The 278,148-nt window shown below is 45.9% G+C and overlaps 2 protein-coding genes across 3 annotated transcripts; both read left to right on the top strand.

The window, feature by feature from the left end:
* Nucleotides 1-75,279: 75,279 nt before the first annotated feature.
* Nucleotides 75,280-136,761, top strand: HSF5 (heat shock transcription factor 5). Of its 2 annotated transcripts, XM_038375809.2 has the most exons (7): nucleotides 75,280-75,904; nucleotides 80,330-80,704; nucleotides 83,047-83,144; nucleotides 95,698-96,225; nucleotides 100,566-100,743; nucleotides 127,926-128,040; nucleotides 134,377-136,761. In XM_038375809.2, the coding sequence occupies exons 1-7, from the start codon at nucleotides 75,343-75,345 to the stop codon at nucleotides 134,453-134,455; spliced, it is 1,935 nt and encodes a 644-aa protein (XP_038231737.1). In that variant the 5' UTR covers nucleotides 75,280-75,342; the 3' UTR covers nucleotides 134,456-136,761. The 2 variants fall into 2 exon arrangements, with proteins under 2 accessions (XP_038231737.1, XP_038231739.1); XM_038375811.2 differs by lacking the exon at nucleotides 127,926-128,040.
* A 718-nt stretch (nucleotides 136,762-137,479) lies between these two features.
* On the top strand, nucleotides 137,480-277,863 carry RNF43 (ring finger protein 43). The gene is made up of 9 exons (XM_038375769.2): nucleotides 137,480-139,917; nucleotides 223,297-223,419; nucleotides 241,253-241,327; nucleotides 245,332-245,463; nucleotides 245,871-245,972; nucleotides 250,543-250,698; nucleotides 252,126-252,228; nucleotides 253,154-254,656; nucleotides 275,458-277,863. The coding sequence occupies exons 1-9, from the start codon at nucleotides 139,681-139,683 to the stop codon at nucleotides 275,499-275,501; spliced, it is 2,475 nt and encodes an 824-aa protein (XP_038231697.1). The 5' UTR covers nucleotides 137,480-139,680; the 3' UTR covers nucleotides 275,502-277,863.
* The last annotated feature ends 285 nt before the right edge of the window (nucleotides 277,864-278,148 follow it).

Below are 278,148 nucleotides of genomic sequence, written 5' to 3'. Positions count from 1 at the left end.
GTCCCATTAGCTTCTCTCCCCACCTCCCCCAGGCAGGGGTGGTTCCACTGGCTCCCACATAACCAGATCAGTGCCTGGATCTTCCCTTAGCCTGATACCCAGTGTATTGGGCAGAACAGAAAGAACTACATTCAGTGCTGCACTTGCTCTGCCTGTGACTTGAGTCACCGAGTGAACAAGGTGGCAACCCAGTGCACTTCCCTCAAACACCTGGGAGTCAGCAGTGCTCCTCTATGGTAGAGTCACAGTTGTTAAGGCAAGATGGGATTGTTTTGATAATCTAGTCTGACCTCCTGTATAACACAAGTGAGAGAATGTCACCCAGCAATTCCTGCATCAAGCCCTTTACTTCTGGTTGGGAAGGAACAGTCATCCACACCATGTAGAGTCAAGCACAGGAGTTTATTATGCACAGCACTGGCGGAGTGTCACTTTGCTAATTAGGCTCAGAGACACTTCAGAACAATTAATTACAATAGATTATATAGGGTGCTGATTGGGTGGAGAGAAGCGACGGGGATGGGTTTTCCCAAGTCCCTGGATAGGTTCTAGCAGCCAGACAAGATAAGCACAATAAGCCAGTGGTCTAAAAGATTACATAATGGTTCTGCCCATGGCCCAAATTAATATATTGCTGACAGACAGGTAATTACCCCCAAACTATGTCTATTAAAGTGTATGGGTTAAATTCTAATTTTGGGGTCCAGGGGAATGAGGTAGCAACTTTCCCGGTTGACCAACAGATACATTCCTGGAGATTTAAAGCAAAAGAGCAGTAATTAGTACTTAACAATAACAATACATTTGTTTATAAGTTTACCCTTGCATTTCTGTGGGCTAGGATTTGCATACATCTGTGAGGGAAAGGTGTCATAACTCATGTCATAACTCATGTCAATCATATTAGGCCTTTCCCCAAACTCTGGGATCTGATGGGCATTGTACCACTATCTCCTCCCTGCATTAGGGAGTAACCGAGAGGCCTTTCTCAGCGCTTCATGTGTCTATAACTCGCAATAAGGATGCCCAGTTACATTTGGAGTTATGCTGACTGTTTACTGACTTGAAACACACAAGGTTATCTGTTTACCCCAGCTTTCTCTTAGCCATGTATTGTTCTCTGTTAGCCAGCCCCCATGGCCCCGGCCAAGCTGTGGACTCCAGGTTGGTATGAAAAGTTCTTAGCAGAAACTGTAGTTAAGATCCACATCCACAGCAAATGGATTTGGCCCTTCAGCCTAGCCTCAATTTCAAGATTCATGGAGTCTTTGAGGATCCACCCTATCCCAGGTAAACTGTACCCTTACCCTTCTTATTACAAATTTGCACCTGATTGCCAGTTTGAATTTGTCTAGCTTCAGATTCCAGCCATTGTATCTTGTTAGGACTTTGCTAGATGAGAGAGCCCTCTAGTATCAGAAATCTTCTCAGGAGTGCTAGTAGTGAGCTCTTTGTATTCCCACAGCGTCCACAGTATCTCAGGTTTCAGAATAGCAGCCATGTTAGTCTGTATTCGCAAAAAGAAAAGGAGTACTTGTGGCACCTTAGAGGCTAACAAATTTATTTGAGCATAAGCTTTCGTGAGCTAGTTAGCCTCTAAGGTGCCACAAGTACTCCTTTTCTTTTCACAGTGTCTCAGAGCACTTCATATAAATGTAACAGATATAAAGTGAGGGATCACTATGATCATTGTCTGACCCCCTGCACAAAAAGAGAACACACTGGAATTGCTGTGGTCCCCTCAGCAAAACTCAGCTAAACTCCAACTCACAAATCGCATTGTGCCTCCCTTAGTTCTTCCTGCAGTTCCACAGAATTCGTTTAAATGTGCACTGCAGCATTATACAACAGGTTAGGATTGGAAGTGAAAATGTCTGTATCTTATTGAAAATGTAGGAGGAATTGCGGGATACAGAATGTAACTAGGGAATTGGAATTTAGCCAGGACACAGGAATCCCTTCCTCTCATGAACAGGGCCATGGAATTTTACTAACTAGTGGGTATCTTTATTTTGTCCCCTCTGAATGAGGAGAGCACTAGCAGGAAAGCCACCCTCATGCTCACTCACTGAGTCTGTAATGGGAAAGATCTGCAGTGTGTCTGTACTGAAGAAACCCACCTACAGATGGTTGGGGTTTTTTTTTGTTTTTTGTTTTTTTTTAACCATTGTACCCAGGGAGGGTACGTCTACACTGTAATTAGACACCCATGGCTAATTTGGGCTTGGGCCAAGGGGCTGTTTTAATTGCAGTATTGACCTTTAGGCCCAGGACCTTCCCACCACAGATCCTAGAGCCCAGGTTGTAGCCTGAGCTCACATGTAATTAAACAGTGCCTGAGACAGCTGGCACAGGCCACCCCTAGGTTTTTAACTGCAGTGTAGACATATCCTGGGATAGCCTCAAGACACAATTCCTCCTTAGAAGGGTCCCAGGAAATCAACACTAATGTAGTGTTATCATAGTCTAGTTCAGCACCATGCAGATGCTTGTTCTACAGTAGCAATCATTGAGCAGTTACAGTTCCATTTATACTGAAAAAGTTTCTTAGAGATCAAATGTTTCTGAAAGCCAGGCAGTGTCTAATCCTGCAAAGTGCAGCAGGGGGGAGTTGAAGCACCTCTCAGCAGGATCAGATCCAATAGTGGTATCTGTTTTAAGCCAGTAATGCTGTAGCACATTTTGGCCCTTCCTGAATGTGAGACGTCAAACCCGCAGCATTAAAAAACCAGGAAACACTCAGTTAAGGTCTTTTTACAAATCCCCAAAAGAATGTTAGTTACAAGAAAAAAAAAATACCCCACAAACTTATGAAAACTAAGAAGTGCAGTTAGAGTTCTACTTCTCACACACTATAACCACCCATCCTTAACCTCACCCCCATGGTGATGGCAGTACCCCTTATTGTTCTTTTGCAAGTGGGGAATATTTACCTAAATTGCAGGAAATCCACTAATACAGTGTTGTGATAGTGTGGTTGGAAATAAGGAGAAGCAGCATGATTGCCAGTGTAATCCCTGTCAGTGCCGCTACACAGGTCACATTGAGGTCCAAAGGCTGTCGGACTTCATGAATAGGAGTCCGACTGGAGATAGGGCCAGAGAAATGTTAGGGGTGTAAGATACTGTGATGTTTCCAATTCTTCTTGCCATCCCTAAAAGGGCAGAGTTAAGGTCTGTGAAGCAGCATCTTGTCTGTGCATTTCCTGGTTTTCGTATGCTTGGGGTTTGTTTTGTCTTATCACACTCGTATTCTTTTTGGCATTATTGAGAAAGATCTTAACTGAGCAGTTCTTTTGTTTTTTCTCATGTTTGGCTTTATCTACAATAGAAAAATGCACCGTGTTAGAAAACCTGTTAACTAACATATTTGGAAAGACACTGGTTGATGTATTCATAGTGATAATGAAATACTTTCTATTCCAATAATAACTAGGGAGGCTGTTAAACATTTTAGAAGTGTAGGGCTAGATAGCGCACTTCCAAGAGTTTTAAAAAACTTGGCTGATGAGCCGTCTGTACGAATAATGTTGATATTTAACAAATCTTGGAAATTGGGGAATCTCCAGAGATCTGGTAAAAAGCTCAGTTAGTACTGATAGGATGACCTGGGTAACTAACTATAGGACAGGAAGCCAGACACTGATCCCAGGCAAAATCATGGAAAGGCTGAAATGGGATACAATCAGTAAAGAATTAAAGGATGGCAGCATAAATAATGCCAATCAACATGCTTTTATGAGAAATAGATCTTGCCAAACAAGCTTGATTTTTTTTTTGAGATTGCAAATTTGATTGACAAAGGTAACAGTGTTGACATAATGAACTTGAATGTCTCTAAGGCATTTGACTTAGTAGTGCACAATATTCTGACTAAAAATTAGCATTACACAAAATCAATGTAGCATATATGAAATGGATTAAAAACTAGCTAGCTGATCTCAAAAACTAATTGTACATGGGGAATCGTTACCCAGTTGGGGTCTTTCTAGTGACCTGTTCTTGGCCAAATGATATGCAATATCTTTATCAATGATAGGGAAGAAAAAAAATCCATTATTGGTAAAGTTTGCAGCAGACACAAACATTGGTGGAGTGGTAAACACCTTTTAAGGATAGAGCTGTTACAAAGCACAGTCTGGATTGTTTGGTATACTGGATTCCCTTAAAGAATACGCATTTTAATGCAGCTAAATAGTCGTGCATTTGGAATTAAGAATGGACTCACATGCAAGGGGACTGCATTTTGGAAAGTAGAGACAGTGAAAGGAACTTAAGGGTGATGGTGGAAACCAGCTGACCATCAGCTTTCAGTGTGATATGGCTGGCAGAGATAATTAAATCCTTGAATATGTAAATGGAAGCTGAGAGGTGGTACTATCTCTTTATATAGCATTACTGGACCTTAGGCTTGACAGGATTTGATTTAAATTGCAGGTGTCATAAATGTCAATTTCAGCTAACACACTGATTTCCCCCTTCCCCGCACAAAAAAAATCCAGCGGTAACAGCAGGAGTGCAGCCTCCCCTCACAACTTGCATGTGCAGGGCTTGGGTATCACCAGCCCTGCGGAGAGCTATCTACAGCCCTGCTGTCATGGGAGTGACAGTGGAGCTGCAGAGGGCTCTCTGGCATGGCCACAAGACTGGTGACACTGAATGCCTGCAGGTGGAAGGTGCAGGGCGGGGTGCAGTCCTGGTGGGACGGATGGACGGACATACACACCCCACCCCACCCCATCCCACCCAATGATGAGCCCCTGGCCATGGAGGGCTGGAGCCATTTAATAGCTGGGTGGCCTCCACAGCCAGGGGCTTATCCTCATTCTGACCAGGTGTCTCCGTTGTGCCCTCCCAGGACTGCAGCCTTGCCCTCACCTTGTGTCTGTCAGGATGTGGTGTCACTGGCCCTGTGCCCATGCGAAGAGCCCTTTGCAGCCCTGCTGTCAAGGCCTAGCTCACTGACTCACCAGCCACAGTGCAGGGGGGGTATCCCTGAGCAGAAACTGCTTGTCTGTGGGGTGGCTTCCCCCACGGCCAGGGGCTCATCCTCTTCCTTGCAGCGTTGACTGGGGGTGTCTACTCTGCTAGAGCAAGACCACAGCCTCCTCTGCACCTTGTATCCAGGTGTCTTGGACTCCATGGCCACACAGGGAGCCCTGCTCTCAGTGCTCTCCTAACCCCAACCTTACCTGCCCTTAATTTAATTAATAACTGTAAAAATTAAAATTGTTAAAAATTAAAAAAATTAAATCTATATTGAAATTTCAACAAAAAAATCAAATTCTGCCAATCCTATAGCTACTGTGGCAAGAACTGAGCTAAAAGGATTTGAAATCTGGAAAATCTGTGCTTTGTGAGAGATTAAAGAAGCACAATCTATTTAGTTTATGAAAGAGATAGTTAAGTGACTTGATCATGGCTGATAAGTAACTACATAAGATGTGGGTAGTGGGAGAGCTCTGTAATCTAGCAGACAAAAGCAGAACAAGGTCCAAGGACTAGAAGCTGAAGTTCGACAAATTCAATCTAAAAATAAGGTACAATTTGTAAATGAACCATTGGAACAACTGAGCTAGAGATGTGGTGGATTCTCCATCACTTGGAGTCTTTAAATCTTGACTGGCTGGCTTTCTTACAGATAACTTCTGGTTAAACTGGGATTATGGGATGGATACAGTACTCACTGAAAGAAAAACGATGGCCTTCGTTATGTAGGAGGTGAGACTAGACTGCGGGGATCTGAATGGACACTCGTGGCCTTACAATCTATAAAGAAGCACCATGTTAAAGAGGATTGTGCCCTTAGTGCTGACGGGGACACTCATATTTGGAACATGTTAGTGTGACGTGATTAACTGTAACGTTTTCAAATATGACAGACCTCTGTACTGAGGACAAACCTGTGTTTTAACTAGCACAATATTAAACAAGCATTGTTTATCATGCTTTCTAACCCTTTGGGGTTTTGAGATCCTAAATTCCTGGAGTATACAGGGAGCAGAGGCCCTGTAGGGCAGCAGCAATTTAGCACTATTATAACAAAATTTTCTGCATCAATTTCCTTTCTTTTTAACATAAGAGCCTGGCCGCCAGGAGCTTCTGGCATCTAACAGAAGAGTGGTCTCACGCTCTCCAGGCTAGCCTTTCCAAACAGTGCAGACAGCATTAGACATCACTCAGAGTTGGGGACTTCAAGCCACTGGACTATGGGACAGTCTGATGTGGGGGTGTCTCCATCATTTTTGTTGAAGCTGTTCCACTTTTTATTAAATAATAATTGGGCCAGAGAAAGAATGAGACTGACTCTATAGGCTGGGGGTTAGGGCACTCATCTGAGAGGTGGGGGAACCCCCATTCAAATCCCTTCTCATCAGACAGAGGGGGCAATGGAAGTGGGGTACCTAACCATTGGGCTCAAGGGCTCATCTCCCAATTCTCAGCCAGTGGGTGGAGTTAAGCAAATGCTTAAGCTATTCTCTCAAGAAGAGACACCTCATCTGCCTGACTCCAGGAGAGAGGATCCGGGGTGTGGGGCTCAATGAGAGATCGGTGCTTCTTGGCAACCTGAACTGAAGAGCTGAACTGTGAGAGGGGTGGGGCTTAGGACCCACCCCTCTTGGCAACATCTCCCATGAGTGAGCTTAGATGGCTTCCCACCTAGTAGACTGGCTTTTGTGGATCCCTTCCTCAGATGCCTCTCTCCCCCTCAGGCACTGTCCATGGAGCCTAGGTACCTAACATAGGCTTTGTGAATTCCAGGGGTTAGGTGTTGACACTGGACATCACAATGCCTAAGTCCACTGGTGGATCTGAGCCTTAAGCTTTGCAAAACGTGACTTGGGGCCCTGCTGCCCAATGGAATTCACAGCCCTGAGTTAGGTACCCAAGCTCCCTATACAGTGCACAGGGAGAGTTAGGGTACCTCAGAACTAGATTATCACAAGCCAATAAAATGAGCAGGAACCAGCCTAAGCTAGCTAGTAGGAAATGCTGATGAGAGGAGCCCCTTTCTCCAGTCAGGATCTACCCTCTCCTGGGTTTAGGTGCCTAAGCCAGGTCAGCCCTTTCTCATGGGGCAGAGACACCCACATCCGGCCCATATAACATTTCTGTCTGGCCTCCTCTCCCTCATCGCAAGCTCTGACTCCGGGCTGCTAAAAGACCCCCAGCAGAGCGCTCAGGCAGGCTGCCTGCCTGCCATGTCCCCTCGCTGCTCCCAGAAGCAGCTGGCTGCTGCTAGCATGTCTCTACACACCCCTGGCGGGTGGGAGGCAGCTCCATGCGCTGCCCCCCCCCCAGCACCATCCTCACAGCTCCCATTGCCGAGAGACCAGCCCATGGGAGTTGCAGGGGCAGTGCTTGTGGGCATGGGCAGTGCACTGAGACCCGCTGACTCCCTTCTCCCAATGGGAGCACAGAGACGTGCCAGCCACATCTGGGAGCAGCGTGGGGCCACGGCATTCAGGCAGCTTGCCTGAGCCCTGCCGCACTGCTGGCTAGGAGCCACCTATGGTAAGAGCCTCCCAGCCAGAGCCTGAACCTTGCACCCCCTTTCTCACCCCAACCCCCTGCCCTAGGTCAGAACCCCATCCCAGAGCCCACACCCCTCACCCTCTCTTGCACCCCAACACTCTGCACCAGCCTGGAGCTCTCTCCATTAATATAGTAGAAATGTGCAGCCCATGACAACTTACCAAAATTCGTGGAATGGCCCCCTGCGAAAATTAATGCCTACCCCTGAGTTAGAGCATTCAGCTGGAAGAACTGATTTTAAATCCCTATTCTGGAAAAGGGACTTGAACTTAAGTCTGCTACCTGCCAGGTGTATGCCCTAGCTCTGGGGCTACAGAGTCCATATCTCATTAGCTCACTGAATATTTAGTTATTTAGACAAAGTGGAACAGCTTCCACAGGCAACAGAGAGATATACCCACCCCCATACCACCTAGGGGTTAGGGCTCAACTGGGATGTGGGAAACCTGGGTTTCAAGTCCCTGTTCCATATCAGCCAGAGTGAGGATTTGAAAAAGGGTCACTCATATCCCAGGTGAGTGCCCCAAATCACTGGGTTATTGGCTATTCTAGAACGCACACTCTCCCAATCTCATCTATGACACTCAAACTGAGAAGCATAATCGGAGCATGTCTACCAGATCCAGCAAGATCAGTGGGGGAATCTTTGCTGGAAAATCCCACCAGGGCTTAGATGGGAGTGAGGGTACTGAGCAGCTCGGTGACTTAGGTGTCTACAGAGTTAGGCAACAGCGGAGCAGAGGTTTTGAGGCTCTCAGTAGTACCTAAATGTCGGCATTCTGGCTCCAGCTCGCAGTGCTTATTGTGAGTTTTTTTTATAGATGGCTGGGATGGGAATGCCATTAACCTGGTACCACCCCAGCCCAGAAAGATCATGTGGGTAACTGAAGAACCTGACATAATACAGGCCACTAAGCCCATAATATGATCAAACAGCTCCTCCAGTCCTCCTCTGTACTCTCTAAGACCCCATACAGTTTGCCTCCCTCACAGCCTTGGACCGCTCCTCCAGAAGTTCTCCTTTAAGTGACCTTTTCAACATTACAAAGCGGGGAAATGAAATCTGCTCTGGCCCCAACACCTTAAACCCAAGATTTCCCCCTTTGTTCCTCGTTTAGCCCTTGCCTCAGCCACTAGACAAATCCAGCTCTTAGTGCTTTGCACAGCTGGGTGTGCAGAGGACCAAGTGTAAGGACAGTCTAAGTAAAAAGCTTTGATCCACATGGAGGGAATGCAATCTAAAGGGGAGGACATGTGACCACCCTATGTGTTTCCCCTGCCCAGTGACGGCCCTTGGCCCTGTACCCAGCCCAGGGCCATCATGCTCTCCCTGTCCCCTGTTACCTGTGGGGAAGCAGAGGGGTTCTGTTCTTCTCTCCCTGCATGTCCCACCCCCCTGCACATTCAGCCGCTCTCACTGGCAGCCAGATGGGGCACGGGACGGAGATGTTTCTGCCTGAGAGAGACGGGCTAGGAGACAGGGGGCTCAGGGAGAGAAGGAGCCCCTCTCCCTCCACACCCCTGGCAGGCCAATGGAGGGGGAGGCACTTGACCCTACATGCGGGGGCTATGTTTTGCCTCTGCTTTGGTCTAATCAGTCTGAGAAGCAGTGCAGATAAGAATTAGTCCAACTATATGAGGGAGCTGGGTTCTGTTGCTGGCTGTGCCAAAAGTGACCATGTGAAACCTCTGTCAGACACCTGACTTGCCAGTTTTCAGGCCTATGACTCTTTTTGGGTAGATTATAGAGAAGATGCAATATTTGGTTTTAAAGAGAAAATTAGCTACAACCTTAAATAAACGGAAAGGAAAAAAGTTTTAGCATATGAAGCCATAATGACTCCCACATTGGCAATATTAGGATTTAAACATACAACCTTCATATCTACCCTACAGGAGTTGAGTGAACATACTTTACCAAGACCTTGCTTGTCTGTTTGCTAGATAGCAGGGACTCAGGTTTGACTCAGGTTTCCCTTTCCAGAAACAGGCATTGGCAGAGGCATGCAGCACAACGGTTCTTTTAAGAGCCACCATATCACCAGAAGAAAGAGCGCATTCACTGTTGAAACTTTTAAAATGCTTTACATCAAGCACAGACGAAGGCCTTCAGAAGATTCAAACATTCCCTGGCTGTCTCCCCATTGTGTGCCCCTCAGAGCTCCCTCTGAGTGCTCTCAAGATGAGGTTATGAATGTAAAATTCTATCTGGTTCCCTAGCCCAAGCTTCAGAAGACACCTCAGTCCCAAGTGGCTCCTGAAATGAGCCAGAATAGACTGGTCAGGCCAAACTAATCTACTGATGGGGAAACTGATGCACAAAGCACCCTGGGTATGTCTCGTAAATCAGGACTTGCATCAAGGTTTCCTGTGTTCTAGATCAGTGCTTTAACTGAAAGACCACTTTTCTTTCTGAAGCTTTTGCTGTATGTTCTCTAAATGAACCTCCGAAGTCTAGCGACTTCCACAAATTCTGATTTAAATTATCCAGAACAGCACACAGTGCTTGTGGGTTTCCAGTCTATTGCCTTAACTTCTGGACCATCCTTTTTTGTCACATGTGCGTTTGCCTCACTTGTTACATGCAGTCACTATACTGAAGGTCCATCATGTTCAAGAGGTGTTAGTACCATTATACAAGGCACTGGTGAGACTCCATCTGGAATACTGTGTGCAGTTCTGGTCTCCCATATTTAAGAAAGATGAATTCAAACTGGAGCAAGTACAGAGAAGGGTTACTAGGATGATTCGAGGAATGGAAAATCTGTCTTATGAAAGGAGACTCAAAGAGCTTGGCTTGATTAGCCTAACCAAAAGAAGGTTGAGGGGAGATATGATTGCTCTCTATAAATATATCAGAGGGATAAATACAACGGAGGGAGAATTATTTAAGCTCAGTACCAATGTGGACACAAGAACAAATGGATATAAACTGGCCATCAGGAAGTTTAGACTTGAAATTAGATGAAGGTTTCTAACCATCAGAGGAGTGAAGTTCTGGAACAGCCTTCCAAGGGAAGCAGTGGGGGAAAAAGACATTTCTGGCTTCAAGACTAAGCTTGATAAGTTTATGGAAGGGATGATATGAGGGATATCCTAATTTTGGCAATTAATTGATCTTCAACTATTAGCAGTAGATATGCCCAATGGCCTTTGATGGGATGTTAGATGGGGTGGGATCTGAGTTACTATAGAGAATTCTTTCCTGAGTATCTGGCTGGTGAATCTTGCCCACATGCTCAGGGTTCAGCTGATCGCCATATCTGGGGTCAGGAAGGAATTTTCCTCCAAGGCAGATTAGCAGAGGCCCTGGGGGGTTTTCACCTTCCTCTGCAGCATGGAGCATGGGTCACTTGCTGGAGGATTCTCTGCACCTCAAAGTCTTTAAACCATGATTTGAGGACTTTAATAGCTCAGACATAGGTTAGAGGTTTGTTACAGGAGTGGATGGATGAGATTCTGTGGCCTGCAATGTGCAGAAGGTCAGACTAGACGATCATAATGGTCCCTTCTGACCTAAAAGTCTATGATTCTACGATTCTAAGTACAGGCTAAGTCAATGTTATTGTTTGGCTCTGCGCTTTTTAAAGGCAGCACAGACAGTACACACACACATAGAGATTTAGTCTAACCTTTGCCTGAGACAGCATGGATCAGAATTGGCTGTGCTAAACGAGGAGGCTTGGTTCTGTTCCTCGCTCTATCAGCAATGAATTTTACAGGACTGAAGGGCTGAACTGTATTTGCTTCTTAAAAAAATTTTTTTTTTTTAGTTTAGTGGGGGTAAATAAATGTACCTCACCAGTTCAATGTGCCTACAGTGATAGGTCCACCTACAAGTAAAAGAGCCTATTACCCCCACTTTAGCACCAATTAATGGTTGGTGCTGTGGTCCTGGAAGCTGAAATTCAAAGTCTGCTCTGAGAAATAAGCATTTAGCATTTACCCTGTCCCATCTACATTCCTGTGTATGCTGAGAGGGGAGCTTTGTAGCAAAAAATTTTCTGGAGTCTGTACATAGTGTACTCCTGGAGGGATTTTGCGCCACTGCATAATGCAGAATTTTGCAGATATTAATGTTGGGTGCGCAGAATTTCTATTTTCCCCCCCATAAAAATAGGTTGCAGAAATAGTGGCAGCCACTAGGGGCCACTAGACCTGGAAGAGCCCGGCTCACAAATAGAAGACAAGGCCCAGAGGAGGGAGAGGGAACTGGAAGGTTCCCAGCAGCTGCAGTTCCCAGCATGTCCTAAAGTAAGGAGGCAGTGGCACACAGGAAACTCCGTGCAAGGCTGGGACCCAGCATCAGGCTGTTTCTCCCTCTGGAGGACCCCTGGGCTCTATGAGGGCAGGATCTGTGAGTATCTGGACTTGGGGAGGCCACAGCTGGGTTCTGGAGGTAGGAGTAGGTGGTGTGAGTGTGTGTGGCTGGGCTCTGGAGGGGAGGGGGTGTGAGTGTTGGGGGGGTGAGTGTCTGGGCTGCGGGAGAGAGGGTCTGAGTGTCTGTCCCCATGGCTGGGCTCTGAGAGGGGAGGCGGTAAAGAAGCAAGAACTGGTTTGTCATAGAGGTTTCTTTAACTCTCTGCTCCTGGGGGAAATTTTGTGTCTATATTGTTACAGACATACTTGCTGATAGGTATTTTGAAATAAATTATCAAAATAATTGAAACTGGTGTGATTATATAGTGTTATTTTGACAAATAAAATGTGCAGAATTTTAAAATATTGTGTGCAGAATTTTTAATTTGTTGGTGCAGAATTCCCCCACGAATAATGTTATTTCCAGTTAAAGTTTATCCAGCTTCAGCTTCCAGTCACTGGATCTCATTATGCATCTTTTGGCAACATAAACAATCCTTTACTATTAGACACCTTCTTCCAGTGTAAGTACTTACTGACCAGCAGTTCTCAACAGGGACTCCATGGTCCAGTGGGAGGCCGTGAGCAGGTTTTAGGGGGTCTGCCAAGCAGCACTAGGGCTCAGGGCAGAAAGCCGAAGCCTGAGCAGCTTAGCTTCCCGGGGCCCCCCGTGTTGTGTGGCCACAGCAATTGCCCAGCTTGCTACCCCTAACGCTGGCCCTGGCTTTTATATGTAGAAAACCAGTTGTCTACATCAGGCACAGGAGGGCCATGGAGTTTTTATAGCATGTTGATGAAGCCTTAGAAAGAAAAAGGTGAAGAATCCCTGTTGTAGACCATTATCAAGCAACCTCTTAGCCTTCTCTTTGATAAGCTAAGTGGACATAGGTCCTAAAATCTCTCACAGAAACACAAGTTTTCCAGTCCTCAGATCATTCTTCTGATTCTTTCTTGAACCCCATCCAATTTTTCAATATATTTTTGAAGTATGGACACTGGAACAAGATAAAATACTCCAGTACCAGTCCCACCAGTGCCTGATAACCTCCCTACATATTCTTGAAATCTATGCATCCAAGGATTGCATTAGTGCTCTTAGCCACTGCATTCAGACTCGTATTCCTAAGATAAAAGGAACCTCTGTGATCTAATCTGACCTTCTGTATAACATAGATAAGGCTACGATTTTGTCACAGATATTTTTAGTAAAAGTCACAGACAGGTCAGGGCAAAAAAGAAAAATTCACGGAAGCTGTGACTGTCTGAGACTTTTACTAAAAATACCCGTGACAAAATGACTCTATAGTCTAATGTTGAGGCACCCACCTGGGAGGTGGGAGACCCTGCACCAGCCCCCCCATCTCCAATCACACTTTCATTATTTATCCATAGTGGAACAGCTTCCACAGGAGAGACTGAGCACCTCATATCAGACTATCCCATAGTCCAGTGGTTAGACTGTTCTCCTGAGAGGTCTAGGAGACTCCTACTCAAGTCCCTCCTCTGCCTAAGTGGGAGAAAAGAATTGAATCAGGGTCATCCCAGACACATGCTCTAATGACTGTGCTAAAAGGTCAGGTGGGCAGGGGCACCACCTCCTCTTCCTCCCATTCAGATTATGAATAATACCTGGTCTGGCACATGGCCTCTGAGCACACCTAGTGGATTGATTCCCATGGGTGAGATAGGTGCCCCTCCACATATCTTCCCCCCAAGTTTGTGGATGCCCCTGGTGCTTAGGTAGGAAATAGGCATTCAGATGTCTAGAGTGAGGCAGAAGAATGCATGCCCATAGGCAGAAACGTAGGTACCTAGGGAACATTTACCCTGAAAATTTAGGAACTGAGTCAGTTTGGGTGGCAGCCAAGCAGTTTTGTGGATCACAGTGGTACATAAAACTGGGACTTAGATGCCTAAGCATGATTGTGGATATAGGCCCCTCTGCCTATGGCAGCCCACAAACTACTGCCTGTATTCCCAGAGCTAGAGGGAAGCACAATGGAAAGTCACAGAGAGATCAGTCTTTAAGAGACACACCGAACAACACAGGTAAGGAAACTTGAGCTATACTTGTGACTTGCACAAGATGTTGGATATGTGATACCAAGTGTTTATTACCCATGATTGCGGCTGGTGTGAAGGGCCTGGCTTGATAGTGGAAGGTGTGAACCATTGCTTCTGACCGGTTTGTGCTGGGACTGCAAGCTTGAGGTTATGGTACACAAACAGATGATTTTGACTTGTACACCACACTTGCTTTCTAAGCTGTTGTTCCACCCACAAAGTATTAGGGGAGGAGGATGCAAGGGACTTGTGTTTCCGGATGGTAAGCAATACTGGGGGCTACATGCTGGTGGTTCTGGCTTGAGTGATATGACAATAAAACTAACAAACCTGGTCTATGTATAGTCCATTTAAGTCTTATGAACTATGCATGAACTATGAACTATGAACTCTTATGAATTGTTACACTTGAACTTAGGAGTGTGTGTGTCTTAAAATCATTGCCCAAAGTCATGGAAAAGAGAATCTGATGAATGCTGAGAACTTTGTTTTGACAGCTGAACTTTTTGGGTATGTTTCAAGGCTGTGTTAAAGGCTAATTTATTTACAAGTTTGTGTTAAATGACTACTGGAAAATTCTGGAATGGACAGTTGTAATAATTTTCCATTGACTAAGGGAGCATAATATCCAGATCTTCCTGGAAGTTAGCTTCATCTCTGCTTGCTACTTTTCCACTTCTATGGGTCTAATGGGTCCAGCTGAACCTCAGACATAACATTTCTCGATTAGTCCTTTGCCCATCTATCTGACCATGTTTCTGCTGGTTCCTGCCATCAGGAGAGAGGAGGAAACTTCATTCAGTAACTGGCTCTCAAGTCAGATGGACCAGGGAATCTGCCTGTCTAACGTAAGAGCCCCCCATCCCTTTGACCTGAAACTGATAGTAATTATAAGTCATTCATCTGGAACAAGAGACAAGAGCACCTATATTTGGTTTTGAGTGGTGAAGTTCTGTTTAGCTATCTAAGGTACTTATACAATGAGGAGTCCGGTGGCACCTTAAAGACTAACAGATTTATTTGAGCATAAGCTTTCATGGGTAAAAAACCTACTTCGTCAGATGCATCAGATCTGAAGAAGTGGGTTTTTTACCCACCAAAGCTTATGCCCAAATAAATCTGTTAGTCTTTAAGGTGCCATTGCACTCCTTGTTGTTTTTGTGGATACAGACAAACACGGATACCCCTGTGATAAGATACTTGTATAGCTCCCATCACCATGGTATCTGAATACCTCACAATCTTTAATGTATTGAGCATCACAACACTCCTGAGGTAAGAAGTACCATTATCCCCATTTTACACTTGGGAAACTGAGATCCAAAAAGGCCAAGTGACTTGCCCAAGATCACACAGGAAGTTGGTAGAGGAGCAGGGAACAGAATCCAGGTTTCCTAACTCCTAGGCTAGTGCAGAGATGCCAGCCTTGCTCTGAGACTTTTAGGGATGTTTATGAAAGTAAGTGGAGAAGTTACTGGAACCTCTCTCCCTCCCCTCTCCAGGTCAAAGGGGGCCTGGGCTCCCTGGGCTGCACCCCCCATTGTGTTGAACCCCCACCACCAGGGGAGAAAGGGAGGATCTGCCCCAGGGAAACTGCCATCTTATGCCCCCTAAGGTCTTTAATTACCTTGACAAGTCCTGGGCCTGGACCTCCTCCCTCTGCCACTGCTGCCTCCTCTTCCCCTGCAGACTGTGCAGTGAGGGTCTGATAGGAAGCAAGCTGCAGTGATTATCAGCGAGATTTGGGGCACTCAATTCACCACCCAAGCCACAGGCTGCATGCTGCACTTTATCTGCCCTGGGTGGACCCTGCTGGTATGCTCTAGGTATGCAGAGCACATTAACATATTCCAGCATGGCCCACACAGGGTAGTAAAGCTCTGGGAGACATGGGTTTGTGAATCTAGCCAAGATAAGATACCCAGTTTTGAGTGCACAACTCTAGATGAGGTAACTATATTTTCAAAATAAAAAATGTGGAGACTTTTGTGGCAACTTTTTTAGGGTCATGAAATACTTAGGTGCTCTATATTCTGGCTCCTTTCTTTGATCTGCTCTGCCTGGACCCTATCCTTTGCACCTCTCTGTCCTTTATTGGTAACTATAGAGTCAAGGGAAGCAAAGGACAGAGCTGAACCATCAGATCCCCAACTCCTCCTCCCTTTCCATCTTTTCCTCCTTTGGGGCCACAGGAGGAGTTCTGCACTGACTAGACAAGATCATTGAATCATCAGTCTTACATTGCAATATTGTTGCCTGACACATTGTGACAAACTGTGGCCTTGAACAATGGTTGGCACAAAACTCATGCTTGTTAGGTGATCAGCATGTGTAGAGCATTTTAAATCAGGGCAGAAACACACCTGGAACAAACACTTTACAGTTACTGAAAACATGAACATTGTAATTTATAACAAAAACTGATACTTCAGGCTTTTTGGAAGCAGCTCTTAGGAGGGTGGAACAGCATATAAAAATGGGACCTATGGTCACATTAGTTCTGGGAGCACTTGTGGCACCTTAGAGACTAACAAATTTGAGCATAAGCTTTCGTGAGCTACAGCTCACTTCATCGGATGCATTTGGTGGAAAATACAGAGGGGAGATTTATATACACACACAGAGAACATAAACAATGGGTTTTATCATACACACGGTAAGGAGAGTGATCACTTAAGATGATTGTCTACAGCCAAGCTCTACGATACAACCGCATTTGCTCCAACCCCTCAGACAGAGACAAACACCTACAAGATCTCTATCATTCATTCTTACAACTACAATACCCACCTGCTGAAGTGAAGAAACAGATTGACAGAGCCAGAAGAGTACCCAGAAGTCACCTCCTACAGGATAGGCCCAACAAAGAAAATAACAGAACGCCACTAGCCATCACCTTCAGCCCCCAACTAAAACCTCTCCAACGCATCATCAAGGATCTACAACCTATCCTGAAGGACGAGCCATCGCTCTCTCAGATCTTGGGAGACAGGCCAGTCCTTGCTTACAGACAGCCCCCCAACCTGAAGCAAATACTCACCAGCAACCACACACCTCACAACAGAACCACTAACCCAGGAACCTATCCTTGCAACAAAGCCTGTTGCCAACTCTGTCCACATATCTATTCAGGGGACACCATCATAGGGCCTAATCACATCAGCCACACTGTCAGAGGCTCGTTCACCTGCGCATCTACCAATGTGATATATGCCATCATGTGCAAGCAATGCCCCTCTGCCATGTACATTGGTCAAATTGGACAGTCTCTATGTAAAAGAATAAATGGACATAAATCAGACATCAAGAATTATAGCATTCAAAAACCAGTCGGAGAACACTTCAATCTCTCCGGTCACTCGATTACAGACCTGAGGGTGGCTATCCTTCAACAAAAAAACTTCAAAAACAGATTCCAACGAGAGACTGCTGAATTGGAATTAATTTGCAAACTGGATACAATTAACTTAGGCTTGAATAGAGACTGGGAATGGATGAGTCATTACACAAAGTAAAACTATTTCCCCATGTTATTTCTCCCCTCCCCCCCCCCCACTGTTCCTCAGATGTTCTTCTTAACTGCTGGAAATAACCTACCTTGCTTGTCACCATGAAAGGTATTCCTCCTTCCCCCCCCCCACCCCGCTGCTGGTGATGGCTCATCTTAAGTGATCACTCTCCGTACAGTGTGTATGATAAAACCCATTGTTTCATGTTCTCTGTGTGTGTATATAAATCTCCCCTCTGTAGTTTCCACCAAATGCATCCGATGAAGTGAGCTGTAGCTCACGAAAGCTTATGCTCAAATAAATTTGTTAGTCTGAAAGGTGTCACAAGTACTCCTTTTCTTTTTGTGAATACAGACTAACACGGCTGCTACTCTGAAACCTGTCATTAGTTCTGGGGTGCATGTTAATGATATTGGATGGCACAGAATTACAGAAATATACGGCTAGAAGGCACCTCAAGGGGTCATCTAGTTCATCACCAGCACTGTCTAGTATACCTAGACTATGCCTGAAAGCTGTTTGTCTAACCTTTTCTTAAAAGGTTAAGAAAATCCCTCCGATGACAGGGATTCCACAACCTTCCTTAATAACCTAGTTCAGTAAGGGACTATCTTTACAGTTAAGAAAGTTTTTCCTAGTATCAAACCTAGATTTCCCTTGCTGCACATTAAGCCCATGACTTCTTGTCCTACCTTCAGTAGACATGGAAAACAATTAATCACCTTCCTCTTTATAACAGCCTATGACACTATATTGAATATGGATGATCATTTATATTATTGATACCCATATTACAAAATTGCAGTTCATCTTATATGCCATGTGAGGTATCAGTGGAAAAGATGTTTGCTAAATATGATAAGCATGTTTATATATATCATCTTTGCATTGTGAGTTATAAAGTATGTGTGGTATATTGATATCTCAAACTTGTGCTGTGTATCTAGGTCACACCCCCAGACCGATTGGCATCAGCATTACCCAGCCTGCTTGATGGCCCATCAAGGGCAATCAGCTGTACAATGAACCCATTGAAAGAAGCCATGGTCTACGCCTATGAGTCAGCAGGACATATCTATGGACAGGGGACTCCAAATACTTTTCCATGCCTATGTGCTTGTGTTTGGCACAAAGGATGTACAAGCCACATGGCAGAGAATGCAGGCACCTGTATCACCTCCATTTTGTCTTCAATCCTGCTTCTCACCTCTGAAGTAACTTCTCTACAAACTAAAGCTTTGAACAAAGGACTGATAGATCAATCCAAGCTTTGGATGTGTTCCAGAGGGATTTTACAAGCCAGCAACCCTCACCAATGCTGCTAAGAACCTGATGTATGGACTCTGAAGTCATATGGATGTATCTGATTGCTTTCACCTTTTAACAACTCTGTCATAAATATAAAGGGAAGGGTAAACACCTTTAAAATCCCTCCTGGCCAGAGGAAAAAATCCTTTCACCTGTAAAGGGTTAAGAAGCTAGGATAACCTTGCTGGCACCTGACCACAATGACCAATGAGGAGACAAGATACTTTAAAAGCTGGAAGGAGGGAGAAACAAAGGGTCTGTCTGTGTGATGCTTTTGCTGGGGACAGAACAGGAATGGAGTCTTAGAATTTAGTAAGTAATCTCGCTAGATATGCATTAATTATGATTTCTTTAAATGGCTGAGAAATTAAACTGTGCTGAATAGAATGAATATTCTTGTCTTTGTGTCTTTCTTGTAACTTAAGGTTTTGTCTAGAGGGATTCTCTATGTTTTGAATCTAATTACCCTGTAAGGTATTTACCATCCTGATTTTACAGAGGTGATTCTTTTTACCTTTTCTTATATTAAAATTCTTCTTGTAAGAAATTGAATGTTTTTTCATTGTTCTTAAGATCCAAGGGTTTGGGTCTGTGGTCACCTATACAAATTGGTGAGGATTTTTATCAAGCCTTCCCCAGGCTGGGGGGTGCAAGGTTTTGGTGAGGATTTTGGGGGGGAAAGACGGACGTTTGGTGGTGGCAGTGGAAGTCCAAGGACAAAGGGTAAAATAGTTTGTACCTTGGGAAGTTTTAACCTAAGCTGGTAAAAGTAAGCTTAGGAGGTTTTCATGTAGGTCCCCACATCTGTACCCTAGAGTTCAGAGTGAGGAAGGAACCTTGACAAACTCTCTTCTCATTCTTTTCTAATAAACCTTTGGTTTTAGATATTAAAGCATTGGCTGGCAGCATGGTATTGGGTAAGATCCAGACTAGTATTGATTTGGTAATGTGGCTGGTCCTTTTGGGATCAGAAGAATAGTTTGTGTGGTGAACAGAGTTTTAAGTAACATCTCACTTTCCTGGACCTATTTGTTGATTGGTAGCCAGAGACTGGAATGCAATAAGGGGGCTGTGTGACTTTTTTTTTTTTTTTCTAGCTTCCTGATAACCAGTGTGGAGGATCAGGAGCACAGGTGTGTGACTGGTTGGTGAACCCCAGGGTTGGGAGAATCTGCTGCCCTTTACATTTGCAGTGTGGGTGCTCTAGGCACCTCAGGTCAGGCAACCCTTAACGGATCTGACGACAGTGGCCAGACCCTCCTTCAGTCTCTTCTTTTCTCAAGACTAAACAGTTCCAGTTTAAAACCATCTTTCCCCAAAGCTCCAAACCTCTTCCCATTTTCCTTGTGCATCTCTGGACTCCCTCCAGTTTGTCCACATCTTTCTCAAAGTGGGGAGCCTAAAACTGGCCACAGTCGTCCAGCTGAGGCCTCAACAGCACTGAGAAGAGCAGATAAATTACCTCCTGTGGGTTACACGACAGCCCTGTTTGTGACAGATATGGCAATTTCCTGCAATCTCTTTGGCAGATCTTTCTATTAAGTTTATATACTATTGTGCAACAGTGACTGACTGTAACTGGCTGGGGGAGGGTGGCCACAGATCCTTCAGGAACTAAGATGAGCTGTAGTGTGAGATACTGAGGTACTATCTAGACTAGTGGGGGGCTGTGTCACCCCTGCCCTGTAACCGGTGATGCCTTGCAATGCCCTGTGGTTGTAGCTTTCAACCCAAACTGCTCACAATCACCCACAGGCATGTAATTCACTCCCAGATGTATGTAACTGCAGCCTTCCAGTCACACCCTTACTCTCACAAGCCTGAGTTATACTGCAGGGTGCCCCCAACGTCCCCCAAGAATTGTATATTTTGTACTGCCCAGCCCTTTCCTGAACAGTCTAAACATATTAAGTCTGTATTCCTTTAATGGGATAAGGGATAACTAGCCTGTTATCATAAACAGAATTATCCAGATACTTCCATTTAAACACACTGGATTAGATGAAACAATACAACATGTTTATTAACTACAAAGAGAGAGATTAAGTGAATACAAGCAATGAGGTACAAAAGTCAGAAATGATTACAAGACAAATAAAGATAAAATGCTTACTAGTGCCTAACTTAAACTATATTAGATTCTAGCAAAATTTACCACTACATGCTTCCAGTAGGAATGCTAACAAAACTCTTCAAGTTCTGGAACAGCCTTCCAAGGGAAGCAGTGGGGACAAACAACATATCTGGCTTCAAGACAAAGCTTGATAAGTTGATGGAGGAGATGATATGATGGGAATAACATGATTTTGGCAATTAATTTATCTTCCACTATTAGCGGTAGATATGCCCAATGACCTGTGATGGCATGTTAGATGGGGTGGGATCTGAGTCACTACGAGAATTCTTTCCTGGGTGTCTGGCTGGTGAGTCTTGCCCACATGCTCAGGGTTTAGCTGATTGCCATATTTGGGGTCAGGAAGGAACCTTCCCCCAGGGCAGATTGGCAGAGGCCCTGGGGGGTTTTCACTTCCTTTGCAGCATGGGGCACGGGTCACTTGCTGGAGGATTCTCTGCAACTTGGAGTCTTTAAGCCACGATTTGAGGACTTCAATAGCTCAGACATAAGTTAGGGGTTTGCTACAGGAGTTGGTGGGTGAGATTCCATGGCCTGTGTTGTGCAGGTCAGACTAGATGATCATAATGGTCCCTTCTGACCTTAAAGTCTATAATTCTATGATTCTTCAGGTCAGGACCTTTCCCCCCCAGAGTCAAACAGCTGTTCCCTTTTGTCTTCTTAGATGCAATGCCAGGGACAGACAAGGAGAAAAGGGAGTGTTTGCCCCATCTTTTTATACTCTCCTGTTCCTCTTTGGAAAGCATTTCCAGCTGGACACTAGGAAATAAAGCATCTATGTAGAAGGATGTTCCCTCCTGGCTTTTTTCACCTGACTGAGATTTCTTTGTTTTCCTTTCCTGCTTGAACGCTCCGTTTACTGTTTAAATGCTAATTAAGGCAAGCAGGCTTTCCTTTGTTTAGGACAGACCTGTTTACCGATTTCTGCCTGGGCAGGGCTGTGGGGTTTGGAACATGTGTTATCATACAGGAGAATCTTATACCTTTGCACACAATATTGCCACATATATTTTTATCAGGATATTACTGATCAGCAAGTTATGAGGTTTTAATTGATTCCTCATAAGGCATACCTTGTATATAGATTATTTAAATAGAGTATAGGGTGTCAATGCAAAGGTGTATTTCCATCACAGGCGGTGACTAGGCAACATCATGGAGGCTGTAACACCTCTAGAGAAGTATCAACACTAAAACAGATGTGAAAGGGTCAGGCCAGATGGCTACAGGAGAGTGATCCTATTGGGATCCAGGAAATGGGCGGGCAAAGCCCACCCATTGCTAAAGGAGGCTCGGGGGAGCATAAGAGGAGGATCCACAGGACCTGGACACCAAATAAATACAGGGGACAACTAATGAAACAACAGGAACAGGAGTGTGGTCAAAAGGTCAAATGAAGGGAACCGGACGGCGACACCAAGCAGAGAACCCCGACAGCACCCACTGCTCCTCAAAGATGTCCAGGGAGTCAGTGGACACCACCCAGAGGAACTCTGCCCGGGTACGTGAACGGATGGAGGATCGGAAATAGGCCCCACAGTCACAGGAGATTCCATCGGCCAACCTCCTCACTCTGGTTTTCTAGATGGCCATTTTAACTAAGGCTAGGAGGAGGTTGATGAGGAGGTCCCGTGACTTTGTGGGGCCATGGATAGGGAGTGCATAAATAAGAAGATGAGGGGAAAAGTTCAACCAAAAGCATAATAAAATATTTGTGAGGAGCCAGAATAGGAGCTGCAGCCTGGCACACTCCAAATATGTGTGTACCAGGGTTTCCCAAAAGAGGCAGGTGCCTGGAATAGGGGTGAACTGTGCCAAGTACATGCCCGTGCTCATGGCTCCATGAAGGTGCCGCCAACTGATATTCCCAGTGGGCCTCGGGACCAAGGTGGAGTATAGGCTGGCCCACCGGGGCTCCTCACCCTCCAGAGGTGGCAGGAGGTCCCACCATTTTGTATCGGGATGGGACGCGAGGGTGAGGACGTGAAAAGTGTGGAGCACGAGTGTGTATAGATGTTTCCTTGGCGTGGTCTGGAAACAGACTGGCTGCAGCTTGTGCAGCCAGCTCACAGTGAAGGAGCAGGGGGGTCGGTTGGGTCCACAGGGCAGGAGCCCAATGAAGAGGTCCAGCAGGCCTGGGGTGGAGGGTGGGCGGGGCGCGCCCTCGTGCAGGACCCTGTCAAGGTAAACCCTAGCAACGGGCAGCAAAGCAGCCCTCACCTCCTGAAATACATGCCGGGGAGTACGAGGTCTGGAGAGCCCCATGCACTGAGTGAGCATCAGGGGATCCAGCCAGTCTCCCCGGTCATAGTCCAGGAGGTCTCCGACTCCTGTGACTTCTGCCAGGACCAACCTCTGGTGCACCAAGCGGGACTCCGCCACCTGCACACGGAGCTGGGGGTTGTGTAGCAGGGGCTCTGCGAGGAGATCTGCCCCCTCGGTGGCCGCCACGGACCTGGTCGTTGAAAGCAGTTTCCAGGTCCGGAGGAGGTCCTGGTAGAAGACCGGCAGCCCGGAGAGGTCTCGCGGAAGACCTCTCGGATGGAGATAAAGGAGCTGTCGGTCGTATCGGAGCCCTCGGAAGTGGCGCAGGAAGGCGTGCGCCAGTATGCTCCACGCCGGACTACCTGCACCATAAAGGAGCCTCTGCAGGGCCTGGAGGCAGAAGACATGGACCTGAGTAAGCAGACATTTCAGGTCCTGCCCTCCCTCCTCCAGGGGTAGATGGAGAACCCCTGCAGGGACCCAGTGCAGTCCTGACCAAAAGAACTCCAGAATCAATGTCCGGAGGTTGGCCAGGAAACCTGGGGCTGGGACCAGAGTGTTGAGCCGGAACCAGAGCATAGACAGGACTAGTTGATTAAGCACCAGCGCTCTCCCTCAAAGGGAGAGGCATCAGAGTAGTCCTGTCAATTTCTGGAGCTGCTCTATCACCCTGCCCTCTAAATTCTGCCAGTTCTCCGGCAGGGAGGGATGCGTGGCAGAAAGGTAAACGCCGAGATAGAGCAGCAGACCCGCGCTCCGCAGGATGGCCTGAAGCATGGGTGGGAGCTCGCTCGCCTGCCACCAGTCCCCTATCACCAAGCCAGAGCTCTTGACCCAGTTGACCCATGTGGAGGAGGCTGCCAAATAGATGGCCTGACAAGCCTCCACCCGCGCCAAGTTGCCCGGGTCCTGGACCACAAGGAGTGCATTGTCGGTGTACGCCGACAGGACCAGTCGCAGCTCCGGCTCCCGTAGCACCAACCCTGTCAACCTCCTTGGGAGGAGACAGAGGAAGGGCTCGGTCGCCAGAGCGTACAGCTGGCCTGAGAGGGAGCACCCCTGCCGTACTCCTCGTCTGAAGCTGACCGGTTCGGTCAGGGTCCAGTTGAGCCTGACCAGAGACTCTGTGGAGGCGTACAGCGCCCGGAAAAAACCCACAAACTGGGGTCCAAAGCCAAACGCTTGCAGAGTGCTCAGGAGATACCCGTGATCCACCTTGTCAAATGCCTTCTCCCGATCCAAGGACAGGAGGACGAACGACAGACCATCCCTACACCCAAGTTCCAAAGGTCCTGGACCAGATATAGGTTGTTGAAGATGTTGCGGCCCGGGACGGTGTAGGTCTGGTCTGGGTGAACCACGTCCACCAGCACAGACCCTAGCCGCAGCCAGATTGCTTTTGCCACGACTTTGTAGTCCGTGCTGAGGAGCGAGACGGGATGCCAATTTTGTAAATCGCAGAGGTCCCCCTTCTTCGGCAATAAGGCGAGCACGGCTCGCCTGCACGAAAGAGGGAGGACCCCACTCTGTAAAGACTCGGCCCAGACAGTGACTAGGTTTGGGCCGAGGACGTCCCAGAACACGCGGTAGAACTCCACGGTCAGCCTGTCCACGCCCAGAGATTTATTGGTGGGCATGCGAGAAAGGGCTTCCAAGAACTCAGCCAGAGGGAGAGGAAGCTCTAACCGGTCTCGGTCGCCCACGCTGACTGTAGGGAGCTCCTCCCAAAGCACTCTGCAAGTGTTAAGATCAGTCGGATCCAGGGAGAAAAGGCTTACGTAGAAGGCTCTCGCCCTCCCACACATCTTCACTGGATCCAGTGCCGTCTTCTACCAAAAGGCAGGTGACATATTTCTTCGCCCCACTCCTTTTCTCCAGGGTGTAGAAGAAGTGGGAGACGCGATCCATCTCCTGAAGGAGACGGATGCAGGATCGAACAAAGGCACTCTAAGCCCAATGGTCCTCGAGAGCTCGGAGCTCTTCCCGCTTCTCCCAGCACGCTCCGCAGAGGGGCGGATCCTTGGGGCTGGCTGCCAGACTCCTCTCCAGCTCTAAGACCTCCTGTTCGAACTGCTCTAGCGCCACATCCCTCCGTTAGCTGGCGCCCCAGGTGTAGTCACGGCAGAAGAGCCAGGCGCGCACCTTCCCTAGGTCCCACCACCACCACGCTGAGGGAAAGGCACACCACTGCCCTCACCAGGCCAGCCAGAACTCCCAGAAGGACGCCACAAAGCCTGCATCCTCCAGCAAGCTGTTGTTGAATTGCCAATAGGCCGGCCCCGGCCTCTCCGCGCAGAGGGAGGCTGTCATGCTGGCTAAATGATGGTCAGAAAATGGGGCCGGCCGGATGCTGGAGGAGTGGGCTCATGAAAGATGGAAATGTGATAAATAAATGTGGTCCAACTGGGAGTGGTACAACCTAAGGGCCTCCACCCAGACAAAGGTGAATGTGGAAGTGTCATCTGGGTGGTGGTTGCGCCAGACGTCCACCAGGGAGTGGTGTTCGACTATCTCCTGGAGAACTGCGGCGGCGGCCGGGCTCTGCTCAGTCTCCAAGTGGTCCCGCTCTTCGAGGTTGATGTTAAAGTCCCCTCCCAGGACTAGGCATGCATGAGGATCCAAAGTGCCGAGGAAGGCGGACGCTTGCTGATAGAATTGTAGCTGCTCCAGGCTCGCTGCCGGGGCACAGACATTAACAAGGTTGACTACGAGCCCCTCCATACGGACCCAGAGGTGCAGCAGGCGACCCGGCACAGCCTTAGCAACCCCTAGAACCTTGGGCCATAGGTTGGGGGAGAACAGGGTCGCCACTCCAGCCATATGAACAGTGAGATGGCTAAAGTAGACCCTGTCCCCCAAATCCAGCCGCCAGCTGTCTTCAGTGGTCAGATCCATATGGGTCTGCTGCAGGAAAACCACAGAGTACCCCCCCTCCCGAAGGAAGGAGAGCACCTGGGACCTTCGGAGACCCATCCTACAGCCGCGGGTGTTCAACGTTGCGATGGTAAAAGGTACCATGAGGAGGGCTGGGGGGGATCCTCGCCAGCAGGGATGCTCGCAGCTCCCAACAGGCTGCGCAACTGTCTGTGACCTATCCTGTAGGTGAGTAAGGAGTCAGAGAAGAGGCGGACCCGCTGGTAGGCTGCTGCACCCTGCTTCCCGGTCCTTTTACCCTTCCACATGAGGGCCCTTGCGGACTGGAGGATTTGATGAAAGTCCCCCCCATCGCTGGAGAGCAAGCTGGACTTTGTTGCGGGAGCCAAGGACATCTTCTAAAAACTCCTACAGCTCCTCTCACAGTGCAAGGGGGGTGGGGTTATGGTCTCCTGGTTACTCCGATGGGGTCCTTGGTACAGCCCCGTGGCCCACCAAGATGGGCAGACAGGGTGCGGACCCCCACCAGGGCTCCTGATGGGCTAGCGCCACTAGGCCTGTCTCGAACCCTGGGGCGATAGGGGTGGCGGAGGGAGGATAGCAGCCCTTGGTGGGTCGGGACAGATAAACACAAAGTCCGCTCCCTGGTTGGTCATCTATTAGAAAAGGGAAGGAGATAGCCCCAGGGGCTGCAATAACATCTCAGGAGGTGGACGGGATAGGGACGGGGCAGGGGCAGGGTTAGAGGCGAGATTCTGGGCGGGGAGTGGGCTCTCAGTGATGCCGGGTGCAGGCTCTATGGTGGATTTGGCAGCCACGGCATCAGGTGGTGGACTCCCTTCTGTAGGGCCCCCTCCCGGGAAGGAGGTCGACTGCTCCTCACCAACGAGGGGTGCCCCCAGTGGCTTGGGACCCGGCCGCGTGGCACTGGCCTCAACAGGCTTGGTGGCCCTCAGTGGGGTGCCATCTGCAGCCGGGTTGATGGAGGAGTCCAGGGGCTCCTCGGAGGTGGGAGCAGAAGCAACGGTTAGGGGGAGGGAGCATGGGGAAAGGGGGGCTGGAGTGAAGTCGCCCAGATTGAGGCCTGCTGGCATAGAGTCGTCCTCCCCCTAGGTGAGCGGGGTCAGACCCAGGAACTCGATCTCCTCACATATGGACGGGAAATCATTTTCCGCTACCCCTGGATTCTCCCCACTGGCACCTGATGCGACGGTCGCCTTGGGGCACACTGAGGTTTCAGATGGCGCCAGGGCAGGGCGGGCTCCCTCAGGGGCCTCGGAGGGGAAGGATTCCCGTGGAGGGGAGACACTGCCTTCAAGTGCTGCCACGTCTTCCCCAGCTGGCGCCGGTGGATGGAACACACCCATGGGTAAAGCAGAAGGGTCGGCATCAGTGCCCCCCTTCCTGGTCTTCCGGGGGGGCCAGTGCCCCAGCAGGGGCAGGTGGTTTGGCAGCAGCGGGTGAGGTAGAGGCTTGGGGGGCGTGATGCAGGGGCAGGCGGGGGAGAAGTATCTGGAGCTGCTGGAGGGGCCCCACCAGTCGTGTCCCCCTGCCATCAGCAGGGAGGGAGGGGAAAACACCAGAGAAAGGAGGGGAGGCAGGTTGACCACTCCTCCCTGCTAGGCTGCAGGCAGGGGAGGAGGGTGCCCAAAAAAAAAAAAAAAGGGCAAGGGGCCGGACGGGGGTGGGTATCAAGGGCTCGTAGGGGACAGTCACCGACTCAGGATAGGAATCCGGCTGCTCTAGCTGCACTAGGGGAGGGAGGTCACAAGAACGTTAGGGGGGTGCAGCGAAATAGGGGGAAACTCAAACAGGGGAAGAGCACAAGCGCACGGGCGGGGGCATGGGCGCACTGGGTAAGGGGCCAATCAGGGAAGGGGTACCACATGGGGATGGGGGAGAACCAGGCTGGAGGCAGGATAGGGAACCAAGGAGCTAGCTTCAGAGACCAGGGCAGGGCAAACAAACAAAAGCTGCAGAGAGAAAAGGGCGGGGCAGGCAAAACAAAACTGAAGCCAGCGAGGTGCTGGGGCAAGGGGAGGGCAAAAAGGCTGCAAGGGGTAAAATGGGGCAGGTAACACGGGACAAAGCTGGGGGTTTGCTGAAGGGGTCCAGTCCAGGGGAATGGGGGGGGCGCATGCGCCCATGTGCGCTTTCAAAAAGTCAGTGGGGGCTGACTGCTGCTTCAGGCCCAAAAGGTGGTGAAAGGGTGCGGCAGGCCAAGCAGGCAGCAGAGTCCCAGAGGCAGGAGCTGAGGCAGATGGTATACAGCCAATGGGGATGGTGGAGGGGGCAGCGGGGGTGGTACTGGTGGGGGTTGGGGGACACACAGATGGATTGGGGGTCAGCTCCACGCCACACTCCCTGTGTCCCTGTAAACACACTCAAGACCCCCACCACAGGAGCACAGTTGGAAAGTTACTCAGTCTTAAGGACCCCTCCACGGTGGTCTGCAAAGTCTCTAGGTGCTCCCCCACTGGTAGATGGTCCCCTTCTTCTCCTCGGGGCTTCAGCAGCTCCAGGCAGAAGACTCTGCAGCAGCAGCAGCAGCTCCAAGAACTCCAGGTGGTGGTCCAGGCAGGCAGAAAGGACCCCTCGCAGGTGGTGGTGGTGGTGTTCACAGCAGCAAAGGCTGGGGTCCCTCACTCCCCCCTTCTGGGGAGTGGGTCAGCAGGCCCTCCCCAAGGGGCTGCAGTTGCAGCAGTAGCAGCACCCAAGGGTTGGGGGGGGGGTCTAGCAGCCAGCCAGCAACCAGGTAGCAGAAAACAGGGGGAGGAGTGGTGTCTGGCCCAGCCAGAGGAGCAGCAGTCGCCATATTGGGATCCAGGAAGTGGGCGGGCGAAGCCGTCCACTGCTAAAGGATCCCCCCCTCAGCCTAAGAGGAGGGTCCACAGGACCTGGAAAGCCAAATAATTACGGGGGACAACTAATGAACAACAGGGACAGGAGTGTGGTTAAAGGGTCAAATGAAGGGAACCGGACGGGGACACCAAGCAGAGAACCCTGGACAGCGCCCACTGCTCCTCGAAGGTGTCAAGGGAGTCAGCCGACACCGCCCAGAGGAACTCTGCCTGGAGGTGTGAACGGATGGAGGATCGGAAATAGGCCCCACAATCACAGGAGACTCCATCGGCCAACCTCCTCACCCTGGTTTTATAGATGGCCACTTTAGCCAGGGCCAGGAGGAGGTTGACCAGGAGGTCCCGTGACTTGGTGGGGCTACGGACAGGGAGTGCATAGATAAGAAGGTGAGGGGAAAAGTGCAACCAAAATCTTAACAAAATATTCGTGAGGAGCCGGAATACGGGCTGCAGCCTGGCGCACTCTAGGTAGACGTGCGCCAGGGTTTCCCTCACGCCGCAAAAGGGGCAGGTGGCCGGGATTGGGGTAAACTGTGCTAAGTACATGCCTGTGCTCACGGCCCCGTGAAGGAGCCGCCCACTGATATCCCCGGCGGGTCTCGGGACCAATGTGAAATAGAGGCCGGCCCACCGGGGCTCCTCACCCTCTAAGGGTGGCAGGAGGTCCCGCCGTTTTATGTCGGGGGGGGACGCGAGGGTGAGGATGTGAAGGGTGTGGAGCACAAGCGTGTATAGATGTTTCCTTGGCGCGGTCTGAAAACGGACTGGCTGCAGCTCGTGTAGTTGGCTCACAGTAAAGGGGCAGGGGGGCCGGTTGGGTCCAAGGAACAGGGGCCCGATGAAAAGGTCCGGAGGGCCTGGCGTGGAGGGTGGGCGGGGCATGCCCTCCCTTAGGACCCGGTTGAGGAAAACCCGAGCAGCGGGCGGCAAAGCGGCCCTCACCTCCTGAAGCATGTGCAGGGGAGTACAAGGCCTGGAGAGCCCCATGCGCCGAGCGAGCGTCAGGGGATCCAGCCAGTCTCCCCGGTCGTAGTCCAGGAGGTCTCCGACTCTTGTGACTTCTGCCAGGACCAACCTCCGGCACATCGCGGGGGACTCCGCCACCTGCACACGAAGCTGGGGGTTGTGTAGCAGGGGCTCCGTGAGGAGATCTTCCCCCATGGAGGCCGCCACAGACCTGGTCACTACGAACAGTATCCAGGTTCGGAGGAGGCCCTGGTAGAAGACCGGCAGCTCAGAGAGGTCTCGCGGAAGACCTCTTGGATGGAAATAAAAGGAGCTGTTGGTTGTATCGGAGCCCCCGGAGGCAGCGCAGGAAGGCGTGCACCAATACGCACCATGCCGGACTACCAGCACCATAAAGGAGCCTCTGCAGAGCCTGGAGGCGGAAGACACGGACCTGAGTGCGAAAACACTTCAGGCCCTGCCCTCCCTCCTCCAGGGGTAGATGGAGAACCCCTGCAGAGACCCAGTGCAGTCCTGACCAGAAGAACTCCAGAGTCAACGTCCGGAGGTTGGCCAGGAAATCCGGGGCGGGGACCAGGGTGTTGAGCCGGTACCAGAGCATGGACAGGACTAGTTGATTAAGCACCAGTGCCCTCCCCCGAAGGGAGAGACACCGGAATAGTCCTGTCCATCTCCGGAGCTGCTCTACCACCCTGCCCTCTAAACCATGCCAGTTCTCCGGTGGAGATTGATGCATGGCAGAAAGGTAAATGCCAAGATAGAGCAGCAGACCCGCGCTCCACCAGATGGCCTGAAGCGTGGGTGGGAGGGAGCTTGCCTGCCGCCAGTCCCCTACCACCAAGCCAAAGCTCTTGACCCAGTTGACCTAGGTGGAGGAGGCTGCCGAGTAAACGGCCTGGCAAGCCTCCACCTGCGTCAAGTAGCCCGGGTCCTGGACCACGAGGAGCACATTGTCGGTGTACGCTGACAGGACCAGCCGCAGCTTCGGCTCCCGCAGTGCCAACCCCATCAATCTCCTACGGAGGAGACAGAGGAAGGGCTCAATCGCCAGAGCATACAGCTGGCCCAAGAGGGGGCACCCCTGCCGTACTCCTCGCCCGAAGCTGACCGGTTCGGTCAGGGTCCAGTTGAGCCTGACCAGACACTCTGCGGAGGCGTACAGCACCTGGAGAAAACCCACAAACTGGGGTCCGAAGCCAAACGCTTGCAGAGTGCTCAGGAAATACCTATGATCCACCCTGTCGAACGCCTTCTCCTGATCCAGGGACAGGAGGGCGAACGACAGACCATCCCTACACCCGAGTTCCAAAAGGTCCCGGACCAGATACAGGTTGTCGAAGATGGTCGGCCCGGGACGGTGTAGGTCTGGTCTGGGTGGATCACGTCCGCCAGCACAGACCCTAGCCGCAGTGAGACAGCTTTCACTACGACCTTGTAGTCCGTGCTGAGGAGCGAGACGGGACGCCAATTCCGTAAATTGCGGAGGTCCCCCTCCTTCGGCAATAAGGCTAGCATGGCTCGCCTGCACAAAGAGGGAGGACCCCACTCTGCAAAGACTCGGCCCAGATGGTGACTAGGTCTGGGCCGAGGACGTCCCAGAACACGTGGTAGAACTCCACAGTCAGCCCGTGCATGCCCGGAGATTTATTGGTGGGCATGCGATGGAGGGCTTCCGAGAACTCCGCCAGAGTGAGAGGCAGCTCTAGCCAGTCTCGGTCGCCCGCGCTGACCGTCGGGAGTCTGTCCCAGAGCACTCTGCAAGCATTAGGATCGGTCGGATCTGGGGAGAAAAGGCGTGCGTAGAAGGCCCTGGCCCTCCTGCACATCTCCGCCGGATCCATGAGGGGGGTGCCATCCTCCGCGAGGAGGCAGGTGACATGCTTCTTAGCCCCCCTCTTTTTCTCCAGGGCGTAGAGGAAGCAGGAGCCACAATCCATCTCCCGAAGGAGGCGGATGCGGGATCGAACATAGGCACCCTGGGCCCGATGGTCCTCGAGGGCCCGGAGCTCCTCCCACTTCTCCCGGCACGCCCCGCAGAGGGATGGATCCTTGGGGCTGGCGGCCAGACACCTCTCCAGCTCTAAGACCTCCTGTTCCAACTGCCCTATCGCCGCATCCCTCCGTCGGCTGGCGCCCCGGGTGTAGTCATGGCAGAAGAGCCGGGCGTGCAACTTCCCTAGGTCCCACCACCGCCACGCCGAGGGAAAGGCACGTCGCTGCCCTCACCAGGCCAGCCAGAACTCCCAGAAGGATGCCACGAAGCCCACATCCTCCAGCAAGCTGTTGTTAAAATGCCAATAGGCCGGCCCTGGCCTCTCCGCGCAGAGAGAGACTGTCACGGTGGCTAGGTGGTGATCGGAGAACGGGGCTGGCCGAATGCTGGAGGAGTGTGCCCGTGAAAGGTGGAAACGGGTTAAGTAGATGCAGTCCAACCGGGAGTGGCGCGCCTGATGGACCTCCACCCGGACAAAGATGAACGTCGAGACGTCGTCTGGGTGGTGGTCGCGCCAGGGAGTGATGGTCGACTATCCCCTGGAGGACATCCGCAGTGGCCAGGCACTGCTCGGTCCCCGATCGGTCCCGCTCCTCGAGGGTCGTATTAAAGTCCCCGCCCAGGACCAGGCACTCACAAGGATCCAAAGTGCCGAGGAAGGCGGACGCCTGCTGAAAGAAACGCAGCCGCTCCGGACCAGATGTCGGGGCATAGACATTGACAAGATTAACCACGAGCCCCTCCATACGGACCCGGAGGTGCAGCAGGCTGCCCGACACAGCCTCGGCGACCTCCAGCGCTTCGGGCCGTAGGTTGGGGGAGAACAGGGTCGCCACTCCAGCCGTACAAGCTGTGAGATGGCTAAAATAGACCCTGTCCCCCCAATCCAGCTGCCAGCTGTCTTCGGCGGCCGGAACCATATGGGTCTCACTCAGTGGTTTTCCTGTAGATCCCCCCTCCCGAAGGAAGGGGAGCACCTGGGACCTGCGGAGACCCATCCTACAGCCACGGGTGTTCAACGTTGCAATGGTAAGAGGTGTCATAAGGAGGGTTGGGGGGGATCCTCGCCGGCAGGGATGCTCGTGGCTCCTGATGGGCCGCGCAACAGTCCGTGACCTACCCAGTAGGTGAGTAAGGAGTCACGGAAGGGGCGGACCCACCGGTAGGCCGCAGCGCCCTGCTTCCCAGTCCTTTTCCCCTTCCCCATTGTGGGAGATGGAGACTATCAAATGTTCTAAGGAAGAATTTGTCAATGGAAGATATCAGAATTTGGCAGAGCATAAAGCTACCCCATGGGTCATGAGTAACGAAGTAAAGAAGATTATAAACGTTGGGAATTTGGCTACACTACAAAGCTAATAGCATGAGAAGCAACTTCTAGTTTCCAGCACAGCAGAATAATGAAACACTAAGATAAGAATATTGGATAATGAATTGTAAAAAGGATAAACAACTATCGTATATATATGACTGTATAATCAGAAATAAAATGCTTTTACCAGCAACTGTCTCAGTTGTGCTGCAAGCCAGCCTGCTAACAGCGACAAATGGTGACCCCGACGTGATAGGAATTCCGTGAGTTCGGCACCACGTCCGGAGTAAGAAACAGCAGGGACCGCCGCTGCCGGTGTCCTCAATTTAACGGAGGAACCGGGACGCCCAATTGAGACGAGGGAGCTCCCCACTATTAAAGGTGAGCGGCGGGGGACATCTCTCATAATGGGAGTCGCAGCATCTGCAGATGATCAGGCCGTATTCAAGGTCTTAAGCAATCTGCTCAGTAACCAGGAAGAAAAATTTTCCCCGGAAGCTCTTCAAAAACTGCTTCGGTGGGGAAGGCGACGGGGTTTTTTGGTTACTGCAAAGAATGTATTTGATTTTTTGGTATGGAAGGCGTTGGGGGAGGACATGTGGGATTCAGTGGGTGTTGGGAATAAAGAGGCTATTGTGTTAAGCCCTACCTGGCGAATAGTTCATCGAGCCGTTACAAATGCAGCGGCTCAGGCTGGAGCCCGTACCGCGCTACGTGAGGCGCTTGGGTCGCCCCCTAAAGGGGTGTTCCCGGCCGGGGCGCGAGACTTTTTTGGGAAAACAACACCCACGATCCCCTTGGCACCCCCAGAGGCTGGTGAAGTGCCACTACCTGGAGATGCCGATTGCTCCGGTAATGAAGAACCAATGGCAGTGGATCAATCGGTTTCAGAGGGACAATCTCCCCAGGGCAAGGTTGTTTCTGTGCCTGAGAGATCCAGGCTATATCCTTCGGTGGAGCATCCTTCGGTTTTACCGTCGGCCCCTGTTGCACCGGTTCGGATTACTGATTTGCCTGAAGGGGGAGAATTTGGTAACCTGACGCAGGAACAAATAATTCGCCGTTTGTACAAGGAGGGCAGTAAAGCTCAGCAGATAATGGATGAACTGGATCGAAAGGAGGGTAGACCAGTGGGATCATCACAGTCACAGTTATTGAAACAGCTACGGGATCAAGGCATACCAGATCCTTCGCAGTGGCCTCATGTTTGCAAATTATGTGGCTATTATGACTGTACGGAACATCTCACATCGGAAGGAGCCTTGACGACAACAGCAGAGGAAGACTACCGTAAACTTTTGAATCCTATTACGCGACCGGTCTGACCAAAGGCAAAGCCTCTGCCGCCTGAGTACTCTCCGGTCAAACGAGAACAAGGGGACAGAGGGAGAGGGGTGATTTGGAGAACAGAGGGAGAGAGGAGAGAAGGATCCCCTGATCCGATTAAGAGGGGGCATGGGTTGATAAAGGATGCTATTATTGAAGGGGAATTCTTGGATGCTATGCCAGCTACGTTCCCAGTTTCAGTATCACAGACCAGGGCTAGAACATGGGTACCGTTAGATTGGAAACTAATGAGGGAAGCCCAAAAGGCTATTATGGCATATGGGCTAAAAAATCCTTATGTACAAGCATTATTGGAGCAAATGTTTTCGGGGCAGGCTATGTGTCCTTTTGATGCACAAAAATTTGCTGACATGCTATTAACACCCACACAGAAATTGTTATGGAAAGATTCGTGGAAAAAGAAGGCTAAGCATGCGGTAGTGACTAATTTAGATAAACCCCAGGGTGACCCTCTCCAGGCAGCAACATTAGACATGCTGTTGGGAGAGGGGCGATTTGAAGATCCTCAGGTACAGGCGCGATTGGTACCCCAAATATTATAACAGTCTCAACTTCTAGCATTGGAGGCATTTAAGGAGCTCCCTGATTTGGGCACCCCTTCACCCCCATATTTAAAAATCACGCAGGGTATGGGCGAATCATTTGCCCTCTTCTTGGATCGTCTAAGAACGGCATTGGATAAGGCCCCTAATTTAACACCAGAAGCCCGATCGGCGCTAGGATTAGATTTAGCTCTCCAAAATGCTAATCCCACGTGTAAGAAGATTTTGGTGACTTTGCCAAAATCGGCCTCCCTAGTCGATATGATTGAAGCCTGCACTCGTGCCCCCTTGGTGGAGGAGGAGGATAAGGCAAAGATTCATGTACGCGCCTTGGCGGTAGCCTTGAATACCTCCAAGCCGAATTGGCGAAAGGGAAGGGAGGGGGCGTGTTATCAGTGTGGTATGATGGGTCATTTAAAACGAAACTGCCCAAAGAGAAGGGCACAAACGCAAAGCGGCTCACCCCCTGCCCCTTTTCCTGGGACCTGTAATCGATGTGAAAAATTCGGCCACAGGGCCACGGAATGCCGCTCTCGGTTTAAGAAGGATGGAACCCCATTGCAGGGGGCGGGAAACGCCTCGTGGAGCGCCAACCGGCAGGGCGTGAGGACAAACAATACTCCGGCTGCTTGGATGGCCTCCGCGGGGCAACCGCCGGCAGTGCCGGAGTTGATTTGGCCACCACCACCGACTTTACATTAGAGAATGATGAGGTAAAACTTGTCCCTTCCGTGGCCTCTGGACCGCTGGGGCATGGGCTAAGTGCGTTATTGATTGGCAGATCATCTTCTTCCCTTAGGGGGCTCTTTGTGCTTCCTGGGCTGATTGATGCCGATTACACAGGGAACATAGGGATTATGGTACGGGCACTTTGCCCGCCCATTACGATTATGGCCAGAAAGAAAATTGCACAGCTAATACCTTTCTGTGCGACTGTTCCCTCTGCATTACCTCAGGTGAGAGGGACCAGTGGGTTTGGGGCCTCAGACTCTACGCCACTGACGACAGCATTTGTTCTATCAATCGGAAGGGACCGTCCTACATGTGTAGTTCAATTCAGAGGCCAAGATGGCTTTTCCTTTGAGCACCGAGTTCTTATTGATACAGGAGTGGATGTTACGGTGTTGCCCCTGCATGCATGGCCATCGACATGTCCACTGCAGCCAGTAACCACACCCCTTCAGGGTATCGGTGGGCAACATAATCCCATGTTGAGTGAATTCTTTATTAACATTACTGATGTCACTGACCATACATTGATGGGGTCGGTTCGCCCTTATCTTGTTGATACAACTATTTGGTTATTGGGGAGAGATTGTTTAAGTCAGTGGGGAGTCACGATTAGCTCTCCGCCTTTCTAGTAGCGGCCACTGAGGAGCGGCCAACCCTTGCCTTATCCTGGCGTTCTGATGAGCCGATCTGGGTTGCTCAGTGGCTGCTGCCAACAATTAAGCTTGCCGCGTTAACAGAATTGGTGGCTGAACAAGTAAATCTCGGCCCTCTGGAACCCTCCGTTAGTCCACGGAATACGCCTGTATTCACTATTCTTAAAAAATCAGGGAAATAGCGCTTATTGCAGGACTTACGTGCCATTAACGCCATCATAGTCGATATGGGCTCCTTACAACCTGGCCTACCTGCCCCGTCTATGCTCCCATCTGAATGGCCGTTACTTATTATTGACTTAAAGGATTGTTATTTTACCATTCCTTTGCACCCAAAGGACAGAGAACGCTTTGCCTTCTCTGTCCCGACAGTAAACCATGAGGCTCCTGCCCTTCGATACCAATGGAAGGTTTTGCCTCAAGGAATGAAAAATTCACCCACAATCTGTCAACTTTTTGTTGCATGGGCTATTCACCCTATTCGAACAAGGTATCCCCACTGGAAAATATATCATTATATGGATGATCTTTTGTTTGCGGCTCCTACAGCCTTTGAACCCTCTGTTATTGCATTGATTACTTCCCAATTAGCACAAGCAGGTCTTGTCGTGGCCCCGGAAAATGTTCAAACCCAACCTCCCTTTTTATATTTGGGTCTTTGGGTTACTGATCGTACAGTACGTCCTCAACATTTGACATTTTCACCTCATGTCCAGACACTATATGATGCTCAGAAATTACTGGGTGAACTTCAGTGGCTCCGCCCATTTTGTGGTATCACAAATCATGATATATCCCCTCCTTCCTCTATTAGAAGGGGGGAGAAGTCCCGGGGATAAACGACAATTATCAGCACAACAGCGGGAGGCATTACAACGAATTGGTCAAAAGGTTGGAAATGGTTATTCGGGCAGATACAAAGAAAATCTGCCCTTTGTGGTAGCAGTTTTAGTTTGGATTCAGTATTGGAAGCATTGTTATTTCAATGGGATGAAACAGATAGAGATTCGTTAATAGGGTTAGAATGGATATTTCCACCCTGTAAAAATATACGGACGGTGACTTCCAGAGTTGAAGCTATAGCTATGTTAATAATGCAAGCACGAAAAAGAGTAACTACCATGACAGGGACTGATCCGCACCAGATTTTGTTACCCTTTTCCAAAATGGTTATTATACAGTTGTTTATGCATGATAAACCATTCGCCATTGCCGTAGCTGATTATCAAGGCCAATTGAGCTGTCACTACCCACCCCACCGTCTCTTTTCCTCCCCTCTGCAACTAGAAAGACACCTTATGAAGCAGGAAAGACCGGTAAAAGGAATAACGGTGTTCACTGATGCGGCGGGACGAACGGGAACTGCGGGGATGGTATGGTGGGATGGATGTGTTTGGGCCCATAAAAAGATTATTAGTGAAGGATCAGTGCAGATACTAGAACTTTTGGCCATACTTATGGCCTTTGAAAATTGGAGCAAAGAACCACTCAATGTTATAAGTGATTCCAAGTATGCTGTGGGCTTGGTGAATAAGTTGGAGAGAGCGATGCTTGGAAGAATTCACAACCCTAGATTACAACAAATACTTTTGCGTCTTTGGCATCGACTTGATGAGAGAAGGGACAGATATTTTGTGGGGCATTTAAGAAGCCACACGGGCCTACCGGGATAATTAAGTATAGGGAATGAGCAAGCAGACACTCTAGTAGGATCCGTGGTGGTACCGAATCAATTTGAGCAAGCCCGTCTATCTCATGAGTTCTTCCATCAGTCGGCAAGAGCTCTTACTCGACAATTTTCCCTACCCATATCTCAGACCCGGAGTATTGTGGCCTCGTGCTCAGAATGTAACAAACTAGCCCCTGCTTTTCCTATTGGGGTCAATCCCCGAGGCTTAGAAGCATTAATATTATGGTAATCAGATGTTACTCAATATAATCCGTTTGGAAAACAGAAATATGTTCATGTATCTATAGATACGTTCTCTGGGGCTATTTGGGCCACGCGCCATGCTTCCACCAGTAGTAAGGATGTAATCAAACATTGGCAGGCATGTTTTGCAGCGCTAGGTGTGCCAAAAACAATAAAAACAGACAATGGAGCTGGGTATATTGCTAGGCGTACGCAAGCCTTTTGGCAATTGTGGGGAGTAAACCATAAAACAGGGGTGCCGGGGAACTCTACAGGCCAGGCCATTGTTGAGCGCACTCATGCTACTTTAAAAGGAATGTTAGATAAGCAATCACGATGTGGGGAGGATGCTATATTGCAGACTCCCGCTGGGCGACTAGCGAAGGCTATATATGTATTGAACTGGCTCCAACCTATTAACACTGTTGATAACAGTAATAATGTTCCAATACAAAAGCATTTAGGGGGTACAGGGATGGAAAAGGAGCAGGAAAAACCAAAGGTAAAATGGTTTGATTATGCCTCTCAACAGTGGAAAAGGCCGGTACCGTTATTAACCTGGGGTCGGGGTTATGCTTGTGTCTCCCTTGAAGCAGGTCCTCGGTGGATACCCGCAAAGTGGGTCTGGCCCTGTATTACAGAATCAACGAAGGATGAAACTACTGCTTCTATGGATAATCCTATGGCCGCTATGGCTAGTCTCGTCTCTGCTTACACGCATTGATCCCCGTCAGAACGTATGGGTCACCTGGATGAATCAGACAGGGCAATCTTCATTTTGTTTATCTATGGCAACACCCGCGGACCCTTTTAGTACGTGCCTTATAGGTTATCCGAGTATAGATTTAAATGGATATCGAGGGTATGTTAGCAATGATAGTGTTCTTCGCTCAAGTGATTTTAATGATACTAATATTAATAATACTTGTTATCGATTATATAATGGGACACCAGGGCAACAGTGCCCGGGGGTTGCTTGGAGTTTATTGCAAGGAACGCTAATAAATTTATTAAATCAATCACTGCTTAACCCACCCCAAGAACTCACATTAATTAGGATCCTTACCCGCAACAATAAACGATACTCATAATCATTCAATGGGGTGCACTGAATTAGGTGGACAATTCAATGTATTGTATTCTCAATATGGGTGGAAAATGAATGTTTCTATGTTTTCCAATATGCAAAATATTACGCCAATTGCCTCCTTTGTGGCGGGAAATTGTCAGCAAGGAGGGGCCAACCTAGGCTTACAATTGCCGCAAAAGGGTATATGGAATAACGGATCAGCAAAGGCATTACCAGCAGGGACCTTTCTTATTTGCGGAAATCGCGCATGGCAGGGTATCCCTAGTTTTCCCATGGGAGGGCCATGTTATTTAGGCCGCTTGACACTGTATGCACCTAACCGTAATATGATTAAACACCAAAGCAATCGCACTAGGCGAGCATTGGAGGACTTTATTCCTCATTGAAAAGATACAATAACCTTTTGGGATACTCCTTCAAAAATATTTGTGGCATTTCTTGCTCCTGGTGTTGCTAGTGTAAAGAGTTTAGTTGATTTAGAGAAATTGGCTTGTTGGAGTATTAAGCAATTTAATTTAACTTCAAAAATATTGACTGCTTTACTAATGGATGTAGATAGTATTCATTATGCGGTATTACAAAATCGTGCTGCAATTGATTTTTTGCTGTTAGCCCATGGGCATGGATGTGAGGATTTTGAAGGTATGTGCTGTTTTAATTTGTCTGACCATTCTCATTCCATCCATGAATTACTAGCACGGTTAGAACAAAATCTTCATAAATTAACAAAGGAAACCAATCCCTTATGGGATTGGTTGTCTAAATTTGGATGGCCCGGCTGGTTAACTTCATTGTTGCATATTATAATAATAATGGGATTTTGTATTTGTATTTTTTGCTTATGTGGTCCTTGTATAATCCAATGTACGGATTGGGCTATATCTCGCATGGTTTCTGCTGCCTTTAAAAAAACAAAAAGGGGGAGGTGTGGGAGATGGAGACTATCAAATGTTCTAAGGAAGAATTTGTCAATGGAAGATATCAGAATTTGGCAGAGCATAAAGCTACCCCATGGGTCATGAGTAACGAAGTAAAGAAGATTATAAACGTTGGGAATTTGGCTACACTACAAAGCTAATAGCATGAGAAGCAACTTCTAGTTTCCAGCACAGCAGAATAATGAAACACTAAGATAAGAATATTGGATAATGAATTGTAAAAAGGATAAACAACTATCATATATGACTGTATAATCAGAAATAAAATGCTTTTACCAGCAACTGTCTCAGTTGTGCTGCAAGCCAGCCTGCTAACAGCGACACCCCATGACGGCCCTCGCGGCCCGGCGGATAAGATGGAAGTCCCCCCATCGCTGGAGAGCGAGCTGCACCTTGTTACAGGAGCCACGAACATCCTCAAGGAACTCTCGCAGCTCCTCTCGCAGCGTATGGGGGGCCGGGGTCACTAGCCCCCAGCTGTGCTCCGGAGGGACCGCCAACCCAGCCCTGTGGCCCACTGAGACGGGGAGGCAAGGGGCGGACCCCCGACGTGGCACCCGATGGGCTGGCACCAAATGGCCCCCCTCAAACCCCGGCTCAATTCAGGGCGGCAGAGGGAAGATAGCAGCCCCTGGTGAGTCAGGACTGGGAAATACAGAGGCCGCTCCCTGGGGACTATCCTCTGGGGGCGAGGAGGTGGTGGCCCCAGGGGCGGCAATGATATCACGGGAGGTGGAGGGGACAGGGACAGGCATCAAGGGCAGGGCAGGGCAGGGCAGGGACCCAGAGTAGGAGCAGGACAGGGGTTGGAAGCAGAGGCAGGGAAAGGGGCAAAGGCAGGACTCTGGACTCCAGGAGCCATGCAGGTGGAGATTGGCCCCCCTTGATGGAGCTCAAGGGACTGGGGGGTGGAAAGGGGACCCTCCACGATGCCGGGCTCTGGCTCCACGGTCAGCGGAGAAGCCACAGCATCTCCAGTGGGGTCCCCACCTGGGAAGGAGGTCGGTTGCCCCACGCCCACAAGGGACAGCCCGTGGGGCCCAGGTCCCAGCCGCATGGCACCAGCCGTCGCCTCAATGGGCTTGGCAGCCGGCAGCAGGGTGCCACCCGCAGCTGGGCAGATGGAGAAGCCCAGGCAACCCTCGGGGGCGGGAGCAGAAGCAGCAGTTAGGGAGGAGAAGCATGGAGAAGGGGGGGCCAGGGTGAGGTTGCTCAGATTGAGGCCCGCTGGCAGAGGGTCGTCCTTCCCCTGGGTGACCGGGGTCAGACCCAGGGCCTCGATCTCCTCGAGGATGAGGGGAGCTCCCCTTCCACCACCCCGGAGGTCTCCCCGCCAATGCCTGAAGTGACGCTCACCTTGGGGCTCACAGGAGCTCCGGATGGTAACGGGGCAGGAGGGGCTCCATCGGAGGGACGGTACTGCCCTCCCATGCTGCCATGCCTTCTCCAGCCAGTACTGAGGGATGGAACACGCCCTTGGGCAAGGCAGAGGGCTCAGCATCGGTGCCCCCTTTTCTGGTCTTCCGGGGGGCTGCCGCATTGGTGGAAGAGAGCGGAGCTCGAGCCTTCCGCTTGCCCTGCTTCCCCAGGACTAGGGCCCAGCCCTCCATGGCATCATCAGGGGGCCGGCTAACAGGGGTCGGGTCGGGAGGCAAGGGCGATGGCTCAGGGACTGTGGGAGGCAGCGGTGGAGCAGTATGAGGGAGGGAAAAATCCCCCTGGGGCTGGCCCTCTCCCACACTCGATGGTATCCCTGCCGCACCCTACTCTAGATGCCCCGCCAGACTGCAGGCAGCAGAGGCGGAGCTCTCCCGCTCGTCTGGGCATGCTGGGGGGAGCACCCCTTGGGCCTGAGCGGGAGCAGTGGTGGACTGAGTGGGAGGAGGGGCAGCTCTGGGTGCTGGGCAACCTGGGGCGCTAGCAATGATAGGGCCGGCGCCCCGCCGGAGCTCGGGGGTCCCGGATACCCCTCCTTGCCAGGCCAAGGGGCAGTCCCTCCGGATGTGCCCCATTGCCTCTCAGAGGTAGCACCGGGCCTCCCCCGTGGAATAGTGCACCCGGTAATGGGCCCCCTGGTAGGGGACCAAAAAGGACCCCTCAAGCACCTCTCCGTTCCGCGCCGCGGGCAGCAGTTGAAGCTGCACTTGCCAGCGGAACGAGAGGACATGATGGAGGGAGGGGTCCTTGCAGCCCCGTGAGAGAGGGCTCAGAACGGAAAGGGGCTTCCCCAGGGTCGAGAGGACAGGTAATAGGGCAGCATTGGGAAGGAAGGGAGGGACTGAGGTCAGGACGAGGCGGACGCCGAAGTCATCCAGTGGCTCCAGGGGGATGAACACTCCCCCCACTGCCAGGCCCTTCTCCACCACCTCCTGGGCGGCGGCCTCCGATGCTAAAAAGAAGACGACCTTCCCATACATTTTGGAGGCCGCCACAATGGCTGTGGGCCCCACCACCCTCACCAACGCCCGCACGTAGGTCTCCACGTGGGGTGAGGTGGGCACCAGGAGGCAACAGACGCCGTGCTTCCTGGTCATGGTGGGAAAGGGGCCCCAGCTGCTATAGATGGTAGCGGAGGTGGTGGGCGTGAGAGATGACAGCAGGCAGGGGGGCCGCTGCCACCTGGGCGTACGCCCTGGGGCTGAGGGAGGGACACCCGCAGAGCTGGTGAAGGGAGCAGCGGGTAGGGACGCCGCGGCCAGTGGCGGGGCCGCAGCAGTGGGGGCAGTCCCTGCCATGGAGGGCCTGGTCTTTTTGGAGCGGCCCTTCCCCTTATTCTTCTTCCCCTGGCCCTTCCCGCTGGCTGGGGGAGCTCCCCCAGAATCCAAGAGGGTGAGAGGCATGGCAGGAGCGGAGGTCACCCCAGTGCCCGCCGCTGCCAGTGCCCCGGCGGGGACAGATGATTTGGCAGCGGCGGGTGAGGTAGAGGCTTGGGGTGGTGATGGAGGGGCAGGCGGAGGAAGGGTGTCTGGGGCTGCTGGAGGGGCCCCACCCGTCGTGTCCCCCGCCATAAGAAGTGGGGAGGGAGGGGAAAACACCAGAGAGGAGGGGAGAGGGGAGGCAGGTTGACCACTTCTCCCTGCTAGGCTGCAGGCAGGGGAGGAGGGCGCCAAAAGGGGGCTGGACGGGGGGGGGTATCAAGGGCTCGTAGGGGACAGTCACCGACTCAGGATAGGAATCCGGCTCCTCTAGCTGCACTAGGGGAGGGAGGTCACAAGAACGTTGGGGGGGTGCAGTGAGATGGGGCAAACTCAAACAGGGGAAGAGCACAAGCACATGGATGGGGGCATGGGCGAACTGGGTAAAGGGCCAATCAGGGAAGGGGTACCATGTGGGGGGAAGGGGAGAACCAGGCCAGAGGCAGGACAGGGAAGGGAGGAGCTAGCTTCGGAGGCCAGGGCAGGGCAAACAAACAAAAGCTGCAGAGGGAAAAGGGCGGGGCAGGCAAAACAAAACAGAAGCCAGCGAGGTGCTGGGGTAAAGGGGAGGGCAAAAAGGCTGCAAGGGGCAAAATGGGGCAGGTAACAGGGGACAAAGACAACACTATAGGGGGCTCACTATAGGGGTTCAGTCCAGGGGGATGGGGAGCACGTGTGCTTTCAAAGAGTCAGTTTGGGCTGGCTGCTGCTTCAGGCCCAAAAGGTAGTGAAAGGGCACGGCCGACCAAGCAAGCAGCGGAGTCCCAGAGGCAGGAGCTGAGGCAGATGGTATGCAGCCAGTGGGGATGGTGGAGGGGGTAGTACTGGTGGGGGTGGGGAGGGACACACAGATGGATAGGGGGCAGTTCCACGCCACACCCCATGTCCCTTGAAACACACTCAAGACCCCCACCACAAGAGCACAGTTGGAGTTACTCAGTCTTAAAGCCCCCTCCACGGTGGTCTGCAAAGTTTCTAGGTGCTCCCCCACTGGCAGATGGTCCCCTTCTTCTAATCAGGGCTTCAGCAGCTCCAGACAGTAGACTCCACAGCAGCAGCAGCTCCAAGCTGTGGTCCAGGCAGGCAAAAAAGACCCCTCTCAGGTAGTGGTGTTCAGAGCAGCAAAGGCTGGGGTCCCTCACTCCCCCCTTCTGGCCCCCCCCAGGGGCTGCAGTTGGAACAGTAGCAGCACCCAGGGGGGGAGGGGGAATCCAGCAGCTGGCCAGCAACCAGGTAGCAGAGAACAGGGGGAGGGATGGTGTCTGGCCCAGCCAAAGGAGCAGCTGGAGCAGCAGTTGCCGCAGGGGGAGCCCAGGGCCTAACAGCAGCAGCCCTCTCCCTCCAGGCCAGAGGGTTGCAGGAGTGCAATAGAAGAAAGAGATGTTGGTCTCAAGTCAAGCAGGTCTCTTTTCCCTGGTAAGGGAACAGGGAAGGCTCCAGAACAATCAGGAACTTTCTGGAAACAATTAAGGCAGACAGGCTGATTAGAACACCTGCAGCCAATCAAGAAGCTGCCAGAATCAATTCAGACAGGCAAGCTAATCAGGGCACCTGGGTTTAAAAAGGAGCTTGCTTCAGTTTGTGGCATGTGTGCAAGGAACTGAGAGCAAGAGGTGCAAGAAGCTGAGAGTGAGAAGGTGTACTACTTGAAGACTGAGAAGTACCAGCATTATCAGAATCAGGAGGAAGGTCCTGTAGTAAGAATAAAGAAGGTGTTGGGAGGAGGCCATGGGGAAGTATCTCAGGGAGTTGTAGCTGTCATGCAGCTGTTACAAGAGCCACTGTAGACAGCTGCACTCCAGAGGGCCCTGGGCTGGAACGTGGAGTAGAGGGCAGGCCTGGGTTCCCTCCAGCTCCCTACTTGATACTGGAGGAGTTGACCTGGATTGTGGGTTTCACCAGTGGGGAAGGTCTCTGGCTTGTTCCCTGATCCACTAGGTGGATCAGTGGAGACTGTGGAGATTGTTCTTCTTCCTTTTTCCCCATGCTGGCCAATGATGAGGCTAACTAGGTGAACAGCAACTTTGAGCCATGAAAATGGCCAAACTGAGGGCTGCTGTGAACCTCTGAGGCAAGCAAATCCACCAGTAAGTGCAGGGCCACCAAGTTAGAGGAGGAACTTTGTCACACAGGCTCACATATGCTAGTTCAAACTGGAATATCCAGAGACCAATGGATTAAGAAAGGACTTTGGGATAAACAGCCTGATTTTAAACTGATTCAGTGCCTTCTTTCTGATCCAGCAAAGGGACAGGACCTTTTATCCAATGAGGGCCATAAGCATTCCTGGGAAGAGTTGGAAGGACTTTAGCCTACTGAAGCCTCACAATACTGATGGGTGACCTCTGGTAAGTGGTGTTTTGTTTTGTTTTTTTAAAAAACAAAAGTTCTCTGTAATGCTTTCACCTTAAGAATAAGGATGGGAGGAGGAATACAGATGCAGTTGGCCTGACTTGTGACACTTAGCACACCCCAGAATGACATTACCCTTTTTTCCCCAACAGTACCACATTGTTGGCTCATATTCAATTTGTGATCCACTATAACTCCCAGATCCCTTCTACCAGTACTACTGCTCAGCCAATTATTCCCTATTTTGTAGCTATGCATTTGATTTTTCCTTACTAAGTGTAGTACAGTGTACTTGTTTTTACTGAAATTCATCTTGTTGATTTAAGACCCATTCTCCACGTTTTCAAAATCCTTTTGAATTCTAATCATAGATTCCTATGTTTCCAGGCCAGAAGAGACCACTGTGACTATTAGAATCATAGAACATCAGGGTTGGAAGGGACCTCACAAAGTCCTCTAGTCCAACCCCCTGCTCAAAGCAGGACCAATCCCCAACTAAACCATCCCAGCCAGGGCTTTGTAAGGCCTGACCTTAAACTTCCAAGGAAGGAGATTCCACCACCTCCCTAGGTAACACATTCCAGTGTTTCACCACCCTCCTAGTGGAAAAAGTTGTTTTCCTAATATTCAACCTAAACCTCCCCCACTGCAACTTGAGACCATTACTCCTTGATCTCTCATCTGCTACCACTGAGAACAGTCTAGATCCATCCTCTTTGGAACCCCCTTTCAGGTAGTTGAAAGCAGCTATCAAATCCCCCCTCATTCTTCTCTTCCGCAGACTAAACAATCCCAGTTCCCTTAGCCTCTTCTCATAGGTCATGTGTTCCAGTCCCCTAATCATTTTTGTTGCCCTCCACTGGACGTTTTCCAATTTTTAAAAAATCCTTCTTGTAGTGTGGGGCCCAAAACTGGACACAGTACTCCAGATGAGACCTCACCAATGTCTAATAGAGGAGAACGATCATGTCCCTCCATCTGCTGGTAATGCCCCTACTTATATATCCCAAAATGCCATTGGCCTTCTTGGCAACAACAGCACACGGTTGACTCGTATCCAGCTTCTCGTTCACTGTAACCCCTAGGTCCTTTTCTGCAGAACTGCTGCCTAGGCATTCGGTCCCTAGTCTGTAGCGGTGCATAGGATTCTTCCATCCTAAGTGCAGGACTCTGCACTTGTCCTTGTTGAACCTCATCAGATTTCTTTTGGCCCAATCCTCTAATTTGTATAGGGCCCGCTGTATCCTATCCCTACCCTCCAGCATATCTACCTCTCCTCCCAGTTTAGTGTCATCTGCAAACTTGCTGAGGGTGCAATCCGCACCATCCTCCAGATCATTTATAAAGATATTGAACAAAACCGGCATGAAGACCGACCCTTGGGGCACTCCACTTGATACCAGCTGCCAACTAGACATGGAGCCACCTGTTGAGCCCGACAATCTAGCCAACTTTCTGTCCACCTTATAATCCATTCATCCAGCCCATACTACTTTAACTTGCTGGCAAGAATACTGTGGGAGACCATGTCAAAAGCTTTGCTAAAGTCAAGGAACAACACATCCACTGCTTTCCCCTCATCCACAGAGCCAGTTATCTCATCATAGAAGGCAATTAGATTAGTCAGGCATGACTTGCCCTTGGTGAATCCATGCTGACTGTTCCTGATCACTTTCCTCTCCTCGACGTGCTTCAGAATTGATTCCTTGAGGATCTGCTCCATGATTTTTCCAGGGACTGAGGTGAGGCTGACTGGCCTGTAGTTCCCAGGATCCTCCTCCTTCCCTCTTTTCTTTTTTTTTTTTTCTTTTTTTTTAAAGATGGGCACTACATTAGCCTTTTTCCAGTTGTCCGGGACTTCCCCTGATCGCCATGAGTTTTCAAAGATAATGGCCAATGGCTCTGCAATCACATCCGCCAACTCCTTTAGCACTCTCAGATGCAGCACATCCGACCCCATGGACTTGTGCTTGTCCAGCTTTTCTAAATGGTCCCAAACCACTTCTTTCTCCACAGAGGGCTGGTCACCTCCTCCCCATGCTGTGCTGCCCAGTGCAGTAGTCTGGGAGCTGACCTTGTCCGTGAAGACAGAGGCAAAAAAAGCATTGAGTACATTAGCTTTTTCCACATCCTCTGTCACTAGGTTGCCTCCCTCATTCAGGTATGTTAGCAACAAGAAGAAAGTGGGGCCCCTTACTGAAGAAACCCTTCTTGTTACTCTGAACATCTCTTGCTAGCTGCAACTCCAGGTGTGATTTGGCCTTCCTGATTTCACTCCTGCATGCCTGAGTAATATCTTTATACTCTTCCCTGGTCATTTGTCCAACCTTCCACTTCTTGTAAGCTTCTTTTTTGTGTTTAAGATCAGCAAGGATTTCACTGTTAAGACAAGCTGGCTGTCTGCCATATTTACTATTCTTTAAAATACAGCCAGCTCTCCTGGACTCCTTTTCCCCCCTCATGATGTTCTCTCAGGGGATCCTGCCGATCAGTTCCCTGAGGGAGTCAAAGTCTGCTTTTTCTGAAGTCCAGGGTCAGTATTCTGCTGGTCTCCTTTCTTCCCTGTGTCAGGATCCTGAACTCTACCATCTCATGGTCACTGCCTCCCAGGTTCCCATCCACTTTTGCTTCCCCTAATAATTAGTTTCACTATTTTAAAAAAAAATGCCTTATTTCAAGTTTGGATTTGTCTAGCTTCAACTTCCAATCATTGGATCATGTTATGTTTTTCTCTGCAAGGAAAAAAGTGGGCACCGCCCCTCATTGAGGAGCCCATTATTAAATATTCAAGTATTTATAAACTGTAATCAAGTCACCTCTTGGCCTTCTCTTTAAGTTAAATAGAGTTGGAGCTCAGTCTATCGCTATAAGCCATGTTTTCTAATTATTTAATCATTATTGTGGCTCCTCTCTAAACCCTCTCAAATTTATCAACATCCTTCTTGAATTGTGAACAGCAAAACTGGATACAGTGTACCAGCAGTGGTTGGTTGCATCAGTGCAAAATACAGAGGTAATGTAACTTCTGCTCAAAAGTCCCCTGCTTATGCATCCAAGGGTCACTTTTCGGCCACAGCGTTGCACTTGGAGCTCACGTTCAGCTGATCCACCAACCCTTTCTGCTCCCTCTAAATCTTTCAGATTCACTACTTCCTGAGAAGTTCCTCATCCCGTCAGTATAGCCTGTAATCTTTATTCCTAGATGCGTACATGGGTTTCCCCTGGGGTGTCACCTGGAACTGGGGTACGACTGAGCCCTTTGAATCATAAGCCTGGGCTCCCTCTCACACTGGGCTGCTGTGACAAGCTGCAGATCTGCTCCTGGTCCTACACTTCCACCAGCAGTCACACAGGCAGGGATACGCACCCAGTTGCAGTTATAGGCAGGCTCTCTAACCAGCCACTGCAGGAACCAACTATAGAGAGGCTACAGCTAAGATAACCCACAGCTCCCCAGGCACCCCCCTCACTAGAGTATAAACCCAAAATCATCCCATCTTGCGCTGCACAGGGAACTGAACAGTGTAAACTGAGTTTGCCTCTCCCTCAATGTGGAGAGGAAATGCAACAGCTCCTGCTCCTTGAGCTACAATTCCCAAGCGCTTCACTCCAAACTTACTAGTTGAGATTAAAACAATCATTTAATATATCTTTTTGTAGTTTATAAACTCTTATTTTATCAGTATTAGCAAACGGTTATACAACTCAGTGTTTGGTAACACTTGAAGTGTCACTCACGGGTGTTCCTGCAAAGTCCTGTGTTTCTTTTTCCAGGTTGCCTGAAAACATTCTTTTCATTAGCATTATTAACACAATGTAGATATCAATATCTTTTAGAGTGTAGGTGTCCTGACATTTAGCCACCAATGCCATGAGGTGATGTGCCTCACTTTTTTTTTTTTTTTTTTTTTCCCCTTGGCAGACTAGGTTTGTTATGGGTTTCCCTGCTGTACCAAGCTCAGTCTGTTTACAGGTATTAGCTGAAAAGCAGTATCCTTATAGGACTTCCTTGACACCACTCCTACCATGTCCAAAAGCTTTTTCCAAAAACCATGCATTGTTTGGGTTCCCTCCCCACACTGAACTCTAGGGTACAGATGTGGGGACCTACATGAAAGCCCCCTAAGCTTATTTCTACCAGCTAAGATTAAAAACTTTCTCCAAGGCACACCTCCTTTGTCCTTGGATGGCACGCTGCCACCACCCAGTGATTTTAGATAAATATTCAGTGAAAGGACCACCTGGAATTCCTATTTTCCCCCAAAAATATCGTGCTACAGCATTACACCCCCTTCCTGGGAAGGATTGAGAATAATATACCAACCAAATAGGTAAACCAGATTATTTAAAAAAAATCCCTTTTATAATAAAGGGGGGGGGGGAAGTAAAAAGCACCTATGTAAAATCAGGATGGAAGGTAACTTTACAGGGTAATCAGATTCAAAACACACAGGATTCCCCTCTAGGCAAAACTTTTAAAGGTTTTTTTTAAAAAAAAAACAAAAAAACAACAACCAGGGATAAACCTCCCTCTTGCACAGGGAAAAGTTACAAGTTGAAAACAAAGTAATTTTTTTTTTTTTTTTTTTTTTTTTTTTTTGCAATATTGAGACTCACTTTAGGATTTATAGGAGAAGGAGTTTCCTGACCTGGTGCTTCGCTGCTTCCCAAGAGAACACGCCAAACACAAAGAGCACAAACAAAGCCTTCCCCTGCCCAGATTTGACAGTGTCTTCTTTTCCCATTGGTCCTCTTGGTCAGGTGCCAACCAGGTTATTCATAGATACTAATGTCAGAAGGGATCATTCTGATCATCTAGTCCGACCTCCTGCACAGCACAGGCCACAGAATCTCACCCACCCACTCCTACGAAAAACCTCACCTATGTCGGAGCTACTGAAGTCCTTAAATCATGGTTTAAAGACTTCAAGGAGCAGAGAAGCCTCCCTCAAGTCAACCATGCCCCATGCTACAGAGGAAGGCAAAAAACCTCTAGGGCCTCTCCAATCTGCCCTGGAGGAAAATTCCTTCCTGACCCCAAATATGGCAATCAGCTAAACCCTGAGCACCTGGGCAAGATTCACCAGCCAGATACTACAGAAAATTCTTTCCTGGGTAACTCAGATCCCATCCATCTAATATCCCATCTCAGGGGATTTGGCCTATTTACCCTGAATATTTAAAGATCAATTACTTACCAAAATCCCATTATCCCATCATACCATCTCCTCCATAAACTTATCGAGTAGAATCTTAAAACCAGATAGATCTTTTGCCCCCACTGCTTCCCTTGGAAGGCTATTCCAAAACTTCACTCCTCTGATGGTTAAAAACCTTCGTCTGATTTCAAGTCTAAACTTCCTGGTGGCCAGTTTATACCCATTTGTTCTTGTGTCCACATTGGTGCTGAGCTGAAATAATTCCTCTCCCTCTCCTGTATTTATCCCTCTGATATATTTATAGAGAGCCATCATATCTCCCCTCAACCTTCTTTTAGTTAGGCTAAACAAGCAAAGCTCCTTAAGTCTCCTTTCATAAGACACGTATTCCATTCCTCAGATCATCCTAGTAGCCCTTCTCTGTACCTGCTCCAGTTTGAATTCATCCTTTTTAAACATGGGAGACCAGAACTGCACACAGTATTCTAGGTGAGGTCTCACCAGTGCATTGTCTAATGGTACTAAAACCTCCTTATCCCTACTGGAAATGCCTCTCCTGATGCAGCCCAAAACCGCATTAGCTTTTTTCACAGCCATATCACATAGGATGACCATGAGCTGCCAATGATCAACCAGTACTCCAAGGTCCTTCTCCTCTTTGGTTACTTCTAATTGATAAATCCCCAACTTATAACTAAAATTCTTGTTGTTAATCCCTCAATGCATAACCTTGCACTTCTCACTATTAAATTTCATCCTATTACTATTACTCCAGTTTACAAGGTCATCCAGATCCTCCTGTATAATATCCCAATCCTTCTCTGAATTGGCAATACCTCCCAGCTTTGTATCATCTGCAAACTTTATTAGCACGCTCCCCCTTTTTGTGCCAAGGTCAGTAATAAAAAGATTGGTCCCAAAGCCAATCCCTGAGGAACTCCACTGGTAACCTCCCTCCAACCTGACAGTTCGCCTTTCAGTAGGACCCGTTGCAGTCTCCCCTTTAACCAATTCCTTATTCACCTTTTGATGTTCATATTGATCCCCATCTTCTCCAATTTAACTAATAATTCCCCATGTGGCACGGTATCAAATGCCTTACTGAAATCTAGGTAAATTAGATCCACTGCATTTCCTTTATCTAAAAAAGGAGATTAGGTTGGTTTGGCACGATCTACCTTTTGTAAAACCATGTTGTATTTTGTCCCATTTACCATTGACTTCAATGTCCTTAACTAATTTCTCCTTCAAAATTTTTTCCAGGACCTTGCATACTACAGATGTCAAACTAACTGGCCAGTAGTTACCCGGATCACTTTTTTTTCCTTTCTTAAAAATAGGAACTATATTAGCAATTCTCCAATCATTCGGTACTATTCCTGAGTTTACAGATTCATTAAAAATTCTTGTTAATGGGCTTGCAATTTCAGGTGCCAATTCCTTTAATATTTGAGCTTCTTAACCCCTTACAGGTAAGGAGGAATTCTAGGCCACCCTTAGCTGTATGGTTATGACATGCATGTTACACCTTTTTATAGGATTTACCATTAGTACCTAATTCTTTGTCATAAGGTTTCCATGAGCAACAAACTCTGTATCGTGAGATGTAACAATGACACCAAATTTTTTTGGTCACAGGTAGGTGTTTCTAAGTATCTTTATCATACCACACCTTTGGTTTAGACAGTCTGGTTTGTTTGATATGTTAGAGCTTTAGGCTCATGGGACCCCAGTAACAAGCAAGTGCTGAGAGAATGCAGAATTGGTCAATGCTACGCTCGGCTGATGCGGCAACTCATGATGTCAGACACCATTAGGTGGTCAAGGGACATCTACATTGGCAAGATCAGAAGGAATGAGAAGCAGAGTCAGGAAAGTATTTTCTAAATGGAAAACTAACCTAATTCTCAATTACTGCGGGACAATCTCCACTTATTGATATAATTTGCTTTCCACAACCAAATCTCTGTACAACTTTTCATGAGTGTACCTGAGTATTCAGATTCTAATACCTAAATTGTATTGTTTAAATCTATTCACCTAAATTTGGGTTATTGATTATGTACTCTAAATATCATGTGACTTTAAAAACTTTGTATTTGTGGGTAATCTAAGTCAAAAGAGGCCAGCCTGAGAAGGAGTCAGAATTTACTAATGTACATTGCCAAAGAGCCACAGGAACATGTCAGCAGCCCCACATCAGCTGCAGCCCTGCCGATCAGTGCTGCCTCCTCCCTCCCTGCACCTCCCCATCAGCTCTTTCCTAAATCTACAGAAAGAAGGCCAGTACCCCTTAGTTAAAAGGTGGAGATGAACTGAGCACGTTCCAGTTTCTCCAATAGCTCATCTGTGGGTGGCATTGGATAGCTTTTATTGGCTAATTATGGCATTTAGCTTATGGTAGTCCACACAAATGTGGATTTCCCCATCTGGTTTGGGAATCTAAACCACTGGAGAGGCCCATGCGCTCTGAGGGATGGATTACACCCAGCTGTAACGTCCTTGATTTCCCTTTTTATTGCAGATTTGGCTTGAGGAGCCATCCAGTAGGATTCGGGCTCTAACTGGGTGAGCATCACCTATGTCAATGGAGTGGTATGCCCGTTCTGTCTGTCCTGGGGTGGCTGAAAACATCGGCACCAAGCTGGTGCACATCTCCTGAACTTGCTGTCGTTGCTTACGCCCAAGGGTCATGGAAAGGCTCACCTCTTCCATGTCACCATTGCTTTTTCCATCATAGTAGACTACTTCAGGTCATTCAGCATCATCTGACTCCTGGGCTTTAAACTGGAGAACCTTGATTTCTCAGGAATCAAAGGGCTTTAGAGAATTAACATGGCATACCTTGGGTTTTAAGATAGGGTCTGGGAACACAATGAGGAAATGAACAGCTCCCAAGTGCTCTTGGACCATAAATGGCCACTCCCACAACACTTCCAGCTTATTGGCCTGGAGTGCTTTCAGGACCATGACTTGGTCACCTACTCTGAAGGAATGCTTTCTGGCATCTTTATCATAACAGGCCTTTTTGCTCTTGTTGAGCATCCTGTAGGTTTTCTTGAGCAAGGGCTAGAGAGGCTTTGAGGGTGTTTCACAGGTTGATCACAAAAGTCCAAAATGTTAGTTCCTGGAGAAGATATTAACCCTCCTCCTATTGATTCTTTATCAACTGTAATAGCCCCTTAACTTTGTGGCCATAAATGAGTTCAAACCCAAAACTGGGATGTGATACAGCCTTGTAGGAAAGGGGCAACTGCTGCAGGTCCTAATCATTGGAGTGCTCATTCACAAATGTACATATCATGGCCCCCAAAGTTCCATTAAACTTCTCCACCAGGCCATTTGTTTGTTGGTGGTATGAGGTGGGAACCAAGTGGTTCACCCCACAAGCATCCCACAGGCTTTTCATGGTCCCTGCCAAGAAATTAGTTCCTGAATCTATAAGGATGTCAGAGGGCTGACCCACCCTGGCAAAAATGTCTGACAATACCTGGCTCACGCTTTTAGCCCTGGTGTTGCTTAGAGCTATTGCTTCCAGCCATTGGGTGGCAAAGTCCATGACAGTCAATATGTGTAGCTTTCCTCCATTGGGTGTCTTCTTAAGGAAAGGACCCAGAATATCCACAGCCATATGCTGAAATGGAACCTCAATGACAGCGAGTGGCTGGAGAGAAGCCTTGACCTGGTCTTGGGGCTTTCCCACTCTCTGGCACACCTCATAAGACTGGACATAGGTAGAAACATCCTTGCCCATCCCCTCCCAGTGTAATGACTTCCCCAAACAGTCCTTGGTCCTGTTCACCCCAGCATGGCTACTAGGGTGATCATGGTCTAAGTTCAAGAGCTTTTCCCTATACTTGGTAGGAACTACCAACTGTCTGAGGATGCCAGTCCTCCTTGTACTCACCAGAAAGGGTCTCCTTGTATAAGTGTCGTCCTCCTCCTATAACAACCTGGACCTATTAGAAAAGCTGAGGCAGTGGGTCGCTTTGGGCTGCTGTCCAAGCTCCCTTGATTCTCTCATCTGCTTCCTGCTCTGCCTGGAACTGCTCCCTTGATGCTGGAAACATTAGTTTATCACTGGATTGTGGACTTGTGCTCGCTTCCACTGGAAGCGATGTAGGTGATGGGGTTCTTTCCGTTGACTGTGAACCAGTCTCTGCTGGTGCACTAGGTGGTATTTCAGGCTCTGGTTGAGCTGCTGCTGCTGCTGCAGGTGCAGGCTCCCCTGACTCTGATGGGGTTGCAAACACAGGCTTTGGTGATGACCACTCCACCAGTTCCGATCCTTGGGCTGTCAAAACCAGACCCCAGACCAGTCTACAACACCTCTAGATGGGTCACCAGAACTGTGGTATCAGGGGGCACAGACTGGGTCCTTTATAGGAAGCTCAGGAATGGAGTTGGGTGTGAAAGCCCGTTTAGCCAGGCTACGGGTGACCATCCCCACGCTTTGTTAGCCAACTATGTGAGGCTAAGTCTTCTCCCAGCAGCATGGGAATGAGATAATTGTCATAGACTGCAAAAGTCCATATTCCTGACCAGCCCTTGTACTGGACAGGCAACTTGGCTGTAGGCAAGTTAAGAGTTGGTATCATAAACATACAGCTAAGGGTAGCGTAAAATCCCCCCATTATCTGTAAGGGGTTAAGAAGTTCAAATAACCTGGCTGGCACCTGACCAAAAGGACCAATAAAGGAAAGAAGATACTTTCAAATCTGGGGGAAGAGGCAGGAGGTTTTGTTTGTGCTCTCTTTGTTGTTCCCTCTGGTGAGAGAGGGACCAAGCATGTAACCCAGCTTCTAATCTAATGATACATATAAAATTACAGAAATTGTAAGCAATAGCAAGGAAATGCATTAAATTATCTTTTGTTTTAGCTTGTGAATTTTCCTTATGCTAAGAGGGAGATTTATTCCAGTTTTTGTAACTCTGAAGTTCAGCCTAGAGGGGAATCCTCTGTGTTTTAAATCTTTATTACCCTGTAAAATTACCTTCCATCCTGACTTTACAAAGGTGCTTCTTTTACTTTTTTTTTCTTTATAATATTCTTCTTTTAAGAACCTGATTGGTTTTTAGCATCCTAAAAACTAAAGAGTCTGGTCCGTACTTCTATTAAAGGCAATTGGTTGGTATATTATTCTCAAGTCTCCCCGGTAAAGGGGTTTTGGGGGAAATAGGAACTCCAAGTAGTCCTTTACCTGAATCTTTGTCTAAACCACTTGGTAGTGGCAGCAATACCATCCAAGGACAAAGGATTTGTGCCTTGGGGAAGTTTTTAACCTAAGCTGGTACTTATAAGCTTAAGGGGTCTTTCATGTAGGTCCCCACATCTGTACCACAGAGCTCAGAGGGGGGAGGAAATACTGACAGTTGGCCTTAAAGGGTTGCACCATCACTTGGGTCGATTGAATTTGGGATCCACCAGGATTGGTGGATAGCTGACATCTGTGCACCAGTGTCTCTCCATGCAGTAATCTTCCTCCCACCCACACTTAGTTTCCCTTTGCTCTGGGGGTATTTGCGAGGCATCTGGGCCTGAAAGCTCTTGGTAGGACTCTAGGGTGATGAATTGTAGTCGGCTGGTGCTCTTGGGGCAGTTGGCCTTCACATGCCCCCAGCTCACTGCATCTGAAGCATCACCTAGCTGACTGTGGGCTGGAGCAAGGTGGGTGGTAGAGAGTGGAATGGTGGGGCAAGAGGGCATTTGGGGTCTCCCTGGCAGTGCAGAGGGCTCCTCCTTGTGAGGTGGGCTGACCCCATGGTGGGGTGTCATCTTGGGTTGCCCCTTCTGGTATCCACTCCAACTGCTACTATCTTTCTTCTCCACCACCTCCACTCATTTGGTTCCGATCTCCCCCATCTCAATTACAGATTTGGGTTTCCTATCTAGGATGTACTGTTCTAGTTCCTCAGGAACACTCTCTAAGAACTGCTCTATTTGCATTAGGAGAGGTAGATCCTCCAGAGATTTAACGCTTGCTCCTGATATCCAGGCATACCAATTTTTTACAATGTGGTAGGCGTGTCAGGAAAATGTCATGTCTGGTTTCCACCATAGACAGGCATGCTTGGGTGTTGGCCAGAATTAGAATGGGGCTTTTTGTTTAATAAGTTCATACTTGTTTGTGTGTTCTTTAGGCATTTCAGCTGCCACCTCTGGCTTGCCCCCAGACTGGACCACCTGGGACCTACTGTGGTTACAGCTTGCCTCCAAAAACATCCAGGCTCCAAGGTCTCAATACGACTACCACAGCCCCAGAGCAGTTTTCAGGGCCCTCCCTGTATTTCACGGGATCTGGACTCTGACAGGGTATTTAGCTTCAGGGGATGTGGGCACACACCTAGAACTCCCAATTTCTGAATTCAAGGTCAAAAAATTCTTGGATCAAAGGCCAAATGACCCAAGCCCTTAAGCATACCAATACCAGGTTATCTTATGCTCTGACTGCAATGAATGTAGCCATAAATTTTTTTTACAAAATCATTTTAAAAAAAAACCCTCTAATGCTATAGTCAACCTGAGCAAGCATCTTAGAGAGGTGATTAAGAAGAAGCAGAAAGCATACAGGGAGTGGAAGATGGGAGGGATCAGCAAGGAAAGCTACCTAATTGAGGTCAGAAGATGTAGGGATAAAGTGAGAGAGGCTAAAAGTCGAGTAGAGTTGGACTTTGCAAAGGGAATTAAAACCAATAGTAAAAGATTCTATAGCCATATAAATAAGAAGAAAACTAAGAAGGAAGAAGTGGGGCCGCTTAACACTGAGGATGGAGCGGAGGTTAAAGATAATCTAGGCATGGCCCAATATCTAAACAAATACTTTGCCTCAGTCTTTAATAAGGCTAAAGAGGATCTTGGGGATAATGGTAGCATGACAAATGGGAAGGAGGATATAGAGGTAGATATTACCATATCTGAGGTAGAAGCGAAACTGAAACAGCTTAATGGGACTAAATCGGGGGACCCAGATAATCTTCATCCAAGAATATTAAAGGAATTGGCACCTGAAATTGCAAGCCCATGAGCAAGAATTTTTAATGAATCTGTAAACTCAGGAATAGTACCGAATGATTGGAGAATTGCTAATATAGTTCCTATTTTTAAGAAAGGAAAAAAAAGTGATCCGGGTAACTACTGGCCAGTTAGTTTGACATCTGTAGTATGCAAGGTCCTGGAAAAAATTTTGAAGGAGAAATTAGTTAAGGACATTGAAGTCAATGGTAAATGGGACAAAATACAACATGGTTTTACAAAAGGTAGATTGTGCCAAACCAACCTAATCTCCTTTTTTAGATAAAGGAAATGCAGTGGATCTAATTTACCTAGATTTCAGTAAGGCATTTGATACCGTGCCACATGGGGAATTATTAGTTAAATTGGAGAAGATGGGGATCAATATGAACATCAAAAGGTGGATAAGGAATTGGTTAAAGGGGAGACTGCATCGGGTCCTACTGAAAGGCGAACTGTCAGGTTGGAGGGAGGTTACCAGTGGAGTTCCTCAGGGATCAGTTTTGGGACCAGTCTTATTTAATCTTTTTATTACTGACCTTGGCACAAAAAGTGGGAGTGTGCTAATAAAATTTGCAGATGATACAAAGCTGGGAGGTATTGCCAATTCAGAGAAGGATCAGGATGTTATACAGGAGGATCTGGATGACCTTGTAAACTGGAGTAATAGTAATAGGATGAAATTTAATAGTGAGAAGTGTAAGGTTATGCATTTAGGGATTACTAACAAGAATTTTAGTTATAAGTTGGGGACGCATCAATTAGAAGTAACGGAAGAGGAGAAGGACCTTGGAGTATTGGTTGATCATAGGATGACTATGAGCTGCCAATGTGATATGGCTGTGAAAAAAGCGAATGCGGTTTTGGGCTGCATCAGGAGAGGCATTTCCAGTAGGGATAAGGAGGTTTTAGTACTGTTATACAAGGCACTGGTGAGACCTCACCTAGAATACTGTGTGCAGTTCTGGTCTCCCATGTTTAAAAAGGATGAATTCAAACTGGAGCAGGTACAGAGAAGGGCTACTAGGATGATCTGAGGAATGGAATACGTGTCTTATGAAAGGAGACTTAAGGAGCTTTGCTTGTTTAGCCTAACTAAAAGAAGGTTGAGGGGAGATATGATTGCTCTCTATAAATATATCAGAGGGATAAATACAGGAGAGGGAGAGGAATTATTTCAGCTCAGCACCAATGTGGACACAAGAACAAATGGGTATAAACTGGCCACCAGGAAGTTTAGACTTGAAATCAGACGAAGGTTTTTAACCATCAGAGGAGTGAAGTTTTGGAATAGCCTTCCAAGGGAAGCAGTGGGGGCAAAAGATCTATCTGGCTTTAAGATTCTACTCGATAAGTTTATGGAGGAGATGGTATGATGGGATAATGGGATTTTGGTAAGTAATTGATCTTTAAATATTCAGGGTAAATAGGCCAAATCCCCTGAGATGGGATATTAGATGGATGGGATCTGAGTTACCCAGGAAAGAATTTTCTGTAGTATCTGGCTGGTGAATCTTGCCCATATGCTCAGGGTTTAGCTGATTGCCATATTTGGGGTCAGGAAGGAATTTTCCTCCAGGGCAGATTGGAGAGGCCCTGGAGGTTTTTTTGCCTTCCTCTGTAGTATGGGGCATGGTTGACTGGAGGGAGGCTTCTCTGCTCCTTGAAGTCTTTAAACCACGATTTAAGGACTTCAATAGCTCAGACATGGGTGACGTTTTTCATAGGAGTGGGTGGGTGAGATTCTGTGGCCTGCGCTGTGCAGGAGGTCGGACTAGATGATCAGAATGGTCCCTTCTGACCTTAGTATCTATGAAAAACCTGGCCAAGTAACAAGCTAAAGGTCATGCTTGTGATATGCTGGTTCATAATCTGTTTAACATTGCAAACAAAAAAAACCCACGTTAAATGTATGCCTGGGTTTTCCCCCCGTCCCATACCCTTTCCTCCTCCACCCTCTCCCACATTGCAAGCATCTCTACACAACTAATAGTATCACAGAATCATAGAATATCAGGGTTGGAAGGGACTGCAGGAGGTCATCTAGTTCATCTGCTCAAAGCAGGACCAATCCCCAACTAAATCATCCCAGCCAGGGCTTCGTCAAGCCTGACCTTAAAAACCTCAAAGGAAGGAGATTCCACCACCTCCGTAGGTAACCCATTCCAGTGCTTCACCACCTTCCTAGTTAAAAAGTCTTTCCTAATATCCAACCTAAACCTCCCCCACTGCAACTTGAGACCATTACTCCTCATTCTGTCATCTGCTACCACTGAGAACAGTCTAGATCCATCTTCTTTGGAACCCCCTTTCAGGTAGTTGAAAGCAGCTATCAAATCCCCCCCTCATTCTTCTCTTCCGCAGACTAAACAATCCCAGTTCCCTTAGCCTCTTCTCATAAGTCATGTGTTCCAGTCCCTTAATCATTTTTTTTCTGTTGCCCTCCGCTGGACGTTTCCAACTTTTCCACATCCTTCTTGTAGTGTGGGGCCCAAAATTGGACACAGTACTGCAGATGCGGCCTCACCAATATCAAATAGACGGGAATCACCACGTCCCTCCATCTACTGGCAATGCCCCTACTTATACATCCCAAAATGCCATTGGTCTTCTTGGCAACAAGGGCACACTGTTGCCTCATATCCACCTTCTTGTCCACTGTAACCCTAGGTCCTTTTCTGCAGAACTGCTGCCTAGCCTTTCGGTCCCTAGTCTGTAGCAGTGCATGGGATTCTTCCATCCTAAGTGCAGGACTCTGCACTTGTCCTTGTTGAACCTCATCAGATTTCTTTTGGCCCAATCCTCTAAGTTGTCTAGATCCCTCTGTATCCTATCCCTGTTCTCCAGCGTATCTACCTCTCCTCCCAGTTTAATGTCATCTGCAACTTGCTGAGGGTGGAATCCACGCCATCTTCCAGATCATTAATGAAGACACTGAACAAAACCGGCCCCAGGACCGACCCTTGGGACACTCCACTTGATACCGGCTGCCAAGTAGACATGGAGCTATTGATCACTACCTGTTGAGCCCGATGATCTAGCCAGCGCTTTATCTACTGTGACAAAGTTCCTGCTCTACCTCGGTGGGACTTGCGCTTATTGGCGGATTTGCTCGCCTTGGAGCTTCACGGCAGCCTTCAGCTTGGCCGTTTTTCTGAATTCACAGTCCAGATCGACTCCTCCTGTGTCTGCCCAGGAGGTGGGAGGATTTGGGGGGAACCTGGGCCTGTCCTCTACTCTGGGTTCCATTCTAGTGGAATGCAGCCGTCTAGAGTGCCTCCTGGAATAGTTGTGCAATAGCTACAACTCCCTGGGCTACTTCCCCATGGCCTTCTCCCAACACCTTCTTTATCCTTCCCACAGGACCTTCCTCCTGGTGTCTGATAATACTTGTACACCTCAGTCTTCCAACTGTCCGCATTCTCACTCTCCGCTCCTAGTGCCTCTTGCTCCCAGCTCCTCACATGCACAGCACAAACTGAAGTGAGCTCCTTTTTAAAGCCCAGGTGCCCTGATTAGCCTGCCTTAATTGATTCTAGCAGCTTCTTGATTGGCTGCAGGTCTTCTAATCAGCCTGTCTTAATTGTCTCCAGAAGGTTCCTGATTGTTCTGGAGCCTTCCCTGTTACCTTACCCAGGGAAAAGGGACCTACTTAGCCTGGGGCTAATATATCTGCCTTCTATTACTCTCCTATAGCCATCTGGCCTGACCCTGTCACACCTCCTTATTGTCCGTTCATCCAGCCCATACTACTTTAACTTGCTGGCAAGAATACTGTGGGAGATTGTGTGTGTCAAAAGCTTTGCTAAAGTCAAAGAACAACATGTCCACTACTTTTCCCCTCATCCACAGAGCCAGTTGCCTCTACTTTCTCCAGACTCACCCTTCACCTTCAATTTCCTTCTTGTGTATCCCTTTGTTATTCCTACTCATGTGTTTTTCCTTCTTTTCATTTCAAGTCTGTTAAATATATGGTTAATAATATGGTGTATAAAGTAGGACTATCTGGATACCTGACATCATCCCCTGACAATGCTACACTAATGACAACCTTGTACTGTTGCACAAAAACAAACAATTACATCGTGTGCTCCTGTTCTGCCCTTTGACCTCATCCTCTTCCAGTGTTGTGAATGTCCTTCCTCTTGCAAATGGTGAAGTTGCTGTATAAGTATCCGCTATCCAGTGGTGTTTCAACACCACTGCATCTTATTACATGTACGGACCATTACAGTACCAGGCAAACGCTTCCATGTGCCTGCAAATTACTGACTCATTTACCCTAGGTAATATGCACCTTCCCGGCATTGCGTTCACTAAAATGACAACAGCTCCTTGGTAATACAACAATCTATACCTAAACAATACACCATTTTAACTGGACAAGAAGCTACTTCTCAAAGTGGTCCTGGCTGCTGCATCTGTGTTCACCACCGTTCATAACCATGTCACCAAAGGTCGCGTTCAAGTCTAGCTCTCCAATCAGACTGTCACCAGACTGAAAAATTCTACTCATAATGTATCCTACAGCCCCATTTCCTGGTGGACAATTGTCCAAAAAACAGCTGCTGCTGCTGCATCTATATTTGTGTTACTAACCTCTCTGGTCACATGTGAATATTTTAAACACATGCTTAAAAATCTTACTATGTTTCCTATCTTTACTCCCTACCTACAATTCCCCTCTCCCTCCCGCTTTCCTCGGACAACCGTAAAACAAATCATATATATCAAAGCATTTGAAGTATTGACTTTATCTCACTTAAAAGTTTGATTTGTCAAAAAGAGGGAATTGTCAGGAAAAAGTTAAAATTTAGCTTGCAAAAAAACCCAAAAGCTGCTAAAAAGGACATAGTTTCTGTCAATACATAATAATTTAGCTAACAGCTAAAACAAAAACTGCAAAACAAGCAGAAATATTTCAGTAGCTCAAAAGGCAGTAACAACTGTAAACAATTAATAAGCTTATATGGTCAATGCCCATCCAGTAACTCGGCTCTTAAAACATAATAAACCCTCCCTTCACAGCACACTGAATATCTGTAAGCACGCATCCCTACCCCCCTCACCCCGCCTCCTTCCCCCGCAAGGTAGTCATAGATGTTTAGTGCAATTAAAATCTCTATATGTATGTACTGTTTTTATTTTTATCTTTGTTCAGGGTTCTCTCTTGATTTTTCCATGTCCATCTCTATATGTACAAATAAATGCAAATAAATTAATTAAAAAAAGTATATAACTGGCCACTATAGCACCATATTTTTGAAGTCGCTTGTCAGTCTTCCCAGTACGGTGAATAACGCCCCTTTAGTATTGTCTGTGCTTGCCTAATTCTTAGGGGGGAAAAAAAGTATTTTTGCCTAACAGCACAAACCTCTTAGGACAACAAAAATCCAATCCTGTTCTTAAAGATAAATTTTATTAAAAACAGAAAAGAAGAAAATACATCTGGAATTTAGGCTTTTGCTAGATTTTAAAAGAGCAATTCCAAAAATTAAGTACTAAGAATAGCTTTCTTGGGGTCCAGCTTAAAAGTTACAAGCAAATAAAAGCACCTGGGAGTTAGCACAGAGGAGATCCACAAATCAAAATAAAGAAATAAACCTGATTGCATCTATTTAAACCTTCCCTGTCCCAATGATTCTTCTAGGTATGGAAGATGAATTTTCATACCTGGTTCAAACCTTACACAGCATTCCTGCTTAAAGCATTGCTGCTCCATGTCTTCTTTTTTTCCACTTTTTAGAAGTTCTAGCCTTCCCATTAAAAAAAAGTACTTGTGGCAACTTAGAGATTAACAAATTTATTTGAGCATAAGCTTTCGTGAAGTGAGCTATAGCTCACAAAAGCTTATGCTCAAATTTGTTAGTCTCTAAGGTGCCACAGGTACTCCTTTTCTTTTTGCGGATACAGACTAACACGGCTGCTATTCTGAAGCCTTCCCATTGGCTCTTTTGGTCAGGTGCCCACTTTCTTTTCTTTTCCTGCAGGACTTTTTAACCCTTTACAGGTAAGGCAAGCAGAGAACAGCTACCAAGAAGGATTTTACAGCTAACTGGCTGGCTGGGTGTCCATAAAAGGGAGCTACACAGGGGATGTGATAAATGAAGGGGGGGTGGGTAGCTCCCTTTTATGGACAGCCAGCTAGCCAGTCACTCAGTAGCTCTAAGATCCCTTTTAGTAGCTGTTCTTTAATTGCTCTACCTGTAAAGTCTCACTGCTATACATAGGTAAAAAGAAGTGAGTGGGCACCTGGCCAAAAGAATCAATGGGAAGGCTAGAACTTTTTAAAAGTGGGGAAAAAAAACCTCCCCCTTTTGTCTGTGGTTGTTCTTCCAGGGAGAGGCACATAGGCAACAGCTATGCTGTAAGACGCTTGGGCCAGGTATGAAAAAATCATCAGAATCATACCTAGAAACTACTCATTTAAAACCCCAGATATGTAAGTAGATCAGAAAATCTCTAGGAAGACATGATTAGGTTTATCCCTTTTATTCTGTTATGGCTTGTGGATTCCTCTCTGCTAACCCCAGGTGCTTTCACTTTGTTTGTAACCTTTAAACTGGACCCCAAGAAAGCTATTCTTGGTGCTTAATCCTTGTAGTTACTCTTTTAAAAATCTAGCAATCGCCTGAGTTTCCAGATTTTCTTTCTTTTTTACTAATAAAATTTACCTTATTTATGAACAGAATTGGATTTTTGTGTCTTAAAAGGTTTGTGCACTTGTTGTTTTAATTAGCTGGTGGCAACAATTGATTTTCCCCTCCCCCTTTTCCCCCTTCTTTCTTAGTTCTTCCCTGGAGGGGGGAGTTTGAAAGGGCTTGAGAGTACCTCATAGGAAGAAATTCCCAAGTGCGCCTTCCTGGGCTCTCAAAGGGGTTCTGCACTTGGGTGATGGCAGCCTCTATCCATCTAAGGTCAGAGAAAAACTACCAAGGTTACAGATTAATACAAGCCTGGAGTGGCCAGTATTAATTTTTAGAATCCTTGCGGTCCCCACCTTCTGTACTCAAAGTGCCAGAGTGGGGAATTAGCCTTGACACCATTTAATGTTTTTTCCAGGATCCCCTTCAGTAAGGATTCTCAGTTTATGTACGTCTTTGAGGTTTTGGTGATGTAAGGATGTGAGGGGACCTTGCATGCTGGCTGGCTGGCCCTCGGTGAAGTTGCATTTGATCTCCAGGGCTATGCCCATGCAAAAAATTCACCCCCCCCCATCTTGGGGTTTCCTTATGATTTCCACTCCCAGCACTGGGACTTTCCTCACCCCCTTTTTCTAGAGGGATGTTATGATCTTTCAGCACCTTTTCCTTAGCTGCTTGCTGTATCTTACAGATACTGCTTCCTCCTCCCCTTTCTCAGGTGGGTCATTAGCATTTTCACTGACACTCAAGTCTTTAGTAGGATTCCCGTCCTGTCCTAAATAGATAAGAGTTAGTTTCCACAAATACATCAGGAACAGAATTTTGCAAAAGAGGGACCTGGATTGGAATATCCTCTGTCCCCCCTCTCTCTGTCCCCAAGAGGTCAGTTGTGTGACTGCTCCCATCTGGAAAATCAGTTACACAGTTCTCTCTCTCGCATGTTGAGTACCTGGGTACACAGAAGCTGGAGCAGCTGTTCTGTCCTGAGCAAACCCTCCCATGTAATCAGTGAGGAGACATTCCTGTGCTCCCACTAATTCTCTCTCAGCTTCCTCCTCTGGGCCCCGCCTCGAAGACACACACCTCTGTGCTCTCTAGAGTGGGATCTATCCCCTGTCCAGATGTGAAGAGCTCACAGCTAACAACCTGAACAGTTCTTTCACTGGCTGGCACTACACCCTCCTCCCTCTCTGAGTTGGGTTTGACTCCAGCTACAGAGTAAATAGAAGTCAGGGGCCTCTACGATTCCATCACCTTCTCTGTACCCTAGAGTGAGATCTATCCCTTGCTTAGTTGCAACCTCCTGGCAGCCAGCAATCTGGACAGTTTTCCTCACTGATAGGCAGTACACCCCCCTCCCTTCCTGGGGAAATGCTGCCTTTTGCTACTCGACCACACCCACCCCTGGAAGCATACAGTTTCCACTGCTGCAGAGGAATTAAAAGAGACTCTCCCATTTCTTCAGCAGTTTCTGAAACTCTCCCCTTCTCTTTTGGGATTTCAGCATGATATTCCTCCTTGCTGCAGGCAGATCCCTTGACAGTCAGAGCTAAAAATCATTTCACAGCAATAAATCTATCGGGTTATTATCCACTGCTGCTGCAAATAATACAGCTTCCAAATCCTCAGTTTCTATGTGCTCTTTAGCCAAAGGCACAAGGATTTTGTAACCTTCTAATAAAAGCTCTGCCATCTGTCCTGGCAGTATGTTACTTTCCTGTACAACAACACTTCTAACCACAGAAATTTCTGCCCCTGTGTCTTCCCATCCAAGGTGTTCTCTGCCATTAATCCTGAAGCTGGAGGCATGTAGGTCAGTAGGTTTCTGGTATAGGGTGGTGTTTATGTGACCATCATTTATTTGCACTATAGTGTCCAGGAAGTGGCTCTCTTGTGGCGATTGGTCCAGGCTGAGGTTGATGGTGGGGTAGAAATTGTTGAAATCCAGGTGGAATTCAAGGGCCTCCTTCCTGTGGGTCCATATGATGATGTCATCAATATGTAGTAGTGCAAGTAGAGGAGGGGCGCTAGGGGATGAGAGCTGAGGAAGCGTTGTTCTAAGTCAGCCATAAAAATGTTGGCATACTGTGGGGCCATGCAGGTACCCATAACAGTGCCACTGACTTGAAGGTACAAGTTGTCCCCAAATCTGAAATGGTTGTGGGTGAGGAAAAAGTCACAAAAAGTGCAGCCACCAGGCGTGCTGTGGCCTCATCAGGGATACTGTTCTTGACAGTTTGTAGTCCATCCTCATATGGAATATTGGTGCAAAGAGCTTGTACCTCCATGGTGGCCAGGACAGTGTTTTCAGGAAGATCACCAATGCATTGTAGTTTGCTCAGGAAGTCAGTGGTGTCTCAAAGATAGCTAGGAGTGCTGGTTGCATAGAGTCTGAAGAGAGAGTCCAAATAGCCAGATAATCCTGCTGTAAGAGTGCCTATGCCTGAGATGATGGGGCGTCCAGGGTTTCCAGGTTTATGGATCTTGGGTAGCAGATAGAATACCCCTGGTCAGGGTTCTGGGGTGTGTCCGTGTAGATTTGTTCCTGTGCTATAGCAGGGAGTTTCTTGAGAAAATGGGGTACTTTCTTTTAGTACTCCTCAGTGGGATCAGAGGATAGTGGCCTGTAGAATGTGATGTTGGAGAGTTGCCTAGCAGCCTCTTGTTCATAATCTGACCTGTTCATTATGACTACAGCACCTCCATTGTCAGCCCCTTTGAATATAGTCACAGTTGTTTCTGAGGCTGTGGAAGGTGTTGCATTCTGTACAGCTGAGGTTATGGGGCAAGTGATGCTGTCTGTTCACAATTTCAGCCTATGCACTGTTAAGGAAAAGTTAACATATGTGACTATTTTGGTTTGGGCCCACCATTGTCTAAAAGCAAGCACATCATGCACCAGGAGGAGTGTTCCTTAGATACTGCATTCCTGTGAAAACTCTCCCCCTTGTCTGTTTTTTGTCTGTTCCTAACTCCCTGCCTCCTGGCTTTTTGATCTGGGCCTCCCATCCTGATAAGTTACTGGTGCATTGCTTCAGGACCATGGTGTGTAGTTAAAGTAATAGTTTAGCACGGGGAATGTACCTAGCAGGGATAGGTGGAAGATAAGAAAGGGGGTTGTCTATTGGCTAAGGTTTCTGATGCACGAGGGCAACACGCTTTGCTAAAAGGTATATAATCTTTGTATAACCTGCATTCGGGGTCCCCTCCTGACTCACAGGGGGCACCATGCTCGAGCATAATAAACTTAGTATCTTTGGGAACTCTGCAGTTGTGGACTTTGTTTGTGTGCCTCAGCCTAGACTCAAACTGTGCGTGACCTATTAGGTATAATTCGTAGCAGTTTTTGTGCGTAACCTATCAGCTATAATTCACAACAGCACATCTGCAGAAGCACTCTATGTAGAAGTCCAGTCTGTCATTTCGATCATCAGGGGGAGTCCACGCAGAATTCTCCTTCTTTCAGTGTTAAGAGGGTTCCTGTGGATCAGTGCACTGTTCAGTGGTGTGTTGAAAATATTCCTTGATTCAGAGACGAAGAAAGTAGGCTTCCAGATCACCACAGAACTGTATCATGTTCGTGGGGGTGGTGGGGAAGAAAGAGAGTCCCCGAGATAGGACAGACTCTTCCACCGGGCTAAGTGTGTGGTTGAATAGATTAACAATATTGTTTAAGTGAGCTAAGGGTACCACTGTTGTAGCCCCCTGCGGCATGTAGTTTAGATAGTTTACTGTCCTTTTTCCTCAGTGAAGTGAAGTGTGCATTGTAAATGGCTTGTCTCGTTTTTGTAAAGTCCAGTCACGTGGAAATTTGTGTGGAAGGTTGGTTTTGTATGAGAGTCTCCAGTTTTGAGAGCTCATTCTTGATCTTTTCCTGCCTGCTGTATAGGATGCTGATCAGGTGGTTCCTCAGTTTCTTTGAGAGCATGTGGCACAGTCAACTTTGCAACCAAAGTGTGCATCATCTGGTCCTCAGGGATCTTATGAAGTACACATAGCCTCTCAATGGTTTTAAAATATTCAGCAATATACCTAGTCTCGTTGTATGCAGGACACAACCATTTCCATTTGTGGATTTTTGGAGAGGAGGGACTAACTGGAGCATGGGGGTTCTGGTTCTGCTTCTCGATCAAGTCCAATGGGTACTTCCTCTCTCTCTTCCTCCTCCATTTCTTTGGCTTGCAGTTCCATGGCTCTTAGGTGTGAAGCTTCTTGTCTTGCATTTTCTATCTCAATTTCCAGCCATTTTAATGCCATAAGTCTGTGTTCTTTTCTCCTCTTCCCTTGCCTAAAACAAACAGAAAATAAACTGGTAACCTCTTTGACTGATCTCCAGCCACCACTTAAATCACCACCAGTGCATGAAGTGCAAATCTCACTCAGAACAAGAAGCTGTGCATTTCATCCTGTAAGACTACACCACTGTGACAGGTTCCTCCTGGGGTGCCACCTGGAACTGGATGGCACTGAGCCTCTGACGCACTAGCCTGGGCTCTCTCTCACTGTGCTGCTATGACAAGCTTCAGCCCTGTTCCCTGTCCTAGAATTCCACCAGCAGTCACACAGGCAGAGACACACCCAGTTGCAGCTATATGCAGGCTCTCTGACCAGCCACTGCATGAACAAACAACAGAGGCTACAGGAAAGATAACCCCCAGCTCCCAAGGCACCCCCGTCCCAGTGGAATATAAACCCAAAATTATCCTGTCTTGCACTGCACAGGGTACTGCACAGCATACGCTCATAGAGTTCACCCCTCCCTCAATGTGAAGAGGAAATACAACAGCCCCTCCTCACCAGCTAAGGTTCCCAAGCACTTCACTCCAAACTACTGGTTTAGATTAAAACATAAAATAAATTTATTAAGTACAAAAAGATAGATTTTAGATGATTATAAGCAGTGTTCCCTCTAATTTTTCCTCACACATCACCTTCATATTGGTGCACATAACAAAATTAATATGGTGGGGTGAGGCTGAGGGGTTCAGCGTGTGGCTGCGGGCTCAGGCCTGGGGCAGAGGGTTGGGGTGCAGGGGTATGAGTGCTCCAGCTGGGGATGTGGGCTTTGAGGTGGGGCCAGGGATGAGGGGCTCAGGGCTGGGGCAGAGGGTTGGGATGTGTGAGCTCCAGCTGGGGGTGCAGGCTCTGGGGTGGGGCTAGGAATGAGGGGTTTGGGGTGCAGGAGCATGCTCTGGGGCTACAGCGGGGAGAAAGGACTCCCCCCAGTCTTCTCCCCGCAGCAGCACCTGGCCTGGGGTGGGAGAGGCGCCTTTCCGCATCACAGCAGCTCCCGGGATGGGGCTGTGGGATAGGTGCCCCTCCCCTGGCCGGTCCGGAACCGAGTTGGGGCTGGTTTCGGGGCATCCCAGCCACGGCAGGTCCGGACCAGAGCTGAACTGGGGCCAGGTAGGGGCATCCCCCCCACCCAGAAGATTGGGGGCCGGGCTAGGTTGGGGCTGGGGTGTCTCTCCCCCAACTGCGGCAGGTCCCGGCTGTGTGGGTTCCCCAAGCGCCTGCTCACATGGAACTTAGATTATAAGTGACAGCAAACAGATCAAAGCAGATTACCTAGTAAATAAACAAAAATGAAAACTAAGACTAAAATACTAGAAGGATAGGATTTGAATTAATCTTTCACCCTGATTGGCTATACAAGCAGGCTTGCAGATTCTCAAGGCATAAGCTGCACTTGCTGTGATGCTTGGGATCCCCACCCCCATTCCAAAAGAAAAAGACTTGGAGCTTCTTAGGGCATGTCTACACTTACCTTCGGAGCGATCGATCCAGCAGGGGTCAAGTTATCGCATCTAGTGAAGACGTGATGAATCCATCACCCTCCCATTGACTCTGGTACTCCACCGGAGCAAGAGGCGCAGGCGGAGTCGATGGGGGAATGTCAGCAGTCGGCTTACTGCAGTGAAGACAGTGCAGTAAGTAGATCTAAGTACGTCGACTTCAGCTACATTATTCACACAGCTGAAGTTGCGTAACTTAGATTGATTCCCACCCCCCCAGTGTAGACCAGGCCTTAGGTGTTCAGTTGAGGGGGAGTGAAGAACAACAGATTATGTCACTCCCTGCCTTATATAACTTTAGCATAGGGCGGGAACTCTTTTGTTTCAAACTTAGTTTCCAGACCAGTTTGTGGAAAAATACAGACATCCCAAAATGGAGTCCAGAGTCATGTGGCCTGGTCACATGCCCTTGCATACCTTGCTGAGTCATAGCAGCCATTACTTACAGGCTGTCTGAAGCCTTCTCAGGGAGGCTTACCAGGTAGGGGATAAGGTACTCCTAAGGCCTATTGTTTTTCCTAACAGACCATTACCTTGAATAGGCTATTCAAGCCCAAATTAATGGTGTTAAAATTTGCAAATGAGTTGTAGCTCTGCAGTTTCTCTTTGAAGTCTCTTTTTGAAGTTTTTTTTTGTTGAAGTATGACTACTTTTAAATCTGTTATAGAATGTCCAGGGAGACTGACGTATTCTCCTACTGGCTTTTGTATGTTACCATTCCTGAGGTCTGATTTGTATCCATTTATTCTTTTACATAGAGAGGGCCTGAATTGGGACTGGGAGAGACTGGCTCACTACAAAAGCAATTTTCCCTCTCTTAGTATTGATGCCTCCTCATCAATTATTGGGGGTGGACCACATCCACCCTGATTGAATTGGCCCTGTCAACCCAGGTTCTCTATTTGTAAAGTAACTCCCTTCTTTTCATGTGTCAGTATATTTATGCCTGCATCTGTAATTTTCACTCCATGCATCTGAAGAAGTGAGTTTTTTACCCATGAAAGCTTATGCCCAAATAAATTTGTTAGTCTTTAAGGTGCCACCGGACTCCTCCTTGTTTTTGTGGATACAGACTAACACAGCTACCCCTCTGATACTTGATATACATGTGAAATACAGATATAGTCAATATTCATAACTTCAGATACAAAAATGATACATGCATACAAATGAGCATATTCAGCAAATCATAACTTTTCCAATGACACCATCTTATATAAAATGCATAATTATGTCATAATTATATCATCATACAACTATGAAGAATACGGGGTGCAGTATCATAGTATACATTTAGCCATATTAAAATGCATATTGTTTGCTTGTGCACCATTTACCAAGTGATCCAGACCTCTGACCTGTCCTCAGTGGCGTAGCCAGGTGGAAAAAACAGGGGGAGCGGAGATAAAAAAAGGTGCCATCCCCTGGTACTCACCCGGCGGCGCTCCGGGTCTTCAGCAGCACTTTGGTGTTGGGTCCTTCACTCGCTCCGGTCTTTGGCACTGAAGAACATCCCCCCCCGCCACTGCAACACCGCTGAAGACCGGAGCGAGTGAAGGACCCGACGCCGAAGTGCTGTTGACGACCCGGAGTGCCTCCGGGTGACTACCAGGGGGTGGCGCCTTTTTTTTAATCTCCGCTCCCCCTGACCTGCCGCCGAAGACCCGGAGCGCCGCCGGGTGAGTAAAAATTTAAAAGGAGCCAAAGAATTAAAAAAGTGCCACTTCTGCTCGGTTGGGGAGCAGCTGCTGCCCTAGCTACACTACTGCCTGTCCTCTTCGTTATTTACCACTCCCCCAATTTTTCTGTCCTCTTACTCCAGGGGAATTCTGTGCCAGTATACAATGCAGAATTTGTGCAGAACATTAATTCCATTGCAGAACATTTTCCCCTGGAGAATTGGTGCTACAGAGCTGCTAGCTGCTAATAGGGGCTGCTGGACCCAGCAGTGCCTGCCTACCTCCCCAGCTCACAAATAGAGGACACTTCCAGGGGGAAGCGGAGGGAGAGTTGGAGGGTTCCTGGCAGCTGCAGTTCTCAGCACATCCTGAAGTAAGGAGGTGGCATGCAGGAAACTCCATACAAGCCCAATCTGACCAGCATCAGGCTATTTCTCCCTCTGGATCTCTGGGAGGGAAGGCAGGCAGGCAGGGGTGGACGGGGGTGTCTGGCACCCTCGCTGAGCTTTGGGAGAGCAGGGATAGGGGTGTCTGGCACCGTGGCTGGGCTCTGGGGGGTGAGGGTGCGGGGTGTCTGGGCCAGGGGATGCCCCACGGCTGGGGTCTGGAGTTGAGGGGGCAGGGGTGTCTGGGCTGGGAAGCTTCAAACAGCCCCCTCCAGTACCAAATACCCTCTCCCAGTACACACATGCCCCTCCAGCACCCCCTCAACTGCATCCCTCCCCTCCAGCTCCCCCTCCCCAGGGGTGTCCCCTATTAGGAACCTCTACCTGATAACTCTACAGGGGCAGGGCAAAAAACGAGAATCAACTAAGAGACCAGAGGTGCAGATTTTTCCCTCAAGATGTGCACAGCTGGCATGTGTGACACATCCAGACGGAGGCACCCAACAACAGCATAACAGAGAAACAGGAACTGGGTGGTCATAGGAGTTTCTTTAACTCTCTTCTCTTGGAGGAATCTTTTTTGCCGTCTGTATTGATAGAGACATATTGCTGACAGTATTATGAAATAAATGACCAAAATAACTGAAAATGGCAATTATATTTTATTTTTTTGCAAAAAAATATTGTGCACAGAATTTTTAATTTTTTGGCACAGAATTCCCCTAGGAGTAGTCATCTGCAAACTTTATCAGTGATGTCCTCCAAATTGTATGCCATCCACATCCTGTTTGGTGTCATCCATATATTTTATAAGCATACTGTCCACACCATTATCCAAATCATTAAAGAAAATATTAAAATGTAGAGCAGCCAGAACAACCCCTATAAGATACATCCTCCCAGTTTGAGAGCAAACAATTCATAACTACTCTTTGAGTATGGTTTCTCAACCAGTTGTGCCCCCACTTAACATTTTTATCTTGTCCACATTACTCTAATTTGCTTAACAGAATGTTGCGTGGGACTGTTTCAAGAGCTTTACTCAAATCAAGATATACTATGTCTACTGCTCCCCTCCATCCACTCGGCCAGCATTTTTCCAACTTCGGGTCACAGTGGCATATCAGGCACTGGGTCGCTCTGGTCAGTACTGCTGACCGGGAGAGGTTAAAAGTCCCATCGGCAGTGCTGCCCAGCTAAGGCAAGCTCGTGCCTACCTGTTTCGACAACGCGCTGCACCCCAGAAGCAGCCAATAGCGGGTCTGACTTCTAGGAAGGAGGGCCATGGGACTCTGCGCGCTGCCCCCAACCCTGAGCACCGGCTTGGCACTTCGATTGTCCGGTTCCTGGCCAACAGGTACGGGGACGGGGGCCACGAGACTTGCATGCCTCTGCCTAGAAGCCGGACCTGCTGCTCGCCACTTCCGGGACGCAGAGCAGTCTGTGGTGCCAGGACAGGCGGGAAGCCTGTATCTGCACCCTGGCTGTGCTGCTGACTGGGAGCCACCGGAGGTAAGTCCGCACCACAATCCCCTGCCCCCTCAACCTGGAACCCCTTCCTGTATCCCAAACCCCTTATCCACAGCCTCACCCCAGAGTCTGCACCCTCAGCCAGAGCCCTGCCTCCCTCCTGCACCCCAACTCCCTGCCCCAGCCCTGAGTTTCCCCCAACCCAGAACCCCTTTCTGCACCCCAAACCCCTCACCCCAGGCCCCACCCCAACCCTCTGCCCCAGCCCTGAGCCCCTCCAACACCTCAAACCCCTGATCCCCAGCTACATTGGGTTGCAGGCATCAACAGTTTTCTTCCTCAGAAAAAAAGTTTGAAAATCACTGCACTAGGCCAGTAACCCTGTCAAAAAAGAAATTTTTGAATTAGCATGATTTGTTCTTGACAAATTTATGTTAGCTACCGCTTATCACTATTATTTGCTAAGTACTTACAATATTTTTTGCTTAATAACTTGTTCCAGGATTTTTCAAGGTCTCAAAGTTAGGCTGACTGGTTTATAATTCTCTGGATCCTCTTTGTTCCCCTTTTTAAAGGCAGGTCCTATGTTTGTCCTTCTCCAACCCTCTGGGACCTCCCGCATCCTGCATTACTCCTTGAAGACATCACTAATACCTCCAAGACTGATTCAGCTGTTCCTTAAATATCTCACAATGAAGCCTGTCAGGGCTTGTTGAATACAATGCATCTAACTAAATATTCTTTAACCTCTTCTCTCCCCCTTGTTGTTAATAATTACGTTAAGGGTCTCATCACAATGAACTCTTTTAGCAAATCAGAAGTAAAAATCAGTATTAAACAGCGTACTCAGCTTGGTGTTGTTCTGTTAGCCCTTTGCCCACTAGGTAGTGGGCCTATACCTTCCTTCAGCCTTCTCTTGCTCCTCAGCTGTTTTAGGACCTCTTCTTATTGCCTGCTATGTCAAGTGCTAGGTGCAGCTCTCCTCGTGCCTTGGCAAGAAGCAGGGCGCTGATACCACAGCAATTTTGGCCCCAAAGTTGTGGGGGACTGAAAGCTGGGATGCCCTTAGTCCCTACAGCACTCAGGCACACTCCAACCCAGAACACAAACCCCACTTCCCTAAGCAGGGGAGGCCCCAGCAGCACCTCAGACCCACCCACCCACCCACCTCTGAAACTACCTGGTCAGAGCCATCGCCTCTGCCTCCGCAAGAGCCCCAGCCGCCCCGTCCCCCACCTCCGCTCTCGCTTCCCCATGGCTCCGGCTCCTCCCTACCTTTCCCCCCCCGAGCGCGGCGGGGCGCTGGGAGCCCCTGCCCGGCCGGCTCCCATCGACCCCGGGCGCTGCCGCGAGCTGTGGCCGCCGCGCAGCCCAGAGAGCGGCGCGCGGAGGCAGGGCGGCAGCCGAGGCGCGAGGCCGGCGCGTGCTGAGGGCTGCTGGGCCTCGCGGCGAGCGCCGGCTGACGGCCGCCACGGTTGGCCGCTGAGCTCGCGCGGCGGCGGTTGGCTGTGACGCGCCCCTCGGCCCCCGTCCGCCATGGAGGAGCCTCTGCTGGTCGCCCCCATCAACCCCAACAACTTCCCGGCCAAGCTGTGGCGCCTGGTGAACAGCCCGCGGTTCCGCTCCATCCGCTGGGACGCCCGCGGCGAAGGGCTGCTCATCGACCAGCCACTCTTCGAGGCCGAGCTGCTGGGCGCCGGCCCGGGCCTTGGGGCGGGGCCGGGGGGCGACGGGGCCGCGGCCGCCTCGGCCGAGCTCTTCAAGACCACCAACTTCACGAGCTTCATCCGGCAGCTCAACCTGTACGGCTTCCGCAAGGTGGTGCTGGGCCCGCCAGGCGGCTCCTCGGCCGCGCCCGGGCCGGCGGGCGGCGGCTCCTCCGGGCCCCTGCACCACTTCCACAGCCCGCACTTCCGCCGCGACCGCCCCGACCTGCTGGTCCACCTCAAGAGACTCACCAGTGCCAACAAGGCCAAGCTCGCGGCCGGCCTGGAGGTGACCAGCCGCCCGCCCAACCGGTTCCAGCGCCTGCTGAGCACCTCGCTGCATGGGGACCCCCTAGTGGCGCCGCCGGGGCCCGGCAAGGCGGAGAAGCCCGGTGAGGCTGGGGGCGGGCAGCGCCAGGGGCACGTGGTCGCTGCGGGCGGTCTATGGAGAGTGGCAGCTCAGCAACCGGGACCATGGGGAGGGCCAGGTGGGTCAAGGGATTTACACTGGGCTCGTGGGCCTGATGGTGGCAAGGTACGTTTGGCCTTCCTCATCTGAATGGCTGTTTAGACCGCTAGTTAGCTGCAGGCATGAAGTTGGGAGAACTTGTGCAGAGAGAGGTGATGGTATTGAGGGAATAGTGAATTGGCCCAATCTGAACAGATTTAGGGTTCTCCAGTGTGTTTCTGTGTTGAAAATAAAAATTGTACTTTATCAATTGGTGTTTCTGTGTATTCAAACATCTGTCTACAGACTAAAACCCCTATCGTAGCCAGAAGCACGAGTAGCTTTATGCCCATGACATTGGGTTCAGGATGGTTTCTCATGTACATGAAGTTACTCATATGTATAAGGATCTACGGGATGAGGGAGTAAATAAGTTTTTATATCTGCGCAAAGCTTTCACAGATGGATCTGGATTCTGTTAGTTCTTATGCATCTTGTGTGTATTGCTTGCTAAGTTTCAGGTACACACGTACAACCTCTTGTCTTCCATGGATTGGTCTGAATGGTAGCTAGGAGTGTGATGGCCATTTTGTGCTAAGGAACAAAGATGCTGGAGTAATAATTCTGCAAAATCTCTTAAGGAGAATTAAAAGCTAAATAATTTTCTTGAGAGGAATAAATGAGTTAGGAGGAGGTTAAATGGAGTAAATATGATTTGAAATCAGTCTTCTCAGAGGGGTTACTCACTGTCCAAGTGAAGTTTTGAAGAGCTCCCCACTTATTGCTTTTTCCACCCCCCAAAGAGGACAGGCAAAGGTGAAAAAAATAGCTGGACCTGATGTGAAAAGAAGCTTGAACTTCTTTCGGTCAAAGTTTTTTGTTGTTTTGGGGGGGGGGGTTGGTTTGGTTTACAATATAAATTGAAATCTTGTTCATCCTTTGTTTTCTCGAAGACTTAGTGGACAACTGGAAAACTATTAGGATTACAACACCTTAGATACCCAGGAAGTAAAACTTGAGAAAGGAAGGGACTCCTAAATTAGACTTCTTGTTTAATTTTTGTTTTGTTTAACATAAAAGATCTTTGTTGAAGATTTAAAAGATAGAAGGAACCATTGTAATCATCTCATCTAATCTGATCTCCTCTATAATACATCATAGAATTTCACTTCATAATTCCTGCATCAAGTCCATAAATTTTGGGATGAGTGCTCTTAGTTGGAAGGACAAGGACTGAGAGAGCTCCCACTGCAGGTCTCTGGTTCTCCAAGAACACCTCCAGAAAAAACAGGGAAGACAAAGCTGGATAGTCTTGATTTCCTCCCCCTCCCCCCCCCCGCCAAGATAATAAATAAGCAGGATAAATACTACTTAGGTTTTCTTTGTACATCATAAAGAAATAATAAAAGGGTACAAACAATCATAGAATATCAGGGTTGGAAGGAACCACAGGAGTCATCTAGTCCAACCCTCTGCTCAAAGCAGGACCAATCCCCAACTAAATCAATCGCTAAAATCCTTCCATTCTTTTCTATCCTTACTGTTAAAATATTTTTTCCAAGCTGTTTTTTTTCAGAGTCTTATAATTTTGCAAGTCTGGGTGGATTTTCATAGGGGCAACAAAAAACACCTGTCTTACCTCAAGGTATTCCCCCATCTCGACAAATTTCAAGTTCCTAAATTAAAGACTGGGCACCCTAGAAGCTCTAAACAAAAAACTTCCTTTGCTTGAATTCTTAGTACATTCTTAGTATGTACATTCTTAGTACATTTTCTCCTGTCCTCATTTTTGTAAATGACTTAGAGGAGATTTTGGAACAAACTGATAAATAGTAATAAGTTACCAGGACCAGATGATATTCACCCAAAAGTTGTGAAGGAACTCAAATGTGAAATTGCAAAACTATTAACTGTAGTTTGTAACCTATCATTTAAATCAACTTCTGTACCCAATGACTGGAGGATAGCTAATGTGACACCAATTTTTAAAATTTTAAAAAGGCCTCCAGTAATTACAGGTCAGTAAGCCTGACTTCAGTACCGGGCAAACTGGTTGAAACTATAGTAAAGAACAAAATTGTCCGACACATAGATGAACCTAATTTGTTGGGGAAGAGTCAACATGGTTTTTACAAAGGGAAATCATGCCTTACCAATCTACTAGAATTCTTTGAGGGGGTCAACAAGCATGTGAACAAGGCAGATTCAGTGGGTATAGTGTACTTAGATTTTTCAGAAAGCCTTTGATATGGTCCCTCACCAAAGGCTCTTAAGCATGGTAAGCTGTCATGGGATAACAGGGAAGGTCCTCCTATGGATTGGTAACTGGTTACAAGATAGGAAACAAAGGGTAGGAAAAAAATGGTCAGTTTTCAGAATGGAGAAAGGTACATTGTTATGTCCCCAGGGGTCTGTACTGGGCCCAGTCCTATTCAACATATTCATAAATGATCTGGAAAAAGGGGTAAACAGTGAGGTGGCAAAATTTGCAGATGATACAAAACTACTCAAAATAGTTATTAAGTCCCAGGCAGACTGCGAACAGCTACAAAACTGGGTGACTGGGCAACAAAATGGCAGACGAAATTCAATTTTGATAAATGCAAAGTAATGCACATTGGAAAACATCATCCCAACTATACATATAAAATGATGGGGTCTGAATTAGCTGTTAAGAAAGAGATCTTGGAATCACTGTGGATAATTCTCTGAAAACATTCACTCAATGTGCAGCGGCAGTCAAAAAAGCGAACAGAGTGTTGGGAATCATTAAAAAAGGGATAGGTAATAAGACCAAAAATATCATACTGCCTCTATATAAATCCATGTTACACCCCCCTCTTGAATATTGCATGCATACGTGGTGGCGCCATCTCAAAAAACATATTGAAATTGGAAAAGGTTCAGAAAAGGTCTACAAAAATTATTAGGGATATGGAATACCTTCCACATGAGGAGAGATTAATAAAACTGGGACTTTTCAGCTTGGAAAAGAGATAACTAAGGGGGGATATGATAGAAGTTTATAAAATCATGACTGGTGTGGAGAAAGTAAATAAGGAAGTGTTATTTACTCCTTCTCATAACACAAGAACTAGGGGTCACCCAATGAAATTAATGGGCAGCAGGTTTAAAACAAACAAAAGGAAGTATTTTTTCACACAACACACAGTCAACCTTTGGAACTCCTTGCCAGAGGATGTTGTGAAGGCCAAGACTATAACAGGGTTCAAAAAAGAACTAGATAAGTTCATGACTATGAGCTAGGATGGACAGGGAAGGTGTTCCTTGCGTCTGTTTGCCAGAAGCTGGGAATAAGCGACAGGGCATGGATCACTTGATGATTACCTGTTCTGTTCATTCCCTCTGGGGCACCTGGCATTGGCCACTATCAGAAGAGAGGATACTTGGCTAGATAGACATTTGGTCTGCCCCATATGGCTGTTCTTATGTAACCGTTTTGCAGAAACTTTCTACACAAAATTCAGCCTGGGGCAGACTTCCACCATTGAAAATTTCCACCTAAATGGTTAAATTTAGCAAAGTTTTAAAAAAATGAAAACAAGGTTTTGTAGTGGGAAGAGTTGGATAACCGTAGCTGTAGTCACATTGCTGCCAGCTCTGCCTGTTATAAAATAAGTATCTCCTCTTTTGCAGGTCACGTTTATTCCCTGTCTCACTATTGCCACCTCCTATCTACAGTCTATTCCTTAGATTGGTTAGTAGAGGTTGAGTGATTTGCAGCTCTCTCTTTCTGCAATGCTGACTGTGCTTCCATACCTTACTTGCAGAGAGCAAAAGGCTGGTGTCAAGAGTCCTAGGACGTCAGACAATGAAGCAGAGTGTTGTATGATCTAAAGCCCAGTGTATAGAGTTTATTATTAACTCTTCCATCTTTGGATTTTTCTCTGTTCTTTCCATGAGAAAATTTGTGATAAAGCAATTAAGCTAAGATTTTCAGAGCCACCTAGAGGATATGGACACCAGTTTCCAATGGCTTCTCTTAGGTGGCTTTGAAAATCTCATCCTAGGAATCTTGTATTCAATCTTGTCTGACATACTACTTCATTCATGTCTGCTATACCATATGGCTTACCAAAATGCAGATTCTAAATAATTCAGATTTGGTTTGCTGACTGACTTTGCAAAAAATTACTTTCCAAGTTGCGGGGCTGAGAACTGGCTGCTGAAAGATTTTTTTTTTTTTTTAAAGGGATTGAAATGCTGCATTGTCAACATTTAGAGCCAGATATTACTTTATCTTCATATGGTGAAATACAGTCTGTGTGTGGATTGAGCGTTATATTTTATGATCCTTTATTTATTTCATAACAATATATTTACTAGAATTACATGCTTTTTCATGCAGGAGCACTGACAATAGGACAGTTTCATCGGTCTTTTCGGCGAGACAGTTTATCTCCTTACTCCTATGTATCTGCTTCATCCCACAACCACAGCACTTTATCATCAAAAGGTTCAGATCGGACTCCCGTCCCTCCCAGAACATGGCAGAACTCTCTTGGGATGCTTCCAGGGCAGGTGGAGACTACCCCAACATTTTCAGACAAAGGGGTTCCATTTCCTGTTCTCCAGAGGTTTCCAACAGAGGTCACGTACACTCTTCAACCCAGTGCCACCTCTGTGCACATACAACAAGGACCTCAGACAATGGCCACTTCTTCTCAGAAATATAGCAACTACACACCTTCAGCACAGTACTCCCAAACCTACTACCCAACAGGTATGATAAGGGTCTAGCATTTGCCTTTCAAGATATTTTAAATCAACAAATTATTTTTCTGCAATGCACTTTAATGTATACATATTAAACAAGACTTAGAATAGAAAGGAAGAGTATCAAACCTAAAAGAACAGGGAGAACCTCCCAGCAAGGCAAGTTCTTAACATTTATTCTTTACTGTCCCTGTTCTGAAGTCTATACATGCCTTCCAGATTTTCTGGAAAGTCACTTTGACAAGTTTCAAGGGTAGAGGAGAGGAGGGTCATTCTTGGTGGGAAGTTTGGACATGTACTTAGTTTGTTTGAAGTTGACTTGGAGAAAGTGTATTAAAGGATCTCCTAACAATCCCAGATAGGATATTTCACCCTGCTTGAAAATCTGTGCCGCCGTTTTTGCATTTTCTCAAATTCTTTCCTATTGAGCCATTCATACTGTAATCTGTGCACCTTCAGATGGAAAGTGACATCTATCTCTCCATCATTCTTGTAGTACCATAGTTAAGGTTGCATGCGTTCCATTCTAAGTTTTATTTTTGACTTTTTTCTTCTTCCTCCCCACCCCAAAAAAAATTGCCTCAAAAATTCTATATGTATCTTCAGACCAGAGCAGATGTTTTGTCCAGAAAGTTTGAAGCAAATTGTCTAAAACCCTTGTTTGAATTATAGGAAAAGAGAAAACTTAATTTTTGTAAATGTTACAAATAGAGATATTTAATTTTGGAGTGTATGTAACTCAGACTTCTGGGTTTTAAGATTTCCAGTTTCTTGTGCTTTCATAGCCATTTAGTTAATTGGGGTGCAAAATGCCCAAGCTACTGATCCCTGGTTCAGTCTCTTAGGTGGCTACTTAAGGAATTCAGAGATTTGAAATTGGTGAGGCACTTAGAGAGAGATACTGATCTTGGCTTTAATAAAAATCTTTCTAAGTATAATCACAACACTGTTAAAGCATCAAAAGTATAAAAGAATGACCCAGATTATGCATACTCACAAAACTAATCTGGAACACCTATGTCAGGTGAGGGATTCCCAGGGTTGGGGAAGTGATCGCAGGTCCTAGCCATGCACCTTTAAACAAACACCAAACCTCCCTTTTAGGGAAGGTCAGAGTTAATTCCTGTATCAAGCACTATGGTAACAATAGAAAAACAATTTGATCTAACCCAGGCAAAGCCAGGAATAGACTGAGGTATGGATTTCTAGCAGGAGTTATGCAGACTTCCTTGCCCAGATACCGCATGTCGTACATAACCCGCCCCACACACGCACTTGGCTAGACACACACAGACTCTGCCCCATGCGGATGCAATCCTCTCTTTCTCCTCTCCCGTCCCCACTTGGGTCAGTCCAACCTGTCTGTGGACTCTGGTGCTTGTATACATTGTTAAGCTCAGACTGGAGAGTCTTGCTGTATGGTCTCAGCCGAATTGTCAGGTCCAGGCAGTGCATCTGTAAGAATTCCAAGCACCAGTGCAGCAGCTGGCTGTCAAGCAGCTCCTCATTTAGACACTGCACCCTCATGTCTCTCTACTCAGTCTCTTGTCTGCGATGAGGAAAGGAAGAAGGAGCCCATCTTTCCTGGGCTTGGTATTAAGCTTTCCACAGTCCAACCTTCCCAAATAAGTTGGAAATACACCTTTCCCTTACACCCATGTGTGTCTGGGACCGTAATTTATTAAGTGTCAGCCCTCTGCCCATGTTTGGTATTCCAGGGACCAGTTTTAGGGTTCTTGCATGGCCAATTTGCATCAGTGCATTTAACAATGATTTCAACATGTCAATGTAGTTTCAGGTGTACCCAGAAAGTACATAAAATATGCTATTTAGAGCCCACATTATTGTTATTGTGGCTTATGTGTTTATAACATGATACATATTGCTAAATCTTATGACCCTTGTGTCAACCACTCATGCTATTCAGGCCTTCTGTTAAATGCCTCAAGTGTATTTCTAAGCCTGTTTTAAGACAGTCCTTCACTTTGTGTACTCCTAATTGCATTACAGCTATAGTGATTATTCATTACTGATTTCTTAAGCATCTTAACTTTTCCTAAAGGTATAGTCCATTGCCCATGTGTGATTGACTTCTCAGAAGACACACATCAGGCATAGACCCATAGCAATAGATTCTGGATAGCCTAAGTACATAGAATAAGCATTATTACTAAGATAATAGAAGTGAATCTTACATATTTTAAATCCCTTATGGAGGTAATACTAGATTTCTGGAAGTGAGCTGGCAGTGCCAATATTGAAATGTTTTGTCAGGGTAGGACGTAGAACTCTTAACATTGAACAGAGGTTCTAGAAATTTGATAACTTTTCTGTTTGGATTCTTTCCAGCTGTGTTACAGTGCTGCTCACCTACGACTCACCTAGATCCTCTTAGTTGCTGTGGCAGTCCTACAGCCTCAACCTACACACACTGCAGCTATTTCCAGGTGAGTGCACTAAGTTGAAACAAGAGGAAGCCATGTGACCTAAGTTCCCTCTAAGCCACGCGGCTGTGCAGTAGGCTATCAAGGGCCGCGCAGGTGAGGAGAGGTGTCCCTCCCCCAGCCCAGCCAGAGCTGCTGCAGCCGTGCAGAGCACCTCTCCCCCAGCCCTGCCCAGCCGGAGCTGCCGCGGCCATGGAGAAGCATCTCTCCTCTGGCCCGGCCCAGCCGGAGCTGCTGCAGCTGTGGAGAGGTGACCTGATCCGGTCCAGCTCAGCCCACGGGATCTGCCATGGCCGTGGAGAGGTGCCTCTTCCTCGGCTTGGCCTCGTCCAGCCCAGCCCAGACAGAGCTTCTGCAGCCCCTATCCCATCCCCCAGCTGCTGCAGCGACAGAGGGCTCGGGCACTCCAGAGAGAGGGCACCCCTAGCCAGAGCCCTCACCCCCCCACCCCAACCCTCTGCCCCAGTCCTAAGCACCCTCCTGCACTGCAAATCTCTCATCTTCAGCCCCACTCCAGAGCCCGCACACCCAGCCAGAGCCTTCACCCCCACCAAACCCCAATCCTCTGTCCTAGCCCTGAGCCCTGTCCCGTACCCCGATCCCCTCATCCCCGACCCTACCCCAGAGTCCACATTCCCAGTCAGAGCCCTCATCTCCCTGAACCCCCTCCCGCACTCCGAACCCCTCGGCCCCATCGCCGTTGCACATCACATCCATATTGGTGCACATAAGAAAATTCATTCCACACATGGACAAAAAATTATAGGGAACGCTGCATGGAGTACAGTACTGTGAACTCTTGGGGAGGGGGATATAGAATTGAAAGAGGATGACTTTGAGAATACATACAATTAACTTGACTGTAAAAATACCTGCAAGGGCAGCTGTATATAAATGTGTGTTTTTTGTAACTCTCTGATTAGTCCTCAGGTAAACACCACGTCAAGTGTTCCACTCTGTGGAGTTACTTGCTCTGGGTGAGGCAACCACAATATAAAAGAAAACATAGCTGACTTCTCCAACGTTTCTATTTGTCTTTGTTAATGAACCTCAGTATTTCAGATTTCAATATTAATGTTGATAAATCTAGAGTATTAGTGATCCTCCAGGGATTTCCTAGGTTGGACAATGAGTTTTTCATAACACTGTGAAATCTCTCTAGTCCGCATACCAAGTGGTTCTGATTTGCATTTCTGCAAATTTATCTTGTGCTTAGCAAAATCAAAGATGACTTATCAAGTTGGCTTCTTCTCTCTAACCAAATTAAAATGTCAATATTACCTAAAATTCTATATTTACTGAAAATGCCCCCATCTGATTCTAACAAAGAGGGAAGTATCTGACTTGGAGGGCCTGTGTTTATTGGATATCAAAATGTCTAAAATGGGAGGAGACCTTGTACTTTTTTGTGTGAGACTAGTGAAGTAGGATATACTGAGAAAGTATATGCCTCTGTGTTCTGAAAAGGGGTTGGCTTCTCCAAACCTGATTATCTGGTTGTCTTTCTTGCCAAATACACAAATCCCCATGTTTCAGAGTAGCAGCCGTGTTAGTCTGTATTCGCAAAAAGAAAAGGAGTACTTGTGGCACCTTAGAGACTAACAAATTTATTAGAGCATAAGCTTTCGTGAGCTACAGCTCACTTCATCGGATGCATTTGGTGGAAAAAACAGAGGAGAGATTTATATACACACACACAGAGAACATGAAACAATGGGTTTATCATACACACTGTAAGGAGAGTGATCACTTAAGATAAGCCATCACCAACAGCAGGGGGGGGAAAGGAGGAAAACCTTTCATGGTGACAAGCAGGTAGGCTAATTCCAGCAGTTAACAAGAATATCAGAGGAACAGTGGGGGGTGGGGTGGGAGGGAGAAATACCATGGGGAAATAGTTTTACTTTGTGTAATGACTCATCCATTCCCAGTCTCTATTCAAGCCTAAGTTGATTGTATCCAGTTTGCAAATTAATTCCAATTCAGCAGTCTCTCGTTGGAGTCTGTTTTTGAAGCTTTTTTGTTGAAGGATAGCCACTCTTAGGTCTGTGATCGAGTGACCAGAGAGATTGAAGTGTTCTCCAACTGGTTTTTGAATGTTATAATTCTTGACGTCTGATTTGTGTCCATTCATTCTTTTACGTAGAGACTGTCCAGTTTGGCCAATGTACATGGCAGAGGGGCATTGCTGGCACATGATGGCATATATCACATTGGTAGATGCGCAGGTGAACGAGCCTCTGACAGTGTGGCTGATGTGATTAGGCCCTATGATGGTATCCCCTGAATAGATATGTGGACAGAGTTGGCAACGGGCTTTGTTGCAAGGATAGGTTCCTGGGTTAGTGGTTCTGTTGTGTGGTGTGTGGTTGCTGGTGAGTATTTGCTTCAGATTGGGGGGCTGTCTGTAAGCAAGGACTGGTCTGTCTCCCAAGATCTGAGAGAGCGATGGCTCGTCCTTCAGGATAGGTTGTAGATCCTTGATGATGCGTTGGAGAGGTTTTAGTTGGGGGCTGAAGGTGATGGCTAGTGGCGTTCTGTTGTTTTCTTTGTTAGGCCTGTCCTGTAGTAGGTGACTTCTGGGTACTCTTCTGGCTCTGTCAATCTGTTTCTTCACTTCAGCAGGTGGGTATTGTAGTTGTAGGAATGCATGATAGAGATCTTGTAGGTGTTTGTCTCTGTCTGAGGGGTTGGAGCAAATGCGGTTATATCGTAGCGCTTGGCTGTAGACAATGGATCGAGTGGTATGATCTGGATGAAAGCTAGAGGCATGTAGGTAGGAATAGCGGTCAGTAGGTTTCCGATATAGGGTGGTGTTTATGTGACCATCGCTTATTAGCACCGTAGTGTCCAGGAAGTGGATCTCTTGTGTGGACTGGTCCAGGCTGAGGTTGATGGTGGGATGGAAATTGTTGAAATCATGGTGGAATTCCTCAAGAGCTTCTTTTCCATGGGTCCAGATGATGAAGATGTCATCAATGTAGCGCAAGTAGAGTAGGGGCATTGGGGGACGAGAGCTGAGGAAGCGTTGTTCTAAGTCAGCCATAAAAATGTTGGCATACTGTGGGGCCATGCGGGTACCCATCGCAGTGCCGCTGATTTGAAGGTATACATTGTCACCAAATGTGAAATAGTTATGGGTCAGGACAAAGTCACAAAGTTCTGCCACCAGGTTAGCCGTGACAGTATCGGGGATACTCTTCCTGACGGCTTGTAGTCCATCTTTGTGTGGAATGTTGGTGTAGAGGGCTTCTACATCCATAGTGGCTAGGATGGTGTTTTTAGGAAGATCACCAATGGACTGTAGTTTCCTCAGGAAATCGGTGGTGTCTCGAAGATAGCTGGGAGTGCTGGTAACGAAGGGCCTGAGGAGGGAGTCTACATAGCCAGACAATTCCCCATGTATATCAATTCTAATCCTCTAGTCAAGAGCCTTTATATGGTCTTCATGGGTGGTGTGTGAACTACCAGCTGGGGGAGGCTAGCCCCCAGGCATGCCCCTTCTGCCTGAGCCCTGCCCCTTGTGCAGCCCCCTATGGAGCCCCCCCACTGCACCTGCTGGCTCCAACTCCAGGCTAGTGCCCCCAACCTCCCCGAGTCCTGGAGCGGGCAGTGTGGCTGCAGCGCCCCCCCCAAGCGCCGGGAGTACGGCGTGGCCGAACGCCCCCCCCCTACCACCCAGGGCCGGGTGGGCTGTGCGGCCGCAACCCCGGAGCGCCAGGAGGGTGGGCAGAGCGCCTGGAGGGTGGGTGGTGGGCCCCAGCTCCGAAGCAGCACCGAACAGAAGTGGGGGGGCCCTAAGGGGCGGAGCATGGGCGGGGCTACACTTGGCTGTTTGGGGAGGCACAGCTTCCCCCAAGCCTATGATTCCTGCCACCCATGATGGTCTTACAGAAACTTACGTAAATGTAGGGCCAAATTGTGGTCTGATTAATGTAGTGGTGGAGGAGTATAAAGAGGCACTGGTTAATCACATTGTGGGTAGCAATGTAGAAGTAAAAGCATGTTTCATAAGCTACTATTCTCTTCCTTCACCGTCCCTGACTTCTACCTCCTCAGAGCTGAGGGATCTTCTGCCCATATGGTCCTCAGATGTAATGGGACGCTGTGGCCCATGTGTTGGTTTGGTGGTGGGGGCTCTCTTCACCCCTCCCTGTTACAGTTTCTCCAGCAGCTCACAGGTATTCTTGGTGCATTATCTGCTGCTGCTACTTTGGCACTGGTGTGGCCCAAACTTACAATCTTCAGTGATTTTTGGCAGGCTGATAATATTTCCCTGAGGAACCAAAGGGAAATAGTAATCTGGCAGAGACAAAGTATGAATAGCATTTCACAGGACAAAGGACAGACACTTCTCTACCCTGAGGGGATTCTCCCTTTTGAATATTATAGACCTGCTTCAAATACCTGCTGTAAACAATAGAGTTGTGAGAGATTCTCAAAGAAAAGATTCAGGGTGGATAAAAATCAATGATTTAAAAAAAATAAAATAAAAAAAATTGGATTTTTTTAATTCAGATTTTTTTGATAAAATGCTTTTGAGGAAAAACCTATCTAAAGATAGTTTTAATTAAGATACATTATAGCTCAAAGATATCTCATCATGGAATAGGTATTATAATAAATTCTCATTCTATAGTATGAGACAATATACTCATGTAATGTTTAAGAAACATTTGGTAAATGAGTTCCAATAGTTCATGAAATAGGGACCCAATTTTATGGGGTTCCAGGGGCTTCTGTATAGATTATTTAGGTTAATTTTTCTATCTACCCAATGGGACTCCATGCTCAGTCTAGAATGGGTCCCCAACGCGATGCCCACGGGCGCAATGGCGCCCGCCGGGGCGGTTGTGTGCACCCGCAGGACACCGCACCGCTGAAATGCCACTGTTGAGCACGGCCACCGGAGAATCGCCCACTGAAATGCCGCCGAGAAGCATCTCGGCGGCATTTTGGTGGCAACGCTTCTTTCCACGGCTGCTTCTCGGTGGCATTTCGGCAGCGGGGTGTCTGGTGCCCGCTACAGTCTTCTGGGAATAGGAATATGCTATTCCCACAGAAAGGTTGGGGACCCCTGGTCTAGAAGATACCATCAGAGATGTTTAATTTTGCAGTTCTCAGACTGTGGATTTGTGTCTCCAGAGGTAACATGCTTGTGAACAGCAACAATGTTTTAAAATAAATAAATATAGAGAGGTGAGAATTAACAGACCTCTACCCTATTGTCCCTCTGCAAGTTTGTGTACACAGAGTCAATCCCTTACCTCTTTCTAAAAGTGCAAAGTTTCAAAAAGTTCAATGAATAGAAGATTGTTGGGGGTGGAATAGATCTGGAGAAGGAGAAGAAGTCTGAAGATAAATGTGAGAAGGGAGGGACAGGCAGTAGAAGCAAAAGTGAAACTGTTTGAGCAGCATATTCTAGAAGTCTTGAGGTCTTTCTGAGGTTAGCCTTCATTGATTTGAGGTCTACCATACCATTCTCTCACTAGAAGGGAAAACCTATAATGGCAGCAGGCTGTAAAAGAGACCCAGTTTGGGAATATTTTACTGAAGTTCCTTTAACTGTGGGTAAGAGACGCATGTATGAAAAATGCAAAAAGTGCAACAAAGAAATCCAAGGCCTGGTTGCTCAAATGAAACAACATTGCGAGAAATGTTCCTTCTCGGGAGGAAGCTGGGTTGAAGATGATAAAAGGAACGTGTCTGAACATGAAGGATTTTCAGGTTGGTAAACTTTTTTATTTCATACTTTTTTCTTAAGGACTGCCTGTCGTCCTTCTGGACTATTCTTGAATTCTCATGTTTGAGCAAAAAATTTTAAATGCAGTTGTGATAAAAAATAAATAGCTAAAATGGGCAGATCTTTCTTTTACAATTTCACCTTTAAAGTAGTACTGAGTGTCAGTGAATGCAATGAGTAATACTAAATGAGCATGTTGGTAATAATAATTAAATAACTACATTGACTTATTTTGTTTAGGAGAATCCATCCTCAACATACAGGATTCTGAAGACTATCCACCTTCAAGATCACCATCATTTTCTATAGTTTCAGAGTTATCTGCCAATGATAGTGTTTCAGTCACATCATGTATGTCACATAGCCACAGTATATCGCCTGTAGGAAAAAGAAAAAAAAAACCTCCATCATCCAGAAACAACCATAGATAAGTTTGTGATAAGAACCAGCAGATTACAAAAAGAGGTCATTGATGAAAAAATTGCCTGGTTTGTTTATGCAACAAACTCTCCTTTCTATATGATGGAGAACCCACACTTCATTAACATGGTTCAGTCACTGAGACCAGGATACAGTCCATCCAACAGAGCAGATGTCGCAGGCAAATTGCTGGATAAAGTGTATGAAAGAGAAATTGAGCAGTGTGCAAAAGATTTAGAGGGTTAAATTGTTAACCAGAATCTTGATGGGTGGAGCAATGTCCACAGTGATCCTGTTGTATGTGCTTGTGTGACAACAGAAAAAGGGAATGTCTTCCTTACAGAAACAATTGATACATCAGGAAGTGCACACACAGCAGAATACTGACAAGAAGCAGGAGTAAAAGCTATAACAAACTGTGGAAAAAAAAAATTCAAATGTGTAGTATGCAGCTTGGTCACAGACAATGCTGCAAATGTATCCAAGACGAGAAGAAATTTAGAAGTCCCAAGCTAATAACATATGGTTGCAGTGCTCATTTGATGCACCTCCTAGCCAAAGATTTCAGTGTTCCAGAAATAAAGGCTAATATTGTTGAAATTGCAAAATACTACTGTAACAACCACTTTGCAGCAGCTGCTCTGAAAAAGTGTAAGGAATCAAGCTAACTTTCTCACAAGACGTGCGATGGAACTCTGTAGTATACTGTTTTGAGCACTATATCAAGAACTGGCCTAGTCTGATGACAGTTTGTGAACAAAAGCATGAAAAAATAGATGGCACTGTCACAGCCAAAGTTCTCAACATTGGGCTTAAGAGAAATGTTGAACACATGCTGAGTATCCTGAAGCCTATTTCTGTAGCCTTCAACAAAATGCAGGGAAATAACTTTTATTGCTGACACTGTTGAAATTTGGAAAGGACTGAGTGAGATCTTAAAAAGAGAAATATGCAATGACAGAGTTAAATTACAAGCATTAAAAAAATGAATGGGACAAGCACTGTCTCCAGCTCATTTTCTTGCAGATATTCTCAATACTCGGTGTGACGGTGCACCCCATAAGGCTTTATGGAAATATGCTTATGAATGTATATATATATGACAAACTGGAATATGTTTTATGCTACATATGCCATATAACATATCTATGTAAAGGTTATGATCTACAGAATATATTCTTTCTATTTGTATGCATGTGTCGTTGTATTCAAAGTTATGAATATTGGCTGTATACTTGTTTCTCATGTTGACCTGGCTGACATAGTCAATTTAATTTTTTTTTAATTTCATTTAACTGTTTTAAGTAAAAACAATTTTAACAAAAACAAACCTGATTTTAAAGAACTTGAATGTTTAAATTCAAAAATTCATATGTTTGCTGTTGAAGAAAAAAATCCAGAATACATAATGTTGTTTTAAATAAATTAAATAAAACAATTTAAATGTCTATCTGGTGATGTTCTCCTAATACAGCATGGCAAGAAAATCCTCCAAATATTAATGATTAACCTGTTGAACTGGAGATAATTCACCTCCCAATGACTTCATAAATATCTGCTTCAATTATTTATTCAGTTATAAATGAAATAATCAAACAATCATTCATTTTCTGATATAGCTGTAAAAGTAATCTGAAAAGTTTTCAAAATAAATCACTTTAAAAATGTATAGTGTGTACCTTTTTAAAATGAAATCTACATCTATCTCTGAGTTGTGAAGAATATGTATTAAGGTTATAACCACCAACAAGAATGCACTTTTATATAGAAATCCGTGATTAAATAGTCTTCCTTAATAGTGATTTAAATCATGATTTAAATCATTAATCAATTTGATTTAAATCAAATCCACCTTGAAAAGATTACAAGGATTTTTTATAATGGAAAGGGTTATGCACCCTAAATATTGGAGTTACTACCAGCTACTGCTAATATTTGTGTATACTTGGTGATATTATAGCTGTGGGGGCCAGGTTTTCCAAAGGTATTCAGGTGCCTACTGGGACTTTTGAAAAGTGATTAAGCAGGTTATGTACCTAACCAGTTCAGGTGTTTTTGAAAATCCCACTAGGCACTTATCTGCATCTTTAGGCGCCTAAATACTTTGAAATATGGCCTATAGTGCCTAGTGACAGATAGAGTTATGATTGCCTGCGTATCTCCATTCCAAAAGGCCTGTTTTCAATTTCTTACAACTTTGTCTGATTTACACTTTTCAGGATGAAATTTTCTAGGTTTTTCTCTACCCGGGAGAGAATATTCCTGTGGTATTTAAGCAAAAACAGTTTTACTGGTTCTTGGTTTTCATTTCCTTCTTTAGAAGAAAGTGAGTGACAAAAAATGTTGGTTGTCTAGTTTTTTTCCTTAAAAAACAAAACAAACAAAAAACAACTTTTACCAACTCATAGGGAAAGTAGAAACTTGAAATTTGGTACAGTGATAGTCAATAGATTGGACATATGCCTTTCAGTGGTCTAATAAAAATCTCTGATTTGAATGAATAAAAGGACCTGTTTCTCTCTCTCTCACACACAGAGTTAAGTTTTTTAAAATAACAATAATGGTCTTTTTAATAATGATATCCTAATATTCTGTTCACACTTTGTGTATAATGATGCCGTGTGGAATTTTGTATCTCCTATCTGTGCTCAAGTACCCCTGTTTCCAAAAACTTACAGAATGTGATGAAGACAGCTTCAGTCCTCAAGGTTTGACACTGTTTGTCCAATATTTCCTGTCCTGCACATATCACTTGTGCAAGATGATACCTTGTTTTTTCTGAGGTTATATTATGCCTGGAATGCTGAATCAAGTTTCTCTCATTTTACATGTTAGAAGTCTTTCTTTTTCAAAAATGTAAGAGCCTATGCTCTCCTTTGTATTTTTCCACTGATGCTGAAACAGGGTTGTAAAAGTCTTCAAAAGACCAAGAACAGTGCTGGTGTTTGAAAAATATATCTGACGCCTCCAGCTAGACTTATGGTGACTGAAATGTCGGGCTATTCTAAAATTTAAAAGAAAGAAGCTTTTTCGTCCCATGCTGATCACTTTGGCTTTTAGGTCGATAGAGACTAAGAGAACCTTAGCATACCCATTGTTGGTCAAGCCTAAGTTGTAAATATGATGCATTCTTTCCGGAGCAAGACCTTGGAGTTCACTGACCACAAGGACTCAAAGATCTGAGATCTTGGTTCTACAGCTTTTCAGAGTGGACCTTTACACTTCCAGAGAGAGAAAGGGTGACAAAGATCAGTAGGAAGACTGTAGGTCTAGGTTACATATTGCCAGTTGTTAATTTTTGTATTAGTGAGGATGGCATCTAGCACTTGAATTAAACCAAGATACCCCAAAATAGCTTTAAAATATTAAATTTGGTTAGGGGGAAAAATCTCAAAAGTCCTTTGAAGGCAATATGAACCCCGTTAGGAAAATGTACAGAATGCAAATAACATAACTCTATTGTAAATACTTTTTAAAAACTATTATAAAATGGGTTAGGATGATGATATCCTTGACTGGTAGAATCACAATGGTGAAAATAGAAAAGGAGGATTTGTGGCACCTTAGAGACTAACAAATTTATTTGAGCGCAAGTTTTCGTGAGCTACAACTCACTTCGTTGGATGCATTCAGTGGAAAATACAGTGGGGAGATTTATATACACAGAGAACATGAAACAATTGAGTATTACCATACACACTGTAACCAGAGTGATCACTTAAGGTGAGCTATTACCAGCAGGAGAGCGGGGCAGGGGGGAGGGAAAACCTTTTGTAGTGATAATCAAGGTGGGCCATTTCCAGCAGTTAACAAGAACGTCTGAGAAACAGTGTGGGGGGGGAATAAACATGGGGAAATAGTTTTACTTTGTGTAATGACCCATCCACTCCCAGTCTCTATTCAAGCCTAAGTTAATTGTATCCAGTTTGCAAATTAATTTCCAATTCAGCAGTCTCTCATTGGAGTCTGTTTCTGAAGCTTTTTTGTTGAAGTATTGCCGCTTTTAGGTCTGTGATCGAGTGACCAGAGAGATTGAAGTGTTCTCCAACTCGTTTTTGAATGTTATAATTCTTGACATCTGATTTGCGTCCATTTATTCTTTTACATAGAGACTGTCCAGTTTGACCAATGTACATGGCAGAGGGGTATTGCTGGCACATGATGGCATATATCACATTGGTAGATGTGCAGATGAACGAGCCTTCCAACAAGACTGCTGAATTGGAATTAATTTGCAAACTGGATACAATTAACTTAGGCTTGAATAGAGACTGGGAGTGGATGGGTCATTACACAAAGTAAAACTATTTCCCCGTGTTTATCTCCCCCCCTTCCCCTCCCCCACTGTTTCTCAGATATTCTTGTCAACTGCTGGAAATGGCCCACCTTGATTATCATTACAAAAGGTTTCCCCCCCTTTCCTGCTGGTAATAGCTCACCTTAAGTGATCACTCTGGTTACAGTGTGTATGGTAATACCCAATGTTTCATGTTCTCTGTGTATATAAATCTCCCCACTGTATTTTCCACTGAATGCATCCGATGAAGTGAGCTGTAGCTCACGAAAGCTTGTGCTCAAATAAATTTGTTAGTCTCTAAGGTGCCACAAGTCCTCCTTTTCTTTTTGTGAGTACAGACTAACACGGCTGCTACTCTGAATGGTGAAAATAACCCTTCTCCCTAGGATTACATTCTTACTGTAAAGACTTCTAAAAGAAATCCCTATCTAATTACTATTTATGATCTTACAATTTATTTGGGGGCAAACAAAATTCCTAGGTTTAAAGTAATAAAAAATATACTATAGGCCAATATTGGAAAGAGGATTAGCAGCCTCAGATATTGGGAGGTGGAGGGAATATTGGACATCACAATTATGGCCTTCATTCTATGGTGTTACGAAGTTTTCTCTCCGCTTTAGTGACAATAATTTTCTTCTCAAATTATCTGAAACTTGCTTAAATTTCTTTTGCCTTACTTTAAAAAAAAGAGAGCGAGAGAGAGAGAGCACGCTAGCCCTCCCCTTCACTAACAAAAATTAGATGCTTCCCTCCAAAGTTCTCAACATTGGGCTTAAGAGAAATGTTGAATACATGCTGAGTACCCTGAAGCCTATTTCTGGAGATACAAATGGGGCAAAAGTGGACCTGCAAAGTGTAAGGCAGGTGTTTAAGGGGAAGTAATTGATGGACCTGAGACACTACCAAGAACTTGATGAGATCACAGGTTTGGCTGCTAAAGATAATAGCGTTGATGTAATAGACTAAGAGTTCTGTAAGGCATTTTGCTTGGTACTGCATGACAAGAAAGATGCAAAATTGACATGGCATACATTAAATGGATTAAAAGCTGGCTAACTAATAGGTCTCAAAATGTAATTGTAAACGGGGAATCATCCTTGTGTCTCTAGTGGGATCCTATACAATTTAACATTTTATTAATGATCTGGAAGAAAACATAAAATCAACAGTTACAAAGTTTGCAGATGACACAAAAATTAGGGGAGTAGTAAACAATGAAGAGGAAAGGTCACTGATTCAGACCTCTCTAGATTGCTTGGTAAGCTGGGTTCAAGCAAACACTACATTTTTATACGGTTAAGTGTACATTTATACATCTAGGAAAAAAGAATGTAGATGTACTTACACAATGAGGGACTCTGGGAAGCAGTGACTCTGAAAAAGATTTGGGGGTTGTGGTGGATAACCAGCTGAACATGAGCTCCCAGTTTGGTGCTGCAGCCAAAAGGGCTAATGCTTTCCTTGAATGTGTAAACAGGGAAATCTCAAGTAGGAGTAGAGAGTTATATTACATCTGAATCTGGCGCTGGTGAGACTGCTGGTAGAGGACTGTGTCCAGTTCTGTTATCCACAATTCAAGAAGAATGTCGATTGATTGGTGATGGTTCAGATAAGAGCCAGTGAATAGTTAAAGGATTAGAAAACATGCCTTTTTATATTTACAGAGTCAAGGAGCTCAATCTATTTTGCTTAAGGAGAAGGTGAAGGGATGACTTGATTAGTCTATAAGTACCTACATGGGAAGCAGATATTTGATAATGGGCTCTTCCTTCTCGCAAAGAAAGATATAACATGATCTAATGTCTGGAAGTTGAAGCTAAACCTATTCAGACTGGAAATAAAGTGTAAATTTTTAACAGCAAAAGTAATTAAGCATTGGAACAATTTACCCAGGGTCATGGTGGTTTTCTCCATCACTGACAATTTTTAAATCAAGATTGGATGTTATTCTAAAGATGGGCTCTAGGAATTATTTTGGGGAAACTCTAGTGTGCCTTCTGGCCTTGGAACTGATGAATCTAAGAAACTTTGAATATATCTAATATTGTAGTAATAGTTTTCTTATTACAGTCCACTGCATTTTGTTTTCCCAGAATCCTCCAATGCAGTCATCATACCCAGTTGAATTTTTGCCATCTAACTGGCCATGCAATACATCTGATGAAAACAAGAAGACAGAAGTAAACCTAGAGGCTGTCTTTCAGATTGTAGATGAGATGCATTCATCCCCCAAGTTAGAGATGGTAAAGGTGGAACCTGTGGAGAACCAGTGTCCAACCCCACAGCCTAATGCAGGCCAGCAATTGATTGTTAATCCTGGGAATAATGATGCACCTGCCTCGAGTCACGCCAGCCAGCTGGAGCCTCTTACACCTGTAGGTTCTGATATTACATTTATGGTGGGAACAGATCAAGCAATAGCCTGTTCTCTGCCACAGTCTTCTGAATTTATTTATACTATCCACACCACCGAGCCTGTAGAGAATACTGCTGCACAAATGGTGCAGGAACCTGCAGGCACACAGGAAGCACATGCAAAACTGAAAGAACAGATGAGCCATGCTTCAGCTCAGTCTTCAGTGGTGTTTCTTCAGGAGGGACTGCCATTCAGTCCACAGCAGGTATGGGGTAAAGGAACACTGCAATATGTGTTCCTGTACTACAGGATATTCTGCTGTGATAACTACACTATACCACAGTGAGGGCCTGGTCCTACAAACTTCTTGTGTGAGTAGTACCATTGAAGTAACTTACATAAAACTGTGAGAAACTAAAGGGTTGGCTGGATTGGACTTCTAGGGTCAGATTCCCTGCCAATGTAAATCCGCATCACTCCATTGTGATCTGTCCCTTAGTATTTACTACGTCTTATGTCACTAAGGGCAGGTCTTACGGGGTTAAGTCGACCTAAGTTACGCAACTCTAGCTACGGGAATAACGGAGCTGGAGTAGACGTACCTTAGGTTGACTTATTGCGTTGTCTACACGGCGCTGGGTCAACGGGAGAAATTCTCCCGTCAACTTACCTTATCCTTCTCTTTCCGGTGGAGTATTGGAGTCAACAGGAGAGCGAGTGGTGGTCGATTTAGCTAGACCCACTAAATCGACCCCGGTGGATCAATCGCTGCAGCATCGATCCATGGTAAGTGTAGACAAGCCCTAAGGCTTTGTCTACACTGGAACTTCTTCGGCAAAACTTTTGTTGTCCACGGATGTTAAAAAAACACTCTTCCCCCTGCCCGCAACAAAAGTTTTACTGATGAAAAGAGCCGGTGTGAACAGCTCTTTGTCAGCAGGAGGACTTTCCTGCCGACAAACCCACTGCTGCTTGTGGCGGGGTGGATGTTTCTTGTCAGCAGGAGAGCTTTCTCCTGCTGACAAACAGCAGCTGCACTGCATGCCTTTTAGCAGCATGGCTGTGGTGTCACTAAAAGCAAGGTACTGTACACAAAGCCTTAGTGTTATTCCAAAACACTGAGCAATTAATTTGCGTGACAGATAGTATTCTTAGTTTATGCACACTATTAAACTCAATTTTTTTGGTTCATTGAGGAAAGATTTCTCTGAACCCTGTGTATTGCAACATCCCATACTTGGTTTGATTGTTCTTTCTAGACATACAAAGTAAAAAAGATGAGCAGGACAGGATGTGCAGGGGACATGTATCCTATATTAATGAGAGTGCTGGTGTATGGCTGTCAAGTTATTTCCGCATAGAAGTGAGGCCTCAAATGTGAGATACAGGGTTAAGCACCAGTTTATCATGAGATTGTGATTACATCCAGGTCTTCCCAGACATGCCCACTCTGTCTACTTCCATCTTTTACACATTACATTGGAGAGAAAGGCATGAGTGCTTAGGGGGCTACCACTCAAAGGAAAGTTTTATACCTAGCATTTAACCATGGCTGGTCAAAAACTTTAATCTAAACTGTTTTTAATGGGAAATTGGGTTTTTGATTAAATGGAATTTTTTGTATAAAAAAAAATCTGTCAACTTTCCATGGAAAACTTAGATTATTTAACCAAAAAACTGAAACATTTTGATACAGGTATCCTATTGTGCTATCTCATGGAAGTTGAAATTTGGTTTCCTCATGTCCCCATTCTCTATGGGCTAAGCTTCCCAGCTCAGCTACATATCCCATGATTCACCATGACCAGAGATTCCCCTGATGCAGCTGCCTCCTTTCATCAGGAGAGGAGAGGTGTATCAGGTGAGATGTCTGACCAGGGAGACCAGCCCTTCCAAATCAAAATATTTGGGATTTCAGATTTTCACGAGGAACTTTCTTTCCATGGAAAAGTTTGCTCAAACAATTGTCTTTACAAGGTTTTGCAAAATTTTTAGCAGGGGGAAAAGCCTATATTCTGACTAGTTCTTCATTTAACCTTATTTGGACCATGAATCTGCTTCCATTTATGCTTGCACTGCAGAGCAACACCTATTCACATCTTTGCAGCACTTATAGAATCATAGAAGATTAGGGTTGGAAGAGACCTCAGGAGGTCATCAAGTCCAACTCCCTGCTCAAAGCAGGACCAGCACCAACTAAATCATCCCAGCCAGGGCTTTGTCAAGCCGGGCCTTAAAAACCTCTAAGGATGGAGATTCCACCACCTCCCTAGGTAATCCTTTCCAGTCCTTCACCACCATCCTAGTGAAATAGTTTTTCCTAATATCCAACCTAGACCTCCCCCACTGCAACTTGAGACCATTGCTTCTTGTTCTGCCATCTGCCACCACTGAGAACAGCCAAGCGCCATCGTCTTTGGAACCCCTGTTCAGGTAGTTGAAGGCTGCTATCAAATCCCCCCTCACTCTTCTCTTTTGCGGGCTAAACAAGCCCAGTTCCCTTAGCCTCTTCTCGTAAGTCATGTGTCCCAGCCCCCTGATCATTTTTGTTGCCCTCTGCTGGACTCTCTCCAATTTGTACACATCCTTTCTGTAGTGGGGGGCCCAAAACTGGGCACAATACTCCAAATGTGGCCTCACTAGTGCCAAATAGAGGGGAATAATCACTTCCCTCGATCTGCTGGCAATGCTCCTACTAATGCAGCCCAATATGCCATTAGCCTTCTTGGCAACAAGGGTATACTGCTGACTCACATCCAGTTTCTCGTCCACTGTAATCCCCATGTCCTTTTCTGCAGAACTGCTGCTTAGCCAGTCGGTCCTCAGCCTGTAGCAGTGCATGGGATTCTTTCATCCTAAGTACGGGACTCCTGCACTTGTCCTTGTTGAACCTCATCGGATTTCTTTTAGTCCAATCCTCCAATTTGTCTAGGTCACTCTGGACCCTATAGGTTCCAGGCCATTTTAGCATTACATTAATTGTTGTTAAAGAAACAACCCCTCTATTTTTGGTAGTTATTAACCTTCAGAAAAACTTTTTTTGAAGCTGAAATTTTTCATGAGTGTTCTTAACACAACGGTATACCTAGTGTGACTGGGTTGGGCCAGATGGCTACAGGAGAATGATAGAAGACATATATATAAGCCCCAGGTTAAGTAGGTCCCTTTTCCCTGGGTAAGGTAACAGGGAAGTTTCTAGAACAATCAGGAACTTTCTGGAAACAATTAAGGCAGACAGGCTGATTAGAACACCTGCAGCCAATCAAGAAGCTGCCAGAATCAATTCAGATAGGCAGGCTAGTCAGGGCACCTGGGTTTAAAAAGGAGCTCACTTCAGTTTGTGGCGTGCATGCAAGGAGCTGGGAGCAAGAGGTGCAAGAAGCTGAGAGTGAGAAAGCGTACTACTGGAAGACTGAGAAGTACCAGCATTATCAGAAATCAGGAGGAAGGTCCTGTGGTGAGAATAAAGAAGGTGTTGGGAGGAGGCCATGGGGGAGTAGCCCAGGGAGTTGTAACTGTCATGCAGCTGTTACTGGAGCCACTGCAGACAGCTGCAATCCAGAGGGCCCTGGACTGGAACCCGGAATAGAGGGCGGGCCCGGATTCCCTCCATCCCCCCAACTCCCTACTTGATACCGGAGGAGTTGACCTGGACTGTGGGTTCCACCGGAGGGGAAGGTCTCTGGCCTGATCCACTGGATGGATCAAAAGAGACTGCGGGGGATTATTGTTCTTCCTTTTCCCCATAGCCAGTGATGAGGCTAACTGAGTGAATGGCAGATTTGAGCCATGAAAGTGGCCAAACTGAGAGCTGCCGTGAACCTCTGAGGTGAGTAAATCCGCCATTAAGCGCAGGACCCACCAAGACAAAGGAGGAACTTTGTCACACTAGATACCAACAAACAATTTTGGCCAGACATCCTGTCCCCTTATTGCATATACTCTCATCCTGGTTTATTTAAGTGTGTTAATAGATTGGACAAGTTCTGACACTTTGAGACTGCAGCTGACAACTATCTTGCTGAATGGTAACATCATTTGAGATATGAGTATATGCTGATACAATGAAAAAAATCTGAAAACTAGTTTTTATTTCGTAATATTTACTTAAACAGAATAATGTTACTGTGTAAAATATCACTTTGATTAAATATTAGACTTAGAGACATTTTTAGGAATGCACATAGAATTGTGGCAGTTGTGCATGCAAGTGGCTAGTTAGATGCCTTACTAGTCATTGGAGTATGCAGTTACACCTCTTTAGCACTAGTTTAAAAATCTGACCTTGAAGATTTTTTTTGTTAAATATTATATTAGGATGGAGCTCTAATTGCTGATGTCATAAGTGATATTACAAATCACCAAGATGCTCAGAAATACCTATTTTTAAAAAAGAGAGCTTTTATTTTTACATTTATTTTACAGTTTATACCTTATGAAAATCAGACCAGTTTTCTTTAATGGCATCTAAGCTCCAAGTAGTGTTTTCTGTTTGTAGAATGTCCCTTGAAGTGGACATTCCATGAGAGAAAGAGATATTTATCTGCATTAAATCCCCTAAAGTGATTACAGAAAGTATTGAGTGGGTTTTGATTTTTTTTAAAGGTGGATCCCAGTATTAAGTGTCAAACCAATCCATCAGAGACAGTTGTGTCTTCGGAGCAGGTAGGATTCTTTATTTCAGATGTGGGACCTGTGAGAAAATCTGTCAAAGACACAGCTTCATCCATACAAACCAGGTGCAGAGAGAGAAGAAGCAGTTCACAGAAGGGCAAGTCTCCTGGTAAGAACTGGGCCCATAGCTTTACCAGTGTTTACTGTGACTGGTGACTAAGGAGCCATGTAGTCAAGACAGAGAGAATGATGAACAGTCTAAGGCTTGGTCTACACTTGAAAGTTATACAAGTATACCTATTTTGGTTAATTGTGTACTGTTTTTTTAACTGAAATAATTATACCCGTACAACCACTGATGTTGCCCCAGTTGTACCAGTATAAAGGTACCTTCTACCAGAATAGCTTCTTTTCCTTTCCATATAGGAATAAATTGTACCATAGAATTATAGAATATCGGGATTGGAAGGGACTTCAGGAGGTCGTCTAGTCCAACCCCCTGCTCAAAGCTGGAGCAATCCCCAACTAAATCATCCCAGCCAGGGCTTTGTCAAGCCTGACCTTAAAAACTTCTAAGGAAGGAGATTCTACCACCTCCGTAGGTAACCCATTCCAGTGTTTCACTACCCTCCTAGTAAAAAAGTTTTTCCTAATATCCAACCTAAACCTCCCCCACTGCAACTTGAGACCATTATTCCTCATTCTGTCATCTGCTACCACTGAGAACAGTCTAGATCCATCCTCTTTGGAACTCCCTTTCAGGTAGTTGAAAGCAACTATCAAATCCCCCCTCATTCTTCTCTTCCGCAGACTAAACAATCCCAGTTCCCTCAGTCTCTCCTCATAAGTCATGTGCTCCAACCCCTTAATCACTTTTGTTGCCCTCCGCTGGACGCTTTCCAATTTTTCCACATCCTCCTTGTAGTGTGGGGCCCAAAACAGGACACAGTACTGCAGATGAGGCCTCACCAATGTCGAATAGAGGGGAAAGATCATGTCCCTCCATCTGCTGGCAATGTCCTTACTTATACATCCCAAAATGCCATTAGCCTTCTTGGCAACAATGGTACGCTGTTAACTCATATCCAGCTTCTTGTCCACTGTAACCCCTAGGTCCTTTTCTGCAGAACTGCTGCCTAGCCATTCGGTCCCTAGTCTGCAGCAGTGCATGGGATTCTTCCGTCCTAAGTGCAGGTCTCTGCACTTGTTCTTGTTGAACCTCATCAGATTTCTTTTGGCCCAATCCTCTAATTTGTCTAGGGCCCTCTGTATCCTATCCCTACCCTCCAGCGTATCTACCTCTCCTCCCAGTTTAGTATCATCTGCAAACTTGCTGAGGGTGCAATCCATACCATCCTCCAGATCATTAATGAAGATATTGAACAAAACCAGCCCGAGGACCGACCCTTGGGGCACTCCACTTGATACTGGCTGCCAACCAGACATGGAGCCATTGATCACTATCCGTTGAGCCTGACAATCTAGCCAGCTTTCTCTCCACCTTATAGTCCATTCATCCAGCCCATACTTCTTTAACTTGCTGGCAAGAATACTGTGGGAGACCATGTCAAAAGCTTTGCTAAAGTCAAGGAACAACACATCCACTGCTTTCCCCTCATCCACAGAGCCAGTTATCTCATCATAGAAGGCAATTAGATTAGTCAGGCATGACTTTCCCTTGGTGAATCCATGCTGACTGTTCCTGATCACTTTCCTCTCCTCGACGTGCTTCAGAATTGATTCCTTGAGGACCAGCTACATGATTTTTCCGGGGAATGAGGTGAGGCTGACTGGCCTGTAGTTCCCAGGATCCTCCTTCTTCCCTTTTTAAAAGATGGGTACTACATTAGCCTTTTTCCAGTCATCTGGGACCTTGCCCGATCGCCATGAGTTTTTAAAGATAATGGCCAATGGCTCTGCAATCACATCCGCCAACTCCTTTAGCACTCTCGGATGCAGCGCATCCGGCCCCATAGACTTGTGCTCGTCCAGCTTTTCTAAATAGTCCTGAACCACTTCTTTCTTCACAGAGGGCTGGTCACCTCCTCCCCATGCTGTGCTGCCCAGTGCAGTAGTCTGGGAGCTGACCTTGTTCATGAAGACAGAGGCAAAAAAAACTTTTTCCACACTAGGTTGCCTCCCTCATTCAGGAAGGGGCCCACACTTTCCTTGACTTTCTTCTTGTTGCTATCATACCTGAAGTAAGCCTTCTTCTAACTCTGAAGATCTTTTGCTAGCTGCAACTCCAGGTGTGATTTGGCCTTCCTGATTTCACTCCTGCATGCCTGAGCAATATTTTTATATTCTTCCCTGGTCATTTGTCCAATCTTCCACTTCTTGTAAGCTTCCTTTTTGTGTTTAAGATCAGCAAGGATTTCACTGTGAAGCCAAGCTGGTCGCCTGCCATATTTATTATTCTTTCTACACAGCGGGATGGTTTGTCCCTGTAACCTCTAAGGCTTCTTTAAAATACAGCCAGCTCCCTGGACTCCTTTCCCCGTCATGTTATTCTCTCAGGGGATCCTGCCCATCAGTTCCCTGAGGTTGTCAAAGTCTCTGCTTTTCTGAAGTCCAGAGTCTGTATTCTGCTGCTCTCCTTTCTTCCTTGTGTCAGGATCCTGAATTCAACCATCTCATGGTCACTGCCTCCCAGGTTCCCATCCACTTTTGCTTTCCCTACTAATTCTTCCCTGTTTGTGAGCAGCAGGTCAAGAAGAGCTCTGCCCCTGGTTGGTTCCTCCAGCACTTGCACCAGGAAATTGTGCCCTACACCATCCACCATCCTGGATTGTCTGTGCACCGCTGTATTGCTCCGCTGTATTGCTCTTCCAGCAGATATTGGGGTGATTGATGTCCCCCATGAGAACCAGAGCCTGTGATCTAGTAACTTCTGTTAGTTGCCTGAAGAAAGCCTCCTCCACCTCATCCCCCTGGTCTGGTGGTCTATAGCAGACTCCCTCCATAAGATCACCCTTGTTGCTCACACTTGTAAACTTAATCCAGAGACACTCAGGGTTTTCTGCAGTTTCATACTTGAGCTCTGAGCAGTCACACTGTTTTCTTCCACCTTTTCTGCCCTGCCTGTCCTTCCTGAACAGTTTATATCCATCCATGACAGTACTCCAGTCATGTGAGTTATCCCACGAAGTCTCTGTCATTCCAATCACATCATAATTCCTTGACTGTGCCAGGACTTCCAGTTCTCCCTGCTTGTTTCCGAGGCTTCTTGCATTTGTGTATAAGCACTTGAGATACCAGAAGCACTTTATACTGGTATAACTTCTTCATACTAGGTGGGCTATACGGCTTTAACAATATGGTATAGTCAAACTACGCTGATTCGGTTAATTCAGAACAATTTTTATCTATAAACAAGCCCTAAATAGTTTCAATGTGTACTTTCAAGTGACTTTTTTAGAAAATTTCTTGTTGAGGTGGAATAATTAGCTCAATCTTAATTTCATGCTAATTACCACACACACTTTTTAAAAGTGAAATTATCAGTAATTGTAATGCCTTTCAAGGATATTCAGAGTTGGTTTGGGTTTTTTTGTTTTGTTGTTGTTGTTTGTTTTTTTGTTTAATGTAAACCCCAAAAATTTGGAGTTCAAGTGCTTGCATATGTCCTCTCCACTCCAGGTATTTGCGCGACCAGTGCATTAGTGCTGGAGAGTTTTCCCTAGTGGTACCAGCCCTGCTTTTCCTCCTGCTTGAGCTGTGATATAAAGAGTGTAGCTGCTCTGCCCCTCCCTCAGTTTCTTTTTACAGTGTATGGCTGGTAGTCAGAGTGGAGCATTCACTATGTCTTTGCATATAATCTACGCTTTTAGAATTTTGCTAGTCTATAGAGTGGGCTGTTAAGCGATTTAATCACACTGTTAAACAATAACAGAATACCATTTATTTAAATATTTTGGGTGTTTTCTATGTTTTCAATTATATTGATTTCAATTACAACACAGAATACAAAGTGTACAGTGCTCACTTTATTTTTTATTACAAATATTTTCACTGTAAAAAACAAAAGAAATAGTATTTTTCAATTCACCTAAGACAAGTACTATAGTGCAATCTCTTTATCATGAAAGTTGAACTTACAAGTGTAGAATTATATAAAGAAATATAACTGCATTCAAAAATAAAACAGTATACATCTTTAGCACCTACAAGTCCACTCATTCCTATTTCTTGTTCTGCCAATCGCTCAGACAAACAAGTTTGTTTACATTTGCAGGAGATAATGCTGCCTGCTTCTTGTTCACAATGTCACCTGAAAGTGAGAACAGGTAGTCTCATGGTACTGTTGTAGCTGGCTTTGCAAGATATTTACATGCCAGATGCACTAAAGATACATATGTCCCTTCATGCTTCAACCACCATTCCAGGCGACATGTGTCCATGCTGATGGTGGGTTCTGCTCAATAACAATCCAAAGGGGTGCGGACCGATTCGTGTTCATTTTCATCATCTGGGTCAGTTGCCACCAGCAGAAGGTTGATTTTCTTTTTTCGTGGTTTGGGTTCTGTAGTTTCCGCATCGGAGTGTTGCTCTTTTAAGATTTCTGAAAGCATGCTCCACTCCTCATCCCTCTCAGATTTTGGACGGCACTTCAGATTCTTAAACCTTGGGTCGAGTGCTGTAGCTATCGTTAGAAATCTCACATTGGTACTTTCTTTGCATTTTGTAAAATCTGCAGCAAAAGTGTTCTTAAAATGAACATGTGCTAAGTCATCATCCGAGACTACTATAACATGAAATATATGGCAGAATGCAGGTAAAATAGAGCCAGAGACATAAAGTTCTCCCCCAAGGAGTTCAGTCACAAATTTAATTAACACATTTTTTAATGAGCATCATCAGCGTGGAAGCATGTCCTTTGGAATGATGGCCGAAGCATGAAGGGGCACACGAATGTTTATCATATTTGGCACGTAAATACCTCGCAATGCCGGTTACAAAAGTCCCATGCAAACACCTGTTCTCACTTCTGGTGACGTAAATAAGAAGAGGGCAGTATTATCTCCCGTAAATGTAAACAAACCTGTCTGTCTTAGTGATTGGTTGAATGAGAAGTAGAACTGAGTGGACTTTTAGGCTCTAAAGTTTTGCATTGTTTTGTTTTTGAGTGCAGTTATGTAACAACAAAAATCTAGATTTGTAAGTTTCACTTTCACGATAAAGAAATTGCACTACAGTACTTGTATGAGGTGAATTGAAAAATATTATTTCTTTTCGGGGAAGGATAGCTCAGTGGTTTGAGCATTGGCCTGCTAAACCTAGAGTTGTGAGTTTAATCCTTGAGGGGGCCATTTAAGGATCTGGGGCAAAAATTGGGGATTGGTCCTGCTTTGAGCAGGGGTTGGACTAGATGACCTCCTGAGGTCCCTTCCAACCCTGATATTCTATGAGTCTGTTTATCATTTTTACAATACAAATATTTGTAATAAAAATAATATAAAGGGGGCAGTGTACGCTTTGTATTCTGTGTTTGTAATTGAAATCAATATATTTGAAAATGTAGAAAAAATAAAAAAAAATTTCAATTAGTAGTCTATTGTTTAACAATGCGATTAAAACTGCGATTAATTATGATTAATTTTTTTGAGTTAATCGCGTGTGTTAACTGCGATTAATTGACAGTCCTAATATAGAATTATTAGAATCATAGAATCATAGAATATCAGGGTTGGAAGGGACCTCAGGAGGTCATCTAGTCCATCTATAGATGCTCTTTAACTTTTAAATCATAAGGACACTCAATTTTTTTTTTTTGTTTGGGCTCTGCTTGGTCCTGGGAGTGCTTATGTCAAAGTCTCCTGGATTTAAATATTGCTTAGAGTGTTGGGTGTTGATGCCCATTAGTGACCCTCATTCTCGTTGGTTAGGAGCGTGTCACTTAGAGGTGTGTTCTATTTCCAGAGGTATTAAGAAAAGGGGCATGTGTCTCAGGGATTACCTAATGCAGTGATTCTCAACCTTTTTTTTTTTTTTTTTAACTTAATTTTAAATAGGCAAATCTGCACATCCCCAACTTACTCATTATTTTGTTACTCATAATTTTTCATGTTACTTTAATAGTTATCGCACATATTACTGTAGATAAATTATTATTTGACCAGTTCAACAAAAAAATAGCTAATTAAAATATTGACATCTTACCTGATAATCATGATAAATTATAGCTTTGCTAGGTGATATTTGGGCGGGTGCTGGAGGGGTCATGTGTGTGTGTGTGTGTGTGTGTACTGGGACGGGTACCTGGATGGGTGCTGGAGGAGGGACCTGAGGCGACTGCAGAGGAACATTCGGGGGGGGGGCTGGGTGAGCCCTGTGTGGTCAGACTTAGGGAGGGAGTGCCACCTCCATCCCGACTCACCTCAGCGGGCAGTCTGCAAAGCAGGTATCTAGAAGTGCTGGGACTCCAGCAGCAGGGAAGGAGAAGCAACCCCATGTATCAGGGAGAGAGGGGGCTCAGCCCACAATCAGCCTCCTTGCTGCTTCCTCCTTCCCTGCACGGACACATGATGAGCGTGGCTGCCAGGGGGAGCCACTGCCTCCTCTCTGCTGGGCATTGCGGTGAGAGGTGGCCTGAGGCTTTGTCCACCCACTGCCCTGTGGGGCAGAGTCTGCAGTAGCTCCTCTGGATGGGTCCCCTTGGAAGGCAGAAATCAGCAGGTGGGCCATGTGACCCTGCGTGCCCCCTATGCATTGTCTTTGGGAGGGACCAATCAGTTCACAGACCCCCTTGATTATACTGACAGACCCCTGAGGGTCAAGAATCATTGACCAAATGGACACTGCACTTCAACTAGCACCGCACTTCAACTAGAGCTAGGTCAGTGCAGGGGAGTTCATGCACTACTCTATCAGTAGTGCCTTGTATCTTATTGTTCTGACTATGGAAGAAACAGAAATCTCCTTCTGTGCACTTTCTGAGTAAGAAACGCAAGCATCTGGAGCACTCTGGGGCTCCAAAGCCTAAGAAGAGTACTTTTTTTATATTGGGACTGAATTAAGAGAGCGGTTGTTATCTGAGTGTAGCTTGTTGAGAAAGTGCAACATTAACTTTGAATTTCCTAGGTTTCAGATGTTTGTTTTCTTAATTCTAAAATTTTTGGAAGACAGTCTACAATCTGTGGACCAGATTTTTAGAGATATTTCAGTGGGAGATAGGCACCTTGGAAAATCCCACTGGGCACCTCCTATCTGTATTTTTTAGACACATCTTTGAAAATCTGGCCCTATGTTCTTTCAACCTTAAATTCACTAGATCTGGTTATTTTTTAAACAGCCTTTATAACAAAAATGGGGGAATTTTCTTGGTTTCTGTCACAGGTCATAGAACCATAGAATTGTAGGACTGGAATGGACCTTGAGAGATCTAGTCCAGTCCCCAGCATTCAAGGCAGGACTATGTATTATCTAGACCAGGGGTTCCCAAACTTGGTTCGTGGCTTGTTCAGGGTAAAGCCCTGGCCACCGCTTCCCGCAGCTCCGATTGGCCAGGAATGGCGAACCGCAGCCACTGGAAGCTGCGAGCGGCTGTAGCTGCAGACACTCAGATAAACAAAGCTTCTCACAGCCCTCCAGGGGCTTACTCTGAACAAGCTGCGAACTAAGTTTGGGAACCCCTGACCTAGACCATCCCTGCCAGGTGTATGTCTAATCTGCGTTTAAAAATCTCCACTGACAAAGATTCCACATCATCCCTTAAAAAGAAAAGGAGTACTTGTGGCACCTTAGAGACTAACAAATTTATTAGAGCATAAGCTTTCGTGAGCTACAGCTCACTTCATCGGATGCATCCGATGAAGTGAGCTGTAGCTCACGAAAGCTTATGCTCTAATAAATTTGTTAGTCTCTAAGGTGCCACAAGTACTCCTTTTCTTTTTGCGAATACAGACTAACACGGCTGCTACTCTGAAACACATCATCCCTTAGTAATTTATTCCAGTGTTTAAGTACCCAGACAGTTAGGAAATTTTTCCTAATTCCAAGCTAAACTGTCCTCACGGCAATTTAAGCCCATTGCTTCTTGTCCTATCTTCAGAGATTAAAGAGAACAATTTTTCTCCCTCCTTCTTGTAACAACCTTTTATGTACTTGAAAATTGTTATCATGTCCGCCCTCAGTCTTCTCTTCTCCAGACTGAAAAAATTTGGTTTGTTTAATCTTCTCTCACAGGTCATGTTTTCTAGACCTTTAATTATTTTTGTTGCTTTTCTCAGGATTTTCTCCTTGCCCACTCTTTCCTGAAATGTGGTGCCCAGACCTGGTGCCCAGTGTTACCCTGTTGACTCGTATTTAGCTTGTGATCCACTATGAACCCCAGATCTCTTTCTGCGGTACTCCTTCCTAGACTGTTATTTCCTATTTTGTATGTGTGCAACTGATTGTTCCTTCCTAAGTGGAGTACTTTGCAAGTATCCTTATTGAATTTCATCCTATTTACTTCAGACCCTATTTCTCCAGTTTGTCCAGATCATTTTGAATTTTCATCCTATGCTCCAAGGCACTTGCAACCCCTCTGAGTTTGATATCCTGGGCAAACTTTGTAAGTGCACTCTCTGTGCCATTATGTAAATCTTTGATGAAGATATTGAACAGAACCTGGCCCAAAACTGATGCCTGCAGGACCCCACTCAATATGCCCTTCCAGCTTGACTGTGAACCATTGATAACTACTCTCTGGGTACGGTTTTCCAACCAGTTATGCACCAATCTTATATTAGCTCTATCTAGATTGTATTTCTCTAGTTTGATCGTGCTTGACAGTAGCAAAAGCCTTACTAAAGTCAAAATATACAATATCTACCGCTTCCCTCCCCCTCCACAAAGCTTGTTACTGTGTCAAAGAAAGCTATTAGGCTGATTTTACATGATTTGTTCTTGACAAATCCATGCTGTTACTTATCACCTTATTATCTTCTAAGGGCATGTCTTCAGTAGCAACATTAAAGCGCTGCTGTGGCAGCACTTTAACATGGCTTGTGTAGTCATGGCATAGCGCTGGGAGAGCTCTCTACCAGCGTTATAAAAAAAACATGTCCATGAGGGGAATAGCTCCCAGCCCTGGGATCGCAGCTCCCAGCGCTGGTGCACTGTCTACACTGGCACTTTACAGTGCTGAAACTTGCAGCGCTGGGGGGGGTGTTTTTTCACACCCGTAAGCGAGAAAGTTGCAGAACTGTAAAGTGCCAATGTAGACAAACCCTACGTGTCTGCAAATTGATAGCTTAATTATTTGCTCCATTATCTTTCCGGGTACTGAAATTAAACTGACTGGTCTGTAATTCCCCGGGTTATCCTTATTCCCTGCAACTGCGCCAGTATATTCCCCTTATAGTATACCACAGGCACCTGCTCTAGGCTGCTGCCTTCTCAGCAGTTACCTCTTATGGGTAGAGACCCGCATCACTCTCCCTCCTGACTGGGGCTTTTCTAGATACACACTTCCTTGCCTACACTGTGATTTCCCCAGAAAACCAAACTGCCTTAACAGGAAACCATCTGTACTTTGCTTTCTCTTCGAAGACTATGAACAGCATGATAGCCGGCAGTTATAAGTTACCACACAGCTGTTTCTAAACAAGCACATTTATTTTTAAAGTGAAAGCATTACAGAAAAAACATTTAAAAGCAATAAAAGAACCAACATGCATGCTAATAACCTTACCAGAGATCACCACCCTATAATCCCAGCAGGGGCTCTGAGAGGAGGAAGTCTCAGTTCTTCAAACTTCACCAAGGGTTTTTTTTCTGTTGTTAGTCCCTGAAGAGTGGCCAAGTCTTTACCAAGAGTCCAGTTCAATTGGACTCACTGGGCAGAGTTCATGATGTGAAACAGGAGTGCTGGAGCCCACAGGCTCAGGGCAGGTCTACATTTAAACACTGAAGTGGCATATCTGCACCAGTGCATCTGCGTTGCTGTAGCATTTCTCTTCCATGAGAGATGGTAGCTATGTTAATGGGCGAAGCCCTCCCGTCAACATAGTGCTGTCTATGCGGGGGGTTAGGTTGGTGTGATAGGGCCTTTGGTGGTCAGTTGGCCTACTGACTAGATCATTAGTCAGATGGGGTGGTGGGAGGATCTGGACTCTCCCTCTCCACTGGGTCTCAGCCCAGGGCCTTGTGTAGTTCAGCCCCTAAACAGGGGAGATGGGTCTCCCTCCCAGCGGGGAGGGGCTGGTCAAGATCAGTTTCCCTGGTCTACTTTCTACTAAAGTCTCTTTAGTTTGGGACATGGCCCTGCTAGTCCAGTGGCCCTGCATTTGGGGCTTATCTGCAGGCTCCCCTTGGCAGGGGAAGGCTTACTTGCCTCCAGTGGTTGTGCTGGCTGGCAGATTGCTTCATCGATCTCTTTGGTCAGGCAAACAGACAGCTCCTGCCTCCTCACAAGTCAGCCCCCAACGGAGCCAGGCTCCCTTCTTTTGCCTCCCACCCAGGCTTGGCATTGCCTGCAGGTTATTGGAGCAAGGCTAGCTGAACCCAAAGGTTTTCTTTAACCCCTGCTATGCCAGGTGGCAGTTTCTCTGCTCCCTCACAGTCGGTATAACTGTCGCTCAGGAGTCTGGATTTTTCACACTTTTGCACAACGTATTTATACCAATGTAAGCTTTATAGTGTAGACCTGGCCTCAGACTAGCAGGCAGTAAGTCTGCAGGGCCTACCCTGAAGGAAGAGTGGGACTTATTTTGGGTCTGCCTGTATGATGTGGTTCTTCCGAGAGACTGTTTAAAAGCTATGACATAACACAAATTGTGTGGATTCGTGACAAATGACAAAACTATTCTTTTCACTCTGTGTATATTTTTAAATGGCTGAACTGTTCTTGCTCAACATTTTCAGATATGCTCTCTCAGGCAAAAAGTAAACCTGGAAAATTTCAGCTCCAAAAGTGAGATTTTTGACAGTTTAAAGCCACTCAAAATGGCATTTTAGAATGGAAATACTTAATTAAATACCTAAATTGTAGCTGTTCCTACATGCCCTAGCTCACTGGTTTGAGCATTGGCCTGCTAAATCAAGGGTTGTGAGTTCAATCCTTGAGGGGGCCATTTAGGGATCTCGGGCAAAAATTGGGGATTGGTCCTGCTTTGAGCAGGGGGTTGGACTAGATGATCTCCTGAGGTCCCTTCCAACCCTGATATTCTATGATTCTATGATAAGTCTCTTCACTAGGAGGGTGGTGAAGTACTGGAATGGGTTACCTAGGGAGGTGGTGGAATCTCCATTCTTAGAGTTTTTAAGACCCGGCTTGACAAAGCTTTGGCTAGGATGATGTAGTTGGTGTGGTCCCACTTAGAGCAAGGAATTGGACTAGATGACCTCCTGAGGTCTCTTCCAACCCTAATATTCTGTTATTCTAAGTCCTTGGTCCTCCACAGCATCTTCTTCAGTTGGGGATATCTGATGACAGATCCATTTGCAACATGCTACAAACTTCTTTGAAGTTTAAGAAATTCTGTTTCAGAGGAGGCAGGAGACTGGGTTCCCTCACATACTTCTTCCTTATCCCTTAAGTTTAGGTAGGTCTTATGTAAGCTTTTCTTTTGATACCCATGCTCATCAGGGTGGACATCTGCTCGAACCTAATCTAACAGCCTGACCTGAATGTGACTAGACCACAGCTAATCCCAAACTCAACCTGAGACCAAGTGCCTGGAGTTAACACCCAATCCGAAAACCTTCTCAAATATAATAATCCCAAAATACATGCTTCAAACTAAAGGCATATCTACACAGTTAGTTTGCAGCAAGCTGTGGTGTGGAACTACCCTGCACTAGCCTGCCACAGACTGACTGGCTGTGTGCGCCCTGCAGAAGTCACGTTTACAGTTTTACGCTATTTGATATAGGTCCATTTCATATCAAAGAAGACTAGTTGCTGTTTAGGAAAGACAGAAACAAAGGTAAAGGTGGTGGAGTAGCATTGTATATCAATGATGAGGTAGAATGTAAAGAAATAAGAAGCGATGCAATGGATAAGACAGAGTCCGTATGGGCAAAAATTACATTGGGGAAGAAAACTAGTAAAGCCTCTCCTACGATAGTGGTTGGGGTGTGCTATAGACCTCCGGGATCTAATTTGGATATGGCTAGAGCCCTTTTTAATGTCTTTAATAAAGTAAATACTAATGGAAACTGCGTGATCATGGGAGACTTTAACTTCCCAGATATAGACTGGAGGACCAGTGCTAGTAATAATAATAGGGCTCAGATTTTCCTAGATGCGATAGCTGATGGATTCCTTCATCAAGTAGTTGCTGAACCGACTAGAGGGGATGCCATTTTAGATTTAATTTTGGTGAGTAGCGAGGACCTCATAGAAGAAATGGTTGTAGGGGACAATCTTGGCTCAAGTGACCATGAGCTAATTCAGTTCAAACTAAATGGAAGGATTAACAAAAATAAATCTGCAACTAAGGTTTTTGATTTCAAAAGGGCTGACTTTCAAAAATTAAGGAAATGAGTTAGGGAAGTGGATTGGACTGAAGAATTTATGGCTCTAAAGATAGAGGAGGCCTGGGATTACTTTAAATCAAAGCTGCAGAAGCTATCGGAAGCCTGTATCCCAAGAAAGGGGAAAAAATTCATAGGAAGGAGTTGTAGACCAAGCTGGATGAGCAAGCATCTTAGAGAGATGATTAAGAAGAAGCAGAAAGCATCCAGGGAGTGGAAGATGGGAGGGATCAGCAAGGAAAGCTACCTAATTGAGGTCAGAACATGTAGGGATAAAGTGAGACAGGCTAAAAGTCGAGTAGAGTTGGACCTTGCAAAGGGAATTAAAACCAATAGTAAAAGGTTCTATAGCCATATAAATAAGATGAAAACTAAGAAAGAAGAAGTGGGACCGCTTAACACTGAGGATGGAGTGGAGGTTAAAGATAATCTAGGCATAGCCCAATATCTAAACAAATACTTTGCCTCAGTCTTTAATAAGGCTAAAGAGGATCTTAGGGATAATGGTAGCATGACAAATGGGAAGGAGGATATAGAGGTAGATATTACCATATCTGAGGTAGAAGCGAAACTGAAACAGCTTAATGGGACTAAATCGGGGGGCCCAGATAATCTTCATCCAAGAATATTAAAGGAATTGGCATCTGAAATTGCAAGCCCATTAGCAAGAATTTTTAATGAATCTGTAAACTCAGGAGTAGTACCGAATGATTGGAGAATTGCTAATATAGTTCCTATTTTTAAGAAAGGAAAAAAAAGTGATCCGGGTAACTACAGGCCAGTTAGTTTGACATCTGTAGTATGCAAGATCCTGGAAAAAATTTTGAAAGAGAAATTAGTTAAGGACATTGAAGTCAATGGTAAATGGGACAAAATACAACATGGTTTTTACAAAAGGTAGATCGTGCCAAACCAACCTAATCTCCTTTTTTGAAAAGGTAACAGTTTTTTTAGATAAAGGAAATGCAGTGGATCTAATTTACCTAGATTTCAGTAAGGCATTTGATACCGTGCCACATGGGGAATTATTAGTTAAATTGGAGAAGATCGGGATCAATATAAACATCGAAAGGTGGATAAGGAATTGATTAAAGGGGAGACTGCAACGGGTCCTACTGAAAGGCGAACTGTCAGGTTGGAGGGAGGTTACCAGTGCAGTTCCTCAGGGATCGGTTTTGGGACCAATCTTGTTTAATCTTTTTATTACTGACCTTGGCACAAAAAGTGGGAGTGTGCTAATAAATTTTGCAGATGATACAAAGCTGGGAGGTATTGCCAATTCGGAGAAGGATTGGGATATTATACAGGAGGATCTGGATGACCTTGTAAACTGGAGTAATAGTAATAGGATGAAATTTAATAGTGAGAAGTGTACGGTTATGCATTTAGGGATTAATAACAAGAATTTTAGTTATAAGTTGGGGACGCATCAATTAGAAGTAACGGAAGAGGAGAAGGACCTTGGAGTATTGGTTGATCATAGGATGACTATGAGCTGTCAATGTGATATGGCTGTGAAAAAAGCTAATGCGGTTTTGGGCTGCATCAGGAGAGGCATTTCCAGTAGGGATAAGGAGGTTTTAGTACCGTTATACAAGGCACTGGTGAGACCTCACCTAGAATACTGTGTGCAGTTCTGGTCTCCCATGTTTAAAAAGGATGAATTCAAGCTGGAGCAGGTACAGAGAAGGGCTACTAGGATGATCCGAGGAATGGAAAACTTGTCTTATGAAAGGAGACTTAAGGAGCTTTGCTTGTTTAGCCTAACTAAAAGAAGGTTGAGGGGAGATATGATTGCTCTCTATAAATATATCAGAGGGATAAATACAGGAGAGGGAGAGTAATTATTTCAGCTCCGCACCAATGTGGACACAAGAACAAATGGGTATAAACTGGCCACCAGGAAGTTTAGACTTGAAATCAGACGAAGGTTTTTAACCATCAGAGGAGTGAAGTTTTGGAATAGCCTTCCAAGGGAAGCAGTGGGGGCAAAAGATCTATCTGGTTTTAAGATTCTACTTGATAAGTTTATGGAGGAGATGGTATGATGGGATAATGGGATTTTGGTAAGTAATTGATCTTTAAATATTCAGGGTAAATAGGCCAAATCCCCTGAGATGGGATATTAGATGGATGGGATCTGAGTTACCCAGGAAAGAATTTTCTGTAGTATCTGGCTGGTGAATCTTGCCCATATGCTCAGGGTTTAGCTGATTGCCATATTTGGGGTCGGGAAGGAATTTTCCTCCAGGGCAGATTGGAGAGGCCCTGGAGGTTTTTTGCCTTCCTCTGTAGCATGGGGCATGGGTGACTTGAGGGAGGCTTCTCTGCCCCTTGAAGTCTTTAAACCATGATTTAAGGACTTCAGTAGCTCAGACATAGATGAGGTTTTTCGTAGGAGTGGGTGGGTGAGATTCTGTGGCCTGCACTGTGCAGGAGGTCAGACTAGATGATCAGAATGGTCCCTTCTGACCTTAGTATCTATGAATCTAGTTCAAAGCATATTAACTAACTTAATGCACATCAGCAGTGCCTATGTGAACAGTTATTCCATGGCAGCTAGTGTGAGGTAGATTCACACCTCCGCTTGTAGCAAACTAACATTCTTGTAGACATTCCTAAAGTATATTCTGTGTTGACACTAATGGAGAAGTGCAACACACTTATAGCTAGAATGAGATTATAATTACAGGATGGCACCCTTGTTAGCTGTGCTGTCATTAAGGGGTTACCAACCATATGATGATATTGTCCTCTTGGTTTCCAATTCCAAAAAGAAAGTCCTTCTCTAAGACATGTCTTAGCACTAACGAGCAAAATTCTTTAGGAACAGCCTTTTATGGAGGGGGGAAAACAGTACAGATAAAAGCAAAGCCAAAAGAAAAATCAAATATATCCTGCTCTTAATCATCTCAGGAAGATGTTTCTTCATCTTTATATTTACTGAGATTAAAAAAAAGAAACTGAAGAGTCTTATATACAATGTTGTTGTCATGTCAGTCCCAGGATATTGGAGAGACAAGGTGGGTGAGGTAATATCTCTTATTGGACCAACTTCTGATGGTGAGAGAGACAAGCTTTCGAGCTACACAGAACTGAGGAAGAACTCCCTGTAACTCAAAAGCTTGTCTCTCTCACCAAGAGAAGTTGATCCAGTAAAAGATTTTACCTTGTCACTGAAGAGTCTTGGTATTTATTAAAATGTTGAGATTCATGTAACATTCAAAGAACAAAGTTAATATTCAATAAAAACATATCACATCTGTGGTTTTTAAATACCATTTTTGCCATAAACTAGGAGTTATACTGTGTCCATCTACTTCCAGTAATTAAGTAATCCAAAAGGTCTTTACTGATATATGATAAATATAATCTTGGCCTTGGGCAAGTTAGACTGGGTAGGTAAAGTTATTAAATTCCTCCGAACAGAAAACAAGGCAAAATAATTAATGGAAAAAACTAGTTTATAAAATGTCATTTAAGAAGATAGTCAATGGCTGATAGCTTGAGGATAGTCCTCTGCCAATCAGTCATCTTTCTATCTACAGTGAAGTTCCTCTCCCTGCTGCTACTGCTGGCTGGAATATGTAGCATATTTCTAGCTAACATGATCAATTTGGGGTACACAACACTGTGTTCCTTCCACTAGTTCAACACATCCTTTTCATGTTCCATTTTGGCCTTTTATGTTGTATACTGCTGCACTTCATCATCATGTAGATTCTCCCGTTCTCCAAAGTCAGACAGTGCTTTTTCAGCAGCTGTTGGTAGCTTATCAGTAATGTTGCATTGCTTTACAGGGTCTGTTCCATCTCCTTTCAAGTTTTTAATTAGCCTGCACACTTTGGAATTAACTTTTTTCATGTTCATGGTCAGACAGCATTTGACGCTGATTAAATTTAGGCCAGGGAAATACTTCTATCTTTTGTAGGTCATGTATTTCCATTTATTTTTACAAGCCACTTGTGATGACGTTGCCTGACATATTCTAAGAAAGAGGCTGATAATGTCATTTAAGTTTCTCAAACCATAGCATTACTGAGTTCAGTCCAGAATACTTGTCTCCTTCCAGTTCCCTCTGAGCTTCATAAAATGGTTAGAGGAATGACGCCACTTCTCCTTGGGGGCTGTTTTCCAACCTTTAGCTTTCCCCTCATTCTTTTAGATTCTCTTGCAGCTCATGCTAAATCTCCTGAATTGAATTTAGTGTCAGATACACCATGCTGAAACTTGTTTCTGTCATTTGAATCAGAGTTTTAGATAACAGTGCTGTGATGCCAGATTGTTTCACATATTTCACAAAAGACATTGCATTATGTATTGTCTATGCAACATTGGGAGCTTCACAAGCTAATTCCATTATATCAAGTCCATGTCGAAGAACATGGTCTTGACAATTTAGGCATCTGTATGGTCTTAGAGAAAGCACTATGTTAGCTCTGTGATCTGTCACTCACATTACTGTATATAAATTAGCTGGATCAAATCCAAGTGTTTACACCAGCCACTTTAAAAGTTCACACCTAATATTTTCCCTTTTTTTTTCTTCTAAAGATGTGGTCCCCAAACTTTTTACCTTGCCTCCACCCCCTAGGGCCAGGAGTGAGGCCATGGCTCTGGGAATGGGGACATGGACAGGGAGAAGAGGGCCAACTCTGGTGCCATAGCTTGAGGCAGGTGTGGGAGCATAGCTTCCACCAGGGACTGAGGCCGGCAGCCAGACCCTGGGTGCAGGGCTGGCAGCCGTGGCTGGAAGCAGAGCCCCTGGAGTGGGGCCAGCAACTGGGAACCCAGGTGCGGGGCCAGCATCTGGGGCTGGAGCCAGGAGTGGAGTTAGGTGGTGCTCCCTCCCCGCCCCCACTGGGGGCTGGCCCAGGCCCCAACCACCCCCCCTCCCCGAGCATTCCTTTCCTACAGGGGCACATCACTCAGATTGGGGACCTCTGTTCTAAAGGAAACAACAGTAGCTGAACTCTGGCTTTAAGTGTAAAGTCTGGTATGGCAGGCGTATCTCAAGTGCTGTGATGCCACTCAACACAGCTTTCAAGATACATGGGTCCTATATATGCATATCACAACATGTGGTGTACCTCTTCCAGCGTATCAGATGCCCCAGTGACAGCTGTGTGGGTGAAACCAGACAATCACTATGCTCTTGAAATCACCAAAAAATGATAAAAGACAAAAACACTCTGTCACACAGGGGCAAACAGTTTTTATGAAGCAATCTTGCCATATCTGACCTATCAGTCCTCATCCTTCAAGGAAACCTGCACAACACCTTCAAAAGAGGAGCTTGGAAACTTACATTCAAGACTCTGCTGGATGACAAAAATCATGGTTCTTCTTCATGAGTGCTTGCTCATGTTGATTCCATTCTAGGTGTGCTCATCCCACATGCACAGTTGTCAGTTTTTTGTCTTAGCAGTATCCGTGGTGTCGGCTGTAGTGCCCTCTGGAGTGCCATGCTCATGCATTGGTATATTAAGTGCTGCCGACCCTACTCCCTCTCAGTTCCTTCTTACTGCCTGTGATGGTTGGTTGGAGCGCCTTGTCTTGCATTGCAAGAGCGTTCTTGAAGTCCATTGTTCTGTCTTCTTTGTTGGGAGACCCTACAGATACCGCTAAGGCAAAAACCTCCGACTGTGCACGTGGGTGCGCAAACACCTAGAATGGAATGGACATGAGCAACACATCTCGAAGAACAACAGTTATGAAAAGGTAGGTAACCGTTTTTTTCAACAAAGGCATTGGTTTTATGGCTCATTTCAATTAGTAACCCACTAATCCTCCTTTGTGCTATGACTGCAGAGGTGTTAATTGCCCACTTCATTTTAAATGGTTTCTTGCAACATGTGTTAATGCTATATTCTTAACAGTCTGTCCCACAGATTAGCTGTGATATTATGACAGGTTTCAGAGTAGCAGCCATGTTAGTCTGTATTCGCAAAAAGAAAAGGAGTACTTGTGGCACCTTAGAGACTAACAAATTTATTTGAGCATAAGCTTTTGTGAGCTACAGCTCACTTCATCGGATGCGTGGTTACCTTTTCCAGCCCTGAAAAAGAGCTCTGTGAAGCTTGAAAGCTTGTCTCTTCCACCAACAAAAGTTGATCCAATAAAAGATATTACCTCTCCCACTTGCCTCTCGCATATCAGTTGTCATAATACCCACCACAATCACATTTTTCAGTATGTCATCTGATAAATTTGTTCTTTCCTATTCAGCTAGATCATGGCATCTCCTTGAAACTGTACTTGGGAATGGTAACACACTATTGGCTGTTACTCAGCTGTAGGTATCATCTGCATTAATCAGCTTTTGCAGGAGTTCGATGAACCCACTGTCCAAAGACAATCTGAGAAGGTCAAATGTCCTTGCAATTGGGACTCAAATATTTGCCTGTAATTTCTGATTCTTCCTCCCTGTGGGTGCTCCTCTTCAGGTGTGCATGCACCCCTGTCCTACTATTCTGTGCCTGTGATTGGAATTTTTTTGGTAATACAACCCATTTGGCCCATAAATGTGCTCTACACATCTCATGCCCAATAGCAAGGATGTATAGGACTGCAGAGGTGAACAGCTCACAGTTCCTTCTCTTCGGCCTGAGACAGAGCGTCAAACGTGCCTGCTTCTACAGAGTGCTTTAGTATGTTGGGATTCCCTCTGAGACTTCTTTCCACTACACTTCCCAAGAAATCACTTCAACTCCAGACTTTAACATTCACGTATCTCTATTTGGCATAGAGCAATGCTATCTTAGTTGATTAGACTCAAATGTAGGAGGTGTGGATGCAGGGTACCTCACAGTTCTAAAGTTACACAGAAACCCTCTCCCTTTATATACAAAACAAACAGCCTAGTAGACTGACATACATGACACATCTCTTTGCATTTACTGTGCATTGAATCACACATTTTTGGATTGGATTGGTAATTTTGCAGGAACCAATCCCTGTGCAACATGCTCTGTCCAAACATTGTCCACGCTTGATGTAGTCTTTACCTCATCTCTAGATTTCTAACCTATCTTGTCCATTGTTATCTTGTTGATAATAAATGATTCCTTTGGTGTTCTCCCTCTTATTTTAGATGGTTCAGATATTCTGTCTGATTAGCTTACTGACCCATTTACTTATTTTATTTAGCACAAATGTCCTGTTTTCAGCCTGAAGATTCATTTACCTCCCTATCTTATCTTCCAAAGAATGAGGCCTCTCCTATGTGTTTAATTGCTCAGGCCAGGCCTAGTTATAAAGTGTGTGTTTGCGTCTGTTTCCTTGTACTTAACACGGCTGCTACTCTGAAACTTGTACTTTATGTTTCCCCAGTTACAGGGTCATTTTGGACTTTTATTTTCTGGGTTATGCCGTGATCCCCAGTCTTTAAATATTGTCTTTCCTGATTGGAGGCGATCCCAGTTAATGACAGGCGCTCTCAGTGTCTGAAGTGTTTGGGGGATACCCATATTCTCTCAAAGTGGAAGATCTGTACTTCATTTAAAATCAGATCTCGTAAGAACAGGGAGATTAGAGAAAGCCTTAAAACTGGCTTCAGACCTAACACTCTCTGAGGACACCCCTATATGTAGTGCCCTGTCTACCTTAGGATCCTGGTCACTGAGAGCTTCAAGGAGTTTTCTGCAATCCCTTCTATCTTAAGATCTGTCACTGAGACCTGCAAGGGAGAAGACAGCTGCCACTCTGGCCACCTCAAGATACTTGTCACTGAAACCCATGGGGGCTGAGGCACCTGCATCCATGCTAACAGTACCGAGAGCCTCACATTATAAATAGTTGGATAACCAACCAAGGGGAGCAGGAGTGTTAGATCTCCTTCAAAGAAGCCTTGGTCACCAAAGACCCCAAGAGGAATGCTATTGAGGCTCTGAGGGTTTCTGGTACTGAGAATATGTCTAAGGCTGCTTCTAAGAGTCATGCTTCTACCAAGGAGGACCTGACACCAAAGTCATCCTCCTGCTTCCATTGGTCATGTCCATGCAAACAGGAGATCAGTGCCATCAGAATCTTTGGTACTCTTGGGGTTATCACATCTGAGTCTGTGCCTGGGCATGTTCATCCCAGAATTCAGACTAGACAGATATCTACCTTAGTACCAATACTAACTTCCAACATACCCCCGGTACCACAGGAATTCAGATACTCAATGGACTTCTTTGTCTCCAATGAACCAGAGTCTCTACTGCCTACTTATACTGTGCACTTCTCAGTACCAGTATCTTCTGGGTCAACAATTACTCGTTTTTCATTGAGACCTTCTACTTTTCTGACTCCGCCATCCAGGGAGAATACGTATCATCTATGTGGAAGAGGACTCTGATTCGGACTCATAGCTTTCTGTTCAAAAGTCTTATTTATTCAAAGATACATTACTCTCCTCCGCACACAGAGAGAAGGGAGGATAGGTGACCTCCACCTTCGAATAGCTGAGATGACCAATTGTAGTATCTCCTCCTATGCCCTATGGTCCTCCTCAATAGTCTTACTGCGATCCATGGGCCCTATACCACCAACAATTTTTAAGGGCCCTGAGTCCCTCTCATAGGGAGCATAGGCAGTGCCCTCTCCTGTGCCCTCACCCCCTCCTCACTAACTAGAACCGCTGTAGTAGACCTTAAAAGAACAGAAGGCAAGGACTGACAAGGAAAGTAACACCTCACACAAATATTTCATCGTCATCACCAGATGAGGCTGTAATGCCTCCACCACCTTCCATGGTGGATGACTTTTGATAGTTCCATGAGCTGATGAAGCGAGTCATGGATACACTTCATATTCCTCTTGAGGAAATCCAGGACTCCCATCATAAACTCCTGGAGATTTTACATGCCTCAGCTTCAAGATGTACAACACTTCCAATTAGTGAGGCACTTTTAGAGCCAGCCAAGACAATCTGACAAACTCCTGCAACAGCACTCTCTACATGCAAGTGTGCTGACAGAAATACTATGTCCTGGTCAAGGAGTCAGAATTTTTATTCTCACATCTTAAATAGAATTCCTTGGTTCTGCAGTTAGTAAACATGGGAGGCAGTACAACACCAAAGACACTATATACCAAGGACCAGAAGCGTCTTGATCTTTTTGGTCACAAAAGGTATTTGCCACAGGAGCACTGTGAAGGCCATCATAAATGAAGGTCAGCTCTTGGCCAAGACTTCTTTACAGGGCTCCTTAGATTCAGCTAAGACTGCATCCCAGTCCATTTCTACTGCAATCATGATGTGCTGACCATCATGGCTCCAGCTTAGATTCCTTAGGAGGTATTATTGTAGAGGACTCTTCTTTTTACAGTCACAAGTTTTATTTTTGAATTCTGCTGACAATTCCCATCACACTTTGAAGGATTTGAGGGCAACACTTAGATCCCTTGGGATCTATACACCTGTGAATAAAAGAAAATTTAGCAGATGTCAAACAGCTCAGAGATCTCTCCCAGCTCACTTTTCTACTTTCTGTAGACCTCCTGAACCTCCAGCCAAGAGACCAAGGTATTCGAAGAAGCCAGCTACTGTCACAGCCACTTCATCCCAGCCATCCAATTTTGATGTCTTGGTTGAGAGACTGACCCACCCACTCCACAGGGATAACTGCACTATTCCATTCTCTCTCACACACACCTCCCCCTTCGGATACCATCTCTCCCAATTTCAACCTGCATGTCAGGCCATAGTTTCCAGCAAGTGGGTTTTGTCATAAGGTCCAGTTACTCCATCCCCTTCACCTCCATCCCTTCCTCTTACCACTGCTTCTCCATCCCTTTTCAGGGACTCATCTCATGATCGATTGCTTAGACAAGAGGTTGCCTCTCTTCTACGCTTAGGAGCTACAGAACCTATTCCAGTACAGCTCAGGGGAAAAGGGGTTTTAGCCCAACTACTTTCTGGTTTCCAAAAAGAACAGGGGATGGAGGCCAATATTAGATCTCAGATGTCTGAACAAATATGTAAAACAGCTGAAATTCAGGATGGGGACTCTTGCAGCTATAATTCCCTCCATAGGTTCTGGGGATTAGTTTGTGGCTCTCAACCTTCAAGATGTTTATTTTCAGTCATGATTCATCCCTCTCATAAGAGATTTCTTTACTTTGTAGTCAACTGCGATCACTACCAGTATTGCACCATCCCCTTTGGCCTCATCTTTGCCCCAAAGGTATTCTCAAAGATCATGGTAATTGTAGCTACCCACCTATGTCTTATGGGGATAATCGTCATCCCTTATCTTGACAATTGGTTGCTCAGAAGTCCCTCTTATCAAGAGGTATTTTCAGCAGTACAAGTGACAAGGTCACTATTCTACAGTTTAGGCCTAGTATTCCCATTATCAAGATTCTCCTGTTCGCTCTCATCTTCCCTCAGTTTTAGTCTACCTGGTGGAATTGAAAAGATCTGATCTCCTTAAGAGTTCTGTCAAGCTCCTCTTGGTGGCTTTGTACCTTTCACTCACTGGTTGAAGGTTTTTCATTTTTTTTTTTTTGACCCCAGGTTTCTGAAAGGACTGATGAACCTCTTTCCACAGATTAGAGAATCTGCTCCACTATGGGACTTGAACCTCGTTCTTAATTGCCTTATGAAACACCCCTTTGAACCATTAGCTACATATTTGCTGCTTCTCCTAGCCATTGAAACTGCTTTCTTGGTGGCCATAACTTCTGCGTGGAAGGTTGGAGAATTGGAGGCGTTAGTGACAGATTTCTCCCCCTCCCCCGCCTTTTACAGTGTTTTAAAGGAATAAGTATTATTGTGACTACATCCCAAGTTCTGACCCCAGCTGTCTTCTCGGTTTCATATAAATGAAACCATCCATATCCCATTTTCCCCCCTCAAAACTACATCAGACTTGGCAGGAAGCTACCTTCCATATGTTAATTGTCAGATGGGCATTAGCCTTTTATCTGAGCAGAACCAAACCTTTCCAAAAGTCTACTAGGCCGTTTGTTTCAATTGCAGACAGTTCATGGGGATCCACTGTCTCCATCCAGAGACTCCCCACTCACTCTGTATTTTAAGGCAATGTTTCACTTACATGGGATGATTAATAGGCAAACAAGGAATTTGGTTGAGGGCTTTAGAAGCCATGTGGCCATGCAACATAGCAGTGCACACACAAGAAAAAGTGCACTAGTAAGGAAAGACTCACTGGCTTAAAATTGCAAGCAGTAGTGCCATAGTCAGATTTTGCAGCAGCACGCACAGGGATTGCGTACATTAACATTTCTCTTAGAGGCAAGTTGGGCTGTGAACCTACTCTGCCAGCACTAGCTTGCTGGGGATATCTGTCGGTGTGGACCCTGTTGACACACACACCATTTGTTAATGCACTTTGATCAAGTCCCATTTCAAAGGGAATTAGATCAAAGTATGTTAACAAACTGTTAATAGGTGCACCAGCAGCGTGCACATGGACAGTTAGTCCATGGCAGTCTAGTGCGGTCAGGCTAGATTCACACTCCAATTTGTCACAAACTAAGGCTTTGTCTACACTATGCATCTTTTAGCGACATGTCTGTGCCACTACAGCCATGCCGCTAAAAGGCACACAATGTAGCTTTTCTTTTTGCGAATGTAGCTGCTGTTTGTCGGTGGGAGAGAGCTCTTTACTGCCTACCCTGCAGATTACAGGAAGTTTGAACAGCCTGCCAATATAGCCTGTCGAGCAGTCATTTTGGTTGGTGCACTCCCAGCTACCTGATGCCCCCTATGTAGAAGCACAGACTGGTGGGTCACATTGTCCTGTAGACCTGGGTTGACCAGCAGTGGGTCCAAAACTCTCGGGTGAAGAATGCTACATTTCTGGAGCTTTGTGAGCAGCTTGCTCCCACCCTCTAGTGTAGAGACACAACTGAGGTCACCCTTGCTGGTCCAGAAGCATGTTGCCAAAACCGTCTGGAAGCTGGCTACCCTGAACTGCTACAGATCCATTGCCAACCAGTTTAGGGTTGGAAAGTCAACTGTGAGTAAAGTGGTGATGGAGGTATCTGGAGCAATCATGTGTATGCTTTACCCTGTGTGTGGCAGGCATTAAAGATATTCCAGAGGTAATTGCTGGCTGAGAGAATAGGGTTTCCTAACTGCTCTGGGGCAGTTGATGGGACTCATGGACCCATAATTTGCTCTCCACAAGGAGAACATGAGTACATAAATCACAAAAGTTACTACTTCATTGTTATGTGGCCCCTTTTAGACCACAGAGGCCAATTTACGAGCGTCAACGTGGGTTGTACTGGAAAAGTTCACAATGCCAGAGTTTTTTGCTGCTCGGAAGTCTACATTCATGGACAGGCTGGGACACTATTCCCACTAAATGACATTGGCATAAATGGAGTTACTTTCCCCACCATTATTCTGAGGGACCCCGCATACTCCCTTTTGCCTTGGCCTATGAAACCATACCCTGATTTCAGAGGCCCTGGCAAAAGAAGGTTTAATTACATTCTTGGTAGGTTTAGAATGGTTGTTTAATGTGCTTTTGGTAGATTAAAATAATTAGTTCTGGGCAAAAACTGACATTCTACTTATTCTGTGGTTCATAAAATCATTTCTCTCAAGATGACATGGACTACCTATAACTGAAATAGACTAGATATGGAAATAGAAGGCTGTTCCCCAAACACACACACTGAGTTCACCATTTCCAGGCAGCTGCATAGAACAAACAGGAATGGTTACAGAATGACAAATTTCAAGTCCTTACTATTGAAAGGAAAACATGAGTGACTGACTAACAAACGTCTGTGACTTCACAGTGAAAAGGCTTTTTACAGCTGTTATGAATGTTTGAAATTTCCAGTTGCCATTTTGAACTCCATGTGGTCAGGAAACGTGGTGGGGTGGGTGCGGGACATCAAGGCACTCTGTTACTATCCACCATTAGCAGACACATGCTAGTAGCCAGGGCTTGTCATAACCTTTATCATAGAATCATAGAATATCAGGGTTGGAAGGGACCCCAGAAGGTCATCTAGTCCAACCCCCTGCTCAAAGCAGGACCAAGTCCCAGTTAAATCATCCTAGCCAGGGCTTTGTCAAGCCTGACCTTAAAAACCTCTAAGGAAGGAGATTCTACCACCTCCCTAGGTAACGCATTCCAGTGTTTCACCACCCTCTTAGTGAAAAAGTTTTTCCTAATATCCAATCTAAACCTCCCCCATTGCAACTTGAGACCATTACTCCTCGTTCTGTCATCTGCTACCATTGAGAACATGTTTATGTTGCTTCTTAGAACAGAAATCCCTCCCATTACTGTAATAATAAATTGTAAATTGGAGTCATAAACTTACCAGGCTCTGGGGCGACTTCTGTCTCCATTGGATTTGCTTCGGGCTCAGCAGCAGACATTTGGGCTCAGGCTGGCTCCTGAGCTCTAGGACGATGGGAAATGGGAGGGTCCCAGAGTTAGGGCTGTAGCCCAAGCCCAAAGGTCTACATCGCAATTAAACAGCCCCTTAGCCCGAGCCCCACAAGCCTGAGCCAGCCATGGGTGTATAATTGCAGTGTAGACATACCCACATAGATTTCCTTCTCAGGGTTGTCTCGGACTTTCACATTAGCCAGTCTGTTCATCCTTCTGTTTTTTCCCCCAAACCTCTTTCTTCCATAGCCAAAGTAAAACTCCACACACTAGGTATGCTTAGAGCAGTGTCCATTTATGTGGACTGGACTACCTCACTTAGAGCCTCACCAAGACTGTTAGCTCTATTTTGTGGAATAGATAACAGGACAACCAATGCCTTCACAGTCGCTAAGTGGGTTTTGGACTGTATACATAACTGCTATGTGCTAACAGACATCCTCCTGAACATTTGACTTGAACCCACATAGTTTTAATCACCTCCCTCAATAATGTGCCATTGACTAAGACTTTTAGGGAGTCATAGCATACAAGTCACGGGTGGTGACAGTACGGTTATACTCATCGTTGGTTAGGCCTCAGCTGGAGTATTGTGTCCAATTTTGTTCACCAACATATAGAAAGGATGTAGAGAAACTGGAAAGAATCCAGAGGTGAGCAACAAAGATAATCAAAGGAATGGAATGCAAGCCATATAAACAAAGGCTAAAGTAACTGGATTTGTTTAGTTTGGAAAAGAGGAGATTAAAGGAGTGGGGGAATATGATAGCGAACTTCAAATACTTGAAAGGGTGCCATAAAAAAGATGGAAAAAAGTTCATTCTTGCCACGGAGAGCAGGACAAGAGGCAAAGGATTCAAACTACAGCATAGCAGATTTAGATTAAATCTTAGATGGGGGAGGGATAGCTCAGTGGTTTGAGCGTTAGCCTGCTAAACCCAGGGTTGTGATCCTTGAGGGGACCATTTAGGGATCTGGGGCAAAAATTGGGGATTGGTCCTGCTTTGAGCAGGGGGTTGGACTAGATGACCTCCTGAGATCCCTTCCAACCCTGATATTCTATGATTCTCAGGAATAACTTCCTAACTGTAAGAACAGTAGGACAATGGAACAAACTTGTGGAATCTCCTTCACTGGAAGTTTTCCAAAAGATGCTGGAGAGCCATCTGTCTTGGATGGTTTTTCCTCCAGATCAGCTTGGCAGAGACCCTGGGTTTTTTTCACCTTCCTCTGCAGCATGGGGTATGGGTTGAACTAGTGTAAATGCAGGGTTGAACTAGTGTAAATGGTGGATTCTCTGTAACTTGAAGTCTTTAAATCATGATTTGAGGACCTTAGTAACGCATCCAGAAGCTAGGGGTTTATTATAGGAGTGAGTGGGTGAGGTTGACTAGATGATCATGATGGTCTCTTCTGACCTTAAAGTCTGTGAGACACAACAAATCCTGCGACTTGGCAGGGGGTTAGACTAGATGACCATCGTGGTCCCTTTTAACCCTGTGATTCTCTGATTCTGCAGCCAAGCCAGATGGTGCTGAAGGCATAGCAGAGGAAGCTGTTAGACCCATAATAGGGGCCTCCTTACAGGATGGGGAAACAGGCAGATATCGGACACAGTGTTGGTATATAATACTGTAAGTACTCTTTATTGCTTACAAAATAAACCTCATTCACTCCACATTCATACTCCAAACATATTTCACCAGAGTCCGCAGATCAGAATGAAGTCCTGATGGCCAGTCCAGGTTCAATTAGATCAGATCACAAGATGTGGGGAGCCGGCAGAAAGACCACATCTATATCCAAACAGGGCTCTGGTTGTTGAAAGACTTCAAATTGCAAATGTGAGAAGCCTCCATTTATAGTTCACTTCGTGATGTCATTACTTTTTTGTCTCTGTTGTTTGGGCCTTTCACCCACAACTTGGTTCCAGGCAGGCCTCCAGGATCCAAGGCATGTCATTTCTTCCAATTCTTACACATTTTTTTTATAGCAGTCTAGCTGGTGGTGTTTCCTTATCTGCTGCTTCTCCATATATTTCCTAGGGACATAACAGTTGTTTTGTACAATAGTCCTTGACCGCTTGAAACCTCAAGGTTTTTGCTTCAGTTGCCAATATGCAACATACGTACTCATGTCAAAACACAGTAGTTCATCCACAGTAGGCCTCCATGACCTATAACATATTACATGGATATATGCATATACCTATATGTACATATCCCAACGATTCCTCCCTTTGATACATGATTAATACCATTAATTATTGTAAAAAGAAAAGAAGGACTTGTGGCACCTTAGAGACTAACAAATTTATTTGAGCATAAGCATTCAAACAGTTTTCCACTGAATGCATCCGATGAAGTGAGCTGTAGCTCACAAAAGCTTATGCTCAAATAAATTTGTTAGTCTCTAAGGTGCCACAAGTCCTCCTTTTCTTTTTTGCGGATACAGACTAACACGGCTGCTACTCTGAAACCTACCATTAATTATTGTATCACTTTATAATTTTGCAAGCAATTCAATTTTATATATTATTTGCTCCAGAACTTCTTGTCACTTTCTTATTTGGCAGTATAGACCTGGCATAATAAAGGTTAACAAAATCATTAATGCAAATAATATGACAATAGGATGTAGCATTAAATTTAGAAGAGCTGTAGCACTCGGAGATCATCCTTTAAAAACACCATACCAATGATGGACCGTCAATTGTTCTCCTTCTTTCCCCAGTTTTAATATTTGACCATTGTGGACCAGAATGTTAATTTTTCCCAGCTGAGCAGATTTAGATACATCTTTTGCATATTGCCTGATTTTTTTTTTCACTTTCATCAATCAATTTTTCCCATTGTTCTCAATGTATCTCCAAATTAAAGGACCAGTCCGATCTTTTGGTATCCAAACAATTTCCTTTTTTTAAAAATGGAGGACCTCGGTAAATAATTCCATCAATAATGACTTCTGTTACATTACATTTAAATGACTCAATTGGGCTTTTTTTGGTCATTCTTCCCCAAAATACATGTTTTTCAGTGGTTGCCACACAAATACACCGATTGCGTAAATCAAACACTCTTATGTCATTAGAGGCTAAATTTTGCATAGTACAGTGTCTGCTTGAATGGTTCAAATGACATCCCTCTAGGGACCAAGTTATCTGTGGGCACACTGATTTATTTCGTTCTCACTCCTCACAATGTTGTGTTAATTCTACTAATTTATAACCCCCTTCTTCTTGAACTAGGTGGGTCCCACTTATTTCTATTTGCCATAATTTTCCATTAATAATTTTTGGCAATCCCCAGGCCATTGCTGCTTTTCTCTGCTTCCCAGTGTTGTGTAACAGCATTCTGCCTTTCCACTCTCCCCTTAGAGTGGCTTGATTCCAATTAAACTCCTTATATTTCTTCCATCCTGCAACTCGTTGATTCCATATATGAGGATCTTTGAACCATTCAAATGGCCATTGCCCATTACTTGACAGATTGGCCATTCTCTCTCTCTATTGTATCCCATAAATTTACATCTGTGCACATCGTATTGCTAGTACAGTTTTATTGTTAATTTCAGACACACCAAACATATTTACATATGGAGACATTTCCAAGGCTTGGGCTTGTTTCAACTGGAGCTCCACACTTCTTATTTCTTGCTCTGATAATGCACCAAAATTTTGTGTTACGTGTCTGTATAACCTCCAAAATCTTAGCCAAGGCTGACATTTTCCCTTGTAACGTCTCAATATCAAATGAATTTAAAACTCCAGCACCAATGCCACCTACAATATATTCCCCTATATCTCTTTTATTTCATAGCCCCATCTCCCCATTGTTGTTGCCACTCTTACAGTAAAGGTAGGGCATATAGCACGCACTCCGGATGTTGTGCACTTATGTTTATTTGCATTCCTTCCAACCAGATCGTTTGGTCTACAATAGTTGGGGCTTCAATTACTTCTCCCCTTCTATTTTGGTGTTCATCTGCCATGATTCTTGGTGCAATCTTCATTCATTCTACTAGATTCTCTGAGTTCAAGGACATTCCTACCGAACGAGCGATTCCAGACAATTCACCATCCATGTCTGGCTTTCTGCTCTCATCCTTCTATTACAATTCAAGTATTCTTGAAGTTGTTAGGTCATATGGCCACATGCACTTACATGCTCCAGCATACAAGATTGTACCTTCACCCTCTTCAAGCCTTGTTGGTTGGTCTGTTGCCCAAAATGTCAGGTATTCGACGGGCTGGTCTGAGTGCCTCCAGCAATTCTGGACTCCCTCCAGTGGTGGACAGTTCAGAGCAATGTATACTAGAGTGTTCCCTTGCTGATTCTTTTCCAGACAGAGCCATAGTCACAGATGTTTCCACAATAACATGGTTTGTGGTTGGAGCAGGAAGCATCTCTTCATATAAGCATTCTGGAGCTTCGGGCTGGTTACAATGCACGCAAGGAATGTTGAGCACAGATCAGGGGCATAGTGGTTCACATGCTCACTGACAACACCACAGCAATGTATTATGTGAACAAACAGGGGAAATCACTCCTATCAGCTTTGTCAGGAGGCAGTAAAGTTCTTCCAATTCTGCATTGAAGAGAACTTCATTCTCACAGCCATTCATTTACCAAGTGCCCAGAATCATGTGGCTGATCATCTCAGCAGGAACTTTTCTCAGAATCACGTGTGGTCTCTGAAGAGCAGTGTGCTGAGGTACATATTTGGAGAATGGTGCGTTCCTGCTGTTAACCTGTTTCCAGCGAAGGACAACAAAAAGTGCCATCAATTTTGCTCTCAAGTGGATCTCAGTCTGGATTCCATGACAGACACATTTCATCTGAGTTGGGGATCAGCTCAGATGTATACTTTACCCCGAGTCCTGCTCATTCCTTAGGTAATCCTCAGGCTAAGGATGGATCATGCCAGACTGATTCTCATTGCATCAGTTTGGCTGAGACAGTGTTTTCCAAACTCCTCAGTCTTTCTGTTCTTCCATCCATTCCTCTTCCTTGTCTCGATCGATTGATTTCATTCCATGGTCAGATTTCACACCCAGCACCGAACAGTCTACACTTCCCAGCATGCATGCTGTGTGGCTAGACAAGGAAGAGAAGCCCTTTTCTGAAGCTCCTTGACAAGTTCTACTGAATAGTAGAAAGCCCTGTATTAGGACTCCCTTTGTGGCAGAATGGAATTGTTTTTCGATCTGGTCCCTCATCTTGGGGACCCCACAATACAGTCATGTGTTCAGAACATTGTGGAATACTTGTTATACCTCAGTCATCTGGTTTGTCTCTCAGTTCATTCAATTTTGGTCTTACATCCTCCAGTTCAAGGGGAAATCAATCTTCTTGAACTCCTTGGTAGTCAGATTTCTGAAAGGGCTCACTTGTCTCCTTCCACCAGTGAAGGAAGTGATTCTCAGTGGGACTGTAACACTGTATTGGCCAGGGCCCTACCAAATTCATGCTCGATTTTGGTCAATTTCACAGTCTTAGGATTTTAAAAATCATAAATTTCATGATTTCAGATACTTAAATCTGAAATTTTATGGTGGTGTAATCATGAGGGCCCCAACCCAAAAGGGTGTAATAGGGAGGGGGGGTTGTGATATTGCCACCCTTACTTTTGCACTGCTGCTGGTGGCAATGCTACCTTCAGAGCTGGGTGACCAGCCAGCAGTCGCTGCTCTCTCACCGCATCCAGCAGCAGCACAGAAGAGAGGTTGGCATAGTATGGAGGGGGCTTCACTTTTCAGGGCGGACAGGGCTGGCCTTACAGGTGGGGGATGTTGAAGGGGGATTCCATGATCACTGCTCCCTGACACACAGCGAGCCCAAAGCCTCTTTAATCCCTGAGCGCTAGGGCACTGGGCTCGGGGAGGGGCAGGGCTCAGGGCACCCTGGCTGAAGGCTCCTACTGTACACCAGGCTCCATCTGCTGGTCCTAACCAGGCTGGTGAGGGACAGGACTTCCTCTTCTCCTGCAGGGGCTGCTCCCAGGGCTGGGTCAGACTCACCTCCAGGAACCTCCCCCAGCTGCAGGAAGCTCTGGGGCTGCTGGCTGGGAGCCCATTTCTGAAGGCAGCGCAACTGCCAGCAGCCGTGTAGAAATAAGGGTGTCATGGCAGAATATTGCCACATTTACTTCTGTGCTGCTGCAGGCTGCATCGCTACCTTCAGAGCTGAGGGGCTCTCTCATCTGGGAACTGATTAAGGAGGTCAGACTGAGGCTATGTCTACAGCCTATGTCAGCATAATTTATGTTGCTCAGGGTTGTGAATAAACCACCCTCCTGAGCAACATACATTACACTTACATAAGCACTTGTGTGCACAGTGCTGTGTACAGCGCTCGAGCGGGTGCAGATGTAACCGATACAGCTGCGCTACTGCAGCAGATCTGGTGAAGATGCTCTATGCTGGAGTGTCTTCACCAGATGTGCTATACATATGGACATTTTCTGAGAGAGACAGACAGAACCTGAAAATTGAGTTTTACTACAGCTTGGCTAGTACTCGGGGCTAACCAGAATGCTTTAACTTTTATTCCTCTGCGTTGACCTAAGGGTTTTCTATGCTGTATTCCAGTTGACTTAATAAGCCCTACTGTTTTGAAAATACTGCTTGAGTGTCACTGTAAATGCTTGAAGAAAAGGAGTACTTGTGGCACCTTAGAGACTAACAAATTTATTTGAGCATAAGCTTTCGTGAGCTACAGCTCACTTCATCGGATGCATTAAATAAATTAAGTAAATACTTGGTGAGGTGCATTAATTCCTGAAGAGTGTACAAGTTTCTACCAGGAATCTTATCTGAGTTGGACTTGCTGAGCAGAGCTCACAGTGTGAAGCAGGAGTGCTAAAGCTCAGAGGTTCAGTCTCAGGAGGTGGTGAGGCTGCGTGGCCTACTCTGAAGGAAACTTGTGAGTTGGGCACATCAAAGAGGTTCCTCCAAATGACTGTGCCAAAGTTAAGAGCATAGCACTGATCCTGTGAATCCATGGCAATGGGTATTCCACGACCCACTCTCCGGCCCCTCAGCATTGGAGTCTAAATTCTTGATGTTTGGTGTGGAGGAACTGAGGGGGGTCAGCGTGGCGCCGCCCTTAAATAGCCTGGGGAGTAGCTCAGGACCAGAGCATGCGTGCCACCCCTATAGATACTGCTAGGGAAGTTCTTTGGCTTTAATGCCCTTTCGCACGCACACCTGAGTGGAATATATTTCTGCATCCTCATCTTAAAGAACAACAATTACAGTACAGGTAAGTAACTGTCTTGTCTGCTGACTTCACAGCATCAGTACACTTGAATCATATTTTCAAGTTTTTCGTTCCTACTTTGAGGGCTAGGAAATGCTTTAAAAAAATGAAAGATGAATTTCTAATGTAATCACATGACTGAATGAGCTGGGGCCCTAGGCATTTACAGATCCTATGCCTTAATCCACCCCCATGGATACATCCAGAATGTCTTCACTCTGCTTAAGAAATGTAAGTTTCAGAGAGGAACATTGGTCCATGTTTTTCCCAAGTTAGCTTCATTTGAGGACAGTAAATTGTTGATTTTGAACACTGCTTATGCTTTTCCTAACTGACCTCTGTGTACAGGATGGTTGTGGACACTTCATTTGTATTGTAGGAGAGAACAGGAAACAGTAGATGCCTAACGGCTAAAATTCTGGCAAGTAGCAGCACAAATAAACTAACAATCAGCTGTGAAATGTTTCACCTCAGTCTAGATCAGTGCATTTCAGATAAAAATTGTTTTGAAATGTGCAGGTGCCCAAAGTCTGAGCACTTGGCATTCCTTGGCAATGGCCAGCAAACTCTTGAAGTTTAGGCTGGCTATGGCTACATTTTATTCCAGCTGCCAGAAAGTAGGTGAGAAGAGACTTGAGAACCCTGCCCTAGATGTGGTTAGGTGAGAAGCACTCATGTGTACTGCATAACTGCTCCTTTTTTTCCTCCTAGATCTCCATCTACTGGTGGATGTAGCTTGCAAACAGGAGCACTTTCCAAAAGAAGAATTAAGAGAGTGAGAAGTGGGTGACAAGCACGTGAAAATGTGCAGTAACTGCCAACTGGGTTCTCCAATCAGACCCTAGAGGCAGTGCTTTGCACACAATATGCACTTTGGAACTTTTCAACTGTTTTAAAAAAATCTCTTTCCTTTTGCTTTTGTTAGTTTTATGGGGAACTAGTCACTCCACTGTTTACTGCATCTCTTTTATTACATTTTCTACTTCGACAGGTTGTAAAGCATCTAGCGGCCAGAGTGTTTAATATGCAGTAATTGTTTATCTGCCTAAAATTGCTTAGAAACAAAAAGTTTGGACACTGTAAACAGGAAACCTTAAAAGCCTCTGCAAGACTTTCTTACTGGGGAGCAAGCTGTTTCTCCTGTTATATTTGTAATCTCTCTACTTCACTTTGTTGGGGAGTGTAGTCAGCACAGCCCCAGTTTTGTGCTAATAGTGTATCTCCTTGGAGTTATGCTGGCCCTTTAAAGGGAATTGTGTGAGAAACAAAAACATTGGGAGGTCACAAGATTCCAGGTCTGAGTGGGTCAGGGATTCCAGGAGAGCATCTCTGGGAAAAGTGAGCTAATTTTCTAAGCGATTAATCAGGGAAATGCTCTTCCGTCCAAGCACAGTGTTCTGTTTCAGCAGCAAGTGTGTCTGACCAATGAGCATCCACCACACACAACAGCCGCTGGATCTTTTACATAAATGAAACATTCTTCTGTTTTAATAATTTCATTTGATTCTAGTGATATCTATAATGGTAAGTCATCAGTTTGTTTATTGCTTATTTTAAGTAGGTCTTCACAAGACACTTGTTTAACATAATTGTATTTATATTGACAGTAGAGTTAAGATTTTTAACAGCTATGTATTTGTATTAATATTTATTAATGTTAAAATACTGACAGAAGGATAAAGGATGCATGTGCAATATTTGTTGTGTTAGGATAATATATGTGAATGAGGCAGCATTGAAAATATGCAACTCTAACTGATTCCTGCCAGTTCATGTATCTTTATAGTCAGTGAGACTCAGTCCAATATAATTGGGAAAATGCACAAGGAAGAAGCAGAGCGAATAGGCCTGCTATTTGTCAGAACCCAAGTTATGGCCTCTAAATCTTTCTACAGTGTACAGCTATGTTCAGTACCTCACAGACAAACTCTGGATGGTAGGATGAACCAAGATCAGACCTTTTAAACCTCTGCCAAGGCTTCAGACCAGAAAGTTGGAAGCTGGGGGATGCTCTTGAGTCTTGGCACACTAGCAGGAGCACTACTATACTGACCTTCCTCAGAGCTGCCATTTTACATATTTTGTCATATGCATACAGTAAGTTTTCAGGGGCCTTGAATGTTTTAGGGGGTTGCATCTTCTCAGGCCCTGCATTCAAATTAGAATATGTTGGAACCCAATAGCAAAAATTGATTTTATGCATTCAAATAGTTAAAGGGAAAAGGAGTTCAGCAATTCAGCAGGAACACTGAAATCTGAGTTTGGTTTGTTGCACCCCAGGCTGGCAGGGCTTGGGACTACTGCAGAGGATGCTGCTGGAACAGGGGAGAGCCTCATTACCCTCTAGCAGTTTCTGCCATTAAGGGAATGGTGACAGGCTTTGAGGAGAGTCCTGTCTAGTTCAGCTGCCCTGAGTGAGAAGTGAGTATGAAGTCATAGGGATCACTGGAATTCTGCATTGCCAGACTGGAGCTGTTACATATTAAGTAAGGAAGCTTCCTGTCTTAACTTTCTCAGTCCTGTCTACACCAAAATATGTGATGCTCTTTTGGAGAGGTGAGTCAAGGAGCCTTGGCATGGTTTAAGGTTCTATTGTTTTAATGATTAATTACGAAATCCTAGTATTTATTACTTTTCTGAATTAAAAAAGGCCATGGAGCTGGATCTCCTGCCATACTTTACATGCATAGTACTATCAGCTGTAGCTTTCCTTATCCTTAATTAACTCTCAGGCACATTGTGAGAGGGCAGAAGAGAAAGGACATTCACTGTGTAAAGAAATCCATATAGTATTGCACAAAACTAACAAGTCTCAGGTAACCCGGCATACTGGACATCTCAATATTTTGGCACTTTTAGCAGGGATGTATTTCAGTCCGTAAATAATAAAGTGTGACTGCTCCAACCAGGCACATTGTTTTACTATTTTCTTGTTAATGGGAACAGTGTGGAGTTTGGTTACTCTGAGATGTAAAATTACAGCAGCACATATAGAACATAAAGTTGTTAAAGTGAAATAGATGTTGCATTTATATTCTCAGTATTTGTGTTAAACTTTAAAATGCAGATATTTAAAAATAAATATTTTATCCAATAGTTCCTGATAGCACCTTTATAAATTAAAAAAATCATTGCCACACTGTTAGGCTTCTTAAAAATATAGTCTACCAGATTTCCCCCTTGGGTAACTCCGTTGACTTCTGTGGGGTTCACCAGGGATGAATTTGGCTCCATGTGTACCCAAAGGGTCACTAATCTGTCATGTTTTTGAGTGCAATTCCTTTCTCATAAGCACCATGTTTTATAGAGATTCTCTCCTAACTAGTTTAATGAGAGGCTGGATGGATAGGATAGCATATTTTCTGTATGGTATATACTAGGGGGTTTTGTATGTCTTCCTCAACACAGTTCCATCACATGCCTAGTTACAAACTTCCACTTGCAACCTAACTTTGAGGTTATAGGTCTGACCTATAGTATTATTCACCTCCCAGTGATGTCAGAGGAGAAAAACAATTGAATTCCAGACCTCTGACATCAGCCTGACCTGAAATGTTCTTGCAGTAGCAACTAGAAAAGGGCTACTGAATCTAAATTAGCAAGAGCTGAAGAAAAGCTGTGCGTGAAATGGACAGAGTCCTTCCCAGGGCCGAAGACATAAGGCTGCAATAAATCAGTACATTCTACAGAGGGGAGTTGCTTCAGATACTGGCTTGATGCCATTCAGAGTGTCATGGGAAGGCTGGGAAAGTGCCTGCCATCACACTGATAAATTCCCTACTTCATTTGTTTATTGATCTGACTTTGCATTTTAATTTATTTTATTATTTATTTTTATCTTTGCTATGTTGGACACAGACTTTGCTTTAATGTCAGTTTGAAGGACCAGTTAATTACCCTGATTTATATGCGATAGGTTAATCAGTAAGATAATCAGGGATATGTTGAATGCAGTTTAGCTGTGGATCAGGAGAGGGAGTCCAGGAGCTCTGAGAAGCAGACATCAAGGGGGTGGGGTTGTTGCCTATGGCTGCTCCACCCTCACTTTGTGTCAGCAGGTAGAGAGAAAGCTTGCAGTCCCAGGGGAGGGAGGCAGAGAGCTGAGGAACACAAACTGCAAACCACAGGTTTCCTCCTCCAAGGAGTTGATCCAGAAGTGCTTTTCTGGAAGGAAAGCTCTTCCACGACATCTACATAACTTTCCAAGTCCACCTCAGGATTCAGAGTCCTTGCTTCTGGGATTTGTTGTCTACTTCGTACTGATAGCAGTCTGCCTACGTTTGCTGCTGGATTGTTGCTGATATTTCCAAACTTTGTTTTCTTTCTCACTCCCCACATTTCGACCTGATCATTGTATGTGCTGTAAGGAGAAGAGAGACTCTTTTATTTGAACGGAGTATTCAGAAATGCTTTTGGATTCATTCTAAGGTCTTTTGATTGCATTTGGACACTTAACTTTCAGCCATGCCTGGCCCAGGAACTTTCAGCCTGGAGTAAATTTCTACCTTTGATCTTGTTAGATTGTCTTTCCGGCTGTGGAATTCCATTCCTATCTACCTGCATTTTGTGTGTGTGTGTGAGTGAGAGAGAGAGAGAGAGAGAGAGAATTATGGGACACTTTTTGCTAAGCTGTTAGAAGTTGGTTTTGTCCAGGATTTATAGAAACATTTCCATCTGTTTCAGCCCCTGTGGATTCGTGCAGGCAGACTACTCAACAGGTTTGCAGATCTCTCTTAAAAATCCATATCTCCCTTTTCAGGAGAATGATCAGTGTACCAAGTCATTTTAGTTGCTGAATTTCCCTATCCTCTCTACAATTACGAAGACTCTTCAGTACTTTTTGTGTGACCTTTAGGTAGCCCATATGGATTTTTTATTTTATTGTGTGGGGCTTTTATTTATGATTGTGTTAACATGTGCTTGAAAGAAATTACAGAAGTTCCTGGGCATGCACAGGAATAGCATAGAACAAGGACATGTTGGTAATGTTTTGCTGAAAGCCTGTGTCTAAACTTTTAAAATGTTTTGGTGGGCCTTTTTACCTCCTGGGAATTTGAAAATAGGTTGAGAAGACTCTTCTTCATCTAATGAATTTTGGAAACTGAAGATCAGAAGATATGTGTTTTAAAACAGACTCCAAACACAGATTACTAGTAATTTCCTATCCTTATGCTGAAACAGGAGAATAAATCTTGATCCCCGAGCCCAAGTGAGCGAGGCATTTCTAACAGAACAGGGATGTCAAGGATCAAATAAATTTGGAGGACAGCCCAATAACAAACACTTATTATTTATATTGAACTTTAAAAATACTGCTGTAATTATCAAAGGGAAATATACTCTCTCCTCCAACATTATTCTTTAATATGTGCAGTTGATGGAGGACACTGATACTTGTAATTAACATTAAATCGGAAGAGCTCGTGCTTTTGGGAATGAGATATGTGGAAAAGATAATTAGCTGGAGAAAAGGGCAAGTGAATCTAAGACTGATCTGTTCAATCTACTGACCATCTTGAAATGTAATCCTGAAAGGGCAGGAGCTGTAGACACACTTCTTGCATGGCAGAGACTCACTCTGTGATTAGGTCAGGCAGGACTGAAATGCTACATAGTGTTGTGTGTCCTGGCTCGGTTTTTTTAATGCCCGTTTGTTCAGTTTATGTTGATCTTTCTGGATTTATCCATTGGAGGAGAAGGAGAAACGCCTGATTTAAATTGTTGGTGTTTTGTATTTTATTTTGTTAAGGCCCCATAGGCCTTTGGGCACGTGGCACCAAGGAAGAGAAATGATTATGGTGAGAAACAGAAGAGGAACCCAATAAGGAGTGCCAGGAGGAAGGGGCTGTAGGTTACTGAGCCCCTCTCCCCTCCTTCCCATCTGCCCCACTTGAGTGGAAACACACAAAAGCTCTAAACTTAACCAGCTCTGTCAACTGTTGGAACCTGCTGGTGGGGTGAGGACACATTCCTGAGCGATATGTGTGGCCGAAGTGCACTGCTGCAGCTGGTAGCATGAGTGCTGGCCCCCAGCTGCAGCTGGCTGTCCTCTGGCCTTGGCTGCTAATGGCTACACTGCAGGTCAGACTTGGCCACACTGGGCTGGCAGTGGCAGCGGCAGTGGAGTCAGAGAGATCAGCAGCACAGAAGGCTATCATTAGGGTGATCCCCTTAAAAGTGGAGCCAGTCACATTGGAAGGAGTGTTTGCTGATGTTGCTGAGGTTACTCCAGCAGAAGGAAAACTGCTGCAGGTAAGAGAAACTTTATTCTATCCCATTCCATTGGCCTTATGCTCCTAGTGCTGTGTGCCTTCCCTCCTCTTCCCCCCCCCCCCATTGCTTCAACTCCTAGTGCAGTGGAATTGTCTTTATTTCCCACATGTACATCTGTAACCAGAGGAACCATGTGTTTTTTCTCTCTGAGCTGCTCACCTGTTTGCTTCGTAGTATAGTATAGTATCTTACTGCTCTTTAATCTTTCACACTGTGTCTCTTAAGATAATTTCTTTTATAACTGTTTTTTGGTCCTGTCATCAACTGCAGTTGTATACTAATGCTGCTAGTGTACTAATGCTGAATGTATGGACATGTTCAGTTGCTCCTATGGGGATTATTACTTTCTATCATAGTTGGTGATGCAACGCAAAGTCTGGTGAGCCACTTTCCATGTTGGGCAAACACCGCTCAAAGAGGATGGGCTTTCTGCTGATAGATTCCCCTACCTCTCTCCTTACTTTTATATTTCTAATGGAGCTGAGGGATACAGGTGGATTCTGCCCTCCAAAATTATTGATCCAGGATCTGAGTGTTGGCTCAGCTAAGGAGGCAAATTATCCTCAATTCTCAGGTTCCCCCCACGTCAGTACCTTACCTGTTATAAGTATAATCAATATCTGTTTCTAACATCTTGATAGAGAGAGGACAGCCTCTGAACGGATTATAGCAGCAGAGGCTGTGACAAAAGCACAGTTGTGCTGGTCAGTGAGCAGGCTGATTGCTCACATAACGTATCTGTAGAGTTCGGTTCATTGTAGCAGAGCATGGTGCGCTACTGGAGTACCTTCATGTGCCATCTTGTCTGTCAGTGACTTGCCTTGTGTATCTCTCTCGCACACAACTGAGCTCCTTGTTCAAGAACCAGATATTACAAAACTCATGAAGACAAATAATTTTTATTAATTTCAGTTCTGAAGTCGTATTTAATTCTGAAAAGCGCTTGGCTGTTGTGACTTTCCAAATGTGACACTGACTCTTCAGTAACTAAAACAGTAAATTGTTCTTACAATGGGAGAACAGAAAGATTTTTTTGAGCCAGTCTTGTAATATACGGTCCTCTGCTAACAAATCAGAAATGGACAGTAATACAAGATCGAGGCACTGAGGCATTTTGAAGCTTAATTCAGGTTTGTAAAGCAATTTGAACTCAGAATGAAAGTGCTAGAGCAGAGCAAAGTATTATTATATTAAACCATATTCCCATTATGAAAAGTATCCTCGATGACCAGTTCTGTCCTCAAGCAACAGCCATGAAATCAATATCAATGCCATACCAAAATCTACAGTAGTGTAGTATGTAAGTGCTGCATTTGAGCATACAGGTCTTCAGATGTTCACCCACAAAATATAGAATATTGAAAGTTTTTTTTAAAAAGAGGATATCCCGTGTTGCATGGAAGTTTGAACATTTTAACCTAATACAGGGTTTCAAATTATCTTTTTCCTATAAGAAGGAAGCTGAACCCATTCTAAGATACCATAGAATGAACTATTTTGAGAACTAAACATTGGTAGATTGGAGTGTTAAATCTATGAGAGAATAAAAAATATCCACAAAATGAAAAGATTGGAGAAACTCTCACTAATCATATCTAATGTATATAGTGTATGTAAACATACACACAATACAGTTCAGTATCTGATTTTAGGCCCTGATTCTGCAACTAGATTTGTACAGGTGGACATTTCCCACCCTCAGAGTCTCACTGAAGTCAATGGTATTCCATCTGTTTGCAAAGGTCCATGCATGTGTAACTGGTTTCAGGATTAGGGCCTGAGATTAAATTTGTCTTCATTTACAGGATGTTTATCTTCATTTACAGGATGTTTATACCACACCAGGCACAACGGCCAGAAAAGCTCAGTCAATTTTAGCTCTGACCCATTATGTGTATGTATAATATGATCTTTAATTACATTATAACATACTGATACTCAGGTAATACAATATAGTGCCATTTTTAAAAAAAAAGTCAGATCTTACTGTAGGATCCATGTGGTCAGGCCCCTGTGACCACATGGATCCCATTGCAAGAGTTGAAATCTAGATACGCAGTTGTAGCTTGTTGTAAGAGTAAGAGAAAATTCACTTTATTTCCTTAAAGTACACAATGAAAAGGGTTTAAGTAACTCAAATATAAGAAACTAATAGGATGGCCTATATATGGATTCACATTTAAACAGGGAAATAATACATCTTAATTATGGTATGTTGGAATATCTTGTCCTTGTATTAATAATATCCCAATCCTGTTTGTGTTTAACTTTGGCATCAATGGGATTACTCGTGTAAATAAAGTTAAACATGTGTGCAAGTATCTGCAGGTTCAAGTCCTTATATAAGATTTAGATATTAAACGCAACATTATATTTCCATCAACTAATGAGAAAAGCTTCTTTTTTATTTTTTTTTACCTCCAAGTTTAGATCTCAAGTTGTTACCACATGGGTACATTTCAAAATCAGTAATGTACAACCAGTCAGTCATCCACAACTGTACATAAACTAGCAGTGTTACCACTGAAGAGAAAAATGTCTGAACTGTCCTTTGTGAAAAATCTTAGTTCTACTAATAAAGCTAAAGGCTATATAACAGCCTTTTATGGATAAATGAAGTTTACTAGAAAGCTACATACGGCAAACTAAAAAATTGGAAAATATAAACTGTTAATACAATGATACAAGATTCAGCTTCAGAATTAATGTAGTAAAATGTTAATCGCTTATGGGCATATCCTACAGCCCTTTCTTCCATGTGTATTGCCTTTCACTTCTGTAGGATTACTTGCATATAAGGGGCCAAGGGCTGCAAAATTAGGCCTCACGCATTAAAAGAAAATTCTCTATCTATGATATACTTAGATTGACCAAAATAATTACTGTGAAAAAGCCAGTTTGTTATATAAAAGAATTTAGTGTCACCAAACATGTAAATATTACTATCAGAATATTTTTTTATTTTCAATATATATATCAGATTCTATAGGTGCATTAAAAATGTTTAAAAATCAACATTAATCCTAACATATCAAACAGACTTTATAAATATGACTTCATAAATAAAACCCTCCCAAGTCCAGAACAAACTCGTCCTATCCCCACCCTCCCCTTACCACCGCATCATCCTTTCTGTTTGTACCAGAAAAAGCCTGGGAAAAAACTGAATTTTGCAGCATGTCCCAAAGGTCACCAAATCCAGGCTCCTGTGAACAGGGAGGGTATAGGGAATCAAGATAATTCCAAAGCAAAGGATCCCTCACTGAGAAGTCCCTGCCATCAGCCCCCTCCAGTCTAAACCAGGGAACAGTTAGCTCTAGCACTCCAGAGGTAATATGTCACAAAGAGAGTATAATCTCTCTCTCTCTCTCTCTCTCTCTCTCTCTCTCAAAAAAAAGGAATACTTGTGGCACCTTAGAGACTAACAAATTTATTTGAGCATAAGCTTTCGTGAGCTACAGTTCACTTCATCGGATGCATTCGGTGGAAAATACAGTGGGGAGTGTCTCTAAGGTGCCACAAGTACTCCTTTTCTTTTTTGCGAATACAGACTAACAGGCTGCTTCTCTGAAACCTATAATCTCTCAAGTACACAGGACCACTTTAGACATTATAGGTCAAAACCAACATCTTATACTTCAAATGGAAATAATGTGCTCTCAGCATGAAACATTGCTTAGTAAGTGGGCAGCAGCATTCTGCACTAGCTGCAATTTCCAAACAGTGTGAAGGTGCAGCCCCATGTAAAGCACGTTGCTATAATCTATCTTTGACATGAAAAAGTCTGGATAATTGTAGGAAGTATCTTTACATTAAAAAGGAAAGGACACAACCTTCTAAACAAGCACATTAAAAAAGCAAAAAGAAAAGGAGTATTTGTGGCACCTTAGAGACTAACAAATTTATTAGAGCATAAGCTTTTGTGAGCTACAGCTCACTGCATCGGATGCATTTGGTGGAAAAAACAGAGGGGAGAAAGCACTTTGTTGCTAACTGGAGATCCAGAAGCATCTGAGATCCAAAATGCCCACCAGTTTAAACGTTAGAAATGTTTGGCAGATGAACTGCCTCAGTTGTGTTTACTAATAAAATTTCTATCACTACTTCTCGTTTTCTCTATTCTGTAATTATTATCAGTCTCTGTGCTGACTTGAGTCTCAGCCAGTTAGCTTTTTCATCCATGCCCCAATCTCCATTAGATGTTGGGTAAATCATTTAGTTTCACTGGTAGGGTTTGAAAAGATAGAAATATCAGATTTTCCCAGAAAAAATGGGATAGAGCCGTACACCAGATTGACTCTGCCTACTTCTGTTAGAGATTTAGGGATAATGAAATTTATTTGAGAAATATGTGATCATGTAATTAAAAAATGTATTGAAAAGCATATATCCATGGGGTGCAGAATTAAAAATTAGACATTAATGATAATTTCTTTTTGGGATGTATAACTGTTCAAACTCATGTAGAAGTAGGAACATGGTATTGCCTTTATATATGATATTAATGAGATCAGTATTAAGAATTCTGTATCCGGTTTTGGTGTCCACATTTTAAAAAGAATGTTGATAGATTAGAAAGGGTATTAAAAAAAAAAAAAGTGATCCAAGGTCTGAAAAACCTGCCAGATAGAGAGACCCTTAAGAAACTCAAATTATATCTATAATTTTGTGCAAGAAACAGTTAAGAGGAGATTGATCATAGTCTGTAGAAACCAACATGGGAAAAAGATTTCTCATAGTTGAGAGCTCTTGTAATTTAGAAGACAAAGATATCAGTGTTGGCAACTCTTGTGATTTGACTAAAAGTCTCACAATAGTTGGTGTTTTTCTTAAAATCCCAATTGCTAGAATCAGAAAATAGCATGAGAAACTTATTTCTTTTAAAAAAAAAAAAAAAAGTAAAATATGCTTCTCGTTCTGATGATTGCAGAGAAAAACTTGAAAACAAAAAGCAAAACATCCTAAAGGCTCAGAAGGCAAAGAAAAAATGCAAAACTTTTTATTAAAAAAACTTAATTTTAAATCAATGACATGATGGGGGGGCTGACTCATGATTTTTGAACATCTAGGGTTAGCGATACTAAATAAGATCCAATGGCTGGAAGCTGAAACTAGATTAATTCAGATTACAAGTAAGGTCAAATTTAACAGAGAGATTAATTAACCAGTGTAACAAGTTACCTACAGGTGAACCAGATCCAACATTATCCCCAGATTACAAAGTTTAGAAATGGAGAGGGTTCCCAGTATTGGAGTTCATAGTGCATTTGGTAGATGATAGCTCTGAGTGAAGAGGCCCACTCAGTTAAATGTATATGGATACAAATCCCAAGCTTTAAGAATGTAAATATATTAGTAGGACTATATGGTTGATCTCTGGATCAACAAAAGGATACGGAGTGCACAATGTTGAGAGAAATCAAAGAGGCAGCAAAGTCTAACAAAATGATAATAATGGGTGACTTCAACTACCCACATGTAAACAGGTCAAATGGTACAATGGAATGAAGTTCAAAGAAGTAATTTCTTGATACTTCTAAATATTGATTGTTTCTTGGAACAACTAGGTCTATCTAGAGCACCCAAGAGGAGTTTAGGCTATGTCTACACGAGCACTTTTGTTGGTATAATTTATGTCATTCTGGGATTGTGAAAAAAACACCCCTCTGAGCAATGTAAGTTACACCGACAGACACACCAGTGTGGACAGCGCTATGTCGGCAGGAGACACTCTTCCGCCAATGCCACTCAATGTAGGTGGTTTAATTATGTCTACAGGAGAGCTCTGATAATGCTGATAAGACTGATAATGTCTACAGGTTGGCATAGAGTGGCTACGAGCAATCTTACAGCGTCACTGCTGCATTGTTATAGCTATGCCGCTGTAAACTCACTAGTGTAGACATGGCTGTAGTCTAAAGTAAGTAACATACAAGTTCTAATTCAAGAATTAACAGTAGTTGAGCCTCTAATAGTGACCATGGTGTAGGTTAAACACCCTAAGAAAAGTACCAAAAAAGGACCCGGTGACACTAAACTTTAGAAAGAGAGACTTCAATAAAGTCTAGTCAAAAAGACCTTGAAGGAAAAGAAAAAAGTCCTTGGATGTGGCATGGATGCTACTTAAACTAAAAGTAGAATCACAGAAGACATGTGTAGCCGCTGAACAAAAAGGAGAACCAGGAAGTAAATATGACTGTGGGTACATCTACGCAGGAAAAAAAAATCCACAGCAGCAAGTCTTAGAGCCTGGGTCAACTGTCTCAGGCTTGTGGGTCTTGTGCTGTGGGTCCTAAAATAGCAGTGTAGATGTTCAAGTTTTAAAACCCAGGCTCCATCCTGAGCCTGAACATCTACACTGCTATTTTTAACCCTACAGCTTGAGCCCTGAAAGCCTGAGTCCATTGACTTGGGCTCTGACACTCACTGCTGCGGGGCTTTTTTTCCTGTCTAGTCTTATTCTCTGTTGTCAAGGTTCAAGAGGTTACTTAAGCCAAAGAGATTTTTCAAAATTTATAACAGTAACCCTAGTTATTCCAATATGCAGGAACATAAATTACAGTAAGCAATATGTAAGAAGGAAGTTCAGAAGGCTGAGATGAATTTCAAAGAGCAAATTGCTCAAAGCATTAAATAAAAAATGCAACAAGAAATTTTTTTACTATATCAGAAACAGGAAAACTGCAAAAGAATTTCTGTCTGCTGGATCATCAGAGGTTGAAGGGAGCAATTAATGAGAACAAAATTGCTCAGAAACTAAATGATTTCTTTGTATCAGTCTTCACTGCAGAATATTTGGGGGAGATACCTGGTCTTTTTTTGGTATTAAAAAGAGGTACTACCAGAGATTGAGAGAGATGCTGGAACAAAATGATGATTGAACAAAGCCCAGATGATAGATCCAAGAGTTATGAAAGAGTTCCGGTATGAAGTGGCTGAGCTTCTAGCAAAAATAAGCACTTGTTAAAAACAGCGATTGTACTGGACTAGTGCAGGATAAAAATATTTTTTATCTGTATTTTTAAAAGACTTTAGGGCTGATTGGGGGAATTACTGACCAATAAGCATTACATCTGTACATGGTAAATTGGTTGAAATGATAATTAAAAATAAAATAATAAAACACCTGGAAGATCATAGTATGATAGGGACTAATCATTATGGTTTCTGCAAAGGAAAATGATATCCCACTAATCTATTAGAATTCATTGAATGTGTTGATAAATAGTGGATAAAGGAGAACCGGTTGACATAATTTATTTAAAAAGAAAAGGAGTACTTGTGGCACCTTAGAGACTAACAAATTTATTAGAGCATAAGCTTTCGTGAGCTACAGCTCACTTCATCGGATCCGATGAAGTGAGCTGTAGCTCACGAAAGCTTATGCTCTAATAAATTTGTTAGTCTCTAAGGTGCCACAAGTACTCCTTTTCGTTTTGCGAATACAGACTAACACAGCTGCTACTCTGAAACCTATAATTTATTTAGACTTCCAAAGCCCTTTGTCAAAAGTTCTTAACAAGAGACTACTAAAGAAACTAAGTAGTTGTGGGGTAGATTTAAAAAAATGGCAATCGGACAAAAAGCAAAGAATAGAATTAAACAGTTAATTTTCATCATGGCTAAAGGTTTACAGTGGTGTGCTTCCAGGTTCTGTACTAGATCTGCTATATGATATATTAATCTGAAAATGGGAGTGAGCTGTGCGTGAGTGAAACTTGCAGATGAAACAAGGTTATTTAGGTTAGTCAAAACTAGAAAGGCTTGTGAAGCACTTTAGAGAGACCTAGGCTATTTCTACATTGTGGAACATACACCAGCATAGCCCTCTAGTGTACACCAACAGATGTTGACATTAGCTACATCAATAGAGGCACTTTCATCAATAGCTGTGTCTACACTGGGGGTTTTGTTGGCATAGCTATGTGAGTCAAGGGTGAGATTTTTCACATCCCTGATTGACGTAGCTATGTCAGTATAACCTTTAAGTGTAGACCTAACCCTAACCAAGGTAGGTGAATGGGCAAAATAATGGTAGATTAGTCCTGGTCTACATTAGAAAATTAGGTCAGTTTCACTATGTCGGTCAGGAGTGTGAAAAATCCACACCCCGGAGCGGCATTGTTAAACTGGCCTAAGTCCCAGTGTAGACAGTGCAAGGTCAACCTAGCTATTGCCTCTTGGGGAGGTGGATTACCTATGCCAGTGGGAGAACCCCTCCTGCTGCCATAGGTATTCTCTACACTGAAGCACAACAGCGATGCCACTGCAACATTTTAAGAATCCAAAAATTCTGTTTTGATAAATGCAAAGTAATGCTCATTGCAGGGGGGAAATTTGAACTATTCCTACACCTTCCAGGATTCTAAATTAGCTATCATCTCAGGAAAAGGATCTGAGTATCACTGTGACCAACTCAATGAAAATTTTTACTTAATATGCAATTATGGTCAAAAAAGCAAACAAGGAATGGGATGGAAAATACAAAAGACAGCATAATGCCATTATATAAATAATGATGTGGTCTCACCTAAAATACTATATGCAGCATTCTCAGAAAGGATATTGCAGAATTATAGGAGGTTCGGGAAAAGGCAATTAGAGACTTTTAAAAACCGTGATATGAAAAGAGATTGAAAAGATTGGATATTCTTTAGAAAGGAAAGAAAGGGGGACACAATAAAAGTATGTAAAATAATGAATAGTTTAGAGAAGATCGTTATAGTTCAGAGCAACTGCACTTGTATTTCTGCTACCATGGTCCATCAGGGCACTCACTCCAGGCTCCCAGCTCCTCAGCCATCACCTCTCTTGGGAAAAGACCCACATCTCTCTCTTTCCTAACCAGAGATTTTCAGGCTGTGCAGGTGCCTTATTGTGTCTCCACACTAATACATTTGTTTAATACAGTGGACCCCAAAGATACTAAAACTTAATTCAGTGATGTGTCCCAAGGATATGACAAGAAATTGCCATATGTATCACAAAGATAAATCAGGAGTATTTGTTCTCTCTGTCCCATAACACATGAACAAGGAGATATTCAATTAAACTGAAAGATTGTAAATTCAAAACTGATTAAAGGAAATACTTTCTCGCAACATGTAATTAAACTGTGGAACTCTTTGCCACATGATGTCACTGAAGCCAATAATTTAACAAGCTTCAAAAAGGGTTGGGATATTTATCTGGATAACAACAATTTGTTATAATAATGCTAAAAAAAGATTGGCAATTATATAAAACCTCCTGCTTCAGGGTTTCAGCCGATCTCTACTAGGAATTAGGCTGAGGGGACAGATTATCCTTCATCTGCCTCTTGTGGGGTTTGTTGCACCTTCCTCTGAAACATCTGAGGCTGGCCGCTGTCAGAGACAGGTTATTGGACTATATGGTCTGATCCATTGTGGCAATTCCTATGTGCTGATGTCTGTTACTGAAAATTTGGTAGAAATTTCATAAACAATATGCAGCAAAGCCAATTTTGAATGAAGTAATATTTATCAATTATAATTTTTAGTTATTCAAGTTTTCAGAAGTAGCAAAGAACCTATTTAAGATCTAGCAACCTGCAAAGTTCAGCTGAGTATACTTTTGTACAAAATTATTTGTGACTGTGCTGTTTATAAATAAATAATATATATTTAGTTTACCCACTTTTATGACTCAAAAGTGGCTATAAGATTTTCTTCAAACTTTACTAAAAAATCCCTTTCCTTTGGGTTGAAACAAAAAAATATCAACCCAAAAAGGAGAAAGTGATGCATGGCCAGAAGGCAGCAGGAGAGTGATATAGGAGAGATATGCAAGTCCCAGGATGAGGAGAAGCCTTATTCCCTGTAGAGGGAAGAAAGGTTTCTATAGATTAATTAAAAGCACCTGAAGCCAATAAAAACCCCCTGCTTCAATCAGCCAGGGAAAGGAGTTGGAGCAGAGAGCAGGTTGAAGGAGTTGAAGTAAAGGAGAGTTTGGAGAAGTGCCGTGGCTGGCTAGAAGACCAAGACTCTAAGTAAAGAGACACCCGGCTTGTGCAGAGAGGGGCAGGAAGCCCCACAAGTTGAAGAGCAGGAGAGGGAAGTAGCCCAGGGGAAGGAAGCACTAGTTCAAGTGGTTTACCACTATCCCTAGGGCCCCTGGGCTACGAGTAGAGGGCGGGCCTGGGTCCCTCCCTCTCCACTACCCTTCTCTGTGTTACCAGTGGGACAGTAGATACCCTAGTTCAGGGGCAGGAAACTGTGCCCTGAACCCCCCCCCCCCCAGAAGAGGAAGCGCAGGACCCATCATAATCATACCGGCAATTTGCCACACATGAATGAAAGTAGAGATGTCTAATTATGTTGTAGCCTTAACTGTAGTATTCACTACCATGAAACCCGATATAACTATACAATAGCCTAGAATCAATTGGGTTTTTTAAAAAGCAAAACAGTAGACAGAGTGGCACAGCATTTTAAGGAATCTCCCAGACTGTAAGAGTTTAGATAGCATCACAATCCCAAATGTCCTAGTAGATTACTTTTTCTGGTAATTGATCTGTAACAAAGTACTAATCCCTAGAGAGGGGTGTGAAATTATTTCCAGTGGGGATTGATGTGAAAAGTCCCAAGATGTGTGCATCAGCAGCAGAATGGAGGTCAACTTCAGATAGAATCTAATGCATTTATGAGTTACAAATTAAGTGCAAGTCAGATTTCATATGATATTTTTGTGTCTGCAGCCCAGAATGTAAGTATCTAAATGTAGATACAGCAAGGGTATACACCACACACTCTCTCCAGTTACATGAGAAACAAACCACACAGTAAAAATGCAAGTTTGTCTCAAGGGGTGATGTTAAGGATCCCACACTTTCCTTTGTGCATTGGTCTGAGTCAAGAATTCTGAGCACCAAATTACATATTTTAATGAGGTTTTGTTTTTTTTACCAGACTGACCTGTTTATTGTGTCTCAAACTCTTCTTCGAGGTCATGCCCCAAACATGACTTTCCTGGTGTTTTCAGAAGGGCGCCATACAGGGATGAGAAGTGAGGATTTTGTAATGGCTAAATTCATTACAAAATCCTTAGTGCTCCGAGTATTGTTGATAAATTGTATTTGAACTGAAGCATGTTCTAGTCCTGGAAAGGTGATAAGGAAGTGAGCAATCAGAAAATAGGCAGCTGGGGTGGCAGTAGGAAATTCCTGTCCTAAAGCTGTTGGAAAGGAATGAGTCCATTTATTATGGACTTGGATAAAAGAAACACTTTTACTCTCAGTCCCAAACTTAGTTCATGGAAGTCAGAATTATCTCTGAACAAGAGGATTGAAGTGGGGGGGATGTTTTCAGTGTGAGGTGCTTGTGTGCACATAGTGATATTGATGCTTTTACAGTCATTCATGAACAATGTTCAAAGGAACAAGAAAGTGTTGCAGGTAAATAACTGAACAGGGCTGAGCAAAAGTGATGAGTGTTGAAGGGAAGGAGCTAAGTGTGACTATGAAGTTGCAAAGAGAGGATTAGAAGGAGCAAGATCTGTGAGATGAGAAGGGGAAGAAACATATCATTTGTATTCTGGTAGTACCTAGAGGGCTCAGTCAGGATTGGGGCCACATTGTGCTCTAAGCACTAAACACATCATTGCTTACAATCTAATTAGTAAAAGTAATCACAATACCACAATGGACCAATAATCCCTCCAGTCTAGTATTTCTGGCTCCAGAAGTAGGCTGCAAGTAAAAGCAAAAACCACCATAAGATTCATCTATTCCAAGGCCAGAAGGGACCACTGTGATCATCTAGTCTTCTCTCATGTATAACACCAGCCAGAGAACCTGGCCTCTTGTATAACAGGCCATAGAACTTTCCCAAAATAATTCCTAGAGCATATATTTTAGATAAACATTGAATCTTGAATAAACATAATACACTTGCTAGTGTATTCATAGATTCATAGATATTAAGTTCAGAAGGGACCATTATGATCACCTAGTCTGACCTCCTGCACAGTGCTGGCCACAGAATCTCACCCACCCACTCCTGCGATAAACTTCTCACCTATGTCTGAGCTATTGAAGTCCTCAAATCATGGTTTAAAGACTTCAAGGTGCAGAGAATCCTCCAGCAAGTGACCCGTGCCCCATGCTACAGAGGAAGGCGGAAAACCCCCAGGGCCTCTCCAATCTGCCCTGGAGGAAAATTCCTTCCTGAACCCAAATATGGCGATCACCTGAATCCTGAGCATATGGGCAAGATTCACCAGCCAGATACCCAGGAAAGAATTTTCTGTAGTAACTCAGATCCCACCCCATCTAACATCCCATCACAGGCCATTGGGCCTATTTACCATGAATAGTTAAAGATCAATTCATTGCCAAAATCATATTATTCCATCATACCATCTCCTCCATAAACTTATCGAGTTTAATCTTAAAGCCAGAAATGACTTTTGCCCCCACTGCTTCCCTTGGAAGGCTATTCCAAAACTTCACTCCTCTGATGGTTAGAAACCTTCATCTAATTTCAAGTCCAAACTTCCCAATGTCCAGTTTATATCTATTTGTTCTTGTGTCCACATTGATACTGAGCTTAAATAATTCCTCTCCCTCTCCGGTATTTATCCCTCTGATATATTTATAGAGAGCAATCATATCTCCCCTCAACCTTTTGGTTAGGCTAAACAAGCAAAGCTCCTTGAGTCTCCTTTCATAAGACAAGTTTTCCATTCCTCGGATCATCCTAGTAGCCCTTCTCTGTACCTGTTCCAGTTTTAATTCATCCTTTTTAAACATGGGAGACCAGAACTGCACACAGTATTCCAGGTGAGATCTCACCAGTACCTTGTATAAGGGTACAAAAACCTCCTTATCTCTACTGGAAATACCTCGCCTGATGCATCCCAAGACCGCATTAGCTTTTTTGATGGCCATATCACATTGGCTGCTCATAGTCATCCTGTGGTCAACCAATACGCCAAGATCCTTCCGAATGCATCCGATGAAGTGAGCTGTAGCTCACGAAAGCTTATGCTCAAATAAATTTGTTAGTCTCTAAGGTGCCACAAGTCCTCCTTTTCTTTTTGCGGATACAGACTAACACGGCTGCTACTCTGAAACTTCTCCTCCTCTGTTACTTCTAATTGATGCATCCCCAGTTTATAACTAAAATTCTTGTTATTAATCCCTAAATGCATGACCTTACACTTCTCACTATTAAATTTCATCCTATTACTATTACTCCAGTTTACAAGGTCATCCAGATCCTCCTGTATGATATCCCAGTCCCTCTCTGTATTGGCAATACCTCCGAACTTTGTGTCATCCGCAAACTTTATTAGCACCCTCCCATTTTTTGTGCCTAGGTCAGTAATAAAAAGATTAAATAAGATTGGTCCCTAAACCGATCCCTGAGGAACTCCACTAATAACCTCCTGACATTCACCTTTCAGTATGACCTGCTGTAGTCTCCCTTTTAACCAATTCCTTATCCACCTTTCAATTTTCATATTGATCCCCATCTTTTCCAATGTAACTAATAATTCCCCATGTGGCACCATATCAAACGCTTTACTGAAATCTAGGTAAATTAGATCCACTGCATTTCCTATGTCTAAAAAATCTGTTACTTTCTCAAAGAAGAAGATCAGGTTGGTTTGGCACGATCTACCTTTTGTAAAACCATGTTGTTTTTTGTCCCATTTACCATTGACCTCAATGTCCTTAACTACTTTCTCCTTCAAAATTTTTTCCAAGACCTTGCATACTATAGATGTCAAACTAACATGCCTGTGGTTACCCGGATCACATTTTTTCTCTTTCTTAAAAATAGGAACTATGTTAGCAATTCTCCAGTCATATGGTACAACCCCTGAGTTTACAGATTCATTAAAAATTCTTGCTAATGGGCTTGCAATTTCATGTGCCAGTTCCTTTAATATTCTTGGATGAAGATTATCTGGGCCCCCTGATTTAGTCCCATTAAGCTGTTCGAGTTTCGATTCTACCTCAGTTATGGTAATATCTACCTCCATATCCTCATTCCCATTTGTCATGCTACCATTATCCCCAATATCCTCTTTAGCCTTATTAAAGACTGAGGCAAAGTATTTGTTTAGATATTGGGCCATGCCTAGATTATTCTTAACCTCCACTCCATCCTCAGTGTTTAGTGGTCCCACTTCTTTCTTTGTTTTCTTCTTATTTATATGGCTATAGAACTTTTTACTATTGGTTTTAATTCCCTTTGCAAGGTCCAACTCTACTCGACTTTTAGCCTGTCTCACTTGATCCCTACATGTTCTGACCTCAATTAGGTAGCTTTCCTTGCTGATCCCTCCCATCTTCCACTCCCTGTATGCTTTCTGCTTCTTCTTAATCACCTCTCTAAGATGCTTGCTGATCTAGCTTGGTCTACAACTCCTGCCGATGAATTTTTCCCCTTTCTTGGGATGCAGGCTTCCGATAGCTTCTGCAGCTTTGACTTAAAGTAATCTCAGGCCTCCTCTGCCTTTAGATCCATAAATTGTTCAGTCCAATCCACTTCCCTAACTAATTTCCTTAATTTTTGAAAGTCAGCCCTTCTGAAATCAAAAACGGTAGTCGCAGATTTATTTTTGTTTATCCTTCCATTCAGTTTGAATTGAATTAGCTCATTATCACTTGAACCAAGGTTGTCCCCTACAACCATTTCTTCTATGAGGGCCTCACTACTCACCAAAACCAAATCTAAAATGGCATCCCTTCTAGTCGGTTCAGCAACTACTTGATGAAGGAATCCATCAGCTATCGCATCTGGGAAAATCTGAGCCCTATTATTATTACTAGCACTCGTTCTCCAGTCTATATATCGGAAGTTAAAGTCTCCCATGATCTCACAGTTTCCATTAGTATTTACTTCATTAAAAACATTAAAGAGGGCTCTATCCATATTCAAATTAGATCCTGGCGGTCTATAGCAACCCCAAGCACTATCACAGGGGAGGCTCTAGTAGTTTTCTTCCCCAATGTGATTTTTGCCCAGACGGACTCTGTCTTATCCATTCCATCGCTTCTTATTTCTTTACATTCTACTTCATCATTGATATACAATGCTATTCCACCACCTTTACCTTTATTTCTGTCTTTCCTAAACAGCACATGCCCTTTGCAAGGTCCATCTTTAAAAAAGGGAAGGAGGAGGATCCTGGGAACTACAGGCCAGTCAGCCTCACCTCAGTCCCTGGAAAAATCATGGAGACAGGTCCTCAAGGAATCAATTCTGAAGCACTTAAAGGAGAGGAAAGTGATCAGGAACAGTCAGCATGGATTCACCAAGGGCAAGTCATGCCTGACTAATCTAATTGCTTTCTATGACGAGATAACTGGCTCTGTGGATGAGGGGAAAGCAGTGGATGTGTTATTCCTTGACTTTAGCAAAGCTTTTGACATGGTCTCCCACAGTATTCTTGCCAGCAAATTAAAGAAGTATGGGCTGGATGAATGGACTATAAGGTGGATAGAAAGCTGGCTAGATTGTCGGGCTCACTGGGTAGTGATCAATGGCTCCATGTCTAGTTGGCAGACGGTATCAAGTGGAGTGCCCCAAGGGTCGGTCCTTGGGCCGATTTTGTTCAATATCTTCATAAATGATCTGGAGGATGAGGTGGATTGCACCCTCAGCAAGTTTGCTGATGACACTGAACTGGAAGGAGAGGCAGATGCGCTGGAGGGTAGGGATAGGATACAGAGGGCCCTAGACAACTTAGAGGATTGGGCCAAAAGAAATCTGATGAGGTTCAACAAGGAAAAGTGCAGAGTCCTGCACTTAGGATGGAAGAATCCCATGCACCGCTACAGACTAAGGACCGAATGGCTAGGCAGCAGTTCTGCAGAAAAGGACCTAGGGGTTACAGTGGATGAGAAGCTGGATATGAGTCAGCAGTGTGCCATTGTTGCCAAGAAGGCCAATGGCATTTTGGGATGTATAAGTAGGGGCATTGCCAGCAGATCGAGGGACGTGATCGTTCCCCTCTATTCGACACTGGTGAGGCCTCATCTGGAGTACTGTGTCCAGTTTTGGGCCCCACACTACAAGAAGGATGTGGAAAAATTGGAAAACGTCCAGTAGAAGGCAACAAAAATGATTTGAGGATTGGAACACATGATTTATGAGGAGAGGCTGAGGGAACTGGGATTGTTTAGTCTGTGGAAGAGAAGAATGAGGGGGGATTTGATAGCTACTTTCAACTACCTGAAAGGGGGTTCCAAAGAGGATGGATCTAGACTGTTCTCAGTGGTAGCAGATGACGGAACGAAGAGTAATGGTCTCAATTTGCAGTGGGGGAGGTTTAGGTTGGATATTAGGAAAAGCTTTTTCATTAGGAGGGTGGTGAAACACTGGAATGCGTTACCTAGGGAGGTGGTGGAATCTCCTTCCTTAGAAGTTATTAAGGTCAGGCTTGACAAAGCCCTGGCTGGGATGATTTAGTTGGTGATCGGTCCTGCTTTGAGCAAGGGGTTGGACTAGATGACCTGTAGTCCAGTCATGATTTCTATTCCACCATGTTTCTGTTATCCCTATAATATCTGGTTTCACTTCCTGCACCAGTAGCTCTAGTTCCTCCATTTTGTTACCTAGGCTCCTCACATTGGTGTACAAACAATTTCATTTTTGCTGTTTGGCCTTACTCGCATTCTTTACCCGATTAGGCACAGTCATTTTACAGCCAGTATGACCTATTAAACTGGTATCCACACTGCCCTTCCTCCTTATGTCCATTCTCCTACCCATGGCTGTATCCTTTCTTAGTTTGTTTTCTTCCCTCTCAATGCTAAAATCCAGCATGGAGATTACCTGAACATCTCCCCACCATCTCCCCCAAATTGCTACTTTAAAGCTCTCTTAATCAGTTGTGCCAGCCTCCATCCTAGAAGTCTATTTCCTTCCCCACTCAGATGAAGTCCATCCCGAGAGAATTGTCCTCTGTCCATGAATGCCTCCCAGTGGCTATACTTCAATCCTGCTTCCATCTGCAAGTCTGAGCTTTTCCCTTCAGCTGCCTCATGTCTTTGCTCCATAATCCGCTCGAGCCCCTTCTAAACTCAACCAGACTTTCCACCTGCATCTCCAATCCTCAGATCTTTTCTTCCATCAGCTCTATCAGACGGCATTTCAGATAAAACTCTTACCAGGTACCCCCTCCAGGATCACGTACATACCGCGGCTTCTACACCTAGTCATCTTCATTGTGTCTTCCACTACATGGGTCGCTCTCACTGCTGCCTCTGTATCTGTCATAGCCTTCACACCTAAATCCTGTTAATCTGGGAAACACAAACCCACTGTATTGCTAGTGTAATGAATACTAGGATGGGAAATTTCATACTCATTTCACCTAGGTGATCTGAGGATCGATATTGCTTTTACACTGAAGCATAACAATACAGAGCTCTTTTAATTATCACTCCAATGTACTGTAACTGCTTATGTTGAGCCATTTTCTCCTCTTTGGATCACCTTCCATGAAGTAGCACCAATATGAGCGAGAGCAGAGTTTGTCCTGCTATTCTCCTTAATCACTGAACTCATAAAGCACTTTTCAGTGCTAAAAATAGATCTAAAATAAAATGTTTTGGGTTTTAAGTTTTCTCTAGGTCTCACAAAATACGTTACTTCCTACTTCAAAATAACATGAAACCACCATGTAGCAGAGATGCTCTGCTTCTGAAATAGCTTGATAACTGCTGTCTCACACAATCTTTAGTCACTCATATAAACTAGCTGCTTCATGGCTGGGCATTACTGTGGGTGGGAAAGAACAGGAGGGAGAGCTAAAACATCAGAAAATCTAGGAGGACCTAAGTAGGTTGGTTATGGAGCCGATACAAAGACAGATCAATCAGTGTTGAAAAGTGTACAAAATTGTACATTGGAGGGAACAACTTCAATATTTCTACAGAGACAGACTTTCAGTTAACTGTAGGATTATTTAGTTTGGATAAGAGAAATATGTGAAGTAATCGGTGATAGAGAAGGCAATTTGGAGTCTTCTGTTCTGCCAGATATGAGAGTGAATTCCTTCATTCCAAGTGTTCAAGTCCCCTCTGTCTGTTTACCTCAATCCTCCACTAATTTTCAATTAAATCCATGTTTGGAAAAATAGACTAAGGGCCCCTGCAAAATCACACCAGTCTTGTACTCTGGTTTGGGAAGATAGACCTAAGCATGGCAGAAACCCATTAAATGACTTTTGTTCACATACAATCTTTGACACAAAGAGTTTATTTGTCTGTTAAAGCATAACAATGCTTCTTCTTTGAGTGATTGCTTATGTGCATTCCAATAGGTGGGTGCACACACTGCATGCACGATCGCCGGAAAGCTTTTCCCTAGCGGTACCCATCGGGTCAGCTGTGGAGACCCCTAGAGTGGGACCTCTATGGCGGTGTATATATGTCCCTACCAACCCGCCGCCTGTTCAGTTTCTTACCACCCGGGACGGTCGTTGGAACAGTTCAGACTCTTGCTTCTGCAAGTGCCTTACCTAGTGGTTCCCTTGTTCTGTGTAAATAGTTGTTAGTTAGTTGTTAATAGTTGTAGATTAGTTTAGTTTACTTCAGAGGGTTTCCCCCCATTCTACTCTCCCTGGTGTCAGGGAATGCCTCAGTCGCAGGGGTTTGAGGTGTGCAAAACCTATGCCAACAAGTGATCCGCATGCTGCATCTCTCAAGTGACTCGGGGAGGGCCATCAGAAGATAAGTGTCCTATTTGCAGGAGCTTCAGAGCCAGGATTAAGAAGGAGCCGGACTATCGCCTGAAGCTCCTCCTGATGGAGTCGGCCCTTCAGCCACAGCCTGAGCCAATGCAGGCATCTTCAGTGCGCAGCGCACCCGCCTTGGTGCGGGATGTCCTGGCACTGAGGAAGGATTCCACTAGGGAGCATTGGCACCGCTGCCCAGCCTGCAAGGTCAGTGCCACGCAGCGGCACCATTCACAGTCCCTGGTGCCGCATAAGAAAAAACAGACAGGGGACGTTCCCCTGTCAGGAAGCCAAGGAGGGATTCCAGTGGGGTGCATCTTACTCCAGGACACCCTCGGTCTGGTCCCCAAGAACCGGCGCCGTTGACTTCCGGACCCAGTTGCAGAGCGGTTGAGTCCAGGACACACATGAGGCTGATGGAGGAGCACTGGGGGCCAATACCACCGATACTGGCCTTGAGTCTTGGGCGACTCTGAAGTCTCTGGGGCTACACACCCCAGTGCCTCAGAGAAAGCCCTTTAGACCTCAGCCCCTGTTCTGCTTCTACCCAGGGGCCCCTAGACGAGATCCACCTAGGAGGAGGGGCAGAAATAATAGTAGGCGCCCACCGCCGTCCTCCTCGGGCCAAGGTCAGGTTCAGCCCCCTGACCACAAGCCTAACTTTTAAAGATGCGCCTGAGGACGGCGCACCAGTCGCCATCTTGGATCCTTCCCCTCCCTTTGTGAATCGACTTTCCCTCTTCTACCATGCTTGGTCTCAGATCACGTCAGACTGCTAGGTCCTCAGCACGGTAGGGGTGGGATATTCTATCCAATTCTGTTCCCTCCCGCCCTCCCACCCACCTTCCCCATCCCTCTTCAGGGACTCCTCTCATGAGCACTCCCTTTACAAGAGGGGTAATCGCTCCTACCTCTAGGTGCAATAGAGGAGGTTCCTCAGGAATTCAGGGGCAAGGGGCTTTACTCTCACTATTTCCTCATCCCCAAGGCCAAGGGCAGGCTTTGGCCTACCCTACGAGATCTCAACACATTCATTAAAAAGGTGAAGTTTGCATGGTCTCTCCGGCCGCCATCATTCCCTCCCTGGATCCGGGAGACTGGTATGCCACCCTTGACTTGAAGGATGCGTACTTTCACATTGCTATTATCCCAGCCCACAGACGCTTTCTCAGATTCGTGGTCAGTGGCCAGCACTATCAGTTCAAGGTGCTCCCATTTGGCCATTCAGTGGCCCCCCAAGTGTTCACCAGGTGTATGGCAGTAGTGGCGGCCTTCCTCTGCAGATGACAGGTGCAGGTGTTCCTGTATTTAGACGACTGGCTCATCAAGGCTGAATCCCAAGCACAGGTGGCAGAGCATGTACCCCTGCCCCACGCTACGTTTCACAGGTTGGGACTTGTATTGAACGAGCCCAAGTCCACATTGACCCCCACACAAAGAATAGAGTTCATCGGCACTCTCTTGGACTCCACTCACGCGAGGGCATTCCTTTCAGAACTGCATTTCAAAGCGCTCATGGACATTGTCCAGACCCTTCTCCATTTCCCCACAATCACGGCCAGAAATTGTATGAGACTACTGGGGCACATGGTGGCCTATACATATGTGGTACTGCATTCCAGGCTGTGCCTTCGGCCCCTCCAGGTGTGGTTAGTGCAAGTGCACAGGCCAGGCAGGGACCCATTGGACTCAATAGTGACCCTGCCGCCTCAGATTCTCCACTCTCTCCACTGGTGGCTGCAGCCACAGATGGTTTGTGCAGGAGTACCCTTTGCAAAACCCCAACCCACTCTTTCCCTGGTCATGGATGCCTCAACGCTCAGTTGGGGAGCGCATCTGGGCAATATCAGAACCCAGGGCCTCTGTTCCCACGAAGAGCTATCGCTGTACATCAAAGTGAGGGAGCTGAGGGCAGTTCGCCTGGCATGCTAAGTGTTTCAGGCCCGTCTTCAGGGTATGTGCGTATCAGTGCTCACAGACAATACTGCAGCGATGTTCTATATAAACAAACAGGGTGGTGCTTGCTCCTCTCCCATCTATCGGGAAGCCCTCATGCTGTGGGACTTTTGTATCACCCACTCCATACACCTGCAGGCGTCCGGGGGCGCGGAACAAGCTGGCAGATGACCTCAGTCGCTCGTTCCATGGACACGAGCGGTCCCTTAGACTGGACATCGCTCACTCGATTTTCCAGAGGTGGGGCTCTCCCCACATGGACCTGTTCATGATGTGGAGCAACAGGAAGTGCCAGAGATTCTGCTCCTTCCTGAACCATAGCCCAGGCTCTACCACGGACGACTTTCACTTGTCATGGATGTGTCACCTGCTGTACGCGTTCCTGCCATTCCCCCTCATACACAGAGTGCTCCTCAAGACTCGTCAGGACAGGGCATCCCTGATCCTCATAGCACCAGCGTGGCCCCGCCAGCACTGGTTCACCATGTTACTGAACCTCTCAGTGGACAGACCAGTAGCGCTCCCTCTCTGTCCAACCCTAATTACACAGGATCACGGCAGTCTACAGCACCCCACCCTGGAGTCCCTCCACCTCATGGCATGGAAACTCCATGGCTGAACCCTTTTGAGCTTCATTGCTCACACTCAGTGAGGGAGGTCCTGTTAGGAAGTAGAAAACCATCCACTCGAGCCACATACCTGGCTAAGGAGGTCCACTTCCTAGACACCACGGTGCAAATAAGTGACGGTCACGTTAACACCACCCTATACCGAAAACCCACCGACCACTATGCCTACCTTCATGCCTCCAGCTTCCATCCCGGACACGCCACACGATGCATTGTCTACAGCCAAGCGCTGAAGTACAACCACATTTGCTCCAATCCCTCAGACAGAGATAAACACTTACAAGATCTTCACCAAGCATTCTCAAAACTACAATATCCGCACGAGGAAATAAGGAAACAGATCAACAGAACAGTGTACCCAGAAGCCTCCTGCTGTGAGACAAGCCCAAGAAAGAAACCAACAGAACTTCACTGGACATCACATACAGTCCTCAGCTAAAACCTCTCCGACACATCATCAATGATCTACAACCCATCCTGGATAACAATCCCTCATTTTCAAAGGCCTTGGGAGGCAGGCCAGTCCTTGCCCACAGACAACCCGCCAACCTGAAGCATATTCTCACCAGCAATAACACACCGCATCATAGTAACTCTAACTCAGGAACCAATCCATGCAACAAACCTCGATGCCAACTCTGCCCACATATCTACACCAGCGACACCATCACAGGACCTAACCAGATCAGCCACACCATCACCGGTTCATTCACCTGCACGTCCACCAATGTGCCATCGTGCCAGCAATGCCCCTCTGCTATGTACATCGGCCAAACTGGACAGTCCCTACGTAAAAGGATAAATGGACACAAATCAGATATTAGGAATGGCAATATACAAAATCCTGTAGAACACTTCAATCTCCTTGGACACACAATAGCACATTTACAGGTAGCCATCCTGCAGCAAAAAAACTTCAGGACCAGACTTCAAAGAGAAACTGCTGAGCTTCAGTTCATTTGCAAATTTGACACCATCAGCTCAGGATTAAACAAAGCCTATGAATGGCTAGCCAACTACAAAAGCTGTTTCTTCTTTCTTGGTGTTCACACCTCAGCTGCTAGAAGAGGGCTTCATCCTCCCTGATTGAAGTAACCTTGTTATCCCTAGCCTGATTCTTGCTTGCATATTTATACCTGCCTCTGGAAATTTCTTTTATATCTCAAGCACCAAGGGTTAGCCATATCATCCCTGAGGGTACACCTTTCGTCCATTTCGGCCTTTCACCTGGGAACGGCGGGGGTATCAGTGTTCGGTAATCCCATGGTGAGCAGGTGTTGCTGCTAGCAGGCTGGCTTACAGGACAATTGACACAGTTGCTGGTAAAAAGCACTTTATTTCCCTTCCCACAGCAATATATATACAGCACTTGTTTATTCCTTTTCTGTTGTTTATCACCCAATGTTCTCATCATTCTTATCTTTGGGTTCCATTATCTTGTGGTGGTAAAAACTCTCAGGTGCTGCTTATCTCATTAGTCCTTAGTTCAGCCAAAGTTTAGTCCTCAGTCCAGCCAAAATCTTCTGGCCTTGTCCTTCAACTTGCCACCCGCAGCCCCGCCTCTTGTACTGTTATTTTCCATTACTTGGCACACATTTCTAAAACATCTGATACTCAGCATTTCCCACATCTCCCCCTTTTTGTTTAAAAGCAGCTTGAATCATCCGTGACATTCCCCAACGCATACATTGAACTATATATGGACCACACAAACAAATTATACCAATACAGATACCAATTAACAAAAGAGTGTGCTATAATGATGTTATTCATATTTTGTTCTAATTTTGCAAGTAACTCATGAACAGAGTGAGAATGATCTGACAAATTAACACAACACATACCCTCAAAATCTTCACATCCGTGTCCATGTGCTAATAACAAAAATTCACTCGCAGCACTATTATATAAAACTGCATGGCAAATGCTATCTACATCGATTAATAACTCAGTTAATATTTCAAAAATTAGATTAAACTGTTTAATACTCCAACGCACTAATTTCTCTAAATTAAAAGCATTTTCCATAATAGCAACACCAGGGATGCTTAAGCAATAGAAAATCAATCTCAGCTCGATTATCTAAAATGGCATCTCTTAATTCCTGTTGTTCCATACTTAAAAGAGCAATTGCCTGTAATATAGCATTAAGCGCTTTAACAGCAAAACAAGCTAATGCATTCAAAGTTTGCACCGTGTAATAAGTTGCAAAGCCAGGAATGCCTGCAACAGCATTCAGCAAAGCCAAATATTCTGAGTGACTATATAAGGTAACATCGGCGGAACACGTATTTTGCAGGGCCGTGCTTTGCCGATTTTGCTGCTGATTTTTTCCGGGCAACAAAAGGGTCATTCGGCTAAGACAGCACAAGGTATTATGACTTAGATTGGCAGGAATATAACTAAAGGTTTGTTTGCCGCAGGTAAAAAACCAACCAGATGGCAAAATAATATGTTCATAATTAAAAGAAACATTAACCGGATTTGTACAATTCAAAAGGGGGTCACTTACGGTTTGGCAGCCCATGGGTACCTTTGCGCATGTGCAATTAACCACTTGCGCACACGTTAAATTACCTGCCCCGGCTGGGTACGGGGTATGTAAAGATAGGGCCCCAGGGGGCAAGGAGTAATTGGCGGGGCCCCAATTTGCCGTATTTGAATACTGTGAAGACAAATTGGCATAAGCTGCAAGCATGGTGTGACTGCCAATTTTTTTGGGATGATGACATATGGGCACAAGACAAGTGCCCAGTAGTTTCCCGGCTGCCACAGAATCAGACAAACAAAAGTGTGTGACATTGGCTATTAATGCTAGACGTTCCCATAGGTTATACGTCATTTGCATGCGTAGGGGTACAAGGAGTCCCCCCTGTAACCCAAGCAATACCACTATAACAATATCGATAACCCACATTTTTATTTTGGAAATAAACAGGATATGGCCACAAGCACAACCTCCTCTGATGCTTCCCCTCCAAGCGCGGGATTTTGTTTTTCAGGCGCCGGGTGCAAGGGCGAGCGAGGTTGCTGTAGCCATGGCCGCACCCACTTAGCAGGTATCCACCGAGGACCTTTATCAAGGGAGACACAAGCATAACCCCGTCCCCAGGTTAGCAATTGTGCTGGCTCCTTCCATTGTTGAGAGGCATAATTAAACCATTTTACCTTAGGTTTCTTCTGCTTATGTTCTGTCCCAATACTTCCTAGATGTCTTTGCATTGGAACATGATTGTTATTAGCACTACTAGGTTGCAACCAATTAAGGACATATACCGCTTTAGCTAATCGCCCAGCTGGTGTCTGAACTACTGCATCCTGTCCAGTTTGTGCCTGCTTATCCAACATTTTTTTTTAAAGTACCATGAGATCGTTTAATAATGGCCTGGCCTGTTGAATTGCCTGGCACTCCTGTTTTGTGTATTATCCCCCACATTTGCAAAAAGGTTGCGGTGCGCCTGGCCACATACCCAGCTCCATTGTCTGTTTTTATCGATCGGGGCACCCCTAATGCAGCAAAACATGCCTGCCAATGTTTTATCACATCCTTACTGCCCGTGGACACGTGGGGTGTAGCCCAGATAACTCCAGAGAAGGTGTCTACTGACACATGGATGTATTTCTGCTTTCCGAATTGGTTATATTGGGTGACATCTGACTGCCATAATGTTAAAGCCTCTAGACCTCGGGGATTAACCCCGGCGGGAAAGGTGGGTGTCAACCTATTACATTCTGAGCAAGAGGCTACAATACTTCGGGTTTGGGATATAGGTAGAAAGAATTGTCGCGCTAGGGCTTTCGCTGATTGATGGAAAAATCCATGAGACAGGCGAGCTTGCTCAAACCGATTGGGTACTACCACGGATCCCACCAGTGCATCCGCCTGATCGTTGCCCATGCTTAAGTATCCAGGCAGGCCAGTATGGCTCCTTATATGGCCTACAAAGTATGGATACTTTCTTTCATTGAGTCGATGCCAAAGGCGCAAGAGTATCTGTTGCAATGCTGGATTATGAACCTTTCCCAGCATAGCTCTCTCCAACCTGTTTACTAACCCCACGGCATATTTAGAATCGCTCATCACGTTGAGCGATTCTTGGTTCCAGTGATCAAATGCCAAAAGTATAGCTAGGAGTTCTAATATCTGTACCGACCCCTCGCTAATAACTTTCTTATGGGCCCAAGTATGTCCATCCCACCAGACTACCCCTGCTCTCCCTGTTCGCCCAGCCGCATCAGTAAATACTGTTATTCCTGTCACTGGATTCTCCTGTCTCATAAGGTGTTTTTCCAACTGCAATGGGGAAGAAAACAGGCGGTGGGGAGGGTAATGACAACTCAATTGTCCCTGATAATTTGCTAGGGCAACAGCAAACACGGTGTCATACATCAACAGATGTGTAATCATCGTTTTTGAAAATGGCAACAAAATCTGATGCGGATCAATTCCTGTCATTACGGTTACTCTTTTCCGCGCTTGCACTATTAGCATGGCTATTGCTTCAATTCTGGAAGTTACCGTACGCACATTTTTACACGGTGGAAATATCCATTCCAAACCGACTAGGGGGGTCTTTATCCCTAGTATCCCACTGAAATAATAGCGCTTCCAATACTGCATCTAGGCTAAAGACCGCTACCACGAAGGGTAAGTTTTCCCGATATCTCCCGGAATAACCCTCCCCCACCTTCTGTCCTATTCGTTGTAATGCTTGCTTCTGTAGTACCGACAGTTGTCATTTATCTCCAGGGGCTCTCCCCCCTTCTAATAAGGGAAGAAGAGGAATTATATCCTGATTTGTGATGCCACAAAGGGGGCGAAGCCATTGCAGTTCACCTAGCAGTTTCTGTGCATCATACAGTGTGCGCACATGAGGAGAGATTTTCAACTGCTGGGGGCGTACGGTGCAGTCAGTGACCCGAAGTCCCAAATACAAAAAAGGGGCTTTAGTTTGAACCTTTTCTGGGGCCACAAACAGACCAGCTTCTGCTAACGTGGAGGTGATCTGTGTTATAATCATGGGTTCAAAGGCTACGGGTGCCGCAAATAAAAAATCATCCATGTAATGATATATTTTCCATTGGGGATATTTCACTCGGATTGGGCGTATTGCCCATGCAACGAAGAGCTGGCAGATGGTAGGGGAATTTTTCATTCCTTGGGGCAAAACCTTCCACTGATAACGTACGGAAGGTGCTTCACGATTTACCATCGAAATAGAGAAAGCAAAGCGCTCTCTGTCTCTCGGGTGTAATGGAATAGTAAAATAACAATCCTTCAGGTCAATGATTAGTAATGGCCACCCCGATGGGAGCATGGATGGGGCAGGTAAACCGGGCTGTAAAGCACCCATATCGACCATAATAACATTAATGGCACGCAGATCTTGGAGCAAACGCCATTTTCCTGATTTCTTTAGGATAGTAAATACAGGTGTATTCCATGGACTAACTGAGGGTTCTAGATGGTCAAGACGTACTTGCTCCTCTACTAGTTTTGTTAATGCGGCAAGTTTTTCTGTTGGCAGCGGCCACTGAGCAACCCAAATCGGCTCATCGGATTTCCATTCCAATGCCAGGGTTAGCCGCTCCTCAGTGGCCGCTACTAGAAAGGGGGGGGAGCTGATCACCACCCCCCATTGACTCAAGCAATCTCTCCCCAACAGCCAAATAGTTGTATCGACAAGGTAAGGGCGGACTGACCCCTTCAATGCATTGTCGGCAGCATCAATAATGTCAATAAAAAATTCACTTAGCATGGGCTCACGCTGTCCGCCAATGCCCTGAAGAGGTGTGGTTACCGGTCGAAGTGGCCATGTCACTGGCCAACCCTGCAGGGGCAACACCGTCACATCTGCCCCAGTATCGATAAGGACCTGATGCTCGAAAGAATCACCATCTGGGCCCTTAAATTGAACTAATCTAGTGGGACGATCTTGTCCCACTGACAAAACAAATGCTGTTGTTAGTGATGTGGGGTCTACCTGACTGGACGACCCGAAGCCCCCAGTTCCTCTTATCTGGGATGACTTCACAGGAACATTCGCACGCAAGGGTATTAATTGTGCAATTTTGGTTCCGGCCATTATTGTAATAGGCGGGCATATAGCTTGTACCATAATCCCAATGTTCCCTCTATGATCAGCATCAGTTAGCCCTGGAAGCACAAAAAGCCCCTGTAAGGAGGCGGATGATCTACCTATTAACAATGTGCTTAATCCATGCCCCAACGGTCCAGATGCCACCGATGGAACGAGCGTCACCCTATCATTCTCTAGGGAGACGTTGGCGGCGGTGGCCAAATCAACTCCGGCACTGCCGGAAGTTGCCCCGCGGAGGCCGTCCAAGCAGCCGGCGTATTGTTTGTCCTCACGCCCTGCCGGCTGGCGCTCCGCGAGGCGTTTCCCGACCCCGACAAAGGGGTCCCATCCTTTTTAAACCAGGAGTGACACTCAGTAGCTTTATGACCGAATTTTTCACATCGATTACATGTCCCGGGAAATGGGGAGGGAAGTGCATTGTTTTGTGGCTGACCTCTTTTCTTGGGGCAATCCCGTTTTAAATGACCCATCTTTCCACACTGATAACACGCCCCCTCCCTTCCTCTACGCCAATTTGACTTGGAGGTATTTAAGGCTACCGCCAAGGCGCGTGCATGAATCTTTGCCTTATTCTCCTCCTTCACCAAAGGAGCACGAGTGCAGGCTTTAATTATGTCGACTAGGGAGGCCGATTTTGGTAAGGTCACCAAAATCTTCTTACACGTGGGGTTAGCATTTTGAAGGGCTAAATCTACCCCCAATGCCGATCTGGCATTTGGTGTTAAATTAGGGGCCCTATTCAATGCCGTTCTTAGGCGGTCCAAAAAGAGGGGAAAAGATTTGCCCACTTCCTGCGTGACTTTTAAATAGGGAGGTGAAGGGGTGCCCAAATTAGGGAGCTCTTTGAATGCCTTTAATGCTAGAAGCTGAGACTGTTGTAATATTTGGGGTACCAATCGCGCCTGTAGCTGAGGCTCTTTAAATCGCCCCTGTCCCAACAACATGTCTATAGTTGCTACATGGAGAGGGTTGTCCTGGGGTTTATTTAAATTAAGCACTGCTGCGTGCTCAGCCTTCTTTTTCCATGAATTCTTTTATAATAATTTTTGTGTGGGTGTTGACAACATATCTGCAAATTTTTGGGCGTCAAAGGGACATATTGCTTGCCCTGAGAATATTTGTTTTAATAACGCTTGTACATACGGATTTTTTAAGCCGTACGCCACAATAGCTTTTTGAGCCTCCCTCATTAATTTCCAGTTTAACGGCACCCAAGATTTAACCCCCTCCCTTGATACCGATACCAGGAAAGTAGCCGGCATGGCATTCAAAAATTCCCCTTCAATTATAGCATCCTTTATTAATCCATGCCAGCGCTTAATTGGGTCAGGAGATTCCGCTCCTCCCCCCCCATCCCTCCAAATCACCCCCGTCCCCCGTTTATCTTGCCCTTGTTTAATTGAAGAACACGTAGGTGGCGGAGGTTTCACTTTTGGTCGAACCGGTTGCGTAGCGGGGGCATAAATTTTGCGATATTCTTCCTCTGCTGTCGGTCGCAACTCTCCCTCGGGAGTGAGGTGCTCCGTACAACCATAATACCCACACAACCTACAAATATGGGGCAAACGTGAGGGGTTAGGTATGCCGTGCTCTTGAAGCTGTTGCAGCAAATGCGATTGTGACGATCCTTGTGGTCTGTTTTCCTTTCTATTCAGCTTATTTATCATCTGTTGAGCTGCAATACCTTTCTTATATAATCACCGAATTATCTGGTCCTGCGTTATCAAACTCTCCAGTTTTAGGTAAGTCAGTAATCCAAACTTGTCGGGGAGGGGCTGATGGCACAACCGCGGGCGGCAATCCTCACCCCCCTTGTAACGGGTTTTCTGGATTGCCCGAGGACGATTCCCCCAACACCAGCTGATCCACGGCCATCGGTTTGCCCCGATCTGAGTCGTCATCCTCCAAGGGCAACAGTACCTCACTGGGGTCCAATGGCGCCAAAGGAATCATAGGCGTTGTTTTACCAAAAAAGTCTTTCGCTCCTACCGTGAAGGCCCCTTTCGCTGATGATTCTAATGCCTCGCGTAATGCAATACGCGCCCCTGCCTGAGCCGCTGCGGTGGTAACGGCTCGATGAACAGTCCGCCAGATAGGGCTCAAGGCAGCAGCTTCTTTATTTCCGACCCCCACAAAGTCCCACAGGTCTTCCCCCACTGTTTTCCACACCGAGGAGTCAAACACATTCTTTGCATTAACCAGGAAACCCCGTCGCTTTCCCCACCGAAGCAATTTTTGCAGAGCTTCTGGGGAAAATTTTTCTCCCTGGTTATTAAGCAGATTGCTTAAGACCTTAAACACGGCCTGCTCATCTGCTGATGCTGCCGCTCCCATTATGAGAGATATTCCCTGCCGCTCACCTTTCAGTGGGAGCTCCCCCGCCTCTTGGGCGTCCCGGTCCCTCAACTGAACGGAGGACACCGGCAGCGGCGGTCCCTGGTATTTCTTCTTCTGTCCGTGGTATCCAATTCACAGAATTCTATCATGTCGGAGTCACCATTTGTTGCTGCTAGCAGGCTGGCTTACAGGACAACTGACACAGTTGCTGGTAAAAAGCACTTTATTTCCCTTCCCACAGCAATATATATACAGCACTTGTTTATTCCTTTTCTTTTGTTTATCACCCAATGTTCTCATCATTTTTATCTTTGGGTTCCATTATCTTGTGGTGGTAAAGACTCTCAGGTGCTGCTTATCTCATTAGTCCTAGTTCAGCCAAAGTTTAGTCCTCAGTCCAGCCAAAATCTTCTGGCCTTGTCCTTCAACTTGCCACACGCAGCCCCGCCTCTTGTACTGTTATTTTCCATTACTTGGCACACATTTCTAAAACATCTGATACTCAGCATTTCCCACAAGCAGGTTTCTTAAGGGCCTCGACAGACTTTATCCTCCAGTATGGCAGCCTGTTCCCCACTGGGACCTCAACCTGGTCCTGTCCTCACTCATGGGGCCCCCCTTTGAGCCCATAGCCACCTGCCCTCTCTCCTACCTGTCCTAGAAGGTGGCTTTTCTGGTGGCTATAACCTCTGCTAGAAAGGTATCCGAACTCAGAGCACTGACCTCCGAACCGCCTTACACAGTATTTTATAAAGACAAGGTGCAGCTATGCCCCCACCCTGCATTCCTGCCTAAGGTTGTCTCCCAGTTTCATGTGAACCAGGACATATTTTTACCCGTGTTCTTTCCTAAACCCCATGCCACTAACAGGGAGTGCATGTTCCATTCCTTGGATGTTAGATGTGCCTTAGCATTTTATATTGAACGCACAAAGCCGTTTCATAAGTCACCACAGCTCTTTATTGCTATCACAGAAAGAATGACGGGGCTCCCGATCTCATCTCAGCGCATCTCGTCATGGATCATGTCCTGCACCAGGACTTGCTATGACCTGGCTAAAGTTCCAGCCCCGCCGATTACAGTGCACTCTACCAGAGCACAGGCGGTGTCCACAGTTTTCCTGGCGCAGGTCCCTATCCAGGACATCTGCAAGGTGGCAACCCAGTCTTCAGTCCACACCTTCACTTCCCACTAAGCCATTACCTAGCAGGTGAGGGATGATGCTGGGTTTGGTAGGGCAGTCCTGCACTTGGCAATTAGGTGAACCCCTTCCTTGGGGTAATTGCTTGGAAGTCACCTATTGGAGTGCACATGAGCAATCACTCAAAGAAGAAAAAATGGTTACTTACCTCTTGTAACTGTTGTTCTTCGAGATGTGTTGCTCATGTCCATTCCAAATCCCGCCCACCTCCCCACTGTCGGAGTATTCCAGCAAGAAGGAACTGAGCAGGCAGAGGGTCAGCAGGGACATATATACAGCACCATAGAGGTGCCACTCTAGGGGGTCTCCACAGCCAACCTGACGGGTACCACTAGGCGCACACACCTATTGGAATGGACACGAGCAACACATCTTGAAGAACAACAGTTACGAGAGGTAAGTAACCGTTTTTTCCCAAGAAATTGGGAGCTATACGTGAACGTTAAAATTCAAGTTTTAGAATTCTCTTGTCCCAATTGAAATCCAGTGGGGCATCAAAGGTAGGGGAGGGACCTTTCTCAGCTGGGATCTGACTTTTCTCAGGCTATCCACTCTCTGTAAAGGAAGAACGACAACAATGGAAGCTTACTTTATGATAGGCAAGTAAGAGATCAGATGTATGAAGTAAACATATCCCCTTAGATACTAGAATTGAAATTTACAGCCCTCGGTCACTGGAGCAAGAGGCAGGACAGTCTGACACTTGTAGAAAGAGCTTTGGCTCTTTGTGCTATAAGTTGCAAATTGTTCTTAGGACTGTGTTACTGCTACAGTCTGTGTTCATCTTTTCCTAAAAAGAGCAAAATAACCAAATAATGGAGCAGCATAGGGATGATGAGTAGTGGAACTGAATAAGGATTTTGGAAGACTGCTATATGGTCAGATAAGAGGTAAATCTGTTAATGGTATGGTGAGTAGATAGCATCGGTCCTTTACTCAGTGTGGTGTTGTGCTCACTTACATTGCTTTATGGGGTTTTGAACTAGGAATAGGGACAGATGTTGATCCCAACAGGCCAGCCCCATTCTTACCAGCTATCTTAAGGATCTGGAAGAAAACCAAATAACCAACATTTAAGGTGCAGTTTAGTGATCCCTATAATTCTTGAACTAAAAACCTGAATCAGAAATTCATGCCTAAAAATTAATTGTAAGATCTCTTTGGAAAATCACCCAAAGAAATATGAGATAACTAACCTTTTATCAGTCATTTGCTGAAGATGGAAATGATGAAGTGTATGTATATCCCTTATTGCTTCAGTCTGCCTATTTGTCTAAGTCTGGAGAAGAGAAGAGGGAGGAAAAGGAAATAAACTAATACAGCATCAAATGTCAAAGCAATATTAAATCTTTATTAAGTGATCTTACATCTCACTTATCATTTGGCTTACATTTGACCAAGACAGCAAAAAATACCCTGAAATTTGCTTATATGCATATTTCAAGAGAGAGTAAACTTTCACACTGCTGATTATCAGAACTGGAAACTTATCATATGCCTATTGAACAGTTAAATAATGGAACCCTTTCCAGTGCTAGTGCTGCAAGCTTCTATGCTCTCCTCTTTCAAACTCTTCCTTAAAATGCACACCTGAAAAGCCATTGTCTAGTCACTTGGCATTTTGTGTGTGCATCACTCTATATATTTTGGAGTTTTTAAAATTAGATTTTAAGCTTCAGGGAGTAGGGACCATGTTCTCTCTGTGGTACAGTGCAGCACTGAACACACCATGCTCAGCAAATAATAGTAATTCTATGGAAGTAATAATACTAAACATTGTTGGTAATATCTACACCATTGGTTCTCAGCCCACAGGCCGCTTGTGGCCTAATCAACACAAAGCCGTGGCTCATGTGAGATCTTCAGGGCCATAACTAGGGTGGGGTGGGAGGGACACCTGCCCCGGGCACAGAGTTGGTGGGGAGATGCAGTAAATGGGGTGGTGCAGGATTGGACCCAGCACCAGCCCTCCTGGCAGGATTGGGCCCAGCAGCAGTGGCAGAAAGCCAGGATACTCAATCTCCACCACCACCACCCTGTTGAGTGCTGGAAAGGGCAGTCCTGGCGGGGAGGGGCTTTCTGCCCTGGACAGGACATCCTGTCTCTTCAGGGCAGGCATATGTGCCAGCCCAATGTTAGGAGATGGTCTGGATGCTGGGGGACAGGGGAGGTGATGGGGGGCATTCCCTGGCTGGGTGGCAGTCTAGGGAGAGGCTGGGGTGGTAGTCCCTGGGTGGGAGGGGCTGGGTGCATGAGGAACAGTGCCTGGCTGTGGGGGGTGCCCCATCTTTGCAGGCAGACTCCATAGCTGCGCTCTCCAGGTGCTCAGCCCAGCTGTGCCACCAGCAGCAGCATGGAAGTGAAGGTGGCAATACACCATTCCATGCCACCGTTACTGTAAAGTACTTAATTTTAACAGTTTATGCTTTTACTTATTTTACTAATTTAAAATGCTCTTGGTAGACATTTGCCAGTGTTGAAATGAAAGGTACTACATTGATTTGAATCATATTGCTGTCATATAATAAATACTAAACCTTGTTTTTTTTGTAGATGTACAGGTAGTATATGTGTTATGTGGATGCAGCCCACATAACAGAGAGCTGCATATGTGGGCCACAATGGTAAATAGGTTGAGAACTACTGAACCCCTCAATCTTAGAGTAGAGTGGAGTAGAGTGAATTTGGACTTTCTCTGCCCCCTGTAGAACTTAACATGAGTCACAAATCTTAAGGAAACAGGAAATGGGGGGGGGGGGGAGTGACGGAAGACAGAATGTAACTTTCTGAATGCTCTGGCAGGTTGACCTTCAGCTACTTGTCATCCTTTCCAGAAAAAACACCAAATATTCCATAATGTGTAAGTGTCCAGAATTTTCTCATTCATTTCAAATTCTACCTGGCATTTTCTGTACCCAGATTAGTCCCGTATTATGTTTAAATTCTTCATCTGTGGCTGTATTATATGGTCTTACTTTTGTCAGCCAACCAAAACCAGTCCCACATCCAAAATGTATAATTTGCTGTTTGAGAACTATGTAGCGTTTAGGATACCACAGAAGAGCTGCATTTCCATGTCCATGCACAAATAAGTGACTTTAATTTCCAGACAGAATTGTGTTTAAGGTAATTAAAATTGTAAATTTATGTCAGTAACATGCAGGAAACACTTACATGATGGATATGTATTTTGGAAAGCAGTGACTTAAAAAGACTTAGGAGTCTTGGTGGATAATCAAGTGACTGTGAGTTCCTAGTGCAGTATGGTAGCTCAAAGAACACTCATGATCTTTCAATGTACAAAAAGGGAGTATCAGGAAAAAAGTAGGGAGGTGTTATTACCACTATAAATGGCATTAAATGAGGCCATTATTGGATACTGTGTCCAGTTCCGTTATCAACACTTTAAAAAGAATGTTGAAAAACTGAATTGCTGTAGCTCTTTTCTGAACCATTTCTAAAGTCTGGAAAATCTGTTATAGTGAGACTAAAGAAGCACAATCTATTTAGTTTAAGAAAGAGATGGTTAAGTGACTTGATCTGCAAGAATTTACACAAGGAAAAGATTTCTGATAGCAGGGGGCTCTTTAATCTAGCAAACAAAGGCAGAATAATGGTAGAAAGCTGAAACTAGACAAATTCAGATTAGAAATAAAGTGCACATTTTAAACAATAAGAAAAGGAGTACTTGTGGCACCTAAGAGACTAACAAATTTGTTTGAGCATAAGCTTTCGTGAGCTACAGCTCACTTCATCGGATGCATTCACCACTGTTTTTTTCCACCAAATGCATCCGATGAAGTGAGCTGTAGCTCACGAAAGCTTATGCTCTAATAAATTTGTTAGTCTCTAAGGTGCCACAAGTACTCCTTTTCTTTTTGCGAATACAGACTAACACGGCTGCTACTCTGAAACCTTTTCTTTTTGTGAATACAGACTAACACGGCTGCTACTCTGAAACCTGTCATTTTAAACAATGAGGATGATTAACCATTGGAACAATTTAGTTCTGGATGTGGTGGATTCTCCATCATTTGAAATCTTTAAATCAGATTTGTCTGTCTTTCTAAAAGATGTGCTGTACTTCAACCAGATGTTCCAGGCTTAATGCAAAAATCAAATGGTAAAATTCTCTGTCTTGTGTTACACAGGAGTTTAGAATAGATTATCATAATGGTTCTTTGGGCCTTAAAATCTTTGTATCTATGAACACAACATAAAATAAAAGTGGCATTCTAAAGAAACAAACGTTGGCAACTCTGGAAATGTTCAGTTAAACAAAAAAAAAATCCAAGGCTAGAAAATGTGGGAAAGTTCCTGAAGCAATTCTTACTCTGTATGTGTGACTATGCCACCCAAAGCACCCACAAGGGAAGGCAGATGCATGTCTGTCAGAAGCAGAGTTACACTTTGGGGAATTTGAATTGTGCATTTCCAAATTTATAAACCATGCAGGAGTAAGTGTATTACCATGGATTTGGGTGGGTGGGACATGCAATTGTGTGATCAGTGAAGTTGTGTACGTATGTTTGGTAATGGAGTTTTTGTGAATTGGGGGCAGAGAGATTGCAAAGTCTATGCAGGCCTTAGAAAGTCCAGTCGAGCCCATGTGGAACATATAACCACCACAAGAGTCCTTGTGTGGTTTATGAGTTCTGTAGACATGAGTGCATTAACCCAGATTTGAGAGGGAATCAAGGAGGATTATGCATGAATTTGGTTTTAGTGTATGTGTATCCTGGTGGGAAGGTCCAATCTTTGCCCCGTTCTGTACCATTTCAAAGTCTACGAGACCTTAAGGCAAGTTTTAAAAAATTCTCTAATCATCTGTGGACCATAAAGTCAGTCATCACCTTGGCAAATGCCAGCTCCTGAAAGGATTTTTTTTAAAGGAAAAATGGCATGACCAATCATACTAGCAATCATTTTCTATTTTGAAGACTTTTTGCAAGGGAAATGGTTACAGACTTATTTGTTTAAATGAAAAAGCTTCATTCTCCTCCAATCATTTGGTAAAGATTTAGAGTCTACTGTAGTCCAAGGGATTATTCTGATAGTCCTGATTTACAATTAATAATTCCAGTCCTCAGTTCTTGTGGCTTTTCTCTGAATTCTCTCTGTTTTTCCACATCATTTCTGAAGTGTGGACACAAACACTGAACATAATATTCTAGTAATGGTGCCATGTAGAGGTTATATGACCTATACTCTCATCCTACTTGACAGTCTCACATTGTTGCATCAAAGGGTCACATTAGTCCTTTTTGCCACGGTATCACACTTTTTCCCAATCCCCATCTCGCCAGTTTAGAGAAAGCACTGACCTGTCACGCTGACCAATACAGTCTCACTGTTTGCTTGTACTCCCCAATTGGTTTGTCTGTATCCCTCTGTTATCTCTTGTTTTATATTGGAGTGGAAGTTCTTTGGGGCAGATATTGGTTTTGTTCCATGTTTGTAAAGTGCTTAGCGCAATGAGGTTTTGGTCCATGACTAGAGGTCCTATGCACTACAGTTATACAAATATGTGTCCTACATTCTTTATTCCTATATATATGACTTTGCATTTGGCCATACTAAAATGCATGTTTGTTTGTTTGTGTCCAGCTTACCAGAGATTACTCAGGATCTGTGCCCTGTCTTCAACTTTATCACTTCATCCATCCATGTCATCTGCTGACTGTATCAGCAGGGATTTACTTTCTTTGAGAACTGATAATAATGGTTGTATTGAACTTTTGAGGAAGTTTTTATCTTGTAGTGATAGATCTACAGGAGCAATCTAAACATTCCCATTTGATTTACTTCTACATTTAGTTCGGTAATTGTTGACTACAGCATCTCTATTTTCCATTTTAATGATTATATTCTGCTGAGAAGACCAGAGCTGGGTGAGTACTACATAACCCTTTCTGTGAATATTCACAATCAGATTCTGAACAGCTGTTCATCTTGTTGTGCCTGAAGCACCTGGGCCATCCCTTGAGGGCAACTCCTCCCTAGTTGCTTGTAGGAAACAATGGCTGTGTCAGTAGAATTGTCCTTGTCCTTCTACCATGTATGCTGTGATGTGGAGGATGTGGTATATTCACATTTTGCAGTAAGTTGTGCAAATACCCATCTGACAAACTGAGATCCATGATACCTTAAATGTCATGATACCATGATTTCTTGACACCTTAAATGACTGCTTCTTGGAGCAGCTAGCCCTGGAACCCACAAAAGGAGAGGCAATTCTTGCTTTAGTCCTAAGTGCAGCACAGGATCTGGTCCAAGAGGTGAATATAGCTTGGTAATAGTGACCATAATATAATTAAATTTAACATCCCTGTGGTGGGGAAAACACCACAGCAGCCCAACACTGTAGCATTTAATTTCAGAAAGGGGGACTACACAAAAATGAGGAAGATAGTTAAACAGAAATTAAAAGGTACAGCGCAAAAAGTGAAATCCCTGAAAGCTGCATGGAAACTTTTTAACGGCACCATAATAAGAAGTTCAACTTAAATGTATACCCCAAATTAAAAAACATAATAAGAGAACCAGAAAAGTGCCACCATGGCTAAACAACAAAGTAAAAGAAGCAGTGAGAGGCAAAAAGGCATCCTTTAAAAAGTGGAAGTTAAATCCTATTGAGGAAAATAGAAAGGAGCATAAACTCTAGCAAATGAAGTGTAAACATATAATTAGGAAGGCCAAAAAAGAATTTGAAGAACAGCTAGCCAAAGACTCAAAAAGTAATAGCAAATTTTTAAGTACCTCAAAAGCAGGAAGTAAACAACCTGTGGACAATCAAGATACTAAAGGAGCACTCAAGGACAATAAGGCCATTATGGAGAAACTAAATGAATTCTTTGCATCGGTCTTCACGGTTGAGGATGTGAGGGATATTCCCAAATCTGAGCCATTCTTTTTAGATGACAAATCTGAGGAGCTGTCCCAGATTGAGGTGTCATTAGTGGAGGTTTTGGAACAAATTGATAAACTTAAACAGTAATAAGTCACCAGGACAAGATGGTATTCACCCAAGAGTTCTGAAGAAACTCAAATGTGAAATTGCAGAACAACCAACTGTAGTCTGTAACCAATCATTTAAATCACTTTCTGTACCAAATGACTGGAGGATAGCTAATGTCATGCCAATTTTTAAAAAGGGCTCCAGAGGTGATCTTGGCAATTACAGGCCAGTAAGCCTGACTTCAGTAATGGGCAAACTGGTTGAAACTACAGTAAAGAAAAGAATTGTGAGACACATAGATGAACATAATTTGCTGGGGAAGAGTCAACATGGATTTTGTAAAGGGAAATCATTCCTCACCAATCTACTAGAATTCTTTGAGGAGGTCAACAAGCATGTGGACAAGGTGAATCCAATGGATACAATGTACTTAGATTTTCAGAAAGTCTTTGGCAAGGTCGCTCACCAAAGGCTCTTAAGTAAGGTAAGCTGTCATGGGATAACAGGGAAGGTGCTCTCAGGGATTGGTAACTGGTTAAAAGATAGGAAACAAAGGGTAGGAATAAATGGTCAGTTTTCAGAAGGGAGAGAGGTAAATAGTGGTGTTTACCAGGGGTCTGTACTGGGCCTAGTCCCATTTAACATATTCATAAATGATCTGGAAAAAGGAGTAAACAGCGAGGTGGCAAAATTTGCAGATGATACAAAACTACTCAAGACAGTTAAGTCCCAGGCACACTGCGAAGAGCTACAAAAGGATCCCTCAAAATTGGGTGACTGGGCAAGAAAATGGCAGATGAAATTCAATTTTGATAAATGCAAAGTAATGCACATTGGAAAACTTAATCCCCACTATACATATAAAATGATGGGGTCTAAATTAGCTGTTACCACTCAAGAAAGAGATCTTGGAGTCCTTGTGGATAGTTCTCTGAAAACATCCACTCAATGTGCAGTGGCAGCCAAAAAAGTGAGCAGAATTTTGGGAATCATTAAGAAAGGGGTAGATAATAAGACTGAAAATATCATATTGCCTCTATATAAATCCATGGTATGCCCACATCTTGAATATTGCGTGCAGATGTGGTCACCCCATCTCAAAAAAGATATTGGAATTGGAAAAGGTTCAGAAAAAGGCAACAAAAATAATTACGGGTATGGAACAGCTTCCGTATGAGAAGAGATTAATAAGACTGGGACTTTTCAGCTTGGAAAAGAGATGACTAAAAGGGAATATGAGAGACATTTATAAAATCATGACTGGTGTGGAGAAAGTAAATAAGGAAGTGGTATTTACTCTTTCTCATAACACAAGAACTAGGGGTCAACAAATGAAATTAATGGGCAGCAGGTTTAAAACAAATAAAAGGAAGTATTTTTTCACACAATGCACAGTCAACCTGTGGAACTCCATGACAGAGGATGTTGCAAAGGCCAAGATTATAACAGGGTTCAAAAAAGAACTAGATAAGTTCATGGAGGATAGGTCCATCAGTGGCTATTAGTCAGGATGGGCAGGGATGGTGTCCCTCGTTTCTGTTTGCCAGAAGCTGGGAATGGGCGACAGGAGATAGATCACTTGATGCTTACTTGTTCTGTTCGTTCCATCTGGGGCACCTGGCATTGGCCACTGTCGGAAGACAGGATATTGGGCTAGAAGGACCTTTGGTCTGACCCAATATGGCCCTTCTTATGTTCTTATGAATGGTTCACCCAGCTGTAGAGAAGCCTGTCCATTTTTGCTGTGTTCAAACTGGGGAGAAAAGAAGTAGACTTCCCTAGAGCACTGCCCATAAAACAAACTCCTACTTGAAATGTCAGAGTGAGATTCAGCTCCTGAGAGATCCTTATCATATCATCTTCCCTGTCCTTTCTTTCTTGCTTTGATCAGGAATGGAAGAGTTAACAGTACTGCCCTTCTGAATTATCATCATCAGACTTTAGCATTATCATCCCTTGAAATGAATAGGGACACTTCACAGTTGTCAGAGCTATTGTTTCAGGCTGTATGAAGACTGCAGCAGATATCACTGTATTGATTACATTTATTGCACATGTGCAGTGTTTTGATGGCAATCCAGTGCACATGTGCAGTGTTTTGATGGCAATCCTAAGGACTGGAAACTTAGGGTTTGTCTATTTTCTGGCTAAATTGGCATTCTGTGATCGATGCAGCGGTGTTGACTTAGCAGGTCTGGTGAAGACAAGCTAAGTCGATGGCATAGCGCTCTACTGTCGACATCTGTACTCCACCTCCCCAGAAGGCGGAAGGTAAGTCAGTAGGAGAGCATCTCCCGTCGACATAGCATAATGTAGACACTGCTGTAAGTTGACCTAAGTTATGTTGACTTCAGTTACAGAATGTACCTAATTGAAGTAGCATAACTTAGGTCAATTTACAGCTTTAGTGTAGTCCAGTCCTTAATTTAAAACAAAGAAATCTTAGATTGTGGAGCACAAGATGCCAGCCACCAGGAAAAAAGAGGCCCATTCATTAGCTGCTGCAGTCTAACCCTGATTTCTTCCTGGAGAATCTCCTTGAACACTTGAGGCTTCCTCATGGGAACTATTCTTGCCTTCATTTTTAGATTTTGGTATTTAATAGTGTTGCTTATGCCAAGAGGCAGTGAGTTCAGAAAATTGTTCAACAGCATTTCAAGTAAATTTGCAGAGAAGCCCAATAAAGAGAGATCCTTCATTTGTAACCATAGACTTTGCCTGCAGACTGACCTGTTTTGGTTTATCTTCCTATTTTACAGTTTCTTCCATCATTCTCTTCAGTCCTTTGCTAGTAATAAAGCTGTATATTTCTTGACTTTTGCAAAGATTGTCTTCCCTAATAACTGATTCCCAGCGTGTTTGTTTTTTTCATGTATTTTGTACATCCATACCAGAAAAGAAGTGGTGTTAAAAAAACCAAACAAAAAACACTAATCAAAGTAATACTACAAGCAAGACATGAAAAATTTCACAATCCACCAAACGGAAAAAGGACTCAGAGTCTCCCAGCTCAGCCCTCTAACATAGACCTTGCAGTGTGTTTGGAAGGTCGTCAAGATCAGACTCAGCGGAGGGAACTGAGTGAATTCAAAAAGCCCCTCTCTTGGAAAAACCCAGGCCCCAGAAGATTAAATCTAGGCATTGTCTTCTGAGTGCTCCTGCCTCATCTCAACTATTGAGGAACAACATGAAAAGAAGGGTAGGTCTTGAGGCAGGGCTCAAACCATAAAGGGATTTACAAGTAAAACCCAACACCTTGAGTTACACATTGAAACAAATTGGAAGCCAGTGCTATCCCTGGAGCCAAGCTGTAATGTGCTGTCTGTGATAAGCACTGCTAAGCAAGTACATGGTCACATTCTCCATCAACTTAAAGATTTCAGTTGTAAGTCTAAGTAGAACACATTGCAATGATCCAGCAAATGACTGGCTAACCATGGTGGGATCTGCGGGTGTCAGGAAAGCTCATAGCTCAACAGAGATATAAATACTCTTGGACACTGCTGCTACCTGGCAATTCAGAAGCACCCTAGGATCAGATGAGACCTCTAGGAGTATGTCTACACTGCAGTTAGACACCTGCGGCTGGCCTGTGCCAGCTGACTTAGGCTCCTGGGGCTTAGGCTAAGGCATGGGGGGGGACTCTCTAGCCTCACAGGGTCCCAGAGCCTGGGGCCCAGCCAGAGCCCAAATGTCTTCACCCCAATTAAACAACTTGGTCCCTTAGCCCAAGTCAGCTGGCACAGGCCAGCCGTGGATTTTTAAATGCAACGTAGACATACCCTGAGTTGCAAACTTGAGTAACAAAAGGGAGGCTGAGCCTCAGTGATCACAGTAGATAACACCTCTGCTCTTTCCTCCCATTGTTTCCCCATAGAATCATAGAATCATAGAATATCAGGGTTGGAAGGGACCCCAGAAGGTCATCTAGTCCAACCCCCTGCTCAAAGCAGGACCAAGTCCCAGTTAAATCATCCTAGCCAGGGCTTTGTCAAGCCTGACCTTAAAAACCTCTAAGGAAGGAGATTCTACCACCTCCCTAGGTAACGCATTCCAGTGTTTCACCACCCTCTTAGTGAAAAAGTTTTTCCTAATATCCAATCTAAACCTCCCCCATTGCAACTTGAGACCATTACTCCTCGTTCTGTCATCTGCTACCATTGAGAACAGTCTAGAGCCATCCTCTTTGAATCCCCCTTTCAGGTAGTTGAAAGCAGCTATCAAATCCCCCCTCATTCTTCTCTTCTGCAGACTAAACAATCCCAGCTCCCTCAGCCTCTCCTCATAAGTCATGTGCTCTAGACCCCTAATCATTTTTGTTGCCCTTCGCTGTACTCTTTCCAATTTATCCACATCCTTCTTGTAGTGTGGGGCCCAAAACTGGACACAGTACTCCAGATGAGGCCTCACCAGTGTCGAATAGAGGGGAACGATCACGTCCCTCGATCTGCTCGCTATGCCCCTACTTATACATCCCAAAATGCCATTGGCCTTCTTGGCAACAAGGGCACACTGCTGACTCATATCCAGCTTCTCGTCCACTGTCACCCCTAGGTCCTTTTCCGCAGAACTGCTGCCGAGCCATTCGGTCCCTAGTCTGTAGTGGTGCATTGGATTCTTCCATCCTAAGTGCAGGACCCTGCACTTATCCTTATTGAACCTCATTAGATTTCTTTTGGCCCAATCTTCCAATTTGTCTAGGTCCTTCTGTATCCTATTCCTCCCCTCCAGCGTATCTACCACTCCTCCCAGTTTAGTATCATCCGCAAATTTGCTGAGAGTGCAATCCACACCATCCTCCAGATCATTTATGAAGATATTGAACAAAACGGGCCCCAGGACCGACCCCTGGGGCACTCCACTTGACACCGGCTGCCAACTAGACATGGAGCCATTGATCACTACCCGTTGAGCCCGACAATCTAGCCAGCTTTCTACCCACCTTATAGTGCATTCATCCAGCCCATACTTCCTTAACTTGCTGACAAGAATGCTGTGGGAGACCGTGTCAAAAGCTTTGCTAAAGTCAAGAAACAATACATCCACTGCTTTCCCTTCATCCACAGAACCAGTAATCTCATCATAAAAGGCGATTAGATTAGTCAGGCATGACCTTCCCTTGGTGAATCCATGCTGACTGTTCCTGATCACTTTCCTCTCCTCTAAGTGCTTCAGGATTGATTCTTTGAGGACCTGCTCCATGATTTTTCCAGGGACTGAGGTGAGGCTGACCGGCCTGTAGTTCCCAGGATCCTCCTTCTTCCCTTTTTTAAAGATGGGCACTACATTAGCCTTTTTCCAGTCATCCGGGACTTCCCCCGTTCGCCACGAGTTTTCAAAGATAATGGCCAAGGGCTCTGCAATCACAGCCGCCAATTCCCTCAGCACTCTCGGATGCAATTCGTCCGGCCCCATGGACTTGTGCACGTCCAGCTTTTCTAAATAGTCCCTAACCACCTCTATCTCTACAGAGGGCTGGCCATCTCTTCCCCATTTTGTGATGCCCAGCACAGCAGTCTGGGAGCTGACCTTGTTAGTGAAAACAGAGGCAAAAAAAGCATTGAGTACATTAGCTTTTTCCACATCCTCTGTCACTAGCTTGCCTCCCTCATTCAGTAAGGGGCCCACACTTTCCTTGGCTTTCTTCTTGTTGCCAACATACCTGAAGAAACCCTTCTTGTTACTCTTGACATCTCTTGCTAGCTGCAGCTCCAGGTGCGATTTGGCCCTCCTGATATCTTTCCTACATGCCCGAGCAATATTTTTATACTCTTCCCTGGTCATATGTCCAACCTTCCACTTCTTGTAAGCTTCTTTTTTATGTTTAAGATCCGCTAGGATTTCACCATTAAGCCAAGCTGGTCGCCTGCCATATTTACTATTCTTTCGACTCATCGGGATGGTTTGTCCCTGTAACCTCAACAGGGATTCCTTGAAATACAGCCAGCTCTCCTGGACTCCCTTCCCTTTCATGTTAGTCCCCCAGGGGATCCTGGCCATCTGTTCCCTGAGGGAGTCAAAGTCTGCTTTCCTGAAGTCCAGGGTCCGTATCCTGCTGCTTACCTTTCTTCCCTGCGTCAGGATCCTGAACTCAACCAACTCATGGTCACTGCCTCCCAGATTCCCATCCACTTTTGCTTCCCCCACTAATTCTACCCGGTTTGTGAGCAGCAGGTCAAGAAAAGCGCTGTGCCCAGCAGTATCATCTCACTCTTATCTGAACAGACTTCAACCAGTTAGCTTTTATACAAGCCCTAATCCTGCCCGACATTGGCAAAGTCAAGTCAGCAAGCTGTCTGATTAATTTTCACAGCATGTCTGTGTGGTAGGCTTGTAGGTGTTACACCCATTTTACAGGTACAGAATTTGAAGCACAAAAGATTTACAGCCAGATTTCAACCATCAGAGAGCGTAAAGTCAAGCACTTAGATCTAACATTTGGAATCTAAAAGAGTGGTCTGATTTCAGAGTGCTGAGTAAGCAGTGGGCGCTGTGGGTGTTCTGCATTGCCTTTGACTATCTAATGTGGATTGAAAAATGTTGACGTAAGTGACTAGCCCAGGGCCAGGCACAGAGGTAGGGTTAGAATCAGGTATGATGGTATAGAATAAGGCACTGATCAGGTGGCTCTAGCTCCTAATCTCTGCAAATGTTAATAAAAGTATTAAGCAGGCAACATGTTTCCTCTTGTTTTTGTTATGGTTGAATTTCACATGCAACCAGCATGCCTTCTACCCAGTTTCCCCTTGCTGTCCTTTCAAACAGCAACCACTTTCCTGAGCCCTAGATATCATGAGCTCTGACTCTTATTCAGTCCTTCCCCAGGGAAACTCCCCAGAGTCTCACAACTATTCTCCAAAAGACCACTTGTCCTCCCTGCTTCTCCAGGCCCTGCACTTTATTCTCAGTTCCTGTCATGCTCTAATCAGGCCTTTTCTGTGCTCTCTTTGCATGTCCCCTTCCCCTCTACAGTCCTTAACAGAGTGCTGAGCCAATACCTTAGATATCCTGCTTTGCTCCCGCAAAGTCCTGAACCGCTTCAGCTGGACCCCACCTGCCTCCAATCTACACACACACACACACACACACAAATAGGCTGTTATTTAGGTCCAACCTACAAAGAAAGGCTGCAGCTAGAGTTCTGAAAGAGAAGCTGAAGAGTATTAATGTACTAGAGGGTCTGTACATAAATTCCAGGAGTGAAGGGAACAAGCAAGAACTAGGGGCTGCTCCTCAGCTGCAGCTGCAAAGCATTCAGTACAGTTTGGGAGGAGGAACATAAAGGTGTCCTTTGCATCCTGCCCCAGTCCTGGGCCATCTGGCTGCTATGCTGGTTCCTGGCAGGAAGTAGAGTAGCTTGAAGCTGCCCTGATTTACTGTATGCACTAGCGACCAAAGGTGAAAGGGGCTATTGTGGTAATGATCACTTGAGTCCAGGGGCACTGTGGCACCCTGATTTTTCCTTGGCCAGAAGAGGATTGGCATAGAAGCATCTATATCACCTGATAAGACTGTATATGCTGCCTCTATGGTTGCTTGTGCTGCCAGAGAACTGGGCCCACGATAAAGTCATAATAAGTGACAAAAATTGTGGTCTAGTGAACGAAATAGACACATGGCAAGAGGATTCTCAGAAGTGGACTGTCAGTGCAGATGAGGATGAGCTACACAGCATGGATAGAAAAAGCAATGGAGAGGTGCAGGGCTTGTACTGTGTGCCAGCTGCATCTGCAGTGCCAGTGAGATACCATTAAAACAAAGAGTCTGGGGGGCGGCGCTCCGAGTTAGGATGTAAGGGGTGGAAAACAAAGATGTTCCAGTGCAATCTGCTTCAGACCCCTGGGCTGTGGGCAAGAGCAGAGAACTCCCTGGCCAGGTCTTAGCATGCTTGAAACCGGGATAAAGGGAGAGTTCAATAATTACTTGGAGAAATGTGGGCTGATGAATACTGCCAAGCATGCCTCACCAAAGAGATTGCTCAGGTACACAGATGTCAAGGGAAAGGTCTCTCTCCCCCGGGCTTGGCCCTGTATGCTCTGCAGTGGCACCATAAAGGGATCATAAAACCCCCTTCGTTGGTGGGGGAGAATGCCCTGGTGCAGGAACTGCATAACATGCTTTGGTGTAGGGAGAGCTGTACAGGGCATTGGTGGGGACACAGCACATGGCACTACAGAGATTTCAGGCAGTGCTGTCACAACAGGTAGCCAGGGACCATCTGCTATAACTTACAAAGCCCTGCAGAGCTCCCTAATTTCCATTGGGGGCCACCCCAACTCCTGGAATAAAACAGAATCAGGGGGGAACAAAGATGGCTTAAAGCCCCTGGTCTGCACCTTCAAGAGGCATAGCACATGCACTCACTGCTATGATCCAGAAACAGCATCTAACCTAAGAAAGCAGCCCCCTGGATCTGCATTTGCTTCTTACTGGCTAGTAGGAACTGAGACTAGCAGAACAATGGGGAAGGTTGGGCCCAGGGAGTATGTGCTATTATGGCACAGCGAGGCAGGAGATCACAGAACTTATCGGTTAAGGGCAGGGGCTTATTTAAAGAGAGCCCATTTGGGGGACTTCCATTTAGTGCATAAGACTGAAGGTGGCATACAGGACCTGGAATGCATGTTATGCTACAGTTACCCATAACTCAGGACACTTTAAATCTTCACATGCAGGATTCCCATGCACTCAAAAGATTTGTTTTGCTGTTGGATTTTTTTTTTTAGTCTAATGTTTTCTGTGATGTATGCTTTCATTTAAAACACTTGTTTTTAGCCTTTCTGAATGTGAGCTGAATTAGTGCTGTCTGAGTCTGCAAACTGAAACAAGCTCTGAAAGGTGTGTGCATGGCACTGTTCTTCTCAATTCTTAATTCTGAAGCGTAATGAAGATTTCTTTTTTTTTCACTGCTGATAATTTGAGCAGAAACATCATTCTAATGTTCTTATTCAGTGTGGTTGTGGTATTCATTTGGAAGAATCTTCCATAGGAAGAAGGTTGCAAATGATAAAGTTGCAAATAAAGTCTATCAACTATTTGATTTTTATTTTTCAGTCCTCAATTTTAGAAGTCTGTGAGGGAAACGGAAGATCTAGGAGGGGAATAGGTAGGTCTGGGGGGTTGGAATGTTTCTGGTGATGGCACATACAGCACAGTGCCCCTCTCATGTTTCTGGGGCCTAGGTTCAAGACTGGCTCAAAGGGAAATGTGTTAACTAGTGAATCACCAGCCTCGCTGCCTGCAGTTGCTCAAAGGGCTATAAAAGCTTTGACTTTGGCCATCACTGTTTAGCTTGTGAGGTCTCCCAGAGAGGCCGTACTATGTGGTATCCTGTTCTCCTCTCTTTAGCTGGTCTGAGGGGTTCCCTGGTCAGCATAGTTGTGCCAAGTTGAACCTGACAGGCTGCGGAGCAGGCACGCCAGGCAGCTATGGGAGGATGTAGAGCAAGATTTTGGCTGGACAAGTGTGGTGCTTCAGGGGACAGGTTTCTCCTTGGGGACATGCTCAGGGCTGGGGTACTCTTGGGGGCAAACAGGAAAAACTGTGTGGGACAGATGTGGGCGGGGGGGAGGGGTTTGTCAGGAGCATGCCTGAGAGCTTGAGCGGGTTGGAATAGTGCATGGGGGTGGGGATAGTTCTCTGTGGGCTATGGAAATGGGGCTATTTGGTGTGCTCTGATTAGAAATGGCATGCTGTTAATAAATCCTGTACATCCTGCAATGTCTCCATTGGCAAGGAAAAGGCAAGAGGCTGATGTGCTGTTGCCGTCAGCCATGCACACACACAGCTCTCCCAGGCCTGCTGCTCCAGCAGCCTGTACAGACAGGCCTGCTCCTTTCAAAGACAAGGGATCAGATTCTTTCCCCCAGGGGGTTTCCAACTAGCTTGCCGCTCAGAAAAGTCCTTTTTTCTCCTGCTGTTCACGCCCTGCAAAGAATGTTTTATTAATAAAAGAAATTGTTTTCTAACCAACTGCTGTTCATCCCCAGTCCTAGGGTATAAATGAGGTTTAAAGGGACTGGAGAAATATGTGGGTCCTCGAATGGAATGTGGAGAAGGCATGAAAGGCAAAGCACTAACACTCTGACATGAATGGCATCTGTGCAGGGTTCCATCACTAGGGCTCTCAAAGCCCTGCAAACCCATCACCGTCAACACAGAAAATAGCAACAACCAGACAAGGAGGCAAGAAAGGGAAGGTCCCTCTGGAGACAGGAGGCAGGAGCCCTCACCTTCCTGGACTGGGTATATCCCTTTGTTTCCTCTCTTCTCAGTAGGCTGGGGGATGCTGGACATTCCTTTGTATGTGCCATCCCATTGCATGGTGATGCTGGTAATCCTGCTGCAAGCTGACAGTTTTATTAGTATGGAATGCCCTTGGACTAGCCCCCATTGTCACTGGGGCGATGTCAAGCATATAGCACCTCATTAGAACAGCATGAGTTAGTGCTCCTGGGGCAAAAGCTCAGCATGAATCCAATGAAGGGAGCTTGCCACAGAGGATTGGCTGGAATCCTCAGACAAGGGGCAGAAGCAGCATATCCTGAGCAGCACATGAACTCTGATCTGCAGGAAGGAGCACAGCTGCCTGAGATCAGAGGGCTGGAAGAACATGCTCTCTGGAGAAAGTGCTTTGGGCCTTGCTGTGCAACGCTGGCAGTACTTGCATCGCTGCAGTACATGGATGTGAGCGATCACAGGACTTCTGGCTGTCTCCTTAAATGGAGAAGTTACAGCACTCCTCCAACCGCAGCCATGACTAAGGGATTTGGGCAGAGTTTTAAGGCAGGGTTTGCCTTTTCTGGCCTGGCAGCCGTGGGTGTAAGCCCTGTCCGTCCTCTCACTGGGATGGGACATGCTCTGGTCTATACAGCAGGCTCCACCTGAGTCAGAAATGGAGACCAGGGCTATGCATCTTGCGGGACAGTCACCTGTTTGGCCGCTCAGTCAGATGGGGGTGGGCAGCTCAGTCAGATTTGCGGGGGGGGGGGTGTGGAGAGCAGCCTTGTTCTACACACCGTAGCCTCAGGCTAGGAGACTGTGAGTTCTAATCCCAGCTATTACTATGTTCATGCACTTTACAGCCATTATTATTAGCCAAGGCCTCAGCCCCCCCCCCCCTTAAGGCAGGCAGCTGCCATCCACTTGTTTGCATTTCTAGGAGGAAGTTAAATATATCTTCCAGCATCCCAGGGTCCTTTTAAACAACCATGTGCCAGGTCCCAGAGGAGAATTTGGAACTCGGACAGAGAGTGCAGTTGTTGCCACAGATTGGAGCCGTGATTGTGGCTGTAAGTGGTGCTCACCCAAAAGCTCTTGCTGCCTCTGGAAGGTATGTTTCTCCAGGTGCAGCTGAGGGAATGGTAGGTGGCAACACAAGACTTTGCTCCTCAAGAGCTTTTTGGTCATAAGTCAACTGGAGTCCAACATCAGCTTAGCATGAAGCCAGAGCCACTCCAGTGAGGCAAATTGGACAGTGCAAAGTACCAGTCATACAAACACCCTGATACAGAAAGTGCTCAAGATGATGGAGGACAATGTGGAAGGCCCTCCCCAGTTATAGTGCCAAGTGATGGCATCCAGGCACTGACTAATTTAAATCACTATTAGGAGATTTTCTTGCTTCCCTAGCAGAACTGGAACACTGTGGGCCTGATCCAGTGGAGTCTCTCCATTGACTTCAGTGCTGGCTGGATCCAGCCTGTAGGGCCTCCTATCACCATTAGGATGTGGTGCCATGACAGCTCCAGATCTCACAGTTGGACTGTTGCAAGGCAGCTTTCACTTGCGTTTGGGCTACAAATGGCTTCCATTAGATCTCTGATGATGCAGCCAGTACTTGTGCGAGATGAGTGGGTTCTTTTATTTAAGAGTTGGACTTACCTGGCTGATTTTGTTGGCTTCCCTAAGTATCCCAAGCAGCAGGCAAGTTTGAAAAGGACCTTACTCTGCTCAGGAAAGCTGGCTTCAAAAGCCAAGCAGCAGTAAATGACATTTTTCCTTTCAGAAAGCTGGACCCAGAATACCAAACAGAGGAAATCAGTGAGCTGGTTGATAATGCTGCCATCTGAGACACTTGGATGATTTGTAAACATTTGGATTTTGCAGAAAGACCAACCTCAGTGTTTGTCCTTCTACTTGGGGACGTTCTGTACATGAGCAGAATATGCCTTTGAGGTGTCAAGTCAGAATTGTGTACTCGTGTAGTTGTAAAATGACCCCATTCATACATCCAAGGGGTCACCACATGTGATGTTCTAGAAGTGCCACTTGGTGTTCAATTTATAACAATGAGACAGCATCAGAGGTAGGTGGACAGTTGAACATAGAGGCAGGAAATTAAATGCCAACAAGAATAAATACTCAGTCACAGCACTAGAATGTCTGGCAGTGTAGAAACTCTTAAAACATTATAAATGCTATTGGTATACAGAGAGTACCAAGTATTGCTCTGGCTCTCAGAGTCACCAACCGGGTGCCTGTAGAGATGGCTGCTTAATCTATCAGAATATGAATTCATAAATCCAGCACGGCACACTCAGATGCAGACACATCAGTGTTGCATTGCAGCTGTACCACTAGGAAATGGCTGTGTGTTTGGGATGAATAGATGGAACAAATGAGGGATGGTGACTCTGCAGGGGCCCACATCCTGAGAAACAACCACTTTTGGACAGTATAGCCAGCCTGCTAGTGCTGTCTGTGATTTAAGTGATCCATGTAATGATGCAGTTGGCAAATGAATGTTTTTCTGGGTAGACAGGGAGGAAGATATTTGTGCTTTCACTTTACTTCCATTGCTGGGGGTGCACTTTATTATTATTGTTTAATGTGTAGTTGGTTCCCAAAGTTTTCTGGGCACTTTACAGACCTATAAGAAAACAGTCCTTTCCCCAGAGAGATCACAGTCTAGGGAAGAAAGTATACAGAGTCTGGGGAGGGGAGAACTGGCTGTGACACCAGTTTACGTATATTGGACTGGGTAGGGCAGTATGCTTCCAGACTGTTATTTTTAAGGTACCAGACAAGAATCTGAATGCTCCTCTGGGGAAAAAGCCACCCCCACTAAACCATGACAGTTTGTCCAAGTTGACCTCAATGGTCTATTGCCAGAAATACCTGTGAACAATAAGTGGTTGTTAATGATTTATCCCTGCGTTCCCAAGTGCTGCACCAATTTCTGACAACAGAATTGAAACTGGCAGCAGTGCTCTGAGGCACCAGGCCTTTGCTACACAGCTAAGTTGGTCTCGACTGTATGGGGTAAACCCAGAGCATGGTGTGCTGAGCGGTGTAAATGCACATTAGATGATGCTCTTTTTGGAGAACGGTTGATAGGATAAGCCAGCGGAACTGGGATGAAAACTTTCCCCTCATAGTGTTTGTGGATGACAGTATCAAACAGGTGACAACAAACTTTTCCATAGATATTTCATTGCCTGGATGTTGCTCTTGATACCATTTTCCAGGAAATGGCTGGAAAGTGAGACATCGCAGATGTCCCTTGCATGTGAACTGAGCTCTGTGCACCTTTCCATAGGATTGGGGGGAGGAGGGGTATCTCTAACCATCACAGGCTCCCAGGCACAACCATAGATTTTGATTATGTTGGAAGGGCCCATGTACAACACAAACAAGCTCAGCAATGTACAACACAAACAAGCTCAGCAATGTTCCCTGTTCAGTAGGAGGCCTTCTGTGGAGCATCACAGGTTGCTGAGCTGGGCCACAAGGAAGAATTTCTGATGAAGATAGCAACCAGCAGTGGGGCCTCTTATAGCTGCAGCATCCTTTCCCGGGTAGACTCAGCCATATATTCTAGACAGGGCTCAAATGGAACAAGAAAAAGCAGTGATGATGCTCTTCCAAGCACCACCCACAAGCCAAGCTTCACCCACTGGAGAAGCCAAAATGGGACGGTGTTCACAGTGGATTGTGCAGATGTTGGGCTGATAGGTCTAAAGATGTAATTATAAATTGAGAATCATCATTGAACTAGTATGTTTCTAATGGGGTCCCACAGAGGTTGGTTCTTGGCCCTGTGCTCTTTAACATTTTTATTAATCATCTGGAAGAAAACAAAATCATCACTAGTAAAGTGTGCAGATGACAAACATTGGGGGAGTGGTAAGTAATGAAGAGGACAGGTAATTGATTCAAAGCAATCTGGATCACTTGGTAAGCTGGGTGCAAGCAAATAATGTACATTTTAATATGGCTAAATATAAATGTATACATCCTGAAACAAAGAATGTCGGCCATACTTACAGGATGGGGGATTCTATCCTGGGAAGCAGCGACTCTGAAACATATTTGGAGGTCATGGTGGATAATCAGCTGAACATGAACTCCCAGTGCAACACTGTGGCCCAAAGGTCTAATGTGACCCTTGGATGCATAGAGGAATGTCAAGCAGGAGTAGAGAGGTTATTTTACTTCTGTATTTGGCACTGACATGACTGCTTCTGGAATATGGTGTCCAGTTCTGGTGTCCATAATCCATGAAGGATGTTGAAAATTGAAAAGGATTCAGAGGAGAGCCACAAGAATGATAAAAGGATTTGAAAACCTGCCTTATAGTGATAGACTTCAGAAGCTAAGAGATTTTGTTCAGTGAGTCCACATCAAAGAATTCTTTCAAAACAATGACACTGCCACCCACAACTAACACATCCCTACTGACAGTCATAAGAAAAAAGAATCATCTGACTGGACCCCCACACAGTAGACAAAACCACAAACTTGATCATTACATTGATTACATCAGGAAAAAAAAATGACTGTGAAACCCTTAACAAACATCACATCCAGCACAATCTCTCCACGGCTGAGAGGACAGCTATACAGTCTCTGAAATACAACCACCAGATAGTGATAAAAACAGCAGACAAAGGGGATGCCATCGTAGTTCTCAACTGTGATAACTATGTCAATGAGGCCAACTGACAACTCTCCAACATCACCTACTATAAAGAACTCAAAGAACACCCCACACTACAATTCACCCAGGAGTTTAAGGATATTGTCAAATCCTTCCCCAAATGACTGCAAGAGAAACTCTATACCCTCATCCCCCAGGAACCCACCCCAGGGTTCTTCTACATGCTTCCTGAGATATACAAACAAGGGAACCCAGGCAGACCCATCATATCTGGTCATGGCACTCTTACTGAAGGAATATCGGAACTCATAGAAACTATTTTCAAACCACTCACCACCCAAAGGGCCAGCTTCTGCCACCACACAATCGGCTTCTTCCAGTAACTCTGCAGCAAAAACAACCTACCTCAGAACACCATCCTTGCCACCATGGATGTCACCTCCCTATACACCAAAATCCCTCACAATGATGGAATTGCTGCCTACCTAAAATATCTACAAGACAATGGACAACTCTCAGATATCCACCCCAAAACATATCACCAAATTCATCCATTTCCTCCTAACCCACAACAATTTTACATTTAATAATAAACACTTTACCCAAGACATAAGAACAGCCCTGGATAATAGAATGCATCCCAATACTCCATCCTCTTCATAGGCCACCTTGAAGAAGAATTTCTGGGCAAATGCACCAGGAAACCAATGATATACCTGAGATACATTGGTGATATTTTCATCTTCTGGACAGACAACCATAACTCCCTCCTAGATTTCCACCACAACTTCAACAATCACCACTCATCCATCAAACTCACTCTAGAAAACTCCTGTATTAGCATCAACTTCATGGACACCACAATCAGGTTCAACAAGGGAACCCTACAGACAACTATACACAAGAATCCCACAAATCATCATACTTATCTTCACAGCTCCAGTAACCACCCCAAACACACCAAGACATCTGTTATCTACAGCCAGGCACTCAGATATCACAGAATATGCTCTGAGGAGAAAGTCTGGTATATACACCTTAGCACACTTAAAATCTCCTTCACTGAATAAGGACACTCCACCAGAGAAGTAAACTGCATCATGGAACAGGCCACCCAAATACTCCGAGAGAATTGCTTCAATACAGGAAAAAAACTCCAACTGCACGTCCCTATTTATGACCTACTACCCCACCCTGGGTCCCATACGGGGTATCAATTACAAACCATACACATTGGGGACCACATCCTGAAATAAATCTGCCCAACCCCCCTCTCCCAGCCTTCAAATGCCCCCCGAACCTCACCCAACTCATGAGAAGCAAGTTCTCCACGGACCATGACCCACCACTCAAAGTGGCACCAGATGCAACAGATGCAAAACCTGCAGACACATCTCCACTGCTGCGAGGATCAATACCCACTATGACACCTTTCAAGATCTATGAGTCCTACACATCACAATACGTGCACAAAATATCCAGTGCACTAAATGCTCCAAAAACAATTACGTGGGTGAAACCAGACAATCACTACACTCTTGAATGAACTCACAGAAAAATGATAAAAGACAAAAACACCCTATTACTCATGGGCAAACACTTTTCCACAAAATTACCACTCCTTATCTCACCTCTCAGTCCTCATTCTCAAAGGAAACCTGCACAACACCTTCAAAAGTTGAGCCTGGGAGCTTAAATTCATAATTTGGCTAGACCCTAAAAATCATGGTCAGAATAAAGACACTAGATAATGGTTTATTACAACAATCTGTAACCCACTAAACCCCCTTTTTAGTCCTATGACTGGAGCGGTGTTAACGAGATATTTCATCTTGAATGGTCTCTTAGAATAGGTGTTAGTTACTTATGCTGAACAATCTGTTCCATTTTGTATTTAGCTGTTACACTCAGAGTCCCTTTCCCAAACCTGGAAGAAGAGCTCTGGGTAGCTTGAAAGCTCATCTATTTCACTAACAGAAAGTTGGCCAGTAAAAGATATTCCCTCACCCACTCTGTCCACTGTCACAGGAGTCTGCAGCTGGTAACAAAAACACTTTTATTTAAATTGGTGCAACTTTGTATGGGGACATGGCCTTCAAAGCAGTGAAGGGAGTGAAAGGTGGGTGCTGAGCCAGGACTGGAGCCCAGGCCCCAGGTTCTGTGTGTCTCCTGCAGTAGCTGATGTGCTCAACACGTAAGGGAGCCTGGAGCTGCATTCCCTTCATCCCTTCAGCTTCTTAGGTGTCAATGATGTAATCGACAGCAGCGAGGGAAACGCAGAACCCCGAGGGCCTGAACTCAGGTCTTGGCAGGTAAGTGTAGGAGGAACTGATTTTATATTTCAAACAGTTTTATTGAGACAAATCACAGTGAAATGCCCTTTGCATCCACATTTCTATCTCCCTATATCCAGCAAGACATCCACTCCTTTCTATGGGCCATTTCGGCCATCTCCCCCCTCATTCCCATCCCAGGAAAAACAAATGCATCAGAAAAGCCAAACAACGGGAAAACAAGGATAAATGTGCAATTGAAAATCAAGTGACTTGTTCCTGTGCCTGCTCAGAAATCTCAGCCATCAGAGCCTGACTCCAGCTGCTATGGGCCTTGGTACCTGTACAGCATTTCTTGCAATCTGCAATGCCTGAGTCATCGGAACCAACACCTTTTTCTCAGTCTCACAGCTCAAGGCAAATGCACCTATATTTCCCCTTGGTGGTCCTCCAAGGGCACCCTTCTAGGCTTCTGGCTCCTCAGCTGTCATCGCTCTTGAGTAGGGACCTGCATTTCTCATTCTCTTCTGACTGGGTTTTTTCCCAGGATGCACAGTTACCTGCCTATCCTATGATTTTCCCAGCAAGCCAGACTGCCTATACAGGCCAGCATCTGCATTTTGTTCTCTCTCAGAAGACTAAGAACAGCTGTAATTACCAGAAGTCACAAGTTACCATACAGCTCTTTCTAAGCAAGCACATTTATTCTTACAGAATCATAGACTATCAGGGTTGGAAGGGACCTCAGGAGGTCATCTAGTCCAATCCCTTGCTCAAAGTAGGACCAATCCCCAACTAAATCATCCCAGCCAGAGCTTTGTCAAGCCTGACCTTAAAAACTTCTAAGGAAGGAGATTCCACCACCTCCCTAGGTAACACATTCCAGTGTTTCACCACCCTCCTAGTGAAAACGTTTTTCCTAATAGCCAACCTAAACCTCCTCCACTGCAACTTGAAACCATAACGCCTTGTTCTGTTATCTGCTACCACTGAGAACAGTCAAGATCCATCCTCTTTGGAACCCCCTTTCAGGTAGTTGAAAGCAGCTATCAAATCCTCCCTCATTCTTCTCTTCTGCAGACTAAAGAATCCCAGTTCCCTCAGCCTCTCCTCATAAATCATATGTTCCAGTCCTCTAAACATTTTTGTTGCCCTCTGCTGGACGCTTTCCAATTTTTCCACATCCTTCTTGTAGTGTGGGGCTCAAAACTGAACACAATACTCCAGATGAGACCTCACCAGTGTTGAATAGAGGGGAACGATCACATCCCTCGATCTGCTGGCAATGCCCCTACTTATACATCCCTATATGCCATTGGCCTTCTTGGCAACAATGGCACACTCTTGACTCATATCCAGCTTCTCATCCACTGTAACCCCTAGGTCCTTTTCTGCAGAACTGTTGCCTAGCCATTCGGTCCTTAGTCTGTAGCGGTGCATGGGATTCTTCCGTCCTAAGTGCAGGACTCTGCACTTGTCTTTGTTGAACCTCATCAGATTTCTTTTGGCCCAATCCTCTAAGTTGTCTAGGTCCCTCTGTATCCTATCCCTACCCTCCAGCGTATTTACCTCTCCTCCCAGTTTAGTGTTATCTGCAAATTTGCTGAGAGTGACAGCATTACTGAGAAAAGAATAAAAGAACTTATCTGCATCCTGATAAGTTCACCAGAGATCATCCCTCAACTCCAATCAGGGCTTTTGTGGATTTAGCCCTTCCAACCCCACCTACGGGTTAGTTCTGTGGTTGCAAATTCTTAACACCCTTAGCTTAGAACAAGATCTCATGCATAGGTTAGTCTTTCCTTGATATTGCTCAACTCTTTAGTGTTGAGAATCCATGAACAGGTGATCAACAGACAGTGGTCCTCCTCTCATGATGTAACTTCAAAAGGGTGGGTTTTTGCATAACCGGAGGTGGAGAATTTGCATTCACTTCACCCTAGGAGCAAACCACTTGACACTGTTTATCCCAAAAGTCCTTTGTGTCTGGCACATTGTTCAGTGTAGTCATCTGAGGTTTATACGTCCCAGGATTTATATCATATCTCCCCTCTAGAGAGGTTACATACAGTCCTGGCCCACAATAATACATAACTTTTGCATTTAATACAATGGACTCCAAGGATACTTAAACCTAATTCAATAAGATTTTTCATTGATATTGCAGGAAATTGACATATCTGTCACACTCAGTTTGTGTAGGTAAAATATGCATCCATATTTTCTGTTTGTAGGGATGAACTTTAGGTTCAGATCTGGATACTTACATCCCTAAAGGCTTGGCTGCATGGGAGTTTTAGGTAGAGACGTAGCTGCACTAGTACAAATCCCTAGTGGAGACATGCTGCCCCAGCATAAACTCTAACTTGTACTTTGTGGCTTCCCCAAGTTTCATGCCAGGTTCAAGTGCACTGGAGTGAGGGCTTGTTTAGATCAGAGGAATTCCCACCAGTGTTGCTACACTGATGTAGTTCCACTGGTGTAGACCCCAGTGGAGACCATGCACTGTATAAATTACATAAATAATTGATCAGAATAAGCCACACCATTGCAAGCGCCATTTACAATGGAGTAGTGTATCTATACTAGAGGTTTGTACCAGGGGAGCACAGCCAACTCTAGGCATTTGCACTGGGGCAGCAGGAGGACGCATTTGCACTGGAGAGGCATGAGGACTCTAAGGGTTTGCACTGGTGTGGCACAAGGTCTCTAGTGGTTTGCACCAGGGCGGCACAACTGCAGAAGTTTCCACGGGAGCGGCACAAGGGCTTGTTTGCACAGGGGTGGCACAAGGACTTTAGGGGTTTCCACTGGGACAGCATGAGGACTTGTTTGCACCAGGGTGGCACGAAGACTCTAGGGGTTTGCACCAGGGTGGCACAACTGACTGTAGGGGTTTGCACTGGGGCAGCACGAGGACTCATTTGCACAGGGGCGGCACAAGGACTTTAGAGGTTTGCACTGGGGCAGCAAGAGGACTCATTTGCACCAGAGTGGCACAAAGACTCTAGAGGTTTGCACTGGGGCGGCGCAAGGACTTTATTGCGTCGGGGAGGCATGAGGACTCTAGGTGTTTGCATTGTGCCTTCTGTGAGTTTAGCTGGAGTTTAGCACGGAGTGACACAAATGCATTACAAGATGCTACATGTTTGTATCCAGGTTGCAGAAGCATTGTATCCAACATTGGTATTTGAGTAATTGTCAGTGCTCCTGGCTGTGTGCAGTAATGCCTAAGCACAAGGGGCTGATACCTCTCATCAGAGGAAGTGGCAAAACTCCCATGGCTTTCAGTGGGTTAAGGAATGGGCCCTATGGATGAACATTCAGTCTTTGCTTTGGCATTGGTGTTTCCTGCGCTGTTCACTGTGTGGCCTCAGCACTGCTTAAATGTGCCTCTGTGTTATTCAGCTGTGTCAGGTCCTTGCTTCCACCCCTGCAATTCAGCGGAATATTTGCAGAGTTTGCCCCAGAGACCAGGGGCCTGGTTTTTAACCCAGACTAAACTAGTTTGTAGACGCAAGTAATGATGGAGACAGTTTTGCCTAATCTCCCATAGGTAGGGCCCTACCAAATTCACGGCCATGAAAAACACGTCATGGACTGTGAAATCTGGTCTTTTGTGTGCTTTTACCCTATACTATACAGATTTCATGGGGGAGACCAGAGTTTCTCAAATTGGGGGTCCTGATCCAAAAGGAAGTTGCAGGGGGAGTCACAAGGTTATTTTAGGCTGGTCACAGTATTGCCACCCTTACTTCTGCGCTGCCTTCAGAGCTGGGTGGCTGGAGAGTGGCGGCTGATGACTGAGGGCCCAGCTCTGCAGGCAGCAGGACAGAAGTGTGGCAATACCACATCATGCCATCCTTACTTCTGCACTGCTGCTGGCAGCAGCTCTGCCTTCAGAGCTGGGCGCCCGGCCAGCAGCCACTGCTCTCTGGCCACCCAGTTTTGAAGATAGCGCTGCCAGCAGCAGTGAAGAAGTAAGGGTAGCCGTATCACAATCCCTCCCCCCCATCCTTCAACCCCCACCCAACTCCTTTTGGGATCTGGACCCCTACAATTACGACATTGTGAAATTTCAGATTGACTATGAAATTGACCAAAATGGACCATGAATTTGGTAGGGCCATACCCATAGGCCTGGCCACACAACCAGGCGTAAGGGTGATGAAAATATGTTTGGCAGGAATGGCTTTAAGCTGTGTAACCACTTCTGCTAACACAGCAGCCCGGCCAGTGTAGCTGGGATTTAAAGAATGGACAATGCACAGCAGTCCAAATTGCAGGGGCAGGACGCTGCTTGCGAATGGGTCAGCTCCAGGGTGGAGAGGAATTCCTGAGGCTGGTAACAGAGGGTAGGAGTGGGAGCAATGAGTTTACACTGAAAAAGGGGAAGCTTAGGCTGAATGTGCAAGAAATCCTGCCACTGAGAGCTTCTCCTAGAGTAAGTGGTCGGAGCCCAGGGTGGACAGTTCTAGCTAACAGCCTGTAGGACGAGTCCCTGCTGGCTGGCCTGGGGAGGTGACCTCACTGGTGTTTCCATCTGTCCTGAGTCAGTGAATCAGGCAGCCAGGCTCAGATCCCTGGCCCTGGCCAGAGCTGACACTGTAGTTTTTAGCTTGGGCCTCCATGAGTGCCCGCTGAACACTCCACCTTTTGTGTCAGCATCTCTGTACAGTGCTTTGGAAGGGATCCAGGCAGGCAGTGAAGGGCTCTTTGATAGTATCTGACGGGTGGGTAGGAATTTTGGGCAGCCAGCCAAGACACACATTGCCTGTAATCGTTAACTCAGTCTGTAAACAGTTCAAACGGCACTGAAGAGGCAGTCAGTTATTACATTAGAAAAAGCCTTTCATCTCTCCGCTGGAAGGCAGCTGGACTGTAATGGCCCCTGCTGTGTAGATTGCAGCTCCAGCTCTGCTGCAGGGTGTACAGTGCTTGGCCGTACAATGGAGCCTGCTCTGAACAACTGACCTTCAAACCTTCTGTGCGGGAGCAATAACTAAATCATCCGTTTCCTTTTGTTCTGCACCTGGCTTACGCCGAGGAAAGCAGGCCTGGATGGTGGGGGTGGATGTGATGCTGGAGTCAGACAATGCGTTCTCCCTCCCCTGCCACAGCCATCACCTGGCAACTTCAGCAGAGGTTACCCCTGGCCCAGACTCCCACCTGTAACGAGCCAAGGTGCCTGCCCCTCCCAGCCACCCATGTTTCTCTGGTGACCCCTGGCTCCTCTGTGCCATTCCCTGTATTTTTCCACATGCTGCCTGAAACGACTCCCACCTCTCACAGCCTTGCTGGCTCCTCCGGGGTGGCTAGGCTGTGGGTGACTGCAGAGGCAGCTGCACTGATACAAGGAGAGTTCACCGTGGAAACCCAGGGGCAGAGGAATTCCCAGACCCCTTAGACCAGGAGCTCATCTAGCCCAGCATCCTGGCTCCAATTGTTGGCACCACGAGGTCACATCAGCAGAGTGGAATGTTTTCACACCCCAAGCCACCTGCTAGGTGCTGGGGATGTCTGGAGGCAGATATTTCAGTCTTTTTCTCTCACATACCCTGGGAGGTAGAACTCCAGCTTTTCTCTCTGAGAATAGCATCCCTGTCATCTGAGTGCATTTGTCAGTGACTCAGAGCGGTAAGGCGTGTTTATTTTTACATCAGGCCTGAAAACCTGATTCATGTAACTTACATGCTGAGCTCCATGCCCAACAGTAGCAGGAAGCGGCAATTTGTCTTGAGTTTTCGACGAAAACTCTGCCATGTCAACTCCTGTTCTTTTCACAGATGACAGGTAGCTCAACCCTCTTCCCCATTCATGCCTTTCCCTTCTTTTTTACAGTTAGTGCTGCGCCCCCTGCTCACTCTGTCCCTGCTCATCTATCCTTGCCCTAGCTTCCCTTGCCCCAGTGCTTTGGCCACCCTCCCACAGCACCTCATGGCAACACTGCCAATAGCCTGCTTCCTGGCAGCATGTCCCATACCTCTTCCCCTGACCTCTCTGTGCCCCCCTCACCCTCTTCATCCCTGCCCCCTTCTATAGCTGTCCCTCAGGGCAGAGTGACAGTGGGCAGAGGAGGAAAAATGGCCCATTGGTGAGGATGCACACCTCCCTTGGGTTCCTTTCCCTGCCCTGACCCAGACACCATCGGTCACTCAGATCCTGGCTAGGGGTGAGAGGTTTTTTCTACTGGGTGACTTTAAGCCAATAAGGCCATGCTGTTATAACTCCTGTGTAGTCATGTTTACACTGGTATAAGAGGCCTTTTTTCAGTTTAGTTTATGTCACTGGGGAAAAGGGTACCCACACCAAAAGAAGACACTCTGACATCAGACTTAGCCTGCCCACATGGGAGGAGGGAGGGGGTGTCTCTGGGATAGCCAGGCCTGTATAATTAGATCAGTATTACTGGACAAAGGTTACCTAGAGACAAGGCCTATGGCTCTCTGAGCGTGAGCTCCCATCTGTAAAGTGCTGCTAACAGCCCTGCTCTGCCCTGCCTTGCAGGTGGGGTGAGGCCTAACCCCAGAAAGACTGTGGGACACTCAGCTACATGGGAGCAGGAGCTGTACAAACACCTCAGGTAGAGACTGGGCCTCGGACAACCGCTACCGAGGGTTGCCCACTTTCTGATTGCCCAAACTCCCTTGCTCCGCCCTCTGTCCTGCTCCTTCCCCGAGGCCCTGCCCCCACTCACTCCATCCCCCCTCCCTCCATTGCTTGCTATCCCCCACCCTCACTTACTTGCTCATTTTCACCTGGCGGGGACAGGGGGTTGGGGTGCAGGAAGGGGTGAGGACTGGGGGTGCAGGCTCTGGGGTGGGGCCAGGGATGAGAGGTTTGGGTGCAGGAGGGGGCTATAGGCTGGGACCGAGGGGTTCGGAGTGTGGGAGGGGGCTCTGGGCTGGGGCAGGGAATTAGGGTGTGGGAGGGAGTGAGGGCTCCAGCTGGGGGTGTGGGCTCTGGGGTGGGACCAGAAATGAGGGGTTTGGTGTGTGGGAGCTTTGGGCTGGGACAGAGGGTTGGTGTGCAGGAGGGGGGTGAGGGCTCCAGCTGTGAGTGCGGGCTCTGGGGTGGGGTCAGGGATGAGAGGTTTAGGGTGCAGGAGGGGGCTCAGGGCTGGGGCAGGGGGTTGGGGTATAGCAAGGGATGTGGGGTGCAGGCTCTGGGAGGGAGTTTGGGTGCAGGAGGGCGCTCAGGGCTGGGGCAGGAGTTTGGGGTTCAGGACACAGGCTCTGGGAGGAAGTTTGGGTGCAGGAGGGAGCTCAGGGCTGGGGCAGGGAGTGTGGGTTCCAGGCAGCACATACCTCAGGTGGCTTCTGGAAGTGATGGCATGTCCCTCCTTCAGCTCCTAGGTGGAGACATCCGCGGTTCCCAGCCAATGGGAGCTGGGAAGCCGGCGCTTGGGGTGGGGGCAGCACGCAGAGCTCCCTGGCTGCTCCTGGGTCTAGGAGCCAGAGGGGGGACATACCACCACTTCCGGGAGCCATGCGGAGCCAGGGTAGGCAGGGAGCCTGCCTTAGTCCCACTGCCTGCCAACCAGACTGTTTGCAGCCTGGTCGGTGGTACTGACTGGAGCCGCCTGGGTGCCTTTTTGACCAGGCGTTCCAGTAAAAAACAGGATGCTTGGCAACCCTACCAGTGCCCTGAAACACACACACACCTCTACACATGCAGTAAATCAAACACCCCAACACCATAAAAAGAAATAGGCTGCTACTTATGCCACTCAGGGTTCATCTACATAGCTATAAAAGTCACAGTACGGCCACAACTAGCCTGGGTCAGCTGAGTGTTTATTCCAATAACATATATCTGGAATGCTATCTGTAATCAAGTTGGGCCTAATATATTTAGGACTTTAAAGTAAAGCATTTTTATAGCAAATCAGAACTGGATCAGGTAATAAGTACTGCTGTCATTACAAGTGGTCTCTGTTAGGACGCAAGCTACCACATGATGAATCAGCTACACCTTTTGAGTTGGCTTATTGCTTCAGTGTCAGATACTGTAGAGCTTGTTGCAATAGGCAAATCTGAAAATGTCAAAGGCCTGATTATGAGATCTAGATCTTGGGCTCTAGCTATGGTGCTAGAAATTGCCGTGTAGGTCTGAGCCCTGGGGCCCTTCCCCCTTGCAGGGTCCTAGATCCTGGGCTCTAACTTGAGCCCAAATGTCTCCAACACAATTAAACAGCCCGTTAGCCCGAGCCCAAACGTCCACACGGCAATTTTTCAGCCCCAGCACCCGCACCTCACAAACCTGAGTCAGCTGACCCAGGCCAGCTGCAGGGTTGTAGACTTACCCTGAGAGGTCCCGCAGACTGGAGGGATGTCTAGCCCCCTCTCTCCAGGCCCATGTCCCGAGTCAGTATTCACAATAGCTTTACTGCTTTGACACATCACCTGCAGGTGCACAATGCAGTTGTGTTGCCAGTTAGGCACCCAGTTGTCTTGTAGACTAGCGGTGTGGCTCTGTGGACATGTAGTCCTGCTGTATATTTCCTGCCATGGACTTGTGGTAGGCTTGCCCAGCCAGAGATGGCCAGTGTGAGCGCCCTACTGGAAGGAAGCCTGAGGAGCAGGGAATGGTAGTGCATTCACCTGCCCTTGGAAATCTACCGAGTAACAGTCATATTTACAACACAGCCAAGCGAGAGACCTCTGTCAGGGCTCAGGCCTGACCAACCTGGGTGCTGAATGCACAGAAGCAGGGATGCTCTCTGCCGGCTCCAAGGATCTCATCATCTGGGTTAGCGACAAGACACAACAGGTGGTGGAAATAAATGAGTCAGGTGGGGCTGCGGTATTTCTAAAGTGCCTGACATAGCGGTGTCTCAGCCCTGAAGCTTAGCTGCTCAATGCACCTGTGGCCAGCTGCCTGGACTTTCTGCGTAGGGCCCTCTGGCGTTGGCAGGAGGCTTTTTGGGTTTGTCATCCCAAGGTTCCCCTTCCCCAGCAACTCCTCTGCCCCAGCCTGGCCTTTGCAATCGCTGTCCCCTACTGCCACTGAGCATGCAAACAGATCCCCTATCAGCAAGAACCTTGGCAGAGGACAGCAGACAATACCATTCTGAATGAATAGCTGTAACTGCTGGCACAGGAGTGGCTCCCAGGCCCAGCCTGTGGGTGCAGCCCACCTGGCTATGCAGAATTGCTGCAATGCCTTGGACATGGGCTGGAATAAAGTGGAGGGATGGCTGAGTGCTGGCACGTCCATGAGGAAGGGATCATGGGCGAAGCCCTGGTTAGTGAACTGGGCCCAGACTCTAGGACAAGGTCCCTCATTTCTGTGACCTCTGGTGGAAATTCTGCAGCAGTTTCAGCTAAACTGATGAAGGCAGAGCATGGAGCATACAGCATCTGCTGCCCTTGGGGCTACGTGGGGGGAAGGAAGCTCTTCTATCTGAATGGCATCAGCATCTGGAAGCACTCAGCTTTGTTACATTCTTTATTACAGTCTTTCCTTTGTAGCCCTTCATGCTGTGAAGAAAGGCAGCAAATGGCAACTGAGTGTGAGTGGCGCAGTGAGTCTGCCTGAACTTGCCAACAGCTCACCCCGTGCCTCCTTAGTGACTCAGCTTTCCACACTACAGCAGACTGGACATTGACCAGAGTCATGTCTGGTTTCACTGCTGCTGTTCAGAGCCCTGTAGGCTTCCCTGAACCAGACAAGACTCAGGTGCTGGAGTGGGGGACTCTGAGCAGCAGTGGAGCTAGTCTCTGAGGAGCTGAGCTGAAAAACCAATGCTGGGGGAGGGCACCTTAGCAGAGACCCTCCAGCCTCAGTGGCCAGGAGGCTGTGGGGCGAGAACTGGAGCAGAGCGGAAATGCTCTTTCTCCCTCCCAGCAGCCAGGGAGGGAGTGGGATGTGGTAGGGATGAACACATTTATCAGACACCTCATATTGACCTGGCGGAGACTGGCATGAAAAATGGAGCCCCCAAGCAGGGCTGAGGAATAGCACTCTTGCAGGAATCCCAGCACCTCCCCTTCAGCTGGGCTTGGCCTGGATCCTGGGGCCTCCTGGCTCACATCAGTCTCTGTAGCTACAGCCCTCTGGCAGTTAAATTCCCAGGCCCACTGTTTGATTGGGTTAGGGTGACGAGATGTGTGAAAAAGTGGGGGATTGGTGGGAGGGAGAGATTGGGGGGCTAAGTTATATGAAATACTCCATTGGCAGGACACAGCTGGTTGGTCTTCTGAGATGCAGGGGGCATGGCTTTGGTGGGGGTGGAGGGTATGCTTCACCTTGGTGAACAGGCTTAGTCTTTGGACTAGAAGGTGTCAGGTATTGTCCAAATGCTCTGGATGCCCCGGAGCCCTTTGGAGAATCTGGGCCCACCTGTGAGTTTCTGCACAGAGCAGCGTGAGAGTGGTGGGGAGGGAAATGCTGGCAGGAAGGTTGTGAGGGACTGGGCTGGAGCAGGGCTTTGCCCACTTTATACACAGAACCAATCAAAGAGCCACCCACACTGCCAACCCACACTGCTTAAGTCTCACAATACTCCCTGTCTGAAGGTGCCAAGGAAGAGTTCCTAGAGGCACTACCTGGCTGGGGAGCCAGACCTACCTGGAGATGAATCTGGGTGAAGCTCAGAGTGTTCAGACAGGAAATCCCCAGCTAGAGCATCAAGGCTACAGAGCACATTCCTTCTTTTGTGCCAAGGACATTACCTAAAAGATTAAATAAGTCTTAAATTGGTCCCAAGACCAGCCCTTGAGTAACTCCACTGGCAACCTCCTTCTGGCCTGATAATTCACCTTTCAGCACAACTCAGTGCCCTCTCTTTTTCAGCCTGCTCCTTACCCACCATACAGTTCCTGTCCTAATTCCCATTTTCTTCAGCATAATTAATAATTTCCCATTTGGTATCTTGTTGAAAGTTTTACTGAAATCCAACTATATTAGATCTACTGCACTTCCATTATCTAGAGAATCAGTTAGTTTATCAAAGTAAGTGCTCATGTTAATCTGGCACAATCTACCTTTGATAAAGCCATGTTGCATTTTCTCCCATTTTCCATATACCTCCATGTCTTTAATTAGTCTTTCATCCACAATTTGTTCTAAATCCTTGCATATTACTGAGATCAGACTATAGTTACCTGTATCACATTTTTCCCCTTTCTTATATATAATTACTACCTTTGCTATTCTCTTCCCACATTACCATTCCTAATTTGATAGATTGATTACAATTCCTTGCTACAGGATTTACAATCTCATGTGACAGTTCTTTCAGTATTCTGGGACAGAGATTATCTGGTGCCCCTGACTTGAGTGTATACATCTCTTTGAGCTTTGCTTCCACCTTTGATATGGTAATTTCCATTTCCATACACTCATTCCCATCAGCCAGCCTGCTTTTGCCTGCATGGGCTATATCATCATAGAATCATAGAATCATAGAATCATAGAATATCAGGGTTGGAAGGGACCCCAGAAGGTCATCTAGTCCAACCCCCTGCTCAAAGCAGGACCAAGTCCCAGTTAAATCATCCCAGCTAGGGCTTTGTCAAGCCTGACCTTAAAAACCTCTAAGGAAGGAGATTCTACCACCTCCCTAGGTAACGCATTCCAGTGTTTCACCACCCTCTTAGTGAAAAAGTTTTTCCTAATATCCAATCTAAACCTCCCCCATTGCAACTTGAGACCATTACTCCTCGTTCTGTCATCTGCTACCATTGAGAACAGTCTAGAGCCATCCTCTTTGAAACCCCCTTTCAGGTAGTTGAAAGCAGCTATCAAATCCCCCCTCATTCTTCTCTTCTGCAGACTAAACAATCCCAGCTCCCTCAGCCTCTCCTCATAAGTCATGTGCTCTAGACCCCTAATCATTTTCGTTGCCCTTCGTTGTACTCTTTCCAATTTATCCACATCCTTCCTGTAGTGTGGGGCCCAAAACTGGACACAGTACTCCAGATGAGGCCTCACCAGTGTCGAATAGAGGGGAACGATCACGTCCCTCGATCTGCTCGCTATGCCCCTACTTATACATCCCAAAATGCCATTGGCCTTCTTGGCAACAAGGGCACACTGCTGACTCATATCCAGCTTCTCGTCCACTGTCACCCCTAAGTCCTTTTCCGCAGAACTGCTGCCGAGCCATTCGGTCCCTAGTCTGTAGCGGTGCATTGGATTCTTCCATCCTAAGTGCAGGACCCTGCATTTATCCTTATTGAACCTCATTAGATTTCTTTTGGCCCAATCCTCCAATTTGTCTAGGTCCTTCTGTATCCTATCCCTCCCCTCCAGCGTATCTACCACTCCTCCCAGTTTAGTATCATCCGCAAATTTGCTGAGAGTGCAATCCACACCATCCTCCAGATCATTTATGAAGATATTGAACAAAACGGGCCCCAGGACCGACCCCTGGGGCACTCCACTTGACACCGGCTGCCAACTAGACATGGAGCCATTGATCACTACCCGTTGAGCCCGACAATCTAGCCAGCTTTCTACCCACCTTATAGTGCATTCATCCAGCCCATACTTCCTTAACTTGCTGACAAGAATGCTGTGGGAGACCGTGTCAAAAGCTTTGCTAAAGTCAAGAAACAATACATCCACTGCTTTCCCTTCATCCACAGAACCAGTGATCTCATCATAAAAGGCGATTAGATTAGTCAGGCATGACCTTCCCTTGGTGAATCCATGCTGACTGTTCCTGATCACTTTCCTCTCCTCTAAGTGCTTCAGGATTGATTCTTTGAGGACCTGCTCCATGATTTTTCCAGGGACTGAGGTGAGGCTGACCGGCCTGTAGTTCCCAGGATCCTCCTTCTTCCCTTTTTTAAAGATGGGCACTACATTAGCCTTTTTCCAGTCATCCGGGACTTCCCCCGTTCGCCACGAGTTTTCAAAGATAATGGCCAAGGGCTCTGCAATCACAGCCGCCAATTCCTTCAGCACTCTCGGATGCAATTCGTCCGGCCCCATGGACTTGTGCACGTCCAGCTTTTCTAAATAGTCCCTAACCACCTCTATCTCTACAGAGGGCTGGCCATCTCTTCCCCATTTTGTGTTGCCCAGCACAGCAGTCTGGGAGCTGACCTTGTTAGTGAAAACAGAGGCAAAAAAAGCATTGAGTACATTAGCTTTTTCCACATCCTCTGTCACTAGCTTGCCTCCCTCATTCAGTAAGGGGCCCACACTTTCCTTGGCTTTCTTCTTGTTGCCAACATACCTGAAGAAACCCTTCTTGTTACTCTTGACATCTCTTGCTAGCTGCAGCTCCAGGTGCGATTTGGCCCTCCTGATATCTTTCCTACATGCCCGAGCAATATTTTTATACTCTTCCCTGGTCATATGTCCAAGCTTCCACTTCTTGTAAGCTTCTTTTTTATGTTTAAGATCCGCTAGGATTTCACCATTAAGCCAAGCTGGTCGCCTGCCATATTTACTATTCTTTCGACTCATCGGGATGGTTTGTCCCTGTAACCTCAACAGGGATTCCTTGAAATACAGCCAGCTCTCCTGTACTCCCTTCCCTTTCATGTTAGTCCCCCAGGGGATCCTGGCCATCTGTTCCCTGAGGGAGTCAAAGTCTGCTTTCCTGAAGTCCAGGGTCCGTATCCTGCTGCTTACCTTTCTTCCCTGCGTCAGGATCCTGAACTCAACCAACTCATGGTCACTGCCTCCCAGATTCCCATCCACTTTTGCTTCCCCCACTAATTCTACCCGGTTTGTGAGCATCCTTATTGAATCAATCATCCTTATTGAAGACTGAGGCAAAACCCAACAAAGGGCCTGAATGACACATGGTTGACTCCTTAAGGTGTTTAGGCACCTAAAGATGCAGATAAGTGCTTAATGAGAGTTAGGCACCTGACCTAGGTGCTTGGCACATATTTCCTGGGGCAAACTGCAATTGTGGCCACAACTCAGAGAAGTGAGCTGTAGCTCACGAAAGCTTATGCTCAAATAAGTTTGCTAGTCTCTAAGGTACCACAAGTCCTCCTTTTCTTTTTGCGAATACAGACTAACACGGCTGCTACTCTGAAATCAGAGAACTGGGTAATTCTGAGGAAGTGAGTTCCCATGGACACAGCAAGGAACATACTGAGAAGGAGACCACCAGTCTTAAGGACCTGCTGCAATGTTTCTTCAGGTGGTGTAAGCAGAAGAGTAACCAAGAGAGACACGCGTCAAATCATTGGGATTTTAATTCCTTCAGCTAAGGCTGGTGCTGGGGCTGGCACTCAGCCCTGCAGTGAGCACCATGGCAGAGAGGAGAGGGCTCCCACAGGGTTCCACCTCCTTATTTCCAGTTCTGCCAAATTCACCTTGACTCCAGCATCTTTTCTGCCTTGAAACTGGACTTCGCTTTTGAGGAGATTCTGGTTCCTCTCTCCACTCTGCCCCTCTCAACTTGCTTTGCTTTAAGAGGACACTGCAGTGATTATTACTACTGCCTTAGACAGCTGCCAAGAACTTACTTAGGCCTTGTCTGCACAGAAGTTTTGCACCTATTTCACTGGCATGGTTTTTCTACTATACAATTAAATTGGTGCAGAACCTGAGTGCAAACAACACTTTATAAGAACATATAAGTTACACAAGGGAATGATAAAGCTGTGTTTAGAATAGCAGAAAGCTGCAGTGCTGTGAACTGGGCAGCCCTGTAATCCTTGGGTGCTGCCATCTTGATCACTCTAAAAAGAATCAACCAGTTGTTATGGTGTCACAGCAGGAAGACCAGAGAGACAGGAGCCTGCAGTCAGAGTTACTGGGGACAGTGACAGGAGATTGCCACAGCTCTGTATCTGACAAGAAATGTAAATAGTCCGTGGCTGCACACACTAAGCCAGCCCTCTGCTCCTGATAAAATACAAATCTCCCTTCCAAAGCTCTGTGGAAACTCCTTCTGTTCCCTGTGGTGCTGCCTCCAGCTCTGCTTTCCCCACTGTGTGTGGATGAAGGAGTTCTGGCTGGCCATACGGCTGCTTCCTGAGCCCCTATTTCGTATTTAAATAGTTTCCAGATAGGGGACATACAAGAACGAATTACAAGAGCTTTAGCCATGTCTGAAGCTGGAATAAGTGAGGAGAAACTGCTTGTATCCCATTATATTTCCCTTTCCAAAGGCGGTGTCCCTAAGCCTTCTCTGCCCGCAGTCTGGGTACTCCAGGTCCAGCCTAGAAAGTTCCCTGGCTGAGTTTGCGCTGAGATGGTGCGGGGTCCTGAGCATGGGGCCAAGCTTCTCCCCTGCAAGTGGATTCTGGGTCTCACTAGCCAAGAACTGGCTCTGCCCAGTTTTTGTCTCACTCAAGATTATAAGGACCAGACCCAACGTCCACCCGACCCTGACATGCTGAGCTCTGTGGAAAAACCTGCTTCTAAAAGAACGGCACAGGCTCTGCCTGGGACAGGGGATGGGCCCATCAGCCATATCTCTGCTCCTACAGGCCTGAACCGTGACCATTGCTTGCTCAGAGCGTAAGGCAGAGGGGTGGTCAGAAAAGGTGCAAGTCATGTTCGGGGACTCTGCACCAGTGGCCATCTGGCAGCAGGTTAGTTTCTCCTAATTTCATTTGGGGATTTGGCTAGTTCTATTCCACTAATTCCATCTGAGGTTTAGTTCTGAGCCAATCAGTCCATGCAGGGACAGCTGTTGATTTCCTTACACATATCGGGGAGTAGGTACTCACATGAATAGACTTCAGTGGAAATAGGGGGCTCTGAGCTTGGCCAATACTCCTGCTGCTTTGCTGCTGTCGGTGCTCTCATGTTAACCTGCTCTGGCTAGTGTCCAAGGCACACCCTCTGTGCCCGCAGCAACCCAGCAGGACAGGGACAGGCCGACAGCAGAAATTTTCAGTGCAAAGCGGCTTTGCTTGGCAAGGGAGTTCAGCCAGACCACAGGGACAAATAGACCCACAACTGGCCCCTCACGATATAGAATAAAAATGAGGGTCTCTGCATTATCCTAAACATGAATCCCACAACAACTGCCCTCCTGGCTTCCTGGTTGGATTCTTACATTACCCCCTCACAGCACTGCTAGCATTTCACTCACACACCTAGCCCCTTTGGGAGCTGGTGAAGCAACTTGCAATTATTATTCATGCTATTAATTACTGGTATTTTGGTAAGCCAAGGAGGCCCAGACAGGCTCAGGGCCCCATTGTGCTGAGCATTATATGCACACAGAACAAAGAAACAGACCCTGCTCCAAAGAGCTTGCAAGCAGCCCTACCAGCTGATACCCAAATAAGAGTATGTCACAGCTCCTGTGCAATCCCAAAATTGCTAGCCTGTGCTAGCCTCTCAGGAATTCAGCATAGCCTGAGGTGGAACTAGCACTCTAACCTTGCCCCCAGGGTCTGTCTACATTATGTAGTAAACCTTGGTCCATGTGACCCGTGCTTGCAAACCTGTTCTTTGCAAGACTCACGTGTGAGTACCCACAATGTATTGCTATACATGCCTCATACCTGTGCCAGCAGCTCCATACTGTGGTACGCAGCTGTGTCAGAAGCTGTGGCTTCTGGGGAGCGTATCCTAGGGTTCTTAGCACCCTTACTAGCTCCAGAGCTTGATTTGTGATGTATTGTGGGAGAACTTGTCTGTCCCTCCCATGGCTTGCCTGAAGTGTTTTTAGCCTGCCAACACATCCAGCTGAGCCATTTTGCATATTCCCTGCAACAGGAGTCAGCAACGTGGCTCCAGCACTGGTGGAAGACCTTTTCCTGGTTGCAATTTCCTTGCTATTTAAGGATTCAGGCAGAGCATCTGTGAGGTGCTGGTGGAGATTTCAATGGCAGTATTTGTCCTGTTGAAGGCAGCTCTGAGAGGAGAGTACAGCCATGGCATCCACAGCCCAGTTGATGCAGCTGATGCCTGCTGCCAGTGCTGCAGACACTCCATAGGTAGCAGCTCCTGGAGCAGGGCCACAAGCACAGACTGATGGGATCACATTGTTCTGTGGACCTGGTATGACCAACAGATGCTCCAGAAATTTTGCATGAAGAAGCAGATGTTCCTGGACCTGTACGAGCACCATGCACCGACCTTTCAGCACCAGGGCACACATGAGGGAAGCCATACCCGTCCATAAGCAGGTTGCTATAGCCATCTGGAAGCTGGCTACTCCAGACTGCTACCGGTCGATGGCAAACCAGTATGTTGTTGGCAAGTAAACTGGGGGGGTTCAGGTGTTGGAATCTTACAAGAAGATCAGGACTGTGGTTTACCCGAAAGTGGTGGGCATAAACAATGCTACTGAAATAAGTGCCAGCTTTGAGAGACTGCATGGGGGTATTGATGGGACTTATGTGCCCATAACTTTTTCTCCAAAAGGAGCAAATGAGTACATAACTATAAAGGGTAATACTCCATCATTATGCAGGCTTTGGTCAACCACAGAGACAGGTTCATCGCCAATGTGGGATGTACTGGCAAGGTGCATGATGCCAGTTTTTTTCAAAGATCAGGACTTCACCTTCATAAACAAGCAGGGACCTTACTCCCTCTCGATGACATTGTTATAAATGGAGTCTGTCTCCACTGTTATTCTAGGGCAGTGACTCTCAGCCTTTCCAGACTACTGTGCCCCTTTCAGGAGTCTGATTTGTCTTGTGTACCCCCCAAGTTTTACGTCACTTAAAAACTACTTGCTTACAAAATCAGATATAAAAATACAAAAGTGTCACAGCATGCTAGTACTGAAAAATGCTTATTTTCTCACTTTCACCATATAATTATAAAATAAATCAATTGGAATATAAATATTGTACTTACATTTTATAGAGAAGTATAAACAAGTCATTGTATGAAATTATAATTTATACTGACTTGGCAAGTGCTTTTTATGTAGCCTGTTGTAAAACTAGGCAAATATCTAGATGAGTTGATCCTGGAAGACCTCTGAGTGCCCCTGGGGTACGCATAGATTCATAGTTTCATAGATACTAAGGTCAGAAGGGACCATTCTGATCATCTAGTCTGACCTCCTGCACAGCGCAGGCCACAGAATCTCACCCACCCACTCCTATGAAAAACCTCACCCATGTCTGAGCTATTGAAGTCCTTAAATCATGGTTCAAATACTTCAAGGAGCAGAGAAGCCTCCCTCAAGTCAACCATGTCCCATACTACAGAGGAAGGCGAAAAACCTCCAGGGCCTCTCCAATCTGCCCTGGAGGAAAATTCCTTCCCGACCCCAAATATGACGATCAGCTAAACCCTGAGCATATGGGCAAGATTCACCAGCCAGATACCCAGGAAAGAATTTTCTATAGTAACTCAGATCCCATCCATCTAATATCCCATCTCAGGGGATTTGGCCTATTTACCCTGAATATTTAAAGATCAATTACTTACCAAAATCCCATTATCCCATCATACCATCTCCTCCATAAACTTATCGAGTAGAATCTTAAAGCCAGATAGATCTTTTGCCCCCACTGCTTCCCTTGGAAGGCTATTCCAAAACTTCACTCCTCTGATGGTTAAAAACCTTCGTCTGATTTCAAGTCTAAACTTCCTGGTGGCCAGTTTATACCCATTTGTTCTTGTGTCCACATTGGTGCTGAGCTGAAATAATTCCTCTCCCTCTCCTGTATTTATCCCTCTGATATATTTATAGAGAGCAATCATATCTCCCCTCAACCTTCTTTTAGTTAGGCTAAACAAGCCAAGCTCCTTAAGTCTCCTTTCATAAGACAAGTTTTCCATTCCTCGGATCATCCTAGTAGCCCTTCTCTGTACCTGCTCCAGTTTGAATTCATCCTTTTTAAACATGGGAGACCAGAATTGCACACAGTATTCTAGGTGAGGTCTCACCAGTGCCTTGTATAACGGTACTAAAACCTCCTTATCCCTACTGGAAATGCCTCTCCTGATGCATCCCAAAACCGCATTAGCTTTTTTCACAGCCATATCACATTGGCAGCTCATAGTCATCCTATGAACAACCAATACTCCAAGGTCCTTTTCCTCTTCCGTTATTTCTAATTGATGCGTCCCCAACTTATAGCTAAAATTCTTGTTATTAATCCCTAAATGCATAACCTTACACTTCTCACTATTAAATTTCATCCTATTACTATTACTCCAGTTTACAAGGTAATCCAGATCCTCCTGTATAATATCCCGATCCTTCTCCGAATTGGCAATACCTCCCAGCTTTGTATCATCTGCAAACTTTATTAGCACACTCCCACTTTTTGTGCCAAGGTCAGTAATAAAAAGATTAAATAAGATTGGTCCCAAAACCGATCCCTGAGGAACTCCACTGGTAACCTCCCTCCAACCTGACAGTTCGCCTTTCAGTAGGACCCGTTGCAGTCTCCCCTTTAACCAGTTCCTTATCCACCTTTTGATGTTCATATTGATCCCCATCTTCTCCAATTTAACTAATAATTCCCCATGTGGCACGGTATCAAATGCCTTACTGAAATCTAGGTAAATTAGATCCACTGCATTTCCTTTATCTAAAAAATCTGTTACTTTTTCAAAAAAGGAGATTAGGTTGGTTTGGCACGATCTACCTTTTGTAAAACCATGTTGTATTTTGTCCCATTTACCATTGACTTCAATGTCCTTAACTAATTTCTCCTTCAAAGTTTTTTCCAGGACCTTGCATACTACAGATGTCAAACTAACTGGCCTGTAGTTACCCGGATCACTTTTTTTTCCTTTCTTAAAAATAGGAACTATATTAGCAATTGTCCAATCATTCGGTACTATTCCTGAGTTTACAGATGCATTAAAAATTCTTGCTAATGGGCTTGCAATTTCAGGTGCCAATTCCTTTAATATTCTTGGATGAAGATTATCTGGGCCCCCCGATTTAGTCCCATTAAGCTGTTTCAGTTTCGCTTCTACCTCTGATATGGTAATATCTACCTCTATATCCTCCTTCCCATTTGTCATGCTACCATTATCCCCAAGATCCTCTTTAGCCTTATTAAAGACTGAGGCAAAGTATTTGGTTAGATATTGGGCCATGCCTAGATTATCTTTAACCTCCACTCCATCCTCAGTGTTAAGCGGCCCCACTTCTTCCTTCTTAGTTTTCTTCTTATTTATATGGCTATAGAACCTTTTACTATTGGTTTTAATTCCCTTTGCAAGGTCCAACTCTACTCGACTTTTAGCCTGTCTCACTTGATCCCTACATGTTCTGACCTCAATTAGGTAGCTTTCCTTGCTGATCCCTCCCATCTTCCACTCCCTGTATGCTTTCTGCTTCTTCTTAATCACCTCTCTAAGATGCTTGCTCATCCAGCTTGGTCTACAACTCCTTCCTATGAATTTTTTCCCCTTTCTTGGGATACAGGCTTCCGATAGCTTCTGCAGTTTTGATTTAAAGTAATCCCAGGCCTCCTCTACCTTTAGATCCATAAGTTCTTCAGTCCAATCCACTTCCCTAACTAATTTCCTTAATTTTTGAAAGTCAGCCCTTTTGAAATCAAAAACCCTAGTTGCAGATTTATTTTTGTTAATCCTTCCATTTAGTTTGAACTGAATTAGCTCATGATCACTTGAGCCAAGATTGTCCCCTACAACCATTTCTTCTATGAGGTCCTCGCTACTCACCAAAATTAAATCTAAAATGGCATCCCCTCTAGTCGGTTCAGCAACTACTTGATGAAGGAATCCATCAGCTATCGCATCTAGGAAAATCTGAGCCCTATTATTATTACTAGCACTGGTCCTCCAGTCTATATCTGGGAAGTTAAAGTCTCCCATGATCACGCAGTTTCCATTAGTATTTACTTTATTAAAGACATTAAAAAGGGCTCTATCCATATCCAAATTAGATCCCGGAGGTCTATAGCACACCCCAAGCACTATCGTAGGAGAGGCTTTACTAGTTTTCTTCCCCAATGTAATTTTTGCCCAGACAGACTCTGTCTTATCCATTGCATCGCTTCTTATTTCTTTACATTCTACCTTATCATTGATATACAATGCTACTCCACCCCCTTTACCTTTGTTTCTGTCTTTCCTAAAGAGCACATACCCTTCAATACCTGTAGTCCAGTCATGACTACTATTCCACCATGTTTCTGTTATCCCTATACCTGGTTGAGAACCACTCTTCTAGGGGGCCTCACGTATCCCCTTCTGCCAGGGTGTGATGGGGTGTACAAACTCCACACTGGGTAACAAGGGGTTAAGGAACTGCTCTGGGTCCAGCTAGCCACGCCCCACTACACCTGTAGGAAATACACCAACTGGAGGAGGAGTTAAAAGGCAGGGGAGAAGCTCACTTGGAGCAGACCAGGGAAGAGAGTAGACCTGCAACTCCAGCAGAGCAAAGCTGAGGGAAGACAGAATTTGTCCCTTAGATAACTGCCCAAAGGTCCTTTCCTGAGGAAAGGGAGGACCTGCTGCAGGAACAGCCTGAGAGAGGAGCAGGGGAAAGCCCTAAGACTGTAATGGATGGACTATAAGGTGGATAGAAAGCTTGCTAGATTGTCAGGCTCAATGGGTAGTGATCAATGGTTTGGTGTCTAGTTGGCTGCCACTATCAAATGGAGTGCCCCAGGTGTCGGTCCTGGGGCTGATTTTGTTCAACATCTTTTATTAAGGATCTGGATGATGGGATTAATTGCACCCTCAGCAAGTTTGCAGATGACACTAAACTGGGTGAGAAGTAGATACGATGGAGGGTAAGGATAGGGTGCAGAGTGACCTATACAAATTGGAGAATTGGGCCAAAAGAAATCTGATGAAGTTCAACAAGGACAAGTCTGCAGAGTTCTGCATTTAGGAAGGAAGAATCCCATGCCCAGCTACAGACTGGGGACCGACTGGCTAAGCAGCCGTTCTGCAGAAAAGGATCTGGGGATTACAGTGGATGAGAAGCTGAATATGAGTCAACAGTGTGCCCTTGTTGCCAAGAAAGCCAATGGCATATTGGGCTGTATTAGTAGGAACATTGCCAGCAGACTGAGGGACGTGATCATTCCCCTCTATTCAGCGTTGGTGAGGCCTCATCTGGAGTACTGTGTCCAGTTTTGGGGGCTGGAGCACATGATTTATGAGGAGAGGCTGAGGGAACTGGGATTATTTAGTCTGCAGAAGAGAAGAATGAGGTGGGATTAAATAGCTGCTTTCAAGTACCTGAAAGGGGGTTCCAAATAGGATGGGTCTAGACTGTTCTCAGTGGTACCAGATGATAGAACAAGGAGTAATGGTCTCAAGTTGCAGTGGGGGAGGTTTAGGTTGGACATTAGGAAAAACTTTTTCACTAGGAGGGTAGCGGAGCACTGGAATGAGTTACCTAGGGAGGTGGTGGAATCTCCATCTTTAGAGGTTTTTAAGGTCCAGCTTGACAAAGTCTTGGCTGGGATGATTTAGTTGGATTGGTCCTGCTTTGAGCAGGGGATTGGACTAGATGACCTCCTGAGGTCTCTTCCAACCCTAATATTCTATGATTCTGTGACTGAGCTGGCCCAGAAGGGGGGCCATGCCACGGCAGAGAGAGAGAGAGAGAGAGAGAACACTACCCCAGTACAGGCAGCAGCCAGAAAGTGCTTTTGTGTCTTCGCACTGCCTAGAGCCAGACGGCGATGTTGGGACAATTGCAGGAAGGGGGGAGTGATAGGAAGTTGTCCAGGGAGGGTGGTCTTAAGCAACCCTTGTTGTCAGATCACTGACAACCCTCAAAGGGCCCTGGGTCAGAGCCTGGTGGAGCGGGAGGGCTCACACTCCCCTACCCAACAACCCCCAGCAAGTCATGGGTCTAAGCCCTGACCACTAGGTCGCTCCCCTATCAACTACCCCTTGAGGGAGGATCATTACACATGGTTTGACTTGAGAGGCCTGACAAAGAAGGTTCAGTTACATGCTCAGTAGCTGTGTGATGGTGGTGGAATGCACATTTGGAAGGTTGAAGTCAAGATGCTGCTGCCTTCAGAACCATTTGGATGCCAGTGTTGTCAATACCAGCTGCATTATTGTGCTCCGCTGTGCACCGCACAATGTATGCAAGATGAAAGGTGAACCGATTAACCAGGAGTGGACTTAAGGCACTGTTGGATTGAAGGAATGTTACACGCAATCAGAAAATGCACCTATCACTATGGGGCAGGATCCCCATGTGCCAGGGACAGCAGTGATGGTTTGTGCACCCACATGATGTATTTCCAGGGTGCTAAGGATAATGGAGAATGAAGTAATATAGTTACTCTACACTTAAATTACCCCACACTTATCCTCTTGATTTTTAAGCCAATCTCATGATTTTTGAATTCTTGAGGTTGGCAATACTCTTATTCATACAAATTAGTACAAGTTTTCTATCACAATATTCATTGCAACAGGCTTCATGGGCACAGCAAAGCAAGGTGCAAAACAACTTGCCATCACATGCCTCTTCCAAGACTGGGGGCTGGCATTCCAAAATAAGGGGGAAAGCTTTTATCATTGTTACCATGGAGACTGGACTAAGAACAATAACTACTTGTGTTAATTTTCTCAGCTTCTCCAACTCCTCCACCTAAAGTACACTGACTCTCAAGGACAGTCTCTCATACATTAGTACATAGAAATTCATTCATTACATTTTATTTATGAATATAACAGTTTGATCAAAGGGACTAGCTCTGATTTTGGTGACCCTGGTGAGGAAACGTATTTAAATGGGTGGCACTAGATTCACACTTGGGTGACAGAGAGCAGAATGTTGCCTGTAGTCTAAAAGGTTTAGACAGACAATAAGGGAGCCTTTGAACTTCAGCAGGGAACTCTACCTTGTTACGTTCCAAGTGTGGCAGCTACCAGCAGAGAGCAATAATAAAGGAGTGGATTAGGCTCGTTTCACCCAGAGCCATATGCTGCCGCACTCCTTCTGATCTCGCTTAAATCTCGTTCTCACCACATGGTCTCATACATAATTACATAAGACTCACATAACAAAGAAGCACTCGTGCAGGAAGTGAACCTGCCCTAGAGTTCTCTCTAGCTTGCACACAAGCTTCATCAGCCCCCAGGCCAAGAGACAGACATGGCAGCTCAGTTTACAGGGCCCCTCGTGTTCCATTAGGTTCCAGAGAACGGGCCAGATAAGTGCAATGGTTTCAGTGATCAGATCTGAGCATGTCCAGGATAGCTGGGTTCCTGCTAATAGCTCAACCTGTGGTGGAACTGCCTTGTGTTTTTTGCTGCACTGGTTTGGTAACAAAGCAGCTATGTGGCTCTTGGCCCAGGCAGGTTATGGAAACACTTGCATGCTACAGCACCCAAGAGCTATGGGCTGGAAGAACAGATCAGGGGCAGAGGAATAGCTCAGTGGTTTAAGCATTGGCCTGGGGGTCAGGGTTGAGAGTTCAATCCTTGAGGGGACCATTTAGGGATCTGGGGCAAAAATTGGGGATTGGTCCTGTTTTGAGCAGGACTAGATGACCTCCTGAGGTCCCTTCCAACCCTGATAGTCTATGATTCTATGATCAGGCCACAGCAAGCTTTGGACAGGCCTGGTGGGGAAAGGGAACGCCTACAGGAAGGGCTCCGGGGGTGAAAGTACAATTCCCTCCTGCTCCAGTCAAAGGCACATGGTGCAAGGCCCCAGGGGACTCCCATAACAATGAGCCATACAAGCGCTACAGTGACAGTCAGTGACCCACACACTGCTGTCCCTGTGGGGCTGAGTCAGTCAAGGGGTTGGCTGCTTGCCCACAGGGAAGAGAGGAAGTCCAGGCCTCTCCCACCAGCATTCTGTTCCCAGGGCCCTACCAGCCCCAGGGAGGATCCTCTGCATTTCCTAGGGTTGTAACTGGTTTCCTGGCCCTTGCCAGCATCACCAGGCCCAGTGCAGCAGTGGAGCTGGGCCCCTCCAGGTCTGAACAAGGGTATCACTGAGGCCTGAAGGGCTTGTGCTCCCTACCTCCCAAAAGAAACAACGAGTGAGGCCCAGTGTTGCTGGGCCGGTGTTCTAGGGAAAGAGAGAAAGGCCCAGCCCTGTCTAATCTGGGGCTGGGGGTGGTTAGTGCCATCTGGCTCTTACAGAGCTAAACACCAAGCGGGGAAACCCTCACTGCCCAGTAGCCTAGTGCAAAGGGACTGTAGGCCTCCCCTGGCAACGCTCCTGCCTCAGGGAGCCCCCCCTCCAGAGCCACCTGCCACCGCAGGAGCCTCTGTCAAGGGCAAGAGAAAGTTTGGCCTGGCTCTTACGAAGTCTGTACTGTTCCTCCGCTGGGGCTGGGCCCATCCAGGCCAAGGCAGATTGGGACACAAACAAGCAGGCCTCTGCGCTTCCCAAATCAGTGCTGGTGGCCCAGCAGGTTTAGGATCTGGAAGGCCTTGTCCTGAATGCTGAGGTGAGTCAGGGGGTGGAGGTGACACTCCCTCCCTGACCCCATGGGAGCTGGCCTTGTCTCCACCATGTGAGCCTGGCATGAGCCGCCTGGCATTGCCACTCACCCCCCCAAATGTTCCTCCATGCCCCCATAAGGGGGTGTGCCCCACAATTTGAAAACCTGCTGTAGGTATTTTACCTTTCATAGCCCATCCCCACAGTGCCCTTGGCACACTATCCCCCACCAGTCTCAAAGTTGCCTGGAAATTAAGGTAGCTTGTTTAAATCATTAATAAAAATTGTACAATGGGCCTGTCCCAATACTGAGCCCCATGAAACTCCCCTCCTCCTGAGCCTCCAGGAGGGGCACCCCCCACTCCGGCCCTCTAACCAGCCCTTTACCTAACTAAGTGCTGTAGCATCATACCCAGGGGTAGTTGCTGTGTGACCTAGACTATCATGTGCGGCTTTAGGTAATTCTTTGGGCAGCCCAGATGATGCTGATTGATGCTTCCTATTATTTTATTTTATTAGCTGAGGGAAACTGTCAGAGGCCCTGCCAGGTGGGGCCATCATACTGGGTGCAGTACAGGCACAGTTCCTGCTCCAGCGAGCTTGGGGGCATGGTGTAAGGAAATGGGACAAATGGGCATTCCAAGCTGGCAGAGGGAGGCAGTGGGGGGCGGGGGGTGGGGGGAAGGTGAAAAGAGAGCAAAGCCAGTAAGTTGAGAGGGGCGGTGTTCTGCAGGGCTTTGAATGGGAGGCCAAAGAGCCTCATGGAGGCTGCAAGGAGGAGGGTGACCTGGAGAGGCAGGGATGAGAAATGAGGTGGCAGTACGTGGAACCAATTGAATTCATTGGCAAGTTTTCTAGGAGCAAATAATTGAATCATCAATCAAAAATGTAATTATTTGATTTTTTTTTTTGTATCCTTAACATGGAAGGAAGAGGAAGGCAAAGCCCTCGGGGAGTGAAATAGCCCTGATTGGGACAGGAGGTCTCTGGGAAGCGTAGGGAGAGAGGGAATTGAGAGATCTCCATTAGGAGAGGTGTAAGTTAGGGGCCTGGGTGACTGTAATTTATTTTCTTTCCATTATATGGTTGGCCTTAATCATGTCCTTCCAGAGTTTGGGGTGGCAGGGATGCTGGTTTCATTCTATTCTGATCCATGAGCACAGCAGGGATTGCTGCAATGGACAAGCTGGTGCAGGTCTGCTTTGTTCTTTCTCTGCCAGTTTTGTGGCTGCAGCAGATGTTCACAGTTGTTTCTTTTTTATTTTTCATTCCTTGTTTCCTTACTCTAGGAATTTTTCCCATTGCACTCTTCTCTGGCAAATTTCAGAGTAGCAACCGTGTTAGTCTGTATTCACAAAAAGTCTTTAGTCTCTAAGGTGCCACAAGTCCTCCTTTTCTTTCTCTGGCAAAGTCTCACTCCCATTTTGAAGGAACATAGGAATTCCAAGCCTGGCTCACAACTGAGGTCCATCCAATACAGTGCCCTTTGTCTGACAGTGGCCAGTACTGTGCTTCAGAGGAAGCTACAGAAATCCCACAGTAGCAGCTGCAGAATACTCTGTACCCATGAATGTGTCATCCTGATCCCTCAAAGTCAGAGATTGGCGTCAGCCCTGAACCAGAAGGGTGTATCTCCTGGGGTTCTCTCTTTTCCAAAACTCTTCTTTTAGCATTAACTATTGTGACTCTGGATGCTCTTGTAATACAGATACATGTCTAGTCCTTTGAACCTTGATAAATTCTTGGCTTCAATAATTTCCTGTGGCAGTGAGTTCCACAGTTTAATTATGTATTGGGTGAAAAAGTATTTCCTTTTCTCAGTTTTAAATTTGCTGCCTTTCAATGTTATCAAATGCCCCCCTTGTTCTCATGTTCTCTTCTGCTCCCAGTCTATTGTCTCTACACCATTAATTATTACATCTCTTTATTATGTCCCCAATATTGCCAACTCTGTTGATTTTTTTTTGTGAGTCTCACAATATTTGGTATTCTTCTTAAAGCCCCAACATCTAGAGTTGGTTAATTATGTGGGAATCTCAGCTTTCATTAAAAAGTACATTTCTAGCAGCTCTCCTAGTTGCCGAGAAAAGCTTGAAAATTATCTTAGTATAACCTAAAAGCTCAGAAATCAACAGCCGTCAGGCACGTTGCAAGTTATGGCAACCTTTCTGGCCAGAGTAGAGCATGTACTGTCTATGGTGCCACCCACTTTTGCCTCTAGCTCCACCCCCAGTATGCCTCAGTGTCCCCATCTGTAACACGGGGGTGATGATAGTGACCTGGTTCATGGGGAATGGGTGGTTGGAAGAACTGATAGTGGCAAAGCATATTAGGACCTTTGGATGAACGGTTCTGATCACAGCATCTGCTGCTTGTAGGGGATTAAGCCGGCCATTCCAGTTACTGCTGTGGGACCCCTTGAGCTGACTTACCCAGGTCTGACTCACCAGGTCATGGTAACCTCTGCTTTTCTATTCATCCCCCTCCCGCACTGCCGCTCTTGGGCATTCTCCCCACTTAAGAAGTGTTTTGTCCAACTCCAGCCAAACAGCAAAGGCTGGTTAGTGAGTTCAAAGTTTAAAGAGCAGCAGGCTCCTGCCCTACCTCAGGTTTCATTAGACCAGCTCTTGCTGCACTGGGCAATGCACTAGAGTTTGCTGCTTTGTGAAGGAGTTTCTAAGTGAGACCTGATTTGCAAAGACACCTACACCGTCCCTGGGCTAGGCTCCTGGCTGATGGAGCCTCTCTCCCCATATGCTGTCTCAATGGCTGAGATTAGCGGACATGGCCTGGTGTGGTGTTTGTGGGTAGGGATATGGCTTTTTCGGGGCAGACCTGCCTGACCCTGCTGGCCAATGGTGTAAATCCCACCTCGTCACTGGACCAATAGCCTGACCCTGCTCAGCTCCTTGCATGTTGGCTTAGGGATCCCGCACAATACCTAGAGACTAGCAGGATGGTCACAGTGTTTAAAATAAAAACTGACATGCCCATTATGCTCAATGAGATCTGAGTTCCCTCCTCCTTTGTGCCCACAGTTCCACCCGCTGTCTCTGTGTAACACCAGTGAGGATGAGCACACCAGCTCTGGATTTGTCACTATTGTCAAACTCGAACGACCGGATCGAGATCTCCACCCCTGTCTGTCATTGGACAACAAGGTATGTGCATGAACGCTCTGAACGGAAATGGCCTGGGCCCTGATGACTAAAGGGACAGGCAGAAATATAGGGGGATGCAGGATGGGTCTCTGTTCCCTCGGCAGGAGGACTGAGCCAGTTTCTGTTCCCATTGCAGCTGGCCCTGGTATCCAAACTTCATAGCACTTGGGACTGAACAGCCTTGTAAACAGTGTAATGTTTTCATAATCTGCGCCTTGGTTCTTTGGGACAAGTCAGACCCTTAGCCAGCATCACAAGAAAACTCTGCTCCTATCCACAGCTTACCCACTCTCCACCCACTGCTGTCCTTCCACACATACTGTGTGCTCTCCTGCCCGCTCCAGTCAGTTATATGTGCCCAACAGACATCAGACACAGCCACTAGGTCCACACTTCACAGCACAAGGATTTTATTTTGCATCATTTATCCTGTGCACTGAATGAGGCAAGATCCCATGGAAAATATAATCTGTGACCCTGTAATGAAAGCTGGTATTGGAATTCTTTAGCAGAGAAAGGCAGAGCAAGACTCAAGGGCTGGAAGTTAAAGCCAGACAAATCCAAATAGGAAATAAGGCACAAATACCTAATAACGAAGGTGATTAACAGTTGGAACCAATTTGGAAAGAAAGTGGTGGATTCTGTTTCTTGATATCTTCTAATCCAAACTGGACGCCTTTCTGGAAGATGCTTCAGCCGAACACAAGCTATTGGGCCTTATACAGGGTAATGGGGTAAAGTGTGATGGCCTGTACTACACAAGAGGTCAGACCACATGAACTAGTGGTCCCCTCGGGCTTTAAACTCTGTGAATCCAGGATACACACAAGAGGGCAGCGTTAAGGCAGAACAGGGAGATTTATGGCAGCATTTTCTTGAATTTTCAGTGGTTCTGTCTGGAACCTTGACCGCCTCCTAGTTAGTTTTTTATAAGGAATTTATTCTTATTTCACATTTGTGTGCAGCATTGCAGGTGTGCTTTCCACGGTGAGTGAAATGAAGGACCTGCACAGAGAGCTTGCAATGTAGAGACGCCCTATTTTGACAAAAAAGAAAAGGAAGACTTGTGGCACCTTAGAGACTAACGAATTTTAGCATAAGCTTTTGTGAGCTAAAATAAATTTGTTAGTCTCTAAGGTGCCACAAGGACTCCTTTTCTTTTTGCAGATACAGACTAACACGGTTGCCTCTCTGAAACCTATTTTGACAAGTGTCTTTTGCATCCTTCGAATGGACTGTTTCCCTTCTGGAGGGGCTCTGTTTAGCAACTTATTTCTTAGCCATTATGGGCCCTATCCTGCCACCCCTACTCACATGAGGCTGTACCGCAGTCACCAAGGCATCCCTCTGATTTCACTGGAGTAAGGTACTATCAGCATGAGTCAGGGTGGCAGCACTAGGTTTCTGATGTTTATAGCCTGTTTTCTGTAGTTTTACTCTGTCCTCAATGATTAGTGTCTCTTACGTTGTTCTTAGCTGTAAGAAGGGGAGTTACACCTTTCTGTTCCTCACCTGCTCAGCTCAGGAGTTGGGTGCTGCCCCTTTTCTTTCCCGCTTGGCCTCTTTCAGTGGGTCCTTTGCCACTAGACACTGAATATCTCGTAGAAATGCAGAGAACACCTCTTGGCTTCAGTAGGAAGGAGAAGGCATCTTAGCGCTTGGAGGGGTCAGGTCCAATGCTTGCTGCTTGCTCAGTGTGTCCAGGCAGGGCTCAGAAGTTCCTCTGTGGGTCATGCCATTCACTACCAAGGAGTTCCCTATTACCCTAGAGGCCAGCTCTCCTCCATTACTCCGCAATCTCTGCACAAAGACTTTTGTGAAGAAAGTGAAGACTTTGTCTGTGACGACTGATCAGAATGTCACCTCAGACGATGCAGAATAACCCACCCAACCAGTGCACCCTGGGATGGGCACATTATGACCAAAGCTATCTGGAATATAAGGAAGCCCCACACTGGTAAGTGATGCAAGTTGTGGCAGCCAAGCCCTATCTCTAATTAGTGCAGCTAATGTTGCAATTTGCAACAGAGGAGAAAGTAACAGAGAATTTTTCTGCCTCCAGTTTACCCAGGGCAAATGTCCATCATCCTGGATCACTCTTCTGCTCATGAGCAGTGTGCTTGAAAGGCTCTAAAGCAGCGTTTCTCAAACTGGGGTCTGCAGGCCCTGCTGATAAACTCCTCCCCTTCCCTCCCTCAACTCCTCCCCCTCCCTCCCAGCATCGTCTGTATGCTAAAACTCTGGTGGCGCAGTGGAGCTAAGGCAGGCTCTCTGCCTGCCCTGGCCCTGCACCGCTCCTGGAAGCGGCCAGCACGTCCCTCCCTGTGGCCGCTGGGGCAGAAGCAGGGGGTCTCTGCGTGCTGCCCCTGGCCTGAGCACTGACTCTGCAGCTCCCATTGGCCTGGAACTGCAGCCAATTGGAGCTGCAGGGGCAGTGCCTGCGGAGACTCCCTGGTCCCCCTGCTTAGGAGCCGCTGCCAGAGGGATGTGCCAGTCACTTTCGGGAGCTGCCCAAGGTAAGCTGGAGCCCACACCCTTCACCCCCTCCTGCACCCCAACCCTCTGCCCCAGCCCAGAGCCTGCACCCTGCACCCAAACTCCCTCCCATAGCCCTCACCCTGCACCCCCTCCCACACCCAAACTCCCTCCCAGAGCCTGCACCCCCTCCTGCATCCCAATCCCCTGCCCCAGCCTGGTGAAAGTGAGTGAGGGTGGGGGATAGTGAGCGATGGAGGCAGGGGGCATAGAGTGAGCAGGGGTGGGGCTTCAGAGAAGGGGTGGGGCAGGGGCTGAGCGGGGGGCTTTGGGGATCCCTAAAATTTGTAAATCAAAATGGGGGTCCTCGGGTTGCAAAAGTTTGAGAACTGCTGCTCTAGACCTCAACCTTTTTGTGCTGCCAACCCACTTTGGACATAAAAAAAATCGTTACCTCCCCCCCTAGAAAAAGTGTGACCCCCAGGGCTCTGGGCTTCAGCTCTGCTCAGGGGATGGGACTCCAGGCTTCAGCCCTCTCAGGGCACTGGGCTCTGGGCTGCAGCCCCCTTGGGGCACAGGGCTCCAGGCTTCAGCCTCCCATGGGGTGGGGGGCTCCAGGCTGGATGTTTGTCTACATTTTCATATATATTGTATTCTGTGGTGTAACTGAAGTCAAAGTGGTGTAACTGAAATCAGAGTGTATATTATTTTATTATACATATTTGCACAGTAAAAATGATAAAAGAAATAGTAGTGCAATCTCTTTATCGTGAAAGTGCAACCTATAAATGCAGATATTTTTGCACTCAAAAACAAAACAATTTTAAACTTCAGAGCCTACAAGTCCACTCAGTCCTGCTTCTTGTTCAGCCAATCGTGCAGACAAATAAGTTTGTTTACGTTTACAGTAGATGCTGCTGCCCTCTTCTTATTTACAATGTCACCAGAAAGTGAGAACAGGCATTTGCATGGCACTTTTGTAGCCAGCATTGCAAGGTATTTACATGCCAGATATGCTAAACATTCGTATGCCCCTTCATGCTTCGGCCACCATTCCAAAGGACATGCTTCCATGCTGGTGACAGTTGTTAAAAAAATAATCATAGAATATCAGGGTTGGAAGGGTCTCAGTTAACCTAATGCGTTAATTAAATTAGTGACTGGACTCCCTGGGGGAGAATTGTATGTCCCCTGCTCTGTTTTACCTGCATTCTGCCATATATTTCATGTTATAGCAATCTCAGACGATGACCCAGAACATGTTGTTCATTTTAAGAACACTTTCACTGCAGATTTGAGAAAATGCAAAGAAGGTACCAATGTGAGATAAGACAGCACTTGACCCAATGTTTAAGAATCTGAAGTGCCTTCCAAAATCTGAAAGGGACAAGGTGGGCAGCATGCTTTCAGAAGTATTAAAAGAGCAACACTCTGACGTGGAAACTACAGAATCTGAACCACCAGAAAAGAAAATCAACTTTCTGCTGGTGGCATCTGACTCAGATAATGAAAATGAACATGCGTCGGTCTGCACTGCTTTGGATTGTTATCGAGCAGAACCTGTCATTAGCATGGAGGCATGTCCCCTTGAATGGTGGTTGAAATATGAAGGGACATATGAATCTTTAGCACATCTGGCACGTAAATATCTTGCGATGCCATCTATAACAGTGCCATGAGAATGCCTGTTCTCACTTTCGGGTGACACTGTAAACAAGAAGTGGGCAGCATTCTCTCCTGCAAATGTAAACAAACTTGATTGGCTGAACAAGAAGTAGGACTGAGTGGACTTGCAGGATCTAAAATTTTACATTGTTTTATTTTTGAGTGCAGTTTTTTTTGTACATAATTCTACATTTGTACATTCAACTTTCATGATAAAGAGATTGTGCTACAGTACTTATATTGAATTGAAAAATACTATTTCTTTTGTTTTTTACAGTGCAAATTGTTGTAATAAAAAATAAAGTGACCACTGTATACTTTGTATTCTGTGTTGTAATTGAAATCAATATATTTGAAAATGTGGAAAACATCTAAAAATATTTAAATAAATGGTATTCTATTATTGTTTAACAGTGTGATTAATCGTGATTAATTTTTTTAATTGCTTGACAGCCCTAGCAACAGATCAGCATTCTGTTGCTGGCTCTGGCATAGCCTTTCTGTGGGACCTTGGTGAAGTTGCATGGGGCTGCATTTTAAATGCGATTAGAGCCAGACTGAACTGGTCAGCACCCACAGCCGGACCTGGAATAACTAGGAACTACAGTATATATAAGGGTTTGATTACAGAGAAATATACAATCAATACAATATTAAAAGATTTAAATGATTAGAGGTCTCAATAATGCTTGTTAATTACTGAAAGCGATGCTGGCAAGCGCACTAGGTCATGTGACCATACCTTCCCCAGTGTTCCTACCCACCAGTGTCTCCCCCTCAGTTCCATCTGACCCCCAAGTCCCAGGTACCTAGGGGGTGCACATGGGGACACGCTGCAGGCCCGTGAGGAGATGCCGTTAGAAACACACCTTATCATCTAGGGACCTGGCAGTACAGGTCTTGTCCTGTTGCAGATGCCATGTACTTTCCTGGTGCAAGATTAAGCCCTAACGGCCGATCTAACTGTACTACAGGGGATTCATGCAGGTTCTTTTTCTGACTCAGGGCAGAAAGCCCTTCCTGGGGATCGCTGGAGAGGGACTAGCCACCCACTCTCTCCCAGAATGGTGCTGACAGTCTGTATAGCTTGGAACCTGCGTGCTCGATTGCAAGCAGGTCTGGTCTCTGGATCCAAATCCTGAGCCGGTGTGGGCTGCAGGTGGTGGCTGGAGAGCTGGACTGTGTCCTGTGGCTCGTAGGCTGTGGCAGGAGGAGCAGATTGTCCCTGCCTGAGGCCGGTCTGCAGGCCGCCATTACAGACAGGCCAGGTGCAGGGTCTGGAGCGCTGTGCTGGCCGGTGGCCAGGAGACCCCGTCAGGGCTCTCTACTGGGAGGGAATGCCAAGCCATTCGTGCCTCCCGTCACTTTCCTGGCACCCGGGATCTGCTCCTGTCTGCCTGGCTGGCTTCTGCCCTCTCATTGGCTGCTGGGCATTGCTGTGGTCTCCCTCTCCCACCGATTGAGGGAGGGGGGCTGCCAGGGTGACTGTGGGTGTCATATCCCGCTCCTCTTCCCTCCTTCTGCCAGGGGAAGTCAGCAGTGCTGGGCTCTGTTGGAGCTCACGGGGGCCACAGGGGATGTCTCTTCTCATGAGGCACTGCCCCATTCGGGGGCTACATTTTGCTTTCAGGACTGAGTCTGACTAGGGTTGGACTTTGCCTGAGATCTTGCTTGACCAGCTAACATGACTGTCACAAACATCATCCCACTCTCCCTGTGCTGGTCTATGAAATCTCACTCCTGGCACTTGTCAGTGACAAGGGGTCCCACAGTGTGGGGCCCTGAATCAAAGAATCCCAACAACAAGTGTAGCTCAGCCCTGTTGTATGAGCAGATGTGTCCACAGCAGTGTTCAGTAAATCAGGTTTTAATTCCCCATCCCTTTCACTTTGCTGGCAGAGGTTACATCTCTGTGCACTGCTCAGACCATGCCGCCCCACCTCCCTCAGGCCCTTTGCTGGCTTCCACATCAGGGCCAAGCTACTCAGCCATCATAGAATCATAGAATATCAGGGTTGGAAGGGACCCCAGAAGGTCATCTAGTCCAACCCCCTGCTCAAAGCAGGACCAAGTCCCAGTTAAATCATCCTAGCCAGGGCTTTGTCAAGCCTGACCTTAAAAACCTCTAAGGAAGGAGATTCTACCACCTCCCTAGGTAACGCATTCCAGTGTTTCACCACCCTCTTAGTGAAAAAGTTTTTCCTAATATCCAATCTAAACCTCCCCCATTGCAACTTGAGACCATTACTCCTCGTTCTGTCATCTGCTACCATTGAGAACAGTCTAGAGCCATCCTTTTTGAAACCCCCTTTCAGGTAGTTGAAAGCAGCTATCAAATCCCCCCTCATTCTTCTCTTCTGCAGACTAAACAATCCCAGCTCCCTCAGCCTCTCCTCATAAGTCATGTGCTCTAGACCCCTAATCATTTTTGTTGCCCTTCGCTGTACTCTTTCCAATTTATCCACATCCTTCTTGTAGTGTGGGGCCCAAAACTGGACACAGTACTCCAGATGAGGCCTCACCAGTGTCGAATAGAGGGGAACGATCACGTCCCTCGATCTGCTCGCTATGCCCCTACTTATACAACCCAAAATGCCATTGGCCTTCTTGGCAACAAGGGCACACTGCTGACTCATATCCAGCTTCTCGTCCACTGTCACCCCTAGGTCCTTTTCCGCAGAACTGCTGCCGAGCCATTCGGTCCCTAGTCTGTAGCGGTGCATTGGATTCTTCCATCCTAAGTGCAGGACCCTGCACTTATCCTTATTGAACCTCATTAGATTTCTTTTGGCCAACAGTCATCAGCCAGCAGGCTCTGCCCAACTCCACTGTCTAAACATCTCCCTGCTCTGCAGTCCTCCAAAGCTTCATTCTTGATCGCTCCCTTCCCCTTCATCCCAGATCTAGACTCCTTGCATGCCACAGGTGGAACAGCCTCCTGCTCTGTATACAACACACATCCTCTTGCCCCATGGGATTCCTTGTTCTGGGAAGTAAGAAGCATCGAGTTGGTGCAAGCCACACACCATTCTGTGCTGGGGGATTTTGTACTGTATCAGCTCACGCTGTCTGAGGAAGGGGCTCTCGCTTTTGTTTCCTGTGGTGGAGCATGCAGATATAATTGCAGCACTATATAAATGATAAGAATAGTCCTTTGTAAAATGTTATCATAACCTCCACCCAAGCTGTCACTCAGCCAAGCAATACACAATCAGCCCTTTCAGTCTTGCCCTGTGAGTCACTCCTTTCAGCCACCTGCTCATTTCTGCTGCTCTTCTCTGAACTCCTTCCAGTAATGAGGCATCCAAACCTGAAAATCAATAGCCAAGGTGATTAAGATGCACAGGGAGAGTTAATTGAAGAGTTGTGCAGATACTGTGAGGAATTATTCACAACTATTCAGCTGCCCCTTTGCTGCACTGGTGTTTGCAGCCATTCTTGTGTGATTCTTTTCTGTGACGGTGAGTGAATTTTTGTTCCAAGGATGACTACAGAAAGTCACAATTTCAGACTATTCCTGTCAGTATGGATTTGCATCCAAAGTGACTAGAAATCAGGCCATTCAGTTATGGAAACCAACAATGGAATGTGGCTGAAGGGACCAATCACATGGCATGGATAACAAACTGCCAGCACTCCAACAATAAGTTGCAGCCAACAATTTGTGAGAAGCCCATTTGTCTAAGTGTTTGCAGCAAAGATTTGTCAAATGATTTTGAATAACAAACAAATGCACAACAATCACCTTTGCCAGAGAAGCAATTTGTCAAGAATCATTTGCCCAGCTCCGGTTGCTTGCTTTTTCCATCTTCTCTGTCTTTAATAGGAGAAAAATCCTTGTAAAAGTGATTGCTATCCAGTGCATGCTGACTGGTTTCTACTGGATGAAATTCACTACCTGAAAGTCCTGTTTCTCCTCAGGTACTGGCAAACTTTGAGGATCCTTTGATGACTCCACTCCCTGATCCAGAGCCTGCTCTGAGCCTCTTATTCCACCGCCCAATTTCCCAATCTGGTTCTACCAAACCCTAGAGCTCCCAATCCCTTCTCTGATCCTTAGCCTTCAATCCTAATCCCCTGGCCTCTGATTTGCCACCTTAGTTCCCAACCTTGCAGCTAGCTTTGCTCTCCAGCCCCTGCAGTACCTGCAGGATAGAAAGGAGGGATATGTGTGCCTGGGCAGGACGAAGAGGGAGCTGAACCTGAACACTCTGTGCAACATCCTCTTTTGGGTTGGGGAATGCCTCTTACCTAAGGGCAGCCACAGGGCAGGAGTGCTGCCTTTGATCTTACAGCTGGGAAGCTCTGGCTCTGACCTCTGGCCCCTCAGCTAGAGGCACACACTGTAATTGTGAAACCTGCTGTAGCAATTCTGGCAGATACGTGCTTGCACATGCTCTCCCAAGGACGCTCAGATCAAAGCACCCTGTGTGAGTAAGATCATCCCAGCTCTGCACCTTCCTTCCTTCCTTCCTTCCTTCCTTCCTTCCTTCCTTCCTTCCTTCCTTCCTTCCTTCCACAAGAGGCAGCCATTAACTACTTCTCTGCCAAAGACAGCTCCAAAGCTGGCAGGGAACAGCTCCAAGGGGTGTCAAAGTCCCTGGGACAGTGGCCTCTAATTCCTGACCCTGATGGCCTTCAAACTCAGAGGGGTGAGACCCATAGCTATCTCTGTCAATCCTGGGGGAAAGTGCAGCCTGCGTGCAGTGAGCAGAGAGGCTTGTGCAGCAGTGCTTGAAGTGTTTTGGGAAAAGTGGCAGGTCTAGCATAATCTGAGAGCATAGAATCATAAAATCATCGACTTTAAGGTCAGAAAGGACCATTATGATCATCTAGTCTGACCTGCATAATGCAGGCCATGGAATCTCACCCACCAACTCCTATAACAAACTCCTAACTTATGTCTGAGCTATTGAAGTCCTCAAATTGTGCTTTAAAGACTTCAAGGTGCAGAGAATCCTCCAGCAAGTGACCCCACGCTGCAGAGGAAGGCGAAACCCCCCCAGGGCCTCTGCCAATCTGCCCTGGGGGGAAATTCCTTCCCGACCCCAAATATGGCAATCAGCTAAACCCTGAGCATGTGGGCAAGACTCACCAGCCAGACACCCAGGAAAGAATTCTTTATAGTAACTCAGATCCCACCCCATCTAACATCCCATCACAGGCCATTGGGCATACCTACTGCTAATAGTCGAAGATCAATTAATTGCCAAAATTAGCCTATCCCATCATATCATCTCCTCCATAAATTTATCAAGCTTAGTCTTGAAGCCAGATATGTCGTTTGCCCCCACTGCTTCCCTTGGAAGGCTGTTCCAGAACTTCACTCCTCTGATGGTTAGAAACCTTTGTCTAATTTCAAGTCTAAACTTCCTGGTGGCCAGTTTATATCCATTTGTTCTTGTGTCCACATTGGTACTGAGCTTAAATAATTCCTCTCCCTCCCAAGTATTTATCCCTCTGATATATTTATAGAGAGCAATCATATCTCCCCTCAGCCTTCTTTTACTTAGGCTAAACAAGCCAAGCTCTTTGAGTCTTCTTTCATAAGACAGGTTTTCCATTCCTCGGATCATCCTAGTAGCCCTTCTCTGTACCTGTTCCAGTTTGAATTCATCCTTCTTAAACATGGGAGACCAGAACTGCACACAGTATTCCAGTGCCTCACCAGTGCCTTGTATAACGGTATTAACACCTCCTTATCTCTACTGAAAATACCTCGCCTGATGCATCCCAAGACTGCATTAGCATTTTTGACGGCCATATCACATTGGCGGCTCATAGTCATCCTGTGGTCAACCAATACTCCAAGGTCCTTCTCCTCCTCTATTACTTCCAAGTAATGCGTTCCCAGTTTATGACAGAAATTCTTGTTATTAATCCCTAAATGGATGACCTTGCACTTTTCACTATTAAATTTCATCCTATTACTATTACTTCAGTTTACAAGGTCATCCAGATCTTCCTGTATGATATCCCGGTCCTTCTCTGTATTGGCAATACCTCCCAGCTTTGTGTCATCCGCAAACTTTATTAGCACATTCCCATTTTTTGTGCCAAGGTCAGTAATAAAAAGATTAAATAAGATTGGTCTCAAAACCAATCCCTGAGGAACTCCACTAGTAACCACCTTCCAGTCTGACAGTTCACCTTTCAGTGTGACTCGCTGTTGTCTCCCCTTTAACCAGTTCCTTATCCACCTTTCAATTTTCATATTGACCCCCATCTTTTTCCAATTTAGCTAATAATTCTCCATGAGGAACCGTATCAAATGCCTTACTGAAATTGAGGTAAATTAGATCTACTGCATTCCCTTTGTCTAAAAAATCTGTTACCTTCTCAAAGAAGGAGATCAGGTTGGTTTGACATGATCTACCATTTGTAATAAGACCTGGCTTGAGTTTTAAATGATATTTTTGCCAGATCTGCAATCCCGTTATCTCCTTCCCCCACACACACTTTAACCCCCGCTCGGCAGTCTGTGCAGCAAGTACTCACCAACCCACAAAGCACCAAAGGGCCAAAACTTACATCCCAATGACAGCCCTGTCCCTCCTATAGCACCATCTTCCAGTTTTACAATCCACCCTCCTGGCCAGTGGGACAAACAACCCACCCAAAGCCCAGAAATGTTCAAGACATCAGAGCAAAACCTACAATACCTGGGGAAACCCCCTCCCAACCCCCCACAAGCTGACCTGGTACAGCTCCCTGCACAGGACTATTGCAAACATAGAGCCCTCACGAGAGTGACATATGCAAAGTTAAAGCCAACTCTCACCACGTGACCACAAACTAGATATGGAAAGAGGGAGACACAAAGCAGTGTCAGAACAGTGTATAGATAGTCACGTTGGAGCCAGCACGTTGTGAGATATGATTTTGCCCTCAGCGCGGATAAGGACAGTCTTGTCTGAAAATACGCCAGATGGTCTGGGCTAACCCTAGGGGGTAAAGTGACAGCAGAGATGACATCACATTATGGGGCAACCTCCCATTTGGTCAGCAATGCACGCTACTGGCAGTGGAGGCAGGGAACCACATCTCAAGTGCAGGGTGAAGCCTTGGTCTAGGCAGATCCTCTCCCGCAGGCAGAGACTAGAGAGGTCTGTCTCAGTTACTCTTTGGTGACACATTGTCATGCCAATAGAACCCCCTTGAACTCAGTGGTAGGACCACCCAACACGGTTAATGTATGTGTGTGTGTGTGACCTTCCCCGACCTTCACGCATGTCTGAATTCGCCCTGCCCCCTCCAAGTTGTCTGTGTTGCATCCCCCCATGTGTGTGTGCCCCATTTGTAAGGGCTGGAGCAGAGGGAGTCCTTCAGCCCCTGACTAGTGACTCATTGCTGGGGTAGTTACCAGGAATCTAGATTGGCAAAGCAATTTGGACTCTATCAGTCTCAAGAAAACTGAAGTACTTTACCAGCCTGCTCTAGCAAAAATGTATTCTGCTCCCAAAATCACAATGGATGACACACTGCTTAATGCTGTAGAAAAAATTTGCTATCTTGGCAGCACTTTATCTGATACTGCTATGATCAATGATGAAATCACGCAGTGCATTTCTAAAGCCAAGTCTGCCTGTGGTCAACGTAGTCTCCACCTGTGGCATGTGAGAGGCATTTGACTTCATATCAAGATTAGTGTCTATTGTGCAGTTGTGTTAAGCCCTCTTCTCTATGGCTATGAAACAAGGACACTCTAAAGCAGGAGCAACTAGAGTGTTTTCACAGGCACTGTCTGCATCTCGTCTGTAACATGAAATTCTTGGACAGGATACCATGCATCAAAGTCCTTGACCAGTGCTGTGTGACTAGCGTTGAATCCCTAATCATACAGACACCGCTTTGCTGCTTTGGTCACCTCATATGTATGGACGATACACAACTCCCTAAAGCCAGATCTTATGGACAGTGATGAACGGGAGCACATATGCTGGGAGGCCAACGAAAATGATATATGGACACTCTCAAAGCTCACCTGAAAGCTGGTTAAGTTGACCTGAACACATGGGAAGCTGCTGCTGCTGACAGATCAGAATGGTGGCAGACCTCTTGGGCTGTGATTAAAGCCATCGAGAACAGCAGAACAGAGAAAGCTGAAGAGAAGTGTGAGTGAAGAAAGCAGGCTGTGGCAAAAACACATGGCCATGTCTGCCCAGAGTGCGGACACATCTTGGATCCCTCGTTGTTTTACATTTGCACAGGAAGACACACTGAAACAAACTGACTCATATGTCAACCATGATGGGAGACTCCAACAACAACACCTTTTGCCAGGCATCCCACTTGGTTTGCTCCAGTGCTCAGAGCCAGAGGCCCAGGTTGCACTCAGCCAGGGTTCAGTTTCCAGGAGGCTGGAGCTCTCATTCTGTCCTTTGAAATACAGCATGGAGAAGCCTGGTGCAGGGTAATGCAGGAGCCAGAAACACTCAGCTGTCTTGGTGGGAGAAAGGTGAATGAGCAGTGGCTGACAATGGCACAAGGTGGTGGAACAAGATGGGGGAGAGAGTGAGATTGGACCTACCAGTAGGCATGAAGGGGTCATTAGCAGGATAATATTTTTTCAGCTGTGCCATGCAACAAGTGCAGAAAATTCTGTGTCCATAAGTACAGTGGAAAGGGCAAAGGGACATGTGAGGTGGGGTCTGACCCTCCAGGATTATGAGATGGAGGTGGTCCATGTTAAGGGGAGTGCAAATGTTATAGCTGATTATTTGTCCCAGAGAGGGGGGCCTGAACTTCCCCAGGTCACTGGCTAAAGTGACCTCGCTCAGTTTGGTCTCGAAGCGGGGAGAGATGTGACAAAGTGGGATTCTCCTCCTTATTATATTGTATGTGAGTCTTACTGTCTTGCATTGGTACCGTGTGTACCTCAGTTTCCCCGTGCATTACACCAGTACTTAGGTGGTGGGAATAAGGGTGCGTGACTTTTGCTGAGACCCTTGGGGGCAGGTGAAGTGGCTCCAGCTGCCTGCACATAAGCGATGGCCGATGCCCTTCCTAACATGAGAACAAGGAAAGGGGGTGCGACCAAGTGACACTTTACCCGGGAAGTGAGACAAAAGACCAGAGGAAAGGCAATGGGTGTGTTGGGGGCCGGGCAGCTGGAAGCAAGTCAGTATCTGCTGGCTTGGGGCTCAGGGGGAGGCCCAGAAAACGGGCTCTGAACTACCTTCCCCCAAGGATGCCTCCTGCCTGCTGCTGAGGAGGACTCTGGATCCAAGTTTTGGGGAAGGAGCTTAGTGAGAAACCAGAGGCGATATCTAGTCCCTTCTGCAATCTTCCCACCCCCAAATCAGCAACCTCTGCACTGCAATCCCCCCAAACCAGCAACCACTGCATTGCAATCCCTCCAAACCAGTAATTGCTGCACTATGACCCCCCTCTGAACCAGCAACCTCTGCACTGCAATCCCCAAACCAGCAACCTCTGCACTGCGTTCCTTCCAAACCAGCAACCTCTTCACTGCAGTCCCCCAAACCAGTACCCTCTGCACTACAACACCTCTCTGAACCAGCAACCTCTGCACTGCAATCACCCCAAATCAGCAACCTCTGCACTGCAATCCCTCCAAACCAGCAACCTCTGCACTGCGATCCCCCCCGAGCCAGTAATCTTTGCACTGCGATCCCTCCAAACCAGTAACTGCTGTACTACGGTCCACCTCTGAACCAGCAACCTCTGCACTGCCACCCACCTCTAAACCAGCAACCTCTGCATTGCAATCCTGCCAAACCAGTAATCTCTGCACTGCGATCCCTCCAACCCAGCAACGTCTGCACTGTGATCCCCCCAAACCAGTGACCTCTACACTGCGATTTCCTTCAAACTGCCCACCTCCTGCACTGTGATCCCCCTCAAACCAAGCACTTCCTGCTCTGTGATCCCCCCTGAACCAGCAACCACTGCACTACAATCCCTCTCCAAACCAGCAAACGCTGCACTGCAATCCTCCCAAACCAGTAACCTCTCCACTGCGATCCCTCCAAACCAGCCACCTCTGCACTTCACCCACCACAAACCAGTAACCTCTACACTGCTATCCCCCCCAAACCAGTAACCTCTGCACTGCAATTTCCTTCAAACCACCCACCTCCTGCACTGTGAAGCCCCTCAAACCAGGCACTTCCTGCTCTGTGATCCCCCCTGAACCAGCAATATCCTGCACTGCAATCCTCCCAAACCAGTGACCTCTGCACTGCGATCTCTCCAAACCAACAGCCTCTACGCTTCAACCCCCCCAAACGAGTAACCTCTGCACTGCTTTCCCCCCCAAATCAGTAACCTCTGCACTGCAATTTCCTTCAAACCACCCGCTCCTGGACACTACGGTGCTAATAAGCGATGGTCACATAAACACCACCCTATACCGAAAACCTACTGACTGCTATGCCTACCTACATGCCTCCAGCTTTCATCCAAACCACACCACACAATCCATTGTCTACAGCCAAGCGCTACGACACAACCACATTTGCTCCAACCCCTCAGACAGAGACAAACACCTACAAGATCTCTATCAAGCATTCTTACAACTACAATACCCACCTGCTGAAGTGAAGAAACAGATTGACAGAGCCAGAAGAGTACCCAGAAGTCATCTACTCCAGGACAGGCCCAACAAAGAAAATAACAGAACGCCACTAGCCATCACCCTCAGCCCCCAACTAAAACCTCTCCAATGCATCATCAAGGATCTACAACCTATCCTGAAGGACGACCCATCACTCTCACAGATCTTGGGAGACAGGCCAGTCCTTGCTTACAGACAGCCCCCCAACCTGAAGCAAATACTCATCAGCAACCACACACCACACAACAAAATCACTAATCCAGGAACCTATCCTTACAACAAAGCCCGTTGCCAACTGTGTCCACATATCTATTCAGGGGACTCCATCATAGGGCCTAATCACATCAGCCACACTATCAGAGGCTCATTCACCTGCACATCTACCAATGTGACATATGCCATCATGTGCCAGCAATGCCCCTCTGCCATGTACATTGGCCAAACTGGACAGTCTCTACGTAAAAGAATAAATGGACACAAATCAGACTTCAAGAATTATAACATTCAAAAACCAGTCGGAGAACACTTCAGTCTCTTTGGTCACTCGATTACAGACCTAAAAGTGGCAATTCTTCAACAAAAAACTTCAAAAACAGACTCCAACGAGAGACTGCTGAATTGGAATTAATTTGCAAACTGGATACAGTTAACATAGGCTTGAATAAAGACTGGGAGTGGATGTGTCATTACACAAAGTAAAACTATTTCTCCATGTTTATTCCCCCCCCCACACACACTGTTCCTCAGATGTTCTTGTCAACTGCTGGAAATGGCCCACCTTGATTATCACTACAAAAGGTTTTTTCCCCCCCGCTCTCCTGCTGGTAATAGCTCACCTGATCACTCTTGTTACAGTCCTCAAATCGTGGTTTAAAGACTTCAAGGAGCAGAGAATCCTCCCTCAAGTGACCCGTGCCCCATGCTAGAGAGGAAGGCGAAAAACCTCCAGGGCCTTTTCCAATCTGCCCTGGAGGAAAATTCCTTCCCAACCCCAAATATGGCGATCAGCTAAACCCTGAGCATATGGGCAAGATTCACCAGCCAGATACTACAGAAAATTCTTTCCTGGGTAACTCAGATCCCATCCATCTAATATCCCATCTCAGGGGATTAGGCCTATTTACCCTGAATATTTAAAGATCAATTAATTATCAAAATCACATTATCCCATCATACCATCTCCTCCATAAACTTATCGAGTAGAATCTTAAAGCCAGATAGATCTTTTGCCCCCACTGCTTCCCTTGGAAGGTTATTCCAAAACTTCACTCCTCTGATGGTTAGAAACCTTCGTCTAATTTCAAGTTTAAACTTCCTGGTGGCCAGTTTATACCCATTTGTTCTTGTGTCCACATTGGTGCTGATCTTAAATAATTCCTCTCCCTCTCCTATATTTATCCCTCTGATATATTTATAGAGAGCAATCATATCTCCCCTCAACCTCCTTTTAGTTAGGCTAAACAAGCCAAGCTCCTTAAGTCTCCTTTCATAAGACAAGTATTCCATTCCTCAGATCATCCTAGTAGCCCTTCTCTGTACCTGCTCCAGTTTGAATTCATCCTTTTTAAACATGGGAGATCAGAACTGCACACAGTATTCCAGGTGAGGTCTCACCAGTGCCTTGTATAATGGTATTAAAACCTCCTTATCCCTACTGGAAATGCCTCTCCTGATGCATCCCAAAACCGCATTAGCTTTTTTCACAGCCATATCACATTGGCAGCTCATAGTCATCCTATGATCAACCAATACTCCAAGGTTCTTCTCCTCTTCCGTTACTTCTAATTAATGCGTCCCCAGCTTATAACTAAAATTCTTGTTATTAATCCCTAAATGCATAACCTTACACTTCTCACTATTAAATTTCATCCTATTACTCCAGTTTACAAGGTAATCCAGATCCTCCTGTATAATATCCCGATCCTTCTCTGAATTGGCAATACCTCGCAGCTTTTTATCATCTGCAAACTTTATGAGTACACTCCCACTTTTTGTGCTGAGGTCAGTAATAAAAAGATTAAATAAGATTGGTCCCAAAACTGATCCTGAGGAACTCCACTGGTAACCTCCCTCCAGCCTGACAGTTTGCCTTTCAGTGGGACCCATTGTAGTCTCCCCTTTAACCAATTCCTTATCCACCTTTTGATGTTCATGGTCCCACCAGCATGAGTGTGTGCATGGATCAGTAAACATGACAATGTCTTGGTACATGTACATCTGTGTTTCCCGTGTTTGCACACGGTGCTGTGATGTCTAAGTGAGTGTGTTCATGTGTGTATAATTGTGTGTGCATTGGACACTGTGTACTCTAGTGTAATGGTACATTTGTGCGTTGATACAAATGTGTGAATGGGCAAGAAGGAGACCTAGGAAATAACCGGGGTATATGTAACCCTGGGTATGTCTGCACTGCAGCTGGGAGCGTGCTTCCCAGTGCAGGTAGAAAGACACATGCTAGCTCTGCTGGAACTAACATGCTAAAAATGTTAGTGTAGCCGAGCGTAGCATAGGCGACAGCTTAGGCTAGCTGCCAGGGGACAAACCTGCCTGGACCCCCGGACAGCTAACCCAAGCTGCCATCCATGCAAGCCCAGCTACACTGCTATTTTTAGCATACTACCTCAAGCAGAGCTAGCATGCGTCCATCTACCCAGGCTGGGAAGCAAGCGCAAAGCTGCAGTGTAGACAAATGCTCTGAAAGATCATGCTGGAGGCACACACTGTACAAAGTCTCCTCCGGTAACAATCACAGATGTGAAGGCCGCTGATTGTCCATTCAGACCTCCTGCATGGCACAGGCCAGAGACTCTCACCCAGCACGCCCTGCATCGGACCCACACTTATGCACCAGCTGGAGTGGATCTTTTAGAGACAGCCAGTCTCAATCTCAAGGCTCCAAGTGATGGAGAATCCTCCACGCCTGGGAAGCTACTCCAACGGGTCATTGCTTCATTGTTAAAATATCATGTCTTGTTTCTAGCTAGACTTTGCTGACTTCAGCTTCTAACCTCTGGATCTTGTTGTGTGTTTGCTGCTAGACTAGTGAGCCTTGCAAAACACATAAGTGCAGCATGAAGTATCCACTCAAGTTCTTTGGTCTGTTTTTTTGGACAGGCGAAGCTAGCAGGGGAGCGGGGGGCTCGTGCCATCCTCTTCGACATCACGGATGATGAAAGCGCTGCTGACCAGGTACAACCCTATTGATACCTTCATGAAAACTTCAGTGGTACCGTCCTGTCCTGAAATACACATTGCTCCAGTCCACGCTCCCCCTTCTCCATACCAGCCAGGAAATGCAGAAATGGAGGGACAGAGCTGGGGTTGAGGCAAGGGGTGATGGTGCAGATTGGCTCCTCCATTTAGTACACCTACCATAGAACAAAGCCTTTCCCCAGCTCATCCAAAACACAGAGAGCTCAGTTTGCACAAAGGCTTTCCCTAATGGGGTAGCTACATCACACAACTAGATGTTCAAGCAGGCATTTATGCCCACAATACCCGCTTCGTGCAGCCAAACCAGTTACTGTTCAGGCATTGAGTTTGCCAAGGGCAGTCCCTCCGAAGTCCTAATGCTAGCAGCTGAACCATTACCCATGAGGGAACTATATAGACTATCACAACTGGTAAAACATCTACAACACTGACTTTACACAGGGTCACTGAGGAACATCTATTCCCTAAGGCAGCGATGTCCAATATGTTTGCCACTAGCCACATGTGGCTAATAGGCTATTGAATTGTGGCTAATGCATGTGACTTTTTTTTAATGTGGCTTTTTTATAATGTGGCTAATAAGAAAAATTCAAAACCACAAGTGTGGCTAGCAGTGTGGCTAGCATCGAATTTCTATTGGCCACTGCTGCCCTAAGGAGAAATGAGGGGGGACATCTGGTCCCTAGAGAGAGTCAGGGCCCAAGGAGGTACATCAGGTATTTAGAGAAAGAGCATGGTTGGTAGGGAGACATCTGGAGAAAGCTGGTGATGAAGGATGGTGGGAGGGTGTGGGACAAGCCAGTCTCAGGAAAGTTTGCTGCTCTTCAGAATTCATCCAAGTAGACTTCTGAACTCAAGCTGTGTGACGAAGAGCTCAGGGTTCGCCATCTCTTTTCTCTGCCGGTGATAAACTGTGTTGGTGATAAACTGGAAAATTGCTAACATAGTTCCTTTTTTTAAGAAAGGAAAAAAAAGTGATCTGGGTAACTACAGGTCTATTAGTTTGACATGGGTAGTAATGCAAGGTTTTGGAAAAAATTTTGAAGGAGAAAGTAGTTAAGGACATTGAGGTCAATGGTAATTGGGACAAAATACAACATGGTTTTACAAAAGGTAGATTGTGCCAAACCAACCTGATCTCCTTCTTTGAGAAGGAGAACAGATTTTTTAGACAAAGGAAATGCAGTGGATCTAATTTACCTCAATTTCAGTAAGGCATTTGATACAGTTCCACATGGGGAATTATTACCTAAATTGGAAAAGATGGGGATCAATATGAAAATTGAAAGGTGGATAAGGAACTGGTTAAAGGGGAGACTACAGTGGGTTACACTGAAAGGTGAACTATCAGACTGGAAGGCGGTTACTAGCGGAGTTCCTCAGGGATTGGTTTGGGGACCAATCTTATTTAATCTTTTTATTACTGACCTTGGCACAAAAAGTGGGAATGTGCTAATAAAGTTTGCAGATGCCATAAAGCTGGGAGGTATTGCCAATACAGAGAAGGACCGGGATATCATACAGGAAGATCTGGATGACCTTGTAAACTGAAGTAATAGTAATAGGATGAAATTTAATAGTGAAAAGTGCAAGGTCATGCATTTAGGAATTAATAACAAGAATTTCTGTTATAAACTGGGGACGCATCACTTGGAAGTAACGGACGAGGAGAAGGACCTTGGAGTATTGGTTGATCACAGAATGATTATGAACCGCCAATGTGATATGGCTGTGAAAAAAGCTAATGCAGTCTTGGGATGCATCAGGCAAGGTATTCCCAGTAGAGATAAGGAGGTGTTAGTACCGTTATACAAGGTACTGGTGAGACCTCAACTGGAATATTGTGTGCAGTTCTGGTCTCCCATGTTTAAGAAGGATGAATTCAAACTGGAGCAGGTACAGAGAAGGGCTACTAGGATGATCCGAGGAATGGAAAACCTGTCTTATGAAGGGAGACTCAAAGAGCTTGGCTTGTTTAGCCTAACCAAAAGAAGGCTGAGGGGTGATATGATTGCTCTTTATAAATATATCAGAGGGATAAATACTAGGGAGGGAGAGGAATTATTTAAGCTCAGTACCAATGTGGACACAAGAACAAATGGATATAAACTGGCCACCAGGAAGTTTAGACTTGAAATTAGACGAAGGTTTCTAACCGTCAGATGAATGAAGTTCTGGAACAGCCTTCCAAGGGAAGCAGTGGAGGCAAAAGACATATCTGGCTTCAAGACTAAGCTTGATAAGTTTATGGAAGGGATGGTATGATAGGATAGCCTAATTTTGGCAATTAATTGATCTTTGACTATTAGCGGTAAATATGCCCAATGGCCTGTGATGGGATGTTAGATGGGGAGGGATCTGAGTTACTACAGAGAATTCTTTCCTGGGTGTCTGGCTGGTGAGTCTTGCCCACGTGCTCAGGGTTTAGCTGATCGCCATTTTTGGGGTTGGGAATGAATTTTCCTCCAGGGCAGATTGGAAGAGGCCCTGGGGGTTTTTAGACTTCCTCTGCAGCATGGGGCATGGGGTCACTTGCTGGAGGATTCTCTGCACCTCAAAGTCTTTAAACCACGATTTGAGGACTTCAATAGCTCAGACATAGGTCAGGGGTTTGTTACAGGAGTGGGTGGATGAGATTCTGTGGCCTGCGTTGTGCAGGAGGTCAGACTAGACGATCATAATGGTCCCTTCTGACCTAAAAGTTGATGAGTCTGTGGTCTCACACAAAGGGAGCTGCTTCCTCCCACCGCATGTGACAGAATAATGGAATGAAGCAAGTCTCAGACCTGTGTGGAGTAGCTGTTATTGTTGTGTAAGTGGGTGGTCGATGCTGCTTGCTAGTGTTTGGCCTATAGTCAAAATGTCACTGGACTAAGCAGAATGAGAAATGTAGGCTATAGGTATGAGTAGGCTCCACTTTCTGTGGTGCTAGATTCATGGGAAGTGAGTATAAAATAATGTCACTGTTGGGTACAAGAGACTTTGCTTTAGTGAGAAGAACACGAGACGCTCTCCCACTTCCTGTGTGTCAGTACGTAACCCATTGAAGTACATTGCATTCTGAGACCAGCCTCATTCGTTCCATGGGAGGAAGCAATCCTGGCTTTTGCTGAAATGGGTGTTAGGCAGGCAGTGTTAGGTATGGAAAATACATGTCAAATAATGACTAAACAGAATATAATACCAATCAAATGTAGGTGAATTAGAGGAGAAAGCTCAGATTTGGGCTAGAGAGACTGTGCCCAGATTCGCAAAAAGAGAAGGAGTACTTGTGGCACCTTAGAGACTAACGAATTTATTAGAGCATAAGCTTTTGTGAGCTACAGCTCACTTCATCGGATGCTTCAATATCACTGTACACAAGAAGGAATGTGGCACTGATCATGGGCACTGGCCCCATTATTTTCATAGTTGATTCATTCACTCATTCCTTAGGTCCAGCATTGTGCTAGGCACTTTACTAGCAGGTACAGATAAAGACAAAGGCCCTGCACCAACAGCTTACAACTGAGACAGACAATGTAGGATGCAGGAGGCAGGTGTAAAGGCAGTGAGACACACCAGGGTGTTTATTATTTTGTTGCAAGGGTTATGAAGCATCATCACCTCTCTGAGGTGAAGCCTATTGGTTTTGGGCAAGGGGGTTGAAAGAGGAAAGCAAGAGACATGGTCAAGCAGTGCCTATAGTTGAGGGAGGGACAAGGACAGGAAAGGGACAGTGAGGGGAGCAGTAGAGACAAGAGCACAGAGGTGGGCAGGAGCCAGGGTGTTGGGGGATGAGGTGCTTCCATCTGGTGCAGACCGAGGAGCAGAACGGCAATAATAAATATACCATGTCATGGGTTCTGGGCAGCGACTGTAGCACTTGTCCTGGGCAGCAGTCCTCATCCCCCCACACCTTATTTGATCGTGGGTGTTGATAAATCTCCATCACACCCACATCTCTGGGCCATCTCATGACCAAGCTTGTTTCTTTGCAGCTGAGGAAACCCAGGGGCCTGAGTCAGCCTGTGGTTCTGATCCGGGGCCATGATGCTGAGCTTTTGATGGGCGTTGTGAACAAGAATCGAGAAGCACATGTGAAGATTGAGGTTAAACAGCAGCCAGCATGGGTGAGGAACATGTCATACCTGCCTTCTCCTTTCCACTCCAAGTCAATCTTCTGAGCACTGAAGCAAAGCTGAGCCTCCCTTCCATGGGAGGTGACACCCTGGCCCTCTGCAAGAGCCAGGTGGAGCCCTTCTTCCTCTTGTCTCTTTATTTGGTATCAGGCCAAGGTCCTTTGCTCTGCAGAGCAAAGTGTAGTGAGCTGAGACACCGAGAGAGGCTGGCTGAGATTTGCAGAGAGGACCTCAGATCGGTTTTCTTTTTCCTGTGAAGAGCAAGAAGGTTGGGTCTGGCTGGGCACTTCTCATATGTCTGAAGGGTAACAATCAAGAAGTGATCAGGAGCCTGGCCTGGTCTCATTCCTAGCAGGCACAGACACCAGGGTAACGGATCTTCTGTCTCTCTCCAACAGCCAGACTATGATGTGTGGATTCTTCTCACAGTGCTGAGCACTGTCATCGTGATCATTCTGATTTTTGTTGTTCGTACCAAGTGTCACTGGAACAGGACTCAGGTAAGAATCATAGAATCACAGATTAGGGTTGGAACAGACCTCAGGAGGTCATCTAGTCCAATCCCCTGCTCAAAGCAGGACCAGCACCAGCTAAATCATCCAAATGTGTGGAGACAGCTCAAAACCAGGCAGTTCTATAAGGAAAAGGGAAGCAATGGGGGCTCCTTCTACATACAACTAGTCTAAGAAAGGGCGTGATGGGGCAGTGACAAGAGTGAGAGAAAGTGTGTGTGTGTGTGTGTGTGTGTGTGTTTGAGAAAGAGGAGACCTATCTACACAAGGTGAGCGTCTCATTGCAGGGACAAGCCTGCAGCCCAATGATGCGAGCAGTCTGGGTTCCTGCAGTGATTCAGTGCAGCCACTGAATTCACTCCAGCCCTGGGTTTTGGGAACCAGTCGTGCCATATGCAGTTTGCACTCACCCCAGACATTGCTGTACCTGTGCACTGCAGCAACTTCCCAACCAGCTCTCTAGAGCAGGTGCCATTTACACACAAATGTTGGCAAAGTGCCCTGATTTCCCCAGCTCACTAACTAACCCTTGTCCTTGGTGCCAGTGGAAGTCACTTGCCTGTTCTAACATTAAAGAGGTTAAAATAATTTAGTGTTTGGGATGAAAACCAATACAATACATAAAGACCTTCCAAGTACAGAAATATTTCCAAATTTGGAAACCCTCCTTTTTCTACAGGATAACAAAGTCACTCCTGAGAGCCCATTTTCTGAATACCTTGTTGGTCAAGAGATCCAGAAGTGACATGTGACTAGAGACACCTGAAAGGGGCCTGGATTTCAGTGTGGGCTAAGCAGCCACCTCTGTAACCCAGGCCTGTTTAAGGCATCTGAGCTTGGGCACCCAAAGTCCTGAGTCATTTTCTTGGCCAAGACCAAAACTCAGATAAAAACAGCTACATTTTCATGTAACCCACTAGAAAATGGAAAGAACAAAGAACACTGCACGCTCTTGCCCTGATATTCAGCACTTCCCCATTTCTGACAGAACCAGTTTTTTCTGACTCAATAGAAAGATAAGCTTCCCTGTCTTCTAGTGAAATGACACAGAGCAGGAAAGATAAGCAAACGAAGGGAAAGCTCAGTCCCCAGAAAGATAAGTCCAAGAGGAGTGGAGATTTGGGGTATTATACGATTCCTGCAAGTGGAGCAGCAGCAACGCCTAGTCCTGAGGTAGCTCAACAGTCATCTCATGCAGAAATTCTCATGTCTGGGCTCTGTGTTAAAGTTGGAACGAGAACGGTGCAGCTGTTTTCCATAAAAGCAACGTTAAAACTTTTGCAACCATATTCAGAATGTTCTACCTGCATTGAGCCTGCGCCATGCCCCACTCAACTTCCTATAACACGTGCCAGGTTCATAGCTAGAGCTCCAGATGGGGCTTGGGAAAAACAGATTCTCCTCCTTCTGCATAGGGAAGATGCAGGCAGCCAAGACCCTGTGAGTGCTAGTCTCTTCTCTTCCAGCAACTGGCATTAGTAATTCTAGTGCCATTAATTCTTTGCACTTATAGCCCTTCTGTATCCCTACCCTAGGAGACAGAAAAGTATCTTTGCCCCTTTTATAAACAAGATAGCTGATGTGTTGCACAACACCACCTCTTACAGACCTAGGAATAGAGCCCAGGTTTTATTGTGATAGCCTCAACATCACAGTGCCATTCAGGGTAGAGTTGTTTGTGAGGCTAGCTGATCTGTAAAATGAGATTGCTCCTGCATACCTTTACAAAGCCACTTGAGACCACATTCCTCTCCTAGAGCCAGCAATAGAAATCAGGAGTCCTGCTTCCTAGCATTCTATTGCTGCTCATCAAATAGTTGGGTAACCCAAAGCAAAGTGTGTGTTGTGATCTGCTTTGGTGGCATAGCTACTGGAAATCCTTTTAACTCAAATGGGAAAGAAGTGTGCTGTGCTGTGCTACGGATCTGGAGTTTCTGAGTTCAAAATCCCCTGATGACCCATGTGGGAGGTCATTACAGTTGCTGATGAAAGAAGTCTTTACTTTTTCAGTTTTCTAAACAAACAAACAAACAAACAAACAAACAAACAAACAAACAAACAAACAAACAAACAAACAAACGAATTAGAAAATTCCATGCAAAAATTATGTTAAAATATTTTGAACATTGCAAAGTCAAGCACTCAAGAGTTAGGGACTGCTAAAAAGAAAGTTTTGCATGCAACCGTAAATCTGCCCCTTGTACATGTGTTTTATGAAATAATCTATAGTTTCATCATCACCGGAAGTTTTTTGCTTTGTGGCACAGATTTTTGTGATATTCCATCCCCAGGCTGTCTAAGTTAGATGATCTTTTCATAGTTAAGATATTCACAATCATAACCATCAATTCTGCATCAGGGTGCGCCCAGCGGGACCCCTTGCACCCAAATGGAGTCCTGTTTTTTCCAAGTCACGTCTCAAAAGCTACTTGTCTGAATCTTGACTGTTCATCATCCTTGTGTAAGTAGGGCATTTGTCCGACCATAGTAGGGGAGTTTCTCTGTGTTCACACTACCATGGCTGATCCGAGTGACGAAAAGATCTGAGTCCCTGCCCTGATTCACTTCACCCCGGTTCTGCCCACCTGCACTTCCCTCCCGGCCCTGCATGAACAGAATTCGCATCACACAGGGAAGACTGAGACCAGGGGTTTCTGGGTGTTTACCTCAGTCTCTCCATGGGCAACTCTAAGCAGGGACGAGGTGCCCCTAGTCCAGGACACACCTACCTCACGTGTTACCCTTTTAACCTGTAATCCCTGCAATTCACTTAAACATCTGTGCACCCAAAACTGTTCCTTTGGGCATTGAAGAGCCCTTCACAGTGTCCGCATGGTGAGGAACTGGTTTGGGTACATTTCAATGCAGCAGCCTCTAAAGTGCAACAAATTTATGAGTCTGGTGTCTTCTTCCTGGATCTGGACATGCTGCTCTGACGCTGCTGGTGTGGCACTGCCCCCAGATGGGAATGGACTCTGTGTGACAGAACCCATTCTGTGCCTTTGCTTCGACCAACTCTCAGGCCATGTCCCTCTCTAGGTCTGGCACTTAGTGCCCCCCCAACCAGCTCTGTCTCAGGTGCTGAATGGCCTCCCAACCAGCCATGTCCCCCTCTGGATCCGGTGCTCAATGGCTTCCCAACCGGCCATGTCCCCCTCTGGATCCGGTGCTCAATGGCTTCCCAACCGGCCATGTCCCCCTCTGGATTCGGTGCTCAATGGCCTCCCAACTGGCCATGTCCCCCTCTGGATTCAGTGCTCAATGGCCTCCTGATAGACTTTTGGAAGGGGCCTGTATCTTGTTCTCTCCCTAGGGCCTAGACTGATGCACCAGACCCTGCTGTGACAGTGGGAGACTCACCCCACCACTTGCTCTGGGGCTTCTTTGCTCCGGCTGCTGCTCTGACTCTGGGCTGCTGCTCCAGCTGCTGCACGCTCCCTGGCCCAGCTCTGGGCTGCAGCTCTGGCTCCCTAGCTCTGCTCTTAGGCTGTTGCACTCTCCCAGCTTTGCCCTGGTAGCTCCAGCTCACAGGGAACAAGGGCCCTGAACTCTCAACTCCCTCATTGGCTTGCTTGCCCTGACAATTTAGCTGACTTGGAGTGCTGGCCTCTCCCCATTGGCCCTAGGGACCTATCAGTCCCAGGATCATGACTCCTCTTCAGCCCTTCCCCTTTCCCCTTGGAGGGAGCCAACGAAAAAACCACTACATTTCAGTAAAGGGGCCAATAGCCCCTGACACTTGTACTCAACAGGGAGGACAAAGCATCATTCGGTTTTCCTGGCTCACAGAAGAGTCACCACAGACTCCTCTAGTTTGGGGTTCAATGGCTAGTTTGTAAAATCTCAGATTACCCCTAATTTGCCATGGGGCAAATTCCTTCTTGCATCAGCAGGTGATCAGTTTAGGCCTTTATGTGTGAGGATTAAGAGTCCTCACTGTTTTATTGCAGTGGGTAGAAACTGTGGACACTGTATTTATTCTTATGTGTTTTAAGAACCCATTTTCATCAATACATTAATTGTAATGGTACAGTTCACTGACATAGGGTCTTTCACCTGCGGACTTCAAACCCCTTCCCAAAGATGAGTAGCATTGTCCCCATTATAAGGCTGAGTCCCAGAAAGGCTAAAGCCTGAATTTTCAACCTCATGTTGAGTGCCCAACTAGAGACAATGGGTGCGTGGCATCAAGCACTCAGAATTAGTGGGGGTGTTTGGAGGGTTAGGCCCAGATCACAACCTGAGTCAGGGGAGAGTCGGGAATAGAAGCCAGGTCTCCTGAAGGCCAGTGCCCTGCTCTAACAACTAGGTCATGCTGCCTCACGGTTTGCCTTGAACAGCTGCCAGGTCCATTTGTCTGCCTCAGCTGCCTTTATTGCCAGGTAGGGTGCAGAGATCTGGTGCTGCAGGCTGCAGTGTGGCTGGTGAAAGGAGAACCCTCACTTTCACATCTGGCAATTTGGTGGAACATGTGGCTCTTTGTCCTAACTATGTAGGAGGGGCCAGTCCTCTCTTCACTGCCACTTCTTCAGTCTAGCACTCTTTTCCTTTCTTCCAGGACTCCTTGCAGCAGCAGACTATGCAGGCGATCAGCCAGCTGGCCATCCGGAAGTACCAGGCCCAGTGCCGACAGGCTGCCCTAAGGGATTCGGCCAGCAACTGCAGCTCAGCCCCCATCTGTGCTATCTGTCTGGAGGAGTTCAGTGAGGGCCAGGTAGGACAAGCTCACGCTGGAGTGGCTGTATGCATAGGCTGGAAGCTGGATAGCGAGTCTGGCCAATCACAGCTCTGAACTCTCTGGGCAGAGGTGCTGTTGGGAGGGGGGTGCTGCACAGTTGTTCAGGGCTCTCTGTAAATGGCAAAAGGAGCAGTGTGCTCTGTGGGGCAGGGCATTTCCTGGCCCTGTGCTTTGGAGCAAGCCTGCCCAAGCTCAGCACTGCTGCCTACTGTACCAGCATGGGAGCAGGGGCCTGTGAGGGCTTTAAACCCAGAGCCTCACAGAGATTTAGGCACCCAACTCCCATTGAAATCAGGAATTAGGTGCCTAAATCTCTGAGAATCTGGGCCTTGGTCCTTTGGGGTCTGGCCTAGGCTGCTCCAGGATGCTCAGGTGATGTCTAACACCAAGAGCATTTTTCCCTGTCAGCACCTGTCAAGACAAGTGGGATCCTCTCACTGGGTATGTGAAGCTGGCTGCTATCCAGGTATCCCAGCCTTTGTCACCTCCAGACCAGATTACTGCGACACACTGCACTTGGGATCCTTCAGACATGACGCTGGCACAGAGCGTGGCTCCCCTGCTGGCAGTCAGTTAACACTGCAAAGGTTAAGGGGTGACTTGATCACTGGGAACAAATATTTGATATGGGGCTCTTCATGCTAACAGAGAAAGTCTTACACCACCCAATGGCTGCGAGCTGAAGCTAGACAAATTCAAACTGGAAATTAGGCATGCATTTTTAACAGGGAGAGCAATGAACCATTGGAACAACTTACCCAGAGTTGTGGTGGGTTCTCCATCACTGATGATTTTTATATCAAGATGGGATGTTTTTCTCTAAGATCTGCTCTAGGAATTATTGTGGGGCAGTCTCTGGCCTGTGTTATGTAGGGGTGAGATGAGATGATCACAATGGTCCTTTCTGGCCTTGGAATCTATGAATCAGTTGTATCTTTCCAGGACCAGGTGACTCCAGAGCTCCATGGCCTGGCCTGGCTGCCAAGACATTTGCACGGAGTGTTGGGGGTATAGGGAAAGCTCTAATGGGTTGGGGCCTGGTTCCCTGAGCAATGCCTCTCCCCAAGGGGTACTGCACCAGTTGCACTCAGAACTGAGGCCTTTGTTGGAGCCCTTGGTGTCAGAGGGCTGCTGACAGGGCATTCCTCCAGAGGGCTTTGCAATGTGTTGCCCTACTCAGACCCCAGAGCTTGGACACAGCAGAGGCATGAGCTGGTATGCTCAGAGCCAGCTCACAGCATTAGAGATGCTTTGGTGGTCTTGTTTTGTGCATTGGGAAGCGCCCGGAGTGCAGGATCATGGCTGATGCATGGGGCAGGGAGAGAGATGCCTTCCCACTCACATCCAGCTCCCTCCAGGGACCTTGCTCTGTCCACTCAAACCTCCTCTCTGTCTCTGTCTAGGAGCTGCGGATTATTTCCTGTTCCCATGAGTTCCACAGAGAGTGTGTCGACCCCTGGCTGCAGCAGCACCACACCTGCCCGCTCTGCATGTTCAATATCATTGGTAGGGCTCCAGCAGGGGCCAAATCACCCATCAAAAGCACCTCCCAGCAAGAGTGTGTATGGGTGGGGGGAGGGGAGTTGTGGTATGTGTGTGGGAGGGTGTTTGTGGTGTGTGGGAGGGAAGGTGTTTGTGTTCTGGGTGTGGTGTGGGGGGGAGGGTGTTTGTGGTGTATGGGTGGGTTTGATGTGGGAAGATGGGTATTTGTGCTGTCTTTATGGCGGGAAGGGTGTGGTGTCTGTGTAGGTGAGTGTTTGGAGCGTGTGTGATGTTATGTGTGTGGGAGAAGGGGGGTTGTGTGCAGGGGGAAAGTGTGGTATGTATGGGGGTGGGGGTGGAGTGTCTGGATGTGTGTGGGGAGGAGGTTTGTGGTGTGTGGTGAGGTGTTATGTGGGGGGGTTGTGGTGTTATGAGCATGGGGCCGTTGTGGTGTGGGTGGGCGGGTGTGGTGTGTGTGCAGGGGTGGGTGTTTGTGTGTGTGTGGGGAGGGTATGGTGTGTGTGTGTGTGAGAATGTTTGGGTGTGTGGGAGGGAAGGGATTTGTGGTGTGTTGGGGGTGGTGTTATATGTGTGGGGTTTGTGGTGTGTTTGTAGGGAAGGTGTGGTGTGTATGTGTGGGTGGGTGTTGGGGGTGTGTGGTTTAGGGGAAGGCTCACCAGGCTGTATGGGAAGCAGTAAAAGGGTCCCCATGTGCTGCCAGGGACAAGGAATATTTGGGTATCAGGCACAGAAGAGAGGTGGGTCAGGGCAGGTGGGAGAGTGGGAGGGGTTCTGGGGAGGGGTTGCCAGGCACTAGGTGAGTGGGGTGCTACACTGGGGAGGGATTGCCAGGCATTGGGTGTGTGGGCGGGGTTCTGGGGAGAGGTTGCCAGGTAACTGTGGGATGGGATGCAGACATGTAGTGGATATACCCTTTCTGTCTCTCTAGAGGGGGCTGCCTTTGCCCAGCCTGCGCATTTGAGGCAGAATCCCCAGGATCTGGAACCCAGGCAGCGGCTTCACCTCTTCCGGCAACACCCAGGACACGCCCTGTATCACCTCCCAGAGGCCCACCCCCAGAGGCGGCTCAGAAACTTTGCTTCGCAGCTCCCCCATGGCAACCCCTTCTTCCATTCCCCAGAGCTCTCCCAGTTGGATTTAACCACTATGCACTATATGCCATACAGGCCAGTGGGCTCCATGGCCACATGCAGCCATCCGCCCTCTCTAGCCCAAGGCCTAGGGAATGAGCAGCACCGAAAATCTCCAGCATGTGGGCAGAGGCCATCTTCTCACAGGACCTGCCCACTTCAGCACCAGGCCCGTTGCCTGGGATTCAGGACTGCGGTAGTACCAAGACAGCACCATGCTGCCCCTCTTCGTCGGGGAACCAGTCATGGGAGGCAGCAGGACAGCAGTGGCTCAGAGGAGAGCTATCTCACATTGCACAGTGGATACCTGGCTGATGGTCCAGGCAGTGACTCCAGCTCCGGACCCTGTCATGGCTCCTCCAGTGATTCTATGTTGAACTGCACAGACGTCAGCCTCCAGGGCATCCATGGCAGCTGCTCCACCTTCCGCAGCTCCCTGAGCAGTGACTACGACCCCTGGGTGTATTGTAGCTCCACTGACTATGGCCAAGAGCAGCTGCAGTCTCCAGGGAAGCCAAGGCTAAGGTCTTTGGACTTGAAGGAGACTGGCAGCTTTGCGTTAGCCAAGAGTCAGATACCGACTCATGTCCATTATCACCACCACAGGCACCATCACTACAGGAAGGACCCAGAGTGTCCATCTGGGAGATCAGGCCAGGAACCCAGCCAGCATAAGCCCTGGTTTTCTGGGGCCATGCACAGTGCTCAGACACAAAAGAGGACTGAGAAAACTCGTCACTGCAAACAGCCTCTTGAAAGCAGCCCAATGTCCCAGGATGCATCTCTGTCAGCACAGCCCTCCTGTGTGCATCAGGGACCTGACCTCTCAAAGCACCTCTCTTCTTCTGCAGATGTGTCTGACTTCAGCTGGGTGGCCAGTAAGCAAGCTGGAACAGCTGGTCCATTGCCTTTCCCACTGTTACAGAAACATGGCTTACAAAGCCGTCACCCCAGAAGGAAACGGAAGTGCCGCCCAGAGCCTGCCCTGGCTCACCTCTCAGAGGACTCAGACATGCACAAAGACTGCAATGTTCACATTCACTATGGCCACTCCCCTGGCTACTGCTGCTCTCCAGACGTTCAGCCACTGTTGCCAACAGCCCCTATGCCCTATTGCTCAGGCTCTCAGGTGGTTTGGAAGTGCCTAGTCCCTCCCTCCAACTTGGAGTCCCAGCAGCAGGACAAGGACCTATCAGACTGGGAGGGGAAACCCATGTATCCAGTTGATTTCTCTGGGACAGGCACCACAGAAGGCAACATGAGTCTTTACCTCCCCTGCCAAACTCTGCAACACAATCAGGGTAAGTTTGTTAGTCACCTCTGCTTTTAGCAAACCTCTGAATAGTGGATTGTACAATTAAGGGTTCATATATAGACACTGTTTGTGTGTATGTGAATGTCTGCATATATACACCACGCATTGCCCCAAGCTACTGACAACTGAGAACGGATGTTTTCAGAGTGCAGACATTAGAATCACAGAATTATAGAAGATAAGGGTTGGAAGAGACCTCAGGAGATCATCTAGTCCAACCCCCTGCTCAAAGCAAAACCAACCCCAACTAAATCTTCAGGGCTTTGTCAAACGAGGCCTTAAAAACTTCTACGGATAGAGATTCCACCACCTCCTTAGGTACACATTGCAGTGCTTCACTGCACTCCTAGTGAAACAGATTTTCCTAATATCCAACCTAGATCTCCCCCACTGCAACTTGAGACCATTGCTCCTTGTTCTGTCATCTGCCACCACTGAGAACAGCCTAGCTCCATCCTCTTTGGAACCCCCCTTCAGATACTGGAAGGCTGCTATCAAATCCCCCCTCACTCTTCTCTTCTTCAGACTCAATAAGCCCAGTTCTCTCCTCAAAAGTCATGTGCCCCAGCCCCCTAATCATTTTGTTGCCCTCTGTTGGACTCTCTCCAATTTGTCCACATCCCTTCTGTACTGGGGGGCCCACAACTGTACACAATACTCCAGATGTGGCCTCACCAGTGCCCAATAGAGGGGAATAATCACTTCCCTCGATCTGCTGGCAATGCTCTTACTAATGCAGCCCAATATGCTGTTAGCCTTCTTAGCAACAAGGACACACTGTTGACTCATAACCAGCCTCTCGTCCACTGCAATCCCCAGGTCCTTTTCTGCAGAACTGCCACTTAGCAAGTCAGTCCCCAGCCTGTAGTGGTTCATGGGATTCTTCCGTCCTAAGTGAAGGACTCTGCACTTGTCCTTGTTGAACCTCATCAGATTTCTTTTGGCCCAATCCTCCAATTTGTGTAGGTCACTCTGGATCCTATGCCTACCCTCCAGGGTATCTACTTCTCCCCCCAACTTAGTGTCATCTGCTAACTTGCTGAGGGTGCAATCCATCCCATCATCCAGATCATTAATGAAGATGTTGAACAAAACCGGCCCCAGGATTGACCCCTCAGGCACTTTACTGCTGAATTCAGAAATGCCTTGCTTCTGTAACCATACTACCTGATATTTTCAGCCTTGGTAAACTAAGCAGGTTTACATTTAGTAATTGGGCAGGAGGCCTCTCAGAAAAAGTTTGGTGCTATAGGAGGTGTTGCTTATTCACTAGGTAATGTGAGACCTTCCTGTTACAATATAAACCAGTGCAGCATAGAATGCACTTTGCTCCTAGAATCTAGAATGGGGTCCTTTGCTTCCATATGGAGCCCATTAAAGACAATGAAAAGACTCCCACTTACTTCAACAGGCTTTGGACAGAAGTGGTTATACACAGGATAACTTCATTGTTTTCACAGAGTCCTGGTCCCACAGCAGAGGGGGTCCATGAGAGCTTGTTGCAGAGCTGCTGCTCAGGGATGGGAACCTCCTAGTGCTCCAGCCTCCAAAATCATTCAGGCTGTACTTTCTGCACAACTATGTGCTAGCTGAGGGGTGCATGGGAATTGGGGGCCCCTGCTGCAGGTGATGGGCATCTCAGGTACTTAAAGCCTTGGCCTAGAGGAGGGAAGGGCCTAACTCCAGAGTCTGCAGCTGCCTAGGGCCAGTGCTGAGGATTTAGAACCCCTAGTGCCACCATTGCAAGGTTCAAGCATGCTCAGCCTTGGAATTGCCACCCCTCCCTTGCTAGCAGCTGCAGCTATCTAAGGCTGGCCTCTGGCAATTGGCCCCATGGCTGTAGCCAGAGAAGCTGCAGGTGGCTCTATGACTACTGGGGGCCATTAAGTTAAGAGCGGATAAAGAAACTGGAGTTAACCTCAAGGAACAGAGGTCACCTGTAAGAAAGGAATCTCAAGGGAAGCAGGGAAAGAGGAAGCAGATCAGGTTTGCAGGGGGAGAATAGCCCCAGCTGGCTAGAGAGCACATCCAGTGATGAGCTGCCAAAATCTTAACAACTGATTCCCTCCTCACCCAATGAGGGGGCCGTGGCCCGTCCCGGCCCCCCGGGACTCCAGCCCCATCCAACCCCCCGTGTTCCTTGATGCCCCCCCGGGGACCCCTGCCCCAACCACCCCGTCCCCTGTCCCCTGACTGCCCCCAGAACCAGGAAGGAGGGTCTTGTGTGCCACCGTAGTGGTTGCCCACCCCACCCCTAAGAGCCAGAGGCACCTGCCTGGGGGCGAGGTGGGGAGTCCCGGCGGTGCTTACCTGGGGCAGCTCCCAGGAAGCATCTGGCAGCACCCTCCTGCTCCTAGGGGCAGGATAGCATAGCTGGGGGGGAGCAGGGGGAGCGGCCGCTCCCCCCACTGATCACATCAAAAGTGGCGTCTTAGGCACCAACTCCCTGGGTGCTCCGGGGCTGGAGCCCTCACAGGGAAAAATTGGTGGGTGCAGAGCCCCCATTGGCAGCTCCCCGCCTGGCCCCAGCTCACCTCACCTCCGCTCCGCCTCCGTCTCCTCCCCTGAATGCACCACCCCTCTCTGCTTCTCCGACCCCGCACCGCGGTTTCCCGCCAATCAGCTGTTCATGCGGGAAACCGGGGAGGGCTGAGAAGCAGGCAGCGGCTTCGCGCTCAGGCCCAGGGAGGTGGGGGTGAGCAGGGGCGGGGAGAGATTCCCCTGTGCACCCCCCGGGTTACCTGCTGCGGCGTGGGGTGGCCCTCCTTGCGCCCCCCCACCCCAGCTCACCTCTGCTCCGCCTCCATCTTCCTGGGCCTGAGCGCGAAGCTGCTGCCTGCTTCTCAGCCTGCCCCCACTTCCCACATGAACAGCTGATTCGCGGGAAGCCAGGGCGGGGGGGCAGAGAAGCAGGGCAGGGCGGCGCATTCAGGGGCGGAGGCCGAGTGGAGGTGAGCTGGGGCCGGGCGCGGGATAGGGAGCTGCCGGTGGGTGCTCTGCACCCACCAAATTTTCCCTGTGGGTGCTCCAGCCCCGGAGCACCCACGGAGTCGGTGCCTAAGGCGCTACTTTTGGCCGGTTGTTAAATGTAGAAGCTCTTTTAGAACTAAAAGGGCTTCTAAATTTAACAACTGGTTCCCGCGAACCGGTGCGAACTGGCTCCAGCTCACCACTGAGCACATCCAAGGTAGAAGATAAACAAGCATGGGGAGAGGTGGTGGTAACCAAGTAGTAAACTAGCATGTAGACGAGAGCAGAAAGAGAAAGGCTGGGGTCTTCAGCTTCCCAAAGGCTAAGTCCTCACTTTGGGGAAATGGTGTTTGCAAGCGGCTTGCTCAAATGGCAGGATGGGTGCTGACGGAGGCATTTGTCAGAACTGATCGGGTATCTGCTGGCTGTGAAACTTTATTGAGCTGAGACCAGAATCACAGTGACTGGTGACATAGAGTGGTACTGGAGACATGGCTATAGAAGGTCTGAATGAGGAAGGAGATAAATCTGTGGGGAGTTTCCCCAGATCATTATGAAAGTTCTGCTCACTGTGGACACTGGTAAACCCACATGCATATACAGCTCAATGAGAAAAACTGGGGGCTGAGGGAGCTGTGTATGGCAATGCAGATAGTCATGCAGAGGTGTGTGATCAAAACGAAAAATGTCTCTGAGATTCATACACTGTGGCACCAATGGCCTTGCCACACCAGGCTCACACTCAGAGCCCACAACGACTACATGGGGGCTCACAAAAATGGTTGGCGCCAGGGCCCACAAAAGGTTAATCTGGCCCTGGAACTGACAGTGCAAAAGCAAGTGATGGTGGTGCTCGGGAAGCTTGCAATACCAGATTGTTATTCTGCAATGGGCAATCAGTTCAGATTTGGAATATCCACAGGGGAGGCTGCTGTCATCCAAATGTGGAAGGTCATTAACTGTCTCCTGCTATGCAGGCCTGTGATTCTCGGCATTGTGTAGGGAATAGTAAGTAGATAAATTTGCAACAATGGTGTTTCTAAATTATGGTGGGATGACAGTCAGCATGCACATCCTTATTCAGGCACCATCCCACCTGGCCAGTGAATATGTACACGGAAAAGGCTACTTTTGCATGGTTACACAAGTGTTGGTGGATCACCAGGAATCCTTCACTGATGTTCATGTGGGCTAGTCAGGGAAGGGGCTTGACACTTGAAGAACACAGGATTGTTCAGAAAGTTGCAAGCAGGGACATTCTTCCTTAACTGATTCATTCACACTAGCAATGTTTATAGATTCATAGATACTAAGGTCAGAAGGGACCATTCTGATCATCTAGTCCGACCTCCTGCACAGCGCAGGCCACAGAATCTCACCCACCCACTCCTATGAAAAACCTCACTCATGTCTGAGCTATTGAAGTCCTTAAATCATGGTTTAAAGACTTCAAGGAGCAGAGAAGCCTCCCTCAAGTCAACCATGCCCCATGCTACAAAGGAAGGCGAAAAACCTCCAGGGCCTCTCCAATCTGCCCTGGAGGAAAATTCCTTCCCGACCCCAAATATGGCAATCAGCTAAACCCGGAGCATATGGGATGTATGTCCCTTTTATCCACTTGTTGAAAGACCCATAGTGATTCTGCAGGACCAACTATATCCCTTGCTCCCCTGACTCATGAAACTTTACACTTTCCACCTCAACAGAACCAAGGAAAGATTTGACTCCTGGCTGAGCAGGTGCAGGATGACCACTGGATATGCATTTGGGAGACTCCAAACTCACTGGTGATGTTTAATGCCTAGATTGGATCTCAGCAAGGCAAACATTCCTATTATTGTTGCAGCATGCTGTGCATTATATAATACCATTATGAGGTAAAGGCTCTGGTAGGGCAGCATGAGGCGGACCAGCTGTCTGCCGAATTTGAACAGCCAGATACAAGGGCTATTAGAAAAGCCAACTGTGGAGCCATAAGGTTGAGGGAGGCCTTAAAAGAACTTTATAACTGTCAGCCATAGTAATGTTGTGTGATACTTTTGGGAAATGTTGTGCCTTCATGTGTATAGACCTTAAATATGGGTGGGATCTTGACTCCCGTTGTGAATTCTGTAATGTGGCATGTCTGCTTGGTGTAAACTGGTATAAAACGTGGACTCTGAGTTTCAGAAAATAAAACTTTATTGGGGGCAAATAAACAGAAAATAAAGCTAAAGTGCAAATAAACAATTAGAAACATTGAAGCAGTACTGTTAAGAGAGTGACCCGTATTTATAAAAGCTGAGTAAAATAATAAACATACATATTTACATATTGTGACGGGGCAAGGCCAGATGGCTATAGAAAAGTAGTGGGAGATAGATATATTAGCTCCAGGCTAACCAAATCCCTGGTACCAGGATAAGTTAAATGGCAGCTGCTCCAGGTCAATTGACACACCTGCGGCCAATTAAGAACTTTCTAGAAGGCAGGGAGAAGGCTATGTTGATTGGGACACCTGAAGCCAATCAGGGGCTGGCTGAAATTAGTTAAAAACCTCCCAGTTAGTCAGGTGGGGGTGCATGTCAGGAGCTGTGGGAGGAAGTTGTGCTGTTGGAGAGACTGAGTAGTACACACCATATCAGGCACAAGGAAGGAGGCCCTGAGGCAAGGATGAAGTGGAGCTTGAGAAAGTGAGGGCTGCTGTGGGGGAAGTAGCCCAGGGAATTGTACATGTCATGTTTCTAAAAGGTCAGCTATCGTAGCTGATACTATTAGGGTCCTTGGGCTGGAGCCGGGAGTAGAGGGTGGGCCTGGGCTCCCCCCCCCCCACCTTTGCCCCCTGTTTAATCACTGAGACTGGGAGACAACAGAGACTGTGCAAGGGAGGATAGCTTCTCCTCACCTCCCTCGCTGGCTTATGATGAAAATGGCTCAGTAAACTGTGACCCTTGTCTCTAGAGAGAGAAGGGTTATGTGGAGGGTCACAGTGAGCCTCTGAGGCTAGCGAAATCCGCCAGGAAATGTGGGACCCATGGAGACAAGGACAGAGCTTTGTCACATTATTAAAAACATTTTACAATGTTTCATTCGTGGTAAACACACATACTGCATGGTTCTTGTTGGCTGATCCTACAGTTGTCACAGGTCAGTGTTGGTATACTCATGATTCTCCTAGTTCTGGCTTGCATGGCATGCTGAGAGTATGGATTCACTCCGTGCTGCCACCTGTTATGTTTGGGGCTATACAGAGCAATGCCATGGAGTTGCTATGGATTGGAAAGGCTGCTGTGGAGGGGGTCTTTGGACAGACTGTTGCTTGGGAGATTTAGATACTGGGTGTCCCTGGGGTATGAGAATAGGGACCGTGCAGGTTGGTTTGAGCTGATATCTCTTGTTCCTGAGGATGACAAAGGCCCAGAGAACACAGCTGCTACTGGCGTCCCAAGGCTGCACTGGCTCATATACCACTATCCTGTTTATGGCTCTGTTGCCAGCTGAATTCATTGCAGAGTGGCATGGGGATGTCTCTTATCCCGGGGAAGAAACAAGGCTACCATCCCTAGAAATCTTCCAGAGAGGATTACAGAGTCTCTCCGTGAAAGTTTCACTGAGGTTTTTCAAGTGGATAAAAGGGACATACATCCCTGTTCAAACAAAGTACTGAGCATGAGGAGAACTGTGGCCCCCTGCTAGCGCAGACAGCCAAAGTGAATACCACCTCTACCTTTCTTCTACCACTAACCGAGCACAGGACCCTGATCTTTGTGGACTGTGGAATTTGGCCTGCTGCACTAATCCATTTGAATTTATTACCTAACATGCAGTAGCTGATTAAAGTGGCAATTTGATGATTCTATGAACTAGATATTAATTCCAAAGCATTAACTTGAATTGGATTCCCAATGCTGGTTTTAAAAGTAAAGTGAGGAATCCAAAGTCTCTCTTTGCTCTCTAAACATGTGGGTGGGGTGGGCACCACTTTAAAATGGGGAAGAAGAGCAGGGAAAGAGAGGTGAGGTTTTGGACAATGAATAGGGAAACAAACATGCCTGTGAGGAATAGATTTAAATTTATTAAAGCTAATGTTAAAATTATATAATACACAGGTTGAGAAAAGAGTGTCTGTACATCCGGGTATAGTGCTTAGATTATCCACAAATACAAAGTTTGTTTTTAGAAGTCATAAGATACATATAATACATAATCAGCAATAACCCAGATTTAGGTGAATAAATTTAAGAATACAGTTTAGATATTTTTCAGAGTAGCAGCCGTGTTAGTCTGTATTCGCAAAAAGAAAAGGAGTACTTGTGGCACCTTAGAGACTAACAAATTTATTTGAGCATAAACTTTCGTGAGCTACAGCTTACTTCATCGGATGCATTCAGTGGAAAATACAGTGGGGAGATTTATATACATAGAGAACATGAAACAATGGGTGTTACCATACACACTGTAACCAGAGTGATCACTTAAGGTGAGCTATTACCAGCAAGAGAGTAGGGGGGAGGGAGAGGGGGTAGGAGAACCTTTTGTAGTGATAATCAAGGTGGGCCATTTCCAGCAGTTGACAAGAATGTCTGAGGAACAGTTGGGGGTGGGGGGGAGAAATACCATGGGGAAATAGTTTTACTTTGTGTAATGACCCATCCACTCCCAGTCTCTATTCAAGCCTAAGTTAATTGTATCCAGTTTGCAAAGTAATTCCAATTCAGCAGTCTCTCGTTGGAGTCTGTTTTTGAAGGTTTTTTGTTGAAGTATTGCCACTTCTAGGTCTGTAATCGAGTAACCAGAGAGTTTGAAGTATTCTCTAACTGATTTTTGAATGTTATAATTCTTGATGTCTGATTTGTGTCCATTTATTCTTTTACGTAGAGACTGTCCAGTTTGGCCAATGTACATGGCAGAGGGGCATTGCTGGCACATGATGGCATATATCATTGATAGATGCGCAGGTGAACGAGCCTCTGATATTGTGGCTGATGTGATTAGGCCCTATGATGGTGTCCCCTGAATAGATATGTGGACAGAGTTGGCAGCGGGCTTTGTTGCAAGGATAGGTTCCTGGGTTAGTGGTTATGTTATGTGGTTGCTGGTGAGTATTTGCTTCAGGTTGGGGGGCTGTCTGTAAGCAAGGGCTGGCCTGTCTCCCAAGATCTGTAAGAGTGATGGGTCGTCCTTCAGTTTAGATATTAGCATCCAAGTATTTGGATACATCACTCATGAAAAGTTGTACAGAGATGTGGTTGTGGGAAGCAAAATATATCAATGAGTGAAGATTGTCCCTCAGTAATTGAGAATTAGATTGGTTGTCCATTTAGAAAATAAATATATCAAGGAAGTATTTCAGTTACTTTCCTTACTGTGCTTCTCAGCAGAACTCTAGCTCATCCCTCTGCTATTGCCGATGTCCAGTGATGTGTTTTATGTTGATGTCCCTCGACCATCCGATGGTGTCCGACACCATGAGTTGCCGTATCAGCCGAGCATAGTGCTGACCGATTCCTCATTCTCTCAACACTTGCTGATTACTGGGGTTCCATGCGCCCAAGGATCCGACGATCAGCATGTGTGTCTGAACCTGGTAATCCCTAGTTCTCAAGGTTTCAGCCAGAGGGGCGTATTTCTCCACTTTTTGAGCTCGAGTATCATGGAAGGCCAGGTTCCTGTTCTCAAAGGGCAATGAAACATCCACCATGATGATCTTCTTCCAGTCTTCGTTGGTGATAATGATGTCAAGTCGCAGTTGGCTGTCAGTTCCAGGACTGGCGGTGTTCACAGCAACCTTCCCTATGGGTGACGGGATGGCTCTGACCAGGCGATCATGGATGGCATTACATCACAGCTGCCAGGCTCTGGAATGGGGCTTGCAGTACACAGGACGTGGGGTAGTGTCTCATTGGCATAGCCGCACTTCTTGCATTGCTTGTCCCGATTCCCATGGCAGATGTCCTTGAGGAAGATCATGGGTTCACCCTGGATCTGAAACGGCATCACCTGGACCGAGTCCCTTCTACTGCCATCGATATGCAGGGTTCCGCACGTCATACACTCAGCTAAGTTCCCTTCCCCTTCCTCATCTGGTTCCTCTATTCTTGCCTGGTGGGATTGGCTTGATTTCGGCAGAGTTTTGAACAGCTCCTTGCTTGCAGTCTGGTTTGCATCCCCCTCTGTGCCCCCTCTCGCCTCCTCCTCACTGGGCATTGAAGGTGTTTCTGCGCCCAGTTGTAACAATGCATCCACAATCACATTCAAGGTGCTGGTAGGGTCCCCGCCAAGTATGGCATGCCATTCATTGTAAAATCAGCAGGTCTGCAGAGTGGTCCCAGATTTGTTGTTGCCCTTCCTTGCTTTCTGATATCCCTGCTGAAGTTTCTTGGCTTTTACCTGGCACTGCTGCTTGTTCCTTTTGTGCCAAGTATGGCATCCTCTGTGCAATGTGCATATAGATGTCTAGATTCCTTTGGTTGTTCCTTAACTGCTTACACAGCCTCTTCTCCCCACAGGCCAAGGAGATCCAGGACTTGTAGGCAGGAGTATGTCTAGGTATAGCTCTGTCTGTGCTGAGCTGGCATGCTGAGATGCTTACAAATTTGGGTTAGTAGGTGTGCTTTCCAAGGCAGGCAACCAGAAAAAGGCATTTCAAAACATGCTGAGGTTTTTAAAGAGGGAAGGTTGGGTTCTGGTATCTGTGGTCCCTGGGCAGTGGAGTGCAAAACTGTGACTATAGTGACCACTCTTGTGGGGACAGGAGCATTGTGGGACAGCTAGTGGAGCACTGTTAGGGTCAACACAGGTAGTACAGTGTCTGCACTTGCACTTTGTCAACGGAAGTAGGTAGACTTTGGCTCTGCGTTGTCTGAGGAGGTGGTGATATTGCATCAAGGAAACAGAGTGCTTACATTGGGGGAGACAAATGTAGATCCGATTGCGAAAGAAATTGACGTAAGTTGCTCCAACTTTGTAGGATAGATCAGGCTGTAGACTGGGATTTCCAAATGAGCCTAAAAGTTAGGATGCCCAACTTTCAGTGGGTTTGGGGCCTTGCTCCATGAGGGCTGGTCTACACTGAAACCTCACATTGGCATACCTATGTCTCTCAGGGGTGCCTGAGCAATGTAGTTAAGCCAACCTAACCTCTGGTGAAGACAGCGTTAGGTCAATGGGATAATTCTTCTGTTTCCACCTAGCTACTGCCTCTTGGGGAGATGGAGTCCCTTCGCCAATGGGAGAACCCTGCCATTGCTGTAGTGAGTGGTTACACTGAAGCACCTGGACCATCCCTTGAGGGCAACTGCTCCCTATTTGCTCATAGGAAATAATGGCTGTGTCAGCAGAATCGTCCTTGTCCTTCTACCATGTATGCTGTGATGTGGAGGATGTGGAATATTCACATTTTGCAGTAAATTGTGCAAATACCCATCTGACAAACTGAGATCCATGATACCTTAAATGTCATGATACCATGATTTCTTGACACCTTAAATAACTGCTTCTTGGAGCAGCTAGCCCTGGAACCCACAAGAGGAGAGGCAATTCTTGATTTAATCCTAAGTGCAGCACAGGATCTGGTCCAAGAGGTGAATATAACTGGACCGCTTGGTAATAGTGACCATAAGATAATTAAATTTAACATCCCTGTCATGGGGAAAACACCACAGCAGCCCAACACTGTAGCATTTAATTTCAGAAAGGGGAACTACACAAAAATGAGGAATTTAGTTATACAGAAATTAAAAGGTATAGTGCAAAAAGTGAAATCCCTGAAAGCTGCATGGAAACTTTTTAAAGACACAATAATAGAATCTCAACTTAAATGTATACCCCCAAATTTAAAAAAAACATAGTAAAAGAATCGAAGTGCGACCATGGCTAAACAATAAAGTGAAAGAAGCAGTATGAGGTAAAATGGCATCCTTTAAAAAGTGGAAGTTAAATCCTAGTGAGGAAAACAGAAAGGATCATAAACACTGGCAAATGAAGTGTAATCATATAATTAGGAAGGCCAAAAAAGAATTTGAAGAACAGCTAGCCAAAGACTCAAAAAGTAATAGCAAAATTGTTGGAATTTCTAAACATTACAGATAACAATTTCTTTATTCAAAAAGTGTTGCAGCCAACATAAGGGAATTCTTTATTAGACCTTGTCATAACAAATAAAGAGGAACTGATCACAGAACTTAAAATTAATGGTAGCTTAGGTAGAAGTGATCATGACTTGATCACATTTATAATGTGCAAACAGAATAAAGTCCAGACCAGTAATTATAGATACTTGGTGATTGAATAGGGCTAGTTTCACAAAGCTGAAAATAATTATGAGCCAACTCAGCTGGGAGGAAGAATTTAATCAGAAACCTGTGAATGATAATGGGGAGTGATTTAAGAACACCTTTCTATATTCTCACAAAGCCACAATTCTGCAACTTAGGAAGAAGGCTGTGCTGGTTATAAAACCCAATCTGGTTTAGAGGGGAAAATTACATATATATACACACACACAAATGGAAGAAAGGGGATGTTGATAGTAATGAATATAAATCAGAAGTTGGGAAGTGTAGAAAATTAATAAGGGAAGCAGAGGAAGAAATAAATCTATGAGCAGCAGAGTTAAAAAGAGTTTTTTAAATATCTTAGGAACAAAAAGAATCCTGACAATGGTATTGGTCCATTACTAGATGGAAATGGTAGGATTGTCTATAATAATGCAGAAGAGTCTTAAATGTTCAATAAATATTTCTGTGTTGTATTTGGAGAAAAAGCAGATGATATAGTTGCATCATATGATGCTGATAACGCTCTCCATTCCACTAATATCTCTGGAGGATGTTACACAGAAGCTACCAAAGTTAGATATTTTTACATCAGTAGGTCCAGATAATTGGCAAACATTAAATGGATTAAAAACTGGCTAACTGACAAGTCCCAAAATATAATTGTAAACGGTGAACCAAAAGCCAGCAGCATGTTTCCAGGGGGGTCCTGCAGGGATCAGTTCTTGACCCCACACTATTTAACATTTTAATCAATGACCTGGAAAAAAACATAAACTGATAAAGTTTGCTGGTGACTCATTTATAAAGTTTGCTGAGGACACATTGATAAAGTTTGCCAATAACACAAAAATTGGGGGCATTGTAAATGATGAAGAGGACAGGTCACTGATACAGAGTGTTCTGGAAAGCTTGATAACCTGGGCACAAGTAAACAATATGCATTTTAATATGGTTAAATATAAATGTATACATCTAGGAACAAAGAAAGTAGGCCACTTACATGATGGGGGGCTCTATTCTGGGAAACAATGACTTTGAAGAAGATTTGGGGATTATGGTAGTCAGCTGAACATGAGCTTAGAGTGGGATGCTGTGTCTAAAGAGCTAATGTGACACTGGGATGCATAGATGAGAATCCCAAGTAGGAGTAGAGAGGTTATTTTACATTTCTATTTTGCACTGGTGCGATGACTGCTGGAATACCCTATCCTCTTCTGGTGCCTACAATTCAAGAAGGATGTTGATAAATTTGAGAGGTTCAGAGAAGAGCCACAAGAAGATTAAAGGATTTGACACCATGCCTTCTATCAATAAACTCAAAATGCTCAATCTCTTTAGTTTAACAAAGGAAGGGTTGACTTGATTACAATCTATAAGTATCTACATGGGGAATACATATTTAATAATGGGTTCTTCAATCTAGAAGAAAAACATAATCCAATGGCTGGTAGTTGAAGCTAAACAAATTCAGACTCGATATAAGATATAAATTTTTGACACTGAAGGTAATTAACCACTGAAACAATTTACCAAGTGTTCTGGTGGATTCTCCATCACCGACCGTTTTAAAATTAGGATTAGAGGTTTTTCTCAAAGGTCTGCTCTAGGAATCATTTTGGGTAAGGTCTCCGGCCCATGTCATACAGAAAGTCAGACTAGATGATCACAATGGTCCCTTCTGGCCTTGGAACTTATTAATCTTTTGCCCTAACACCCATTGGAAACTTTCTCTTTACATATCATCATTCTGGGAACCTCATAACATCAGAGGAATGAGTCCGAGAAATCCTAATGTTTGGTTATATGATCCAGTTCTACACTCCACCTACCTCCCTCATCGATTCTCAGGGACCCTTCTCACAAGAGGTTACTCATCCAAGAGGTCAATACTCTCCTCACTCTTGGAACCATAGAAGAGGTTTATGCATGTTACAGAGAGAAAGGTTTCTATTAAAAATATTTCCTCATACCCAAGAAGGAAAGAGGATGGAGATTGTCACAGGGCAGGACTCATCCCTGCAGCACCTCCTGCTGGTCTTTCAGGGAATTAGCTCTTCCAGCCTCTGGAGTGCCCTCTGCAGGCCAGTGTCTCGCTGCCACTGGCCCCTGTGTCCCTCCCAGACCCCGGTACCCCTTTCCCTGGGGTGCTGCCCCTGGCAGTAGCCCCACAGTCTCTGGGTCTCCACTCCCCGGGGAACCCTCACCCACTATCCCCGCCTCGCCTCAGTCTTTGGCTACTGCCAGTCACCATTGAGCCCCTGCACACTGGGGCAGACTGCAGAGTATAAGCCAATCATCACAGGCAAGGGGGGTTTGGACCTGCTGCCTCTGCCTATCTGTGGGCTGCCCCCTGCAACCCAGTACCCTTTTTGGCTTTCCACTAGGCCTGCAGCCTGGGGGGTTTCCAGGTCGGAGCTCCCCAGGTCTCTGGCTTTCCCGTAGGTACCCAGGTATGCTCCCCAGCAGCCAGGCCCTTCTCCCTCTAAAGGCAGAGAGAGAGTACATCTGCTCCCCGCCCACTGCCCTCTTATAAGGGCCAACTGAGCCCTGATTGGGGCGTGGTCACAGCTGAGCCTGCTTCCCCCTTGCACTGTTTTAAGCCCTTTAAGGCCGAAGCGGGTGACCACCCTGCTACAGAGACCCATTCCAGACCTCTGGCTACTCAATGAACTCGATTACAATCTATACCTTCATTCAGTGCATAAGGTTTGGATGGTGACTGTAGCAGTGATCATTCCAACTCTAGATCCAGAAGACTGGTTTGTGCCTCCCATCCTTCACAATGCCTACTTTCATGGTGCTATCCATCTTGCACACAGAAAGTACCTCAGGTTTGTGGTAGGTTGAAACCACAATCAGTACAGGCATATCCCCAGCTCCAAGACTTTTCATAAAGTTGTTATCTGTAGTCGTAGCTTGCCTGAGAAGGATGGGGATATCAGTACACCCATATTTGGATCACAGGCTCATCAAGGAGGGGTGGGTCTCATCAGGATATGCAGAATTACATCCAGACCATTCTTAATCTCTTCAGTACCCTGAGCCTAAAGATAAATGCAGAAAAGGCTGTCCTTAGTACCATCCCAATGGACAGAATTTAGCAGAGCCCTGATGGACTACTTAGTTCAGTTTCCAGATGATGACCAGTCTGATTGCACAGTTGCAGAAGGTGCCTCAGACAACATCAAGCATTTGTTTCACCTTGTTAGGACACATGGCCTCTAGCATCTTTGTAGCCATGTGTCCTAACAAGGTGAAAACAAAGACTTCACCTAAAGTGTATGCAAAACAAGACTTCACCTAAAGTGTATGCAGAACTGGTTGAAGTCAGTCTATATTCCAAACCAACACAAATTGCCTATGTTCCTAGCAATCCCACAGGAGAGTCTACTCTGACTCAGTTGGTAGAAAGACCCCCCTCCAAATAGGTCCTTCCAATGGAGATGATAGTTACAGATGCTGCTCTTTGGGTTAGGGAGCCCATCTGGAACATCATTTCATGCAGGCAAATGCCTGAAGAGTCTCAGCTCCACATAAATACTGTGGAGCTCAGAACAATCCAAAACACCTTCAAGGAGTTCCTGCCATTCATATGGGGTTGTTCCATTCAGATCATGACAGGGAATACAACTTCCATGCTCTGTGTAACAAGTAGGGAGGGGATTTGTCGTCAACCCTGTGCAGAGAAGCAGTGCAACACTGGAACTTGTGCATTCAGCATCACAATACAGTCACAACTACCCATTTATCAGGATTACAGAACACACTGGCAGATAGATCTGAGCAAGAAATCCTTGACAGACCACAAACAGGAAATAAAGTATTCAGTGATTCAGTTCATCTTCAAAAGGTGGGGTCTCTCCTCAGTTGACTTGTTTGCAATGCATGAGGGCAAGACATGTCCAACTTTCTAGTCTATATGGGGATTCAGTGTGGGGTCCCTAGGGGATGCATTGCTCATTTCATGTTCGGATGCTCAGATACATATATTCCCACCAGTTCCTTTGATTCCAAGGGTGCTCTGGAAAGTCAGGCAGGATGCAACAAAGATTATCTTTATAGTTCCAATATGGCCAAGACAGTATTGCTTCCCATAACTTACATGGCATTCAAGTTGCCACCAATACTTCTACCATTAGATCCAGACCTAGTATTTTAGAACAACAATCTAATCCAATATCCCAACCTACACACCTTCCATGAAACTGCAGGGGCTTTGGATAGATGTCAGAAGTAGAAAAAGTAAATGTTCTTCTGAACTACACAACATACTAATCAGGAAAGTCTTCACTAAAAAGACTTAATAATTCAAAGTGGAGAATATTTGTTAATTGGTGTGAACGTCACCTAATGACTTTGGATGCCAAAATTCCTTTGATCTTGGAGTATATAGTATATACTGTTCCTGAAGAACGCAGGTCTCTCAATCAGTTCTTTCAGGGACTACCATGCTGCTGTTAGTACCCACCAACCAGCTGTAGAGGAATACACTGTGTTTTCCCATGCTATCACTACCAGATTTTTAAAAGGTTTCAGAGTAGCAGCCGTGTTAGTCTGTATTCGCAAAAAGAAAAGGAGTACTTGTGGCACCTTAGAGACTAACAAATTTATTAGAGCATAAGCTTTCGTGAGCTACAGCTCACTTCGTTGGATGCATCCGATGAAGTGAGCTATAACTCACGAAAGCTTATGCTCTAATAAATTTGTTAGTCTCTAAGGTGCCACAAGTACTCCTTTTCTTTTTTAGATTTTTAAAAGTGAGAGTATTTCCCCCATCCAGGAACCCCTGGGGTTTAAATGTAGTCTTATCAGGCCTTATGGGTCCCTGTTTTTATCCTTTGACTACATGCTATTTACAGCACATATCCATGAAAACTTCCTTCCTCATTGCAATAACATCTGCAAGGAGGTAGGTGAACTAGGTGCTCCTATGGCAGACCCAATGTGCATTTTTTGTCCAGATCGGGTATCGCAGAGACCATATCCAAAGGTCATTCCAAAAACTGTGTCTGAGTTGCATCTAAAGCAGGTCATCCATGTGTCCATATTTTTTTCAGACCCCCATACTAACTGTGGTGAAGCCAAGTTACACTTAAGACATTAAAAAGCCTTAGCATTTTATCTTCAAAGGACCAGACCCTTTTGGTCTTCTCCATGACTGTTTGTTTTCTGTGCTGAAAGGATGAAGGGAAACCCCATGTCAACAGAGAGGCTGACGAAATGAGCTTTGTAATATATCAATTTGTGCTACAAGGTAGTCAAATTATAATGAACAAATAATAGGGCCCATTCCATGAGAGTTCTGGCAGCTTTAGGTGCTTCTTTATAAAATGTCCCCCATTGCAGACATTTGTAAAGCTACCGCTTGGGGCATCTAGACTGGATGCTTCTTTCAGTAAAGGTCTCTGCTTGGTTAAGACTCCAAGCTCCCACCTCCTTATTCAGGTCATTGCTTAGAAGTCACCTCGAGTGGAATATACATAGGGACAATCACTTGAGAAGAAAGGGAAGTTACTTACCTGTACAGTAACTGGAGTTCTTTGGGATATGTTATTCATATGTCTATTCCATGACCCTCCTGCCTTCCCTTCTGCTTCAACATCCTATTACACCTTGCGGGTCTGAAGTAGAGAGGGGACTGAAGTGGTGGTTGGTCCAACTCCACCCCTAATGCCCTTGGTACAGGGTACGAGGGTGATGAGGGCACATGCACAGACTAACGGACACAGCTAGCAAAAATGTCCAATTGAGAGCACAAGGATGCATATACGTCTTGAGGGGAATACATATGTGAACAACACAGCTCGAAGAACTCCAGTTACTGCACAAGTTTCAGAATAGCAGCCGTGTTAGTCTGTATTTGCAAAAAGAAAAGGAGTACTTGTGGCACCTTAGAGACTAACAAATGTATTTGAGCATAAGCTTTCATGAAGTCGATTCTCTTTCTTCTAAGTATCTCCAAAAAAATACTCTTACTTCTGATCCAAACATTCTGGATGGCCATTTCCAAAACTTCCTGAGGCATCTCAGGTTGGGTTTTCAGCTTTCTGTTGTTCAAAGGTGTCTGATACGTGGCACAGCTGACAGGCACAGACTCACTTTTTATTATTCAGTTTCAGGCTCACTAGAAATTCTCTACTGAACAGTGCAATCAGGATATGATCATGATCAGCATTAGCCTCTGTGAGGGTGTCTCCACAACCAATCCGCCAAAATAGTCCTGCTTGAAATGGGACTATGTTAATACAAACAAGGTACATTTTAGTTCATGCCAGCAGGGTCTACATGGGGCAGTTACAGCACAACATTTTAGTGTGCACTGCAATTCACACCCCCATAGTCCACACCGTGGTGCTGAGTAGACAAGACCTTATATGCCATTTGCAATTACATCAATTCCCTGAGTCCCTCTAGCACTTTGTGATGACATCCCTGGTCCTCTTCTGGAGACAGAGAAATGCCAAATGGCCTTCCCTGCCATCTATATCTGCCTAAAGGAGTCCACATGTTTGTCAAAGAGCTGCTTTCTGATCACGTTTTACCTGCCAGAAGCCATCTGTGGTGTCTGAACAGAACAGCTCCATTGTGAGGCTGGGCAGGATCCCTCCAGTGGCTAAGAAAGTACAATGGGAGTGTTTTAGAGCTTCGCTGAGGTGTATGGGGTGAATACCAGAGTTTGTCTAGTATTTTAATAGCTACTGGACTGCTGTCCAGTCTGTCAATCATTTCACTTTCTTTTAGACTCCCCTCTCCACAAAGTTGTCAAGCTAGTATTTAAGATCTTTCTTCACTGTGTGGTGCATGTAGCAGTTTCATCTTAGGGCTGATTTCCAAGTGATATTCTCCAGGAAGGAATCCAAGACCTTTACAAAAATCCCCAAATTGATTATTTGCTGGAACTGTCTGCTACCTTGTAGATCATTACATCATCCATCACTTGTAATAGCCGCAGCTTATCACTTGATTCTGACCAAAGCAGAAGCATTTACGGTGTTTCAGTTATTTCCTGGTCCTTTATTTGTGAAGTAGACTGTGTGTGGACACTTCACTGTCCTGGGACGACACTAATGGGACACTGCAGAAAGTTAGCCTTGCAGCTGCTTCAGTATTTGTCCACGAGGCTGCAGAGTGCTTGCTTCACAGACAGCCCCAGGCATTGCAGACGGGCGTGGAATGTTGCTCACGGCTATTGCCAAAGTGACTCAGGGCCTCTGGTCAGCCACAAAGTAGAATTAGACAAGTAAAATCTCTTTAACTCCACATTGCGAACTGCATTTAAATATTACACATGAGAAACAATCTGCAGTGCTTAACAACAGGTTTTATTGGTACTGTAAAACCCAGAAACAGTGCTACATATTTTTGAGCACTACCTACTGGCACCTTATCTATTACCTATTTATGTACTGTGACGGGGCAAGGCCAGATGGCTATAGAAAAGTGGTGGGAGATAGATATATTAGCTCCAGGCTAAACAAATCCCTGGTACCAGGTTAAGTGAAATGGGAGCTGCTCCAGGTCAATTAAGACACCTGGGGCCAATTAAGAACTTTCCGGAAGGCAGGGAGAATGCTATGTTAATTGGGACACCTGAAGCCAATCAGGGGCTGGCTGAAACTAGTTAAAAGCCTCCCAGTTAGTCAGGTGGGGATGCATGTCAGGAGCTGTGAAAGGAAGTTGCGCGGTTGGAGAGGCTGAGTAGTACACACCATATCAGGCACAAGGAAGGAGGCCCTGAGGCAAGGATGAAGTGGAGCTTGAGAAAGTGAGGGCTGCTGTGGGGGAAGTAGCCCAGGGAATTGTACATGTCATGTTTCTAAAAGGTCAGCTATCGTAGCTGATACTATTAGGGTCCTTGGGCTGGAGCCGGGAGTAGAGGGTGGGCCTGGGCTCCCCCCCCCACCTTTGCCCCCTGTTTAATCACTGAGACTGGGAGACAACAGAGACTGTGCAAGGGAGGATAGCTTCTCCTCACCTCCCTCGCTGGCTTATGATGAAAATGGCTCAGTAAACTGTGACCCTTGTCTCTAGAGAGAGAAGGGTTAGGTGGAGGGTCACAGTGAGCCTCTGAAGCTAGCAAAATCCACCAGGAAATGTGGGACCCACGGACGCAAGGACAGAGCTTTGTCACAGTACCTATATGCAGAGACAGAACAGTCCTTTTGCATTTCAACTGTTTGGGATTAATTTTCCCAAATCTAGCAGCTTCTTTTTTCAAGCTAAATTTATTTGCTTATTTTCTGCCTGTATTTCTAATCTGTCTGGTCCCATTTCCAAAGCAATGAAGTATTGGTAGACACTGAATTTGCTGTGACAGGTTTCACAACTTTTTGTATTTACTTTCCACAAACATTCAGACAAGCAACTGTTTCCTTTCATTCTCAATAAATTTGGGGCAAGGAGAATGTTGTAAAGACTCGTACAGATGTGCATTTGTTCTGGATATACTTGTGTATCTATTGTGAGAGCACCTTGTGGGATGATCTAGATTGGATATTAGGAAACACTATTTCACTAGGAAGGTGGTGAAGCACTGGAATGGGTTACCTAGGGAGGTGGTGGACTCTCCATTCTTAGAGGTTTTTAAGGTCAGGCTTGACAAAGCCCTGGCTGGGACTTTTTAGTTGGTGGTGGTCCTGCTTTGAGCAGGGAGTTGGACTAAAAGACCTCCTGAGGTCTCTTCCAACCCTAATCTTCTATGATTTGCGAGTCACTCAGTGAGGGGGGGGAGAAATGATCCCATGTGATTTATGTGCCTAGTCACACAGCAGAAATAGTGAATATTTGAAGCGATAGTCCTGGCAAATAGTCTGTGAGCGGACCATAGGCTGAAACATGTCTATGTAAACCATGCAGTGCCTGGATAATTCAGAGAGAAACGGGCACTTGTCGGGCCCTATCACTACCTCAGCAGAGCACGCAAGCCTGGAGTTCATGCTCAAACTCTGCCTCTGCTGGGGCTTGACTTCATTGTCAACTCAGAAACAATTACACAACTTTCCATGTAGCTTCCTCCAGTACATTCTTGACACACAACACACCCATTTGCACCCGCACCCAAATAACTTGTGTACTCCTTGTACTGCAGTCAAGTTTACTCTGCTGTACAGCCCAGGGCATGGAGGGTGTGGGCGGGGCACTCTGGGTATACAATAATTGTTATTGTCAATCACTAATAATCCAAAAATGGCTGAATATATTTTACTCAAATTAAAACAAACTCAGCATCCCTAAAACACCAACAACCGAAATCCCTTTGATGCTGGCGCAAAGCCTGGAAAGTGTCACATCCATGGTAAGTGGTTTCAGAAAGTTCTGAGTGAACCAGGTACTTATAAGAGCACTTTTTGTTTTATCCTTAGTTGTAGCTTGGACTATTCATTACCTGGGAAGGTTAGACTGACTATGCATGTGGGGACAGGAAGGTTCCCCCAGGATATGCTGGCAGGAACCTGGGGGCATTTGTTGTTCTCCGTATTATCTCTGGATCAAGATCCCGTTGGAGGTGGGCCTTGGGGGCTGGGATACCTGTGACTTACATTTTCTTTTTTGAATGCAGGATCCAAGGAGGAGATCCAAGATGTGTACGAACATTCTGTTTAATGAAAGATGAACTCATCTGCATACTACAGAGAGCCAGAGTGGACAAAACATTCAGGAAACGAACAAGAACTGGAATCAGTGACTTATTTCCTGTATCTCTGAGCAGGTAGTGTAGTAACAGTCCTAGTCTGCCCCACACTGAGAAACAAAATGTGCTGATAACCTCCATGATGCCCCCTCTGGCCTGCTCCCCGCCCACATTACCATATTGTGGTCACACAAAACCACCACTGCTCTCTCCTTTTAAGGCACAGACAGCACACACTGATCAGAAGACACTCTGGGGGCATGGACTTATTCATTCCAACCCTGTGTCCAGTGTTCGTTATCTGGAGAGCCTGCTGGGTAGACATAAGCTGGTATTTTGGCATGGTCACAAACCTGTTGGAGTTTGGAGGCTTTTGGAAATGTTTTGGAAATGGGCAGACCTGTGAGACTAAAAGCTGGAGAGATGGCATTATATAGCCAAATAGCTCCTGCCTTTTTCATTTCCTCACTTAGGTCAAAGTCAGGCCAGCGTACTTCACTAACCCTGAATACTTTTATTTAAGCTTAAACTTAAGCACAAGATACTCTCTTCCATTTCTACACTGCAGGAGCTCTCTTAGGTCCTGACCCTGCAAGATGCTTTCACTGACTGAAATGGGAATTGAGGGTCCCTGCCACTTTTCAATTAATTATCCTTCAGCTAAGGCCAGGGTGGGCACAACTTGTAATTTTGCCTATCCTAGGATCCAGCTGGAGGAGCAGTGAGGACATTCCAGATTTTGCTAGCATTTCCAGGAAAGAGCTGGGGCTGAGAATCTTTTCAGAATCCATTACGTTACCTGGAAGTATTATTGGATTCCTCATTCATCACTTAAGTCCTAGCTTAATTATCAAAGTAGTTATAAGGCCAGCCCTATAACTGTGCTGATTAGCTAACTTACAGTGCATGTTTCAAAGCCTCACTAAGCATCTTTCTAGAAAGCATGGGAATCACGGAGAAATGAGAGACTATCCTCTTAATCCATTAGCCAGCATGGGTCCTCCTTCTGCCTTCCTCATCGTGATCATTGCCATCATCATCACATGACACAGTGAGACGCACAATGAAGTCCCTGGGAAAGCATCTGGGACAGTAAATGCTCAGTAAATGCTCAGGAGAGCCCCATCCCAACTAACATTTCTGGAATCTTAAGATCTTTTCAGTGACCTGCAAATGAATTCTTCAAAATCAGCTGTGTCCTTTTCTAGCTTCTTTCTGGGTGGAGGCAGATGGCTGGAAAAAATGAGGAGGGTTTTTTGTTGTTGCTTGCATTTACCTTAGAAATCCAGGAATTCCTGGATTCACAAGTGTTAAGGCCAGAAGGAAGCATTATGATTATCTAATCTGAGCTCCTGTATAACACAAGCCGGAGAATGTCACTCAGTGAGTCCTGTATCAAACCCATGATTTCTTATTGGAACATAAGAACACAGAACATAGGACTGGAAAGGACCTTCCGGGTCTTTGAATCCTGTCCCCGGCTATCGCAGCCAACCCTGTCAGATAATCCATTCATACATGTATCAATCTACATTTTAAAACCAGTGACGTTGTTTGGCCCCACTACTCCTCTTGGAAGGCTGTTCCAGAATCACACTACTCTAGAACTGAGCGAGAGCAGATTTGTTAGAAAGATATGCATATTAAATTTGACCTCAGTTCAGTGTGCAGCTGTGGTCAAAAAAGCAAACAAGATGCATACAGAATGGCACTGAGAATAATACAGAAGCTATTATAATGCCATTATAGAACTCAGTGGCGCAGCTTCCCCTGGACATGGTGCAGCTCTGATCAGCCCTCTCAGAAAGGATTTTGTGGAAGTGGAGGGTTTCAGAGGGCAAGGCTGATGAGAATGAACAGAGACTGGAAAAACTCTCATGTGAAAAGAGATTGGAAAGATTGGGATTGTTACCTTAGAGAGCAGACAGATCAGACTAATGAATGGTCTGGAGAAGGGAAATCGGGATCTTCTGCTCTCCCTGTCTTACAGCACAAGAACAAGGGGCCATATGATGAAATTAAAAAGTGTGATATTCAAAACTGATCAAACAAAATACTTTTTCACAAAATGCATAATTAGTCGGTGGAACTTGCTGCTACAAAAAGTCATTTAAGGATTTAGCAAGATTCAAAATGGGGTTGGACAGTTATATGGACATGAAAAATATCCAGAGTTCCCATGCTAATGAAAAATGCTGGAAGGAATATTAGTCCCCCTGCCCGTGCTTCAGGGCTGAAGCCAGTTTCTAACTACAGTAGAACCTCAGAGATACGAACACCTCGGGAATGGAGGTTGTTCATAACTCTGAAATGTTTGTAACTCTGAACAAAACATTATGGTTGTTATTTCAAAATACAGCTTTGAAACTTTACTAAGCAGAAGGAAAATGCTGCTTTCCCTTTTTTTTAGTAGTTTACGTTTAACACAGTACTGTACTGTATGTGCTTCATCATTATTATTATTTTATCTCTGCTGCTGCCTGATTGTGTACTTCTGCTTCCAAATGAAGTGTGTGGATGACTGGTCAGTTTGTAACTCTGATGTTCTACTGTAGGAGAGACCAGGCCGAGACCTGATGTGGGGGCAGATTTTCCCACAGCTGCTACCGTGAGGTGTTT

This window comes from Dermochelys coriacea, chromosome 17, assembly GCF_009764565.3.
Source record: "Dermochelys coriacea isolate rDerCor1 chromosome 17, rDerCor1.pri.v4, whole genome shotgun sequence".
Classification (NCBI taxonomy): domain Eukaryota; kingdom Metazoa; phylum Chordata; order Testudines; family Dermochelyidae; genus Dermochelys; species Dermochelys coriacea.
This window is presented reverse-complemented; position numbering and strand designations above follow the sequence as displayed.

Coding starts and splice junctions, on each gene's coding strand:
- HSF5 (XM_038375809.2), top strand. CDS start 75,343: ATGGAGGAGCCTCTGCTGGTCGCCCCCATCAACCCCAACAACTTCCCG. Junction 100,744..127,925: donor ACAGAAGGGCAAGTCTCCTG/GTAAGAACTGGG, acceptor CTGATTCTGCAG/CCAAGCCAGATGGTGCTGAA. Junction 128,041..134,376: donor CAGTGTTGGTATATAATACT/GTAAGTACTCTT, acceptor TTTTCCTCCTAG/ATCTCCATCTACTGGTGGAT.
- RNF43 (XM_038375769.2), top strand. CDS start 139,681: ATGAGTGCTGGCCCCCAGCTGCAGCTGGCTGTCCTCTGGCCTTGGCTG. Junction 245,973..250,542: donor GTCACTGGAACAGGACTCAG/GTAAGAATCATA, acceptor CCTTTCTTCCAG/GACTCCTTGCAGCAGCAGAC. Junction 252,229..253,153: donor CTGCATGTTCAATATCATTG/GTAGGGCTCCAG, acceptor CTGTCTCTCTAG/AGGGGGCTGCCTTTGCCCAG.